The sequence below is a fragment of the Diceros bicornis genome, chromosome 4 (genome assembly GCF_020826845.1).
Source record: "Diceros bicornis minor isolate mBicDic1 chromosome 4, mDicBic1.mat.cur, whole genome shotgun sequence".
Lineage (NCBI taxonomy): Eukaryota > Metazoa > Chordata > Mammalia > Perissodactyla > Rhinocerotidae > Diceros > Diceros bicornis.
Genome location: NC_080743.1, coordinates 42,004,910 through 42,221,072, shown reverse-complemented (window position 1 = coordinate 42,221,072; position 216,163 = coordinate 42,004,910). Strand labels below are relative to the sequence as shown.

At 38.1% G+C, this 216,163-nt stretch overlaps 5 protein-coding genes across 17 annotated transcripts; 4 read left to right on the top strand and 1 right to left on the bottom strand.

Annotated features, from left to right (window-relative positions):
- Positions 1 to 3,288: 3,288 nt before the first annotated feature.
- Positions 3,289 to 11,317, top strand: TAF13 (TATA-box binding protein associated factor 13). Its single transcript, XM_058538698.1, has 4 exons — positions 3,289 to 3,385; positions 4,495 to 4,573; positions 8,166 to 8,263; positions 10,025 to 11,317. Exons 1-4 carry the CDS (start codon positions 3,359 to 3,361, stop codon positions 10,193 to 10,195), a joined length of 375 nt encoding a protein of 124 aa, XP_058394681.1. The 5' UTR covers positions 3,289 to 3,358; the 3' UTR covers positions 10,196 to 11,317.
- A 10,323-nt stretch (positions 11,318 to 21,640) lies between these two features.
- Positions 21,641 to 83,744, top strand: WDR47 (WD repeat domain 47). Of its 6 annotated transcripts, XM_058538686.1 has the most exons (17): positions 21,641 to 21,875; positions 22,834 to 22,878; positions 33,288 to 33,328; positions 35,942 to 36,108; positions 38,317 to 38,400; positions 41,657 to 41,762; positions 43,308 to 44,110; positions 55,295 to 55,421; positions 61,673 to 61,851; positions 64,776 to 65,036; positions 67,998 to 68,073; positions 69,852 to 70,009; positions 73,182 to 73,351; positions 74,173 to 74,343; positions 75,339 to 75,470; positions 80,461 to 80,679; positions 82,390 to 83,744. In XM_058538686.1, the coding sequence occupies exons 4-17, from the start codon at positions 35,951 to 35,953 to the stop codon at positions 82,530 to 82,532; spliced, it is 2,787 nt and encodes a 928-aa protein (XP_058394669.1). In that variant the 5' UTR covers positions 21,641 to 21,875; positions 22,834 to 22,878; positions 33,288 to 33,328; positions 35,942 to 35,950; the 3' UTR covers positions 82,533 to 83,744. The 6 variants fall into 6 exon arrangements, with proteins under 6 accessions (XP_058394669.1, XP_058394667.1, XP_058394670.1 ...); XM_058538684.1 differs by lacking the exon at positions 22,834 to 22,878; XM_058538690.1 differs by lacking the exon at positions 22,834 to 22,878 and having other exon boundaries at positions 21,642 to 21,875; positions 41,657 to 41,741; positions 55,298 to 55,421.
- A 3,802-nt stretch (positions 83,745 to 87,546) lies between these two features.
- CLCC1 (chloride channel CLIC like 1) lies at positions 87,547 to 113,258 on the top strand. Of its 8 annotated transcripts, XM_058538672.1 has the most exons (12): positions 87,547 to 87,628; positions 92,208 to 92,261; positions 97,683 to 97,823; positions 98,223 to 98,321; positions 100,222 to 100,329; positions 102,704 to 102,925; positions 103,161 to 103,301; positions 104,830 to 104,923; positions 106,207 to 106,304; positions 106,586 to 106,732; positions 108,437 to 108,778; positions 110,484 to 113,258. In XM_058538672.1, the coding sequence occupies exons 2-12, from the start codon at positions 92,241 to 92,243 to the stop codon at positions 110,724 to 110,726; spliced, it is 1,656 nt and encodes a 551-aa protein (XP_058394655.1). In that variant the 5' UTR covers positions 87,547 to 87,628; positions 92,208 to 92,240; the 3' UTR covers positions 110,727 to 113,258. The 8 variants fall into 8 exon arrangements, with proteins under 8 accessions (XP_058394655.1, XP_058394661.1, XP_058394656.1 ...); XM_058538678.1 differs by lacking the exon at positions 98,223 to 98,321; XM_058538673.1 differs by lacking the exon at positions 92,208 to 92,261 and having other exon boundaries at positions 87,549 to 87,628.
- Positions 113,259 to 113,825: 567 nt separating this feature from the next.
- On the bottom strand, positions 113,826 to 158,562 carry GPSM2 (G protein signaling modulator 2). The gene is made up of 15 exons (XM_058538671.1): positions 158,338 to 158,562; positions 148,139 to 148,438; positions 139,922 to 140,143; positions 139,397 to 139,532; positions 138,893 to 139,035; positions 137,893 to 138,016; positions 137,634 to 137,749; positions 134,456 to 134,611; positions 133,135 to 133,243; positions 132,114 to 132,243; positions 124,128 to 124,198; positions 121,117 to 121,290; positions 118,037 to 118,196; positions 116,898 to 117,115; positions 113,826 to 114,660 (listed from the first exon to the last, which is right to left on the bottom strand). Exons 2-15 carry the CDS (start codon positions 148,192 to 148,194, stop codon positions 114,433 to 114,435), a joined length of 2,043 nt encoding a protein of 680 aa, XP_058394654.1. The 5' UTR covers positions 148,195 to 148,438; positions 158,338 to 158,562; the 3' UTR covers positions 113,826 to 114,432.
- Positions 158,563 to 179,510: 20,948 nt separating this feature from the next.
- AKNAD1 (AKNA domain containing 1) lies at positions 179,511 to 213,213 on the top strand. The gene is given in 14 exon segments (XM_058537176.1): positions 179,511 to 179,763; positions 179,766 to 180,493; positions 183,875 to 183,914; positions 184,070 to 184,218; positions 184,314 to 184,376; positions 188,952 to 189,085; positions 196,850 to 197,012; positions 200,711 to 200,796; positions 203,927 to 204,024; positions 207,014 to 207,136; positions 207,230 to 207,337; positions 209,479 to 209,560; positions 212,185 to 212,314; positions 213,068 to 213,213. Coding segments are annotated over 14 exon segments (2,289 nt in total). The 3' UTR covers positions 213,200 to 213,213.
- The last annotated feature ends 2,950 nt before the right edge of the window (positions 213,214 to 216,163 follow it).

Sequence of the window (216,163 nt, the reverse complement as noted above, 5' to 3'; positions counted from 1 at the left end):
CAAGCACACCATGACTTTTCACTCCTTACGCTTTATTTCTGCTCTACTCACAACACTGCAGTTTTTTTCCCCTTTATCTTTTGGATCTCAGGTTCAGAAGGTTGAATTATTCACATTCCACAGTTCATGACATGCTATCATAACTGGCCCTTGCAAAGTCCTTCACTTGTTATTTATCTATGCATTCCCTTTATCCCTATTCTCATTTCTCCTACCCCGCAACCTTTAATGTATTTAATGTCTATGCTTTTTCATATGTTACTGTAAAATATGTAGTTTTTGTGTGTATGTTTATATAAATGGTAGTGTGTTATAGATCTCATTGTGTTTCTTTTTAGACTTAGCACTATGTTTCTAAGCTCTGTCCCTGTTGCTAGTCTATTGCTTCTGATTGCTGCATAGTACTCCTTGGTGTGCATCCAGCACATTTTACCTATCCATTCCCCTGATAATGGACATTATGAATGTTTTATACCTAATCTCCTGGACAAGGCCAGCATTTCATCACTACCTAACACAGTTCTCAACTCTATCAGACCCTTTATTAGTCTGAAATGAAATTCACATATAATATAACCTGTCATGGTAGGAAGTCTCTCAGATAACCCCCAGTGATGTCTGCCTCCTGGTATTCCCATCCTTGTGTAATCCCCTCTCCTTCAGTGTGAGTGGCACGTATTGACTTCTAGTGAATAGAATAGGACAGAACTGATGGGATGTCAGTTCCAAGGTTAGGTTACCAAAAGAACTGTGGCTTCTGTCTTGGGTGTTCTTCCTTGTTCTCTCCCTCATCTGCTCTGAGAGAAGCCAGCTGCCATGTTGTAAGCTGCCCTCTGAAGAGGACCATGTGGCAAGGAAATGTGGGAGGCCTCTGGCAACAGCCAGTGAAGAACTGAGGCCCTTAATGAAGTCTAACAACCTGAAGGAACTAAATCTTGCTGACAACCATGTGAGTGATTTTGGAAGTGGATCCTTCCCCATCAATACTTCAGATGAGACTGCAGCCCCAGCCAACACCCTGACTGCAATATTAGGGACCTTGAGCCAGAGGCACTCAGCTGATCTCCACCCAGATTCCTGACCCACAGAAACTGTGTGATAAATGCTCATTGTTTTAAGCCACTAAATTTTGGGATGATTTGTTACACAGCAAAAAATAACTAATATACCTAACTACTCATATAATTAAAAAATAATATATAATGTGCAAACTAATATAAAAGTAAAATAAAGACAGTAAGTTACAATAATATGTGTTTCGGGCCGGCCCCGTGGCTTGGCGGTTAAGTGCATGTGCTCCAATGCTGGTGGCCTGGGTTCAGATCCCGGGCGCGCACCGAGGCACCGCTTCTCCGGCCATGCTGAGGCCGAGTCCCACATACACAACTAGAAGGATGTGCAGCTATGACATACAACTATCTACTGGGGCTTTGGGGGGAAATAAATAAAATCTTTAAAAAAAAAAAACAATAATATGTGTTTCAATATGTAAATGCTCAGGCATGAATACACTAGAGAGTATAATGATTTCAGATGCTTACACCTATATGTAGAATCACCATGAATGCAGGAGCTATAAATGCAGACTGATTCCAGTGAATATTGGCTACTCAAATTATTACAAGTGATATGGCCTTTGGTGACATTATTTCCTGAAATGTTTCACAGCCCCTGGTAAGTTCCAAACAAAGCAAAGTATAATATCCTTCCAATTTCAGGGTAGTTTCTGTTTTGGGAAAAACTCCCAGTTCTTTCCTTCTTGTGTATTTTTCTCCTTTACTTTCACACAGTACACTTCACTTCTGACACTTCTGATTACCAAATGTGTGCAGTTTTTTTCCATACCAAGCAATTCTGCGACACCAGCTGGGTGTCCTACAATTTAACTCAATTCTGACACTATCTACCTGAAGATAGTGTCAGATCCCACAGGTTAAGGGCTCCATCCCACAAGACTGCCCCCCCACTTTAGATGCCAGTCACAAGCAGTAGGTTACCCACAACTTCTGTCCAACTTTGGTTACACATTGGAGGTTCTTATGACCTCCTCCCTCTTGGATTCTACTGTTTGCTAGAACAGCTCACAGAACTCAAGGCAACACTTGCGTATACCAGTTTATTAAAGGATATGATAAAGGATACAGATGAACAGCCAGATGAAGGGATACATAGGGTGAGGTCTGGGGAGGGTCCTGAGCACAGAGCTTCTGTCTCCATGGAGTTGGGGTACATCACCTTCTGGGTATGTGGATGTGGTCCCTTACCTGGAAGCTCTCTGAACCCCCTACTATTGGGATTTTTATGCCTCATGTAGGCATGGTCAATTGTTAACTCCATTTCCAGCCTCTCTCCCCTCTCTGGAGGATGGGTGGCTGGAGCTGAAAATTCCAAGCTTCTAATCATGGCTTTGTCTTTTGGTGATCAGCCCCATCTAGGAACCCACCCAGAGTCACCTCATTAGAACAAAAGATGCTCCTAGTTATCACTTAGGAATTTACCAGGCTTTTAGGAGCCCTATGGCAAGAACTGGGAACAGAGACCAACATAATATATTTTCTATTAGCTCACAGTTGCATTCCTAGAAAACACACGTTAAAAGCATAGGAAAATGCTTTGTGTTTATGTGTTAACTAAGGTTCTATGCTCAGATAATTATAAACAGGTTTTTCACTCACATAAATGTTTAGCAGGACATTCAGAAATAGTGTATTATGGGGCAGCTTTCCTTGTGTGGCATCATCTTTGCATTGCAGAACATCTTATAGCGCTAGCTTTAGCCTCATAATGCCCATGGTTTTCCCAATCACTGTTCTGACCAAAAAAGAAGAAAAACCCCACAAAAATTGAAATCCTCAGTCTAAGAGATAGTATCACCCCCTTGAGAACTAGTATCGAAGAACAATATCCCTAATAACCAATCCAGTGCTTGGCAATAAATAATAGTGGAACTCTAAATTGTTGAAATTGTTTAAATACACCCTCCAGGCAGTCCGAGGACCGCTGACTAGCTCCACAATGATCCCTAGCTTCGCAGTCCCAAATCAGGAAGCGATGATTCGATAGGTAGAAACAAATTTAAATTCAGGGTGACAATGAGATACAAGCCCCCTAGCCCATGACTTCCTTTTCTTTGCTAATTTTTCATTCCTTCTTCAGGATTACAGAGCTAACACCTCAACCCTCTCTGCCTAAGCACTGCCTGGTTCCACCGCTGGGTGGGACGCACACGTTCATCTCCGGCCCGCGGGGCGGCTAGGCCCCGCCCCGGCCACGCGCGTCACCGGAAGTGAGGCTGCGGAAGTAGTAAAGCCGGCTCGCACCGAGGCGGCTGGGGCATGTAGGTTGGCTGCCTGGTGGCATGGCAGATGAGGAGGAAGACCCCACCGTAAGTGACCACTTCTGTTTTAACCCACTCTTCTCTTTACTCCTTCCGGCACGGTAGCGGAGGCCGAATAAGAATCGGATTTGTTTTCCTTAGTGAGTTCAGCCGACAGAATCGCAGACCTCGCTCGGTGCTAGCTAGCCTTTCCCTTCGGATTCATCTTTTTAGTACGTGGGGCAGGACGTGAAGGAAGAGTAGGAAGGGGGCCCCTTGCCCTTGGCTTTTGGTCGTTATTTGGCAGATACCCTTTCAAACGCCTAGAGAATCATTAGAGGACAAAGCTAATGTGTATTTGTTAGCGCTCATTATGAACCAACAGTTCAACTGCTAACAAAACTATGTACTTATGGTAAAATAGTGGAAAAATAGTGGACCGAAACTCAGGGAACCTGGATTTCAAATTCCATATTCTCTGCAAGCAAGTTACTTAACTTGGAGCCCGTTTTCATGTCATAAAATGGGGTTAAGGCTTACTTGAGGAAAGTGCCTAGCACTGTATAAGCAGCGATTAGTAAATACTAGTTTTGCTAACTTTGATTCAATACCAACTCTTTTAATAGTAAAACTGTCTAGTAATAGGCCAACTTAGTTAAGAAAAAAAAAAAAGAACGTTGGGGCCGGCCCGGTGGCGCAAGCGGTTAAGTGCGCGCGCTCCGCTGCGGCGGCCCGGGGTTCGCTGGTTCGGATCCCGGGCGCGCACCGACGCACTGCTTCGTAAGCCATGCTGTGGCGGCGTCCCATATAAAGTGGAGGAAGATAGGCACCGATGTTAGCCCAGGGCCGTCTTCCTCAGCAAAAAAAGAGGAGGATTGGCGGATGTTAGCTCAGGGCTGATCTCCTCACAAAAAAAAAAAAAAGAACGTATGGTCATTGGCATACTAGAGGCAGTAGGATTATTTGTTAGGGACATTGCAGAAGCCGTTCCTGCGTGAGTCGGCACTTGGACTGCATAGTCTTCAAGGCTCCTAAAATGCTACGGTTTCGTGTTTTTTTTGCTGCTTGCTTTATTTAGGCTTTCTGGCATGATATCAGTGTTGAAAATGGAAAAAAAATGTTTATTAAAAAATCAAATGCAGTGCTTGACATTTCTATGTATACATTTTAACTTCTAGTTTGAGGAAGAAAATGAAGAAATTGGAGGAGGTGCAGAAGGTGGACAGGGTAAAAGAAAGAGACTTTTTTCTAAAGAATGTAAGTAGTACTTGACAATAATTTTATTACAGATAAAAATTTTTGGACATATCCATTCAGAGTACATTTATTGTTGTGAATGTGTTTCCCTATAGGGACAATATTCTCAGACTTGCCTATAAGATTCTGTTTAGCTTGTGAATCATAGATAGTAATGATCCTAATCCCAATTTATATATTTATATATGTGTGTGTATGTGTTTTTTTTAAGTAAGGAAATATGATCAGTGTTTCAATTCAGGGCCTAAGAACATACTTGCATTACTTTTCCTGTCCCTTATCTTTGCAGCACTGGGAGCAGGGACTTCTTTGACTGTAAGCCAAAAGTTATGATGAATCCTGGAACAGGTGCTGAGGGTAGGCATTAAATTGGGGCTTTGGACTAAGGCAATGGACAAGGCAGGAAGGTGGTGAATGGTGTGAGGCATTACAGTGGCATAGAGATTATATTTTGGTCCTCTATTTAACTCCCTCACTAGACAGGTTTGACCCTTTTTGGCAGCAGCAAGAGGGAGAGCTGCTGCTACTACTGATAGTCCAGGCCAGCCCCTGAAAGGCACCGTGAGAATATACTCTCCATCTCCCAGTCCTGGGTACTTTAGTATAGTCATGTCTGAGTCCCTGACAGATGAGGCAACATGTGAATACCTGGTTTATTTATGCTGGGTCAGATGTAAGCAGTTCCCAAATACTCTTGAAACTGCAGTCAGTATGTCATCTTTTTTTTTTTTTTTTTTTAAACCACTCAGGGGCCAGCCCCGTGGCTTAGCAGTTAAGTGTGCGCGCTCCGCTGCTGGCAGCCCGGGTTTGGATCCCGGGCACGCACCGATGCACCGCTTCTCCGGCCACGCTGAGGCCGTGTCCCACATGCAGCAACTAGAAGGATGTGCAGCTATGACATACAACTATCTACGGGGGCTTTGGGGGAAAAAAATAAATTAAAAAAAAAATTAAAACACTCAAATCCTTCTCTATATGTCAATTCCTCATCTAAAACTGACCATTCCTCATTCCATCTCTGATGCTATTTACTCCATTTATATGTGGTTTTACTTCTTATTTCAGCATAAGAGGATTCCTACACCAGAGCTTCCTAGAGTGATGCTTGCATAGTCTCTTCTTAGCAGAAACCTTTGTTCCACTTGGATTGTTTTATTTTTGTGATGACAAGAATTTGGAATCTTCACAGCCTTCTCCTTGTCTTACCTGAATCTTGATATGTCTTATTGACCAAATTCTGTTCTCCTAAACCTTCTCTTTAGAAAAATTTTTGCTACTATAACACAGAAAGTTTCAAAGCACTCACTGGTATTTTTTTGTCTTTACAGATCGTTTAACTAACTACAGTTTACATACTTCCTGTCTAATATGTTTTCCTTTTCCAGTGAAATATATTTCCCTGCTGGTGAACTCTGGTGTTACTGACAAAGTATTTTCTTCAAAATATTTAAGGGAAAATAGTAATCTTACAGTGGAGAATCCTGGCAGACATTACTTTAGCCAAGTGATCCAAGTTAACATGACCAGTAATATATGTTGACATCATGTACCCCTGATGATGCATTTATAATTTTATTTATTTTTTTCCCCCAAAGCCCCAGTAGGTAGTTGTATGTCATGGCTGCACATCCTTCTAGTTGCTGTATGTGGGACACGGCCTCAGCATGGCCGGAGAAGCGGTGCGTCGGTGCGCGCCCGGTATCCAAACCCGAGCCGCCAGCAGCGGAGCGTGCGCACTTAACCACTAAGCCACGGGGCTGGCCCGATATGATGCATTTAAAGGCATTACCTCTGTGGTACCCTCTCTAGTAATGCATAACCACAATCTAATCATGAGAAAACATCAGACAAACCCAGACTGAGGGAGATTCTACAGGATAACTGACCAGTATTCTTCAGAAGTGTCAAGGTCATGAAAGACAGGAAAGTCGGAGGAACTGTCACAGATCAGAGGAAACTAAGGAGGCATGACAACTAAATAATGTGGGATCCTGGAACAGAAAAAGGACATTAGTGGAAAAACTGGTACCATCTGAATAAGTTCTGTACTTGTACTAGTGTTGATTTCTTAGTTTTAATAAATGTCTATGGTTAGGTAAGATGTTAACATACGGAGAAGCTGGGTATGGGGTATTTGGGAATTCTGTACTATTTTTGCAACTTTCTGTAAGTCTGAAATTATCTCAAAAAAAATTTTTCAGAATCCGAGAGAGAAAACATTGGCTTCTGTGTTTTTCTCCCTCTTGTATCTGAAGCGAAAGTCTCTTGCCAGTATAGACCCTGGGGAGACCTTCCAGGCTGGCTTCCAAGTCACCCCTTTCTTTTCTTCCCTAGGCCTGTTCTACTTCTCTTTTCAGTTCTACCAACTTTTGCTTATCCCTAATAGGAATTATTCTTAACGTACTCATTCATGCCTTTAGAAGTGTTCTAAGAGTTCCTTCCTTTTTTTTAAATGTGCAACTTAGAACAGTAAATTCTACTAGTCTTAAGTAAACAGCTTGATGAATTTTACATATATACGTATGCTTGTAACCACCACTTAGGTCAAGATGTAAAACATTTCTAAAGTATGACAGAGTTTCTTAACTTTTATATATCCCTTTGAGAATCTTTTTTTCCAGAAAAATGCACACAAATAATGTATAAAATTTTTGCATATATAATTTCAAGAGAGTTCAAGGACGTCTTGAAGCTTGTCAATGGACTGACTGGGAGTTTATAGACTATAGAATAAGAATCCATATGGATCCCATTTGCCCTAAACTACCAAGAAGTGTAATACTGTTGTGGATAGGAATATAGACTCCGGAGCCAGATCAGCTGGGTTCAAATTCAGCTTCCATCTCTTACTATCTGTGTGACCTTAGGTAAATCACTTAACTCAGTGCCTCAGTTTTCTCATCTGTACAGAATGGGGATAATAATAGTATCTACTTCAAAGGATTGTTGTGAGGATTAATTGAGTTAAATATGTGAAGGGCTTAAAACAGTGCCTGGCATATAGTAAGGGCTATATAAGTTTTAGCTATTAGCAGTTATTTTTCTTACTTTTTATTAAACTTTCCTTCTCTTGCGTTTTCTATGGTTCCTTCAGATGAACCTTGAAAGGGCTTTCCTGGCAGTTGCATTGATCTAGAGAATGACATGTCAAGATTCTGTATAGTAAGCCATTTACTTTCTCCTTTTGATTACCCTATCCCTCCTATAAGAAGGTAATTGGAGCACTTTTTCTCATGTTGTTTTCCCTGAGGTAGTATCAGAAAGGATTTTGCTATCTCTTTTCCAATGCCCCACTGTCACACACAGAAAACACTCCTAGTACAGGTTGAGCCATTGCTACTGCTCGTGTCCTTGTGATGGAGTTTCCTACTTAAAGGTATTCTGGGGTTGTTGGTGGGTAGATAATAGAGGTTAGGGAAGGAATAGGGAAGGCTAGGTAGGAACAGTTGGTTAAAACCTTTTATACCAAAACCCATACTTAGAGACAATAAATAAAATGTAAATATATTTTTATACCAATATCTAATTTGAAAAAAGTATTGGTCAAATTGTTAAATTTGTTCAAGTAAACAAAATGATTGTTATTTTACAGTACGATGTATGATGTATGGGTTTGGGGATGACCAGAATCCTTATACCGAGTCAGTGGATATTCTTGAAGACCTTGTCATCGAGTTCATCACTGAAATGGTAAGATGATTTTTTTGTAATTGGTGTTAGTTAATTGAGGAATTGATTTGAAATTCTAACTTTTAGATAAGACTAGAACTATGGCATCCTTTTGAAATAAGCTGTCCATCTGAGAGCCTATTTTGTGGAAGTTACTGGTTACTATTTGTCATTAAGGATGGAGATAGATGAAGATACACACACACACACACACACACACACACACACACACACGTATATTCCACCCCCTACTCCTGAATTCTTATAAGGACCTAATAAGATCCTTGAATACAATTAAAAATATTACCCATAATCCCATCATCTAACATAAATTTCCCCCTTCCAGTATTTATTTAAAGGTACACAATGTTTTATATAGTGGTGATCATGGTAAACATTCTTTTTACTCAAAATTTTATAATACATATTTCCTGTGTTCTAATCAGTTTTAGTAGCTACATAAAATTCATTCAGATTGTTTTCTAATATACTTAACCATTTCCCTATTGTATAAGTTAATTTACAGATTATTTTTAACTGAATAGATAATTTTGAATGACCATATTCATGAAATTTCCCCTCACTCCTTTGGATATATTCACAAGGATAGGAATACTGAGTTTGGTTGTGTTCAGTTCTTAGGAATTTTTACCCTGTGTCTTTGGATCATTTTCTTAGTACAGAATAATAGAAGTAAAATTACTGGGTCAGAGTATGCATTTTTTAAAATCTTTTTCTACTTATAAGAGTAGTTAATATTGATTAAATTTAGAAAGTATTAAAGTGCAGGAAAGAAAAAAATCTGTAATCCTTCCACCTAGAGACAACTAATGCTAAGATTTTGGTGAATATTCTTTTGTCTTTTTGCACATATTTTTTAACTTTATAAAATTGAAATCATATAGTATATACAGTCTTAGAACCTTCTTTTTCACTTAAGTCTAGAACATTTTCCCCATGTCATTGTATAATACTTGATAATATTTTTAATGGCTTCATAATCATAATTGACTGGATGTGCTCAAATTTGTTTATGCAATGCCTTAATATTTAGTTTCCCTTTTTTTAGTTATTAAAAATAATGCTATGGTGAACCTTTGTTTTTGCACAGGATGAATGTATAATGATAGGGGATGAGATTTATTTGATTTTAACAAAACCCCCCAATATTTATTGGCTACTAAGATGTACACAAAGCTTAAATGGAATGGATGGTTACCAAAAAATTATAAAATTTTATACAAATGAAGACAAAAGCTACATCTATCAAAAAACAAAATAAACATCAATACATTTGATAGTTTTAATGTCGTTAATATGAAAAAATGCCTATAAAGCATTAAGAGAATTGTTGCTAGGGGCCAGCCCGGTGGCGCAAGCGGTTAGGTGCGTGCACTCTGCTGCGGCTGCCCAGGGTTTGCCGGTTTGGATCCCGGGCGCGCACCAACGCGCTGCTTGGCAAGCCGTGCTGTGGCGGCCTCCCATATAAAGTGGAGGAAGATGGGCACGGATGTTAGCCCAGGGCCAGTTTTCCTCAGCAAAATAAGAGGAGGATTGGCAGATGTTAGCACAGGGCTGATCTCAAAAAAAAAAAAGAGAATTGTTGCTAATAACACAGTAGAAAGTAGACAAAGGACATAAATAGACAATTCACAAATGAATAGCTATAATTAGAAGAGAAAATTTTCAAACTCAGGAGCATTAAATAAATGCAAACTAGAAGAGTAAAACGTTAGGTTTTTAAAAAAAGTTAATTGAATTTAATATGTTTCTTTGGAATAGACTCACAAGGCAATGTCAATTGGAAGACAAGGTCGGGTACAAGTTGAAGATATTGTCTTCTTGATTCGAAAGGACCCAAGGAAGTTCGCTAGAGTTAAAGACTTGCTTACAATGAATGAAGAATTGAAACGAGCTAGAAAAGCATTTGATGAAGCAAATTATGGATCTTGACACCTTTTCTACTTTCTGAAGCTTCATTATCTTCTGGGGAAACCATATATAATAACTGTATATTTTCCACAATAACATCCTGATATCTAGCCATGTAAATGAAAGATGGAGAAACACAAACTTTCAGCCTTTATTTTCATGTCTTCCATTTTAGAGTATTTGAACCTTTAATTGCCTGCCATTGTATTACCATACTTGAATTACTTACTGGGTTTTAATGACCACATGTAAATTAAAGTAACTTGTAAACTTCTGACTTTTGACTTGTCTAAGTGATAAAGTAGTATTTATGTATCAGGTGTATTTGTGCCATTGTAGGCTATACTGTAGCTTTTAATATGTGAAATCTAAATGGCACCTTTGACTTTATGATAGCTAAATCATTTGTTTCATGTATTCTAAAATTTTTAGACTACAGTAATCTGAAAGGTTATTAAAAGGTAGTGAAGTGGTTTGTGTTTCTTTTAAGAGGATGGAGAAAAGCATAAAATGAGAAAAATACAGTCTTTTGTAGGAATGTTTATCTGTCTTAAGATAATTTGTTTCAATAGTCTTTTTTAGATAATGAGTGAATTTTTTTTTTTGGAGAAACTAAAAGTTTCATGTGAATGCTTCTGTCGTGGAAGGCTTTTTTGATTTAAAACTTTTGGGGCTTATAATATACTGCTTGTCAAGTTTTAAGGGAACTCATTTTCTCAGGTCAGATTAAAGCTTCCAAAAATAAATGCTTTCAGTAGCAGGAATGGCATTGCTTAAAAAGCTGATGGCAGGATAAGCATTTGGGATAGTGTTTTATTAAGGTATTTGTTAGTACTTGTTCACTGTGGAAATGTGTACATGACTAAAACCATATGTGACTATAGAAACCACTTTTGTAGTTCAGGATATACAGGTTTTGTGTGTATTAGCTTATTGTATTAAATTATTATTGCACTTAGGTTAAAATAAGGATTAAAATTGAATTTAAAGGGATCACTGAATATTACTCAGTGAAACTAAATGTTTTGTGTGCCGCTTATGAACATTATTTATAAATCAGTACTTAGGAAAATTTTACTTTCTTAACCTATTGATACAAGGAATAAAGTATAAAAAATTAAAAAGCTTAATACTTGAATTTGACTATGTGGTTTATCAGCTTTTATCCCCATTACTGGTAATATAATTCTAGCTGCTTAATCTCACTAAAAACTTTTTTGTATATAGTAATGCTCTTGAATTGATAATGAGATTCAAGATAGCTGGGCTGATCTTTTTGTTGTTTAAAAAAGTAAAAACCAATTGAAAAGCTCCAGTCTAAGGTGAAATCAAGAATGGGAATGGAATAATAAAAGATCAGTATATCACTATTTTTGTTAATCAAGGTCTTCTTCACCCTGAAAAAGGAACTGATAGTAACTGGCACTAGGGGAGTTATACTGGTTGGCTCTATTAGACAGCTTGGGTTGCCATAACAAAATATCCTACATTAGGGTGCTTAAACAACAGAAATTTATCTCAGTTCTGGAGGCTGAAGTCCCAGATGAGGGTGCCATCATGGTCAGGTTCAGGCGAGGACTCTTCCTGGATTGCAGACAGCTGTCTTCTCACTGTGTCCTCACATGGCTGAGAGCTCTGTTGTTTCTTACTCTTATAAGGGCACCAATTCTGTTGGATCAGGGTTCCACCCTTATGACCTCTTTTAACCTTAATTACCTCCTTTGAGGTCCTATCTCCAACACAGTCAGATGAGGGGTTAGGGCTTCAACATAAATTTCAGGGGGACACAATTCAGTCTCTAGCAATGCCATTAGTCTTAACTATTGCTAATGACCCTGGCATTCAAGAAATTTTTTTATGGGACTTTGTATTAAGACTTTTTTAGATTGCAAGTGATAGAACTTAACTCAAAAATAGCATAAGCCAAAAAGAGGAATTTATTGGCTTCCATAACTGAAACAATGGCAAGGGATGGAGTTGACTCCAGGGTTGATTTGATCTAAGAACTTAAGGAGAATCAAGACTCTGTCTTTATCCTAAATTTGGTTTTGCTCCCTCAGGAACCTCGGTATGTCAAGGGAACATGATGGCCTGCAGATCTAGGGTTCCATCCATACAACTCCTGATCAAGGGAGCTACTTCACTTCCTAATACAGAAAATTCTGAGCAAGGATTATGATTGTCCTGGCTCTGGTCATTCTTCGACCAATCACTGTGGCCAGGAAGAAGTTGTACTATAGCTTGGATCTCGTGCGCCACTTCTGTGGTGAAGAAGGGCTTGGAGTTGGGGTGGGAGGTGGGTATTGCTATTAGTAAGAAAGGTAAAGAGAGGCTGGGCAGACAAAACTAACAGATGTGCACTAACTTGATTCATAAGCTTACTTATTAACTGAATTCTAATAATAAGGCAGCATGGCTCTCTTCCAATATCGAGAGCTGAGCTGTGTACTATGGTAGCCATTAGCCACATGGGGCTATTTAAATTTAGTTAATTAAAATTCCTCAGTTTCACTAGCTGTATTTCAAGTGCTCAACAGCCTCATGGCGGGGCCGGCCCCGTGGTGCAGCAGTTAAGTGCGCGTGCTCCGCTGCTTGACAGCCTGGGTTTGGATCCTGGGCACGCACCGAAGCGCTGCTTGTCAGGCCATGCTGTGGCAGCGTCCCACATAAAGTGGAGGAAGATGGGCATGGCATGGATGTTAGCTCAGGGCCAGTCTTCCTCAGTAAAAAGAGGAGGATTGGCGTGGATATTAGCTCAGGGCTGATCTTCCTCACACAAGAAAAAAAAAAACAGCCCCATGGCTAGTGCTACTGTATTGAACCGTACTGATATATAACATTATCACAGAAAATTCTTTTGGACAGTGCTGATCTATAGTGTTCAGGTGCTCTCTCCTAATTCACTTTTTTTTTTTAAACTTACTATTTAGTTTTTTAAATTTACTATCAAGTATACACAATAGAATAGTATCATGAGCCCTCAGCTGCAACAGTTAACTAAGATTTTGCTAATTTAATGTGTCTATTTCCCCACATTTTGGGGCAGGGGACAGGTAGTATTTTTTAAAGTAAATCCCAGTTATCATTGTATCATTTCATCTGTAAATACTTCAGTATGTATCTCTAACAAAAAGCTAAAAAAGGTAGCCCCAAAACTACTATCATACCCTAACAAAAATTAACACTAATTCCTCAATATTCCTTTTAATACCCAATCCCTGTTTAAATCTCTTGATTTGTCTCAAAATATCTTTTTGAGTTTGTATATTAGTTTTCCATTGCTGCTGTAACAAGTTACTGCAAATTTAGTGACGTAACACAAATTCATTATCTTACCAGTTGTCTGGGTCAGAAGTCTGTCACAGGCCTCAATGAGCTGAAATCAAGGTACCTACAGGGCTACATTCCTTTCTGGATGTTCTAGGAGAGAATCCATTTACTTGCCTTTTCCAGCTTCCAGACGCTGCATTCTTTGATCCCTGACCCCTTTCCACCTTCAAAGCTAGCAACGTTGCATCTCTGACCCTTCTTTTATAGTCATATCTCCCTCTGACTCCAGCTGGGAAAGGTTTCCTGCTTTTAAGGACCCTTGTGATTATATTGGATCCACCTGGATAACCCAGGCTACTCTCCCCATATCAAGGTCCTTAACTTAATCACACCAGCAAAGTCTCTTTTACCATGTAAGGTAACATATTTACAGGTTCTGGGGATTAGGACATTGACATCTTTAGGGGGCTGTTATTCTGCCTACTACAGTTTGTTTGCAATAGGATCTCAACAAGGCGTCACCCATTGTATTTGGTTGGTATGTCCAAATTTCTTTTAATCTATAATACCTCCCCTCCCCCACTTTGTTTTAAGTGAAGCTCTTTCTTTAAAAAAATTATATCTTTTATTTTTCTAGCTAGCATGGTTATTAGATGCTCAAGCAGAGTGTCTAAAATATATCATGGTTCACTTGAAGTCGTTGGTTTTACTGTATTTAAACTGGTTTTCTTAAGTAAAAACTGTAACATTAATTCTAAATGTAGAAATTTTAAAATGGGGGAAATAGTTCAAGGCCTCAGCAGGTTGTGTTACTTGGGAGAATGTACCATAGTTCAGAGTTTGATTTGCAGCACTGCAGGCTCAGAAACCAATTTCATCAGCAAATGGAGAGCACATCCATCTCTCTGGGTTGACTCACAGAAACCAAGCTCATAAAACCAATGTATGAGTATGTATGCCAATTTACAGATGTAAGTGAAACTTGCATCTGCATGGCCAGCTAATTCTTCCCTTCACTAGGCAGACACATGTGGGAAACTGAAACATAATTACGAGGGTACATCAGAATGCAGGGAGTTAGATGAATGCACTGCCTAAAGCATCAGGTAAGATAAGGATAGAGTTAATACAGAAACAGAAAAATGGCTCCCCAGGGCCTGAAGCAACGCACAGGGGTGTGTTGTCTGGGGAGCTACCTTCAAGATTGCCTTGTTACTAACACTGGAAACTTGGCTTGAGTTTTCACTTCCACTGACAATATCCATCCAAGCATTGTCTGTTTGTAGGCTTTAAGGTGACTTTGCATATTTCTACTCTAATTCATTTAAATGATCTCAGAGGTAATTCAAAGAGGGCAATATTACTTCCAAGTTCTTCATGGAAGCCTCAAAGTTGCTCCTAAGAGCTGGCGACACTGAGCGTTGTACCTGAAAATCAAAAACTTTTAAGAGCTCTCCCTGCATCTCAGAACATCCTCAATTCTCTAGGCCTGATTTTCTTAGGGTCTCTATGCTTCCCTTCTTACCACAAATAGAGACCGATGGGTGGATGACCCAGTGAGCAAGGTATTAAATGCGTTGTTGAAGGTTGCTGCTTTTCCTGCGTCCTGTAAATGACTACATGAGCTAGTCAGACTGTTACAGAATAGGATCAAGGCAAACATTTTGATATATCAGACAAGAATTTATTAAGTACCTTTAGGCATAGCACAGTTGCCATTTTGCTATATGGTATCTGGATAAATGGAATTCTAAAGTTATAGAAATAAGGGAGCAAATTTCTTATATGTTACCAGTATATTGATGAGTTTCAATTTGAACTTTTGTACAAAATCCCAATTCATTTTATTTGTAGTACTAAGATTTCTGTGCACATACTCATTTTATTATACTTACACAAAAAGCCCGTAAACTGCCTTGAAATCCTTGGGTATATTCTTTTAGGATAGGAAGAACAATTTCTAAAACATAAATCATTTTGTCATTTGTCTTTGCATGGCCATTTTAGATAAATAATTGAAATTTTTTTAGGAAAGAACTTACTTAGTTACTAACCAAACTCGAAAAGAAATGTTAACACTATACTTAATTTTTCTGAAATAGAATTTTTATAAATATTTTGGGGGCACATGAACTTACAATAAGATACCTACCTAGACTCATTTTGGTGAATCTCTGCTTTTCTTCCATCTTTACAGCAAGTTCTACTACATGGTCTCAAGCTTATTACTAGAAACTTACTAACCTTATCCTAAACCACCCATCTGAAACTATGATGTTTAACGTGCTTTATGTATTATTAACATGTCCTAACATATAGTTTCTCCGTTTTTTGACTCTAAAGTATTTCAATAATTAAAATGAGATAAATTTTTTTTCCAAAACAAAATATTTTATTTATTTTTGTTTTCAATATAACATCCAGATATTTACTTAATATAAATAAAAGCACATCTCTTGTATGTTGAAACAAGAATATATTTTTCTTTAACCATCCACTTATAATTTAAGCTTTTGTTTAGGGGTCTAGACAGGAGCTCTGGTAGACCCAGTATTTTACCTACATAATTCTTGAACCTGTTTGAAAGCGAAGCAGCAGTGGTGGTACTTTCTCCTCCCAAAACCAGGACACTGCCCGCTCTGAAGCACACAGCTCTTTGGTGTGTGTATTTATGAGTGTGTTCTAGTGATGAGAGTGGAGCTTTTAAAACAAGTTCGCTTATTCCCACTGGACTTTGGCTGAACAGCTGGAGGCAAGAATTCCTAACTTAGTCTTGTACTCAGATTCCTTTCTACTATTTGGGGAAAGCCAAAAACTTCTATTCTCCTTTTTAGACAGATTTGAGAATCGTATTAAAAAGAGTGTACCTTAGCCTACACGCATTTAGGTCACAAGGTACCATGAATCATTCTGTCAAGTTAGAACCTGCATTTTCAAATGATGCCTAACCTAGATCCTGAACCAGAGCAGGCATTCAGTAAATATTTGGTGAATGATTGAGGCAGTACCTCGGGAACTAAGGACAGTCCTTTATCTAAGACAGCCTTGTCCTTTCTGAACAATTCGCTGCTTTGCAGTAACTAGAGTGAAAAAGATCTAATCTTAACCGGTGTGGCTGAGTATAGAAGGAAAGGTGATACCTTAGGCTAACAGCTATTAAGGTTGTAGTGTAAAACTTGATGTTACATTAGGAAGCAAATAGACAGTCAATGCATTTATCAGTGTGCAAGTGATAAGACATACCAGATGTCTTATATTTCAGTGCCTGGTTCCTTTCCTCCTCCCATCACCTTTTTCTGGAAATATAATTGTTATGCATTTGCTTCTAATAGTTCTGATCACTATTTACTGAAAATTTAGATGCAAATAACACTCTGCCAAAGGGTATGGGGGATATAAACATGAGTAAGAACTCTTATTCCCTCTACCTTGTCAGAAGCAAGTCCATTTTCTTCAAGCTAAAATTTCCAGTTGTTACACAGTGAGGTAGAGTGGACAAAAAAGGTTTTAAGATTCAGAATGGTTAGAATTTTGGCTCTGCTATATATCAGCTGTTTGACCTTGGGCACGTTATTTCCCTTAACCTCTAAATTGGAAATAATTAATAAGCCTTTTAAGAGAGATTGTGAAGCTTTAGATGAGAACATAGACAAAGCACTTCATTTTGTGCTTAATGAATGGCGAAACCAATCTAGTACCAGTTCAGGTTCTTTCGTTTTTTTAGCACGCTACCCCTAATAGGTGGTCAAATGTTTGTCAGATTATCCCTGATTAGTAACTCTTTCTAGATCCAGTTGAAGATTTAAATATTTAAATGGTGCTGGTTCTCGCAACTGCTATTGTTTGAGAACGAAGATTGAGAATTTGTTCTCAGGTAAACTATACTGGCAAAATAATTGACAGACTATTTCCAGGATATATCATATCTGCCTACTTTTTCAATTTAAGCATTCTGTAAAGCTTTTTTTTCTTTAATATCAAGACCCTGGGTAGCATTAAGTTGTGTTTATATTCATTTGTCTGTGACTTATCACTGAGAGGATTCTTTTTATTTTTTATCTAATAAATATTTTTTTATTGATGTTTTAATGGTTTCTAACATTGTGAAATTTTGGGTTGTACATTTTTGTTTGTCCATCACCATATATATGACTCCCTTCACCCCTTGTGCCCACCCCCCACTGCCCCTGGTAACCACAGTCCAGTTTTCTCTGTCCATGTGTTGGTTTATATTCCACATATGAGTGAGATCATACAGTGTTTGTCTTTCTCTTTCTGGCTTACTTCACTTAACATAATACGCTCCAGGCCCATCCATGTTGTTGTGAATGGGATGATTTTGTCTTTTTTTACGGCTGAGTAGTATTCTATTGTATATATATACCACATTTTCTTAATCCAATTGTCAGTCGAGGGACACTTAGGTTGCTTCCACTTCTTGGCTATGGTGAATAATGCTGCAATGAACATAGGGGTGCATAAGCCTCTTTGGATTGTTGATTTCAGGTTCGTTGGATAGATTCCCAGTAGTGGGATGGCTGGATCATAGGGCATCTCTATTTTTAATTCTTTGAGGCATCTCCATACCGTTTTCCATAGAGGCTGCACCAATTTGCATTCCCACCAGCTGTGTATGAGGGTTCCTGTTTCTCCACATCCTCTCCAACATTTGTTGTTTTTTGTCTTGGTGATTATAGCCATTCTAACGGGCGTGAGGTGGTATCTTAGTGTTGTTTTGATTTGCATTTCCCTGATGATTAGTGATGTTGAACATCTTTTCATGTGCCTACTGGCCATCTGTATATCTTCCTTGGAGAAGTGTCTCTTCATTTCCTCTGCCCATTTTTTGATCAGGTTGTTTGTTTTTTTGTTGTTCAGTTGTGTGAGTTCTTTATATATTATGGAGATCAACCCCTTGTCAGATGTATGTTTTGCAAATATTCTCTCCCAGCTGGTTGGTTGTCTGTTCATCTTGATTCTGGTTTCATTTGTCTTATAAAAGCTCTTTAATCTGATAAAGTCCCACTTGTTTATTTTTTCTTTAGTTTCCCTAGTCTGGGTAGGCATGTCATCCGAAAAGATTCCTTTAAAACCAATGTCAAATAGTGTGTTGCCTATATTTTCTTCTATGAGTTTTATAGTTTCAGGTCTCACCTTCAGGCCTTTGATCCATTTTGAGTTAATTTTTGTGAATGGCAATAGCACATAGTCCACTTTCATTCTTTTGCATGCAGCTATCCAGTTTTCCCAACACCATTTACTGAAGAGACTTTCCTTTCTCCATTGTATGTTCTTAGCTCCTTTGTCGAAAATTAGCTGTCTGTATATGTGTGGTTTTATTTCTGGGCTTTCAATTCTGTTCCATTGATCTATGTGTCTGTTTTTGTACCAGTACCATGCTGTTTTGATTACTATTGCTTTGTAGTATGTTTTGAAGTCAGGGATTGTGATGCCTCCTGCTTTGTTCTTTTTTCTTAGGATTTCTTTAGCTATTCGGGGTCTTTTGTTGCCCCATATAAATTTTAGTATTCTTTTTTCTATTTCCGTGAAGAATGTCATTGGGATTCTGATTGGGATTGCATTGAATCTGTAGATTGCTTTAGGTAATATAGACATTTTAACTATGTTTATTCTTCCAATCCACGTGCATGGGATATCTTTCCATTTCTTTATGTCATCATGGATTTCTTTCAATAATGTCTTGTAGTTCTCATTGTATAGGTCCTTCACCTCCTTGGTAAGATTTGTTCCCAGGTATTTTATTCTTTTTGATGCAATTGTAAATGGTATTATCTTTTTGAGCTCTCTTTCTGTTAGTTCATTATTAGCATACAGAAATGCAACTGATTTTTGTAGATCGATTTTGTACCCTGCAACTTTGCTGTAGTTGTTGATTGTTTCTAATAGTTTTCCAACAGATTCTTTAGGGTTTTCTATATATACAATCATGTCATCTGCAAATAGGGAGAGTTTCACTTCTTCATTACCTATTTGGATTCCTTTTATTCCTTTTTCTTGCCTAATTGCTCTGGCCAAAACCTCCAGTACTATGTTGAACAGGAGTGGTGAGAGTGGGCAGCCCTGCCTCGTCCCTGTTCTCAGAGGAATGGCTTTCAGTCTTTCCCCATTGAGTATGATGTTGGCTGTGGGTTTGTCATATATGGCCTTTATTATGTTGAGGTACTTTCCTTCTATTCCCATTTTATTGAGAGTTTTTATCATAAATGGATGTTGTATCTTGTCAAATGCCTTCTCTGCGTCTATTGAGATGATCATGTGGTTTTTATTCTTTGTTTTGTTGATGTGATGTATCACGTTGATTGATTTGCGGATGTTGAACCATCCCTGCGTCCCTGGTATAAATCCCACTTGATCATGGTGTATGATCTTTTTAATGTATTGTTGTATTTGGTTTGCCAATATTTTGTTGAGGATTTTTGCATCAATGTTCCTCAGCGATATTGGCCTGTGATTTTCTTTCTTTGTATTGTCTTTGTCTGGTTTTGGTATCAGGGTGATGTTGGCCTCGTAGAATGATTTAGGAAGTGTTCCATCTTCCTCTATTTTTTGGAATAGTTTGAGAAAGATGGGTATTAAATCTGCTTTGAATGTTTGGTAAAATTCACTGGAGAAGCCATCTGGTCCTGGACTTTTATTTTTTGGGAGGTTTTTCATTACTATTTCAATCTCTTTACTTGTTATTGGTCTATTCAGGTTCTCCATTTCTTCTTGGTTCAATTTTGGGAGGTTGTATAAGTCTAAGAATTTATCCATTTCTTCTAGATTGTCCAATTTGTTGGCATATAATTTCTCATAGTATTCTCTTATAATCCTCCGTATTTCCGTGGTATCCGTTGTAATTTCTTCTCTTTCATTTCTAATTTTATTTACTTGAGCCTTTTCTCTTTTTTTCTTAGTAAGCCTGGCTAAGGGTTTGTCGATTTTGTTTATCTTCTCGAAGAACCAACTCTTTGTTTCATTAATCCTTTCTACTGTTTTTTTGGTCTCAATTTCATTTATTTCTGCTCTGATTTTTATTATTTCTCTCCTTCTGCTGGCTTTGGGCTTTGTTTGTTCTTCTTTTTCTAGTTGTGTTAGGTGTAATTTAAGGTTGCCTATTTGGGCTTTTTCTTGTTTGTTAAGGTGGGCTTGTATCGCTATGAGTTTCCCCACTGAGAGGATTCTTAATGAAGACTTTCATCTAGGAGTTAATCAGGACTAGGCAATTGAAGTTTTGCAGCTCAGCTTTTGCGCTTAAATTGTTTTCCCTGAATTTGTAAATATTTTCCTTAGAATCTTTTCCTCAAGCTATTGCTTCTTTTATCTTGAATTGGATCAAATTCTTCCTTTCCAGAAATGTTTTTGATGTTTAGTCTTTGTGGTCTCTTTTATCACATTTCCCCCATTTTCGGAGGCCCAGCTCACTCTTGGCTTTTCGCCTTCCTTTGGACGAGGTTCTTACAGGCTTGTGTCACTGTATTCTTCCTTTGCTCTACATGATTATACCCCCTGAATGCTTAATTCAGCTCGGTTAAGCATCACATATATTTGTGGAATACTACTGCACCGATGAGGTGGGAAGTAGTGAGGTTTTGCTGCCAATGGTCTTACAACCAAGGGCAGAAGTAAAAAACAGAGAACATGTTAAGATTAAGTAACTTAAAATGTTTCAAGGCAGATCAATATCACAAAATGGAAAATCAAGAAAGCGGCAAAAAAGCTGCTGGAGTTTTCAGGAAGGAAGTAGGGCCTGGGAAAGCCGGGGAGAAGAGGAGGCGGCAAGATTTATTTCATTAGCCTTTATTAATACGTTATTGGGCAGGAGTATTAAGAGTCAGTTCTAATGCGCAGACGACTCTCGATTAGGAGGTGACAACCCCTCCGCGCTATTTCGGGACGCAAGGTCACCGGCTGGCAAGGGGTTTGCATCCCGGCTGCCAGTTTCTCGCGCCATCGGTGCGCCCCGCTCTTCCTCCGACTCCAGCTGGTCCTTAAAGCGCTGGCTGGCGGCTCGCCCATCCAGGCGGGTCCGCACCGCGCCCCGGGCTTGGGCCCGCCCAGCCGACGTCCCCTTCGGCGCAGGCACCTGCCTGGCCGCCCCGCTCGGCGGGGTCCTGCGGCGCCTCGGGGAAGCGCGGCGATTGGCTGAGGCTCGGGGCTGGGGCTCAGCTCCAGCGGCGCTTGACAACCGCAGTCTGCTAGAGGCTGAGCCGAGCGGTCGGCGGCCCGGGAGGGGCAGACGCGAGGAAGGACGGGCTGACGAACTGATGGATTGACGCGCGGGTGGCAGGAGGGAGGACCGAAGCCAAGCCCAGACGCCGCCCTCGCGCTCCCGCCTCAGCCCAGAGCCGGCCGCTTCGGGGCCCCGTCTGTCGGCCTCTCAGCCGCTTTCTCCTCCGCCGCTTCTCCAGGCTCGCCCAGGAGCCCTCAGGTGAGCGACTCCGGGAGGCGGAGGCGGGGTCTGGCCGCGCTGCACACCTCGGGTTGCCATGGTCACCCGTCGCCGCCTGTCATCACTAGACAGGGCTCCGACCCAGGCGACCCCAAGAGTGACGTTCGCGGGCCGGGAGAAGGGTCTTGGGTAGGCTTAGGTGCTGACCGGGTGGGGACTGGGGTCGTGGGTGAGGCCCGGCGCCGCTAGATGAGGACTTGGGAACAGCCGGGCCCGGATTCGAGGCCGCCGCTCCTGGACCACACCTTCCGCTCCCTGCCAGCCCAGCTCTCGCCCTGGCACTGTCCACCCCTGAGCAGTAAGCGAGCGCAGCGTTCGTGCCCACCTCGCCAATGCTGAGAGGCGGCAGGAGAGCTCATTGCGCTGATTCTTCCCCCGCCGAGCCCGGGCGAGAACCGAGGGGCGCGCTTGCGTCCCTTTCTGGGCACGCCTTGGCCGGGAGGAGGGGAGAGAGCTGCGGGGCTGGGAGCCGAGCCTCGGCGCAGGGCAGCCCCGCGGGGGACGGGTTTGGCCTTTCTTATGTCAGCGGTCAGGAGAAGCAGGCCGGCGGGGGTCGGGGAGAGGGGCAGCGACTGGATTTGCACTGGGGTTGTGCCGGGGCGGGGAGCAGCGGGGGCTCCTGCTTAGAAGACACGGGAGGTTGTAGAACTCATAGGGTTAAACCGCTTTTCTGTGTTGGGGAGAAAGAGATTGGGGCTCTAGCTCTAGGGCGAGGCCTTGGGCAAAAGCGGCGGGGGCGGGATAGGCAGGGGCGGCATTTGACCAGCATTTGATTTTTCTTCTCTATACCCAGACGTGCAGTCAATAACCACGCATGGTGTCTGAGCGGAGCGTTTTTGGCAACTTGGTTCTGTCTGCATAATGAAAGGAGAAGTCTTTGTTCCACCCAGATTCATAGGTTGTGATCCTAACACTTATTTCCCTCCCTTTGTTGTAGACTTCATAGAATGCTTCAAGAAGTTAATGGCACAGAAATTAACATGTAGGTTTTTAATATGCTATAAATCTTTTTTTTCACAGTAAATCCAAATAGAATTTTTTTTGTCTCCAGTGTTGGGATGTGTTGCATTGAAATTTGACTAGAAAGGAGAAACGCCTAAGAGCCCATTTTCCTTTATATGGCATATTCTCCAGGTCTCATTTAGGAGGAAGATGTAATGAATAATTTTATCTTACGTTTTAGAGGGTAGATTGTTTCCACACAGGAAAGAAAAATTATTATACAGTGACCAAGCAATTAAGCCATAACATTATATTGTTAGGTAAAACAAACAAACTTGAATTTAGATGCTATTATAAATATGTAATTTTCTGTGAAGGGATTTCAACCTCTTTTTTTCCCACCCTCCCACTTCTTAATTCTTTTCTGTTTTTTAAAAAAGCCAGTACTAAGAGAATGTATCATAAGAGAACAGGGGTACTAGCCTATGTTCCTAGTTACATAATTGTGTTCAGCCTCTTTTTCTGTTTGTGAAATCGAGTTTATCAGTTACTAACCGAATGGACAGCATATGATATGCTTCATATATGCCGTTTCAAAATAAGTATGAAAAGATGCAGTTTTCCTTAGTAGCTCAGTAAGCTGGATTTGTTTCCCTTTGCTTTTGATTACAATCTTAGAAGAGCTACTTACCTTAACTATTGACTGTAATTTCTAGATCTGTGAAATGGGGATAATACCTGCTGTTGTTTTAGTCTGGGAATGAGCTCTGAAGTTGAACAAAATAATGTATTTGAAACCATTTTTGGAAAAAAAATTAAGGCATCTGTTGATTACCTGTTAATAGAGTGGAGCATTGGCAGGGATAATTAAAATTTTATGCATGATCTATTTAGCATTTCTAGGTCCAGAACCTTATTTCTTACGATGACCTTAAAGGGCTCATGGGAACTATTAAGGTGTATGCTTACTCCTTGGCAGAGGTTCTTTATTACTGTGGTGACATGGAGGAAAGGGTGTTTCCTCCCTATATGTGGGTCAGGATTGCTTTCCTGCTTTCAGTAGGATATTCTCATGTTTTAGAAAATAAGGCTGTGGCTACTAAGTCGAACTGAAGCTTCGTTTGGTATTAAAGAACCCTTAGTGTGGATCACTGGTTCTTGAATAACCAAGAAATAGCCTACTTTATCCCCTCTGACCTATGCTTTCCAAATAGGAGTATTTGCACTGTTAGAAATAAGCTGCAATGTGCCAAGAGAAAAATCTGTGATTGTATAACATGGCACACACTTATGGAATTGTGATCAATTTCACTTGAAGACTTGGGTAAAAAATATTGTTTTCATATTAAAACACAAAAAGATGACATGGAGAATGTAATATTCACACTAATTTCTCAGGTAAAATTCAAAGACTTTGAAGAAATTTCATGCCTAAGTGTTCTCTGGGGATGTGTTCAGTTTCTTCTGCCCTAATGGAGAAAAGTTTAAGAAGCATTGCCTTAGACTTACTCAGCTAGTGAATGACAAATCACTACATAGCGCAAGAAATAAGTTGAATTCCGGTATCTAAAACTTTGTCTGACAGTGGGCTCAAGATTACTTGAATTCTAATTATCCCCTCTTGTTTTTACTGCTGTAAAGGTCAGAATGTTGTAGTGGAAAGGTCACAGGGTTTTATTCAGATGGACCTGCCTGTCCTCCCATTCTTGCTTCTGCCCTTTTTGCTGTGTGATCTTAGACAAGCACCTAATATCTCTGAGTATTAATGATCTGTAAAATGAAATTATAGAGTTGTAAGGATTACATAGATAATGTATGGGAATATTTAGCATAGGGCTTGACATAGTAGATGCACAATAAATGTTAGAACCTTTTCCCTTCCCATCTCTGCATATTAGGGTATCAGCAGTCCTTCAAACTCATTCTTAGCAGGAAGCCTCATTACTCTGAACTTCCATAGCATTTTATTTCTTATTCTTTTATGATATTCTTTGTATTTTATGTATATTATTTTTATACAGAAGACTTGAATCTAAGTCTCTAGGCTCCAAATCCAATGCTGACCCATGCCTAAGAATACTTTTTTTTTTGCCATTTAATTTTGAGACCGTTACATTGAATAGCCAAAGCTTACGTATTTTTTCAACTGATTTTTCTTCCCTTTTGTTTTGAATTTGTTTCTGTTTGACTGAAAAGATACCCTTGCAAATCACCACACACTCCTTTATAAGCCCTTCTTTCATGTTTTATCTTCTTGTTAACCATAGTAACTCAATCACTGTATCCCAGGGATGCAGCATGGTGCAAGCACAGAGTAGACACTCAGATATTTTTAAATGAATACTGACTTCAAACATGTATCACCACAAGTAGGAGTTGCTTCATGTGGCATCTTGAATGTAATCGATCTAATTAAGAATCCCAATATTTTAAAATTACACCTAAAATATTTTTAAAAACAAGGTAAAACTTTTTCCCGGGTAAATTTTTATGCTTGATCCACAGCACACTAGCTCTCCCAGCATGTTATTAGCAGCCCTTTTGACACACTGTCCCTACCAAGGGTATGGGCTCTGAAGGGGAGGAATTTATATTTATTAAGCACCAGTCACATGCTTGCCACTCTGCTAGGAGCATTATCTCACTTTGTAAGTCAACACTCTATTTTATAGAGAAACAGTACTACATGAAAAAGGACATACAAATATTATACTATTTATACTTGATACGTTTGATTCAAATAATGAATTCTATGAAATGAATGAATTTCTATGGCTAAGTACCATGTTTTGTGACTTTTGTTGATGTGTTGAAAAAGAAAATGGAAACAAAATCTGTGAGAAAACTTTATAGAACTGAGCTAAAATTCGAGCCTTAATGTCCATTTTTGGTTTAACTTTTTTTTTTTTTTACAATATTTTGAAAGCTTGGAGATAGAATTGAGTTGGTTTTCTTTCCAACTTTCAGAAAAGCTTTGGAAATGAAATTCTAGGAAATGCAAAAACAGTATGTAAGGAACAGATGATGATGTAAAGCAACTTTAGGTGTTCGGGTATATTCATTGTATAGTGCCCACAGCATGGGAAGTGTTAGTTTTACTGTACACAGTTGCTGACCAGGCCACACCTGGAATATTGTGTTCTATTTTGGGTGGTTTTAAGAGGGAGATTAACAGATGTTCAAAGGAGAATGACCAGAGTGGTAGGGGATCTGCAAGCTATGTGAAGAATGGTTGAAGGAAGTAAGGGAATAGACGTGATTATGGTCCCATTTAAATGTGTGAAAGTTTTTAACATAACAGACTTGTCGTATGCTGACCTTGAAGACATAATTAGATAAAAGTTACAAGAAAGTAGATATCAATTCAGTATTAGGAAAAAAAAAACCCACCTTTTTATACTTGTGAAAAAAATTGAAGGAGTTCTGTATTATCTATTGTTGTGTAAAAATTACCCCATAACTTAGTGGCTTAAAACAACAAATATTTATCTCACTGTTTCTGAGGGTCAGGCATCTGGGGGTAGCCCAGCTAGGTGCCTCAGATTTAACATCTCTCTTGAGATTGCAGTCAAGCTGCCACAGGGGCTATGGTCTCACCTGAAAACTCGACTCAGGGATGATGTCCTTCCGAGCTCAATGACGTGAGCCTCTGTTCCTTGTAGGCTATTGGACTGAGGGCTTCCATTCCTCACTGGCTGTTGACTGGAGGCTTCCCTCAGTTCTTTGTCACTTGGATCTTTCCACAAGGTTGCCTCATGACATGGCAGCTGGCTTCCCTCACAGTGAGCAGTCTGAGAGAGGGCACATGTCTGCACTCAGGACAGATACTGCAGTCTCTATAAATCTTGGAAGTGACATCTTAATATTTCCACTGTACTCTTGGGTAGAAGTCAGCCACTAAATCCAGCCCACAGTCAAGGGCCAGGGACTGCAAAGGGGTGTAAACACTAGTAGGCTCATTGGTGGCCATCATAGAGACTGCCTTCCACAGGTGCCCTAGCGGGTATAGGAATTTTCTGTCATTGGAGGCATTTATGTAGAGGTTGGCAGACCATCTACCAGAGATAAGTATTTGGATATTCTGTACTAAATAGGAGAGTATCTTCCAACTCAATTCTCTGATAAAAATATAAATGCTAAGGAAGTAGAAAAGCTAAGGATGGAAAACTTTAATAGGTAATTATATAGTATATACTCTATTGTACTTCTCTCAGTAGTTAATGCTTGTATAATTTTGGCTTTTTCAGTACATTTTCAAGTTTTTGTGACTCTTGGTTCAGTACGTTTCCTTATATGTTTCTGAATGTTGACCTACTGACTTAAACCATTTTTTATGTAGTTCAGTTTTTGAAGCATATGCAAATACCTTAAGTTCTGCTTTTCTCTTTGAAAACAAAAAAGTAAGTGTGAAAGTAAAAAAAAGAACGTGAAGGACAAATTTCTTTTGTTTGTTTTGCTTTTTTTTGTTTGTTTTGTTTTGAGGAAGATTGATCCTGCACTAACATCTCTTGCCAATCTTCCTTTTTCTTTTTTCTCCCCAAAGCCCCAGTACATAGTCATATATCATAGTTGTAGAGTTGTAGCTCTTCTGTGTGGGACGCCGCCTCAGCATGGCTTGATGAGCTGTGAGTAGGTCTGCGCCCAGGATCCGAACTGGTCAACCCTGGGCCACGAAGCAGAAGGCGAGAACTTAACTGGTACTGCTACGCCACGAGGCCGGCCCCTGAGGGACAATTTTAATCTATTTTACAAAGCATGCTTTTGGTACCTTGGCTTTAGGTGTGACAGAAAACTATACTGGAGGTCTCATCATATAATAAAAGGTGAAATTGTGTTCTTAGGTAAAGCATCCAGCAAATAAATAAGGTAAAAACACACAAGCAAATAAATGAGGAATACTATATGAATTTATATGAATATTTTACTTTGATCTTAGTTAATATAGCATAAATTTGTGATTAGAGTTTAAAATTTTTATTACAAATATTAGTATTAAACTTTCTACATTACTTATTTACGTGTGTTTATAGGTTGAAACTATGCTTAATAAACATTTGAATTTTCACTTTGAGCTGCTGTGGTGACTTAAGGAATACACTGTTTAAAACGACTTTAATTCTTTGCATGATTAATACCTAAAGCTTTTGGCTGAGAGTCAGGAGACCTTGAGTCCTTAGCTCTGCCTAATGTCTAATAATAATTGTATAATCAAGTGGTGGCACTGTTGCTCTCTGGTAAGTAGGATTCACATTTTGAATTGTTTTAAAGAATGCACTTGCTTTGGTCTGTCCATACTTAACCTGCCGGGTTTCTCTTGAGATCAGTCACACAATTTGTGAGTTTTCTGACTGGAAAAGTTTGGAGTCTGAGACCAGAGAACGCAGCAGAGGTCTGATGGGTCTTAAACAGTTCCATCTATTTAGCAAATTAGCTAAAAAGTGTATTATTTAAGAATAAAATAAAATTCTCTACACATTTTGTTTTTAGATCTAAAATTCTTATGCATTAAATTAACACCCTAATTTTGCTTTTAGTTGTGCTCAAAAACTAAATTATGTTTAATAGTAAAGCATTGTAGCAATACACTGTTATAATTTATCTAGATTTACCCATATTTGGTGTAGGTTTTCATAGATTTTGAAAACTGAAGTTCGTTTTAAACTTGAAAGTTAAGCAGTTAAACTTTAGAGTTCTTAGATCTAAGTATTTCTTTTTGGAGGTTCCCTTCGCTTCTGTCAGTTTCAATACTGCTTATTTTTTGATGACAGTATTCATTTAGGTAATGTAATATAAAAATTAAGTGGGGTTTATTAAGTAAGGGTTAGGAAGTATATTTATTAGACCTGGAGATATCTTTTAAAATAAAAAGCAATCTTTACTTTCATTTTAGTTTCTTACACAGTTAAGCTAATACTTTTTGTCTCTTTAGCTAAAAGTGCATATTTAAAAGGCTGGTTAGATTGTTATTAATGCAGACTTCTAGATTATTTACCTACCCTGTTAACATAGAACTAGGAACCTCTGTTGGAATAGTTTTTAAAAATTATTTCAGTAAATGAAGCTTTTTCATTTTGGCATATTTAGGTAACTCTTTCTGTATCCATTTTATGTTTTCTTTTGTTTTTGTAAGGTATCTTTGCCCTTCCCTTTCTTGGGAATCAGTATGATATAGCAGAAAGAGCTTTAGAATCTGGAAGACTTACGGTTCCAATCTTGACCTAGGGAGGTAACCTTTGGCTTCTGTATTTCCTTCCTTTCTTCTTCCCTGCCTTCCTCCTTTTCTCCCTCTTTCTCTCTTTCTCTGTGTCTGTCTCTCTCTCTCTTTGCCTGTCCTCCCTGTCTCTGTATTTCTGTCTCTCTTTCTCAGTCAGAAATTCTAATTTTCATTGCTATAAAGCTTAGGATATGAATTGAGGAGGAGACAGTTTCTTGTCTGGCTACTGACATAAGGCAGCCCAGATGTTTAAGAAACTAATGAAAAATTGATCTAAAAATTAATCTAGAAAAATACATATTTTTGCCTCCTCTTTGTCCTTTTGTTTGTTTTGCTACCCTGTTAAATAGGTTCCCTCCGGTACTCCAGTACTTTTGAAAGATTTCCTGGATGGTGTTGACATGGACGCTGATATCAGGACTCACGTCCTGACACACTTCTGAAAGAAGTATTCAGCTGCCAGTGAGATATGTTTAGCCTTAATGTAAATACTGGGCTAATTTCTTAACCTTACAAAGCCAAGTGTCTTCATCTGTGAAATGGGGATGAACTTGCCTATCTCAAAGGATTGTTATAAGGATCAATTAAACAATATAAGTAAAGATCCTAGAATAGTACCCTATAGTTTTTGCATTGTAAATATAGCAGTTAATCCTATCTTTGGGATTCTACTCTAGTTGGTACTTTGATAGAAGACAACCTCTGAGATCTAATCCTATAATTGTTTTTTCATTTTCATAGTTTTTTCTCTTTACAATTAAAAATTGTATTCATACAAGAAATGTGTGTATAAACATTACTTGTATAAACATACAAGTAATGCATGAATATATGTTGGTTGTAAACCATTCAGATAATACAAACGATGAAGAGTAAAAAAAGTCTACCTTCAACCCCCTTCCCTTCCTAGTTCCCTGTCCTCCATCTAATCCCATTCTTCTCTTCAGAAGTGACCATTCTGAACAGTTTGATATGTATTCCTTCAGACCTTTCTTTGTTATTTATTTAGACACAGAGATATTAGGCCCTCTCTTAAAAAAAAAAAAAAAAGGGCCTATTTATATTCATCCATTCAGCAAATATTGGTAGCTGTATTGTTTTGTGATATGCCTTTCCATTGTTAGGATGCGTAGATCTACATCACTGCATTAGTGTTTTATAGTGTGAATTTACCATAATTTAACAGTTCTCCTATTGATGGGAGCTCACTTTATTTCTGGTTTTTCTTTATTACAAGAAAGTCTTCAAGGAACATCTTTGTCTATGTATCTTTGTGTATAATTGCCAGTATTTTTGCAGGATATGTTGTTAGAACTGGAATTGGTAAGTCAAAGAGTATATACATTTAAAATTTTCATAGATAAAAATTTTATGCTATCAGATTCTCTCTCAAAATGTCTGTCCCAATTTACATTCTTAACACAATGTATGAAAGAGCGTTACTCACACTCTTGCCAATATTAGATGTTATCAGTTCTTTTTTATTTTTGCAAAACTGGTAGGCCATAAATGGTATCTTAGTTTAATATCACTAGTGAGATTGAACATCTTTTCATAAATTTATCAGTTATTTTGTAGTTCTGTGAGTTGTCCTTATTTAATGTTCAACTGGAATTTTGGGGGGTTATTGATTTGGAGATGCTATTTATGTGTTCTAGATGGTATCCATTGAACTGTTTATGTGTGTTGTATTTAGTCCTAGCTTGTTCCTTGTCTTTTAGCTTTGTTTATGGCAACTTCTGGTAAATGGAAGGTTTACATTTTTAGTGCCAAATTTGACAATTTTTTTCTTTACCTTTTCTAGTTTGTGTGACTTAATTTCACAGTGTGAGTTAAAAATAGTTTTTGCTTCTCTTGTCAATTTTTAGTACTTGAGTAATTATGTTTTTAAAATATTTGTGGGTTTGAATATTGAAAGAACACAAATACTTTAATCTCATAAAGAAAGATTGAAGTAATATTTGAATCAGATCTGAGGAGAGGTCTTGGGTTATAAAAAAAATATATAAATCAGTCTGAAATGTTATTACTTCATTATATACATAATGAATGTTATATTCGTTATATTACTTGTATTTGCAATTGGAAATTTATTACTTATATTTCGTATTTATTATTTTTAAATTTTTTGAATAGGTAATATTTGTACATGGTACAAAATTCAAAAGGTACAAAAGGGTAAATAGTGAAGTCTTCTTCTCAGTTTTTATGCTTTAATTATCCAGTTTTCCTTCTTGGAGGCAACCACTTTTAGCAGTTTCTTCTATCTTTTTCAAGAGATTTTATACATATATACAACATAACGTTTATATTAATTGAATTCTTTTCTTTTTATAGCTATATAAAGCTGCACCTGCTTTAAACATAATTTGTTCTTTAGGCCAAAAATCATTCACAGTTCCAGAAGGTAAATTAAAATAATTGATGAATAGAGAACAGCTGTCAGCAGTAAGAAGGGACACGTGCTGCATCCATGTTACAGACGTTAGCTGCTTAGCAGACGTGACAGAGCTTTGCACTTAGAAGGGCTTTTCTTTTGTTCGCTTAAATGATCTAAAACAAATTTATTTTGTTTCCTCTTATTAAACTGACCTTGTAGATTGTAGACTTGATTATCCCAGACTTGATATTTCCTGCTAAGAATATATACTTCCTGTTATTGAAATGAGTTAAAGCAAATTATAAAACTTGAAATCATAGAAATTAGCCAAACTAACCCTCTTTTTTTTTTTTTTAATATATGAAGACATTGAGGCCCATAGAGATTAAATGACTTGCAACATCACATTTATATTCCTGAAGGACCAGACATTTACAAATTAAATGACCTGGCAGCAAGATAAGTTTTTGCAATGCTATTTTATTAAAAGGGTAGCTAGCAAATTTTTTTCCTCCATTTTTTTTTTAAGGAGAAGGTACAGTAGTCTTATGTTGCAGTTTGATATTTTATTTAAAAGCTTCGTAGTACTTCATTTCCTTTTCTGCATTTTTGCCTGTAAGCTGGAATGGTAAAGCACTATTGTTCAGTGTTAGGCACTCTGTAATACTTGGAAGATTAAAGAGAGTGATTTTTGTTGTTTGGAATGGAGTTGGGAATTAATGGAGCCTTCTTTAAGCACTTTTTTCTTGACTATAAAATTTATGATGGGCTGTGCCCTGATTTTCTTAATCTTATACTTCTGAATCATTCTTAGCCTTGTGCATTTTTCTTCCTTTCTAATCTGTATTATAAGTAAGTAAAATAACCTCATTTATTGCAAAGGAACATTTAAATCATATCTGTTTATATTTGGTTAGAAAGCTTCCACTGATATTTTTTTCATGAAACTTTTCCCATAACTGTGTATGGAAATATATAGAGAAGTCAATGTATTTTTATTGCCATTATTTTTCTTATCTATTGTTAACATTTTACCTTTAATCTTCGATTTCTAAAAATAATTTTGTTTCTTGCCCCTTAATACATCTTTCTAATCTTGATTCACTAAGATAGTGATCAGTAGGAGTCCACATAGAGACTCCATTTGGAATTTAGTTTTTGTAGGTGTTAATTGTATCTTAGTACTAAAATACTAAGTTTTAGTACTAATACTGGTTTAATACTGGTTTCCAGATAAACTTATTTTTTATTTTTGATGAGGAAGATTGGCCCTGAGCTAACACTGGTGCCCATCCTCCAATACTTTGTATATGGGATGCCGCCACAGCGTGGCTTGACGAGCGGTGTGTAGGTCCATGCCCGGGATCAGAAATGGCCAGCCCTGACCACCAAATGGGAGTGCGTGAACTTAAGCACTACGCCACTGGCCAGCCCCAGATAAACTTATTTTTAAAGAAAACTCTTGTTTCCTTACCTCACCTAGTCTGGATATTTGGATATAAGTAAAAATTTATTTCTTAAAGAAAAATCCATAGAGTTATGTTTTCATGATTTTTTTTTTACAGTTAAATCTGTCATTTAATATGGAAATACTGGGCCGGCCCTGTGACTTAGTGGTTAAGTGTGCACTCTCAGCTGCTGGCGGCCCGGGTTCGGATCCCGGGTGCACACCGATGCACCGCTTCTGTGGCCTTGCTGAGGCCACGTCCCACATACAGCAACTAGAAGGATGTGCAGCTATGATGTACAACTATCTACTGGGGCTTTGGGGGAAAAAATAAATAAATAAAATTAAAAAAATATATAAAAATACTGAAACATTCTAATTTTTTTTCATCTTGTTTTCTATTTTCAGTGGAATACACTTTATTGTAGGCTGTACATAAATTCTCCCTGGTGAGTAATTGTTTGTTCACATGTACCATGGGCTGGCAAGTCTACCTAATATGTTGTCACAGTTGACTTTGGCTAAATAGTCAGGTAGAAGTGCCAGAGCTCTGTCCTTTTGAATGGCTTTTAGAATAGTTGGAAACAAAATCATCTACTCTGTACTTCTTTAGAAACATTTCTTCATTGATTTTTGCATCTTAAGTTAATTTACCTAACATTTATTGAACACTTATCATGTACTGTACATCACATTTAAAAAATAATTTTAGTAGTTCCTAAGCTAGTTAAATCTTACTGATTTATAGCCCCCACCCCGAGGAGGCGGGGAAGAAGTGTTTATTATTGAATTCTACTTCTCTAAATTAGAGAAGAATTCTGGCTTTGTGGTCATTATTAGTTTAAGGAGATTTAAAAATGTTCATGAAGTTTATATGTTATCTTTAAAAATATGTACATAATGTATCTAATTTCTAAATTATATAGTTAGGATTTTTGGAGCCTCTACAAATGTTTCAGTAACACAGGGTAGTAAAAAAAGAATAATTCTAAGATACAGTCATTAAGCCTGTGCCTATATTTTATATTGTATCCAGCAACAGTGAAGTTTATAAGAACTAAATTTCAGGTTGGGTGATTAAAATACCATACTTTTCTACTGGCAATTTCACAGTATAGAATTAAAACTTGTATTTTTTTACTTAATTAAAAAAAAACCGTGAAAAAGTCTAGGTTAATTAGCATACGTTTTCTGTGTTCAAAATTTAAATGTAAAGTCAGTGTCAAATATGTATTTGTAAGAATATATTTCTTCTCTTAGGCTTTATTGACCAGAAATGATGGCAGCATGAAACTTGTAGTTATGATTTAAAGTGGGAGTACTGCCATAGATTCATAGTAACTCCAGAATTATCTAATATTTAGACTGAAGTTTGAATAATATGAGGCCTATAAAATGTTTAATATCATTGGGTGTTTTGAACAACATTAGAAAATTGTAGTCTCAATTCTGCACTAAATTGTATGATAGGTATATAGTGATATAAGTGAAGTGCCCTCTAAGAACTTAAAGGTGGGTGGGGGGAATACAATTATTTTTCTGAGATTTAAATTTGTAAAAGCTATTGTTTTGCTAGTAAGAATATCTGAATATTTGGGGAATGCTAAAATCACTAAACAGTGTGCTCTAGGAGTAATCTCAGGGAGATGATTCTGAAGTGTGATTAGAAGTGAGTGAGTGGAAATATCATTAATTTTATTGTATCCTCTTTTGAACAAAGTCTATCAAAAGGAGGGTGGTGCTCAGCTCAGAAGATAGCAAAGAGAAACCCAAAGCATGAGGAATTGGACTGCTGGCCCATCGGGAGAGATTGTGATTTGTCTGTTTCCTGAGGCAGGCATGTCCTTATTGTGGAGATGGGTATATGAGATTAGCTTAGTCTGATGTCATTGAATATTTAAATCATATAATTCTCTTCCCATGCTCTGTCTCTTGTTTACTCTACCACCTTCTCTACCTAAGAGGGAAAATGTACTCATCTGATGTGAGCATTCTAGTCTGCTAGACATTTGCATTTCTCATTATGCAGAAATAAATTGACAAAATAGTAAACAATTGAAAAAAACATTAACCTATGTGCATACATGTATGTGTTTTTGTTTCTGTGAGCTTGGGTAAAGTTAGTTGGTCCTGAGAGAAAGATATGCTTACAGTCTGTTTCATCTGATGAGGTTTCTTTACAGCTAGTCCCCTGAGCATGGTAGTCTTTTGTGTTGCTCTGAGCCTTAACATTTGAAAACTGCAAAAACTCAGGCCATTTAACTTGTGTGTCCTCATCTGTAAAATGAGAATGTTGACCTAATGATTTGATAGTACCAATATGACTTAAAGTTGCACATTTTATCCAGCCTTGTTTTGTTTGGCTCCAAAGTACAGGGTACGACATTTTGTGTGTTGTTGCTAGTCTATAAGCTTCTTAAGGACAGGGCCAGTGTCTCCTGAGTACAAGACAGTGCCTGTCACAGAGAAAAGGCAATTAGTGCTTATTGAATGAGTGTATTAGGACATACCTAGGGCAAGGTATTTAGGACACAGCTAAATGTGGTTTGATTATTAGTGACTCTTTAAAATATTCTTTATTATAGCAAATGACCTCATGACCTAATCACCTGCCAAGGGCCCCAGCGTCTAATACCATCATTTTGGGGGTTAGGATTTCAACATATGGATTTTGAGAGGACACAAATGTTCAGACCATAGCAAATATAATGAACCTCCATTTACCTATTACCCCACTTCAGTAGTCATGATTATTCTTGTTTCATCTTTACCTCCTCCCACTTGCCTCTTCTTGTATTATTTTGAAGTAAATCACAGACTATTTAATCTATAATTGTGCCAATGTGTATCTCTCAAAGATGAGGACTTTAAGAAATATCATAGCTATACCTTTATCGACACCTTAAAGAATGACCTGCTTTTGGTAGATAAGAAATTAATTTCACTTCAAAATACCTGTACTAAATATTTCCAAGAAACTTATGTGTAGTTTCCAGACAGTTAATAACACTTAGAAATAAAATATAAGACTAATTTTTGTTTTTGTTTGGTTTAATATTTAGGCTATCAACATGACGGCTGAAGAAACAGTGAATGTAAAAGAGGTTGAGATCATTAAGCTAATTTTAGACTTCTTGAATTCAAAGAAGCTTCACATTAGTATGTTGGCCCTTGAGAAGGAAAGTGGAGTCATAAATGGCCTATTTTCAGATGATATGCTTTTCCTGAGGTATGATTTCATTAGTACTGTGAGGTTTGTAGCTCTTTCAAAGAAATATTAAGTATTAATAAGGTAATATGTACAATATAGGTAGCTCTTTAAATCATGAAAAGGCTATGTAAGTATAATTTTTAAAAATGTTTGTTTTTATAATAGAACATTTACAAAATAATGTTTTCTGTAGAATGTTTTCAGTAGTAAGATCCAGAGGTCCATTAAAAAAACAAGAGTCACAACTCCATTGTGATTGTGGCGTCATCATAAAACATATTTGATTAAGAAATCAGAGACCCCTGGAAAGATAAAGAAAACATTTCTGAAATACCTCCTTTTTTTTTTTTGGCTATAGAATTAAAACATACTCATTATATAAACATATTCATTATAGAAAATATAGAAAAATAAAGAAGAAAAATCACCCCCCACCACCCAGACACGCTACTGATAATTTTCTGTGCGTATTAAAAAAAAAAAACATAGCAATTCTGTTGCATTTATAATTTAGTATCCTACTTTATCCATTAACATCATAAGGATTCTCTGTGTGATTACAAATTTATACTTTGAAATTTTTCAACTTACTTAATTTCCTAATGGTTCCCCTATTCTTAGACATTTAAATTGTTTCCAATTTTTCTTAAATAAATGTTCTACTGAGCATCTTTTATACATATGACTTTTTCTATATCTTGGACTATTTCCTTAGACTGAGATTCTTGGAAGTGGAATTTCAGAGCAAAAGGGAATTAACATATTTGCCAAAATGGAAAAACTAAATATATCCTAACTTGAGTTGGACGGAAAAAGAAAAACCCAAATTTCCAGACAGAAATGTATTCTATGCTTATGTGATACCAAATATCCTTGACAAGGAGTACAGATTCTGGGACATGTGGCATTTTGTGACTTGGAAAGCCTTAAGAAATAAAGTGTTCCTAACTCATGAAAAAGTAACTTTTTTTTTTTTTTTTAAATGCTTTTGTATATTAGGGGAATTTATTTAAACTCATTGCACTTCCCTTTTTTGGTGCTGTGAGTGTCGTTCAGCCCCAGGGAGCTTAGTCAATGATATGGTCAGGAACCAGTACTGAGGCAGTATTCTTCTGGCCCTCTCTATCAATCATTGCTACTCCTGGAATTTAGCAGTGGCTCTCAAATATCCCCTTCAAGGAACAAGCTTTTGTGGTTTGTAATGAAGCTTTACTGGTCTGAGTGAGGTGAAATGCAAAGAATTATAGAGTAGTAAGTTTTTCATTAAACTAAATATATTCATCTTAAAGGACTGGCCTTTGAAATTGTGTCGCTTCTACTTTTTAAATATTAAAATGTCTCTTGATAAAATGATTATGATATATATTGTGATTGCATTTTATTAATATTCCTTCTTTACAGAATCAAAAGTTGGCAGTCCTATGTGGATCCTCCTGCCCATACCTTCCCTTTTAAATTTTACTGTTCTAAAAATACAAAAGTAGGGAGATTACTATTATAAAAGAAGAACAGCAATAAGAATGCCTCATAACTTTTGGAAGTTTTCATAGACCACTAACGTAGGATGAAACCTGAAGTTATTCCTTGCTATTTCATTCTCAGAGTGTAAACTTTAGTGTCAAATGCCTCCAAGATGTAGAATTCACAGTTTAGAGCAGGATTTCTCAACCTGAGCACTATTAACATTTTGGGCCAGATAATTCTTTGTGTGTGTGTGTGTGTTTGTGTATGTGTGTGTAGGGTTGTCCTTGTGCATTGTAGAATGTTTAGCTGCATCTCTGCCAGTAGCACCCTAGTTGTGACAACCAAAAATGTCTCCAGACAGTGCCAAATGTCTCCTGGGGCAAAATTGCCCCCAGTTGAGAACCACTGATCTAGTGAGACTGGAACATACCCACACATTGGCCCCTAAATAATACAGAATAGCTTCAAAACTGTAAGATGAATAGGAAAATAAAGGAACTTTTAGACTTAGTCCAATGTTTTTACATAGGTGAAAAAACCACATATATGTTAGAATAAAGAGTGGTTGTAGATTCACAAATTCTTCTTGTATAGCACATGTTATTAAAAATAAGTTGTGAAAAAATTTAGTGGTTGAGGAAGCAAGTAAAATGTTAATCTCATTACCTGCTTTGTGAAATTTTAATACTATGTTGTCATCTATTCTGCTTTTAATTAGTGTAACCTAAATTTGATGACGTGCATGAGTTTTTCTTTATATAGGCAGCTAATCCTTGATGGTCAATGGGATGAAGTTCTTCAGTTCATTCAGCCTCTAGAATGTATGGAAAAATTTGACAAAAAAAGGTAAGATTTCATCTGAAATATTTAGTGGCTTATCATTGGTAGAAGCTTAGCAAAACAAAACAATAAACAAAAATTTAAAAACAAGACTGTTAGTTAGCTTTCCTAGAAAATAGTGTAGTATCTCAATCCCATGGAGTTGGAGCACTTCTAGAGGACAAGTTGCATATACTTCAGTTAGTTGAAAATCTGATATACAAACCTATTTAGTCAACAGTGTTTGTATTTAAAAAGTCACAAGGGCCATATCTGAGGCAGTTGTTTCTTCACAATAGTACAAGATTTTATTTTTTATTTATTTTATTTTATTTTATTTTTTGTGAGATCAGCCCTGTGCTAACATCTGCCAATCCTCCTCTTTTATTGCTGAGGAACACTGGCCCTGGGCTAACATCCATGCCCTTCTTCCTCCACTTTATATGGGACGCGGCCACAGCATGGCTTGCCAAGCAGTGCATCGGTGCGCGCCTGGGATCCGAAGCAGCAAACCCTAGGCTGCCACAGCAGAGCGCATGCACTTAACCGCTTGCGCCACTGGGCCGGCCCCTAGCACAAAGATTTTAAAGATGTCATTGCATTGTCTCCTGGCCTCCATTATTTCTGACAAACAGTTATCCTTATTCTCTTATGTGTAATGTTTCTTTTTTTGTTTTTCTCTCCTGGCTGCCTTCAAGTTTTTCTCTTTATCACTGGTTTTTCAGCAGTTTGATTATGATGTGCTTAAGTGTGGTTCTTTGTATTTTTCCTACTTAGGGTTTGCTGAGCATTTTTGGATCTGTAAATTAGCAATTTGCTCATAAGCAATGAATTCTTCATTTCAAATATTGTACTTTTCAGTTTCAGAATTTCCTTTTATTTATAATTTTTCTGCTGAGATATTCCCATCTCTTTGTTCATTGTGATTATATTTCCCTTTAAGTTCTTGAACATATTTATAGTAACTGCTCCTTTCCTAACATTCCTTGTTTGCTAATTCCATTCTAGGGCATATCAGGCTTAGTTTCTATTGATTGCTTTTTCTCTTAACTATGAGTCACTTTTTTTTTCCACGTGTCTAGTCATTTTTTAATGTATTCTGCACATTATGGGTTCCTTGTTGAGACTCTATATTTGGTTACTTTCCTTTGAAAAGTGTTGATTTTTATTCATGCAGGGAGTTGACTTGGTTATACTGAAAATGCAAAGTCTGTCTCTTGCCTTGTGAATGCCAGCTAAAATCTCTGCTCAGTTATTTAACCTTCCATCTGTTGATTTCCTGGGCTCCTTGGAGTCTCCTTTGCATTTTCTCAGTTTCAGGGACAGCTAAGGATTGGGTCAGAGTTTATATAATAGATTTTGGTGTATTTCTCGTTGTTGCTTCCTCCTTTTTTGGGTCCCCTTACTCTCCCTGCTGCTTTTCAGCTATTCTGACAGTACTAAATTTCTTGCTGATTTCTCAAGCCTGTAAAACTGCAGCTTTCTGCTTGAGTTCTAGCTCACACTGTGTGAACTGGGGAGTGCCCTCAGCTGGAAGGTCTTATAACTTTGAATCTCATCCCCTAAAATTGCCTTTTTTTCAAGAATTGACTTCCCTCTAGATGTGCCAGGTTTTTGTTTTTCTTCGGTGCTTTCAAATAGTTATTTTTTGTATTGTATCTAGGATTTATCGTTATCTGTAGAAATGTTAGCCAGATACAAGTTCTTCACCATTACCAGAAGTGGAACCTCATATTGTTTTTTGATTCTCCATTCATACCATGCTATTTGATACCTCTTTGCTTTTGTACATTCTTCATTTATCTGGAATGCTATTCCTTTTATCACCTCCAGCCTTTACATAGCACACTCCTGATCATCTTCTAAGAGTCAGTTCTTACAAGATTTTCCTTTTGCTTCCTACCCCTTCTGCCTGAATTGGTTTCACACTCCTTTGAGACTTTGCTGAAGCCTATACATATTTCATACAATTTATTAGATGACCCTCTTTTTGAAGGCAGGGATTTTGTTTTATTGGACACATATTTGCTACTACAACAATTGTTGAAAGAATGACTGAAGGTTCATTATTGTTTCCTTTCAGCCCTTAGAAACACCTTTTATTTAAAGTACTTAAGGCATCCAACACTTTTTTGATTCCTAGACAAGTCAGGTATGCTCTTTGTTCTCCTTTCCCCTCCCTGAAAAATCCCTGTTAAAAAGTTTTAAGTCTATAGTTATTTTGTGACTTTAGAAATCTTCTTCATTTCTTCTTACCCTTTCAGCCCTATTTTTATTAGACCTTTCTCATATTTGAAAAGAAAAAAGCATATATTTTGGGAAAACAAAACATTTTGAATATAAAGGATTTTGATTTCGTATTAGGTGACATTTGACATCTTCCATAAAAACTTGATTTTTGTTTAGAATTGATATTGGAAATAGAAATCCTTCGTTTGAGTATTATGACTACTTGCTACTGAAGTTATTTTAATTACGGCTTCAATGTGATAAGATTAATAAAGTATTTTAAGAATTTTCTGAGGGCTGGCCCTGTGGCTTAGCGATTGAGTGCACACGCTCTGCTACTGGTGGCCTGGGTTCAGATCCCGGGCGCGCACTGATGCACCGCTTCTCCGGCCATGCTGAGGCCGCGTCCCCCATACAGCGACTGGAAGGATGTGCAACTATGACATACAACTATCTACTGGGGCTTTGGGGAAAAAAAAAGGAGGAGGATTGGCAATAGATGTTAGCTCAGGGCCAGTCTTCCTCAGCAAAAAGAGGAGGATTGGCATGGATGTTGGCTTAGGGCTGATCTTCCTCAAAAAAAAAAAAGAATTTTCTGAAAGTAAAGGTACTTAACAGTAACTTATAAGTATGCTTGATTTATGAGATATTGGAAAATTAATTTTTTTTTTTTTTTGTGAGGAAGATCAGCCCTGAGCTAGCATCTGCCAATCCTCCTCTTTTTGCTGAGGAAGACTGGCCCTGAGCTAACATCCGTGCCGATCTTCCTCCACTTTATGTGGGACACCACCACAGCATGGCCTGAGAAGCAGTGCGTCAGTGCGCACCCGGGATCCGAACCTGGGCCGCCAGCAGTGGAGCACGCGCACTTAACCGCTATGCCATGGGGCTGGCCCCTGGAAAATTAATTTTAAAAATTCTTTTTAAAGAAATAACCCTTTAAAACAAACTTGGCTTGTTTTGCTTCATGAACTTGAGTTTCATTTCCGGTCTTTGACATTTCTGTTATTCAACTTTTTAATCATTTTAATATTTCATATTTAATTTTTCACAGGTTTCGTTATATTATCCTGAAGCAGAAGTTTTTAGAAGCTTTATGTGTTAACAATGCAATGTCAGCAGAAGATGAACCCCAGCATGTAAGATTTTTATTCCTGAAGGTTTGCGCCATAGTCTTGTTTTAGTCATAAGTATTTTATTCACTAAAACAAAAGATTAGTATCGTGAGTTTACAAAGTTTTTATGAACCGGGGTGGGGCAAGATCTGCTCTTTTCCAGATGTAGTACTTTCAGGCTGTAGTGCTTCTAAATTTGTTTGGTGGTTTAGGCAAAGATGATCAATGAATGTCTGGCTAGTTGGAGAGTGTGTGCTCTTCTCTTGTTTATGATTTATATAGCAATAGATGTTTCACTTGATGACTCTACGTTAATGCTTCTTTTCATATCCTGGAAATGAATTATGTTTACCTCCTTTTTCTGTCTTGTCAATATTTTCTTTGATCTGGAGGTTGTTTTTTCATAAAATGTTTATGTGTTTATGACAATTTAAATTTAATTGATTAGAGAGTTACTTTTAAAGTTTTAATGTTAGTATTGTTAAATCCAGAACCAAGGAAACTTCTACTAAGTGCCAGTAAGTGTTCATTGAGGTAAACCAAAAGGATATTACAGTGGGGACTTGCATATATAATAGAGAAATGTTTACCAGACATTGATGTTCAAAAGTGGAAAGACCACTGGAATATGAGTCAGAAGACCTAATTTTTTTTTGTCTTTTTCGCTAACCAACTGAATTAGCTTGGTTAAATCTGCAACCTGACTTTTCCCATATGTAAGATATGGACTTCATAAGCTCTAAGCTTCCTTACATCGTTGTTGTTTGTTTTTTTTTTTAAATAAACTTTATTTATTTTCCCCCCCAAAGCCCCAATAGATAGTTGTATGTCATAGCTGCACATCCTTCTAGTTGCTGTATGTGGGACTCAGCCTCAGCATGGCCGGAGAAGTGGTGCGTCAGTGCGCGCCCGGGGTCCGAACCCGGGCCGCCAGTGGTGGAGCGCGCACACTTAACCGCTAAGCCACGGAGCCAGCCCCCTTACATCGTTAAAAGCTTATAATTCTAAGATAATATTCACTATACAGGTTATTGTAGTTTGTCTCTCAGCTAAGTTTTCTCTTGTTCAGTCTCTGGACTGTTTTTGTAGTAAATGAACTGTAGATGATTGGCTTTCTTGCCCCACACAAATTTGTTCTAAGGGAACTTTGAGCTAAGAGAATGGCTCTTTTGCTTATTGAGTAAGCTGGAGTGATACCAAACGGTATAAACAATTGAAGATTGGTATGCTTCAGTTTTCATTTCTAGAAAACTCAATTATTCTTACCCTTAAAAAAATTATACACTTGAAAATGATAGTCTTAAGCCTAAATTACAATACTACTTTTATAGATAAAAATTTAATGTACTAATTAACCAAATTATTTAATGTTTTTATTTTAGTAGAGAAAAACATTTTGGTTCCTAACTTGAAAGTTGTTAAATATCCCGCAAATTATATGAGTATTCTGTGACACTAGAGTTTATCCTTTTGCAATTGAATAGTTTATGAAAGTTTGCAGAGTATCTTTTAATTTGAGTAAAATATTCTCATTGTTTTCATATTTCACAGCATCTCTCTCTATAGTAATCGCTTATATTTTTCTTACAGTTGGAATTTACCATGCAGGAAGCGGTGCAATGTTTACATGCCCTGGAAGAGTACTGTCCTTCTAAAGATGATTATAGCAAGCTCTGTTTGCTTTTGACTTTGCCTCGTCTGACCAATCATGCTGAATTTAAGGACTGGAATCCCAGCACTGCACGAGTTCACTGTTTTGAAGAGGCTTGTGTCATGGTTGCAGAATTCATCCCTGCTGATAGGAAGCTAAGTGAGGCTGGTTTTAAAGCAAGTAACAACCGTTTATTTCAGCTTGTAATGAAGGGCCTACTTTATGAATGCTGTGTAGAATTTTGTCAAAGTAAAGCAACTGGAGAAGAAATTACAGAAAGTGAAGTACTTCTTGGCATTGATCTCTTATGTGGTAATGGTTGTGATGATTTGGATCTGAGTTTATTGTCATGGCTTCAGAATCTCCCATCTTCTGTCTTCTCCTGTGCTTTTGAACAGAAAATGCTTAATATTCATGTTGACAAACTTCTGAAACCCACAAAAGCTGCGTATGCTGATCTTTTGACTCCTCTTATCAGCAAACTTTCTCCCTATCCATCATCTCCACTGAGGAGGCCTCAATCAGCTGATGCCTATATGACCCGCTCTCTGAATCCTGCTTTAGATGGCCTCACTTGTGGACTAACCAGTCATGATAAGAGAATCTCAGACCTTGGGAACAAAACTTCTCCAATGTCACACTCCTTTGCTAACTTCCATTATCCAGGGGTACAAAACCTCAGTAGAAGTCTCATGCTTGAGAATACAGAATGTCACAGTATTTATGAAGAATCCCCTGAACGGTAAGTATTTGCTCATAAAAATTAGGGAATCTCTGCAAGTGTGAGATAGTCTAATTTTTGTAGGTGTGTGTATTTTCTTAACGTTCAAGTCCTTTTAGTTGAAAGTCCTTAAAACTTTACAGGATTTTTAAATTTTTGATAATTAAAAATATCTAGGAAAATCTTTGTTTTTATATCCTATATTATTCTTTTGCTGGTTGTAAGGCAATACATGTGCATTGAAGAAATTTTGGAAAATATAGAAGAATATAAATATGAGAAATAAAATCCCACACAATCTTACACTTAGATGACCATTCTTTTATCTTTGAATACATTTTTTAAAATTTGGAATGTACCGTATATATTTTCACATAATTTGCTTTTTTTCACTTGATAGATCATTATTAATATTTTCCCATATTCTTAAACATTTATGGAGATCAGTGATTAATGAGGTGTACAGTATTCCACTGTATGACTGTATCACAATTTTAGCTGATTTCTTACTGTAGGACAACAGATTGCTTCCATTTTTGTGTGTGTGTGTGTGTGTGTGTGTGAGAGGAAGATCAGCCCTGAGCTAACATCCATGTCAATCCTCCTCTTTTTGCTGAGGAAGACCGGCCCTGAGCTAACATCTATTGCCAGTCCTCCTCCTTTTTTTCCCTTCTTCTCCCCAAAGCCCCAGTAGATAGTTGTATGTCATAGTTGCACATCCTTCTAGTTGCTGTATGTGGGACGCCGCCTCAGCATGGCCAGAGAAGTGGTGCGTGGGTGAACGCCCGGGATCTGAACCAGGGCCGCCAGTAGCGGAGTGCGCACACTTGACCACTAAACCACGGGGCTGGCCCCCCATTTTCTTTTTTTAAAGTAAATAGTACTGTATTGAACATGTGTACATAAAAATCTCTGATTATTTCTACTTATCTTCTTTTAGTAATTCTTTGTATACGTGAAGGAAATAAGTGTTAAAGCCACCACTCAGTTTTTCCCTCAAACCTGGCATAAAATAATAGTTTTCTCATTAATAGTTCTTTTTTTTTTTTTTTATAATTTTATTTATTTATTTATTTTTCCCCCAAAGCCCCAGTAGATAGTTGTATGTCACAGCTGCACATGCCTCTAGTTGCTGTACGTGGGTCGCGGCCCCAGCATGGCCGGAGAAGCGGTGCGTCAGTGCGCGCCCGGGATCTGAACCCGGGCCGCCAGTAGTAGCGCGCACACTTAACCGCTAAGCCACGGGGCCGGCCCTCATTAATAGTTCTTTATTTCAAGGGTTAGGAAACTTCCAGCCTTTCTTTTCCAGGAAACCCATTGGGACATAAGGCTGGTGTCCTATACTCAGAGTTGATACTATGAAGTATTACTGTTGACTGCAATAAATTTATTGAATGAGCACAAAAGAGCTCAAAAACTAAATCTTTTCTTATTCACATAGGATAGTTGGAGGCATTCTTTATTGAGGAAGGAGCACTGGACTCGGAATTTCTGTTTCTAATTAAAGCAAGAGGAAATCTTTAGTTAAGCACAAGAAATACAGGATAAATGTATATGGAAGCATTTTCTGTTAAGTTGCTGTGAGATGGTAGAGGAGGGGAGGTTGTGATACTTTCTTTAATGTTTCTTAAAGAAAGGGGGGATTCTAGGATCACTTAAGTGAGGGGACTTCCTAAAGCCTAGGGTGCCTTCTTAAGTCATCTATCTTATTGCTCTATATTTCGTATTTGAAAGCTAGAGATAATATCTAGTGATGAAAGTGGATGAGTATAATTTACTATAGCAGCATCCTATTATCTAAATCACAAAGGAACAGAGAGTCTTGAGTTTTCGTAGAGACTATCTTAAACTTTTCTTGGATTTTCCAATCCCTTTAGAGAAATTGTCATTGTCTGGCATGCTGGGCTTCAATTCTGGGGGAACTGCTGATATTCCTCTGAGTATTTAAGATGACAGGAGCTTCTTGGTCAGTATAATGAATGGCATGTTTGGACTTGTGCACCAGTGGGATTGTCTTTATAAAGAAAAATGACACAAATCTAGTCAAATCTGACTCTACGTGTGCTGTTGCCTATGTAAAGAAAGTAGTAGAAATTAAGGAATGACTGGATAAAGATGGGAAGAAGTGAAGTATAAGTTATTAGACCATTATAGAATAAGCAGAGAGGTAAAATGTGACATGTCAAGAAGTAATACACTTGTTATTAGCTGAGCAGTAGCAATAATCCAGAAAACATTTGCCATGCCTCTGAAATTGGAAAGCTTTATGAGGCAGAGCAGTGTGGAATAATGAATAGATCATGGTCTTTGGAGTCATACTTGGGTTTGCCATTTACTAGCTGTGTGACTTTGGGACAGTTACTTAATCTCTCTGAGCCTCAATGACCTCCTCTATAAAACAAAGTGTTGACTTGCAAAGTGAGATAAAGCTCCTAGTAGAGCAGCAAGCATGTGATTGGTGCTTAATAAATATAAATTCCTCCCCTTCAGAGCTCATTCTCTTGGTAGGGACAGTGTGTCAAAATGGCTGCTGATAACGTGCTGGGAGAGCTAGTGTGCTGTGGATCAAGTATAAAAATTTACTTTGGAAAAAATTTACCTTGTTTTTAAAAATATTTCAGGTGTAATTTTAAAATATTGGGAAGCTTGATTAGATCAGTTATGTTAAAGATGCCACATGAAGAGACTCCCACTTGTGGTGATACATGTTTGAAGTCAGTATTCATTTAAAAATATTTGAGTGTCTACTCTGTGCCAGCACCATGCTGCATCCCTGGGCTACAGAGATTGAGTTACTATGGTGAACAAGAAGATAAAACACGAAAGAGAGGTTTGTAAAGGAGTATGTGGTATTTTGAAGAATATCTTTTCACTCAAAGAGAAACAAACTGAATACAAAAAAGGAGAAAAGTCAGTTGAAATATGGAAGCTTTGGCTATTCAATGTAATGGTCTCAAAATTAAATGACCAAAAAAAAAAGTATCTTCAAGCATGGGCTGCCAATGGATTTGGAGTCTGAAGACCTGGATTCAAGTCTTAACTTTATTTATTACCTCTACAATTTTAGGAAAATTACTTGTTTTTTGAGTCTGTTTCCTCTTCTGTGAAACGGAAGTTATAACCTATTTCACAGGTTATTGTGCAAGTTAAACAAATAATGCAAATGGAAGTGCTGTATAAATTGCAAAATTACATGGTACTTTATGAAGGTCATTTTATTCTATCTCTGTACAGTTAATAACTCCTACAAATTCTATTTTGTGGACATAAAATGGGACTTCTTATGGTCATTAGCAGCTTACAGCACAGTCTAGCAGCTGAAACCTCTTCCCACATCTTTCTAAATTCCTCCTCTGATGCATGTATGTGTATGTCTGTTTAGGTACTTATGAGTACAAGGCTCCTAACTAATGGTGCCTTTGTGAAGGTGACTATCTAGTTTTGCTTTCCTGAACCCTAGACCTATATTTTGTTATGTCTTACATACTTCTGCCTGGAGAGGCATTATGAGGCTATCTCATCAAATTCCTTGAAGACAGAAATCATTTTACTTTTGTACTTATTCCCATGGTGCCTGGTACCAATAGGTAATTTGTGTAAATGTCTGTGGTTTTCATCATCTTTGGATGATGTTAATTATTAAAAATTTTGGATAGAGTTACTATGAAAAGTAGAAATTGCTCGCGTTTTAGAAGAATATTAGGAACAACCTGACATAAGATGTCAAGCTTACTAATTAGTATACATTAAAAATATTGGAAAGGTGTATGTTTAGCTTTTATGTTAAGTGCACATAGACCAAAGAAAGCCTTTTAATAAATCTCAACAGTTCTTAAAATTTCGTTCAAACATATTGGAGGATAATAATAAAAGTTTGGATAACAAAATCACAGATTCAGAGTTCATAAAGAGAATTTGAGCATTAGGTCATCCAACCTATTAGAGTCACACGCTGCATAATGATGTTTTGATCAATGACGGACCACATATACAATGGTGGTCCCATGAGATTAGTACCATATAGCCTAGGTGTATAGGAGGCCATACCATCTAGGTTTGTTTAAGTATACTCTGGTGTTCGCACAACGACGACATCACTTAAGGACGTATCCCTGTCGTTAAGCGGCACATGGCAGTACTCAGTTTATAGATGAAGCTGAGCCACAGAGAATATTATGTGATTTTCCCAAGGCCACACATCTTATTTTGGATGGAACCCCTACCTTCCTTGCTTAATAATACAGTGCTCTTCCATTATAAGCACATGCTGTTTTAGGAAATCTCTTATGTGGTATACTTAAGAGAAGAAAGAAAAATAAAATCTGTTTTTGTGCATTTGATAAACACTTAGGCTAAATATTCATTATTTTAAATTAAAATTTCTCTAACTAAAATATATTTTTCTTCACTTCCATCTTTTCCTTTTTGTTTTTTTTTAATTTTTTGTTTATTGCAGTAACATTGGTTTATAACATTGCAAAAATTTCAGGTGTACATCATTGTACTTCTATTTCTGCATGGACTACATCATGTTCACCACCAAAATACTAATTACAACCCATCACCACACACATGTACCGAATTATCCCTTTCACCCTCCTCCCTCCCCCCTTCCCCTCTGGTAACCACCAATCCAATCTCTGTCCCTATGTGTTTGTTTATTGTTGTTATTATCTACTACTTAATGAAGGAAATCATACGGTATTTGGCCTTCTCCCTCTGACTTATTTCACTTTGCATTATACCCTCAATGTCCATCCACGTTGTCAGAAATGGCTGGATTTCGTCGTTTCTTATGGCTGAGTAGTATTCCATTGTGTATATATACCACAGCTTCTTTATCCACTCGTCCCTTGATGGGCACTTAGGTTGCTTCCAAGTCTTGGCTATTGTGAATAAGGCTGCAATGAACACAAGGGTGCATGTACCTTTGCAAATTGGTGTTTTCAAGTTCTTTGGATAAATACCCAACAGTGGAATAGCTGGATCATATGGTAGTTCTATCGTTGATTTTTTGAGGAATCTCCATACTGTTTTCCATAGTGGCTGCACCAGTTTGCACTCCCACCAGCAGCGTATGAGAGTTCCCTTCTCTCCACATCCTCTCCAACACATGTTGTTTCCTGTCTTGTTAATTATAGCCATTCTGACGGGCGTGAGGTGATATCTCATTGTAGTTTTGATTTGCATTTCCCTGATAGTTAGTGATTTTGAACATCTTTTCATGTATCTGTTGGCCATCTGTATATCTTCTTTGGAGAAATGTCTGTTCAGGTCTTTTGCCCATTTTTTAATTGGGTTGGTAGTTTTTTTGTTGTTGAGATGCATGAGTTCTTTATATATTTTGGAGATTAAGCCCTTATCAGATGTATGGTTTGCAAATATCTTCTCCCAATTGTTAGGTTGTCTTTTCGTTTTATTGATGGTTTCCTTTGCTGTGCAGAAGCTTTTTAGTTTGATGTAGTCCCATTTGTTTATTTTTTCTATTGTTTCTCTTGCCCGGTCAGACGTGGTGTTTGAAAAGATGTTGCTAAGACCAATGTCGAAGAGCGTACTGCTTATGTTTTCTTCTAGAAGTTTCACAGTTTCAGGTCTTACATTCAAGTCTTTAATCCATTTGGAGTTAATTTTTGTGTATGGTGTAAGGTAAGGGTCTACTTTCATTTTTTTTGCATATGGCTATCCAGTTTTCCCAACACCATTTGTTGAAGAGACTTTCTTTTCCCCATTGTATGTTCTTGGCTCCTTTGTCAAAGATTAGCTGTCCATAGATGTGTGGGTTTATTTCTGGGCTTTCGATTCTATTCCATTGATCTGTGTGTCTGTTTTTGTGCCAGTACCATGCTGTTTTGGTTACTATAGCTTTGTAGTATATTTTGAAATCAGGGAGTGTGATACCTCCAGCTTTGTTCTTTTTTCCCAGGATTCCTTTAGCTATTCGGGGTCTTTTGTTGTTCCATATGAATTTTAGGATTCTTTGTTCTATTTCTGTGAAAAATGTTGTTGGAACTTTGATAGGGATTGCATTGAATCTATAGATGGCTTTAGGAAGTATGGACATCTTAACTATGTTAATTCTTCCAATCCAAGAGCACGGAATATCTTTCCATTTCTTTGTGTCTTCTTCAATTTCTTTCAGAAATGTTTTATAGTTTTCGGTGTACAGATCTTTCACCTCTTTGGTTAAGTTTATTCCTAGGTATTTTATTCTTTTTGTTGCAATTGTAAATGGGATGGTATTCTTAATTTCTCTTTCTGCTACTTCGTTGTTAGTGTACAGAAATGCAACTGATTTTTGTATGTTGATTTTGTATCCTGCAACTTTACCATATTCGTTTATTACTTCTAAAAGTTTTCTGGTGGATTCTTTAGGGTTTTCTATATATAAAATCATGTCATCTGCAAATAGTGACAGTTTCACTTCTTCCTTTCCAATTTGGATCCCTTTTATTTCTTTCTCTTGCCTGATTGCTCTGGCTAGGACTTCCAATACTGTGTTAAATAGGAGTGGTGACAGTGGGCATCCTTGTCTGGTTCCTGTTCTTAGAGGGATAGCTTTCAGTTTTTCACCATTGAGGATGATATTAGCTATGGGTTTCTCATATATGGTCTTTATTATGTTGAGGTACTTTCCTTCTATACCCATTTTATTCAGAGTTTTTATCATAAATGGATGCTGGATCTTGTCAAATGCTTTCTCTGCATCTATTGAGATGATCATGTGATTTTTGTTCTTCATTTTATTAATGTGGTGTATTACGTTGATTGATTTGCGAATGTTAAACCATCCCTGCATACCTGGAATAAATCCCACTTGATCATGGTGTATAATCTTTTTAACGTATTGTTGTATGCGATTTGCTAGTATTTTGTTGAGGATTTTTGCGTCGATGTTCATCAGTGATATTGGCCTGTAATTTTTTTTTTTGTCCTTGTCTGGTTTTGATATCAGGGTAATGTCAGCTTCGTAGAATGAGTTAGGGAGCTTCCTCCCCTCCTCAATTTTTTGGAAGAGTTTGAGAAGGATAGGTATTAAGTCTTCTTTGAATGTTTGGTAGAATTCACCAGGGAAGCCGTCTGGTCCTGGACTTTTATTTTTGGGGAGGTTTTTGATTACTGTTTCGATCTCCTTACTGGTGATTGGTCTATTCAAATTCTCTACTTCTTCTTGATCCAGTTTTGGAAGGTTGTATGATTCTAAGAATTTATCCATTTCTTCCAGATTGTCGAATTGGTTGGCATATAGTTTTTCATAGTATTCTCTTATAATCTTTTGTATTTCTGAGGTGTCTGTTGTAACCTCTCCTCTTTCATTTCTGATTTTACTTATTTGTGCCTTCTCTCTTTTTTTCTTGGTGAGTCTAGCTAAAGGTTTGTCTATTTTGTTGATCTTTTCAAAGAACCAGCTCTTGGTTTTATTAATTTTTTCTATTGTTTTTTTTGGTCTCTATTTCATTTATTTCTGCTCTGATTTTTATTATTTCCCTTCTTCTACTGATTTTGGGCTTTGTTTGTTCTTCTTTTTCCAGTTCCTTTAGGTGCATTTTTAGATTGTTTATTTGAGATTTTTCTTGTTTGTTGAGATAGGCCTGTATCGCTATAAACTTCCCTCTTAGAACCGCTTTTGCTGTATCCCATAAATTCTGGCATGTCGTATTTTCATTTTCATTTGTCTCCAGGTGTTTTTTGATTTCTTCTTTGATTTCTTCGTTAACCCAGTTGTTGTTCAGTAGCATTTTGTTTAATCTCCATGTATTTGTGGCTTTTCTGATTTTCTTCCTATAGTTGATTTCTAGTTTCATACCGTTGTGGTCAGAAAAGATGCTTGGTATTATTTCAATCTTCTTAAATTTATGGAGACTTGTTTTGTGGCCTAATATGTGATCAATCCTGGAGAATGTTCCATGTGCATTTGAAAAGAACGTGTATTCTTCGGTTTTTGGATGGAATGCTCTGTATATATCTACTAGGTCCATCTGTTCTAAGGTGTCGTTTAAGGCCAATGTTTCCTTATTGATCTTTTGTTTGGATGATCTATCCGTTGGTGTAAGTGGAGTGTTAAAGTCCCCTACTATTATTGTGTTACTGTCTATTTCTGTTTTTATGTCTGTTAATAATTGCTTTATATATTTAGGTGCACCTACATTGGGTGCGTAGATATTTACAAGTGTTATATCCTCTTGTTGGATTGTTCCCTTGATCATTATGTAATGCCCTTCTTTGTCTCTTTTTACAGTTTTTGTTTTAAAGTCTATTTTGTCTGATATGAGTACTGCTACCCCAGCTTTCTTTTCATTGCCATTTGCGTGGAGTATCTTTTTCCATCCCTTCACTTTCAGTTTGTGAGTGTCTTTAGGTCTGAAGTGTGTCTCTTGTATGCAGCATATATATGGGTCTTGTTTTTTTATCCAGTCAGCCACCCTGTGCCTTTTAATTGGGGCATTTAGTCCATTGACGTTTAAAGTAGCTATTGATAAGTATGTACTTACTGCCATTTTTTAACTTTTTTTTTTTTTTCTCCTCAGTGTTTTAGTAGTCCTTCTCTGTTCCTTACTTCTTCTATACAGAATTGATGGTCACTTTAGTTTGACCTCTGTCTGAAAGCTGTACTCTTTAACTACCCTCCTCCCTCCTTTTATGTTTTTGATATCATATCTAACCTCTTTTTTGTGCATTTGTATCCATTACGTTCTAATCGTGGAAATAGATAATTTTTCCTATTTGTGGTCTTCTCTTTTCCCCTTAAATCAGTCCCTTTAACATTTCTTGTAACACTGGTTTCTTGGTGACCAACTCCTTTAATTTTTGCTTATCTGGGAAAATTTTGATCTCTCCTTCCATTTTGAACGATAACCTTGCTGGGTAGAGTATTCTTGGCTGTAAGTTTTTTCCTTTTAGCACTTTAAATATATCATGCCATTCTCTTCTAGCCTGTAAGGTTTCTGCTGAGAAGTCAGCTGATAGCCTTATGGGGTTTCCTTTGTATGTAACTTGACATTCTCTTGCGGCTTTTAGGATTCTCTCTTTATCTTTAATTCTGGACATTTTGATTATGATGTGTCTTGGTGTGGGCCTCTTTGGGTTTATCTTGTTTGGGGCTCTCTGTGCCTCCTGTACCTGGATGTCTGTTTCCTTCCTTAGGTTAGGGAAGTTTTCATCTATTATTTCTTGAAATAGATTCTCTGCCCCCTTGTCTCGCTCTTCTCCTTCCGGGACACCTATAACATGGATGTTAGTGCGCTTGATGTTGTCCCAGAGGTCCCTGAGACTGTCCTCACTCTTTTTAATTCTTTTCTCTTTTACCTGTTCACCTTGGGTAATTTCTTCTAGTCTTTCTTCCAGCTCACTGATCCGTTCTTCTGTATCCTCTACTCTGCTTTTGAGTCCCTCTAATGAGTTTTTCATTTCCAGTATTGTATTTGTCATTTCTGATTGGTTCTTTTTTATATCTTCCATTTCTTTGTGGACATTCTCACTGAGTTCATCTATTCTTCTCCCCAGATCAGTGAGCATCCTTAAGACTCTTAGTTTGAACTCTCTGTCGGGTAGGTTGCTCATTTCTGTTTCACTTAGTTCCTTTTCTGGGGTTTTGTCCTGTTCCCTTACTTGGAATGTATTCTTTTGCCTCCTCATTTTGCCTCTTTCCCTGTGCTTGTGTCTACGTATTAGGTAGGTCAGCTATGTCTCCTGCTCTTGGATAGGTGACCTTATGTAAGTGATGCCTTAGGAGGCTTCCAGTGTGCTTCCCTCAGTTCTCAATGTTCCAGGGGTGGCCCCTATGTGGGCTACGTGTGTCCTTCTATTGTGGCCTGTTAGCTCTCCCTATAGGCGCCCAGGGAGGCTGAGTTATGCTCCTGGCCAGCTGTTGTAATGCTCAGCTGCTTGTAGTTGTTGTGGGCCCTTCAGTCTCTTTATCAGGTGTGGGGAGCCCCAGCACAGTTGGCTGTAAGTTCTAATACCACATTTGTGTTGCAGTATTTCTTTTAAGTGAGTAGGCCCCCAGTGTGGCAGGTTGTTAGGCTCAGGGCCTTAGAATTGCTGTAAACCTCTAGCCTATTAGGTCTCTTGTCAGCTCTCTGAGGATTGCAGCTGGGTGGGGCTGCCCTCAGGCACAGGAGCACCCAGTTGTTTCAGGCTTTGGAAGGTGGGGCAAACCTCCTATGTGGGTCTTTGAGAAGCACAAGTCTTCTGCAGCTGACAAGCCCTGTTGCCCACAGGTCCACACACACAGTCAACACAGTCCTGCCCCGTGTGAGTGCCCCGACCTCCCCAAGCGGACCCAGTCTCTCCACGGCGGGAGCCCCACACACTCCGCCACCACCCCACACTCTCCACCCACTCCTTGTGCACACCCTGCCCCGCTCAAGTCAGCTCAGTTGCCAGGCTGCAGAGAATCCAGTCACCAATCTATGCAGGCCCACACGTTGCCTGAGGGCTTGTTGTTGGGTGGGGCCAGTCTCTAGGGTGGGCTGCCTGCCCTGGCTGAGCTGGATTAAATTGGTGCTCTAGCGGGTGGAGCAGACCCTGGGCTAGCAGGTCTCAGGGAAAACTCCAATGGCGTCTGTGTCAGCATGCTCACACCAGGCCACAACAATGGCCGCCGCCAATGTCCCAGTCCCTGGAGAGGTCTCACCCCTCACCGAGATGCACTCAGGGCCTATTAGGTGAGTCTCTTGTCACCGAAGCACTGTGCACCTTTCTTTCTGGTGATTTTAGGATGCTTTCTGGAACGGGTGAGTTTGTGCGTGGGCCCTTTAAGAGCCAGTTTTAGTTTCTTTGTGAACCGGGTTTTCTGGGGGTGCTACCCAATGCTTTAGTAGCAGGCAAAGTCAGATATTATGCCACTGGTGTCGATTGTGCTGGGTCCACAAAATGCCCACAGCGGGGGCGCTCCCCGGCTCAGGACCCTGCGCCTCCAGGGAGGCTGCGTACCTGTGAGCTGCTCCCGGCGGCCGTGAAGCTGGCGGCTTGTGAAGGCGGCGTTTTTCCTCTCCAGAAGGGAGTCTCTGCCTCTTCTACCCCAGTTAGGATTGTCCGTTGTTGTAGGAGTTCCTCTTATCCAGTTTTCAGTTCTGTCTCAGGGGTAATTTTTCCACGAGTAGTTGTAAATTGGCTGTGTCCACGGGAGGAGGTGAGTTCAGAGTCTGCCTACGCCGCCATCTTGACTCCGCCTCCTCCTTTTTGTTTTTTGTATTTTTCTGGAAGAAGTGATACACCTGTTGAGGCACAGCGGCCTATTGGCAGTGAAATCCTCGGCCAGAGTTCAGTTTCAGAAAAAGAGCCTGCAAATGGAGCACAGAATCCAGGACCGTCTAAGCAAGAAAAAAATGAGGTAATATTTACTACATCTAATATCTTTTAGAGTTATTCTCTTTGTAAGAAGTAGTAGTATTTGCTTGCATAGAATTTTAAAAGAAGTTTCTGATATTTGGGAGTTGGAGAGAGAATATCTAGATTTTCTTATTATTAGCTCATTTTCTCCCGTCTCCCAGAAGAATATATGGTGTTTTTAGTTGTCATGTATTTTGGAGCATTTTTAACAGGTGAATTTATTAACAATCTAAAATACCATAGTTAATCTTACATATTTCAGGACTCACCTAATTGAACTCACATTAAATGTGGATAGCTTGTATTTTTAAGATATATGCTCTATATTTTACTAATTATATTTAATGAATAAGAAATTCTGACATTTATAATATACAATACTTTTATCTAAGCTTTTAGAGTTCCAGATTATTTTTCTGTGGTGTTTTGGAAAGGAAATTGTATTGTGAAGTAGGGTGTAAATTTTATCTTATGTAGTATGCCACATAGAAGGGGTGAGTAGATAGTTTTAAAAAGTGAATAAATTTTTTGTTTGTTTTCAACTAAATATTAGGAATGAAGTAGAAAAATTACTATTAAAAATACATATGGATGTGCACGAAACAAGAGAATCCCAAAGTATATGAAGTAAGCAATGGAAGAGTTGAAGGGAGAAATAGAGAGTTCTGCAATAATAGTTGGAGACTTCAATACCCCACTTACACGAGTGGATAAAACATCTAAACAGAAGATCAGTAAGGATATAGAGGACTCGAACAACACTGTAAACCCACTAGACCTTGCAGACCTCCAGAGAACACTCCAACAAATAACAGAATACACTTTCTTCTCAAGTGCACATGCAGCATTCTTCAGCATAAACCATATATTAGGACACAAAACAAGTCTCAGTAAATTTTAAAAGATTAACATCGTGCAAAGTATTTTCTATGGCCACAATGGAATGAAGCTAGAAATTAATAACAGAGGGCCGGCTCCGTGGCTTGGCGGTTAAGTGCACACGCTCTGATGCTGGCGGCCCGGGTTTGGATCCCGGGCACACCCCAGGGCACCACTTCTCCGTCCAGCGCGAGGCCAGGTCCCACGTACAGCAACTAGAAGGATGTGAACCTATGACATACAACTATCTACTGGGGCTTTGGGGGGAACAAATGAATAAATAAAATCTTAAAAAAAAAAAAATAAAAATAAATAAATAAATAAATAAAAAGAAAAAGAAATTAATAACAGAAGGAAAATGGGAAAATTCACAAATTTGTGGAAATTAAACAACATGTTCTTCAACAACCAATGGGTCAAAGAAGAAATCACAAGGGAAATTAGAAAATACTTAGAGACTAATGGAAATGAATGCAACGTACCAAAACATACAACATTCCAAACTTATGGAATGCAGCAAAAGCAGTGCTTAGGGGGACGTTTATATCTGTAAATTCCTACATTAAAAAAGAAGAAAGATGTCAAATCAATAACCTAACTTAAAAGAAGAGCAAATTAAACCCAAAGCTAGCAGAAGGAAGGAAGGAAGTAATAAGGACTAGAGGAGTGATAAAATAGAGAATAGGAAATCAATAGAGAGAATCAATAAAACCAAGAATTGATTCTTTGAAAAGATCAGCAAGATTGACAGACTCTTAGCTAGACTGACAAAGAAAAAAAGAAAAAACACAAATAACTAAAATCAGAAATGAAACTGGGGACATTATTTTTGACCTTTAAATAATAAAAAGGATTATAAGAGAATACTATGCCCAGTTGTAAACCAACAAATTAGATAACCTAGATGAAATAGACAAATTTCTAGAAACACGCAAATTACCTAAACTGACTCAGGAAGAAATAGAAAATCTCAACAGACCTATAACAAGTAAAGAGATTGAATCAGTAATCAAAAACCTCCCAACAAATAAAAGTGCAGGATCAGTTGGCTTTACTGGTGAATTCTACCAAACATTTAAAGAAGAGTTAACACCAATCCTCAGAATCTTCCAAAAAAATAGAAGAGGAGGGCACACTTCATAACTCATTTTATGAGGCCAGCATTACCCTGATACCAAGGCTATATGAAGACATTACAAGAAAAGAAAACTACAGACCAATTAATATCTTTTATGAATATAGAAGCCAAAATCCTCAACAAAATACTAGCAAAGCCAATCCATCAGCATATTAAAAGGATTATACATGCTGAACAAGTGGATTTATCCCAGGATGCAGGGATGGTTCAACATAAAAAAAAATCAATTAATATAATACATCACATTAATAGAATGAAGAAAAAAACACATGATCATTTCAATTGATACGGAAAAGGCATTTGACAAAATCAAACAGTCTTTCATGATAAAAACTCTCAGAAAACTAAGAATAGAATGGAACTTCCTCAAGGTGGTAAAGTGCATTTATGAAAAACCCAAGCTAATATCATACTCAATGTTGAAAGACTAAAAGCTTTCCCTGTAAGATCGGGAATGAAGACAAAGATGCCTGCTTTCATCACTGCTATTCAACATTTACTGGAAGTTCTACCCGGAGCAATTAGATAAGAAAGAGAGATAAAAATCATCAAAATTGGAAAGGAAGAAGTAAAGCTATCTCTATTCACAGATGACATGATCCTATATATAGAAAATCCCAAAGAATTCACAAGAAAGCTGCTAGAGCTTATAAACAAGTTCAGCAAAGTTGCAGAGTACAAGATCAACACATAAAACTGAATTGTGTTCTATAGACCAGCAACGAACAATCGGAAAAGGAAATTAAGAAAGCAGTTTCATTTACAATAGCATATAAAAGGATAAAATACCTGGGAATAAATTAAAAGAAGAAGGTGAAAGACTTGTACACTGAAATCTACAAAACATTGCTGAAAGAAATTAAAGATCTAGATAAATGGAAAGACATCCTGTGTTCATGGATAGGAAGACTTAATATTGTTAAGATGTCAGTACTACCCAATATGATCTACAGATTCCATGTAATTCCTATAAAAATTCCACAGCCTCTTTTGCAGAATGGAAAAGCCAATACTCCAATTCATATGGAATTGCAAGGGTCCCTGAATAGCTAAAACAATCTTGAAAAAGAAGAACAAAGTTGTAGGACTTACACTTCATGATTTCAGAACTTACTACAAAGCTACAGTAATCAAAACTGTGATATTTGCATAAGCATAGACATACAGACCCAGGGAATAAATTGAGAGTTCAGAAGTAATCCCATATATCTATGGCCAATTGATTTTTGGCAAGGGTGCCAAGGCGATTCAATGGGGAAAGAATAGTCTCTTCAATAGATGATGCTGAATCAACTGAATTTCCACATGCAAAAGAGTGAAGTTGGACTTCTATCTCAGACCATATACAAAAATATACAAATGTACCATATATAAAAATTAACTAAAAATAGATCAACATCCTAAGCTAAAGAGCTAAAACTATAAAACTCTTAAAAGAAAACATAGGTGTTGGGCTGGCCCCGTGGCTTAGCAGTTGAATGTGTGTGCTCCTCTACTGGCGGCCCGGGTTCGGATCCTGGGCGCGCACCGACGCACCGCTTAAGCGGCCATGCTGAGGCTGCGCCCATGTACAGCAACTGGAAGGATGTGCAGCTATGACATACAGCTATCTACTGGGGCTTTGGGGGAAAAAATAAAATTAAAAAAAAAAAGAAAACAGGCGTAAATCTTCATGACTTTGGATTTTGTAATGTATTCTTAGATATGATACCAAAAGCATGAGTAACAAATGTAAAAATTGATAAATTGGACTTCAAAATTAAAAACTTTGTGCATCAAAGGGCATTATCAAGAAAGTGAAAAGACAACCTATAGAATGGAGAAATATTTGCAAATCATATATCTGATAAGAGTTTAATATCTGGAATATATAAAAAAAACTACTGCAACTACTGTAACAAAAAGACAACCTAATTTAAAAAAGAACTTGAATACGGGCTGGCCTGGTGGCATAGTGGTTAAGTTCGCATACTCTGCTTCAGTGGCCTCAGGTTTGCAGGTTTGGATCCTAGGTGTGGACCTACACAACGCTCATCAAGCCATGCTGTGGTGGTGTCCCATATACAAAATAGAGGAAGATGGGCACGGGTGTTAGCTCAGGGCCGATCTTCCTCACCAAAAAAACAGAAAAAAAGGACTTGAATAGACATTTCTTTAAAGAATATATACAAATGGCCAATAAGCACGTAAAAAATGCCTAACATCACTAGTCATTAGGGAAATGCAAATCAAAACCACAATGAAATGTAACTTCACAACTACTAGGATGTCTAGAATCAAAGCAGTGGAAAATAACAAGTGTTGGTGAGGAAGTGGAGAAATTTGAACCCTCATACATTGCTGGTTAGGATGTAAAATGGTGTAGTTACTATGGTTTGGTCCTGCCTCCAAAAGCCAAACATGGAATTACCATATGACCCAGTGATTCTACTCCTAGGTATATACTCCAAAACATTGAAACAAAGACTCAAACAGATATCTGTACATCCCTGTTCATAGTAGCAATATTCACAGTAGCCAAAAGGTAGAAATAATTCAAATGTCCATCCACAGATTAATGGATAAACAAAAGTAGTATATCCATACAATGGAATGTTATTCAACCATAAAAAGGAAAGAAGGTCTGACCTATGCTACAACATGGATGAACCTTGAAAACATCATGCTAAGTGAAATAAGCCAGACACAAAAGGACAAATATTGTATGATTCCACTTATATGAAATATCTAGAATAGGTAAATTTATAGAAACATAAAGTAGAATAGAGGTTACCAGAGGTTTGGGGAATGGGAAATTATTGCTTAATGGTTATAGAATTTCTGTTTGGGGTAATGAAAAAGTTTTGGAAATAGATAGGTGGTGATGGTTGCATAACATTGTGACTATAATTAATGCCACTGAATTGTACACTTAAAAATGGTTAAAGTGACACATTTTAAATTTATTTTACCACAACAAAATTTCTTTAAAAAGGACATATAGATAATTTTGTCTCAGAGTTATTGCTATAATTTATGAAATATAGGAGGATTGTTATTTCTTGGAAAAGGGAGACTGTTTTAGCTTTAGTTATCGGTACAAAACTCTTCATTAAGCTAATTGTCAGTGTTGGCCAATTTTAGAGATGATTGATTTCTTGCAGGTACCCCCAGTGCATATGCTGCATGTAATATGACCAGAATCCAGCTTGGCCGGGGAGTCTTTCTTTGCCACAGTGTTGGCCAGTTTTAGAGATGATTGATTTGTTGCAGGTACCCCCCAGGTGCACATGATGTGTGTAATATGACCAGACTGCAGCTTGGCAGGGGAATCTTTCTTTGCCGATGTTGAAATTCACTAAATATCTAAGTCCGTCCTGTATGTTTGAGTGCTATACAGTTCTTTTAGAAGAGTGAAGTAGGGATATTGAGACTGCTAAGTTTAACACCCATTTATTCCACTTTCTTGTGAAAGGCCATTTGAAACCTGAATTATTGTTTTTGAGGGAAACTTTATAAGTTTCTCTCTTAACCTATTAAACTATTTACATGCTTAAACTAAATGTGTTGGATCAGGTTCATGTTGAGTTTATTAAATATTAATGCAGTCCCTCAGTAAATATTTTTTTTTTTTTTTTTTTTTTTTTTTTTTTGTGAGGAGATCAGCCCTGAGCTAACATCCGCCAATCCTCCTCTTTTTTTTGCTGAGGAAGACAGCCCTGGGCTAACATCGGTGCCCATCTTCCTCCACTTTATATGGGACGCCGCCACAGCATGGCTTACCAAGCAGTGCGTCGGTGCGCGCCCGGGATCCGAACCAGCGAACCCCGGGCCGCCGCAGCGGAGCGCGCGCACTTAACCGCTTGCGCCACCGGGCCGGCCCCCCCTCAGTAAATATTTTTAAAAGTAATAAAGATAGATTTTTATTAGTCTTTATCTACACTCATATTCTCTAACCATGTCCCCCTTATGACCACTATAATTTGTATTTTTATTTGGGGTAGTCAAGGATCCAGGAAGACCATTCATTTTGGTCAATCTCTTGCTGTAGAATAAAGCAAATTAGCTGATCTACTTGACTGTTAAGACTCATGGATACTATGTTATTTTTCAAAGAGCAGTATGTTAAGTATTTTCTAATTGTTAAATATAGCTACTTGTGTATTTTATTCAGCATTTGTAGAAGTTAGTATTGAGTGATGACATATTCAATTATAGTCGGCTCAAATATATTATTTTTTCCTAATATTTTTAAGCTTCGAGATTCAACAGAACAATTTCAAGAATATTATAGGCAAAGATTACGCTATCAACAGCATTTAGAACAGAAGGAGCAGCAGCGACAGATATACCAACAGATGCTGCTTGAAGGAGGTGTGAATCAGGAGGATGGTCCTGATCAGCAGCAGAATCTTACTGAACAATTCCTTAATAGGTTGGTCTTTTAGTCACTTTTTTAAATATAAGGAATTATTTAAAAGCTACTTAAAGTGTGCAGTTAACTGCTACTTGAAATTTTAGGGCTTTTAAAGTGTTTTAGTAACGTGGAGTTACATAATATCTTCCAGTCTCAGCATTCTGAGGATTTCATTTAGTTTTGTCCTCCCCTTTAAACGTCCTTTCACATCTAAGCAAAAGAGCAGAAGAGTGTGGTGGTTCAGTGTACAGGCTGGAAATAGACTGCCAGGTGAATCCGGCTCTGTCCCAGGGTAGCTGAGGACTTAGGGGAAGTTACTTAGCTTCTTTTTGCCTATTTCCTCATCTACTTACAGGGTTGCCATGAAGATTAAATGAGTTAATCTATGTAAAGTGCTTACAAGAGTACCTGGCACATAGTAAGCACTACATTAAGTGTTAGCTGTTATTTTTATTGTTATTTTGGGTGCTTAACTTAAACTTTCAGATTCTTTTGAATTCAATGTATTAAAATGATTCTTTCTTATAATTTCTGCCAAGACAGTATGAACTTATATTGTTTTTAATTATAGGAGGTATATATATGGTAATGTGTTTTTTTAAAAATCAATGAACCAGAATATGTGTATTTAAATGAGCAAGGGTTGTTGGAAGATTAAATGAGTTAATATATATAAAATTACTTAAATAATTCCTGGCATAAAGAAAGTGTGCCATAAATGTTGGCTATAATCATGATTATGATTAGGCAATGCAGTGGTGACTGTCCCTTACTTGGTTCAGTAATATAGGAAGTAATCTGCTTGACACTCTGAGGGTTGTGCAAGTCACTGAGCCTGAAACTGATCCTGTCTTCAAACCTTCACACAAGGAATGTTTATAGTAGTGATCTAAAGAGTCTAAGTAGGCCTCTGAACATTGAATTTGAAGATCATTTTCTTATCACCTCTGATGAAGTGGCTTATCAGAATTATCCTAATTTGATGAATTGCCAGTTCTGGTTCTTGGATGTCTTCTTCATATCCATAAAAGTCATAGTCGTGATTTGACTTCCTGATCGTTTTATTTTTAAGTGCAAGCAGATATCTAGCATTAAGTCAGAAGACGAAGTGGCAAAGTTCTGTGATCCCAATAGTGTTAGAGATGTACTTCCTCAGGAAAAAAGGTAAACTATTCAAAATAGTTTATCCTTCCTTTAAAGACAATCAGAAATGGAATTCAAATTCTTTCTTGTAATTTAGGTTCAGTTTAGAGCATATTTATTGTTTAACAGTTTTTTTTCAATTTCTTTAGAGATAAGAATTTAAAATTATATTAGAAAGTAAGATATGTTCTAACAATCCATAGGATAACCAGGTCTCTCACAAGTATGAATAGATGTTTATCCTAAACTTTTGTAAATTAATTTCATGTAAATTATCTGTTGTTCTCTTAACCTTTTCTTCTCTATTCTGTTTTCTAACTCCTTAATATAGTACTTTTATTTGATCCTTTTTTTCTAGGCCCTTAGTTTTATATATCTGAGCCTGTGCCAGGATTTTAAAGTACCTAATACCAAGGACAACTTGAATAGAGATAGAATCTATAAATTAAAATACACTTTTCCCCCTTAATGTTTTATTCTTCCAAATCATTCTAGTAGCAGAGCATAGTTTCCAGATTTAAATTTTGCTTCTCCCTTCCAAAAGGCATAGAAAGAGAAATGAATCATGTTATATAATAGATCTTATTGAAAAAAAAAATAGGATTGTTATTAACAATACTGTATCACTACTTCATACCTCTTGATATTTTATTAGTATTAATAATTGGCACCACTGATTTGGCACTTATTAAAGGCATATTCTGTCCCTCCCCCATCCTCCCCACTTTTAGAGAGTCAAATGATATGTGAGCATTTCAGACTCTTTATAGTTAACTCAGCATTTCCCTAATTTATTTGACCTCAGATTCTTTTTTCATAGGGAGCATTTCTCAGGATTAGTGTTTCATAGAACACAATTTGGGAAATGCTGCCCAGTTAAAATTTTTAACTGATAAATATTTAGTAATGGCTGCCAATTCCTTTAATAATATTGAACTGCTCTTTTAAAGTATTTTTTAAGCCCTAAACACATACACACTAATGTTTAACATAGGAAAATTAGAAAATACAGTGAACCACACCACCTCTTGGTAATCACATCCCTTGTGTAGTCCTCTCTCATATTGAATCTAGGCTGAAGAAAGTGACGCTGGACCAGTTCTGGGTCTAAATCTTAAGAGGGCCTGGCAGCTTCCTCTTTGTGCTCTTTGGAGCCCTGAGTCCAACAGAAGGAGTCAGACTACCCTGATGTAGAGAGACTTGTGGTGAGGGAAAGGCCCTGAAGCTGACTTGTTTTGCTCACTGTTTTATCTCTCTAGTGCCTAGATCAGAGCCTGGCAAATAGTCTCTGTAAAATGAATGAATGAATGTGTGAATAATAGGGATGCCTCTTCACTTTGTCCCATCATGGCCTGCTCTAGTCATCCATTTCCTAGTTGACATAATATTACTAGACAGATTAAATGAAAATGGCTTGTTTTGTTTTGTTGGTGAGAAATTTTGGTAGTGGTGATATTTTTCTTGACTATTTTGGAAAATTAAGTTTTAAATTGAAAATTAAACCAGAGTTATACTGGAGAAGAAGCAGATTTTTTTTTCCTGTTTTTATCGTAAAAGGTGCTTTTCAAAAGTCAATGGTACCCATTATACCTATCTCCTTTACAGTGGTGTACTGTAGGAAAGTTTGGATCTTCTGTCAGTATCTTGGTGACATCTTGAGCTGATGATGGTGATTTTGTAGTACTAAACTTGCCATAAATTATATATTATAAGTGCATGTATTTATCTTTTGATCTCCTATATGTTAAGAATGTGATTAAGTTTTTATTTTAATGTAATTGCATTGTTTTATTTTATAGGTCCATTCAAAAGCTTGGTGAATTGAATATTGGAATGGATAGCCTTGGTAATGAGGTATCAGTGCTCAACCAGCAATGTAATGGGAGCAAAGGCAATGGATCTAATAATTCTTCTGTAACTAGTTTTACTATACCACCCCAAGACCCTAGTCAGAGGTTAACACATGATGCTTCAAATATTCACACAAGCACTCCTCGTAATCCTGGATCAACAAATCACATACCTTTTCTTGAGGAATCACCTTCTTGTGGAAACCAAATGTAAGTGCTTTACTTTGTAAAACCTGGAAATATTAAAACTTCCTAATAATGAATAGAAACATAGCAAGTGGAACTTCTCTTTGAAGCCTTACAAATAAAAGCTTTTGGAGCTCGTTACCTACCAAATTTTTTTCTAATTTGCCTTCATTTATCTATATTCTGTTCTGTTAACTTCTAAGTCTCTTAGTAGTCTTTATTCTCCTATTTTTCTTTTTGCTTTCTTACCACCACGAAGACAATTCTATTTTTTATAAGCCACCTTACTCAGAGATCATACAGTGTTAGCTTTTCTTCCTGATTTTTTTTCTTGCCATTGGTACCTTTCAATGAATAATCTTTTAATTCACAGACTTTCAGGGCACAAGAAGATGTTTTAGAACATGGTGGAATGATTGTAGCAAGACAGTCTTGGCAGCTCTGGTAGTTACAGCAGTTGAAGACTTCTTACATGTTTATGTTTTCCCTAGTCAGGGAATATCTTTTATCTTGCTATCATTAGTAAAGAAGTGTTAATTTATGCAATAGGAATAGTTAAGGAGCATTTTCTTCATCTATTCTTAACATTAAACACCTCTGAGAGTGGTTCATTTAAAAAGGCTTCACTTGCTTTTGGCATTTGGATGCTTATAGGAATTAACCTTATAAATTTAGTATCAAAAACTCTAGTTTTATACTTCACAGCTTAAGTTTATCTAATATTTTCTTCTTTATTATAGTTCTTATAACATTTGTTTTGTGTACCCCTCAGATTTTTTGTGTGTGTAAGGAAGATTAGCATTGAGCTAACATCTGTTGCCAATCCTCCTCTTTTTGCTGAGGAAGATTGGCCTTGGGCTAACATCCGTGCCCATGTTCCTTTACTTTATATGTAGGATGCCTGCCACAGCGTGGCTTAGGCGTCCATAAATTATATATTATAATTGTCCATGGATAAGTGATGCACATGTCCGTGCCTGGAATCCGAACCAGTGAACCCCAGGCTGCTGAAGCGGAGTGCACGAACTTAACCACTATGCCACCCGGTTGGCCCCTAGAACTCAGATTTTAAATTTTAATTTTTATTTTTCTCAGAGGAATATACATGCATGGTTTTAAAAGACAAATAGCATTCCAAGGCTTAAAATTAAACAGAATTTCCTGTCTTACCCATCTTTGTCTATGATTTCTATTTTGAGTAGACTGCCATTTTCAACCAGGTTAGCTATTTCTTTTGCTATATATTTCCACATTTCTGAATAACATGCTTCTATTACTATTTTTATTATCCATTGATTCCTTGCCAAATAGATTTAGCTACTGTACTCCTTACCCACAACACACTCACATTGTATACTCCTTCTTTCCAATATATATCAATTTTTGTTCAAATCAGTATTCAGTGTTAACATTATTACAGCCATATAAATGAGTCATGTAGTATAATATGATTACATTTCCCTTTCCTACAACATTTTATTTATCATGGGCACAGTAATTGCCTTATATTTGGTGTGTATGTGCGCATATGCTTAGTTTTCTTAGTACCTAGCCCTAAACTATCTGTGGATGCTTTGACAGGACTGTAAAATCATAAAACTCCTTTCATTACAGTAAAAAATACCAGATACTTTCTCTTTACCTTTTTTTTCCCCTGGGAGACATCCCTCCAGGATCACTCCTGCTTCACTTTATATTCATTGCTTCTAGGCCATTTCATTCAGGCATAGAGAGTCTTGGGACTTACTTTTACCATCCTCCTGGTAATTTCCTTTGCCTCTTCCTTGTATTAGATCCCCTGTTTTTAGGATCTCATGTAGTTTCCTGAAAAGGGGTACATCGGAGGTGAAGTTTCTGAGACCTTGCATGTCTAAATGTTTCACATTTGATTTGTTAGTATAGCTGGGTATAGGATGGAAATCATTCCTCAGAGTTGCAAAAGCGTTGCTACATGATCTTCTAGTTTCAGTATTCTTATTAAGAAGTCTGATGCCATGGTGACCTGATCCTTTGTATGAGGCCTGCTGCTTTTTCCACTCTGGAATTTTTTAGGACTTTCTCTTCCCTGATGTTCTAAAACTTGATGATGATATACCTCAGAGTGGGTCTATTTTCCTTCGTTCTGCTGGGTACTTCATGCACCCTTGTAAGCTGGAAACTGAAGTTCTGGGAAATTGAGAAAATGTTATTTAGCATTCCTCACCTCCATTTTTTATTGATTAAATCTTATCTGCTACCATATTTTTATTTTCTAAGCTCTTTTTCTCTAATTTTCCTTAAAAAAATTTTTTTTATAGATCTTGTTTTTGTTTCCTGGATTCATCATTTCCTCTTATACGTCTAAGGATTTTAATTATACTTTTGTAGCTTTTGTTTTCTGAATTGCCTCTCTTCTTCCAGATTCCTCTTTCTGTTTGTTTTAGTCTTTGGCTTTTATCTAGGAGGGTTTCTTCAAGTAACTGGAAATCTTTGACTATCTGTAAAGAGTGAGGCATTAAAAACAAATTGATTGGAAGGAAGGACTACATATATGGATGGATCTGTCTACCTGTTTGCCTCACAAAAAAGTGATTAAGTGGAAACATTGTAGTATTATGGGACTCTCAACTGTCAGTTTCTGTTAGTCTTATCTCTTAGGCTAGCTAATTTTCCTAAAAAGCAATCCAAGTTCCTGCCTGGGGTAGCATTTAAGCATAGCAACTGAGATTCTGGAAGTAAGCAAGGGAAAGATACTTGACATTTCACTATAAAATTCGTGGACTTTGACTTAATCCCCTTTCCAGAGTGGCTTCTCACTTACTCCTTACAACTATGCTTAGTGTCACTGAGTCCAGAGCCTAATAAATGGCTCCAAATAGTAACTTTGACTGGGGTCAGTGAGTGTCATTTGCCAAAAAAATAAATATTAGAGATTGAAAGGATAAATTAATTTCTCTTCTGTTTTGATATTCAGAGTAAATTTTATTTGAATTTCTACTCACACAGCTCATCAGAACATTCGGTCATTAAGCCACCCCTTGGAGATTCTTCAGGGAATCTATCACGGTCCAGAGGGGAAGAGGTAATACTTTGGGGAAGGAGGTTTCATTGTTTTTATATATACTTGCGTATTTTGCTAGGGAATTCTCAATTCAAAAAAAGACTATTTTTAGAAATAGTCATTATTGTTAGTGCTGATATTTATCTCAAGGTAGTTGAGCTTTCACTGGGCTAAGTGAAGAGGTTGCCTCAGAAAGCACACTTGAGAGTATCATATTAATGGCCCAGTGGTGATCTTGGCACGAGTTGGGGCTGTATAGTACTCTCTGAACTCTATGGTTAATTTATTCAGATAGTATTTGTGTCTCCTTTGGGCTTCTCATCAATGCATCTGTGTTTTGCTTTGGAACCAGACATCCTTCCCTAACTAGTATACAGCTTCATTCTATCTTATTTTCCCTAGTTCAGATTTTAACCTCATAAACAAAATCATTATTTCAGATGCTTATGGGGCCAAACAGGTAACATAAATGAATAAACTTGACCATTTTTATGATGAGCACATAGGAATATTTGTCCCTTGCACAAATAATTATGCTCGCCTAGTTTTTCCAGTCCTTTTGATTTTCAAGAAGAGCTAGAAATGTAGATTTTCATGTGAAATTTATTTTTTGAATGGCAACAAATTAAAAAAATTTTAAACACACTGGAGAAGAGCAAATAAAGTTAATTTGTGGCTCTGCCACTTCTGCTATAAAGCAACCCTTAGTGATTATTATTTATGTGCTACAGGCCATTTAATCAATTAGTCATTCCCCTCCCTTTTTATCTACCATGCTATTCATTTGGCAGTCACATTTCATAAATATGCATTAATGGAAAATGTAGCATTTCTAGTCAAATAAATTCATATGAATAATATAAGAATTCATTGCAATTACATAAGACAAACATAATGTGACATACCAGGTTTACCCCTTACTCCCCCATGAGGATGTATTGCATGAATACATAAAAGTTTGGGTAGAGAGAGACATAATCTCTTCACTGATATAGTCACTAAGGGTCCTAGAGCTCTGAGGATGCAAGCAGAGCTGAAGTGATTTGACTTTGCGTGTGTACTTGACATTCATACCTCCCAAAGACGGGATTTGGTTGGCCGCACCCAGTCTGGAACTCCCTGTTCCAGGCCCAGTCAGTCTTGGTCAGGGTAGCAGGATGATTTCAAATAACACCAATAGCAGGAGTCACCAAAGCTTTTATACAGAACTGCTTCAACTTGCCTTCCTCAGAAGGGGGCTGTGGATAGACAAGTTGACAGTTTAAAATAAAAACGAGGCTCAAGTTAAATGTTCTGATTAAAATGATTTTTACAGTTTTAAAACGGTATTGTAAAATTTCAGTTTGAAATATTAAAGTATTCATTGCTCGAATTAATGGCAAACTTTTTTTTTTTTAACCCTAAATGGATTAAATAGTAGTCCTTTATACTTGCTACTTTTAGAAACACAAATGATGCTCTGTTGTTTTTGTGAGAACTATATATGTGGGCTATTTTTTTTCCTTGACAGTTAAAGAGAACTTAATATGGGAATGCATATTCTTATATTTTGTCATAGTAAGTGAAGAAAAACTTGAATTCTGTGAGCTCTCTGAACTTAGTTTAGCAATGGGTAGCAAAAAATAGAAAAATTGGGGTTAATTTAGATTTGCCATTTAAAAGAATATATAATTGTAGGTAGTGAACATAAAGTGATAAAGTAAATAATACAGTTCAAATGAATTTAAAATGGGATAAAGATGAATTCTTTCAAATTCATTTTTTTCATAGGATAACTGTCGTATTCATTCTTTCCACAGGATGACAAATCAAAAAAGCAGTTTGTTTGTATTAATACCTTAGAAGACACACAAGCTGTTAGAGCAGTGGCTTTTCATCCAAGTGGTGGTTTATATGCTGTTGGTTCAAATTCAAAAACTCTGAGAGTATGTGCCTATCCAGAAGTAATTGATCCAAGGTAAGGATAAATGGTTTGTACTGCCATTCTTGCTTCAGTTTTTAATTAGCTATATTGTTCTCTTTTTCACAATTACCATTCAGTAGTGTTTAATTTTTATTTCCTTTTATTAAGCTTGTAAATTTTTATTTTCAATGCTTAGGAAATACACATAAGAATCATTAAGTTTATCAATTTTTTTTCATAAATTTTTTTCAATTAGGCCATTGTTCATTCAATACTCTAGTCTTTATTTCCATGGCTTTCGTATTTCATTATCTTTTTTTATCTGAAAGATCTTTATATTCCAAGTAAATTACATAAGATAAAGACAGAATAATGCTAGTTATAGACGTTAATAAAATAAAAAATTTCTTATAATAATAGCTTCAAAGAAGTATTAGGTTGAACTATATGAAATTGCTGATATTTGACCATTTTGACATACAAAAATTCCATTTTCATTTGGCCAACCTAACTATGATTTTACCCTTTTGTTTTAACAGACTATGGGATTTGAACGTAAGGCATGTGTCTTTAAAGGCGTATGTCACTAAAAATGGGCATATGACCTTATCTATAAAGGGTACAACAAATTCTTTAAAGTTACTAAGAAAGCAAATAGCTTAGATATAAACCTCAGAGGACACTGAATTTAAACTTTCATTCTTTGATCAGGTACTCTTTTTGTCAATTTATTTATTAAGGCTTTTACTATCAAAATAAATTGGCATAATAGAGATAATGAGCTATTTGGTAGATTTTGTGATTAGAGAAATGAATGCCACAAATGGAATAGTTTTCATAGCAGTAGAAAAAAGCACCCAAACAAAACAAGCTACAAATATTTAAAATTTTAAATATAAAAAGCAGTACATGTCATAGTATGTTTTGGAAATGTTTTACAACTCTTAAGCCTTTTTTATTATAACCCCAGTTTGGAGAACAGACAGGTGAGATTATTTATTTGCATTTTTTTTGGTATCTCTGAATCTGAAACCAGAAATTTAGGCTTTTGGACTACGTAGCATTTAAAGGTTGGGAAGGGGAATAGGATTCATGTTAGATGATAGTATTATAATTTATTGGTGCTCATTGTGTTAAAGTAGGAATACATGACAGAGAATAGGCAGAATTCCAGATCAGGGAGTGGAAAATAGCAATAATTACAGAGAGAGCGCCAAAGATTTGTATATTTAGGGTTAACCTGATCTTAAGGTAACTTTCTCTTCTTTTGTATTTCTTATGCTGGCACAGATGTTTCATAGACTGTTCATGAAGAAACTGATTTTTATGAAAATAAACTCATTTATTTAACAAATCTATTTTGAGCTCCTTTTATGTGCTATTCTAGGCTTTGGGGATAGTTTGAGTAAAACAAACATGTTCATTGACTTCATGGAACTTGTGGTTTGGGGGGAAGATGGAGATTATGCAGATAGACACACAAGTGTATATAAGTATACACCGTGGTAGGTGTTATGAGGAAAAAGTACAAGGTGCTGTACCAGAGTGAAACGGGGGAGATGAGGGGCCTGGAGAGCCAGAAAAAGCTGTCTTTCAGGAAGAGGTATTAAAGCTGAGATTAGAGGATGAGTAGAACCTAGCCATGTGGAGAGAAGGGAGAAGATAGTCAACAGGGAGAACATGAAGTGAGCAAGAGCGTGGCCTTTTGAAGAACCCAAATAGTTTCAGATTGGCTGGAGTATTGTGAGCTGGGGTTTGATGAGGCTACAGAGATAGTCATGAACTAAATTATGCAGAGCTTTGTAGCCATTTTGGATTTTATCCTGAGTGTAGGGGGAAGCTGCTGAAAGTTTGAGCAGAGCAGTGTTGTGATCTAAGTATGTTTTGAGATGATCACTCTGGCTGTGGGTCAGATGGCAATAAGAGTGGATGCTAGGAGAAAGGTAGGAGGCTGTTGTTGTTGATGGCTAGTGTGATGGCAGTGGAGATGGAGCAAAGTGGATAGAGGTAAAATCCTTTTAAAGAAAAAATTAGCAGGCCCTGACAATGAATTGGATGTGCAACTGAAAAGGGAATCTTTTGATCTGATCTATTTTCTAGATCAATATTAAATACCTTCTATGTATTGGAGATTTATCAATCTTTTTTGTTTCTTAATTATGAAAATTTTCAAGCATACACAAAAGTAAAGACTAGTACACAGAAATGCAATAGTTGTCAATATTTTTGTCATCTTTTTGTTTGTTTGTTTGCTAAAGTATGTTAAGGTAAATCCTAGATATGTCATTTCACCCTTTAGGATGTGTAGGATGAATCTCCAAAACCAGGTACATTTTCTTACATAGACTTGATGTTATCATTATACCTAATAAAATCTTTAGTATCCTTGTATTAGTCTGTGTTTTCAAGTGCAGATAAGATGCTACTACTTCACTAAACCAGTGTTTGACTCCCATTAAAGGCTAAACTCTTGAGGAGCATGGCATCTAGGACCTTCCACGGCTGTGCCTGCAGCTCCTCACCCACCATGTCCATTCCATTCAGTCTCCAGAATGCCCCGGGCTTCTCCCCTCTAGCCCCACTGACACTTTCCCATGCTGCACACTTGGCTGTACTTTCCCTATTATATTTTATCCTCACTGAAGCTATTTTGCTGCCTTCATCCTTTTCTGTGAAAATTCTCCCTGTCCTTTAAGGCCTAGTACTTTGTACTGGACTATAACACTTATACTTGCCTTACTGTCTGTGCGTAGTCATGACAACATCTACCCCTGACAGATTTTAAACTCTGGACAGAGCTCTTGCCTCCTTTATTTCTTATCCATTCCTGGCTTCCCCTCAGCCCTAGGCAATTGCTTATATTATATGTTTAATAAATGTTTTTTGAGTTTTTTGAATTTGGAAACATTATCAGCTTTTTAAAAATTCTTTTCTTTTGTGTTTCTGAGTTAAAATCTATGAAAAATATGTGAAATGGAGACTTTTGAAAATATTCTGTTTCCTATGTGGTCTGAAATAAGAGATTAGTATAATGTTTATAATTTTACTTTTGGATTTTAAATATGCTTTAGATTTATTTCTTCTAAGATTTTGAAAATTGTTATTAACATGTTGTCTGATACTCTTTTTGCTCCCTCCCTCAGGAACAACCATAATATAGAACTTCATATTCATTAACTTTAGCAAGCAAGAAATTGAAACATCTTTCTGTAATTTTTCTTTTTAGTGCACATGACATCCCTAAGCAGCCAGTGGTACGTTTCAAAAGGAATAAACATCATAAAGGATCCATTTACTGTGTGGCCTGGAGTCCTTGTGGACAGTTACTAGCAACAGGATCAAATGACAAATATGTCAAAGTGCTGCCCTTCAATGCAGAGACTTGTAATGCAACAGGTAGGGCCCAAGTATGTAAACAGTAGCTTACCAATGTATTCTTTATATTTTCACCATGTTATAGCTCTGATATATCTCTGTATTGTCTTGAATAAAAATCTAAGAATATAACCTTAAGAAGAATTTTTTTACATTCTAATTGCTTAGTTATCTTTGTGAGGCATTATTCTTTTTTAGTAAGTTCTTACAGGTGGCTAGGTGGTATCTAATCCTTAGAAAATTATTATCAGAAAAATAACTTTTGTGTGTGTGTGAGGAAAATTAGCCCTGAGCTAACATCTGTTGCCAATCCTCTTCTTTTTGCTGAGGAAGATTGGCCCTGGGCTAACATCCCTGCCCATCTTTCTCTGCTTTATATGTGGGATGCCTGCCATAGCATGGCTTGATAAGTGGTCCATAGGTCCATGCCTGGGATCCGAACCTGCAAACCCCAAGCCGCCGAAGCAGAGCACATGAACTTAACCACTGTGCCACGGGGCCGGCCCCCAGAAAAATAACTTTTAAATAACTACCAGATATATATTAATGAACGTTTTCTAGAGAGTCTCTGTCTTCTGCTTCATTTTCTTTGGGATAGAAGACAAGAAGGTAACTCTACATATGGCTCTGTTTTAAAGATAATGATAACTGAATCAGTATTTTGATTTCTTGAAGTTCTTTGCTCTGTAAAGTGAAATTGATTATAATATCAATCCCTAAATGAAAATATAAACCATACCACTCTACCATTCTTGGTCAGTTTTGAGGCAGTTTAACAATCTCAAATTATCATAGTAAGTTGAGCAGCATCTTTTTTTTTTAAATTCTTATTGCTGTTTCAGGACCGGATCTGGAATTTAGTATGCATGATGGGACAATTAGAGACTTGGCATTTATGGAAGGCCCAGAAAGTGGTGGAGCTATTTTGATAAGTGCTGGAGCAGGGGATTGTAACATTTATACAACTGATTGTCAGAGGGGACAGGGCCTGCACGCTCTGAGTGGACATACTGGTATGTGAATCAGTCTCAGGTGCTACTTTTCTTTTTGTTCAACTCCTTCTTTTCCCCCTTTCTGCATTTTCATTAATAGAATATATTTTATCAAAAGAGATTCCCTCAAGACAGGAATTTTTACTTCAAAAATTTAAATTGTAACTTTGGATAACAACACAGCAATGATAGCTAACATTTCCCTGTGTCCTACATCCTTTCATACTTTAGTTTAAATCCATGATTCCTTAATTTAATTCTCACAACAACCTTATGAGGCAGGACGTTTTATCTCCATCTTGTACATGAAGAAAGCAAAACTTGAAAAGGCAAAATGACTTGTCCGATGTCTTATGGCTGAACGTGGCAGAACTGAGATATGCCCCCCAGCTCTGTCTTTTCCAAGGCTGGTGATCTAACCCCACAGTCTTGTGCTTCCTCTGTGGAAAGTTTGCTGTAATTTCAAATGATAATATTTTTTTCAGTACTAATTATGATGTCCTGAAATACTGAATCACCAGAAAAGATTAAGTTTGTTTGGTATGGTTTTAAAGTTGTGTGTTTTACTGAATTTTAATTTTTTGAAAATTGCTAATATATTTGATATATGTGGAAAATTTCTACCACATAGTTGTTTGTTTTTGTGTGTGTGTGTGTGTGTGTGAGGAACATTCGCCCTGAACTAACATCTGTTGGCAATCCTCCTCTTTTTGCTGGGGAAGATTGACCCTGGGCTGACATCTGTGCCCATCTTCCTCTACTTTATATGGGATGCCGCCACAGCATGGCTTGATAAGCAGTGCGTAGGTCCAGGCCCAGGGACCGAATCTGTGAACCCCAGGCTGCCAAAGCAGAGCACGTGAACTTAATCACTCTGCCACTGGCCTGGCCCCTACTGCATAGTATATTTGATTAACCAGACCATCACATGCCCAATAATAAGGAGTACTTAGCTTTGAATGTGTTGTAGGCAAGTACTGTTCCACAGTAATAATTGAGTGTGTGATCTTTTATAGGGCATATTTTAGCTCTTTACACCTGGAGTGGCTGGATGATTGCATCTGGTTCCCAAGATAAGACTGTTAGATTCTGGGATCTTCGAGTACCAAGTTGTGTTCGTGTGGTTGGCACAACATTCCATGGAACTGGTAGGTTTTTCTGGAATTTAGATGAATTTATATGAGAAAGAAACTTTAGAAGTTGCACTCGCCTACTTCCTCTCCCCTGCAACATGTGTGTTAAAAAAGGTAGGAACAATAGTAAAATAAATACTTGGTATTTTATTGATTACTTTAAATTCTTTCAAAATGCTTTCATCTGTTACTTTATTTGTACATATAATAGTCATCTTAGGAAACTGAGGCCCAAGGAGATTAAGTGTTATGTTCCAAATTATTCTGTTAGCAGGGCCATTTTAATTTTATTTATTTATTTATTTTTTCCCCCAAAGCCCCAGTGGATAGTTGTATGTCATAGTTGCACATCCTTCTAGTTGCTGTATGTGGGACGCGGCCTCAGCATGGCCGGAGAAGCGGTGCGTCAGTGCACTCCCAGGATCCGAACCCGGGCCGCCAGCATCGGAGCGCACGCACTTAACCGCTAAGCCACGGGGCTGGCCGTAGTAGGGCCATTTTAGAACTCAGACCTTTAAAAAACATTTTTTAAAATGCATGCACATGGCAAAAATTGAAACGGAACAAAAGGGTTATACCATTTTCTTCCCAGTCCTATTCCTTGGTGTCTTTCCTAAGCGACCAGTTTCTTATTTATTCTTCTGGAAATATTCTGTAAATATATAACCAAAAAGCTTGTATATATCATCATCTCCTTTCTCCTTTAAACACACACATACACAAATAGTAGCAAATAATACATGCCCCGCTTTTTTAACTTAATGTGTCTTGGTTTGTTGCATGTAAACTGAGGCTACTGCTCTTTGCGTTGTATCACCTTTTAAAACACTGATATCTAAAAGTGACACAGTATTCTGCCATTGTCTCTATTTTATTTTAGAGTCCCTTGTCTCCCTTTGTAGTTTTTAATAGTAATTCTGTGGCACTGTTCCAAGTGAAAAGGCCTGCCTATATACTTAACTTTTGGTGGTTTGTTTTGAATGCTTTATTTATTCTCTTGACTTTAATGGACCTTTTTCTGTACTTTGATTCAAACCAGGTATGATTTGTTACAGCAAATTTGAGTCTGGATTACACAGACATGTATAATTATATTTTTATAAATGAACATGTGATCATTGATTTGTTAAAGTTTAGTTGGCATTGTTATCAAAGTTAATGTATAACAGTTTAAAGAACTAAACAGTTCAATAAGGCTTATTATTAAGAAAAACAGCATTGCCTTGGGAATCGCCCTCTGCCCTCCAGCCCCTGCCTCATTTCCCATTTTTAACTTTTGTGGCAGTTTTATTTTTGTATTTATTTCCATATTTCTAAATAACATGCTTGTAATCATAGTTTTTTAGGATTATTTTCTCCCCACCATAGAAAATGAAGATTTAACTTTTTCATGTCCCTTTATGACTCCTATCATCCCTCATCCACTAACGTACTCCCTATCTCCCATCCTTTCAATATAGTTATATGAGTTTTGGGTAGATCAGTAGTCATTGTTTACATTATTTTAACCACATAGGTGCTATTCCTATCTTTTTTTTTCTTGTATGTCTTTTTGTTTTCCTTGGTGTTAATAATTGTATTTTTCTGTTTTGTTTGCTTAGTTTCTATAAACTTATCACTAATTTATCTCGAAACTCTCCCCTAGTTGTCTAAATTATTTTCAGCCCATTTTCTTTCATTTTCAGAGGCTTCATTTTTTTGATCTCCTTCTCTCTCTTGCAATATTATCATCTCCTTCTCTACTGGATCTCTCCTTCTCTACCATATATTAAAAAAATTTTATAAAATTGGCAATACACAAAAGTTCCTCTGTTGACTTTTTTATTCTCCTCCCAGCTCTACCCTAATTTTTTGCTTCCTTTCTTACCCAGCTGTCTCAAGAATCTTGCCTACATATGCTGTTTCCCATTTTCCCACCGTCAGTCTTTGGCCTACTCCAGGCTGTCTCCTGCTGCAACCACTCTAACAAGAGCTACCTTTTTTAAGATCACCAACAATCTTCGTGTTGTCAAATCATTTTTAAATCCTCATTTTACTTCAGCTCTCAGGGGCATGCAAAAGTTGACCTCTTTCTCTTTTCTTTCGAGTTTTCTACTCCTCTTGTACCTTTCTGGAGAACTACTCCTTTGCTGGCTCTTCCTCCTCTGCTCAACCTCGAAATTTTGGCATTGCCTAGAGCTCAGGACTTTTGTCTCCTTTCTTTCTCTAGATGAGTACATGTATTCCCCTGTCTTTAAGTATAACTCCTATGCTGACAGACCTTAAATTTTTATCTCTAGCCCAAACCTCTTCTATGTGCTGGGCTCACGTTTCTAACCCACCTACTTGACCTCTCCTTTTTGGATGTCTCACAGAATATCTCAAACTTAACATGTCTTAAACCAAACTATTGAATCATGACATCTCCCCTCAAACAAAATTGCCCCAGACCTCCTCACTTGAGTGGTACCATCCACCCATTGTTCATGCCAGAAACCCTAGAGTCTCCCTGGATCCTTTTCTCTCTCCTGTCCTCCAGTATCCAATCTGTAAACAAATCCTTTTGTGTTAGCCTCCAAAATCTATCTTAAATCCATTTGCTACTTTTTGTCTTTATTGCCACCACTCTAGGATGTACCACCACCATCTCTCAACCACTGTAATACCTTCCTTGCTCTACTCTGCACTTTCACTTTTGCCCCCTCCAGTCTGTGGTCCACACAGCAGCCAGGGCATATTACACCTTGCTTACAACACTTCAGTGACTCCTCATTGCTCTTGGGTTAAAGTGCAGACCCTTCACCATGGCCTGTGAGACCTTGCTTGATCTGGCATCGTGTACCCATACAGTCTCATCTCAGATCACTTGTTTCTTTCCTTCATTTCCTGGGATGTGCCAAACTCTTCCCACCTCCAGTGAATTCACATGCTATTTCTTTGACCTGAAATGGTCTTCCACTTGTCTCCTCATGATCATGTCCTTCTCATCTTTAGGTCTTAGCTTCAATGGCACCATGCCAGAGAGGCCTTCTTTGACTGCCCTAATTGGGACCTCGCCATTATTTTCTATCACTGAACTGCATTTATTTCCTTCCTAGCTCTTACCGCTATTTAAAATTAGATATTTGTTTCCTTATTTATTGCTGGTCTCCTCCAATAGATTTTAAGTTCACAAAGGCAGCAATCATATCTGTTTTATTTCCTGGAGTAGATTTAGCACCTACCATAGTTCTTGGCCCAAAGGAATAGTAATCTCATAACTTTGTTGAATAAATGAACCTGGATTTCTGTTGGCACCATAAACTTTGCTTGTGTAAAACTAAACTCATATTTCCCCTGCAAATCAGCTCTTCTTCCTATTTTCCCTGTTTTTGATAATTATTCTTTTATTTTGTCATGCAACTAGATTTGAAATCTGGAACTCATTGTTTTGCCCTGATCCAGGCAGTTAATTGCCAAGACTATTGATTCTTTGTGTGTGTGTGTGTGTGTGTGTGTGTGTGTGAGAGGAAGATTAGCCCTGAGCTGTCTGTTGCCAATCCTCCTCTTTTTGCTGAAGAAGATTGGCCCTGGGCTAACATCTGTGTCCATCTTCCTCTACTTTATATGGGGCACTGCCACAGCATGGCTTGATAAGCGGTGCGTTGGTCCGCGCTCAAGATCCGAATCTGCGAACCCCGGGCCGCCAAAGCGGAGCGTGCAAACTTAACTGCTATGCCACTGGGCCGGCCCTGTTGCTTCTTTATTCAATTTTTTCCTGGGATATGTCTATCTGTCCTCATTCAGGCCCTTATTCTCTCATTATTCTATTATTCTATCTTGTCTTCCAGTGGCCTCTCGTTTTCTATAATCTGTCCATTTTAATTTGATACACACGTTTTCACATAGATTAATCTTCCCAAACTACTGCTTGGATCATTTAATTCTCTTGTTTAGAAACCTGCAGTGATATTTAACCATATATAGGAATAAGCTCAAACTGCACTTTAGCATTCAGGATGCTTGATGGTCTGGCCCTCACCTGCCTTTTATATCTCAGCTGCAAGCTGCCTTTTATGTTAACTTGTTAAACCAAGTAACTGCAGCCAAACTAAGTTACCTATCTTGAAACATTTTTTTACTTTTCTTCTAAATTTTCTCATGTAATTCTTCCTGATCATAAGAGCCCTCTTCGTTTCTCTATTAAAATTTTAAGCAAAGATTACTTTTAATTGCATATGTGTATAATAAATACAAACACACGCACATTGTTTCTCTTATTTATATTGATTACTGTTCTTTAAGTTCTAACTTATGTCCCTTTTTTTCTGTGAAGTCTTCCCGGGCCACTTAGAACTGGAGCAGTGTTCTTCAGCCTTATTTTCATTATTGCCCCCACAAAGGAGAAAAACTAAGTTAATTTTTTCCTAACAAGAGAAGTTAAATACTAAGGAATAAGATTTTGTTGGATAGGATTGAGCTCTGGAGCGCTACAAATCATTGTTAAAGATTTTTTTGTTCTCTGAGAACCATTTTGCAGGATATTATTGCTCCCATTGAGAATGCATGGTCTAGAGTTAGGGCTTCAGCCTGTGGACTCAGAGCTTGTTTTCTGTTCACTTCCTCTTGGCTGTAAATCATGTGTTGCTTTGAGACATTTCCTACACTGTGTCCTAAAACATATTTGTTATTTAATTTCTTGTTCCTCCACCTAGACTTTAAGCTGGGTATGGGAGTATTTCTGGACACTTACCCAGCAACAAGAGCACTGCATTGGGAAAAGTGGCTCATCTATTGCATTGTAGGTAGTGTCGTGTCCCAGGGCTTCTCTCAAATGACAAAAAAATGGACTTTTTCATTTCTCACAGACTCTTGCTCTATACCTTACCCCTAAAAAGGACACAAGTGGATTTGGATTTTTCCATAACTGAACAGTGTTGATAAGCTACATTAAATTTTTAGTGTATGGTTCAGTGAACATAATTAGCTATTGCAGTTAAGCTATATTGATTTTTCCATATTGAAACTTCCATTCTTCCTGCTACAGGCAGTGCAGTGGCATCTGTAGCTGTGGATCCCAGTGGCCGTCTCCTAGCCACAGGACAAGAAGATTCTAGCTGCATGTTGTATGACATAAGAGGAGGAAGAATGGTACAAAGTTATCACCCTCATTCCAGTGATGTTCGTTCTGTTCGATTCTCTCCCGGAGCTCACTACTTGCTGACAGGATCCTATGATATGAAGATAAAGGTGACAGACCTACAAGGTAATTGAGATTGGCCTCTCCTGTTCTATTTGGGATCTTTCTTTTCTGTTAGTGTGATCAATTGTATAACATTTTCAAATTTTAGTTTTATGTACTGAGCAAATTGCTGGTACTATATTGAGAAGAATTGTAGCAAAGTATTACATAAATTGAGTGAATAGTCTTATTTTTATTGTTAAATAATTTTTAAAATATTTAAAAGAATCAACATTTATTATACTGAATCATTCTGAGGTCAATGATGATAGATGTTAAAATATGCATTTATGTACTCCTATTTGCTTCTACCGTAAAAAATTTAGTTATAATCTGTGTAATTATGTCTTCCGTATCTAGTTTTATTTTTAAACATTCATTAAGCAAATATTTATTGTGTACCAACGAGGGACACACAGACAAATAAGACAGGTAACTTCCTCTTTGATGGAGCTTACGTTTTAGAGGTCAATAAAAAGCAAACCAACAAACAATGTAATTTTAGGTATTGGTAAGTGCTATTATTAAAAAATTAGCGAGGAGTAGGAGAGAGTGACTGGGGTGAATAGGGGAAGGCTATTTTAGATTGGATAGAGTAGCTCTCTCCAGGGAAGTGCCATTGTGAAGAGACCTGAGTGATGAGAAGAAACAAGCCATGCCAGGACCCTAGGAGAAGGCCATAGCAAGTGTAAAGGTGCTGAGGCAGGAACGAACTTGGCACATTCATGACACTGCAAGAAGCCAGCGTGGCCAGAACTTAGTGAACTGAGGGAGAGAGAAACAGGAGAATACATCAGAGGCGGGGTTTTATAGGCATTTTAAAAAGCATAACAGAATCCTCTGGAAGATTTAAAACAGGAAGTGATATGATCTAAATTACATTTTTAAAGGATAATTTTGAGTTCTGTAGGGAGAATGGATTATAAGTATAAATATCAGTGAGGAAGCTATTGGAATAGTTCAGGTGAGAGATGATGGTGGCTTGAACTACGGTGGTAGAGGTGGAGGTGGTAAGAAGTGACTGAGTTTTTTCTGATATATTTTAATTTGTTTGGATTAAATTTGGGGAGTGAGGGAAAAAGGAATCAGTGCTGATTCCTAAGTTTTTGGCATGACCACCAGATGGTGCCATTGAGGTGAGGAAGACAGGTAGGGGGAGGAACAGGTTTAGCCCAGAAAATCAAGAGTTTGGTTTTAAACAAGTTAAATTGAAGATGACTGTCAGGTAATCAAGTGAGAAATTGAATAGCTGTTTGGATACTAGTGTGGAGGTCAAGTGAGAAGTCAAGGTTGGAGATGAAATGTGTGTGAATTATAAGTATATAAATGGCTGTGGTACCATGGTACTAGATGAAGTTGTATAGGAAGTGAGGTATAAAGGGAACAAGAAATCTGAAGGCTGACTCCTGGATTCATTAAACTTTAAGTCAGGAAGAAGAGAAACCAGAAAAGAAGACAGAGATGTAGTGGCATTGAAGTCAGGGAGAAATCAAGTTGAGAGAGTTTCAAGGAGAGAGTGGCAGCTGTGTCACATGTTGCTGTGTATATGTTACCAAATTCTGCTAACATAATTAGGTATTCATTAATTTATCCCTGTTTAAACTTTTCAATGTATTATATTAATGAATTGAGGATTTTCTATACTGTAATATCTTAAAGTAACAGGAAGTCTGAAGTCTATGCATATACTTATTTTGTATTGTAAATCAATATCTCTTTTATTTTTTAATTTAGGAGACCTCACCAAGCAGCTTCCTATCATGGTGGTGGGGGAGCACAAGGACAAAGTGATTCAGTGCAGGTGGCACACTCAGGATCTTTCCTTCCTGTCATCCTCCGCAGACAGAACTGTAACCCTCTGGACTTACAATGGATAGAGTACACTCAATGTCAGTCTATGCAGTGCAAGCACAGAGACTTAAGACTACTGAGTTGTGAAAATTACAAATTTGAAGAACATAGACTGACCAGGAACGTGGCTTAGCACGAGAAGGCCCCTTATAACCATATATCCCTTTGATAGGAGGTATTGGGTGGTGTTATTCTGCAGTGCTTTCAGTCTTCCATGTGAGCTCGTGCTGCTGTGACCTGCTATATGTAGTCTTGTTGCCAAAGTCTGCGGAAGAGCTCTTGTTGTCAGTGTGCACTCCAAGTCAAGGTGGATGATGTGTTTACAGTTCAGTATTAAATGCATTCCTTGGTCTTTGCCTAAATAACAGTTTTATATACACATTGAAATTGAACTATACTTTAAGCATATTATTACATGTAATGCAACCAACTTCTACACAGATTAAACATAGGCGTTCAGAAATTACTTTTGCTTTTCTCACAATCCAGTGATATTGTATCACTTGTCAGCTAGAGGTCAGAATTTTATATGTCTCTCAAAAGTTATATGGTTGTTTTCACTAAGGGTTGTTATGGAATTTAAAGATGGATGGAAAACTGCTTCGTAGTTCATTAGGTGGTATAGGCCTTTTCTTTTTTCTTAAACCCAGGGATATAATTACTATTTTATCACACTATTTTGTTTCAGGCTTAAAAGGTAAAAGTGTTTGCTTCAGAAACTTGTTAATTTCAATTTTTTGAATGCAACAAGATACCTCCCTTCTAAACTGTACTGTAGAAGCAGAGCAGCAGCGTTAGGTGGTGCAACACTTGATGGTACAGTAAATTTACTGGCTAGCTTTTTTCCTTTTAAAAATTAAAAACTTTGCCATAAGACTATAGCATGGCTTGAAATGCTATGTCTGCATGATAATTTAAAATGGAAAATTTAAACTTTGCACTCCAAAAGCTTCTTTGGATTTTTTTCTTGCACTGTTTTGTGTAATGCAGAATAATGATTTTATTTCCATGGCATTGTAGATCCTAACATTTGTGTATCTTTATTTTCATATTGTACAGAATTTTACTTTAAATTATTAAATAGGCTATTTTATTTATTTCAGATGCAGTTGAGTTGGTTCTAATTATTGAACTGTCTGTGCACTGTATGTAGCAAGCATTTTTAATCTATTGTATACAAGTGGAAAGGGTATTAGAAGTGTAACTGTGCTATTATTTCAATAAAGACCTCTTGACACCTAAAACTATTCCTGTTTCTCAGTGTCTGTGGCTTTCGATTTAGAGTGTTATTTTTTCCAATTTATTTGAAGGTAGTGTGGTCCACTGGATGAACCTCACAATCAATTTCTTATAGTTCTTTCTAAAGCTCTTCCACTAACTTATTTCTTAGTAAATTAAGTTGCCAAGTTACCCTTGGCAACTGCATAACTTTCCTGTGTCTTCTATCTCTTTTATTCAAGATCTAGGGAACTTTATTTCCTGAATATATTGTGAAATTGATTAATCAAAGTTCAGCAAAATGTGTAAGTTCTAACTTAGACTACAAATACATTAAATTGAGTGCTTTAGAAAGAAATGAAATCTAATTTGCTTGTTGGTATTCAATAGGTACACAGTTTTCCTATATCTCGGGCATGCAGAAGGGAATTCTGCTAAAAATAGGCCATAGTTTCTTCTTTAGTTTACTTTCATGCTTAATTTCACACATTTGAGATATTATAGCAGGTCATTAGTATTAAGTTTAAAACTAGGAAAATTTCTTGATATAGACCAACTCAACTTCATGGTAAAAAATGTTCATAAAATTACATATTCCAGCTTCATCGTTGTCAGGGAGAAAACTTAAAGACCCTCCTAGGTATGGGGTATGGAATTCGTTTTGCAGCGCATTAGATAATACACATTAGAAATTGTCTTATTTAATAAATATCTGGTTACATATGTCCTTTTTCCTGTGCCTCCACACTGTCTTCTACATGGAGGGGAATAGACTATTGGAGGTTTATGTGAAAGAGAAAATAAGAGGACTGAAGTATCTACATTCTCTGAATCCTCAGTTCGGGGTGTAGGGAAGGAGAGTAGGGATGGGAGGGTGGTGCAAAGGGTCTTAACTCTTCCCTGGCAGAAGCTTTAGAGGTCTGATTCTAATTTTATTTTTTAAATATTTATTTTTAAAAATTATAATAAGCCAAAGGACACAACCAACAGAGTGAAAAGGCAACCCACAAAATGGGAGAAAATATTTGCAAATCATATATATGATAAAGGGTTAATATCCAGACTATATAAAGAACTCTTGCAACTCAACTACAACCAAAAAAACCAACCTGATTTAAAAATAGGAATTGAATAGACATTTCTCCGGTGAAGACAAATGGCCAATAAGCACACGAAAACATGCTCATCACTAATCATTAGGGAAATGCAAGTCAAAACCCAGTGAGGTACCACCTCACGCCCATTAGGATGGCTACTATCAAAAAAAAACAGAAAATAAGTGTTGGTGAGGAAGTGGAGAAATTGAAACTCTTGTGTACTGTTGGTGGTAATGTAAAATGGTGCAGCCACTGTGGAAAATAGTATGGTTGGTTCCTCAAAAAATTAAAAATGGTATTACCATATGATCCAGCAATGCCACTTCTAAGTATATACCCCAAAGAATTGAAAGCAGGGTCTCCAAGAGAAATTTGTACACACACGTTCACAACAGCATTACAATAGTCAAAAGGTGGAAGCAACCCAAGAGTCCATCGACAGATGAAGGGATAAACAAACTGGTACATGCATACAATGGAATATCATTCAGCCTTAAAAAGGAAGGAAATTCTGACACGTGCTGCAACATGCATGATCCTTGAGGACATTATGCTAAGTGAAATAAACCAGTCACAAAAAGACATACTGTATGGTTCCACTTATATGAGGTACCTAAAGTAGTCAAATTCATAGAGACACAGAGTAGAATGGTGGTTTTCAGGGGCTGGGGGCAGGAGGGAATGTTGAGTTGTTGTTTAATGGGTACAGAGTTTCAGTTTCGCAGGGTGAAAAGAGTTATGGAGATGGTGATGATGATTGCACAACAATGTGGATGTACTTAACACTGAGCTATACATTTAAAAATGGTTAAGAGGGTAAATTTTGTCATGTATTTTAACTTTAAAAAATTGTAATAAGCAACATGCACACTCAGGTGTACTACATTATATACCAAATTTTAACACACTTTTTAATTTGTTGCAAATAACGTACTTTATGTACATCTCTCATTTCCTCTTAGTGTGTAAAACTCATCATTTCCTCTTTGGAGAGTTTCCTGAGATTGCAAGGCCAGTAGTTAAAGACAAAAACAAAACAAAACTTACTTCAGATCTTCCTCCACTTATGATGGGGTTACATCCTGATAAACCCATCATAAGTTGAAAATATCGTAAGTCTAAAATGTATTTAATACACCTAACCCACCAAACATCATCACACCTTAGCCTAGCCTACCTTAAACGTGCTCTGAACACACACAGCCTACAGTCCGGCAAAATCATCTAACACAAAGCCTATGTATAATAAAGTGTTGAATATCTCATGTAATTTATTGAATAGTGTACAAAAAGTGAAACAGAGAATGGTCGTATGGGTACAGAATGGCTGTAAGCGTATTGGTTGTTTACCCTCTGTTATGAGAGGTTCGGGGATTCGATCGGAGATGTAAAAGACACTTTCCACTCCAAACAAATGGACTGAAGGTATATTTTATTATATAGAGGATAGTAAAGGCGATAGTCTGCAAACAGATCCGAATAGGTCAAATATTAAGAGCGAAAAAACATCAGCCCGACTGGAAAGGGAAAACACCCACATCGGCTGAAGAGAAATGACACAAATCAACCGGAAAGAGAAACACCAGGTTGACCAAAAAGAGAACACATCAAATCAATTACTTCACATCAAATCAATTACTTCACATCAAATCAATTACTCACAACATCCACGCCCCACTGCCAGGAGTGCCCTGTCAATCGATGCGGCTGGGCAAGGATCACACGTCCTGGGCAAGGTGTCCCTTCCACAGGTGGAACTCTCACCAGGGCTCAGTTTCCAGCAGTTTTTATACCATCAGTAATTTTCAGAGTAAGCAATTACAGAGTTTACAGAGCAAGCATTTAGTGTTTCCATGCACAAATGGTTATCAGTGGCATACGTGCACTGAGCCCCCTGGCTAACATCCCGGCCCAGTAGTTGTGTACGTGCATTGTTCTCTTTGGTTATCGTCTTAGCCCGGCACAGATGGCCAGTCCATCCCGCGCTACTACGCTCCAAGAGCCTTGAAATGTTACAACTTGCAACTCTCTCCGTGGGAGAAAGGCCAGTTCCTGGGAAAAGGCCAGTTCCTACCACACAGAAAGCAGCTTTGCATTTCTTTGTGTGCTGGTGGCTATAGGTCAATGGAGCGGTCAAACATGGCTGTACTCATGTCAAGACACCCTCATGATCAGGTGGTTGACTGGGAGTCGGCTCCCTCCCAGGCCAGCATCTGGAGGGCCTAACGTACTGCTTATCTCTGGTCTGGAAAAGATCAAAATCCTACGTACTGTTCTACTGAATTCATATGGCTTTGGCACCATCTTAAAGTCGAGAAATTCTAAGTCAAACCATCGTAAGTGGAGGGCCAGCTGTATTTCCAAGTACTCCATATAGTGCAACTCATCTCCTTCCTCCCCACCTCCCAACCCCCCCCCCCACCGCCCCATATAGGACTATCGTCGCATTCATTATCCCTCATTTTAAAAATTATGCTCAAAATATATTTCCTGCTTTGATTGCAAATGTTACACATTCAAACCTATAAATAAATCAATATTAAGAAAATACGCTTCCTATCTGTTCTATATATTCCGCTTCCCTGTAAGACTTTATTTGCATAGAGTCCGCGGATGGCAGAAAAAAAAACCCGACCTAAAACAAGCCGCCAGAAGCCGGCCCCGCCCCCTCCGCGGGCCAATCAGCCGCCGCCCAGGCGGACGCGCAGCCGCCGGCCGAGCGAGTCGAGGAGGACGCGCGAGACGTACAGCGGCTCGACTCGGGCGCACGGCTTCGCATCGCCTCCTCTCCCTCCGGCCCAGAAAAGGTGTTTGTCTTCGTGAAGAGGCAGGCAGGCGAGGGGACATGTGGGTGCGCGCAGAGGGGTGTGTTGGTGTGCTGGGCGGGGCTGCGGATTTGGCCGCGGCGTGTCCCTGGGGCGGCTGCGCCGGGGCGGGGGAGGCCGCGCCCGCCGGAGCGTGAGGGGACTTGGGAGCGCTGCGTTTACCAGGAAGGGCGGGCGCGCTGCCCGCTCGTCTCCCGGGCCGGTTGGCTGCGTTATCTCTGGTTGCTGCGCGGTTGCTGCGGCGTTACACGGTTCAAAGAGCGGCCTAGGGAAAGGGGGCAAGCAAGTGCAGAGGGACCCGAGCGAACGGTGAATTTTGTTGGCTTCAGTTATCTCTGAAAACTTGAAGCACAATTCGAACAAATATCGTCAGCGGAATAGCTCGGATTTGGTTGTAGTTCATTTTTTAAATCTCCAAGTCTATTTTGAGTGTAAAACGTTATAGATGCCTACTTATGAGTGGGTGGTGAAAATTCAGATTTTCTCTCTGTTGTCGTGAAAGTGTGGTCCCCAGACTAGCTGTATCATCATCATGATCATCTGGGAATTTGTTAGAAATGCACATTGTCAAGATTGAGAGCCACAGCTCCGGGAGACGACACGTACGCACGCGAACTAAACTGCAACCCCCCGACTTTTATGCCATGCTATTTCTAGGATAATACAGAATTTGACTCTGCTATCCTCGTTAGTCTAGCCTCTCTGATTGAGCCCTCAGGCCACTAAGCACCTTGCCCTGGAGAGGCAGTTTAGTTAGAGCCCCTCTGGCTTCTACCACTTACTATTTGAGTGGCCTGGGCAAGTTCCTTGTTTCCTAATCTATAAAATAACGATAACAGTAGTGCTACTTCCAAGAGTTTTTGTGAGGATTAAATGAATGAATGCATGTAACAGTGTTTGGCACGTAGTAATCAAATACCATATATTATAATTTTGATATTATTAGTGTCAAAGCCTGAAGCAGATGAAAAAAATGATAAAAATAGTAGGAACTGGGGGAGGGAGACTATTACTGAGGAGTAATTGAATAACAGGTGTCACTGTTAAACTAAACCGATATAGGATGGTTCATTAACACTGTGCTACTCAGTGTGGCCTGTGGGCCAGCATCTCGGCCATCACTAGGAGCTTGTTAGAAAGGCTCACCTCAGACTCACTCAATCAGAATCTGTTTTTTAACAAGATCCCCAGCAGGTTTAGATGCAGCTTTGTTTGGAGGAAGTGTGAGATCAGTTGTAAGATTTCTTGAGGAGTTCCAGCCTTAGATCAGTGGCCACGGGGATTTGGCTGGAGGGCTTGAATTTCCAGCTGATTCCGCTGTTCTACCTCACCTCCTGGTCTCCCATCATTTCTGCACTGCTAATCCCTAGCCCTGGAGAAAGCTCTGGATCTGCTGGTCATAACTGGAGAAAGTAACGTAGTTGCCAGTAGCATGACTTTGTGGGGGTCATAGTCAAAACTCAGCTGCTTGACAGGCTTTTGATTTATCTCCCTTTGTGTAATGCCCCCTATGGCGCCATTATTCCAAATCTGCATTCTCCCCCATCCCAGCCGCCCCACACACAGTAACACTCCAGCTTTCTAGCGGACTGTTTCCCCATCTTCTTGATAGCATATAATAAATAATGTGAACTCTGTCAGCTTCTTTTCTTTTTGCTTTAGAACCTTTATTTCCATCCCTCTTCATTCATTTCTATTTATAAAGTAGTGTAAAACCTTGTTACCTATGAAAAGCCTTTTCTGTAGCTTTAATTTCATACACTCCCATCTTCTCAGAGCCTCTGCTCAGTTCACACACTCCCTTGTCACCGACTTAGTTTTTAAGTGCTTGGAAGTAGGCTTCTTCCTGTCATTCTATGAAAGTCATTTCACAGATAACCAACTAATAATACAGTGGCTTTTTTCCAGACTTTATTTTTCTGAACTTCTCTGAGGTATTTAATATAGTTGACTAATATCACCTCCTTCAGATTAAGTCCCTCTTGGTTTCTCCACATTGCATTTTTAGCTTACCTTCTGTTGCTCTGATTAGTCTTCACCGTCTCCTCTTGTATTTGGGTCTTCTCAAGGCTTTATTCCTTAGCTTAACTCTTTTTTTTTTCCCCCCAATAAAGTATACAGTTATCCGGTATTTCCGAGTGTCTCCATTGTGTGACAGGGATCTTAGGATGCCTTTCCCATCGTTATTTTTATTTAGTGTTTTGGTTTTACATTTTTAAACACAAAAAGTTGGGGGTTTTTTTGTTTGTTTTCTACATCAGTAGTTTATCGAATTTATCAGTATATTTGATCAGTTCCTGTGCTCATCGTTGTTTCTTTTATTTACACCTTTCCTCATTGAGATTAAACAACTTTAACATATCAAAAGTCTATGGGTTGTAGACTTTCTTAGTCTTTTTATGTCTGAAGAAATCTACATTATTTTGCTAGGCTGCCATAACAAAGTACCACGGACCGAGTGGCTTAAACAACAGAAATTTATTTTCTCACAGTTTCTAAGGCTGGAAGTCCAAGATCAAGGTGTTGGCAGGGTTGGTTTCCTCTGAGGCCTCTCTCCTTGGCTTATAGATGGCCCTCTTCTCCGTGTGTCTTCACATCATCTTCCCTCTGACCCATCTGTGTCCAAATTTTCTTTTCTTATAAGGACGACAGTCATATTGGATTAGGGCCTATGCTAATGACCTCATTTTAACTTAATTATCTCATCTCCAAACACAGTCTCCATTTTGAGGAACTGGGGGTTAGAACTTCAACATATGAATGTTGGAGGGATACAATTCAGCCCATAACAATATCTTAATTAGTTTTTCCCATTTTAAAAAACCTTTTGTAAAATTGTGACCCATAACATACATACAGAAAAGTGTGTAAAATATAAACGTTCACCTTAGCAAATTATTGAAAAGTGAACATTTATGTGACTACCATCCAGGTTAAGAAATAGAACATTGCCGGTATCCAGAAGCCCTGCAGCGCCTTCTCCCAGTATTTACCCCCAATTGTAGTGCTTGCTGTAGTAGATACTCTGACAGAGAAAGTTTTCTTTTATTCCTGGTTTGCTAAGTGTTTTGCTTTAATCATGAATGAGTTTATCCTGTTTCATTCTTGATATTGGTTTTTGGGGCCTTTTCTGCATTAATCTTACTATAGGTTTATCATTTTTATTAATCGTATTCAAAGAACCAACTTTTGGCTTTGTTTTCTTCTCTCTTACATGTGTCCGGGGAAGAGGGTGAATCTCCCTCTGCCCTTTTCCTTAAGGTTCTTCTGGCTGGCCAAATAATCAACAAGACAGGTTAGCAGGAGAAAATAACACCAAGTTTAATAACATGTATACATGGGAGAAACTCAGAAATGAGCAACTCGTCCCTCTGTCTAAGCTGCTTGCTTAAGTATTGCAGCTAAAGGTGAGGAGCGTGTTGGGGGTGGGTAGTGGCCTGGGACTTCAGAGGGCAGGAGGACAATTCTTTTTGGGGTCATCTATAGATAATATGGTCAGGGAGAGACAGAGTTTTTTGATAAAAGAGGCTTGGTGCCTTTGCTGTTGTAACCTCTATCCTACATTATTTTTACAGCCATTATGATAGAAGATCTGTTCCAGGAAGGAGCCACCACATCAAATTCTTTAGGCAGTTAGTGGGCGGGGGGTCAAATGTCCTTCAGAGAAAACAATCAAGGTAAAGAGATATATTTCAGGGTGGCCAAATTTTGATCTCCCACACATGTTTGTTTTCTAATTTATTAATTGTTACTCTTTATTTTTGTATCGATCCTTTCGGTGGTTCTTCCTCAGGCTGTAGGTACTTTCCTCATGTGTGTGCACTGAGCGGTGCCTTGCTGATACTCAAGGGGGTCTGTTCTCATACCGGTTCACTGACACAGGCAGGATGTCCTACAATTCAATTCACTTCTGACACTAAAAACCCGGAATTAGTACATAGTGCACGCCCAGCAAGTTAGGGGCAAAGTCCTTTGCAAGACTGCCCCACCTTAGACACATGTCTTGGGAGTTCTGACCAACTGGGTATAGATTTAGGGGTTCCCATGACCCCATCAAGTTGGATAATTTGCTAGAATGACTCACTAAAAGAACTATACTTAGAGTTTTATTGCAAGGAATATAGATGAGGATTAGCCAAATGAAGAGAAACATAGGGCAAAGTGTGAGGAAAGATGCAGGGCGTCTGTATCCTCCCCTCATGGAATCCAGGCTCGTCCCTTCCCAGCACATTGGTATGTTCAGCAGCCAGGAAGCTCTTCTGAGCCTAGGTGTCCAGAGTTTTTATCAGAGTTACAGTACTGTGATTAAATCCTTGGCCACATGATTGAACTCAATCTTCAGCCCCCCTCCAATCCCCAGAGGTTGGATGGCTGAAAGTTCCAACCCTCTGTAATCATGTGCTTGGTCTTTCTGATGACCATTCCCCTATCCTGAAGCTATCTAGGGGCCCACCATAAGTCAGCTCATTAACGTAAAAAAGACATTCCTAGCATTCAGGAAATTCCAAGAGTGTTTGAAAGAACTGAGGACAAAGACCAGCTCTCCTTTATTATTTTGCAGGGACCCTCTGCAGATCTCTGGAGCTCCATCCCTATGCAGCTTTCTCCTACTTGGGTACTTTATCCTGTGAACTCCAGCTGCCTTGGTCTCCCCAGACTCTCAGCTCCATCTCCCCAGGGAGCCTTCTGGGCTCTGCCTGAGTTCCCCCTCCCTGTGCCCATGGTCCGGGAACTCTTGTGGCAATAAGCTGGGGCAATGGAAGGGCTGGCCTTGTTTGTCTCCCATCTTTCAAGGGCCACTATTCTTTCTTGCCTAATGTCCAGTGTATTGTAAAACGTTTCATATATTTTGTGCAGAGTTTTTGGTTGTTCAGGCAGGAGGGTACCTCTGGTTCCTGTTACCCCAATTGGCCAGAAGTAGGAGTCAACGGACTGTTGGAGCACTGAGTTGCTGTGTCACCTTGACCCAAAACCTCTGTCTGAATTCTTCCTTTATTCCTGTCAGGCTCTTATCCCTACCACTCCATTAAAGCTGCCAAATCCAAATGGTTAGTTTGCTACCCTCTGATCACCTGACCTGTCAGCAGTATTCGACATAGTTATCTGTTCCCTCCTTTCTTCATGGACTTCTGGAATACCAGCCTCTCCTGGATTTCCTCCTGCGTCACTAGCACTCGTTGGTAGTATCTCTTGCCAGCTCTCCCTCTTCTTTCTGACCTCCAAATGTTAGCATGCCCCAGGACTCAGTCTTTTGTCCTCATAATACATCTTCTGGTGATCTTATTCAGTCCATGGCTTTAAACCCCATCTGTATTCTGATGGCTCTCAAATGTATTTCTGTAGCCCCACTTTTCTCCTTATCTCTGTATTGTGTATTCAACATCTCTACTTGGACATCAGTAGATATCTGAAATTTACTATGTCTAAAACAAAACTCTTGATCTGTCAGAACTTGCTGTCTGCCTACCTGAGTGTCCCTCAGTCTTTCCCATTCTCCCGGTTGCCCAGGTCACAAACCTAGAAGTCATCCTGAATCTTCTCTCATCCTTACATCTTACATCCCATTTACCAGCGATTTCTGCAGTGTATTGCTGTTTTGTTAGGGTAGCACAAGATGGTGTAAAAAACAAACCCCCAAATCTCAGGACTTACCATAAAAGAAATTTATTTTTGTTCACATGAAAGTCAAACACGTCTTCCCACTTAGTGGGTGGCCTTGCATGTGGTCATTTAGGGACCCAAGTTCCTTCTGTAGTTTGGCTGCCCTCTAGGGCTCAGTGTCCTCTCCATTCCCTGGTGGGGAGGGAGAGCTGATGGAGGATCGAGTGTGGGAGGCTTTCATGGGCCAGACCTTGATGTAGTGCATGTTCCTTCCACTCCTGGTGCATTGGCCCGAACTTAGTTATCACATGGCCATACTTAACTGGAAGAGAGGCTGGGATATGTAGTCACCATGTGTCCAGAAAGAAGAAGAAATGTGCTTGGTGACCTATTAGCTGGTCTTTGCCTCATGTCGTAGTGCCTACCTCACATTTTTAAAATCTGATCATTTATCATCACGTTGGATGCTATCTTAGTTGATGCCACCTTCATCTCTCAACTGGACTACTGCAAATCCTCCCAGCTAGTCTCCTGCTTTTGTTCTTCCGTTACAGTCTCTACAAAGCAACCACAGTGATTTATTTTAGAATGTTACCCAAATTCTATCACTTCCCAGCTTAAAACCCTCTAGTGGCTTTCTGTTACACTTAGAGTGAAAAACCACACTCATGACTGTGTCCTACCCCCACCCCCAACTCATTCACAAGATGCAGCTGTTCTGGTCTTCTTGCTGTTCTTTTTTTTTTTTTTTTTTGAGGAAGATCGGCCCTGAGCTAACATCTGCCAATCCTCCTCTTTTTGCTGAGGAAGACTGGCCCTGGGCTAACATCCATGCCCATCTTCCTCCACTTTATATGGGACGCCGCCACAGCATGGCCTGCCAAGCAGTGTGTCGGTGTGCGCCCAGGATCCGAACTGGTGAACCCCAGGCTGCCGCAGTGGAGCGCGCGCACTTAACCGCTTGCGCCAGCCTCTCGTGCTGTTCTTTGAATGCTTCAAACTTATTCCCTACTCTGGGTCTTTATGCTTGCTATGTCCTCTCTGGATGTTCTTTTCTCAAATGTTTCTAAGGTTAGCTTCTTATTTTTCTACTTAAATGTTGTTTTGGTTATCTACTGCTGTGTAACAAACCACCCCAAAGTTTAGTGTCTTTAAACAACCATTTTATTATCTCCCCTGATTCCGGGGCTTATGGAGCTTAACTGGGCTCAGGTGGGTAGTTCTTTTATTCCACATGCTGTTCAGTCACCAAGTCAGTTACCAAGGGATTTGACTGGAACCACCAAGATGGCTCACTTGGCTGGCTGTTGATGTTGGCTGTCAGCTGGGAGCTTGTTGTGCACCTACACATGACCTCTCCACGTGGCTTAGCCTTTTCACAGCTTGGTGGCTGAGTTCCAGAAGCTCCCAAGAGCAAGTGTTCCAAAGTGATAAAGTAGAAGCAGCAGATCCTCGTGTAGGCTAGACCAGGCCCAGAAACAACACAGCGTTACTTCTACCACAATATTTTGGCTAAGTAGTCACATGGCCAGCCCAAATTCAGGAGGAGGGGAAATAAACTACGTCTCTCTGTGGGGAAATGACAAATAATTTGTGACCGTCTTTCATCTCAGAGGCCTCTAAAATACCCAACATCACCTAATCCAACCATACCATTGTCTTGCTTTATTTTCTTCACAGGACTTATCACTCTCTGAAGTGATGTTTATTTTTTTGCCAACTTATTGTCCTCTCCTCCTAGAATGTACATTTCCTAAAGACCTGGCCAGTCTAGTTTCCTGGTATCCCTGTCACTTAAGAGAGTGCCCAGTATCCAGTGTGTATTTATTAAATGCTGAACAAATGCCTGCTGAACTTTTTCCCAAAACCATATTCTCGTTCTGAGTTTCTTGTTTTAAGTTAATGATAGTACCATTTTTGGTAGTAGGCCTTGAAATCTTGTTTGCCGTCATTCTTTTCCTTTCCTTCCACGTGCATTAGTTGCTGAGGTCTGTAGAATTAATTTCAAAATGTGTCACGTGTGTTCTTTCTGTTCTCATTGCTACCACTCTTTCAGACCACCGTCCTTTTTCTACTTCAGCCTCCTTGTTGGACTCTCTGAATCTGTTTTTTTCCTCGTTCTGTACACTTAATGCTAGTTTCATCTTCTCAGGATGTAGCTCCCCTCACCCTTGAAAGCTGTTAGCAGATCAAGTTAGTCATAAGCTTTTTACTTTGACATGTCATCACAGCCTACCTCTCCATCTCTATGTCCCGCCACATCCATCCTCGCATTCACCGTTTCTGAAGCATACCCTTTGCTCTTCTGCCTCTGCCTCCCATAACTCACACTCTTAGGATGTCACCCATACTTCAAAATCCATTTCCCATGCCCATTCCTCTATGAACTCTTTCCACTTTCTCCCAATCAGATGTGCTTTCTTCATCCTTTGAACTTCTAAAACCTTTTGAATCCCTGCTATGGCTTTGATCGTTTGCATTTGCTGTTTAACCAGTGTTTACTGAATGCCTTTCATGTGCCAGCCACTGGGCTCGGTGTTGGGCTTGGAGAGGTGGAGGGGGCACGATGGAGAGGTCATAGGGAAGGTGAATTCTGATTTGAGTGCAATATAGTTCACGTTGGAGCGCAGCTGTTTTCTACCTTCGCTGCATAATGGACCCACCTGGGGAGCTTTAAAATTCCCAATGCTTGTGTCCCACCCCTAGAGATTCTGATTTAATTGTTCTGGGATGTGGCCAGAACATTGGGATTTTTAGAAGCTCCCTGGTGATCCTAATACACAGCCGAGATTGAGAACCACTGTGTTAACGGAAGAGACAGATGACTAAGTGGCTAGTTTCATTGGGTGTTATGCTAGAAGAATAAGGAGAGCCCACTTGGAGTACAGAGAAGGAGTGTTTAATTTACCCTGGAGTTATTTGTATTCGTACAGCTAGACTGGAAGCCATTTATGGGCAGGGCCCAGGCTTTCTCCTCTTGGAATTCCCTTACTTGGTTCTTATATGTAGTAGGCATAAGACAGGCTATCCCACAGAACTTTCTGCAGTGATGGAAATGTTCCATATCTTCACTGTCCAATATGGTGGCCGCTAGCCACTGTGGCTTTTGAGCACTTGAAATGTAGGTAGTATGAATGAGGAATTGAATTTTTAATTTTATTTAATTTTAGTTAATTTAAATTTAAATAGCCACATGTGGCTAGTAGCTACTGTATTGGACAGTGTTGAATAGAGGAGGTATTAAGTGTTGAAATGGCTTCACAGTATTTATGCAGAGGCTTAGATGAAGCAGATTATTTTTCCTGAATGGTTTTGGAGTTTAGTCACCTCATTTGAATCTTAATTTTGCATCTTTTTTTCCCATTTGTTTAAAAAAACGGGGGGAGGGTTTGGTTAAAATGCCTGTTTTTTTTTTTTTTTTTAAACGGTTTACTGAGAAATGATTCACATACTATACAATTCACCCATTTAAAGGGTACAATTCAGGGGGCCGTCCTGGTGGCGCAAGCGGTTGGGTGTGCGCGCTCTGCCGTGGCGGCCCGGGGTTTGCCAGTTCAGATCCCGGGCGCGCACCGACGCACTGCTTGTCGAGCCATGCTGTGGCGGCGTCCCATATAAAGTAGAGGAAGATGGGCATGGATGTTAGCCCAGGGCCAGTCTTCCTCAGCGAAAAGAGGAGGATTGGCAGATGTTAGCTCAGGGCCGATCTTCCTCACAAAAAAAATAATAAAGTGTACAATTCAGGAGTGTTTAGTATATTCACAGATTGTACAGCCATCACCACAATAAATTTTAGATCATTTTCATCACCTCAGAAAGAAACCCTGTACCCTTTAGCTAGCACCCTCTGTCCCTTATTACATCCCCAGCTCTAAGCACCTGCTAAACTACTTTCTGTCTCTATAGATCTGCCTATTCTGGACATTTCATATAACTGGAATCATATAATATATGGTCTTTCGTGTCTAGCTTCTTTCATATAGCATAATGTTTTCAAGGTTCATCCATGCTGTAGCCTGTATCAGTACTTCATTCTTTTTTATAGCCTAATACTCCATTGTATGGATGTCACATTTTATTCATTCGTCAGTTGATGGACGTTTGGGTTGTTTCTCGTTTTTGGCTCTTGTGAAGAATGCAGCAATAAACGTGTACAAGGTTTTGTGTGGTCATACATTTTCATTTCTCTTGGGTATATACCTAGGAATTGAATTACTGAATCGTATGGAAAAATACTTATTTACTTTTTGACTCAATGAGAATACGTATGCCTGTGTGTATTTATATGTGAATACCATTTTACTGAGTATTTTTATTTCTGTTGTTATTCAGAAAGAAAATGTCTTAGTACTAGAAGGAAATAGATGGTTTTTATTACAAAATAATTTCTTCTAAAAATAATTATATTTTATTATGTCTATTAAAATTTTTTTAGTCCTCATGCAGGATGCTGTGCTGTCTGCTCCTTTGTGAATGTCTGTGGCTGATAACTGGTTATGCTCATGATGATGACTGGATTGACCCCACAGACATGCTTAACTATGATGCTGCTTCAGGAACAATGAGGAAATCTCAGGTATTAAAAAAAAATGCATGTGTGTGTGTGAGACCTTATCAGTCCTACGATGGAAGTACTCTGCTTTTCTTATTGTTTTCCACAGAGCTGTGAGAGTCATGTATCAGTGATTAGCAATCATGCAGAATATCTGATGCTCTTAGTCTAAGGTGATTTCAGCCCCACCTGGTTATTTCTGTTTTGGATTTGAATGTAAAGCCCATGAAGCAGCAAACTAATTTGATTTTAGTTCTTAGCTAGTATATAAATTTGAGACTCTTTCTTTTTTGGTGGTTCAGGACAGCTGAAGAATATAACAAGCAAAGTCATAAAATGATGAAGTCAAAATTTTAGTCTTCATTAACAGTAGGTTATTTTTACAACTGAACTATAAAGAAATAAATCTCTACTTTGCTTTAGGTGAAATATGATATTTCAGAGAAAAAAGAGGTCAGTCCTAACTTGTCTGCTGATGAATTGTCAGAATGTTACAGCAGAGTTGATTCTTTAACTCATAAGGTTAGATTTTTTTCATTTGTGAATTTTATGTTACTTATAGTATGTTAAATTGCTCTGTTTTCCTGTCTTTGCTAACACTGTTTGTTTCTATATAATGTACCATTTATATTTATGTATATAATTTTTTCTTTAGTGACTCTGGCTTTTTTTTTTAAATAGTACTTTTATTTTCCTATGATAACATTTATCTCACTATGTTGTAATTATTTCTTTACAAGACTGAAAATTTCTTGGGACAAGGAATCTGTTTTATTCATTCTTGATTCTCTCTCACCTGTCATGTAGCAAGTGAAGAAATGGGCCTATTACCAGTTTATAAGCGTAAGAGTTACTCTTACAAATATAAGGGATTGCTATAATTTAGTGTGGTAGCTATTCCTTCATTTATTCAATCCTTTTATTTATGTGGCTGAAGCGGAGTTTATGAGAAAGGAAATAAGTCAGGATTGTGAAGGGGTTTGACCTCTGTTACGCTGTGGGCAGCAGCCTCTGGTGCTTGTGTGGGCAGGGGGAGCTGGTGGAGTGTGGAGGGGGCCTGGGACGGAGAGGGGGTGGCAGAGGTCCAGCAATGCTGAAGGCTCCGAGTGAGGCAGTGACAGGGGTTGAAGAGAAGAGGAAAGTTTGACTTTCCAAGGTAGAATAGGCAAGTTTAGGTAGCTGAGGGAGGAGGGAAAAAGGATAGGGGAGAGCTAGAGAGAACAAGGGCGGTTTCCAGCCTAAGAGAGGGGGAGGGTTGGTAACTGAGATCCAGCTGGGTCTCAGGTTGAGATCTCTAAGCACCGCCTGTGGTTCTTATCAAACATTAGTGTTGTCCCACCCAAGTGTTCGCTTGGGTAAGCTTTGCCTCAGTTTAACTGCATTTTGTGTGTGGGGAGCTAGTCTGGCTCCACAGGAGGAAAGGCAGAAATGCCTTTTTACAAATATTTTTCCTTGCGTTGTTTGTGACTTTGGTTCAAACATTGTAAAAACGTGCTCAGTAAAGTGGAGTCTTGAGTCCTTGTTTTAAAAAAATTGTTTCTTTTGAAGAGAAATTTACAGATTTTAAAAGGTTTGTAAACCTTCCTGAAAGCAGAGGAAACTGCCACATGACTCCTTGAGTGTCCCTCTGTCCTGTCTGTGTGCTTTTCAGTTATTGTCATGTGTATCACCTAAAGCCCATCCCAGTGCTCAGCTCATCTCCTGGTCCACACTCAATAACACAAGTTCTAATGTCTGTGAGATATGCACTATACCCTCGCTCAGCAACTTGGCCGCTGTGGTGTTTGCAGGGCTAGGTTCAGAGGAAGTCTGTTTTAATGAAGAATTGTGTGCTGAGAGGTTGCCATGTGTGGACACTCTGGAGAAGCCGTGGTTCCTGCCCTCCTGAAGCATCCCATATCGTGGGGGATGATCACTCATTGACAGGAAAAATTAATAAAAGGCCAAAAGGAATATGCACATTCAAGAAATTCTTTGCTGTGTCCTTCATTTCATCTTCAGACTTCATCCTGTCTCGGTTTCTTTCTCTGTATGTCTCTGTTTCTTCTTCCTTTCTTTCCTTCTTCCTTTCATTCCTTTGTTTGTTAAATCATTACTTTGGGATTAGGAAGAGGCAGATTGGTCTAGACGCTGTGCTTATCCACGTCCCTTCCTCCTTTCTTCCTGATCTTCAGCTTTAGAATTGCTGCAAGTCAGTGGGAAAGCTGCCGTCAGGGCGAAGTGCTGGGCGTGAGTTCCTCCTTGCCTGCTTGCCCTTCGCAAAGAGAAGCCGCAGCAAGCAGGCAAGCTCCACGTGTCAGTGCAAGCTTGATGAAAATAACCAGCTCTTTACCTTGATCTGGATGAGACCGCTAGGCTAGAAACTTGACCCTTACGTTAAACTTTGATGCTAACTAGTATTGTATTTATTTTGTGATTACAGATTGCTGAGTGTGAAAACAAAAAAAGGAAAGACTATGAAAGTCAAAGCAATCCTGTTTTCAGGAGATACTTAAATAAGATTTTAATTGAAGCCGGAAAGCTCGGACTTGTGAGTATTTGGTGGTGTGACACTAATCAGTGTAGTGGGTGTTTTCATTACTTATTAATTTCAAAGTATGTAGAGCAGTGATAAAGCTTCATTATGCTTTAACAGAGAATACGTGACTTACCCTTGACCAGAACCTATTCCTGCAGAATTAAAGGTACCAGTCTGCTTTGCAGCATCTGGTAGAAGGTGAGCAGGCAGTACAGACCACTCCTTTTTTTCTTCTAGTTCATGGGGATTTACTTGTTCAGTTCTGTGCACTGTAGTACCACTCAGTTGAATTGGGGATATTGTTTTAAATTTGCCATTTGAACTTTACTAAACAGTTGGAAACTTAACAAATTCGTGACTTGGTAAGGAAATTCTATCCTGGTCCTTACTTCCTGTTCTCTGCTACTTCCCCACTTCCTTATTCAGGTGATGTAAGATCATTACATGTTGAAGAAAAGAAAAATGTGTTTTAAGTAGTTTTTTCCCCTAGCTGTTTACTGTGGCATGTGCTGCTTTATAGAATTACGTATTGTGCATGTATTGTTCATAATTAATATTAAGATTCCGTTTTTTTGAGTCATCATTTTCATGTTGAGAATCAAAACATTAAGAAAACTTAAGGAAAAGGGGTGTTAGATGAATAATTTATTCATCCCACCTTATTTTGGAAATGTAGATCTTCTCATGTGTGCACCCTTTAATTCAAGTCTTGTAACTGTGTGCGAGGTAGAACAGAGCCTATTGTATAGATGAGGAAACGGATGGAGCCAGGAATACCTAGATGGACATGCTTGGAATATTCAGTTCCTGGTTTTTTAAAAATATTCATCAATGACTGCTTTTTTATACTTACTGATGATTTGTGATATTACATGACACTTGCTTTTTCTCATTTTACATTTACTTTTTTTATATAAATATCTGCATTTACTCTTAGAAAAGAAAGAATTTTTCTTATGTCTATTAACTGGTTAATGAATGTAAAATGTTTATAGTGATTTTGCTAACCTGAACTCACACCAATAAAGATAGTTATAAATATCATGCATGTTCATGGAAAACCCGGATTTTGCTGCTTTTTGAGATCCCTTTTTTTTTCTTATTTGTACTACTGCAACTTTTAGGCTATCTGAAAACTGTCAGCAAATGGAAAGTCATAAACTGAATCAAAATAGACAGTCACTCCTCCTTATTGTGGATTCCTTATCTGCAAATTTTCCTACTCACTAACCTTTATTTGTAACCCCAAAATCAATACTCGTGGTGCTTCTGTGGTCACTCTGGACACGCGCAGAGCAGTAGGATGTTTGAGTTTCCTGATGAGCCCATTCTCAGCTGAGGTGGAACAAGGCCGTGTTCTGCCTTGTTTTGGTTCTCATACTATAAACGAGTACTTTTTTGTATTCTATTCAGTGCTACATTTTTTGTGTATGTGATTTTGCTGTTTAAATAGCTCCCATGTATAGTGCTGTCTAGTGTTCCTAAGTGCAAGAAGGCTGTGATGTGCCTTACAGAGAAAATTCCCATGTTAGTTAAGCTTGGTTCAGGCATGGGTTACAGTGTTGTTGGCCATGAGTTCAGTGTTAATGAATCAACAATATATATTAAGGTGTCTTTAAATGGAAGCATATATTAAAAAGGTTACGTATTGGGGTCAGCCCCGTGGCTTGGCGGTTAAGTACGTGCGCTCGCTACTGGCGCCAGGGTTCGGATTGGGGCACGCACTGACGCACTGCTTGTCCGGCCATGCTGAGGTGGCGTCCCACATACAGCAACTAGAAGGATATGCAACTATGACATACGACTATCTACTGGGGCCTTGGGGAGAAAAAGGGAAAAAAAAAGGAGGAGGATTGGCAATAGATGTTAGCTCAGGGCCAGTCTTCCTCAGCAAAAAGAAGAGGATTGGCATGGATGTTAGCTCAGGGCTGATCTTCCTCACCAAAAAATAAATAAATAAATAAAACCTTTAAAAAAAAAAAACGAGGTTACATATTGATTAGTGATGAAAATGTGTTTGCAGTAACCTAACCCTGTATTTCCTGTAGGAGCCATGGTTCAGTATTTATTAATTAGTGTCCAAGGTGACTTTACACAATATAACTATTGGAGATAGCAGAATCAACTGTATTTTTAGTAAAATGTACAGTATCTTACTTGCATAGAGCTTTATAATTTTTGAAATGTTTTTCACACACCTATTATCTTTGGTTTTCATGTTGGCCTATGAGACAGACAAGTAGATATTATTGCTCATTTTATACGTATGAAATATTGTGAAGTAATTATATATTTCCAAATTAGCTTTTGTTTTAAAATATTTCACTAAGTGATATAATGATAAAATTCTCCTTTTCAATTTTTTTTTTTGGCAAATTTAATTCAGCCTGATGAAAACAAAGGCGATATGCATTATGATGCCGAGATTATACTTAAAAGACAAACCTTGTTAGAAATACAGAAGTTTCTCAACGGAGAGGATTGGAAACCAGGAGCCTTGGATGATGCACTAAGTGATATTTTAATTAATTTTAAGTTTCATGATTTTGAAACATGGAAGTGGCAATTTGAAGATGCCTTTGGAGTGGATCCATATAATGTGTTGATGGTAAGATGGGATGAGGGGGACATGATTAATGGTTTCTTTTTTAAATACTTTTAAAACTCCATCGTAATTGTATTAAGAACTTGTACTAAGTCACTGATACTGCACTGAACATGAAGCAAAATGGTACAGGTGATTCTGCGTATTTGAGTCCCAGTTTTTGTTTTTGCTGACGATTAATGTTTTATGGTGGGGAGGACGGCTTGGCAGTGACTCTGCTTTTTCTTCTGTTTTCGAGGTGCTTTTGTGTCTGCTCTGCATTGTGGTGTTAGTAGCTACCGAGCTGTGGACGTACGTTCGTTGGTACACCCAGTTGAGACGTCTTTTAGTCATCAGTTTTCTCATCAGTTTGGGATGGAATTGGATGTATTTATATAAGGTATTAAATAGGTGGAAGGTTTTCATATTTAAAAATGTTATTTCATAATAAGACTCTCACCTGTTTAGAGCTGGTGTATAATCTTGCCTTAGGTGAGGGTGGGAGGCAGTGATGGAGACGGTGGGAGGAGGGGAGGAAATGGGCAACAGCTGGGGTGTGCCTGGTTTTTTGGGTCCTTGACCAGTTAGTGGGGAAAAAAGTGCAGTCCTAATTTTCATAACCCAGTTCCTGGTGGGCAGCATCTGGAGAGGTAAATCAGAAAAGAGCTAGGTAGACACATTTTAAAAATTCTTGTGGTGATTTGGGGTATGTCCTTTTATTCTTTGCTAGAAATGATACTAAAATATCATTTTTAAAGAGATTATTTTCTGAATATAAAAGTGGTATGTTCATGGTAGAGAATTTAGAAAAGAGAGAAAAATACAGAGAAATTTAATTTTTTAAAATCACCTATAATTTTATCACCTGGAGATAATCATTGTCAATATTTTGAGGTATTTCTTTCCAACCTTTTTTCTAAATTTTAATTCTTTCAAAATTGGGATCATGCTGTATATAGAAATTCAAAGGGAGCACTGCTGTTCCTGTCAAAATAGCATAATCATTGAAGGAAAATTTTAGCAGGGTGTCAGTCAAGTAGGCAACTATTTTCAATGAATTCATCTGATTAAATCATTGTGATATTTCCTTAACCTTTTGCTCTAAGTTCTATAGCTTCTAGAACTACTTATTTGTAGATTAGAGGAAGGATTGTCGTTTGGTTGAATATTGTTATCTCAATGATTTTCCCCAGGGCTTTGATTTATAAAAGATATATTATCTTTATTTTGGTCTTTTGTGCTGAAAACTATGCAAAGCAAAACACCATTTTATCGTGAATTGTAAAAGAAAATGAGTAGTCATTTAATATGTATAGCTATATTTTGGCACATGGTATGAACTATATTTGAAGTAATTTTTAAAACAATCTTTTTAGTAAAAAGGTTTTCCTTCCTCATCATAATTACTTACAAAGAAGGCAGTTGTAGTTGGTTCTTTATCCTTACTTGTTGCATTAAGACTGTGCTTTGCCGTGAGCTGAAAAGAGCTACTCTTAAAAAATAGTATATTTATATTTTTTCTGTTAAAAATTTGTAAGCAGTCTGGGGGCCGGCCCGGTGGCGCAGGCGGTTAAGTGCGCGCGCTCCGCTGCGGCGGCCCGGGGTTCGCTGGTTCGGATCCCGGGCGCGCACCGACGCACTGCTTGGCAAGCCATGCTGTGGCGGCGTCCCATATAAAGTGGAGGAAGATGGGCACAGATGTTAGCCTAGGGCCGTCTTCCTCAGCAAAAAAAGAGGAGGATTGGCGGATGTTAGCACAGGGCTGATCTCCTCACAAAAAAAAAAAAAAAAAAAAAAAAAAAAAAAAATTTGTAAGCAGTCTGGTTTGGATGAATGGTGAAGACACACTTTGAACTCGGGTTTTTGGATGCGTAGATGTAACTTCCGTTGTTAGCAGCCTTTGATGGTTCCCTTTTGGTGTTGCTCAGCTAGCCTTCGCACAGCATCAGGCTGACGTTGCCAAGATGGAGCCCTTAAACAATGTGTGTGCCGAGAAGATGGACTGGTCTGGAAGTCTCTGGGGTAAAGTGTTGGTTCACTTGGCCTTATTTTAAATAGAATTTCTGAGAATGAGAAGACATATTAATAATTACAAAGAAATGATAAAATGCCAGAAAGAGGCTTTTCATGACTGAATCTTTAAAATCAGAAGAGCATGCAAAAAGAGTCTTAGATTTCCAACCAGTGACTTTTGTGTTCATGTAATGCCGCAGGGAAGCAATAGAAACTGTATATATGCTGGCTCTGATATTATCTGTCTTCCTCCATTAGGCTGAATTCCATTAGAAGAATCTTATGCTCGCTTTTGTTCATTTAGTTCTTAGCACAGTGTCTAGTGCATTCTAGGTCCTCAACAGAAGTTTATTAAAGAAGGAATTAATGTATATATGAATTAATATCCATCTTAGATTTAATCTCCTTATTTTGACTTATGAAATCTTATATTGTAGCTTTACTATATCTTTTTTGTTTTTACTAATGGGAAAATTACTTTTGTTTTATAGATTTTTAAACATTCTCACTGATGTAGACTGCCTTTAGTTATGTGTATTTAGCAGTGAGAATGGTTTAATGTTCACAGGCACTTGATACATGCAAGTCCGTAAAGACTGACCCAGAATAGAATCTCAGCAGATTCTGCAAATCAGGGTGTGCAAAATTAATATTTCTTAAAAAGTTATGGGAACTAAACCAATCCAGCCTTCCTTCCTGGCTTCAGGGGACAACTAAATGCCTCCTCTAGCTCAGGCTCATACATAATGAATATAAGCCTGATTTTAAAAAATTGGGAGAACTAATGTTCTACTTTATTTTGTGCAATAAGTAAAGAACTGACTTTTCAAAGTGTTCACCGGTAGTTGTAAGAAATAATAGAGAGAGATCCTGTGCACCCTTTATCCCTTTTCCCCCAGTGGAAGCATCTTGCACAACTGTAATAGTACAGTCTCACAGCCAGCATATTGACTTTGATACGGTCCACCAGTCTTATTCAGATTTCCCCAAGTTTTACTCGGATTCATTTATGTGTGTGAAGAACTGCTTTTAATTATCTGCCTTTTAGAAATCTTCATAAAATATAACATTTTATCTACATAAGTCTTGTATAATTTGAATGGCTTTTTAAAGTAAACATTTTGGACATAGGATGAAAATTTTAAAAATCAGCGTTACAAAGAGTCTATTTGTAAAACAATTTAAAATTGGAGGAAGAGGAGGAGAGTTAAAACCAAAATATTGTCTTATTTGGGAATGAAATGTTGACTTTTTTTTTAATGACTCAGTGTTTTGTCTGTTTCTCTAAATAGAATGGTTTAGAAGTTCATGGACCTATAAGGATGACCCATGCCAAAAATACTATGAGCTCTTATTAGTCAACCCTATTTGGTTGGTCCCACCAACAAAGGTATGGAATATATTTTGTAAAAATTACTTATATAAAAGTAAGTCAAAAATCCCTTGTATTTATTAAAAACTGTGAGTGTTTTTTAGAGGAATTTTGCTAATAATAAACCTTTGTTCTAGAAAAATACTTCCATTACACAGTGACTTTCACATTAAAAGCATCTGACAACATTTGAATTTACATAACATAATTTCAGCCTCAGTGCACAGTGAATTTTGACTCATTTTAAGTGCCTCAGTCCTTTGAGGAAAAAATCAACTTGCTTTTATCTTTTGTTTTAGGCACTGGCCGTTACATTCACCAACTTTGTCACAGAGCCGCTGAAGCACATTGGAAAAGGAGCTGGTGAATTTATTAGAGCACTCATGAAGGAGATCCCAGTGTTACTGCACATTCCGGTGCTGATAACTATGGCATTAGCTGTCCTGGTGAGTATATAGCACTGTTAACAATTACAGGATTTATAGGAAAAAGGCAATTCTAAAATCATTAGGCTTCTTTGCTGTTGTAAATCAGGCTAAATCATGCTTAATGGTATGAAAAGATGATTTTTAGGTGATACAGATTTATTTATACTTACATGTATATTCCTCTAAGCAAGGCAATGCCATTCAAGTTTGATTGTAGATGTCAAAGCAGTGATGTAGACTGATAACCTCTTTTTAAATTTATTCTTTAAACTTGGTGAATTGATACACATGAAATCAGTTGTTTATACCATCTTTGAGAAAGGAGGCCCTCTTATTTCAGTCTGAGTTTTTGCACCACTGAGAAGGGAAGACCATTGGGTTTAACACAGAATCAGAAAGAGATGTGGAAGAAGGTTGGGTGTATTGAGAACAGTTTGGGGATCCAGGAGCAGACATTTAAGAAGAAAGAGTACACGTCATTTGTCCATGGTCTCGTCAGCTTTTTTGTTGTTGGTTTTCACCCCTCACCCAAATAAAGCACTTGTCACATAAAACAACATGTAAAGAACTCATAAATGCCATGGGAAGTTATTAAAGGATGGTCCTGCCTAAGGATGCAAAATTCACTATGCTCTATTCACTCTGAAATTGTTCCTGCTTTGGTTTTGTTTTTTGCCTTGTGATTACTTACAGGATTTAGTGGTTTAGGGGTATGGTTTTGTTAGGTGACATTAGTTGTACAGTAGTAGTTTAGTTTCTGAAACTGAAATTATAAGCAAAAACCCCATCATCTCTTGTTGCTTCATCTGCTGCCTAAGAAAAGGCCTTTTGCTGCTTCTGTCTTCAAATAGTATCTCTAGTGTAGGGATTTGCACACTTTTTGTTCTCAGGACCCTTTTGCATTCCTAAGAATTGAAGACCACAAAGAGCTCTTGTTTATAGGGGTTTCCTTTATTGATTTTTACTATTATTAGGAATTTAAAACTAAGAAAGGTCTAAAATACCAGTATACCCAAGCACACAGCCCATCAGCCATCAGAGTGAAGAAGTCATTCTAGCCCCGGAAGACTCTACTGTGCCCTCATGACAGAATGAAGAAGACTAATGTCTTTGTACTGTGAAAAGCTTTGACTTCACAGGTCTCTGAAAGAGTCTAAGGGATCCCTCCAGGAGTCCCTGGGCCGTGACACTCTGAGAACTGCTGCCTAGTTTTTCCCATGGAATGTGACTCAAAGCCTGGTGTATTTTAACTGTAGCTAAAGCCAAGTTTGTATTTGTAGAAGAAATTATCCTACAGGAAAATGTTTACATAATGATGTACAACTTTGAATAATTTTCAGCATTTATTTGATGGGTGTGGATATAGACAACATACAAGCAATTATCAGACAATTAGTACCTTCCAATTTAAATTTCTAGGCTTTAGCCAAATGGCAATTGTTATGATATAATTCAATAAAAATGTGTTCAGCTGACTGCAATGTTTTCTTAATGCTTAGTGATTTCTCAAATTTCATTGGCTACTGTGGTCCTTATTTATCTAAAGAAGAGATCTCTACTGAAAAAACAGTGCAATTAACATTTTTATGTCTATAAATGCCACAAGTTAAATTACATCATTTTGTTAGCACTTGAGTGCTAGAACCTGAGTAAAACATCTCATAATTTCGTTGTAAGTCAGCCATTAAAGGACTCAGGAATATGAATTTCTTTTCCTTCTAGAGTTTCTGCTATGGTGCTGGAAAATCAGTTAATGTGCTGAGACACATAGGTGGTCCTGAAAGAGAACCGCCCTGGGCCCTTCTGCCAAGTGATAGAAGACGGCAGCGGGAAGTTGACTACAGACCCCATGGTGGAGCAGGTGATGCAGATTTCTGTTATAGAGGCCAGATTGGCCCCCCTGAGCAAGGCCTGTATGACAAAACCTATGAGGGTAGAAGAGACGTTTTGAGAGAGAGAGATGTTGACTTGAGATTTCAGACTGGCAACAAGAGCCTTGCAGTGCTCCCGGCACATGATTTACCACGCGCAGAGGCGAGAGAGCATCCCAAGGAGGTACCCAGTGTAAGTCAGCAACTGTTTATTTGCTGTCTCTTCATACTAGGCCTAACTGCTTCCTTAAAAACTTGTAGTTAAGTGTTTTTACTCTAACTTTCATCTTTCACAGTTAATTGTAGCATTAATAATATAATGATTCACTTTCTCTCTTCTCCTTTCTGGTCAAAAGTTAGTCCAGCCTCCTCAGAAGAAAAATAATGAGATTTAATTTTTACATTAAAAACTATTTAACAGTAGTTTGTTAGAACAGATGGTAATTCATTTGAAATTTTATAGGAAACCAACAAGCGAGCATGACTGAAATTTCTACCTTTGAAGAGATCAGAGAAAATTCCTCACTGAAGGCCAGAAGCCCTAGGGAACCCCCAGGAGAGCTGGGTGGAAGGGTGTAGAGGGATCAAAAAGTGCTTTCCTAAATCTTTTATATCATTGGCTGGCTAGACTATTCTTTTTACCTGTGGAATGGCGAGGTGTTTTTTCCACCATTATTGGCCGTTTCTGTTTGAGACAGGAATTTGTATTGTCATTTACAAAGTTTAAGTTGCAACTGTAAACTTTTGAGAAATAGTTGCAAGCACAAGAGAATCTAAGAAATTATAGAATCCCTTCCCATGGAGTTCCTTATAAGCATAAGCATGTCTGCATGCATCTAGAAAACTTAAAGATGTTCCTTTCCTGGGCCGGCCCCGTGGCTTAGCGGTTAAGTGCGTGCGCTCCGCTGCTGGTGGCCCGGGTTCGGATCCCGGGCGCGCACCGACGCACCGCTTCTCTGGCCATGCTGAGGCCGCGTCCCACATACAGCAACTAAGAAGGATGTGCAACTATGACATACAACTATCTACTGGGGCTTTGGAGGGGGAAGAAAAAAAAGATGTTCCTTTCCTTTCAGCTCTAATAGTTAATGGTTATCAGTCAGTGGTTATCACAACTCACAGATCTTCCAGTGACTTCCCATCTCACTTGAAGGGAAAGCCAGAGTTATCGCGGTGGCCTGGGGCTTCCTTGATCTGCCCGTGTCCCACTTCTGTTACCATACTGCTCTCTTCTGCTCTCCCTCCACGCTCATTCTGTGCTTCAGCCACAAGAACCTCCTGACTGTTCCTTGAACTCAGAGCCTTTGTACTTGTTCACTATCTAGAATGCTGTTCCCCTATATGTTCATATGGTTCATTTTTTCAAGTCTTGACTCATGTATCACCTTTCAGACCACCCTAATTTAAACAGCAGTCTGACCCCACTACCCCCACCCCACTTCCAGCATGATACTTTGTTAGTTTGTTGCCTGACTAACTAACTAACTTTGTTAGTTTGTTTGTCAGCCTAAATGTAAATTCCAGTGAGGACAGGGGTTTTTGTCTGTTTTGTTCCTGCTGTATCCCTAGCACCTAGAACTTAATATATGCTCAGTAAACATTTGTCTAATGAATTCTTCTCACCAGGCAAGAGGAGTTAGCAATACTGGTTACCAGTCTTCTTGACCTTTCCTAAACTGGGTCACTAGACCATCTAGCATATCCTAAGTGTCCCCCTCCTCCATGTACAGTTCTGAGGCTTAATAACATTTATATAATTACAGTCCAGCACTAGAACCAGGATTTGAAAGAGTTCAGAGTTTGCCACCATAGATCTGCATAGGAACTTGTTAAACATGTTTGATTACTAAACCTCCAAATTACATTAAACAATTAAAACAAAATGTAATTCTCTATAGCATAAATCACCCATTTCGGATACAAAGCCCAAAGACATTGGTGGAATCCCAGGAGAAAGCACACTGACGGAAAGCAGTACTAAAAGCAGCCAGTCGGCTAAGCCTGTCTCTGGCCAAGAGATGTCAGAGAGTGTGGAAGGTTCACCAGCAGTGGAAAAGGCCCAGCTCAAGACTGATGCCAGAGGCAGCCCAGCGAGCACTGACACGGGAGCACGTGGAAAGGATCTGGACAGCGGCCCATGAGTCTAGAGGAACACAGACTTGAACCACAGATCTGAGATCATCTTTGGGTTTTGTAAAGTATATTCTTCACAACTATTTACTCTTCTCTACAAATATTCTGATATTTACTACACAGGTGCCAACTTATTAGTATTTTTACTGACAATCAGAATTAACATTAACAGAATTAACAAACACTCATGTATTTGTTTAATTTCATCTTTCATCTGTTTAATTTCATCTTCTCTTTGATATTAAGATAAATCCCATAAAGTTTTGAGGTGTTAATTTGGGAACAAGATCTCATAGATGAACATATGGCAAGATCACTGATTCTGAATAGTTAAGGAGGCCAGTTTGAATTAAAGAACATTGAAAAAGAAGTTTTATTGTTTACAGGCATATATAGGAACTAACCTAACTAACTAAGTGTATATTTGTGGAAGGCCTGTAATACCTACTTTAGTTAACAGAATAATTGGTTGTGCAGTGGATTCAAAATGTTTCCAAAAGTGGTAGGTACTCAAAAACAATTTTTAAGGAAAGTCTATTATAGTCAAGTCTACCCTCTTCATGCACTTCAGCATCGTAATGCAGCCACGGCGCCTGCAGCCCCAGCGTCCATTTCTGCCTGTGTAGGCTGCCCACAGATCAAAGTGGCTTTGTAGTTTCATAACCTACCTTCATCTCGCAACTCTGGGCAGCTGTTACTGGGCCTGCTCCCTTATCACCCTTTTTACTTTATCCTTAGATATGACAGAACTGAAGGTTGCCAAGGGAATTTAGATAACATAGCTTGTTAACTTGGTAATCTCAGTTATACACGGTCAACAGACTTGGAGAATGGCTTCTTTCCCCACCAAATGAAGTGCACAGGCTTTATAAGACCTATTTTCCTTGTTGCTCAGAATCCCAGCAGTTGAGACGGTTAGCTATTACTGTGTCTTGTTTATATTATAGCAAACCATATTGTCTGAGCCTTCTGAAGTTCTGATATTTAGAGATCTGTACATCGAGAATAGCATGATAAGGAAAACATAGTAGGGTGTTTCTCTTAACTAGACAGGTGATACAATCAACATTTTAATTAGTTATTCTGATTTTAAAATTTATTCATCTTAAACCTTTTTTATTTTTTTATTTTTATTTTTTTGTGTGAGGGAGATCAGCCTTGAGCTAACATCCAATGCCAGTCCTCTTCTTTTTTGCTGAGGAATATCGGCCCTGGGCTAACATCCGTGCCCATCTTCCTCCACTTTATATGCGATGCCACCACAGCCTGGCTTGACAAGCAGTGCGTTGGTGCACGCCCGGGATCCAAACTGGCAAAACCTGGGCTGCCAAAGCGGAGCGCACGCACTTAACCGCTGCGCCGGCCCCTTAAACCTTTTTTAAAAAGCAGTTTATAAATTTTGCACACATACCTGGCTGGGAAGCAGATTTCACATACAGGTGTCCTTTGTTTGAACCTTCACACTACAGGTTATGTTCAGCTGCTTACTAAAAACGATACCAGTCAGGAATAATCTTAAAATTTGCGTGCAAGCATTTGTTTCAGGAAAAAAAGATGCATTGAAAGCATCTACTTTCTGATATATTTTTTACATGAAATGCAAAATATCCCTTTTTGGCTCTTAGAAGTGTCACTTAGATGCTTTTAACAATTTAATTTTATATGTTAATATTATTTTCTAGTTTAATATTGCAAAGATCTTGAGTATTTCATCAGAAAGGTAATATTTTTTTCCCAAGAAATACAAAAGGATTTTATATAAAAATTTATAACAGTAGGCATGTAACGAATGAACTAATGAGAGGATGCTTGCAGTTTGGAATAGATCTGTGAACGTCGATGCATATGAAGTAGTCCTCTCGGGGGGTGGACCTGTTCTCACTGGTTTTGAATATGCTCCCAAGGTGGTAGTTGTCCTCTGAGCTGTGATTCGATTCTGAAGAGAAATGCATGTGCCAGGTGATAACTATGAGAGTAGAGTTGTTGCTGTACGCACTCCTGACTGCTTTTTATCAATCCAAAAATGAATCTTTAAAAAAAATTTTAAGTAAAATTTCATCTTTGTATTCTTTCGTTACAGATAACATTTGGGGATGAAATCTACTTTGTCAGCTAGCAAGGCAACATGGTACTGCTGTTGAATGATTGCAGCAATTCAGGGAAGACTTATTAAAGCAAATTGAACATATCAAGGCCAGTTTATAACTAGAAGAGATAGGCTTGTTTATTGTCTAGCCAATATTTATCATTAAAATCAAGGATTATAGTGACAAGCTTTTAGGAAAATCAGAATGGGGTAGACAGCTTTTAAAGGCAATTTTTAAATGGAATAGATATTAATGTTGAATGTTTATAGGGTCTAAGAAATACCATATACACAAAATAAACACTTATTTTTACATTATTGTGGTTTGGTATGCTGTCTTTGCTTATTGAGTATTCTTATAAGAAAAAGCCCCATGAAACTTAGGTGCAGTTTTTAAAAGGATGCCATGCAGGATATTATACCCTATATATAATAATAAAACAATATAAACCAAGTGTTAACTGAGTACTTTTGACAAAATTTCTGTCTGATCTTAGAACCAAAAAGAATCTTTTTTTTAGCACTTAATGTGATTCCAGGTTGTGTAACTTTCTTCTTTTTTTTAAAACATTGGCCATTAGGAGAAGTAGTTCTCACTGTTTGCCGATCAAAATCACTGAAGGATTTTTAGAAAGAAAGAACAGAGGCCCGGATCCCATCCGTGCAAATCAGAAGTAACCAGGTGACTGAGCTGCCAACTTGTTCCAGGTGTGGGCGTTTGCATTCTGCACTTCGGCCTTAGAGTCCAGGCCCTGCTCTGTCCCATGCTTGTTCTGTTTTTGCTAAACTTTATGTTATGTCCTATTATGTAGACTACCTTCAGTTTCTGGGATAAGGAGGGCAAGGCTTGATGATAACTGAGGTCCTAACCTACATCTTTTGTACTTAAATTTTGTGAGTTTTCATCTGTTTTGTTTTCGTGGCCTAGGTTCTTGACATAACTACATGAGTTTTTTTTGACATTAGGGCTTAAAAAGTTTTACATCAGTATTTTGCAACAGAAGATACAATATTAAACAAAGACCCCAAACATGCTAAAAGAAGTTTATTAAGAGTTTCTTTTATAATGGCTTTGGCCTAAAAATAATATATTGAAAATAGATTTTCTTAGAGGAAAAAAATCTAGATTTTTCTTACAATTACTTTATATAACTTTTTTACACATTGGTCAAGTACATTATTTTACTAAACAGCATAATTTCTCACTACATCCATCGTTAAGTATAAAAAAACGCCATTGTCAATTAAGATTTTAAAAAATTATCTCAGCAAGAGGATTAAATTCTAGTCTAGGATTCATTTAACTTCCTACTTTACAAACACACACCAGGTAAAGGACTCGAGTAAGTTGCCAAAGAACACAGTCCCAAGCAGTAATCACAAAAGTTGATGAAGCACCTTATAAGACACCTCCACCCTGAAACAAGTGAGTGTCTGGAGGAATGTAATTAATAGTACACTATTACAGGTTAAATATGTACATCATTCTAAAAACATTTTGAGCTGTATTACAGTGCTATAATTTCTCCTTTTAAGGAAAAAAGTAATAAGATTGAATTTCCCTGCAGTGTTCTGAAAGGAAATAAGGTTGCTTTTAAAAAATATATACATAGTAACTAGTGGTTTGCTTATTTTTTTCCTGAATTTTTAAATTCCAACAAAGTATTACTTTGCAAACAGTCCTTCAGCCCAAATTCTGTGTCTCTGTTTTGATCTCTTTGTAAAAGAACTCGCTGTTCATCCATCCTTTTCGCCTGAGACCGTAAAATAAGGCTAAAGAAGTCCTCATCTGGTACTGTGGGTCCCTTTGTGGCAGCAGGGGGTAGAGCACATCTTTGATCATCTAATCTGGACCCCTAAAAATTTATGAGAACGAGATTAAAAAAATACTGTAGGGAAGGAGAGCACCAAGCTACGTTATGTCTGTCATTCACAACAAGAAAATGTAGCTTTAAACATTTCCTTTTTTGCCTCTTCTTAGAAATTTACTTAATCTTTAGACCTGCAACCTAGTAAAATTTTTTCTTTAAAATGACTTATGTAATCAGACTGTAACAAGTATTATGTAGAAGTATAGCCATAGGTGCACAACAATACGAATGTACTTAATGATACTGAACTGTATACTTAAAAATGGTTAAAATGTGACCTGGAAAAATAGGCAGGTGGTCAACAGGGGATGTTTGAAATCCTGATTTTAAGATGGTGCAATTATTGAGAATGAGGATGTAGTCTATGACCAGGGGGAACTAATGGCTAAGGCAGCAGTAAAGAATGAAAACACAGAAGAAAGGAGGTCTAGAAACTGAAGTGCCCGAGTGTTGGATGAACTGGAGGACGATGAAATTACCAAGAATTATGACAGGAGAAATGATGAAGAGTGAGCGAGGTGGGGGGTGGGGAGGGGTGCAGGTGGTGCTGACTAGGAGGCCAGTAAACAACTGGACCCTCACAGGGCTGTGGGGTTAAATGTAAAGGCACATAAGTGCACAGTGCCTAGCAACGTATTGGGCACTCAAATGTCAGCTCTCACAGTCCTATTCTTATTCTTGAGCTATATTATCAGATACTATACTGTAGACTTTTAAGTGCTTATATTTTTCATTTGTTTTTTTTTCTTTCTTTTTTGAATTTGGAGTAACTTTTTTTGTTGTTATTGTTTCTCCTCTAGTCTTCTCCATTTCAGTAAATGGCACCAATCATTCACTCAGTATTCAAGCCAAAAAGACAGGAGTTATCCTTAATTCTTTCTTATACTCTCCATCCAATTTATTACCAGGTCTGTCTCACCAATCAATTGTAACTTCAAAATATATCCCTATTCTGACTACTTACCATCACTACTACCACCACACTAGTCAAAGTCACCAATATCTTTTGCCTGAATCACCACATTAGTTTCCTAGCTGGTTTTCCTACTAACACCTTTTGCCTTTCTGCATTCTCTCAACAGTAGCCAGGATGATCCTTCACAACCCTCCAATGTCTTCTTATCACATTTGGAACACAACACCTCACTGTGGCCTACAACAGCCTGTGTGATCTAGGCCCTGATTGCTTCTCCATCCTCATCTCATACCGCTCTCCCCTACCCTTTACTCACTCCACGCCAGTAACACTGGCCACTCTGCCATTCCTTGAACCTGCTAAGCTTTTATATCCAAGAGGGGACTTGCTGTCTTTGCGTGGAATGCTCTTTCACTAAATATTAACATGGCTGACTGCTTCACCTCATTCAGGTTTCTGTTCAAATGTCAATCTAAAAAGTCTTCCCTAACCACCATATCTGAAACACACACTCCTCCAATGACCACCCCCACCCCTGGTTACCCACTACCCCTTTATCTTGCTTTAATTTTCTTCAAAGCAAGTATCATACCTGACATATACTATCTATCTATGCACACACACAGACACACTTCTCTCCTACTAAAATGTAGGATCCTTTAAAAAGCAAGTATATCCCCAATGCCTAGAATAGCACCTGAAAAATAATGGGTGTTCAATAATTTTTTGTTGAATGAATGCGAGTTAGGTAGTACCATCATCTCATCTTTTGATGAATGAGAAAACTGAGACAGAACTAGGATCAAGGAGAGGAAATGTGTCTTTTTAGTGAAAACAAGCATTGTTTTTCTCATGGTCTTGTCCAAGCCATTTGAGATATTCCTTAACCACTTTGGTTAATAATTATTAACATAGCTAAAATACAAAAGCTATCTCAATATATACATTTCTGCCAAAGGGTAAACTGTGTAGACAGGGCCCCAGCTAGACTCTTCCCATATTAATCACTGGTTGTTCTTGATGCTATCTCCTAAAATTTAGGAAAAAGGGACTCTTTTCTAGGTTTCATCCCATATCCTGTATAGTCTCCTTTCCACCACAGCTCAGAGGGAGGCATCAGCAACATCTCACCTCACCAGCCAAAAGGAATAAGAAGCTATCACAAGGAATCTGTAGTGTCTGATGGACCCCTGAATTATTAGCCTCCCTAATACAAAATGAGCCCTTCCAAATTAGAATTATAAACTGCCAAAGCTTTCAACTGCATCTGTGCTATATACAGAATGAAAAAAATACGCAAGCATACTTGGCATTTTACAAGGATGTCAAAGAAGTCTTCATCAGGCTCCTTGTTGTCATTAGTCATCAGGTGGCCAAGTACCGACTGACTGATGTTTTGTGTCAGACGAAGCCCTGGCAAATTACTGAAACTGGCCCTCTGGTCATCCAGACGGCGGCTCTGCGAGCTGGCAAGAAGATCTAAAAACTCATCCGTGTTCGGGGACACCATGGAAACAGGTGGCGCTATGAACAGGAAAAAAAATCCAGACGTTACAAAAATGTTTAAGCATACTTGTTACATACATATAATTCCTTTTGCCTTGTTCACTCCCAACACTCGCCCTGCCCTCTTGCTTGAGCTCTGTCAGTGAGCATCACTGATAGGCTAGAGCCTGACTGGATGGACACGGAGGGAAGAATGAATCCCAGAGGACCTGATATGACCCACTTGGAGGTTATTCCGATTTGACTATATTTCCCTTTATCTAATGCCCATCCCAAATGTAACTTTACAAGATATGGGGCTAGATTTTGGAAGGTAAATAAATTGTTTTTCTTACATAATTTCTCAGACCAGGATGAGTGGGACAGTGTTTTTATTCCATGCCCTGGATAGGAACCATTTAGCTAACTAAGAGTTAAGTGCTGCTGGCAAGTCTAGGTCTATGGTAGAGGAAGTCTGCTGGTAGGTGAAATAGAGAAATTTAAGTAATCTATTTTAGACCTAAGTCTCAGGCAGCCCTTAGCTTCAGCCTTAGCTGTAAGTTCCTCTTCAGTCTGTCTTGCTTTTTCTTTTTTAATCCAGATATGAAGCATTTGCATTTTACATACAATTATAAGGTACATTTAGGTATAATTTTTTCCTCATTTTTTTTACTTTTTAAAGTTAGATTTTATCCCAACCCCAAAGAAACCAGGGAGGCAGTATGATATAATTAATAGAAAGTGCACTGGACTAGAAATATAGATAAACTTGGGGGAACTGAAACAAAACCTTTTGTTCAAAACCTACAGTTTTGAACTGTACGAATACCAGCATTTCAGATATACCTGGATTCAGGCTCATTTATCATACCTGCTATGATGAGAACTAAATTCTCAGAAATAAATCAGAAGAATATCAAAGGGAACTACTAAATTGGGAGAGAAGCATTGATAACTTACTTTTTAGCATCATTCTAGGGGGAGTGGAAGCAGCTGTGGTTGAGGCTATTCTGCAGTTCTTTTCTTGTAAGCAGCACCTCTGATCATCCATCCGATTGCTTTGAAATCGGCTTAAGAGGTCAAAGAACCCTTCGTCTGCAATACTGTCTGCACTGATTTTCTGAAATATTGAGAGAAAATGTAAATACGCCAGCATTATCCTTAGATCATCAATAGAACAATATCATGATATACTCAAAAGCAAAAGGTAAAGGATGAAGATTAAAAATAAAAACTGACAAAGAATACAGGATGGCAGCACTGGTAATAAAAAATTATTTCAATCCAACTAACAAAAAGCATTTCTAATTCTTGTATTTCTAAGGCTAAAGAAATGTACCTCAGACTCAGGGGAACCGCTTCAGATACTGAATGAATTATGCAAATATTAGTGATTCAGGCATGTACCCCAGGCTCAAAATTCAGTTCTAAGATTCTACAACAGTATTTAAGTAAACTAATCTAAGAACTGATTAAATAAGAAAGCATGTGTATTTTCCTAGCATAGTGATTTCCAAGGTATTTTATTATATTTAAAGATTCGAAGATCCTGAGAAAAATATAAACTTCAAATAAATGAATATTTGGGGCAGAGGGGAACCTGTCACACTTTATTTGGAAGGCTTCAAAACTAAGATGATGAATGCAATGTTTAATAAAGGTAATTATTTTATTTTTCATAAGGATAGAGGTACATATATACAAAATGGGCCTCGGGAGAAGGGCATAACTAATACTTAGGGGAAACTATGTGATATTTGAGTTGGCTCCTGAAGAATGAATAAGCATTTGCAGGGTAGAGATGTTTCATATTGATGAATATGCAATTCCAGTCACATATTATTCAGGGGATAATAAACCGAAGGGACAGGGTAGTAAAGATGGGGTGGGGTAGGGAAAGGGGAAGAAGCAGCCAAAACGACGGCCTTCGTGTGACATACTAACACATTAAGGCTTTATCCTATGTGAAATAAGAGGAGCACTGGTAAGAGTCAATTTTAAGCAGGTTTGTACAGAAACAGAACTGGCCCCTTGAATGGGTTGCAGGGGTTAATAATGCAGGGAGAGAGATCAGTTCAGGTGCCTATTCCAGAAATCTGGTTGAGATGAAGTAGTACACCTAGAACTAAGACACAGTAGCAGAGATTTAAAAGGGGGCAGGGTGCAGATCTGAGGGATACAGGGATTGACTGATGTGGTTAGTGAAGGATGGGAGTCTAGAATGACACTTGGGTTGCTAGCTTGGGTGACAGAGTACACGGCATCCCTTTAACTGAGATAAGGAAAACAGGAGGGGGTGAGAGAGGTTTTTTTTTGTGTGTGTGTGAGGAAGATCAGCCCTGAGCTAACATCCATGCCAATCCTCCTCTTTTTGTTGAGGAAGACTGGCCCTGAGCTAACATTCATGCTCATCTTCACTGCCACAGCATGGCCTGACAAGCGGTGTGTCAGTGTGCATTCGGGATCCGAACCTGGGCCACCAGCAGCAGAGCAGGAGTACTTAACCGCTATGCCACGGGGCCCCGAGGGTATAGTTTTTAACATGTTAAGTTTGAGGTTTGGGAATGATAAGTATGTACATAAGCTACAGTCAAATGCATTAATCACTAACAAAAAGACTTTTTGCTAGGGGCAAAAAAAGCCTGTGATTCAAAATTCTGAACCGCAAAACATAATAAGGCTCTAGAAGTACGGATATTTTCAACTGGGCTAAGTGGGCTTAGTTAAGACCTCAAACGTTGAACAAAGGTATACCTTCCAGTTCTCCTCTGGATCTACAAAAATATTCCTGAGCCATTTTTATATATCCCATAATGTTTCCTTTTGTTAGTCATACATGTGTAAGAAACATGTGAAAAAACTACTGATAAAAATCAAGGTAAAGGACACTACATGCGCCGGCCCCGTGGCTTAGTGGTTAAGTGCATGCGCTCCACTGCTGGCGGCCCGGGGTTCGGATCCCGGGCGCGCACCGACGCACCGCTTCTCTGGCCATGCTGAGGCCGTGTCCCACATACAGCAACTAGAAGGATGTGCAGCTATGACGTACAACTATCTACTGGGGCTTTGGGGGGGAAAAAAAAAAAAAGACACTACAAGGGTGCAGATACAGAGGGAATGCTGACAAGAGCACCAACAGAAATCTGTTAAAAAAATAAAAGACTAACACAATTGTTTCAAAGGCTCTCATTGCTTGAAAAATAGACTTGATAATTTGAAGTATCTTCTTTGTAATTTATTTTGATCCTTTTATCAGAGTGTAGGGTAGCTAGATTAGAGATACTCCTGATACTTATCAGTAAACCCCGGGTATTTTTTTTCTAAGTATTTTAAATTTTATTTAATAACCTGATTCCTGTACTCATTTTTCATTAGTTTTTAACTCTATTATAATTTCAAAAATATAAATAAATAGAAGTTGATGCTAGCAGAAACTCTTCATTTTAAATTAGTATTTAAAAATCCTTGAACATTTGAATTTAATTTGTTTGTTCTGACTTCTAAGCTGAATGGAGGATAGTTTTACTGGGAGACACTGCAGTGAAATAAAAGGTAGTCTTTTTGCAAACAAAAATAACCTGAAACACAAAGAAATAATTACTGTCCAAAGCAGTGGAGCAACTTATCTATGGATGGAGTAATTACAGTTTCTAGCTTTGAAGAAGATAGAAAAGTTAGGGCAATATGGAAGACGTTTTTGGCTAACAAAGATACTTTATATTAACTGCCTAATATAAATTACCGAAAATTCAGTATGAATACAAGAAAACTAAAATGTAGGTACTCAAAACACAATACTCAAAAACTTATTTTAAATATACCCTCTGAGGGCCGGCCCTGTGGCTTAGCGGTTAAGTGCGCGCGCTCCACTGCTGGCGGCCCGGGGTTCAGATCCCGGGCGCGCACTGACGCACCGCTTCTCCGGCCATGGTGAGGCCGCGTCCCACATACAGCAACTAGAAGGATGTGCAGCTATGACATACAACTATCTACTGGGGCTTTGGGGGAAAAATAAATAAATAAATAAAAATTAAACATACCCTCTGAGAATTTGGAATTCGGTGATCAACAGAATTACTGGCATCTTGGAGAACTTTAGTGGAGGAATTAGTTTTGTATTTTTTCCCCTTCAATCTGTTGACAAAGAGCAGCTTGGAAGGTTTGGCAATAAGAGGTTTTTGTTTAGCAAGAATTTCACTGTTCCAGTTCTGTACCTATAAAATTATAAACATAAATGGAAAGCAGGACATGAAAAAAAAGAACAACAAAGCTCTCTCTGGTTTCCCATAATATTAACCTGCCACCTCCACTCATTTAGTATGGGCAGGGGGGCGCTTAGATCTCTTAATAAATTCCTTTTTGCCAGTATATCTCACTGATTTTCAACAGCTTGTAACAAATGTATACTGTGGATTTCTCATTACCAAAACATTAAAATGGTGGCTTTTAAGAACTTAAGAATAAGAAAACAAAGTTTGCCAAAATCCCATAAAAAATAAAATTTGAATGGTCAGAGAAGGAGCCAAAGTTTTACTCTAGATGTGAGTTACTTAAAAATCTGGTACAACTGGAAATTTTGGATGTATGCAGAATTTTTAACCATAAAAATTAACATCTAAAACTTATACAGCAGTAGTAATTTTCTGTCGATAAAACTGTACTGTTTTCACTAACAGTACTAAATTCTCAATAGGCAAAACATCTAATCAGCAGTTTATATAAGTCTAGATCTGGTTTATATATACATAACACCTCTAAATAACAGACTCAAAATAACAAATATTTGAGTGCAAAGGAAAAACATACAGTACATATAGTAGCTATGTGACATTTGCAGCTTTAACATCCACTCTTAAGTGTTTACAAGCAACTCGAAAGGTCCATGTTATGTAGTAATTGGTCATTTGATGAGGCACATTTTTCCATAGGTACATCATACACAGTCAAATGCACAGATTTTAAGTGTGTAGTTGGAAGTTATATAACCTCTACCCCAATGAAGACAGATCATTTCCATCAATCCAGAATATTCCCCCATGAGGCACAAATTAGAATAACTCCTGCACTGAGGCTAATGTACCTGAGTGAAACAACTACCTAGTAAGTGAACCAAGCCCGCTCTCTCCTTCACAATGGAGCTGGATTTTTTTTTTCTCTATTCCTTTGCTCATTTTCTCATACACGTTATATAAGGGGAAATTATTTACTAGAGTGGAATTCTTCAGGGTCTACTGATTCGAGAAAAAGTAAATGGCCCTTAATGTTAGAACATAAAACTGCATCTAAATCCCAAGTGGAAATGTGAAAAATTTTAAATGTTTCCTATGTAATTATCTGGACTTTTCAACAAAAACACTGAAGAATACAGACTGGAACAGTGTCTCCAAAACTATGAAGGAAAATTATTTCCAACCAATAATTCTATAGTCAGCAAAATTACCAATCAAATGTAAGAGTAGGAAAAAGGCAGTTTCAGACATCCAAGGTCTCAAAAGTTCCCTCCAACTGTACTCTTTCCCAAGAAGCATCTTAACCCAGAAGTCTCCCTTTTTCTTTATATATACTTCTTTACTTCGTTGTGAGTAATGAAATGATGAATTCTTTGACAACTTTATTATGAGGAAAAGAAACCAACACAAAGAACTAATTCCACTCAAACATATTTTAAATTAGAGATAAAACTTCCTCGTCATTTGGCTCTTGGAAGATTACAGGGTTGTGTCTGGTCAGCTTCTTAGGGAATTCACTGTTAGTACCACGAGGGAGGTAGGCACAAGGTAGCAAATTAATTTTGCTACTTATTAGCAGGTTCCTACAAGAAGAAGGAAAGGAGACCTAAATTGACTTACAAGTTTTTTGTGTTCTGGTGTTTTCTTTAAAAATAATTTGTAGATTTAACAGATTTGAGAACCACTCACAAGATAAGAGATGGATATTTTGGGGAAATCACAAAGTCCTTCTGAAGTTAACCAGAGTTTTTAAGCAACTCTGTAATTGTTTGGAATAAAAAATATTGGATATAAGTTCAAGTCAATTAGATGTTAGTCTTATGAAGACTATTCACACAAAAAAGGTCAATATTCAAAAATTATATGCCTAGTATTACAACAATAGGGCAGAAGAATATTTAACAACATGGAAAAATGTTCTTGACATATTACTACATATTATAAAATAGTATCTATATTATGATAATATTCATACAGAAACACAAGATAAGTAAATACCAAAATATTAATTGTAGTTACCACTGGGAGGTGGGATTACTGCTAATTTTAATTTCCTTGTTGGAATTTTCTGAAGTTGTTATAATGAACATATTTTATAAAAGGTATTTTAAAAATACACCATAAAGGAACAAGAGTCTACTTAAACAATGTAAAAATTAAGTTAAATGGAGGTGGAAGAAAGCAGCCTATATAAAGCCTATAAAAGCCTTCAATAACCTTTTTCCAGTTATAAAGTCCCTTCTCTGTTACTTAAAAAAAAAAAGCCTAGAGAAGATGCAACTTGAATAAGATGTTATTTCTTTATTAGTTAAAAAAGTGCTTTTCAAAAATGCAGCTAGAAAAACTAGCTTGATCATAAATATCTTTAATCTTGCCAATAACGTTGCTATTGTTTAGTTGGAAAAAAAAAGCTTCTTCTTTGATTTTCTTGATCTTCTTTTAATTAAAAAAAAAGTAATACATGTACATGGTAAAATATTCAAACAGTTCAAACTGGTATATAAAGTAAGTATTTCTCCTAACTCGGACACCCAATCTTTTCCCCGGAGGCAGTCGTGGTTAGCAAGTTTTTTACACATTCTTCCAGAAATGTTTTATGAATCTACAAAGGATATAAACGCATAAAACTTTTCTTAGACAGATGGCAGCATACCGTACACCTTCTTTTGGCATTGTACATTTTTCTGATTCTTTTTAAAGGAAAATTTTAAAGTGACACTGATATAGGACAAGTCTTATTTAAACTATTTCATTTAAGTTAAAAGTTACTAAAATATTTTATTATGACAGTTCAAGAAATTTAAAACATAAAAACTGCCAACCTTTTCTGGTGTTAACTTCATAAGTTCCATATTTTCCATACTGTGTCGGCGTCCAAACTTCGGGCGTGCACCTTCATAAAAAGAATTAATTCAAATAAACCAGGGAGACCTTAAGACTACAAATTCAGCATTACTACGTTATTCAATTTGAAAGTCTGTTACATAAATGCATATGGGAGGAGAAACATGTACAAACACGTATTCTTTTAGGAATAATAATTTTCCATACCAACTACATAAAATTAGAAGATACACTCCCTCTAAAATGCTTTGATGTAAGGAAGTTACATTTTGGTTGGAAACTAACTTTGGTTACTAACATTACCCCTTAATTTAGAAAAGGCATTTTATACTAACTGGTTTTATACTACCCACACAGTCTCTTAAAAAGAAAATAAAAAACCAAACAAACTATACAGTGGTTTAAGTAAGTAAAAACATAAGGAAAAGGCTTTAGGCCTTCAATTTTGAGATTAGAATCAAAATAACATTCTCAGTACTATAATGTTACTCTTTTCTGAGTTATCCATTTCCATTTTAAGATCTCATTAGATGACAAATTTACTGCCAGTTGGGAAACAGGTTAAATAAAAAGGCCCTCAAAATTTTTTTTTCAATAAAGTTATCAGTAAATATATATGAATTTTCATATCCATTCAATCTTTTAAAGATTAAGCAATATTTTAAAAGGCATAATATAAGGAATATATGATACCTAATACCCAGTTTAAGAAATAAACCATTACCAACACATTAACTCCCCCCATAATTTGCCTCTTCTTCCCTGCAACTTTTTATATTTTCATTACATATGTATATAGCTCTAAGCAATATAGCTTATATAACATTATATAAAATGGTCTCATTCTATATATATCCTCTAACTTGCTTCCTTTGAGCAACCCTACATTTGTGAGATTCATCCAAGTTGATATGTGTAGTTTAAATAATTTTCATTGCCATTTTAGGACTAGGCAATTATTTATCCATTCTACTGATGACTGATATTTAGGTTGCTTCCAATTTTTTGTTATCATAAGCAATACTACTACAAAAATTCTTGGAAATGGCTGTGTACATAAGCAAGCATTTCTTCCACAGTTTGGGTATCAGGGGTATATAACTGCGAGTTATATGTAACTGAGAGATGCTAGATCATATGGTTGGTACATCTTCAACTATACCAGAATGTTGCCAGACTGTTCTTTAGAGTACACCAATTTCTATTCCCATCAACATTGCATAAGAATTTCCAATACCCACATCGTTTCAATACTGATATTATCAGACTTTTCAATTTCAATTTTCAATTTTTTCAATTATTTCAATTTTCGTTCACCTCACAGGTTTTCAATATTACCTCACTCTGGTTTTCCCTGATTAAATGAGTTAAATATCTTTTCAATATTTATGGGCTATTTGTGTTTCTTCTTCTGTTCCTTGCTTTCGTGCATTTTTTAGTTAGGTTGTTTGTCTTGTTTTTAATTCATAGGAGTTCTTATACATTGAGGATGCAAGTCCTTTTTTTTTTTTTTTTTGAGGATGATTTGCCCTGAGCTAACATCTGTTGCCAATCTTCCTCTTTTTGCTTGAGGAAGAGTGGCCCTGAGCTAACATTTGTGCCCATCTTCCTCTATTTTGTATGTGGCTCACCACCACAGAATGGCTACCGACAAGTGGTGTCGGTCCAAGCCCGGGAAACCAAACCCAGGCCGCCAAAGCAGAGCGCGCCAAACTTAACCACTAGGCCATGGGGCTAGCCCCCGACAAGTCCTTTTTTAATCATATGTGTAGCAAATGTCTTCTCAGTTTGTGTTTTATCTCCTTATGGTTTCTTTCAGTGAAATGAAGTTCTTAGTTTCAATGTCAATCTTTTCCTTAATGGTTTTGTTTTTGTGTCTTGAGAAATCCTTCCCCTCTCTGATAGCATGAAGATATTCTCCTTTATTTTCAGAGGCAGTACAGCATACTGATTGAGCATGGACTCTAAAGCCAGACCACTCACTCAATTGTGATATGACCTTGGGCAATTCTCTCTCTGTGATTCAGTTTTCTCACCTGTAAAGAACAATACCTACTTCATATTGTATGATGACAAATGCATCATTATCTGTACAGAGGTCAGTACAATGCCAGGTTAAGTAGTAAGTATTCAGCAAGTGTTAGCCAGCATCACTATTATTATTGCTTTAAATCTGTCTTTCATATTTAAATCCTTAATCCATCAAGAATTTATTTTTGTGTGAGATATTAGTTTCCATATATGCAAGGAATATAAATATAGGCTCTATATTCCATTCCACTGGTCTATTGGTCCATCTCTATGCCAATAGCACACTGTCTTAATTACTGTAGCTTTATAATCTTTATATCTGTATAGAAAGCCCTTCTCATTTCTTATTTTTTATCAGGATTGTTTTGGCTTTGAGTTCTCAGACCTTTTTTCTTTCATATACATTCATGAATGACCTCATCAAGTTCCACAAAAGAACTGTCGTGATTTGCTTGGCAGTGCATTGAATTTATATCAATTTGAGGAGAACTGACATCCTTCATAATATTTAGTTTTCCATTCTTCATAATATTTAGTTTTCTAATACAACAATTACTGAGAGAAATATGTTAAAATTCCCCATTATGATTCTAGATTTTCCCATTTCTCCTTTTAGTTTGGTAGGTTTTACTTTATGTGCATTGAAGCTTTGTTATTAGGCTTACTAGGCACATACAAATTTAAGGCTTTTATCTTCCTGGTGAATTGTTAACCTCCTTCATTTTTAACAAGATCTTTTGCCTTACAGTACATTTTATCTGATATTACAGCTATACCAGCTTTCTTTTGATCAGTTTTTCCATGGTATATCTTTTTCTATCCTTTTACTTTCAGGCTTACTATATCCTTACATTTTAGATATTTCTATTTCTCTTGCATTTAGTTGGATTTTATTCTTTTTCCAATGTGATACTCCTGTCCATTAAATAGAACATTACATTTAATAGAGTTACTGATATATTTGGGTATTTGGCCTATTTCCTCCTTTACTAGGTTTACTGGTGAATTACATTAATTGATTTTCTAATATTCAATCCACTTGAATTCCTGCTTATTTGTTTTAAATACATTGCTGGATTTGGTTTGCTAATATTTTGTTTAGAATTTTTGCATCTATGTTCATGAGCAAAGACTGGCCTGTAATTTACCTTTCTTGTATTGTTCTTGTCTAGTTTGGATATAAAAGATTATACTGTTCTTAAAAAGACTGATAAAGTGTTCCCACTTTTCTAGTTATCTATAAAATTTTGTGGAAGGTTGGAATCGATTTTCTCGAATGTCTGGTAGATCTTACTTGTAAAACCATCTTGGCCAAGTATTTTCTTGGTGGGAAGATTTTAAATTACTAATCAAATTTCTTTATGGTTTTAGGCATTAGGGATGCTATTACATTACATTCTACCATTAGATTTTTCTATTTTTTTCTTGATTCAGTTTTGGTAAGTTTTTTTTTTAAGAAATTGTCCATTTCTCCTAGGTTTTCAAATATTTTGTCATAAAACTATTCAGGATAATCTCTTATCTTTTACATCTCTGTTTGCATCTATATTATGTCCCCTTCTCTCTCTCTTTTTTCTTGAATAATCTTGCTGTAGATTTGTCAGTCTTTTTAAAGAACCAAAGTTGGGGTTTTTAAAATTCTCTCTATTGAATTGTTTTATTTTCATTAATTTCTGTTATTATTTCTTGCTTTCTACTTTCTTTTAAGTTTATTCTGTTTTCTTTTGTTTTTTACTTTTTAAAAGCTAGGTACTTAGCTCACTTTTCAGCCTTTTTCCTTTTTAAATATAACACAGTAAATTTTGCTCTAAGAACCAATGTAAGTCATATCCCACAAATTATAATTCAGTCCTAAATTATTTTCTAATTGTATTTAAGATTTCTTCTTCAACCCGTAAGTACTTAGAAGTGTTTTTAAGTTTTTAAATGAATATGTTTTATACATTATCTTCTTGTTAATTTCTAACTTAACTGCACTATGCTCAGGGCATGAAATCTATGTGACACAGATTCCTTCAAATTTGAGATGTGCTTAATATTAGCTTAGCATGTGGTCAAATTTTTGGAAATGTTTCATGAATGCTTTAAAAGAATGTAAACTGATTAATTTCTAGGTGCAGTATTTTCTCTATCCATTAAATCAGTGTTTTTCACTTTTTACCTGTGAAAAAGTTTTTCATTTTTTACCTTTTCACTTTTTACCCATATTAAGAAATACATTTTGCATTGCAATCCTGAACACACATACACAAATATATAACAAAATCTTCACATAACAGTACTTGCCCTTATCATGTATGACAACCCTGTTGTGTGTGTGTGTGTGTGTGTGTGTGTGTGTGCGCGCGTATTTAATGCTAGTTGCAACCTCTGAGATTGATTTTACAACTCAATTTGAAAAATACTGCATTAGATCAAGCCCATTAATTGCGCTGGTCAAATCCTCTATATTATTACTGATATCTGACTCCTGGTTGATTTTTACCTATCAATTATTGAGAGGTAGGTTAAAATCACATTAAGACATAAATATCAGATAAGACATAGAAACTCTGAAGCCAGATTGACTGTGTTTAACTCTCATCTCTACCACTTACACAGGTAACCTTGGGAAATTTACTTAACTTCTCCTGCTTCCATTTCCCCATCTGTAAATTTGGGTAACAGAAACTTACCTCCTAGAGTTGTTACAATTAAATGAGTTAAAACAGGTAAAGCACTTAAAAACAGTGCCTGGCACAAAGTAATCACTCAATAAATGTTAGCTATTATTATTTTTTTCAAATCTGCCTGATTTTTGTTATTCCTTTGTTTCAATCCTGTTATTTCTGTAAACATTTAACCATAGTCATTTTACATTCTGTATCCGATAATTCCAGTATCTGAAGATCCTGATGATCTAATTTTGCTGTTTGTTTTCTTACTCATGTTGGCCTGTTTCTTTATGTGTTTGATAATTTTTTTTGTTGTGAGCCTTTACAGACCTGGATCAAGGATGCTTTCCTCCAAAAAATATTTGGTCTTACTTCTGCTAAGTCCCTAGGAGCATTTCTAACCCAAAACCATTTTAATGGATTGGGGTTTCTTATACTGTGCAGGTAGAATAAATCAAATTCAAAACTAGTATGTAGGTAGGCTTATGAATTCAGATTCTTGAGGAAGACTCCTTTTCTCTATCCTGAGCCAACACCAGAAATACACAAGTTTCCTTGCAGTTCCTTTAGCCAGCAGACTTTTCCTGGCACTGGGGTTACAGCAATGAACAAAAGAGACCAAAAAATACCTGTCTTCATGGAGCCAGGCTGAGCAAGTGGGGAGTGGTAGGAAATGATGTTGAAGAAGTAGGCTGGGTCCAGATTACACAGGCCTTTTAACCATGGTGAGGACTGAGGATTTGGTTCTAGGTGTGATGGGAAGTCATTGGAAGGTTTTGAACAGAGGAATGAAATGATGTGATCTACATTTTAAAAGAGCACTCTGGCTGCTATGTGGAAAAGTCAGTGTGAGGGATCAAGAATGGAAGCAAGGGAAACAGCTGGTAGGCTAGGACTCTCCTGGGAGATGCTGGTAGCTTATACTAAGATTGTTGCAGTGTACGTTTTAAGAGAGATTAGGGTTATATTTTGAAGGTCAGGTTTCTGATAGGTTGGATATAGGAGTGAGTGGAAGAAAGGGAACAAGGATGACCCCTAGGTTTCTGGCCTGAACACTTGGGTGAATGGTAGTACCATACCCTGAGATGGGGCAGACTGGAGGAAGAATGTGTTTAGGGAGAAAAACCAAGAGGTCCAGTTTGAACCTGTTACGTTTTAGATGCCAATTAGATTAGATATTCAAATGGAAATGTTAAATAGATGAATCTCAAGCTCAAGAGAGAAATTGTGACTGGAAATATTAATTTGAAAATCATCAGTATATAGATGATATAAAAGCCAACCAATGGAATGATATCATCTAGAGTTGTGCTGTCCAATACAGTGGTCAGTAGCTACATGCGGCTTTTAAATTCTTAATTAATTAAAGTTAAATAATATTAAAAATTAATTTCCTCTTTTGCAGTAGCCACATTCCAAGTGCTCAACAGCCACATATGAGTAGAGGCTATTAGATTGGACAGCACAGATACAGAACATTTCCATCTTCAAAGAAAGTTCTACTAGAAGCACTGAGGGAAGGATAAGAGGAAAAAGGATAACATCACAAAGGAGGGAAGGATAGATGGACAGAAAATAGGGAGGGGGAGAGGGAAGAAGAAAGGGGGAAGGGAGAAGAGGTCCAAGAACTGAACTCTGGGCACTACAGATTTCGAGGAGGAAAGAGTAATGAAGACTGAGAGTGGCCAGTGAGGGGGAGGCAAACCAGAAAAGGAGGGTAATCCTGGAGGCCAAATGAAGAAAGTATTTTGAGGAGGGAATGATCAGCTGTAGGGAATATTGCTGAGAAATCAAGTAAGCCGACATCTGAAAACTGATCAATGTATTTGGTAAAATGGAGGTTGTCTCTGGTAATCCTGAAAAGGCTTCAGTGTCATGATGAGGCCAAAGCCTGAGTGGAGTGGACTGAGGAGAGAATGGAGGTGAGGAAGTAAAGACAATGAACACTGATATTATCTTCAAGTTTTGTTATAAAGAGGAACAAAGGAATAGGTCTATGGCTAGAGGAGTCCATGAGGACAAGTGACAGCTTGTTCAAATATGAGAGCTATTTATAACCTATTTGACAATTAAACACAGGAAAACTTTTTAGCTCATTATTTAATTGCGAAGCACACAGGTCACAATTTATTACATGGCTCATACTTTAGAATTTTTCACTAAATGTTCTTTTATTTATTTATTTATTTTTGTGAGGAAGACCAGCCCTGAGCTAACATCCATGCCAATCCTCCTCTTTTTGCTGAGGAAGACTGGCCCTGAGCTAACATCTATTGCCAATCCTCCTCCTTTTTTTTTTTTCATTTTTCTCCCCAAGGCCCCAGTAGATAGTTGTATGTCACAGTCGCACATCCTGCTAGTTGCTGGTATGTGGGACACCGCCTCAGCATGGCCCGACAAGCGGTGTGTTGGTGCGCGCCCAGGATCCGAACCGGGGCCGCCAGTAGCAGAGCGTGTGGACTTAACCACTAAGCCACGGGGCCAGCCCCCTAAATGTTCTTTTAAAGTCTTAATCAGATAACTAGCCACTACTTTTTTTTTCCTTCTTCCTTTTCTTTATATGGGTTGAGAGAAGGAAAGGTAAAAGCTAGATTTTTCACTGACTTTCAAGTTCAAAACATTTGTCTGTGTCAGTATTTTTTCAGACTGAGAATTTAAGCTTAGGCCAGATCTTTAAAATGGATCTCATACAGAGTCATGTAGATAATATTCAAAAATTCAAAATTCTAATCTTGTCCTTTTTTATTTCTTTAATCAAAAGTAGATTTTTTTTTCACTTAGAGACATTATAGCACGTTTTTCCCTGCGACAATGTCAAACCGAATCAGCACCTAAAGAAAATTTCCTAAGTTCTCCGAATTAAAAAATAAAACAATCCTAAGAGATTTCACCTTAGAAATGAAATGGGGAAAAAAGAGCTAAACAAAAATCAAACATGGCAAAACATTTGAAATAAAAAGGATAAACAAAACAATAAAATGTTTTAATTTTGGCATCTTCACATTTGTAAATGTGAGGGTGAGCCTACAGATACAGAATTTAAAAGTATTTTTACAAAAGAAAATAATTATAACCTTACCATTCCTAAGTTCATGAGAAAAGCTATAAAATACCATATTCTATATTGATAAATTAACAGGACTGTGGTAAAGCAAAAAGGTATAAAAAGTTGAGTTTCCTATGTTATATATTCTCTCTGGATATGGTAGACATGTGCTAAGTAATTTAAATGTAAATCTTGAAGATAAAGAAAGTAGGTTTTGAACACCTATTACTTACCATGCAAACTGTTATCAATTTCAATATTTTCAGACATTATTGAATTATTTGTGCTGTAACTCAGACCAAGAACCATTTGAAGATCTGAGAGATTCAGTCGTGCTGTTAGTTCACCACTTCTATCCCCAACCTACAACCACAAGCATTTATATTTTAGAATAGTATTTAAAGACAAAGAATGGTGAAGATTAGTTGAAAGTGTTGTGAACCTAAAACTGGAAGAGAGAATGAAAACAGTTATTATAATACAATTATGAGATGATGAATGAAATGGATTTTTTCATTAATAGTTCTTTTAAGGAATAAAGAAAGAAAAGGGAAGTTTCTAAAGTATGGCAATAGGATAGCTAACTGTATTCTATCAATTCTTTAGTTCTCTAAATATTAGATTGCTCTTAATCTCTATGATCATATTAAATGATAATGTAGGTTATTCTGTGACATGTTAACTTGGATCATGTGAATAAAATGTCCTTAGAATATTTTATTTCCATTCTATAGTAATAGTTAACATTTATTTATTAAGCCAGCATTAGACATTATACTAGGCACTTTTATATACACTATGTCTAATCCTTACAATGATTTGTAAGGTAGATATTATTATTATTCCCATTTACAGATGAGAAAAATGAGGCTCAGAAAAGGATTCCAAGCTCAAATAGGCAGCAAGTGGCAGAACTGTAACAGGAACTAGTCCTTGATTCTAGAAATCATGTTTTTCCTTCCATACCATACTACTTTTCCACGGAGAGATGGGGTATGGTGGAGGCATATTTTAGCAATCTTTCCATTCTCCCATGCCCAGCCTTACCTTCCTGTCCTCCTACATCAAGGCCAGTGCAAACAGACCACTGATCCATATCTCAAAATGCTTTGTGCAGTTCTAATGCCAAGAGAACAACGTATAATTAAATTTATTACTTAGCAATATAGGAGCAATCTAGAGAAATAAGAGGGCTTTCCTCCCTGCTGATTGGTGAATCACAATAGCACAGATAGCAATTTTTTAGTCTCATACCTCTCTTGAAATTTCCAAGTGCTTTTCAGCAAAATGCATCGCTTGATCATGATTTCCTAGAGCTGTGTATGCATTTCCTAAGCTCCAACATGCTCTTCCTTCACCAATTCTACAAAATAATTCAAAGCTAACATGCAGTTATCTGAAAGGAAGTCTGTGTGCGGAATAAAAGCTATCTAGCAGGTTAATTAAGGTATAAACACTACTTTGGACTTATTTGGTCTTTCATATAAAGAACATACTATCGAGCTGGCCCGGTGGCGCAGTGGTTAAGTGCGTGCGCTCCACTGCAGCAGCCCGGGGTTTGGATCTCAGGCGTGCACTGATGCACCGCTTGGCAAGCCATGCTGTGGCCGTGTCCCATATAAAGTGGAGGAGGATGGGCATGCATGTTAGCCCAAGGCCAGTCTTCCTCAGCAAAAAAAGAGGAGGATTGGCAGATGTTAGCTCAGGGCTGATCTTCCTCACAAAAAAAAAGGACATACTAACTTAATAATAGAGACATATTAGAATACCCACATAATACTGAACTCAGAAACAAGTATTAAAATGGAAAACATCCTTTTAAAACATGCAATGTTTTATAAAATAATAAAATCTCAGGGATAGGTCTTCTAGTTCAACTACCCCATTTTCTTTCTATGACAGCCCAACCAGGTAATCATTTGGTCCATGTCTGAACACCTCCCAGAGAGAGAGAACTCACTACCTCTTGAGGCCACATACTTCATTTTTAACAATTGTATACAGAAGTTCTTCTTCATACTGAGGTAAAAATCTATCTTCCTAAAGCAAACATCACAGACTCAAGGCCTGCAGAGATATGCTATTTTTTCATACAGTTAAAAAAAAATTAGCCATTAACTTTAAAAATCAGAAGACATCACATAAAACTCAGGACTTTCAGCTTCTCTTGAAAAAAGAGGAAGATCTGGACATAATGGACCCTTATTCCTGCCTGGCAACAACCAGCTGGAGTTGAGTAGCAACTGTCCCCTTTACATCGGGCCTTATCTCTAAGTTCACCACAATTCCTACACTGACGTAGACAGCAGGACCTGTGAAAATGACTGAGTTTATGACCCAGTTACTGATCTTGGTTCCAGACTATATGGAAGGAATCTAATCATCTAACACATGCTAGCCCTTCAAACAATAATATACGGAGGATGTCACTGAAACAGAGGAAATTCCTTAAAAGGAATTAAAAAGAAAGCAAAGGAAAAAAAACAAACAAATAAGAAACTTAACGGAAAAATTCTTGGGATTAAACAATGTATTATATTTTACTGTAACTAAAGTAAAAAGGTATATAGCTTACCTATCATTTAGCTCTTGAGCAATTGCTAAGTGCTTCAGATGATAATCAATGGCCTTTTCGTAGTCCTGAAGTAAAGTATATGTATTTCCAAGACTGTAGCAAGACTGTGCTTCTACAGCTCTGTCTTTAAGCTGTCGAGCCAATAGTAGTGTCTTTCTAAAAGAAATTAATTCTTACGTAATGATCATTTTTAGTTTTGGCTATAATAAAATAAAACTCTCACTTTTCCTCCTGCCTTTACAGTAAATCTGTCTTAGAGCCTAATATCCCATACTTTCTCCATTACTTTTAGACAAAATGGAAAGATGTCTTTGAAAACACAAAAGGCAAATCCAGACTTTTAGAAGTTGAGAGTCCTATTAATTCTCCAGAGAAAAGGAGTATTGACACAGGAGATCAACTACCGCTAAAGATTAACATTGTTATTTTTAACATTTAAAAAAACTTTCCCTGTTGTAGTGGCAATAACTTAAAGTAAGAGACTTTTGTCCACATAACCTCTTTTCAATCATACTCTTGCCTTTACGTTTTGTCAAAATTTAAAATAGTTAAAATTCTTATGTGTAGGCCATTAATCACTGATTTATGAAAAATATTAAATACTACATTTAAACATTAACCAAATTCTACCAAAACATGTGGAATCGTCAATGAGAAGCTAGTTGTGTAGCAGTTAAGAGCACGGACTGCAGAGCTAGAGTGTCTGGGTTCAAATCCCAACTTTGCCAATTACTAGCTCTGTGATTAGAGCAAGTCACTCAACCTCTCTAGGCACTAGTTTCTTCATATGTAAAATACTTCACAGGGTTTTATAAAAATTAAATGAATTAGGGCTGGCCCCGTGGCTTAGTGGTTAAGTGCGCGCGCTCCGCTGCTGGTGGCCCGGGTTCGATCCCGGGCGCGCATCGACGCCCCGCTTCTCTGGCCATGCTGAGGCCGCGTCCCACATACAGCAACTAGAAAGATGTGCAGCTATGACGTACAATTATCTACTGAGGCTTTGGGGGAAAAAATAAATAAAATTAAAAAAAAAATTAAATGAATTATAAAGTGCTTAGAATAGCATTTTGCTCACAGATGCTAATAAACGTTAATATTGTTTTGTTATTATCAGCACTTAAACCTACAGATGCTTTTGGATCCAATAATTTAAATAACTCTTTCCACAAACTTCTGCCAAATTGTATAAATACTTCATATCATTTATAACTATATGAAAAATAAATATATGATAATGTGATATTTTTTTTAAACAAACCTGAAATTATATATTTAATGATGATACCTTCAAAGCTGCCACCCTGGGAGGCTACACACTTATTCTAATCTTGCCTGTCCTCTCAAACATTTTTGGAAGATTTTTGGAATTGCCTTCAGATCCTGTGGCATGATCCTTTCTGGCACACCATTATTTTTTGAAGGTACAGTTAACTGTAAATGGTCAGAAGTCTTTCTGGAACCACATTCAATTATTAAAGTGGGTTTACCAAACTACTGCTTTCTATCTTGAAGGATATAGATCTATGATGTTGACAGTCTTCTTGTGTGGCCCTGAAAACAACTCCAAAGGAGAGTTCTAAAAATATTTTTAACCAATATTTTTGGAATATGTGTCAAGCTCTGAGTTCTAGACTGCTTATGGGGGGCAGGGGTTAAGTTTCATTACTTTATACTCATGCTTTTTTAGTCAAATAGCCACCATCCACTTTATTATAGAATTTTTCAGTATTTCATACAGGTACATCATTTATTAACTAAGATTTTTCTATGTCTCTTGGCTTTAAAATATAAGAAACTTTTATATTTAAAATCAAAATATATAATATGTAATATAAATTATATAATATATAATATATAAAATATATTTATTTTATATTAATATAAATACATAATATAAATTATATAATGTATTTTATTTGGGAGGATATTTCATATCTAAACTAATCAACCAACAAATACTAACCATTAGTCAATGTTTAAAGTAGGGTGGGATAACATTCTGGTTTTTTAGATGGACTTAAAGCAATTTTACCTTTTTTTTTCAGATGACAAACTATCCAGAACTTTCTCACATTGGATTCTTTAACAATAAAATACAAATAAATCACTGTGTCTTTGGTTCAGTCAAACTGGCTTCTAACTAAGGTCTGTATGGCCTTCAATCCCCACTAATTAGGGAAAACTCCAAACAATCTAGAAAGCACAGACCAGGCAACCTGAAGCAGTCTAAACTTTGCTATCATCTACGTTTCAAGTCTACTCATAGGTTAAAAAGACCCTGCCACAGAAGAAGCTGGGATTGCCAACTCCTCAGGTAAATGAATGAGGCCTCAGTTTACAGTGAGGATCCAAGACGGGCAGAGAGGGTGGGAAGAGAACTTATTAATAGGAGGGTGCGATGGTGGGGAAAAAAATTCAGTGATCACTGGTGGAAACTACAGCATATTTTTGTTACCAGGCTTTCTTGTGGCCTACCTGCAAACCCATAATTAGGTGGAAAAAAGCATATAAATATACACACCACACATGCTAAACAAGTTTAAAAGTTTAGAATTTCATTTAAAAACAATTTGTTTTAAAGATAAAAACTAATAAAAATATAAAGGGGTCATAGTGCTGCTATTAAATCTTAGGTACAACAATATTTATTGAGCACTATGTGCCTGGTATGTGCTAAGTAAGTGCTTAATATATTCTTTCATTCATTCCTCACAACAATCCCAAAAGCAAGGTATTGATATCTTCTGATAAAGATGAGGAAACCGAGGTGTAGAAGCCCAAGATCCTGCTGCTAGTATGCAGCAAAAATCAGGGTTTAAACCCAAAGCCTGGGGCCAGCGTGGTGGCGCAAGTGGTTAAGTGCGCACGCTCTGCTGCAGCGGCCTGGGGTTCGCCAGGTCAGATCCCGGGCACGCACCGATGCACTGCTTGGTAAGCCATGCTGTGGCGGCGTCCCATATAAAGTGGAGGAAGATGGGCACGGATGTTAGCCCAGGACCAGTCTTCCTCAGCAAAAGAAAAAAAAGAGGAGGATTGGCAGATGTTAGCACAGGGCTGATGTCCTCACAAAAAATAAATAAATAAAATAAATAAATAAAATAAAAAACCCAAAGCCTATGATTTAATAAGATTACATAACTACTCATTTTACATTTATCTATAGAAATATTAAACTAACTTGTAGTATTCAGAGGCAGTTTCAAATTCTCCAAGAAATATATATGCATTTCCAAGGTTGCTATATGCTCTTCTTTCAGCTGCTTTATCTCCAAATTCTTTTGCAATAAGGAGACGCTGAAACAGAAAATTTTAATTAGATACAGCTATAATAAAAACTAAAGAAACAGAAAATTTTAATTAGATACAGCTATAATAAAAACTAAAGAATAATCTACTCACTGTTCAAACCACTGATGGGGAAATGACCTGCACTGTACCTGCTCATGAGCTATAACAGCATCCCTGAAGTTGCCAAGGAGGTAATGTGTGTTTCCAAGATTTCCAAAGGCACGTCCTTGGGCTGCTCGGTCACCCAGAGCAGTCACTAGTGATAGGTTTTCCCTAAGAGATACAAACAGTTGTGAAAAAATAAGTTTGAGAAAAAAATTTATTGATAAGAACAAAATTGATTTGATTTACAAATCTAACTCTTTTGACCAGAAAAAAAAGTTAAATAAGGGCCGGCCCCGCGGCTTGGCGGTTAAGTGCGTGCGCTCCGCTACTGGCGGCCCGGGTTCGGATCCCGGGTGCACACCGACGCACCACTTCTCCAGCCATGCTGAGGCCACGTCCCACATACAGCAACTAGAAGGATGTGCAGCTATGACATACAACTATCTACTGGGGCTTCGGGGGAAAAAAAAGGAGGAGGATTGGCAATAGACGTTAGCTCAGAGCCGGTCTTCCTCAGCACAAAGAGGAGGATTAGCATGGATGTTAGCTCAGGGCTGATCTTCCTCACACACACAAAAGAAAGTTAAATAAGCTTTCAGCCATAATGTGCCACATTTTAAAAATACATCCATGATGGAGGGTGATTATAGGAAATAGCTGGGAACACCTGACTGAACCATTCAGGTAGGTTTCTGCCCAGGGTCAAGGACACAGCTAATCTTGGAACCCCTATAGCTAAGAAGTTCTATGAAATTCTATTGATAAAAGACTAAATTTACTCCAAATAACTTAGACTAACCATTGATATTTCTTTCTTTTGCCACTAAGTGGCACTGGTCTGCAGTTTAAATGAAAGCTTTCCTGGGGAAGGAATTACCACTAATACAATAATACAACATTCTGGCAACGATTTGATGATTTAGTTTTAGTTACTAGTCCATAACTTTAAAACCTTTGCCAAACTTAAAAACTTAGTACCAGATACAGAATGTATAGTAGATCCCCAGCTTAGGTGGGCCACATGACTGCATCACTGCTACTCACTCATAATAATCCACAGCTGCCTGCAGAGCGTTTCTCACTTCTTCTGGAAATTCTCCTACATCCTGAGGACCAGGGCAGCCAAAACTTTTCCCTTTGGCGTGATACACATTTCCAAGATTGTAAAGTGCTCTTGCTTCTCCCACCTAAATGAAGATAACAGCAGAGTTTACATTGTAAAATCAGAGGACAGGTATTATAATATTTATCACATATATTTATTTGTAATATCCTTGATATTATGGTCAAAAGAGGGAAATGTTTGCATTGGCCATCCATACAGAACCGGACGAATGATTACTTAATGAAAGAAGGGCCTCCCACTATTTCCTTTTTTTCCTCTATTTTAATATTTTTATGATGTTTCTCTTTTTCTTCTATTTTTCTATGAATATTTTCTTTTTTGGCATTAACTTTTAGATAAACTACAGAATAATGAAATAGAATTAAAACATAAAGCAATTTCAATGAAAACAGTTGGCCTACTATATAACATTTCCTTATTACCTTGTCATTAAGCTCTCTGGAAATGTCCAGGTGTCGCTGACAACAAACTACAGCTTCATCAAAATTCCCAAGGACCTTTAAGGTGTTCCCCAGATTACCACTAGCTTTGGCTTCCCCCAACTGGTCTCCAATAGTCCTGAAAAAGAGAAAAGCAAATGGTGTTAAAAAGAAGCAGCCAGAGCACATTTTTCCCTAGAGGACAACGGACACGCTTAAGGTAAGAAAGACCCATTAGCCTTGAAACCTCCTTTAAATAAAAATTTAAAACTACCATTTCTGTATTTAGATTTAATTAATGTTTTATTCATTTAATTAAACTCTAGGATCATTTCACTACTATTCATTCATTTAATTCAACTCTGTGTTCAGCCTAAATATTAGTTTTAAAATGTAATGCTATTGAATTAGAACTCACTAAATGTAGTTTTTTTAACTGAATGAAAATATTTTTAATTTAACTGAATGAAAATATTTTTTAAAGTGACAGTTAATTTAGGAAGAAAGAGTATTAAAAAACTTAATTACCTTGCAAGAGTTAAATCATGATGATGGTATTCTAATGCTTTGGCATAATCATGCAAATAAAAATAAGCATTGCCCAGCTGGCTGTAAATAGCACTCAGTGTTTTTAGGTCTTCAGTTCCAACTTGAACTGCAGCTTCAAAGAAGGACACACCAGCACGGCAGTCTCCTAATTTACATAGACGTTCCCCTTCCAAGGCAAGTTCTAGACAAGAAGCTTCCATTCTATAAAATTATACAAGACAGACATTACAACATTACATTACAACTGCATCACAGTGTTTTTAACTTCAAGTAATATAATTTAAATGTGGACTGTGGCTACTCTGGCTCAGAACAGCTGCGTCTATAATTGAAGTATACACACATCATTGATAAAACAGTAAACTATTATTTATAGCAAGACCTAATTTGCCTATTAAAGTGTCTCTGAGCCTCAGAGGTCTTTTATATAGGATAGCTAAATATATCTATATGGAGCCCATTTTAATTGGCCTACCGAGAGCAACCCACTTTACCAATGAGAGAACTTAAAGTAGTGTTTCCTACACTGTTCTGAGTTGTGGCAGACTTATGGACTTTCTGAGAGTTTGGGGAGAACAGGGGTGCCTGGGGAAGATGAAGTCCTATAATAATACTCTTCTCTATCCAGGTATCCAGGTGGTCTACTTACCTGTCCATCAACCCCTCCTACCATCCATCTCTCCTTCTCTGTCTCACACACTCATACACACACACACACACACTCCTTCCTTTTCTTACCCCCACACGATCACCTGTACCTTAGAAAAACAGAGGAGCAAAATATCTTGATCTACAAGGCACACTTCCATAAGAGAACTAAGTGTCAAGAAACTTTACTTTAGAAAGTAATGACTTAAAGATGTGCAGAAATTCCAATTCTCAAAGTCTACCACTGATACTTCAGGTTTTAATCCTGACTTTTAGTAGGTGCCCATCCTCAAAGGTGCCATTGTGTTTCTTCAACATTTTCGTGATTTCTGCCAAGTCTATGTACTACCTAATCATTCACTTAAATGTGTTTCTATAATTTGGCAAATTTCCTTTAAATTGGCACAGTTATTAAAAAAAACTCTAGCTTCATCTAAAGCAGTATCTGCGAAACTGTGAGTTTGATGTGATACTTATTTTTATTTCCTAATGCACATTAAGACAAATATCTATTAAAATCAAAAAGAGAGTAAAATTACCTTAGGTACCACCCATGGTATACATATCACCCATTGGAAAACTCTCATTTGGCTCATCAATCATTTGATTTCCGGAGCAGCACTAAATTATTCCTTATTAGAATTGGCTTTGAGCAACTCTAACAGAGCAGTGGTTCTTAATCCTGGCTGCACAAAAGCAGAATTCCTATGGAGCACTCTTTAAAACTCTCAATGTTGGGTCCCCCTCTCTGGGTGTGAGGTCTGGCCATCAGTAGTTTTATTTTTTATTTTATTTATTTATTTATTTATTTTAACATACCTTTTATTTTATTTTATTTATTTTTTAATTTTATTTATTTATTTATTTTTTTCCCCCAAAGCCCCAGTAGGTAGTTGTACGTCATAGCTGCACATCCTTCTAGTTGCTGTATGTGGGATGCGGCCACAGCACGGCCGGAGAAGTGGTGTGTCGGTGTGCGCCTGGGATCCGAATCTGGGCCGCCAGCAGCGGAGCGCGCGCACTTAACCGCTAAGCCACGGGGCCGGCCCATCATCAGTAGTTTTTAAAAGCCCCACATTATTCCAATGAACAAGCCAGGGCTGAGTACCACTGCTTTAACTGGAAATGTGAATTAAACCACCACTCACCCTAAATTCATTCAAATATGAGTATACTTGTATATTTCTAGTAGCAGGTCAATTAACATGTTTCTTCAGGTGCTGTCTTTTAGCCTATAAAACTTCAAGATTCTTTAGAGCCATAAATTAAAATGTAATTGTAACAGTGGAAAATAAATCTGACAAAGCTAAAAGAAAAGTCTGGACTAAGATTAACAGAGCCAATTATAAAGGTTCAGAGCAGACTTCTGGTTCAGAAGAAAGCAGATTTGTGTAGTCATCTCTGATAGGTAATTTTTCAAGTTTTGTATCTCGGTATCTTTTTTTATAATTCAAGTGAGTTAGCTAAATGCTAACGTTTGTTCACAGTTGGACTAGTGATTTCACCCGTACTTTATGGATCTAGGCAAAATAATGCAAGTAAACCTCTATTTAACATTTTGCTTCAACATCAGATCAAGTCAATTAGATATAGGAGGGAAGATCTAAAGTACATGGAAAAATAAATCGGTTAAATCAGAAACCTTAAATTGCTATATTTATTTTTCTTTATATGTCATTTCAAATAATAAATCCTGTTTTTGTCTTTCACAAATGAAAACTTCCCTTTAGAACTATATTTTTGAAAATGAGATTTCATAAAAGAAAAAGATTATCTTTGTTTAAGGTTTTATGAGGTTACTGGTGTATTCTGTGTTTGAAGAGAAATGAGTCAGCAAAAGATCAATATGTAAAAATGTCTTTTTATTAAAGGGTTCTTTTGCTAGATGAGGTACCTGAACTAGTTGTCTTTATTTGTCTAATTACTGAAACCACTGAGATTCTAAGAATTATGATAGGGAAAAAACGGGAAAAAAATAGTCTTACATATAAAATACATTACTTTTTCTATTAAAATTTTTTAATTTAAGTATGATTCCAATTATGTAAAAAATTATATACTGAGCAATTTCACTTGCTAAGAACTGATCTTAAAGTTATATGTACACAAATTCAAAAAGATAGATGTAAAACGATGTTCATAGCAGCAAAAAACAACAAACAATTTAAATGTCCATCAATAGAGTATTGGTTAAAAAAATTACACGTGTGGCTGGCCCAGTGGCGTAGCGGTTAAGTTCGTGTGTTCTGCTTGGGTGGCCTGGGGTTCCCCTGGTTCGGATCTGGGCATGGACCCACTCATGCTCATCAAGCCATGCTGAGGCGGTGTCCCACACAGAAGAGCTACAACTCTACAACTATGATACACAACTATGTACTGAGGCTTTGGGGAGAAAAAAGAAAAAGAGGAAGATTGGCAACAGATGTTAGTGTAGGGCCAATCTTCCTCAATCAAATAAAATAAAATAAAATCCCTGTTCTTCTTAAAAAAAAAAAAATTTACATGCCACCGTACAATGAATACTAATGATGGCACATGATTTCACTGAGAGAGAGGTAGAGAAATAGTCACACACAGCAGCAACATCAAGCCCATTAGGTTGCTGACCAGGAAATCAGGGATAAGCAGAACTGGCTCTTCCTATGTCAGACGTGTAAAAATTGGAAGTTTGCAACAGTGTTTGCCCATATCCATATAAAACAGAGAAGTGCCTTCTTCAAATAAATAACCACAAATATTCAACCTTCTGGATTTAAATTTATACAACATTATACTAGAAACATCAATCCAAATGATGTTGCATCTGACAAAATTTAGCCATAGACTGAATGGTGTCTACAAATTTTTAAAAAGGCATTTTATGTGATTCTCATTAGAAACAGTGATAGCAAACTAGAACCCTGCTGGCTACCCAGCCGTCCTTGAAGTCCATGGAGTGAGAATGCCCTCTAGGAGAAACTGCCTTAGAAAAGTTATTTCAGTAACTAATGCCCAAAATAAAGTCCAAAACTCTCTAGTTTATGATTAATTCTGAGCTATATTATGACTTTGGTATATTTTATTAGAAAAGAAATCAATAATGTGGCAAAATCTCCAACACCTCAATCAAATATATCTAATTGCAAAATAGTGAAGGCAGTCTTAGTTTATAAATTTTTCAGAAGATCATTAAATAGTAACAGAGAAAGTAATTTCATATCCTCTCTATCTCTATGAGAGAATAGAATTACTTCATTTGTTTACCAGTTGGGTTGAAAACAAAGAACATACCCAGAGCAGAAGACAAACCAGGAAAATACCTCTCCATTAAAACACAAAGTTTTCTTTTATTCTTCCTAATGGCCTATCTAGTTATATAAGCAAAGAAAGCACATATCTAATAACTATAAAAAACTAAGTACTACTATCTTTGATTGAAATATTTTCATTTTTCCTAACAGATTGAACATTATAGCTGTAATTGCTCATTTTCTGCACAAACTCATGTCATTTCAATTTCTTTTAATTTTTATATTTTATTATTTTTACTTTTCTTCTACACTGTTTTTTTTACCTCCTTAATTTTGTTTTTTTTGTGTTCATAGTATATCAGTGAAAGCAAAAGAGGATTAAAACCTTGATGCTACATCATTTTAAAAGATTTAATACCAGTTATGTCCAAATCTGACTCTCCTCTCAAAGGACTTACACACTATTTAAGAATAAATGATGGGATGCAGGACTTAAGATTCAAAACAAGAGTGCTCTGCATCTTCTCCGTTGTGCTCTGTCTTCTGTGCTTGTTAAATCTCTTTTTACGGGGCCAGCCCCGTGGCTTAGCGGTTAAGTGCACGAGCTCTGCTACTGGCGGCCCGGTTTCGGATCCCGGGCGCGCCCTGACGCATCACTTCCCCGGCCGTGCTGAGGCCGCGTCCCACATACAGCAACTAGAAGGATGTGCAACTATGACGTACAACTATCTACTGGGGCTTCGGGGGGGAAAAAAAAAAGGAGGAGGATTGGCAATAGATGTTAGCTCAGAGCCAGTCTTCCTCAGCAAAAAGAGGAGGATTAGCACGGATGTTAGCTCAGGGCTGATCTTCCTCACCAAAAAAAAAAAAATCTCTTTTTATGGACCTTAGCTCCACCTTCTATGTAATCTAATTGGGCACGGAAATAGACCCTTTTCTATTACCAGTCCTAGATCCCATAAACAAATTTAATCCATTCAATTTACCACATATATCTAGTTATTCCAGTATACTTTGAAAAAGGGGAAGTAGCACAAAATTATCTTGATTTAAATTTTGATTGGTAACAAACTAAAAGTGATTTTACTATATATTATATCAAATTTAATTCTCAAAATAACCCTCTGAGATATGAATTATTACAGAAGGGAAAACTGATGCGCAGACAGGTTACATGACTTGCTCAAGATCATACAATGGCAAAGATGAGAAATGAAATCCTGTCTTTGTCTCCAAAGCCAGTACTCTTTCCACAACTCCATATTACCTCAAACTATTATTCAGGAAAAAACATTATTAACAATGACACTTATCTAGCAAAATTGAAGAATTCAACACCAAAATTATATTCCTTTACAACTTATGTGCAATAGTCTAATGTTTACAATATTAATGTATTGAAATGTTTATTATTCATAGTAACAAGTATGAACAAGGAAAGAAAAATTCTTCTCAAACACAAAACTAGAGAAACTAGTATAATGAACCTGATATATCCATCTTTCAACATCAACAATTACCAATATATGATATATTATCAATATGTTTCATCTCTACTTCCATCCTCACTCTCCACCCCAGGCTCTTTTGAAGTACATTCCAGACAGCATATGATTTCATTTGTAAATATTTTAGTATGTATCTCTAAAAGATGTCCTTTTCAAAAAAATATAATCACATTATCATACCTAAAAAAATTAACGGTAATTACTTAAAATCAATCGTATACTTTTTTAAAATTTAGAAACTAATTCCATCTTACTATCAGTCTCTATTTCTCTCTACCTTCACAAAGAGGTTGAAAAATATTTCATAAAGCATTCTGATATCTCTCAGGAGGTTCCTTAGTGTCCAAAGAATTATTCCATTTCAACATTATGAACTCATTGTGCCATAGAAACTCCTCCAGGGATAGATGAGGACCTCCACAATGAAAGACCCAGATGGACAAAACATTACATGCTAAGTGCTTACCAGAGTAGAATAACAACTTATACTAGGCCATAACTCCTAACATGAGGGATACAAACTATTACCTGCAATTATACAACAATCCAATCAATATACAAAGTGCTGTCTTAGAGCACTGATGAAGCCAGAGATTTGTTTGGTATATTCTTACTAAAAATAGAGTTTTAAGTTTCTTTTGGTGAAGTTCTATAGCAATGTATAACTATGCTTGACCTATGCTGTATCATGGGAAAAGGACAAATCTAAGACCTTCCTACAGGCAGAGGTGCAATCTACTCCTCCTTATCTGCTGCTCTTAGAGTATTAAGAAGCATACTACTCTTGAAAACATTTAGCAAGACAGAAAAACACCTTTTGTTCTTCTTAGGTTCATCTGATGGTTATGTCCAATGGACATTCCATCAAATGTGGACTATGAGCCAGACATCATGGCTGCCCTAAGGGAGCTAATGGTCAAAGAAGGGAGTGGGGAGGGAGGAGGAGACAATTACAAATAAACAGGTACACTGAATTTTAATATAGTTGGTGTTAAGAAAGAGATATGCACAGGATGTTATGTGAGCACATGGAGGGCACACAGCCAAACTATGAAGTTTAAAAATGGTTTCCAGGAGAAGATAATCTCTGAGTTGAATCTCAGATATTTAGTAGAATTAGCTAAAACAAGAAAGTGAGAAGGGCATTCAAGTCATAGGGTATAGCATGAGCAAAGGCACTAAGACACGGAACAGCATGACATGTACAGGGAACCAGAGCTCAAAGTTCAAGGTGAGGACTGAAAGGAAGGACGAAGGAATAGGTAGAGGCCAGATAATGGAAGAACTTGTGTACTATGTTAAACTTGGCTCTGCCCCACAGGTGAGTAGGAGCTACCATAGGGATTAAGGAGAGGTTGCATGGTTAGCTCTGCTTTTAGACTGAGCCCTCTAGTGGCAAGTTTAAAAGATGGATTCCAAGAGGATAAGAATGGGAATGAAGGAAGTCTAGAGGCAAGACGATGGGGGCCTGAACTATAGCAGAGGTGGGGAGGATCCAGACCAGTAGATGAATCTAAACAACATTTAGGAGGCAAAACTGGCAAGACTTCACGCTAGATACAGACAGTGAGAAGGGAAGAGAGTATGTAAAATAACTCCCAGGCTTCTGGAACTATGCCCAAAAAGGTAGAGTGAGGGCATTTCATATATCAAAAGTTCATTTTAATTATATTGAATGTCTTCCATTTTCTTTTATTTGAAACTTTTTAATTTTTAATAGAAATGCCCTCACCTTACCTATACAAACTTGCTTGGCACCATGCCCTAACATGAACCATCTGCTCCAAAGGATAATAAATCTCCTCGTCATTTCTTAAACATGTGTTAAGACATCTAAGGTTTGGTAGCAAACACCTTCACTCATTAGAGATATAGAGATTGCTATAAGTTCTGATGTTTATTTAACTTATAACAGCTTTGATACAGAATCTATTAGTATGTAATCACTTTACTAATAATTATATATCTTCCATTCTAATATTTGTGTTTCTATTTATTTTACAATTTAGTGCAATGGCTAGAACTTCCAGAATAAATGTTAAATAATGATGATGCAAATATCCTTCCTTTGTCCCTAAATGTATCAGAAATATCATTAATATTTTATCACTAAATGTTAAACTGGCAATTAGTTTATCATGTTTATAATTTTTATTTATTTATTTATTTTTTTCCCCCACAGCCCCCGTAGATAGTTGTGTGTCATAGGTGCACATCCTTCTAGTTGCTCTATGTAGGACGTGGCCTCAGCATGGCCGGAGAAGCGGTGCGTCAGTGCATGCCCGGGATCCGAACCCGGGCCGCCAGCAGCAGAGCGCACGCACTTAACCGCTAAGCCACGGGGCCAGCCCTAGTTTATCATGTTTAGAAAGTACTCACCCATTCCAATGTTAACACCCATTTTTTAAAAAGCTCATTTATAAAAGATGACCATTTAAAAGCTGTAACACAAAAATTAGGTCATTCAGCTGACCACACTACAAAATTCATCTTTTACCCGCAAAGATACAGAAATATACTTCATTTTTATATTTGCATTATATAGAGTTATAAACTATAAAGTAACTATTCATAAACTCTTCCACAGATTAATAAACAAACTATAGTATATAACTGGTCTCAATTACCATTTTCTTACAGAAAGGATACAGAACTCAACCACAACAAAAAGAAAACGTTATTTACAGCAGATACTAACTATGGCTGGTACATTTTGAATATTTTCAAATTTAAATTTGAAATGATCAGAGTTAAACACGTTTATATAAATAAGGATTAAAAATCGCCCACTAAGAAAGCAGTAGTCTTACCTGTAACGAACATGAAAAGAATGGTCTTCCCTCATGCTTATCAAATTTTCCTCCATGGAGTCATATTATAAGCTGAGTACAATACAAAATTATTTTATTTTGCCAATCCAGTTCTTTACAATGCAGAATTGTTGCAGAACATTGTCCGGTTAGTATATTAATGAGTTGGTGTTAATACATCCTAAGCTCCTGCTGCTTCTTTATTAATAATGAAAGGAGGTCAATGTCAGACAGCTTAAAAGTTCAAAATGTGTCCCAATCCTTGCATCTGTGGCCCTTTCAGCAGCACTTCAGCAACATCTGCAAAAGGAATACAAGATGCTTTGCTTGAAGTCCTATTTTCAAAGAATAACCTAAAGTAATTCCAAGCTGTACATAATCACACAGGTAAGTCCACAGACTGCTGTCATGTCAATCACAGGAGAAAAACAGCAGAGGGCTTAACTGTCACCACGAACCTTCTAAACAAGGATGTGAAGTATGAGATTTATTTGAGAACTGTACTTTAATTTTTTAAATTGGTTTGAAATATAATAATTTTATGTAATATTTTCTATTATAAACAAAGAAGAATATTATGATATTAGTATCTAAAATCAAAACTTTGATACTTCAAGCTTTTAAAAACTGCTATTAACAAGTAAAATGAAAATTCAATAATTACGTGAACAAGTCAATTCTAAACTGTAAATTTATTTCTTCAAAGAAGATACCTGTGCTGATAATTAGGTTATACTTGTGTTTATTTGCTCTCAAAGTATATTCTATTTTTAAACTGTTTAAGGTCTTTAAAATGTTTTTCTCAATACTGAGTAGGTACAAAAGAAATTTAGGAAATATGTGTAAGGTAGAATGACACAACAAGCATTTAAATAACACCACCCAGTTTAAGATAAAGAACATTATCACTGCCTTTGAAGTCTCCTGGGTGCCTCAACCTAACCCATCACCTTCCTTTCCCCTCTAAGGTGATCTCTAAACTGAATTTTGTCATTATTCTCTTGTTTGTCTTTATAACTTTGCCACAAATGTCTGCATAGGCCTAAATAATGTATCATTTTGTTTTGTATGGTTTTGCTTAACATCATGTTTCGGAGATTCATCTCACTTGTTGCACATAGCTACAATTTGCATATTTTTATTGCTATATCATATTCCATTGTATGCCAAATGTATTTTTCATTCTGTTGATGGGCAATTGGATTGTAATTTTTGGATTTTTGTTTTTGCTACCATTAAAAGTATTGCTATGAACACTGAAATTAATAACCCACATACTGGTTAAACAGCACAGCAGATAAGCTAAAGAGAGAATGAGGGAACTACAAGAATATCTGAAGAAATTATCCAGACACACACAAATAAAGAGATGAAAAATACTCAAGAGCAGTCCAGATAAAAGGAAGACAAAATGACATTGGTCTAATCAGAGTACCAGAAGGAAAAATAGAAAGAGGACTAAAGGCAAAATCTTCAGTGATAAAGACAGAATTTTTCAGAATTGAAGACAGACATGAATTAGCAGATTGAAGAAGCAAACTAAATCCTAAACAGGATAAATAAAAATGAATCCATACCCAGATATATCACAGAGAAACTACAGACCATCAGATATAAACTATAACCGTTAAGGTAACAGTTAAGAGAGACAAATAAGGTAAGATTAAGATATCTGTGTGTGTGTATAAATAAACTAATAGACACAATTAATATATATATAAATTAATAGACAGAATTATAAAGTCCTGGAATCTCAGTGTTATAAACAACCCTATAGGTCAGTTAGTTCAACATTTACTACAGCATTCCCAGAAAGGTCATAAGGCAGCTAAGCCTAATTTTGAATAGTCCTTTTAGTAAATTGTTCCGTACTTTGAGCAATCTTTCCATTTTGACCCATTTCTTCCTTCTGCTGCCATCCAATAAAGCTTAATTCCTCTTCCACATAACATCTTTTTAAGTATTTCAGTTATAACATAAACTAGACTCTAAATAATACACACCCACTGCCTTGTTAATTAAGTACAGTTAGAGAGAGGTTAGCAGGGAACAGAGTAGTCAGGACCTTTGAGGAGGAGGAAGGTGGAAGGTGGAAAAGAGCCACCTTGGGAATATTGACAAGCTTCCTAAAGGAAATGAGGTTTTCACATCAATAACCAGTTTTGAACATAAGAAACACAAAACAGTATTCCTCTTATCCCGTCCCTTGGCCAACAAATGAAGCGGTGTCTTAATAAAGGATGAAAAGATAGGTAGCAGCTATTAATCCAACAAATCTTCTGTTTTCCTTTTGTTCAGAATTCCATTGTGCCTTGTTTTTCCTTAATAAAAAACACTGTTGCGGGAATTAGTGTAGATATTCATAACAATAGCTCCAAAGTACACCTAGATTACACAGCAGCTAAACTGTCAAGCAAGCTATCTTCCACTATCTACTTTGAGGTTTAGGCTGTAATTTATAAAATGGGGCAGAAGGTGAGGTATTAGAATTAATTTAACTTATAATTAAATTAATTTATAATTGAATTGAAATATTTTTTCATCCATGAGATTATAATGAAATTCCAAATTTTACCAATCATTTAAAAATATGTTAACTTCGTACTTATTAAAATGTAAACATGTAGTCAAATTACCAATATATATACATGGCGTTATAAAATAGCTTACTTGATTAAGACTGCATAGAGAACCACTTTAAAAATAAATAAATAAGAAGACAAGAGAATGTTATTCACCATTTTACTAACGGCAGTTTATAATATGGTTTTACTATTCTCAAAAGAAGAGTATCCCCAAAAAAGTCACTCCTACATTACAATCTCCATAACAATTAAGTAGCATTTCTCATCTTACAATTATTCACTGAACAAACAAGCAATTCTTGATTCAATGATTCACGTTATAAGAACTCTCTAACCAATTTAGTAACAAGGTGTTCATTCATGCTTCACATTACCTGGAGTTAATAAACGCACTTCATAGTTTAACACATAATTCATATATTACTAGTGTAACACTAATAAAATTTGCAACAAACATTAAATTATGAATTGTTCATTAGAATAAGAAAATTTAATGACAGGACCAGGAAATGGAATGGAAATTATAGGTTTGAAAGAATATTAAGAAGTCATTAAGTTTAACCTCCAACCTCCATTTAGATTTATAATTTGCAGGGAACACACATGTCCTCAATAGCATCTCCCAGGTTTTAACAAACAATGCTCCAAAAACCTCACTGCTAACAAAATTGTTAGCTCACACTATCTTTTGGTCTGACCATAGAGAAATACAGAGAAGCAATAATTTTTTTCCATATCCTAGAAACTGATAGAAACATACAGAAAAATCAACTAGTACCTGACTCTGATTGCCTCACGTTTAATTTCCTAATTAGGAAGTCAAAATAGGTAGACTCCCATTATACGGCTAGTGGACTTCTAGGCACTGTCCAAGGTTGCAATCAGAATAAACAATAAATCCTAGCCCTCTTTATTCCATTAGCAGTAAAATGTTTACAACTAGGTGATGGAGAAAAATAAAGGATAGACAGTTACATTTATATGTTTTGTCCTTCTTTCAATTTATCTAAACTATCTACTCTCTACTACAACTTAAATGCCAATAACTTTTGGTCTGATTCTTTAAGTATCTTTATAAAGGGTAACACCCATCAGGCAATAAATATAACTTACTTCTCTTGCCTCCAGGATAGATAATCTAAATTCTTTAAACTTCTCTTCTCCTAATAATTCCTTCTAAGGTACAATACTCAAATTCTCCAGACCCCTTTCAGTTGTAATGTTTCAAGTCAGATACAGTAGCCCTTTATCAATTTGAGCAGGGATAAATAATGGGGAAGAATCAAGAACACATTTAAAATGAAATGAATCAAGAACACATTTAATTTCATGTTAGAATTCAGGGTACAGGTTATAGTAACAAATACACATCCTAGGAATAATGAGGGTAATAAAGCAGGATGCCAAAACAGCCACTTCTAAAATCAACTCAAGTAACTACCCTAGGTAAACTAGTTATTTTCTGTCAAATTATGTATCTGTAAGCAGACACTAATTTATTTTTAGATGGACTAAATATGGCTTGTCACCTAATCCAAACTTCTAATTATACTTTATCTGAAAGATATAGTGGAAACCAGATGGCAAGTATAAGGAACAATACTTGCATAATTAAGAGCAGGAAGGTAAAAGCAGGAAGTTTCCACAGAAGAATATGAGAAGAGTGTAAGAAAAGGCAAAGGGTGTAGTCCAACAGAGAGAAGTCCAAAGAGAGGGAAGGTTCAGAGCTTGATTTTAGTGTGGCAGGAGTTGAGGAGCCAATTAAAGGCAAGAAAAATTATTCTGACATCAGAATACATGACTGAGGTGTGAAATTAGAACCTAAAGCAAGGGAAGTCAGGCTCAAGAAATGCTGGGTACTTAACTAAGCAATCTGGCCAGGAGTACCCAGAGAAAAATGGAAGCAATGCCCACTGACTAGTCGTTGAGAGGCAAAGGTCAAGCAGGAACAGAGAGCTCACAAGATGGCCAATTTTGAGGACAGGTGGAACAGCAGCAATAGGCACGGTGATTGAAAAATTGGATAGCAAGAGTGATACTTCAGAGAGGAGAAAATGGAATACTTATATTAAACTTGTGCTTGGTAAAGTGCTATATGTTCACCAACAAGAGTTGAAAGAAAAAGAAAGATATCAAGCTTGAGATAACTTTAAATCAGATAAAATTTGATACACAGGAAAGGATCTGGGGGAGAAAATACTGAATGACTGATATTTTTGAATTTTTGTACATATTTAAAACTAAAATTTTTTTAAAGTACCAATGAAAACTAAAACTAGTTAACACCGCAATAGGTCAGTGGCAAAATTAAAGAGAAATTGCAATAGGAGAAAAAAATTAAAGCAATGCATGCAAGTTCTGATTCTTCATTCAACATACTCAATCTCTAAACCAATAATATAAATCAAACTGTTGCATAATACTACTGTGAGCTAAAGATAACTCAAGACTATATGTGTGTGTGTATTTATTTCTATCTGTATCTATCTATAGTGTTGAACACAGTTTTAGTGTTAACTGATAATCGTCATACATATCAAATGTAAATTACTTTACACAATCCCAAATTAATAAAATAAACAATCATATTGCTTAGTTAAGAAGATCATTCTATTCTCTATCATTCCGGAGAAATGAGAATTTACTACAAATTATGCTGTAAAAACTGTATTAATGAAGTTTTCCTTAAGCAAATATATAATCCTAAAGTATGTACTCCAATTAAGGTTGTCTTAATTTATCACTAATCTTTAAGTTTGCAACAATCAATGTTAGTCTGTGAGATGTAAGGCCAAGTTACTTTAGAAAACAAGTGTAACTAACAGTATAACTGCTAACAAAACACAAATTTCATTATAAAAAACTTTCTAATAAACTGTTTGTGACTATCAATTAGCTAAGCAAAAGGACAGATTGGAAAAATGGTTCTAGGCTCTAAATAAATCTATATCTTAAAGGCACACCACCAGTCAGAAGGGTTCCCAAGCGTAGTATCTGAAATTAATTCTCATAGGTCATTATGAAAGATATCAAATAGATGCAGAGTAAAGGCACTATTAATTTCAGACTCTTATTTTCATTCTTGGCAGCTTTAAAAAAAAAATTCAGATCCAGAGCTGTGAACATTAAAAATGTACAACAATGAGTGCAACCATTTCAGAGTAGTATAATCCAAAAACAATTTTAGTAAGAAAAAATAAGAATTCCTTTTCATGTTTTTGAATGTTTACACCTAAAATCTCACCATTCTAAACAACTAAACTATATATAAACTGCCTTTATTGGTGATGAACATTTGCATTTTTATCCATCACATAAAGCTAAAGGACTCCTACAAATTATGTTCCCTGGATAAGCAAAATACTCATAAAAGCCATATATGAAATTTCAAATTAGATAAATACTAAAACAAAATGTAATCTAGAAGAAAGAGATTTGAATATTTCAAGGCTTCATTTTAGCATTGTTAAACAGTGAGAAAGGACCAAGCGTATGAGTCTACTTACATGGAAAATGCTGAATGCTTGTAGTTCAACAGTGGTTTCCAGCAGTCTCCACACAAAGCACTATGGCTATCATAATTACTGCACGAGCAGCCTCTTAATGTCTTAAGGTTTGGTAGCCCGTGATAAATCAGGAAGAAGTTGAACTGAATATTTTTCTAAAGGGTGATAAACTAGAAAGGGGCTCTATTTTTAGATTATACATGGAATAAATGTGAATTATGCCAGTGACTACACTAATCATTAAAACTGGTGTTTTGTAATTACAATACTCAGTGATTACAATTCAATAGAGAATGAAGGAGTTGCTTAAAAATTTCAAGGACAAAAGGAAGATTACTTTCATGCAACATCCTAATCTTGGTTACCTTTTTCTCTGCAAAGCAGTTACTGAATCAAAACTCCTAGTCCAACAAGATTAGTTATTTATATTTAAGAATATAAATATGTTTGACTAAAGGAAAAAGATCTTATATATGTTCATTAGAATAAAATTAGTATTTTTCTCCCTATAATTTGGTTTTATTTCTCATCAAACTGAAACCCAGAGTTTACAAATAATGTTAATTTTCCCTTCTATAAAATAATTTTAAATAGAGATGGTCCTTTTAATCCATTAGTAAAATTAATAACCTTTTGAAAGAGGTTCAATTAGACATTTGCATAAGAAAAATGATTTCTCGTTAATTATTATAAACATAAAATTGGATACATAAAAGTATTATAATATTGAGGTTATAGAAAACACAATGATGACTTAAAAAAAGAAGACATTCTGAATTTTAACAACTCAAATTATATTTTCAGTGCTTCCCAATGATAACTCAGGTTATAAGACCAGGAGATCACAAGAAAATGTCTGCAATCCAAAAACAGCTATGATTCACACTAAGCCCAATTTTTACAAATAAAACCCCTAAATATATATATTAGTCCTTGCCCTTTCTGATCTGTGATCTTTTTATCAATCAATAAATATATATGTTTATTTGTTTTTATTTTTTTAGGGCTTATACAAATTACTGGACAAAAGCGATGCAATTAACAGGAGCTCAAAGAAGTAAATTCAAAATAAATAGCCTTATGAAGACATTACTATGCCAGAAAAAAAAGAGAAATACTTGTTAGTTAACAATGGAGAGAACACAACTTTGAGAAAAACTGGTTACCAAGTCACCAAGTCACCATTTATTACTACCATTGTTGGTCAGCCATCAGCTTAAACCAATTAATACATATATGAAAAACTCAACAGTTAAGTAGAAAAGTGGTCCTTTCTACTGAGCATTGTTCTTGAGTTAGTAAATGACAATAAATCAGTTCTCTTAACAGAAGGACTTTAAAAAGGCAAAACTGGTTTCAAACACAATTTTAAGCAGAAATAAATCCCAAATGCAAAAGGATTATAAATGCCTAAAGAGGATCCCTAGAGACTTTGAAGTCAGAATTCTTCATAGGAAATATAACTCCGTCTTCTCCTTCCAAAAGTTACCACCATTCTGTGGAAAAGTTCAAGTCAGTAATGTTATGAGATGATACGGGAAGAATAATTCTAAGTAAAAAGGACGAAGGACAGCTTTGAGGAAGCAAGGAAATCTGTACTGCATCTTGCAGGATGGGTAGACCTTATTAGGCAAACGGAGAAAAGGCAATTCCAGCACAGGGAAATGGCTCAAGTCAAGCAAGGGGATGGGAATGCACAGAATGCACGTGTGCCAGGACAAGCACACTGGGTCAGGAGTAGAGAAAGAGAAGTCCAAGAACGCACTAAACTGTGAGGGACTCTGAATACGTACATGGCTGAAGCACATATTCAACCCTATATTACATAATGAGGAACCCTGTAATTTTTTCAACAAAGGAATAGCAAAGTTAGATCCGTGTTAGGAAGATAAACTGTCAGCAACATATGGGGCAGGACAGGGAGACTGATGAAAGATACTGTAAAAACTCCAGAAGCAACTACTGCATAGGAAGCCTTCTCTTGTCATCTCACAACACCAAGCAAACTGCTTTGCACATAATCGATGTCCAACAAACTTTTTTGATTTCTTGCCCGTAAAGAAGATAAAAACTATGAAGCGGCAAAGAATCCTATAATAATGAGAAAACCGGCCTTTAGTACGTTTCTGCTCCACAGTAAAGAATATATTCATATTCATGTAAATAACTCAGGAAAGTCTTACTCTTAATTTTTTACTGTTTTTATAAAGATGATTAAAAGGATTTGTGATTTATAAGGTATTGAAAGGAAGACAGAAGTCCTAAACTAAGGACTGAAATATTTCTGCATAGTTCACAACAAGACACAGCACCTACAGGCATCTTAAAAGTAGGATTATGTCCTTACAAATGGAATCCAGAGACCTGGAGGAGATTTAAACAAAGACACAGACGCGATACAGCATGTGCTTTGGGATCAGGCCACGGTTTGAAGCCCAGCACAGTAACTTAGTTATATGATCTTGAGCTAAACTCGCAGAGTTGGTTTGGGCATAATGATACTTATCCAACACCAACATGTGTTGTGATGATGGGAGATCTGATTTATAAAGCACCTAACCCAATGCCTGGCTCTGGTACTTAACGAAAGTACTCAAAGTATAGTAGCAATAATAATAATAGCTATTATTATTATTATAAAAAAGAACATGTCTATTAGAATAGATTTAGGATAGTCTAAATCTATACCAGATTTTCAATTTTAAAATTCCAGAGATTACTAATTACAAAATTTTATCTTTTAGGTAAATCTTAGAAATATTTTATCCTTAAGAACGAGGCCATTTTAAAAACGACTATATCCTATCTGTGTTACAATTAGCCTAAGTACCAAGTCTGAGATTTATATTAAAATATAATATTTGTAACACTGCATGTCTGATTGAATAACAGAAGAAAACACACCTAAACTGCTTATCTAGCCAAAGAGGATTCGGAGGAAATGCCTCTCAACAATATCACACAACTTTTTACTTTGTATCTGCTCCACTCCTTACATTGTAAAGAACAGCCTGAGAAAGAGTTTGTCAGAACGAATCCACGGTAAGGTGTAAAGAAGAGTAGGTATGAGACTGTCCCTCAGCCCCTGAGCCCTCACACACATCCATGTCAACCAACAGTGATCTGCTGCTTACTCAGTTCTAAAAATCAACCACAGTTGCTTCTTGAAAAGTGACAATTCAAGCAAAAGTGGTATTTATCAGAGGTAATCACACTGGCGGCTATCAGGCTGGAAATCTTCCGCGCACCATTCTAAAGTGGCAGCCTGAAAGTTCAGCTCGGTCGGTACATCAACCTCCCACACCCACGACGAGAGACTCCAACACAAGCCGAAGAAAGCAGAGCCAAGAGCCTACTTCGTTTAACTCCACGGTAGGGTTTAATTATGCATTAAGGCAAATAAAATTTCCATCCTTACTCCTATTCTTTAACGGAGTTCAAATGATACTAGTTAAAATGATCTAACTGGTTACCATCAAAACAAGGAAATTACACATTTTCCACTTTTTACTATTCGAAGATATTCTATAGGTTTTCAGCAAAGGGCTTTCTTAACATTCCATGCTTACTAAAACTTTTTGCAGCAACTACCAATTTTTATGGTAAATCGACAGGCTGGTGTCCGAAAGATCATGAATTTAAATATTGTAAACGCAGGTGTTTGACAAAAACTGCCTGGTTTAGACAGCAGCGCACGACTACAAGTGACTGCAATCTGCCTGGGGTCTAATTCCACAGGGATTCCGATTTTTCAGGTTTGTTACTCACACTGAGAATACGTGACAAATCACTGTATCCTAATATACTTTTTATTTAAAAAATACTAGGGAACTTTTTATTTAAAAAATACTAGGGAACGAGGCTCGTAAGCTTTACTCTCATTTTAAAACGTCCACCAGAAAGCAGCTGAGCGCTCGTCCTGGACGCAGCTGTCCCTCATCCCGAGTTTCTGGTTTCTCCACTCGCGTCCCCGCCGACCACCCCCGGCTCCTCCCGCCCCGAACAAAGGCGGTCGCCCCCAGACCCTGGACACAGAGCCCGTCCCACACACGCCCCCTCCCTGTCACCTCCCGCCGCGGGGCGCCCTCAAACGCCCCTCAGAACTCACCTCCCGCGGGCCGGCGAGTCCTGGGAGCGCGGGGGACGCGGCGAAGCTGCAGCAGCGGCCGCCTCGGGCGACGGGCGGGCGGCGGCAGCCCCTCCACCAGGCGTGTCAGCGCGCCACGGGCGCCTCGCCAGGCAGGGGCACCGCGGGAGGCCGGCGCGCGCCCCCCGACCCGGCCCCCGGCGGGTCACGTGGGCCAGACCTCCCTGGACTCGCCTCGCCTCCCGACACGTCCCACCGCCAACCAGGGGTCCGCAGCGCCGCCCGCTCTTCACCGCTCCCCTCCTCTGCGCCTGCGCCCCGGCTCCAGTCGCTCACATTCAAACAGACACCGCCCCGCGACTTTCGGACCCGCCAATGGCCGGCGGTGGGGCGGGGCGGGGCGGAGCGATCGTCCCCGCGCGGCCTCCGCCGTCCTGGGTGGGTGGGGTTCTGCGTGTCAGGCTGAGGGGGGCGTTGGGTGATTCGGTCCTCCGCTGCTCCGGGATCTGCCCTCCAGCACCAAATTGAAGTTTCTTTCCCGTCGTCGTCTTTGTTCTTCAGACACTGAAGGGTGGAGCGATAAATATTGTCCAGAAAGAGGTCTTCGGAGGGGCTCTTGTCCAGACCCCTTGAAAAGACGGGAGCCCAAAACCAGTGCCTCCTGCCCTTAGGACTCGGTCCTGGCCCAGAGAATGAGTATCCCAAGCGGCATATGCGGGATGTTTCAGAAAAAGAGGGCTCTGTGAAAGGAACAGAGGGACCCGTGTGGAGGTCTGAACAAGGCAGCCTCAGTTCTTGAGGCTGTGTCACAGTTCTGGCGTTTCCAGCTGTTAAAAAAGCAAACTTCTGTTGACTGCAGAATCGCTGGTTCCCAGCAAAATTGGGTAGCCGTTTTACTCAGTTTCAGGCAGCTACATTCCAAATACACTGGGAAGAATAAGTTTTATTTCCATTCACTTCCTCTCCATATCGAGTTAACAACAAATAGATCTCAGTTTGTTTTTCTCAAAAATTCCAAGACTTGTCTCTCTGGGCTAAAGAATTTGACGAATTTAATTAGATTATTTCTCAGGTAGGTGTTTCTACAGGCTTAAGGATATATTAAAGAAACCCTCGGTTTCAATCTCTCTGTGAATGATGGCCACAACCAGTGATCCAAGCAGCCTTTCTCTTATTGGGAACATGTTATGGCAAATTGGTTAAAATAGATTTGGCATCAAACTAGACCTGGAATTTGAGTTCCTTCTCTGCCGCTTACTGGCTGGTTGACCTTGAATGAGTTACTTATCTTCTTTAGCCTTAGTTTCCTCAGTTGTAAAATATAGATAATAAGTCCTCTTCTAATAAGGGTGGTTGTGATGCTTCAGTGATGTAAACATTGTTAAGTGGTTAGCATAGTGCCTGACTGCTCAATAAATGGTGCCTGTTGTTAGCAACAACTACCTTTAGTAGCAGGTTCTTATAAACAACAACTGAATCAGCTGGCTGTACTATTCAGAGGTAGGTATTATAATTCCTTCTTACTCATAAATTCTTTTTTTGGGTGTTAATATGAAAGCCACAAAGGAAGTACAATATATCAAATTCAACATGTTCAAAATGAATCATTTCCTGCAAATCTTCTCTTACAGTGACTTTCTATCATTGATATTGATCTCCATCTTCCCAATTACTCAAATTAAATTATCTTTTAAAAGGCATAAATCAGATTATGTCCCTCTCCTACTTGAAAATCTTCAGTGACTTCTCATTTGATTTAAAATAAAATCTAAATTCCCTACCATGGCCCCCAGAGCCCTAAGTCATCTTGCCCTGCCCACCTCTCTACTCTCCTTTATTTCCCTCTCCACCTGGCTCACTCTAAGTACACAAGACATTCTTCAGGCCCTAGAACAGACCAAGCCTCAGGGTCTTCTCTCTGGCAGTTCCCTCTCCTTAGATTTTTTCCCCCAAGCTCTTTAAATAGCTGCCTTCTTTTCATCCTTCAGCTTATCCATTGCAGTATTTAGCAAGTATTTATTTAAGTTTCTGCTATGTGTCAGGAACTGTTCTAGGTGCTGGGAATATAGTAGTGAGCAAGACAGAACACACCCCCTGATATCATGGAGTTTAATAAAAGTAAACAACGAGAAAAATATTAGGTTGTGATAGGTACCATGCAGAGAATTCAAAGTAGGATTATGTGAGAGTGGGTGACTGAATGACTACTTTAGATTGAGGGTCAAGGTAAGAAAGGCCACTTTGAGAAGATGGTGTCTAATTGAGATTTGAATTACACAAGAAGCAGCTAGCCTTCAAGCAAAGCTCAGGAAGACCACATTAAGTAAAGAAAACAGCTAATGCAAAGTCCAGTGAGGACAAGCCTTGTGGGTTTGAGAAACTGGAATAAGGCCACTGTGGCTTAAGTGAAGTGAAGGAGAGAAAAACATACAAGATGAAGTCACACCAGATCATGCAGGCCTCTGTAAGCCAGGATAATGAGCTCAGGCCTTATTTTCTAAATTTTATAGTAGCCAGTGGAAGATTATGAATATAGGAGTAACTTCATCTGATATATATATATAATATATTTATATATATATAATATATTATATATATATAAATAATATAAAAAATATATATAAATATAAATATTATATTTATATATATAATATATAATATATTATATATATTTATTTAATTTATAAATTATATAAATATGTTTATATTTTATTATAATTTATAAATATATTTATATTATATTTTATATTTTATTCTTATATTTTATATTTATATTATATTTTATATATTTATATTATAATTTATAAATATATTTAATTTATAAATTAAATAAATAAATTTATATATATAATATAAATATATATATATATATATTTTTTTTTGGTGACAAAGATTGGCCATGAGCTAACATCTGTTGCCAATCTTCCAGTTTTTGCTGAGGAAGATTGTCCCTGAGCTAACATCTTCCTCTATTTTGTATGTGGGATGCCACCACAGTATGGCTTGATGAGTGGTGCATAGGTCTGTGCCCAGGATCTGAACCTGCGAACCCCAAGCCACCGAAGCAGAGCATGCGATCTTAAACCATAACTTAAACTTATGCCACCAGGCTGGCTCCTGATTTTTATTTTTTAAAAGCGTGCTCTGAATCAAATCCAGAATTTGAAACGTTCTACAAGGTGACTAGGCCAGACTCTTCGTAAATGTCACTGTCATGAAAAACAAACCAAAAAAAACTACATGAATCTTGATGGAGTCCTGAAGCAGAGAGAGAGAAGGAGAGAGAGAGACTATAAAAGACATTTAAGAACAATTGGGGAAATTTGAATATAGACTGTATATTAGATGATATTATGGAATTATTGTTAATTTTCTTAGATGTGACATGGAATTATGGTTATGTAGGAGAATTTCTTTATTTTTAGGAAATGCAAGCTGAACTATTTAAGAGTAAAGAACCATGACTTCTGCAACTTATATTCAAATGGTTCAGCAAAAGACAGAGATAAAGAGAGAAATACAAACCAAATGTTAACAATTGGATTTAGGTGAAGATATATATAGCATATATATACTATTCTTGTACTATACCATTCATATATTACTCTTTTACATTTTATTGAAATTTGGAATTTTTCAGAACAAAAAGTAGAAAAGAAAATTACTGCTAAAGACTGAATGTTTGTGTTTCCCCTAAACTCACATGTTTACGCTTAATCCTCAGTGTGATGGTATTTGGAGATAGGGCCTTTGGGAGGTGATTAGGTCATGAGGGTGAAGCACTCATGCATGGGATTAGTGCCCTTATAAAAGAGACTCCAGAGAGAAACCTTGCCCCTTCCACCATGTGAAGATACAGAGAGCAGATGCCCTTCTATGAAGTAGACACTGGATCTGCGGGAACCTTGACCTTGGACATCCCAGCCTCCAGAACTGTGAGAAATAAATGTTTTGTTTAAGCAATCCAGTTTATGATATTTTGTTGGCCCAAGTTGACTAAGACACCAACTTAACCCAGACCCCAAAGATTTCCATAGAGAAAGTTCCAAGAAATGTGAACTTTCAATCAAATCACAAATCATACAAAGAAATAAGGCATCTTATACAAGAATTAGCAGAAAAAACAGATAACAGAATCAAACTCATAAAGACATTGAAACAAGAATTACCAGTTGTAAATTATAAATATGTATATTTGATATATTTAAAGAAATAAAAGATTAAAAATATAAATAAAGAACAAAGTTCTGCAAAAAATGAACAGGCAAGTTTAAAAAGGAATCTAAAACTTTTAGACTTTAAGAAAATGTAATAATTGGAATTTAAAATTTAATGGACAGATTTAACAGCGGACAGACATAGCTGAAGAGAGAATTAGCAAACTGGAAGCTAGAACTTAAGTAGTTTTATCATATAGAAGAGAAACATGGAGGATAGAGTGAGACAATCTAACATGTGTCTAATCAAAACTCTAAGATGAGAAGAGAAATGGACAATGCTTTAAGCAGGATTTTTATAGAGAAGAAAAAAAACAGAAATTTACACCTAGACATAAGACAATGAAAATGCAGAGCACCAAAAACAAAGAAGTAATAATTAAAACCAGTAAGAGAGAAAAGGCTGATTACTTCCAATGGAACAGTTAGACTGACAGATGACTTTGAAACTGCAAAAATGTAAACCAGAAGAATAATATCTTTGATGTGCTTAGAGAAGATGACTGTCAACCTAGAATTATTTATCCAGTGGAAACGTCTTTCAAAAATGAGAGTGAAATAAAGACATTTTCAGGCAAAGGAAAACTGATTTTGCCGCCACAGACCCTGAATAACTAAAATTATACAGATTCTCCTTCAATAAGAAGGAAAATGATCTTACATGGATGGTTAAAGATGTAAGAAGGAAATGGTGATATTATTAAGTGGTCATTGTAAATATAAACAACTATAAATATAAACAAATATAAACAACAAAGTGGTCGTGGATAAATACAACTATAAATACAACTATAAACTGATGTCACTACTCTTTCTTGCCTTGTAAATTCACTCATTCATCTGTTCAATAATACATATGTTTAAATGCCTATTATGTGCCAAACACTATGCTGGGCACTAGGGACACGGCAGTGGGGTTTTTACTGCAGCATTTCCACATTACTAGGTGAAACTCCATAGTGTTGACATTGCTGACAGGCTTCCTTGACCATTCTCCAGTGCCTTGGAGTAGGGAGAGAGCAATGAGAGTGTGCATAGCCTTTTAACAACATACCGGATTGTTAGTATAGACCAAGCTTAGCTTTTCTTTTTAAAGGTAAAGCCAGAGTGGCTGGACTTTTCTCTCAATTATAAATGACCCCATTGAGTCAAGGCAAATTTGAATAACCAGGTAGATAACACTTGTTGCTTTCCTTTCCAACCAAGTCTATCAGAGAATAACAGCCTTCCCTTGACTGAAAAAAAGTCAGAAGATTGGGTGTGAAGGTTCCCCAGCGAGAATGTGGACTTGGTAGCTCTACCTTTTGGAATAAAAGAGGGAAAAAATGAGAAGGAAGGAGCTTTCCAAAGGAATGCAAAGAAAAGGGGCGTGGGAAGGAGACCTCAAAATGCAGGGGAAACAGCCTATTAACAGCCTTAATCTTCCACTTGAAATGTAGAGTGAATCAATGAATAATGATAGCTAAGATTTATTGGTGCTAAATATGCACCAGATGCTGTCCCAAGCACTTTACATGTTTGAGGATTACACCTGAACCTTGACTGATATAAAGACTAAAAGAATTAATACCTGTAGAGTGCTTAGGAAAATGCCTAGTACATAATAAGTGCTAGATAATTTTTGCTATAATATTATTTTAATTATTATTCAATCTTCACAATAACCCTATGAAGTAGGTACTAATTATCATCCCCATTTTACAAAATCTTAGGTTGCTTTTCCTAGAAGCAGATCCTGAGGCGGGGATTCAGATCCACATGATTTATTGAGGGAGGGCTCTTCAAGAGAAACCTGTAAGGAAAGGAGTGACACAGAATAGAGAAGAAAAAAGAGCTGAGCAAGAATGGATCTTAGGAAATCTTCATGTTGGTCTGATTCGTAGAGGGAGGGCTCTAGAGTCTAGAGCATAACCACACCACGGAATTAGTCCCCACTTTACAAAAGGGTGCTGGCTTTTTGTACCCCTGTATCAGGATGGGGTTGTACCCCTATATCAGGGTGGGGTGGGGTGTAACTTCCTCAGGTGCAAATTCTCCAGAGAGTGGGGCTGCTGTAATCCTTAGTAGCCAACATCACAGCAGCTGGGAGATGGGTGTACTGGCGAGTAAAGAGCATCTGAACAGGGCACCTAACCAGCATCCATCATAGCTGGTGAATGGCAGAGCCAGTCTGCCTCAGGGACCATGGTTTTAACCTCTTCCTATACTGCCTCTTATGAAGTCAAAAGGAAAATGATAAATGGAGATGTATGTGATGACTAAGGGTTAATACTAAATACTTAGTATTTAAAGAGCTCTTACAATGAAACAACCCAACAGAAGAAAAGGCAACAACCCAACAGAAAGGCAAAGGACAAGGGCCAGCACTTGACAATGGAACCTTGAGTGACCACAATGAGCCCACACATGAACTTCAGCTTCACTCATGTTTAAATAAATGCAGGGGCTGGCCCCATGGCGTAGTGGTTAACTTCGGCACACTCCACTTCTGCGGCCCAGGTTTGCAGGTTCGGATCCCAGGCGCAGACCTACACCACTCATCAGCCATGCTGTGGTAGCAACCCACATATAAAATAGAGGAACACTGGCACGGATGTTAGCTCAGGGCTAATCTTCCTCAGCAAAATAAATGAATAAATACAAATTAAAACAATGAGACACTGTTTTTGCCTATCAGATTGCAGATTAAAAAGAAGGATAATTACTATTGGTGAGAACATGATGAAATTAGCCCTCTCATACGCTGTTGTTGGGGCTGGAAATTAGTATAACCATTTTGAAAGGAAACTTGATAATATATCCAAAATCCTCAGTACCTCTTGACCAAATAATTCCATTTTTTAGGACTTTACCTATATTAATGATAAGAGAAGTGTGCAAAATAAATGTACCTGATGTTCATCACATTCATCACACAATCATTTTTAATACAGAAATATTAGGCAAAACTTACATGTCCAAAAGATTGGTGAAAATAGTTCTTGTTAATCCATACAAAGGAATATTACGCAGCCATTAAAAATGATGGCTTAGATGTATACTGGTTGACATGGAAAGATATTCATAATGTATTGGTTTGAGTTCTTTAAACAGTAAGTTATAAAACATTATAAATATTAACATTTTCTAATACACTTTAACAATGAGCATGTGTTACTTTTTATAATAAAATACTAGTCATATTATGGATAATAGATAAATGAGCAAAGGACCAAGATAATTCATAAATGAAGAAATAAAAATGGCCAATGAACATACGAAAAATGTATAAACTTACCCGTTACCAAAGTACTGCAAATTAAAACAACATTGAAATACCCTTTTTAATTGACAAAGATTTTTAACGTTTCTGTTCAGTCTTGCAGAATATGTAGTATATCATTTTCATGTTACTGATGAGAATATAATCTTGTACAGCCTTTTTGAAATCAATTTGGTATATATATTAAGAGCATTAAAATACTATATTCTGTCCTAATACTTCCCCATCTAAGAATCTATGCCAAGGAAATAATTTAAAATACAAGCAAGGATGCTTACTGTTACATTATTTTAAAATATTGAAAAATTGGACACAACCTAAATGTCTGTCATTAGGAAAATGATCAATTAATTAGAGTCTAGCCATGTATCGGATATAACTATTAAAAACAGGTATTTATTTCAAGGTTTTTAATAACATGGGGAAATGTTCTTGATGTTAAGTGAAAAAAGCATGTTGCAAAATTCTTTATATATTATGACCCCACCTATGTAAAACATGCTTAATAAACACTAGAAAGAATTATGCTGAAGCATTCTGACTCTTTACACTTTTCTCTACTTTTCATATTTCTTAAGCAGAAAAACATAAAGCAATTTTTTTAAAAGTTTAAAAACTAAGAAAAAATTACTGTGGATTTGTATATTCCCCTCTGTTACTTCCTTCTGGTGGTTTTCTACAAAAAATACTTAGATGCCAAACGGGATTAAGGGCTTAGGGGTGACGGGATAACAGACAGGTTAGGAGTTTGGTGGGGGTGAGGGAATCTGTCCTACACTAAGGAGACTAACCATTCCGGGACTGAGGGGTCCCAGGATGCAGAACTTTCTATTTTAAATCCAGGACAGGAGTTGGTAAAGGCAGGTGAGCATGGCAACCCTTTAGGGCTTGTGGAACAAAGAAGGTAGATTTAAGAGGCCTGTCTGAGAAAGACAAGCAAGTAAGTAGTTCAGGGCTTTAACCAGGAAGCAGCCCTGTGTTCTTTTACAGCATTAACTTTTGGGGTTTTCTAAAGTTGAGGTGGTCAATATCACCGCTTAACAGCAGAGCTGGAGGCTGCCTGTTAGCAAAGCAATCAAGGGCTCTTGATTCACATGGTGTCATATGCGAAAGAAGTTGCACAATGAAACTCATTTACTAACCCTGTTATTCCAAAGATCACTTAGTAGGGTGGGTTGCTTAGAAAGGAAATGAGACTCTCTCGTTGACTACCCTAGCAATTCTCCATGTGCCTGACTTCCAAGAGTCTGTTTGCCTTTAGGATATTATGCATACTCAGATGTCCTTCTCTGAAGATAATACCCACTGTTTTATGACGCTATTATCAGTCTTAATTATGCTATTGCAAATGTGCCCAGAGGTTCCCTTTGATAGCAAATCATATGAATCTAAATTGTAGTCATTTAGAACTCTTTCTTCCTTAGTGGCTGGACCAACTCAGATATGTTTTCCCCAACTATGTTTTTCTGGCACCAGTAGGACCTTGGTGTGACCCTGATCTCAGAGACATAAAGGACTAAGCAACTTTCTAGAGGTGCCTGACTTCCCACTTATCTCAAATTCCTCCCAAGAAGCCAGGTGTCGTCATCCTACAGATACTTGCTAGCCTGCTGGAGGGATTGTGCAGAAAGAGTAGATCTTTTAGGACTATTGAGCAACACTACCACATCAGTGTCTATGACTTCTCTTCATTGCTTTTCCTCATAATCTATTACATCTGCCTACCCCCTGACCACAGGCTTTCTTTAAGACATCTGTCAGTTCTCAGAGCCCTTTAAACCCATTTAGAAGGCTTATAGATGTTCTCCTCTCTATCGAGCTGGGTCTAAAGGCTTTTTTCAGTCCAGCTTTCTCACTTAAATTTCTACACTTGCATGCCCTTACATTAGGAGCAGAGGAGGGAGTAGGAAAAAAGATGTAACATTTATGGAGTAACTCCCATGTGTCAGACACATGCAAGGCACTCTATGTACTTATCTCATTTAATCCCTGCAAACACCCATTATCCCCATTTTGTAGATGAGGAAACTGAGGTTCAAATCACTTAGATAACTTATCCAAGGTCCTCAATTAATAAGAAGCAGAGCTAAGAGCCTGGTTTTTTAAAACGTGTGCTCTTTTCCACTCTCCTCAAGCAGCCAAATGGGTCTTCCTTCCTTTCTTCCTTCTTCCCTCCCTCCTTCCTTCTTCCCTTCCTCCCTCCCTCCTTCCTTCCTTCTTTCCTTTCCCTCCTTCCCCCTTCTCCCCTCCTTCCTTCTACCAATATTTTATAATTGTGATAAATGCTATTAAAGAGATACACAGAGTGCTCTGAAGGCTTGTATCAGGGAAACCTGACCTAGTGTAGGAGATGAGGGAAAGTTCTGGAAGAAGTGACGTGCTAAGGGATGAGTAAGAAACAACCAGGTAGAAAGGAGGAAGGTAGGGCAGAGTGAACAGCGTGAAGGGAAGGCCCCAAGGTGGAAAGGAGACAGGGTGTTTGAGGAAAAAAAATAAATGAAGTGCAGAGAGTGAGAGGGCAGAGTGAAACCTGGCTGGTGAGGCAGACGGGGACCAAGAAGAGTGAGTGCTTGTAGCTGAAGGAGAGGACTCTGGTCCTTCACCGAATGTACCTCACACTCACCTGGAGCACAAAGGAAGAGGAGTATTTTCGGTCTTTACAGAGAAAACACTTTTTACCCTTAGAGCAGTGTTTCTTAATGAAGTGCCTGCTGGCACTTTGGATGCGATAATTCTTTGTTCAGGACTGCTCTGTACCTAGCTTCTGCCCTGGTCTCCAGGTACTAAATGCCAGCAGCAACTTCCATCCCTCCCAGTCTAGGCACTGTGACAACCAAAAACACCACACACGTTTTTGAGGTCCTCTGGAGTGGTCCTGCCTCCTGTCGAGAACCATGCTCTAGTTTGGGCTGCAAGAGTGTCATTGCCACCAACGTCATGACCATGCTTTATTCTTTCATCTGTCAACATCCAAACTCCTCTTTTGGTGGACGTCCTTCTCTATAGACATCCTAATGGCTCTGATGTTTGTCTCTACGGCAGACTGGGAACATTCCTAATTCCATGTAGTAACTATTGAGTCTCTGCTATATGCCAAGGTTGAGAGTACAGATTGGCTCGTGACAGAGACAGATGTGAAACAATTAATCACAATATGGTGGGGAAAGTTCAACCGAGGAAGCTTGAACAAGGGGTAAAGGTGGTGGAGGAGGAAATGATGCCTCTCCTGGCTAAGGAGGCCAGTGAGGAAGGGCATTCCAGGTGGGGAGGACAGCAGCACAGTCAAAGCCATCGAGACATAAAACACCAGGTGAGCTTGGGTAGCTATAAATAGCGTGCCATTGTTGAAGCATGAATTTGAAGACAAGGCGTGGCAGGAAGACAGGTTGGAGAGATTGGCAGCCACAGTTCGCAAAGGGCCTCATATGCCACGCTAAGGAGCTTAGACAATATGCAAAATAAACTCCCAAATGTGTTATACTTACAAATTTTCAATTGTCCTGAAATGATGCCATCTGATTGAGGTGTTTAACAATTTTCTGAAGAGCTCTACAAATAAGGTTACTGCAGTGTGACACAAGTTTCTCCCTGGCTCTATAATCTCATTTATGAAGTTCCTCTGTGTGTTGGAGGATTTTAAAGTTTCTTTTCATGTATTGTTATTTTTTAACAATTTTATTGAGCTATAACTGACATATAATAAACAGCACATATTTGAAGTGCACGATTTGTTAAGTTCTAACATTTGTATGACATAAGTATATACTTGTGAAACCATCACCACAATCAACGTATCCATCACCCCTAAAAATTTGCTCATGCCTCTTAGTAATCCCTCCCCCACCCTCCATCCCAAACCCAGGCAACCACTGATCTGCTTTCTGTCACTAGATATTAATTTGCATTTGGTAGAATTTTACCTAAATGGAATCATACAGGATGTACCCTTTTTTTGGTCTGGCTTCTTTCAAATAGCATAATTATTCTGAGATTCATCCATGTAGTTGCACGTATCAATAGTTATCATTTTTTATTTTTTAAAAACTTTTCACATTCGAGGTATGCCCTCGTACAGTGTTTACTGTATTTCAGCAGATTTGCTAGATGACAAAGCTCCACGTTAGGGAGGGCTTTGGGGGTAATAGTCCCCCCTGGAGGTACAAGAGATACTGCTTAGAGAGGAAATGATGAGGTATAGACCCCAGTTTTCTAAGAATTCTCCAAAATAAAAAGGACTACTGTGGTAAGCAAAATAGCCTCCAAAGATGTCCCTATCCTAACCCCTGGAACCTGTGAAGATGTTGCTTTACACGTCAGAAGGGATTTTGCAGATGTGATTAAGTTAAGGATCTTGAGATAGGGAGACTATCCTGGATTATCTAGGTGTATTATCAATGTAATCACAGTAAATGTAAAAGTGAAAGAGGGAGGCAGAAAAGTCAGAGTCTAGAAGAGATTTGAAGATGCTATGATGTCGGCTTTGAAGATGGAGGAAGGGACCACAGGCCAAGGGATGCAGAGAGTCTTTAGAAGCTGGAAAAGGCAGAGAAGTGGATTCTCCACTAGAGCCTCCAGAAGGAATGCAACCCGCCGACACCTTGATTTTAGCCCAGTGAAACCCATTTTCAGACTTCTGACCTCCACAACTGAAGGACAACAAATATGTGTTGTTTTAAGCCACTAAGTTTGTGATGATCTGTCACAGTAGCAATAGAAAACTAATTATCAGTCCTGTAAAAAAAATAAATAACTCTAGTGAGTCTGACCATCTCTATTTCTTCTACTTTGTGACACCTGGTCTAATAGGAGCAGAAGCAAATCAGCTTTAGACTCAGATTAACCTAGCTGCTCCTCTGAGCTTGTTTCCTCATATTTAGGGAGGGATGCTATAGTAGTCACCTTCGGGAACTGTGGAGAAGATTGATGAGATGATACACACAAAGATCTCAGCACATAGCAAGCCCTCAACAAACCCTCACTTGCTTCACTTCCCACCTAATACTTGAATCTAAGGGACTAAATCCTTAGATTGCTGCTAGTGACCTGCTGTGTCATTTTGGATAAATTTCTTTCTCTCCTTCAATCTGTCCCACAAGATTATACAGAGATACTAAGTCTCTGAGGGTGTTTAGTTAGTTTGTAATGTGGCTGGATACTCCTGGTTAAAAAGTGTTATTTAGATGCAAAATGCTGTTATCTTTTGAGCAGGTAATTATTTCCTGGTCCTAAATTGCTTAGCAGGGTACCGAGGTTCCATCTCTGAGATGATGATATTGCTTGAGAGGGTGAAGAAATACCTCACCTGAGTGCTGGGAGTCTTAATTAATTAACGTTTATTAAGCCTGCACAAGCCTGTCATAAAACGCTAAATGTTGAGTGTTACTTATCTTTGTATGGTTGTCACTTTTGGTATTTTAATATGGCAGCTAAAATGGTCTGATAAAAGTTGGCATTTCAGCATTGGATTAGGTAATACTTACTTCATAATCATGTTGGGGGGTGTCTCATTGATTACTATTTAAGGAGCTTTGCGCTTTTTACAGAAAGGGACTAGGGAAATAGTGCGAGCTATGATTTTTCTACAAAGGCCTAATTTATAACAGATTTCATACAACATTTCAATTCCTTATCTCTTATATAAAAACCATACCAATTCACTAAAAAGCTAAAATTTTGAAGTATTGAAAGAGATACTTTATGTAGTAGTTAATAATAATTTTTTAAAAGTAGTATTTACCAGACGTTATGTACCACACTGTTTTAAACCTTATGCATGCATTAAAGCTAAAATAGGCATAATCCAACTCCACCGTGCCACATTTATTTAGAGAACAGTACTATCTGCGTGCATTTCCAAATATATAACTGGTTCATCAGGATTATTCAGATTGGGGTGAGGGTGGAGGAGGATTTATACAGAATTGGGACTTGCTTCCATAGTAATGGCTACCATTTATTGGACACACTACATGTCAGACACTGGACTAAGTCAATGCACTATCTTATTTTATTCTTACACTAACCTTTTGAGGTAGAATTGTCATCACCATTTTACAAAGTAGGAAAATAAGACTCAGAGAAGTTAGGTAAATTGCCCAAAATTGTGAATCTAGAAAGCGGCAGAACAGAGATTCAAACTCATGTTCTGCTGTCCCCAGAACATGGGGTGCCTGTATGAATATAGACACCTATGGTAAGTGGTTCATAAGTACTCAGTAAATGTTAATCGACTACATATATGTTTAAACCATAGAACAACATGCTCTAATGAAGGTGATCATCTTTTCATGTGTTTTGATAATCATCTTTTCATATTTTTAAATGCCATGTATATTTCCTTTTCTGTTAATTCATGTGCTTTGCTCTTTGGGGTCATTTTCTTGTTGATTCAAATGATCTTTATTATAAAATACTTGGAAAATACAAGAAAGCATGACCAAGGAGTCATGATTAATTCCTTCCTCACCCTCACCTACCTGTACAAGCACATTGCCAGGTTCTGTTGATTTTTCCTCCAAAATATGCCCTATGTCTTGAAGACATCCATTTCTTTAATCTTCACTGCCACCCTCCATGCTAGTTCCTTTCAGCTTCCCCAGTACACAAAGTCCTTTTTCATCCTCAGGTCTTTGCACACATGTCTCCTCAGACCAGAATGCTCTGCCTCGACTCTTTGCATGGCTTGCTTTGTATCCTTCAGGCTCCAGCTTGAAAAGCACAACCTCAGAGAGCTCTCCCCTGCCTATCCTATCTCAAGAAAGTCTTCCTTCCTTATATTCTTTTCCTATCCTTCATAGCACTTATCACCATTTATAATAATATACAATATTCTAAATCCTTTGCATGCAAATAACAAATTAATATTTGTAAAGTGCTAGAACAGTGTAAGGCACATGTAAATGCTATATAAGTGATGATTTAAAAAAGCAACTCCCATAATCCTCACAACCCTATGTGTGCTATTAATATCCCCATTTTGCAGATGGACAAACAATGTAGAGATGGACATTTTACAGAACAACAGAGAAGTTAAGCAACTTGCCCAAGGTTGCACAGCTAGTGAGTAGCAGAGCCTTGCTACAAGCTCAGATTGACACCAAAGTCCATACTCCTAACCGTTTTCTGTATTTCCTTTTCAATCCAGGACCTAGCTAAATGCTTTGAACCTAATAGGTATGTTCAATAACTACTCATTTAATAAGTGAAGGAACAGCCCTAATAAGAAAATAAAATTTATTTTCTGCAATCCTCCCACAGAGAGATTTTGGGAATCATCCTTCAGATTTTTTTTTCTAATGCAAGGATAGACTTTTTATCAAAATCATAACTTTTCGAAATCATTTTGAGCAGCATAGATCAGGCATCAATGTACAATATGTTTGCATAGCTGGCTTTGCATCCTTCAGGCTATTCATAAAATAATGAATGATTTTATTCATTATTATTTTTTTCTCATTTATAATTTCAAGTCAATGTTCCTCCTTTAGGAGGTAGGGGAGAGAAGGATAAGTCTTTATATAAAAGAGAAAAAATGTTCCTAAAACATTCTGGACCTTCTTATCTCTAGGCAGAGGTTGCCAAACTTAAGCTAGAAAGTTTAGGGAAAGGACGAGGTATTTTTTTTTTTTAATTATATTTCTTTTTTTTTTTTGGGAGGAAGACCAGCCCTGAGCTAACATCCAATGCCAATCCTCCTCTTTTTTGCTGAGGAAGACTGGCCCTGGGCTAACATCCGTGCCCATTTTCCTCCACTCTATGTGCGACGCCACCACAGCATGGCTTAACAAGCGGTGCGCCTGTGCGTGCCCTGGATCCAAACTGGCGAACCCTGGGCTGCCTCAGCAGAGCGCGTGCACCCAACCACTTGCACTACTGGGCCAGCCCCCTAAATTATACTTCTTTAAATCAGTATGTTTTAAAATTTGTCATTAGAACTATTTTTAGAAAATCAATTGGCAAGAATTTTCTAGATGTTCCCAAAGTACAGCAAAGGTTCATGGTTTATTGTACAAATTAGACAATTTATGATGATTATGTGGCTATATCAATGGGAAAATTGGATAAAGACAGCACTGACCCCCAAAGGGCAAGAAAAACATTCAAAGTCTTCCGATAAAACACTGAAAAGAAGCTTCTCCAAATACTGGTTTGCTCACAGTTTCAAAGGATTTTTGGTTCTGACTTTTAAAATAGTTTCAGGATAAATAATTTGTAACAGCTGGTCATCAAATTCATGCACACCCACGGAAGGCCTACATCTCTAAGACCGACTATAAATAATATATCCATCTGACTCTCAAGGGAGTATTGGATTGATTTGTTGCTCCATCGCAGTGTCTCCCTTCTGCCACTTAACAACAGGATGAAGCTAGACTGCCACGCTGAATGGTATCTGGTTACAGTCATAGGCACTGCATTTGTGGGCGCCCCACGTTTCTGAGATAAAGTTAGCTGATAGGATTACTAGAGTGTAATCAAATGCAGTCATTGCAGAGGGAGCCTGTATCACATTACCTTTGAAAATATTTTAATCGAGAAACACCATACGCCGGATACAAAATCCACAAATACCTGACCTCTGGGCGTGGCCTAAGGACACGCTATTCTGAATCATCTCCTATTTGCTTTCATGAGTAAATAGAAATCTTGAGCTAGAAATAGAGGGAGAGAATTTGAAAATTAAAACAGAGTCAAACTAAGTATTTTTGAATGCTCTTAAAAGATTAAAAAAAAAAAAAAAAAGACAAGTTTAGATCACATCAGAAGTTCCCTATGTAGTCTTCAAAGCTGATTTCTTGTAGTTGAAGGAACCCGGAAGAAGCAGGCACACCATGACACTGAAGCTCAGTTACTGTTCTATTATTCAATTGCAGCTGACATCCAACTACTGAAAAAAAGAAAGGTAGTTTAGAATTAAAGGATTGCTCATCTGTATTGCAAGGCCCTTCGATCGGTTCATTCCATGACGTCCAGGGACCCCAAGATGGAGGTGAGTTTCTATTGCTACTGCTATTGTCTTACCTCTTTGTGTTGACTGCAGCATGTTGAAGACTTAGAGCAGCACATTGCTTTACGTAGTACAAAGTATCATTGGATCACGTACTTAAAGCTCCTAACTGTAATCTATTCACATTCTTAGTGACACACATATAAAGGAATAAAAAGAATTTGGATTATTGAATCACTGCCTCCAAGAGTCAAATCCTATTTTCATTACAGTCTGTGGGGTTGATCTTGGAAGAGGGGAGTTCAGGACCCGGGAGCGTTAAGTGGCTAGTAGTTTAGTGGAGGGAGGCAGGGAAGGGTGGGTAGAAACAATGCCTGCTTTCTCCTCTACCTCTGGGTCATAGACACCCCCTCCGGAGGCATCAGAGGTCTAAACACAGAACAGAGAGTATTGGGGATGAGGTTAAGAGATTGTCACAGGCACATGGCCCCACAATTTTCCTTTGAAGATGGAGACATTCCACTGATACATAACATGATATCTAACATTTGTATTACCACTAAATGGGCTCAGTGAATAGAACAAACATCACCTACCAGCCAGAAACAATGATTCGCTGACCATCTTTGGCCTCTAATCACTAAGGAGTTTTGGTTTTCCCGTTGATAGACATTCTTAATTGATTTCATCCGATTCCCTGTCATCCCAGATATGGTTATCTTCTTCTCTTAAACTAGGCAAATTAGTGAGCTTAAGTCAGCACTTCAGCACCAAATTCAGACTTCATAATAAGGTAGAGCACACAGGGAATAGTCGTCAGCATGGTAAGCACCTCGTTGTTCATCCCTGCTCGGGGCCCGGACTGAAGTGTTTCCACAGGGCTGAGTCCCTGGGATGTGCTGCCCTTGTTTGCTCAAGGTGTTCATGCTCAGGGTGATTTGTGAGCTATTGCTGAGCACATAATGGTCAGCATAGCTGCGTAAGCAGTCGTGGCCCAAATGTGTTCATTTGAACTCAGTCAATCAAATTGGGTTCTATAGAAAGGTTCTGTTGGGTTCTGACTAGAATCTCTCTGGATGTGCCTTTGAACTCCAAGATTGAGCTGGGTATTGATGCGGGGAGATGTTCCAATTCCTTCCAGCTACCTGTAAGGGGCCCATTACAATGCTAAGGATGTAGATGATCCTTTAACAGAAAAATTCCTTTTGATATTTTGCATCATGTAAAAAAACAACAGTAACAATAATAATAATGGAAGCTGTTTTCCTGTGTGTAACGAGAGAGTTTCTCAGGCTTCTGGCTTATCTTGGTCATCTCTCTTTTCCTCTTTTTCTTAAGAGTCATAGCAAAAATTAAGTTTTATCTGTTTAAATGGAATGATATTTTAGAAACTGGGCTCTGGCTAACAAAGGGTCTTTTCTTCCTTAGTAAGAAGGTCGTGGAGCTCAGCAATGAGCACCTCAAGATACAAAGAAGGCATGAGAATGTGTTTGGGGCTGTAGCTTGGGTCATTAAAAGTCCTACAAAACTAGAAAACATCTTTCTTTTCTCTTTTCCCTGTAGGCATTTAAAGATCCTCTTTTTTTCCCTCAAAAATTAGACAATTTTTTTATTGAAATATATTTGACATATAACATTATATAATTTTAGGGTGTACAACATATTAATTTGATACATTTATATACCGTAATATGATTGCCATTATAGTGATATTAGCACCTCTATCATGTTACCTAATTATCATTTCTTTTTAATGGTTGGAATAATTAAGTTCTAGTTTCTTAGCAAGTTTGATGATTATAATACGATATTGCTGTCTATATTCACTATACTGTGCATTAGATCTCTAGGGCTTATTAACCACTTGTTGCAAGTTTGTACTCTTAAACAACGTCTGTCCTATCCCTCCACCCGGCATCCCCTGGTAACCACCATTTTACTCTCTGTTTTCATGAGTTTGGCTTTTTGATTCCACATAAAAGTGATATCACACAGTACTTGTCTTTCTCTGTCTGACTTATCTCAGCATAATGTGCTCAAGATCCATCCATGTTGTCACAAATGGCAGGATGTCCTTCTTTCTCATGGCTGAATAATATTTTATTGTATATATATATCACATCTTCTTTACCCTTTCATCCACTGATGGGCACTTAAGTTGTTTTCATATCTTGGCTATTGTGAATAATGCTGCAATAAAGATGGGAGTGCAGATATTTCTTTGATATACTGTTTTCATTTCCTTTGGGTATATACCCAGAAGTGGAATTTCTGGATCATATGGTAGATCTACTTCTAATTTTTTGAGGAACCTCCACACTGTTTTCCATAGTGGCTGCACCAATTTACATTCCCACCAACAGTGCACAAGGGTTCTTTTTTCTCCACACCCGCTCTAACACTTGTTATCTCTTGTCTTCTTGATGGTAGTCATTCTAACAGGTGTGAAGTGATATCTCATTGTAGTTTTGATTTGCATTTCCCTGATGATCAGTGATGTTGAGCATTTTTTAATGTACCTGTTGGCCATTTGGATGTCTTAGACAATGTTTTATTTAAAACTATTTAGTGATAGTTTTCACCATCAAACAATGTACGCATTTACAGGGAGATTTTTAAAATAGTTTTAAGGATCTTATAGAGATCATGTCTCATATATGCCATTTCTTCCTTTATCCTTTAAATATCCCCACAGACAAAGAATACCTGGCCTTCTGTACCTAGGCATTCTTCAGTATTCCAACACTGAGATTGGTTTCGTTTTTCATTTTTTTTTTTTTTTTTTTTTGTGAGGAGATCAGCCCTGAGCTAACATCCGCCAATCCTCCTCCTTTTTTGCTGAGGAAGACGGCCCTGGGCTAACATCGGTGCCTATCTTTCTCCACTTTATATGGGACGCCGCCACAGCATGGCTTACCAAGCAGCGCGTCGGTGCGCGCCCGGGATCCGAACCAGCGAACCCCGGGCCGCTGCAGCGGAGCGCGCGCACTTAACCGCTTGTGCCACCGGGCCGGCCCCTCGTTTTTCATTTTTAAACTATCATTTATTGAATGCTCACTCTGTACCAAGGACTATGCCAAGAGCTTCACACGAATTATTTCATGTTCTTCCACCAATCCTGTGAACTAGGTATTATTATTCCTATTTTTCGGAGGAGGAAATTAAGACTCAGAAAAGTTAAGTAACTTGCCCAATGGCATATAGCTAATGAGTGCAGAAGTTGGAATTTAAATCCAGGTCTCTCAGCTCCTGCTTTCCCACTGCGTTTTTGACTTTCTTGGGAAGCATTTTCCCCTGTTCTTCAACTTGGGTTGGAGTAGCCTGTAATTCTGTTCATGAAGATAGACCTCACTTTGCAGTAAATGTTAGATACTGTAAACGACTTAAAGTAATCCTGTAGTGATTCTTGTCTTTCTCTCTCTTCCTCTCTCTCTGTCTCTCTATCACTTTAAACAAAATACTTTTTGATTTGAGTTCTCTAACATTGGCACATATCTATAAATTAAGATTTTTGTACAATATTTTATAGATGTCTTTATCACAGTTACTTTGTACCCCTTTTTTCCTGGAGAATTTAGCTCAATTTTTATGGTCAAACATTACTTCGGCTTTTTTGGGTTATCTAATAAATCACAACTTCATAGACTCATAAAAATTTAGATGGGGAGAGGACCTCAGAGATCTGCTTATCCAACCCTGTCATTATATGGGCAAGAGAGGCTGGCTGGTGGTTGCGGATCCCCTGGTTGAGTCAGAGCCTCAGTTACTCCACCTAAAACTGGAGGAAACTGTACTACTTCTAAGGAGTTGTCCCAAAAGTTCACAAATCAAGAAGAGCTATCTAAATGGATGTTTCCAGTTTTGTTTAAAAGAAAAAAAGACACATAGTAAATGGCAGCTGGTTTTGCTCTGACCATTTTCAGGAGTAGCCCCAAGATATGCTGCTACCACCAGACTGTGGCAGCTTGCTGGGGCTGCTCAGAGCAAGGCAGCCTCTCTGACTCGGTTCTGCCTGGGTTCTAATCAGAAGAGGGATGTTTGGCGGCAGACTAGCCTCCAGGTGTTCAAAAGGCCTTTTTGTTCCTTGTTCATATTTCCGTCAGTCCTTCTCTGCCTTTCTCCAACATACAAGGGAAAATCAGGAGAAGGCGACCAGGATGGAGGGACAGATGAAAAAGCACCAGAACAGAGAAAGATGGTGGTTATGTTTGAGCTGAGCCAGTTTTCGGTGCCACACAATGTAAGAGGCCCATCAGTGATGTGTGGACAAGTGACAGCCAAGGCACTTTAAAAAAATCAATCCTTTACTTGCATCCCAAGTTCTTATTTCGGAGAATAAATTCCAAATAACATTTACTAAGAGACGTTGATAAATATTTGGTCACTAACTAGAGATCAGTGTCTCCCTCAAAATTTAATGAATGAAAAATTTAAAACCTCCCCTGTCTTTTTTAAAATTCCTTGTTTATATACCACGGATTATGTTAACACAGTGTTTAGAATGAGTTAGCTCTTGACTGAGCTTTCTGCCTTCATGTTTATAATTGAATTTCTCTAAATGAAAAGCATCCATTTTGTTCTGGCATAGACACCAGAATAAGCACAGTTACATACATTATTCCAATATATTTAACAAAGAGGCTCTTCTCATTTTGCACAGAATAGGACACACAATGAAGACAATCCATGAAAACCAGAAGATCTACTATTGCAATTGAGAACATCAAGACCAGGCAGCAAAGGACAAAGGAGGTCAAGCTGTACCTACATGGATGAAGCCGATTTCTCAGAAGATACAACTTCTAAGCAACAGGAGGATTTGCCTTATGATGGGGATTTCTCTCAAGTTAAGATATACAGTGATTCCAATTTTACCTCAAAAAATGAGTTCCTTTATGTCTCAAATCAAATTATTTTAACAAAAGATGACCCTCAAGAAAAGGCTACATACAAGGAGACTTGCAGAAATGCAGACATGGCCATGACTCTGGACAAAATGACTGAAGATGCTGTCAACAAAACTATGATGAAGAGAAACAATGCACCATAAATCTTCCTATTCTGGCTGATAACAGAGACCCTGCAAAGTCAAAGATTTCTGGTATGTTACTCCATCATCTTTCTAAAGAGGAATTCTTAAAAGGTCAAGGCATTGATTGTGAAACTCTCCCAGAGATCTCTAATGCTGACAGTTTTGATGAAGTTATTCTTAAAAATATTATTTTGCAGTATGTTAAGAATTCTTGGCCAAAAGAACAAACTCCAGAACTCACTGACCAGCTCAACCCCCAAAGGGATGGTGAAAACAGCAATAAGCCCAGTTGTTCTCCAACTACAACAGAAGAAAACACCTCTGATTTAGAAGAGCTGTCTGGAGACAGCAACCATCAAGAAAATTCAAATTTTCTAACTAAAATCAAGAGTCCAAGTGATAAACAAAAAAGTTGCCACGGGCAGACATCCCAGAAACAGCAGCCTGAAAAAGCAAGTTCAGGCAGTGGGTTCAAACGTGGCCAAAGTCTAGTTCATTACCTGCTCTCTGATTTCTCTAAGGTTGCTCTCAAAGTAAAAATCCCTAAAAATAGCATAACTGATAAACCACTTACAATAGATAAACAAGCCAACTTTTCTCCTACATGGAGATATAAATCAGCTATTGTGCAAGATATTTTAGAAAACATGTCTAGGTCAAATTGTGTTGAAAAACAAGAGCAGAAAATGAAAACTACTAAAGTTTCACAACAGATAGAGGTAAGTAGTAGTGGTCTCCAGGAAATGTATAATCAGGGCCACTGCTCCTCTGTATCACTGTGGGTCTTTCGACAGTGCATGAAACTGAGTTCTAGTTCTGAGGTTCTGGGTTCTAGTTCTAGCTGAGTACCTTGACATCTCAGAAGCTCAGTGAGTGTCCTCATGGGAAGATCAGGAGCTGGACTAACAACAACACATAATAGAATAAAATCCAAATTCTTTGATCCAGAATTTGAGTTTCCCCATTATTTTTACTTTATCCTACCCTTCTAAACTTAGCCCCCTTCCCCAGGAGTCATCCTCAGTTACCTGGCTGGTCCTTCAATCTCTCCTCAGGCCCTGAACTCTCTGAGCTCCTGCCTTACATGGACTATCCCACCTCTGCTTACCAAAGACCTGCTCATTTTCATTGCCTCTTTCAATTCCCCGTTAGCCAGAGGACTTTTCAGATCCCCCCAGTCACAATCTTTCCCATCCTTGTTTGTTTAGTGTACTCTCAGGGTGTTTATCTCAGCCTGCTTTGAATCATAATAATTTGGAAATATCTGTTTCTTCCACTAGATTTGAAGACCGTGGACAGCAGCAACCTTGTCTTCATCTTTCCATTGCCTAACTTCCCCCAGAGGCCTGGCCTTATGTCTTGCATATATTATGCCCTTAGTTATTAATGGTAAATTGAATTAAATTAAGATCTTTAATAAAATATTCCAAGATTGTTATATTGGTAACTATTAATTTTGTTAAGGCTTAGTTTATACTATTTCTCCTTTCCCCATCTTTCCATCCCCCTACCCAACTTCCCAACATGCTGAGGCTTAGGATCTTGTTGATTGTTTGAGATTCAGTAGTTAGGTAAATTCACAGTAATGATCAAAGTACATGTTTTAGTTCTCTGGCACTTTGCCAGGACTGTATGATCTTTCTTTTAAGCTTTTTTTTTTTTTTTTAATTTTATTTATTTATTTATTTAATTTTTTGCTTATTGCAGTAACATTGGTTTATAACACTGTATAAATTTCAGGTGTACATCATTATACTTCTATTTCTGCATAGATTACATCTTGTTCACCACCCAAACACTAATTACAACCCATCACCACACACATGTGCCGAATTATCCCTTTTGCCCTCCTCTCTCCCCCCTTCCCCTCTGGTAACCACCAATCCAATCTCTGTCTCTATGTGTTAGTTTATTGTTGTTATTATCTAGTACTTAATGAAGGAAATCATACGGTATTTGACCTTCTCCCTCTGACTTATTTCACTTTGCATAATACCCTCAATGTCCATCCATGTTGTCACAAATGGCTGGATTTCATCGTTTCTTATGGCTGAGTAGTATTCCATTGTGTATATATACCACAGCTTCTTTATCCATTCGTCCCTTGATGGGCACTTAGGTTGCTTCCAAGTCTTGGCTATTGTGAATAACGCTGCAATGAACACATGGGTGCATGTATCTTTACAAATTGGTGTTTTCAAGTTCTTTGGATAAATATCCAGCAGTGGAATAGCTGGATCATATGGTAGATCTATCCTTGATTTTTTGAGGAATCTCCATGCTGTTTTCCATAGTGGCTGCACCAGTTTGCACTCCCATCAGCAGTGTATGAGAGTTCCTTTCTCTCCACATCCTCTCCAACACATTTTGTTTCCTGTCTTGTTAATTATAGCCATTCTGACGGGCATGAGGTGATATCTCATTGTAGTTTTGATTTGCATTTCCCTGATAGTTAATAATTTTGAACATCTTTTCATGTGTCTGTTGGCCATCTGTATATCTTCTTTGGAGAAATGTCTGTTCAGGTCTTTCGCCCATTTTTTAATTGGGTTGGTAGTCTTTTTGTTGTTGAAATGCATGAGTTCTTTGTATATTTTGGAGATTAAGCCCTTATCAGATGTATGGTTTGCAAATATCTTCTCCCAATTGTTAGGTTGTCTTTTCGTTTTGTTGATGGTTTCCTTTTGCTGTGCAGAAGCTTTTTAGTTTGATATAGTCCCATTTGTTTATTTTTTCTATTGTTTCTCTTGCCTGGTCAGACATGGTGCTTGAAAATATGTTGCTAAGACTGATGTCGAGGAGCGTACTGCCTATGTTTTCTTCTAGAGGTTTCATAGTTTCAGGTCTTACATTCAAGTCTTTAATCCATTTGGAATTAATTTTTGTGTATGGTGTAAGGTAAGGGTCTACTTTCATTTGTTTGCAAGTGGCTATCCAGTTTTCCCAACACCATTTGTTGAAGATCTTTTAAGCTTTATATGAAGGGCACCCTGGACTGAACAACATTCTCTGTTTCTATTTCCACCCCTTCATACTTCAACTCCTTTCTCTTTCACCTGAATGCTCTGGGGAGTTTGAGTAGAACCCCCTCCCCACACACACACCTGGAGCCAGCAGCCCACCTGGCCTTGACTGGGATGCTTCCCTAAGTCTTGGAGAAATTTGCACCCTGTGACATTGGGAAGTCTCAGGGTTTCCCATTCTGCTTGCAGGAGAATACCCCTGGATGTGCACAATTCTCAGTGCCCCAGTTTTAGTAGGAGCAGAATGGATATCAGGCTCATCTCCCTCTGGCAGTGGGAGTCTGAAGTTAGGTGTCTGATTTTCTCTAGACCTGTCTATTCAGGTTGGAGAACTGGACTCTATAGGTTCCATATCCATCATTTAATTAAGATATTCATAATAACCTTAGTCTAGTTTGACCACTACCATTAACTCCCTGGCACTAGCGTGTTTCTGAGCTTTACGTGTTGGGAACAATGGGGAGACCCTCAAGGCGAATCACTCTGGAATTTAAACTCCTGTCCAGTTAACTGTGATGAGTAGAAAAGGGCATGTCCTGTGTAAACAAGTACTGTCTTGACAAATGTTTGGAACTCAATGCATACTGTTTTACATTACTCTAGAGTACGGCTACCGTGTGTGTGGTGTTAGTGAGAGGACCAGCAACGAGCTGGTGATGAGATCAACAATGGTCCTTGCCCTCATGGATCTTATGGTCTAGTTTTAGGAGAAATGTTTGAGTATTCCACATAATAGTATCAAACAGGATAGTAGTAACAGCTAATGTGTATTGAATGCTTACCATGTGCCAGATATTATGGTAAATACTTAACATTTCATCCTCATAACAACCCTATGAGGTAGGTTCTGTTACTATTTTACTGCTAAGGAATTTGAGGTTAACAATGATGAAGTAATTGCCCTGGGTCACCCAGCAGATAAGCGTCAGAACGGAATTCAACCTCAGCATCAGGGCCCCAGCTCTTGACGCAACACTGGGCTGCCTCCACGATGACCAGAACACATCAGGTCATTCTGAATAATGGCACCATTGATCAGTATCAACAGTAATGTTTTCTTATCCTTTAATTGTGCAGATGGAGCCCACAATACATGTCCACCAAGAACATTTCACAGGTACTCGAGTTTTTAAACTTTGATTTAGATATACATTTTGAAAACTTTTTAATAGCAAATGGTGGTGATTGATACAGACTTCTGTTTTCAGCAGTTAATAAAACTGCAATGAAGTTGGGATGAACGGTAGCCAAAACTTATTCTTTCTTATATAGGACTGGAATCTGAGACAAGTCTCTTGAAGTTGTCATCAACCTCTCAGAAAGACCCTTCCTCAAGTTCTTCTTACATATTTCAAAAGATATCCCAAGGGAAACAGATGTGTCAGAAGTTAAAAGAACAGACTGATCAACTGAAGACTAAAGTAATACTTTTAAAGCTTACTATGAACAATAGAAGTAACCAAATTTAAACATAAGATATCACACCATTAATGAAATATTGCATTTTTCACTGCAGGTACAAGAATTTTCCAAAAGCATAGCACAGGATTCTCCCTATCATTTGCAAGACAGGAGGCTGGTAATAAATTTTATCCAGTTTTTAAAATCTTTATTAGGGAATTTGACATGGGTAAATACAAATGACTTTGTAACACCATGTTTTCTCTACACTGGTGGGAGTGGAAATGTTCTGGTAGGATATCTTTTGCTGAAGATTAAACTATCTTTGTGTTACAGGAGTTAAAAGAGCTTAGAATTCTATTTATATGTGTATTAATCCTCTCTCTTCCTCAAGGGATCTATTACTTATGGCTGTTATTTCTCACCAGTCACCCCATAATAAATCTGAGACTATGGTATGTTCAATAGAATAATGTCAGCTGTTATAAAGGACAAGCTTGCCCATAGTTGATGGACCCTGGTGGACACAGGTTATAAAAATTGCCAGTATCTGGCAACTCAATGTATAAAACTTTGAAAACTTAAAATCAATCAAACTCTTTGATTTTCACATCCTTGTTGTTGCATTTAATCAAATCACTTATTTATGTTGTAACCATTACAGCCTTGTTCATCAGTGCCAGGATCATGGGAAGTAGGGGTGGAGCATGGCAAGGGGGCAAAAAGCTGAGACTAGTAGAGCCATAAATGTGCGAAGTGGAAGATGTAGTTTAGGCCATTGGGTCAGCAACAAGGCAGGTGGTCAGAAGTCCTGATATGAAGGACACAAGCAAAACTCAAGGCAGGCTGTGCTTCAGAAACCAGACAGCGTAGAGAAAAACCAGGAGGACCCAAATGTTAAGGGGTACAGTTCATTATTCATTCTTTCATCATATTAATTAAATAACTCATTCATTTATTCAGCAAACACTTACCAGGTACTTTGTACGTCCCAGACTCTGTACCAGGCACTAGGATTTGGAGATGAAGAAACAATTTCTTTTTCAAGCGGCTTATAGTCTCCTAGGAACAGCAGACTGGTAAACAGATAAACGAAATGCAGCTTGAAAAATGTTACAGATGGTGCTAATGGCAGCCTAGAAGAGGCTCACCCATGCCAGTTAGAGCAAGGCACTGTAAAAGGCTTCCTGGATGTGACTTCTGAGCTGTAGGGGGACTATAGATGTTCCAGGAAAAGAGATCAGCAGGTGCAATGGCCCACGAGAAAGTGCTGATAGTGTAAGGAACTATATGGCACTGTAATTGACCAGATGGAGCTCAGGGCACACATGGTGAAGAGGAAGGGAGGAGACTAGAGAGGTAGATAAGGACTACATCATGAAAGTCCTCTACACCGTGCTAAGGAGTTTAGATTTTATCCTGAGTTTGAGTGATGGGGCAATATTGGAGGATTTAAAGTTGAAAAATGGTGAGCACTGTAGGGGCAAGACTGTAGGCACAGAGACTAGTTAGGAAGCCATAATCCAGGTGACAAATTCTGAGTCCCTGAACCAAAGCTGGCAATGAGGATGGAGAGGAGGACAAATCTAAGGGATTAAGGAAGTGGTGGCAGATTGAAAGGGGTGAATAAAGGAAAAGAGGAGGTTTGGATGAGTTCTAGATTTCTAGGTTGGCCAACCAAGGTCAGGAATAAAAGTGGAGGATCCAGTTCAGAATGGGTGTGGGAGGGAGGCAGGGAGCAAGATGTCAAGTTCAGTTTGGGACATTTTGAGGTCCCTATAGGACATCCAATTGGAGAGGTCTGGTAGGCAATTAGAGTAATGGATGTGGACCTCAGAGGAGTTGTTTGGGCCAGAAATGTAAATTTGGATATAGTTGTGGGTTGAAGCTATGGGGTGGATGAGGTTGCCTCAGCAAACAAGCAGAGTAAGCAATGAAGAAGCCCACGGATAGAATCACGGGAAATAGCAACCAGGGTCAGGCAAAAGAAAAGAGGTCCACAAAGGAGACAGAAGACAAGCGACCCAAAAGGTCAAGGCAGGCTTGGAAGGGGCAGAGCTGTCGAAGACAAGAGAAAAGAGAGTTTTAAGAAGGGAGAGTGGGCCACACCATCAAAATGTTCAAGTAAGGAAGGAAAGCAAGATGTGCATTGGATTTGGCAACCAAGAGGGCATGGGGGACCTTGGCAAGACTGGTTTCAATGAAGTGGTGAATCTATGGAAGCCAGATTGCAGGAGTTAAAGAGTGAATGATAATGGAGATCTCCAAGAAGCCAGGCTTTCAGGAACTGGGAGAACACAGAATTTTAAAGGGCCAAGCAAAGCAGAGGGAACTGGTTCAAGGCACAAACCTTCAGCGACCTTGATTCAGGAAGTTACTTCCTGATGTTAGATGGTATGTGGGGATTCGTGTTGGCACTGAGAGGAGAGTAAAGATGACTCCTAACAGTGTCAGCCTTGGTCTGAGAGTTCCAGGCCCATTTGGTTCAGTGTTGGAAGAAGGCCAGACAGGGCTAAAACTAACCTCAGCCTGAGCAGCACAACATAGTAGAAAGCATTTGGATTTTGGAGCAGAAATCTTAGTTCTACATATTGGTTGTACAATCTTAGACATGTAGCATGTCTTCCCATCTCAGAGTTGTTATGAGAATTAAATGAGGTACATTTATGGCTAGAAAACTGTGTCCTATCTTCTTCTGAGACATAACACAAATTAAATTCCAAGATCCTAAATTATAATTCATAATTGGATTTCCTCTCTTTTCTCTTTCCTTTGAGCACCTAATTCCTTCTCATGGCTTTAACTGCCATTTTCATGCTACCAATTCCTAAACTCCTAGTCCTAACTTCTCATCTATAGCTCCAAATGTTTGTGCGTATCTTCACTTGGATATCCCACTCTCACTGAAAATCCTACCTTGTCCAAAATTGGCATCTTCCTTCAGACTTATTAGCCTTTCCAAATTCCTCATTTTAGTCAGGGGTTTCACATTCTTCCCACCACTCAAGCTAGAAAACTGAGCCTTATCTGTGAGATTTACAGTATCAGTCAGGGTCCTGGCAGAAACTAGATGGTTTACTCCATTGGAGTAATTGAGGCGAGTTTAATAAGGGAAACAAATAAGGGACGGAGAGCATCTCAGGAAAGGAATAGTGGGGCAGAAGGGATGGAGGAAGAGCGGATACTGGAGCCTAAGGAGAGTAGCTGTAGCTGTAGGAGTAGCTGACAACCTCTGTGGCTTTTGATAGAGAGACACAGCCAATCCATGATGATGCAGGCAGGAGGAAATCAGGGAAATAAAGACCCCTACCTCATCCTTCAATTCCTCTTTCCTGCTGTTGTCTTCCATTGGCTGAAACCAACCAAAGCCAGGGGCAAGGGAGCCTGTTGGTGCAGTCCGTTGAAGGTCAGCCTCCTGGCTGAGGTGCAGAGAGAGATGGAGGATTGATCTGGGGGAAAATGGAAAACATCTACCGCACCTGCCACTTTTTATATCCCATAGCCAGTACATTTCCAAACTTGATTATTCATTTTAAATAATAATAATTAATAATAATGATGATGATAGCTACCATCTATCTAATAATTAATAATAATGATGATGATATCTACCGTAGTACATACTTGTACTATGTATGTACTATGCTCCTAGCACTAAGCGTTATCTCATTTAATTTCACAATATGAAGTAAGGACTATTATTATCTCAGATGAGAAAACTGAAGCTGAGAGTTCAAGTTGACTAAAATCATACAATTAGTAGGCGACAGAGTCGGAAGTTGAACTCTGGTGTGTCTGATCCTGTAACCCCACTGTGCTATATTCCTGCCCTTGGCAATATCTCTCCAGTTCATCCTTTCCTCTCCATTTTCCTGGATACTGCCCGGTCCAGGCCCTCCTGAGCATACTTCAAGCCTGACTTATGTCTCACTATTTCCATTGAGCAAAGTACTCCAATCCATGGTCTCTTTTCCATGGATTTCCAACTGGAATAAAATCCCTGAGACCAGGGACTGTACCTGATATAACTTTTATATCTCTCACACTTTTGGCCCAGGGACAAACATAGGCAGTGCTCAGGGAATGTTTAGTGATGGGCCTGCCCGGCTGAAGCCTCTGTACCTCAAGACCAGACCCAACCGGCACAGTTTAAACATTCATCCGCTCGACACTGCACATGGTGACGTCTGGAAGACACATTCGAAGCTTCTGGCTAAACTTCCTGCTGTTCCTTCCCCATCTCACCCTCCAAGTGCCACGGACTCAAACCTGGGTCCTCTAACTTCAGTTCTCTTTATGATCTATGTGGCTTCAGGTGTACTTCCTAGAGCTCCAATTTCCTCCTCTATAAAACTGGGATAATAAAATCTACTTTGCAACATTTACAACATTGATGTGGGGATTAAATAAGATAACGAATGGGAAAGTGCTCTATAAGCTAAAAATCATTCTGTAAATATGCAGGATTATTAATGTCCCATTAAGGAAGTTCAGAGGCCTCTGAATGGATTCTACAGTTATCAGAAGTAACTATACTTCTCAGCTTTGTGCTATGAGGGTGACGTGAAGGTTGAGATGGCTCTTGGGTTGTCTGTATGTTAAATGTCAGACTCTGAAACAAAACAATTGCCAGGAGAAGGATGGCAGCTTCATTTTGACACTACTGTAGGTCGTACCCTCATTGTGTTATCGGGAAAAACAAATACACGCCCAGGCTTACATGTGAATGATTCCAGTCACTTCACTGCTACAGGTCCTGGAGAACCTGCAGGGCCATCTTGAACTGCTGGAGCAGGAGTTTCTGGCCAAGAAAGAGAAGCATCTGACTTTGAAGCAGCAAGTCCACAAGCATGAACCCCGAGTTGTCGGTGACTTTGATCCAGACAGGTAAGGCTTAAACTGTGAGGGGTGGAGGGATCAGAGGTGACTTCCTTCGGGTGGCATTCTGATGAGGCTGTTGGCTTAGTGCTTGGAGAGCCACTGGTCTAGGGTCAGCCATGTCCCTATGCCACCGATGAACAAGTGTTACCGTATGCAACAAGTAGTATGGACTTCCTGTTGTGTGTCAGGTCCTGTGTTGGGCACTGACCCAGATGGAGCGCCCAGAACCAACATTTGTCTTCTGGAGGAGAGATATTGTGCCACCATCTTGTATTTTGTTGAATGTCATTATAATTGGTTCTGAGACCCAGAGGAGCACAAGAAAACCCTAGAAAGCCTCACATGCTAACCCCAGAGGTCCTTCTCTTCTCCAAGCTCCTCCTGTCCTCTCCTTCTCCCCACACCTGCCTTCATGTCCTTTGCCTGGTTCTTCTCTTCTCTCTCTCTTTTTTCCCCTTTTCCTTCCCATCCACAGACAATTCCAAAGGGGCAGTGGGAAGGAGAGGATCATGGTTAGGTTGGTTAGTTAATGTTGGGGTGAGGGACCCACAAATCCTGATAAAAGGAAAATGTTAAAGCTTAAAGTCAAATGATTACTGAGTTAATTCACATTAGAAACCTGAATGCGAACCCGTATTGAAGTTTCCAACAGGCTGTTTTTTATGGCACCATGCTCCTCTCTCTCCAATCCAAATAATTTTAAGATGCATTCCAGGACTCAAGGCTAGGATTGTTTCCATATAATTTCCTGGTATGAATTAAAAGAATCCATTTAGTATATTTAATATTTGTAAGTTCAACTCTTTCTGTTCATAGCATTTTAATACGAAATCATTCTTGATGCCAAAATATTTTAATGGTTTATACTTTGACACTAGCATCCAGAGGTATTTTTCCCAAAGTACAATTTTACTTTTTCGAAATGAATGAACTCTCTGTCTACTATTATTTCAACACTGAGTAATTAGACAGCAAGGATGGAGTTTTAATATTGATTTTTTCCCCCCAAATGCTTATTTTTTTTCTGGGGAAAAAAAAGTTCTCCACATGCTTTCACCGTTTGCTTAAAAACTAACAGAGTAAGGATATTTATTTTCCAAGGGATCCAACTTGTTTTGACATTCGTTTTAAAGACAGGCCTCTGTGCACATTAAGACCAAAGTTATGCAATGACTTATTTATACCCTGGTTACACCCACACTGTGTCTGGCCCCAGTACAAATGAAGAGTTTCAACTGCAATTATATCCCATATACAGGAGAAGCTTTCAACACTGGGGCAAGGGAAGGACCTGGCCTCTCCCCAAACTCAGTTAAAGCCACCTCAGAGCAAGCAGACTGCTGAGCTCGAGATCGGTCCTCTCCTTCTTGCATAGGCATAATGTGGCAATAAGCAGAACCTCATACAGACCTTGAGGTCTTGGCTTGCCGAGAACCTTCTAAGTGTTGAGGCCGAAGGCCACTGTAAGTGGCTTTCTGTAGGGGGAGAAGAATTCTCAAATTCATTGACTAATCACTTGTTTAAGACAGCTGCTGTGCTCTTATGAAAACCTTCTTATTATTGCCTTTAAAAGGTAATATGCAAAAATATGTGTGTGGATTTCATGCTTCTTGTTTGTCAGAATGTAGTCTGATAGTCATTTGATTCTTTCACACAGGAACACCAGAGTCCAAGGAGTCAAGAAATGAGGTGGTCAAGAAATCAGTCCCTTCTTTCTGATATTAGCAGCATATAATCTTGTCTTCTGCTTTACAGAAAAGATCACGAATTCCCTCAAAAATGTCTTTTTTCCATCTCCAAGTCTGCATGTTTTCACCTCCTCTTTCTTCCTTCACTCACTTTCCAACCTCTCCAACCATGGTCCTTGAGCCCATCTCTTCCCACTACCTTGCTCCGTCATTTCACTTCCTTTACATTTTCAGGCTCCCTTGGTCCCCTTAATTCTCTTCTACCTGCTAGATTAGAACATATTTCCCTATATTTTATTTGATTATCAATATGGTTTTTCGTGCTTAGATCTTTGTCTCACCACTAATTGAATAGGGTAGCCTTTCCCCACTGGTTGAAAAGCCACTTTTATCATATACAGAACCTCCACGTGTATATGGAGTGGTTCTATTCCATCCCACTGATCTATGTTTCCATTACTACATTAACCACACAGTTTTCAATTACTATAATTTACTGTATATTTTGAAATATTTCTTCTTTTTTAAACTTTCTTTAGGCATTCTTGCACACTCTTCTTACTAATAAACTTTAGAATCAGTTCACCAAATTTCCTTAATAGAATTCCATTAGAATTTTGTTTAGGATTGTGTTGAATTTACAGATTAGTTCGGGAAGAGTTAAAATCTTTGCAATGAGTATTCCCATTAAGGGGCATGTTTTCTTCATGTAGATTTCACACATTTTTTTTGTTAAATTTATTCCTAGCTATTTTATAGTTTTTCAGAGTATTGTTAATAGATTTTTCCCTAATCAATATACAGGAAATAAAGAAAATTGTATATTTAACTTGTACTGGCTAACTTATGCCATTCTGTTCTTAGCATTTTGTTGATATTTAGTTGATTATCTTAATTTTTAGGTATGACAGTCATAGCATCTGAAAATAATGATACGTCCCCCCCTCTCATTTTCCCCCTAAATATTTATGCTTTATATCTTTTCTTCCTTCCAAATCTTAAGTATCACATTTCTTTGTATTGCTTTATTTTATTTGGCAGGTTTTCCAGAACAATATTGAATAACACTAATGAAAGAAAGCATTCTTGTCACGTCCCTAGTGGTTATAGAAATTCTTCCAAGTATGATGATTGCTGTAGGTTCAAGCATATAAGCTTTATCAAGAAAGTTTCCTTATGTTCCTGGTTTACTAGGATTAGTTTTTTTTCTAATTTAGGAAAATGTTTAATCCAATGAGATTTAGAAATCTACTTTTATTAGTTTATTAGTTTTTATTAGTTTGTTAGTTTATCTCCTTTAATCTATTAATGTGGTGAAGTATATTAATAAATATCCTAATTTTAACTATAGAATGAGTTGGGAAATTTTTGCTCTTTTTTTTAATGTCCGAGAAGACATTAAATTAAAGTCTTTGTAGAACTCACCCATAATCCCACTTGGATTTGGTGCCTTTCAAGGGTTAGATTTTTGATAATCTTTTCTATTTTTCTCTGGTTATTAGTCTTTTCAGATTTCCTACCTCTATTTGAGTAGATCTTAATAATTTATATTTCCCTAGAAACTTATTCATTTCACCTAGATTTTAAACTATGTTGATATGAAGTTGCTCAATTCCATTTGATTTTAAATTTTTTTTCTGGTATTTTTCCTTTTTTTAAAAAAATATTTTATTGACGTCACGTTGGTTTGTAACATTGTGTAAATTTCAGGTATACATCATTATATTTTGGCTTCTGTACAGACTGCATTGTGTTCACCACCAAAAGTCTAGTTTCCATCCATCACTGTACTTATGTGCCCCTTTACCTCCTTCACCCTCCCCCCACCATCTTCCCCTATGGTAACGGCCAATCTGTTCTCCTTATCTATGTGTTTGTTTGTTTGTTTATCTTCCACATATGGGTGAAATCATACAGTATATGTCTTTCTCTGTCTGACTTATTTTGCTTAGCATAATACTCTCAAGGTCCATCTATGTTGTCACAAATGGCACGATTCCTTTCTCATTCTTAATGTTTCTTATGGTTCTCGGTCAGATTTTTCTGGTGGTTTAGTTTATAAATATTTTCAAAGAAAATGTTTTATTTTATTGATCAAATTCTTTTAAATTTGATTTATTTCTCCTTTTATGAATCTCTTCCTTTTTTAGGTTTATTTTGTTGTTCTTTTTCTGTCTTCCTATTTTGAATACTTAGTTTATTGATTTGGAATTTTCCCCTAATAGTGCATTTTAAGACTAAATTTTCCTCAGAGTACTGCTTTAGCTGCATTACATTGGTTTTCATATGTTGTTCTCTCATTTATTATCCATTTGTAAATTATCCCTAATCTCTATTTTTATTTTCTATTTGAGCCAAAAGTTATTTAGGCGAGTGTCAAAATTCCTAATTAGATAGTGTTTTTTTGGTTATCTTTTTGTTATTAATTTCTGGTGATAAGAGAATATGGGTGGTATAATTTTTTTAAAGACTATTTTAAGAGCAGTTTTAGGTTCACAGCAAAATTGAGAGGAAGGTACAGAGATTTCCTTTATACCCCCTGCTGCAATGCATAGCATCCCCCATTACAACATCCCTCACCAGAGGCTTCATTTGTCACAGTTAATGAACCTACATTGACACATCAACCAAGGTCCATAGTTTATGTTAGGTTTCACTCTTCCTGTTGTAAATTCTTCGTGTAGATTTGGGTTTCATGCATCTTGTTTGTCACATGAGTTGGACAAATGTATATGGGTTTGGACAAGTGTATAATGATGTGTATTCATCTTTATAGTATCATACAGAGAATTTTCACCGCCCTAAAAATCCTCTGTGTTCCACCTATTCATCCCTCCCAGCACACCAACCCCTAGCAACCACTGATCTTTTTATTGTTGTGATAGTTTTGCCTTTTCCAGAATGTCACATAGTTGGAATCATATAATATGTATGTGGCCTTTTAAGATTGGCTTCTTTCACTTAGTGATATGTATTTAAGTTTCCTCCATGACTTTTCATGACTCAATAGCTCATTTCTTTTTAGTGCTAAATAATATTCCACTGTCTGGATGTGCCACAGTTTATTTATCCATTCGCCTACTGAAGGACATTTTGGTTGCTTCCAAGTTTTGGTGATAATAAATATAGCTGCAATAAACATTCATGTGCAGGTTTTGTGTGGACATAAGTTTTCAACTCCTTTGGGTAAATACCAAGGAGCATGACTGCTGGATCGTATGGTAAGAGTATGTTTAGTTTTAAAAGAAACTGCCAAACTGTCTTCCAAAGTGGCTGTACCATTTTGCGTTCCCATCAGCAATGCATGAGAGCTCCTGTTGCTCCCTGTCCTTGCCAGTATTTGGTGGTGTTAGTGTTCTGAATTTTGGCCCTTCTACTAGTTTGTAGTGGTATCTCATTGTTGTTTTAATTTGCATTTCCCTGATGATATATGACGTGAAGCATCTTTTCATGTGTTTATTTGCCATCTGTATATCTTCTTTGGTGAGGTGTCTGTTAAGGTCTTTAGCAGCACATTTTTTAATTGGGTTGTTTTTCTTATTTTTGAGTTTTAAGGTTCTTTGTATATTTTGGATAATGGTCCTTTGTCAGACGTGTCTTTTGCCAATATTTCCTCCCAGTCTGTGGCTTATCTTCTCATTCTCTTGACATTATCTTTTGCAGAGAAGTTTTTAATTTTAGTGAAATCTAGCTGACCAATTATTTCTTTCATGAATGGTGCTTTTGGTGTTGTATCCAAAAAGTCACCATCATTCCCCAAGTCATCTAGTTATTCTCCTATATTCTTTTCTAGGAGTTTTATAGTTTTGCATTTTACATTAAGTCTATGATCCATTTTGAGTTAATTTTTGTGAAGAATGTATTCTGTGTATAGATTCATTTTCTTGCACATGAATGTCCAATTGTTCCAGCACCATTTATTGAAAAGATTATCCTTGCTCCATTGTATTGCCTTTGCTCCTTCATCAAAGATTAGTTGACAGTATTTATGTGAGTCTATTTCTGGGCCCTCTATTCTGTTCCATTGATCTATTTGTCTGGTCTTTCACCAATACCACTCTGCATTGATTACTGTAGCTTTATAGTAAGACTTAAAATTGAGTAGTGTCAGCCCTCCAACCTTGTTCTTGCCTTTCAATATTGAGTTGGCTATTCTGGATCTTTTGTCTCTCTATATAAACTTTAGAAACAGTTTGTCAATATCCAGAAAAGAACTTGCTGGGATTTTGACTGGGATTGCATTGACTCTATAGATCAATTTGGGAAGAACTGATATCTTGACAATATTGAGTTTTCCTATCCATGAGCATGAGATATCTCTCCATTTATTTAGTTCTTTGATTTCATTCATCAGAGTTTTGTAGTTTTCCTCGTATAGATCTTGTAAATATTTCCTTAGATTTATACCTAAGTATTTCATTTTTTGGATCCTAATGTAAACAGTATTGTGTTTTTAATTTCAAATTCCACTTGTTCATTGCTGGTATATAGGAAAGCAGTTGACTTTTGTATATTAATCTTGTATCTTACAACCTCGCTATAATTGCTTAATAGTTCCAGGAGGTTATTTATTTGCAGGGGTCGATTCTTTCAGATTTTCTACAGACAATCATGTCATCTATGAACAAAGACACTTTTATTTCTTTCTTTCCGATCTGTATACCTTTAATTTCCTTTTCTTGTCTTATTGCATTAGCTAGGACTTCCAGTGCAATGTTGAAAAGGAGTGGTGGTAAGGGACATCCTTACCTTGTTCTTGATCTTAATGGGAAAGCCGTGGTATAATTTTTAATGTTTTGGAATTTGTTGAAATCTTTCTTTATTGATTAACACAAGGTAAATTTTTGTAAATGTAATGCATGTAAAAAAATGGATTCTCTTTGTTGGGTGAAATATATATTTATATACACATGTACATATATGTACATATACCTATACATCAAGCTAGCCAACCCTGGTGGTCTAGTGGCTAAGATTTGGCGCTCTCACCGCTGCAACCCAGGTTCCTGTCCTGCTTAGGGAACCACATCACCTGTCTGTTTGTCATACTGTGGCAGCTGTGTGTTGCTGTGATGCTGAAAGCTACACCACTGGTATTTCAAATACTAGCAGCGTCACCCATGGTGAACAGGTTTCAGCGGAATTTCCAGACTAAGACAGACTGGGAAGAAGGACCTGGCCACCCACTTTTGAAAAAATTGGCCATGAAAACTCTATGGATAGTAATGGAGCACTGTCTGATATAATGACAGAAGGTGAGAGGAGGGCTCAAAAAGACCAGACAGGGTTTCGCCTCTGCTCTATGCAGGGTCACCAGGAGGCTAAATTGACTTGAGGGCACTAACAAAAATAGATCAAGCTTGTTAATGAAATAAATCAGATATTTCACATCCTTCTTCTTTTTCAATTGATATAAAAATTATTGCCATAGAATCATAGATCTTAGAATTATAAAGGACCTCAAAATAATCAGATCCAGATAAGCAAAGTATTGTTTTCCCATGTTATACTTGAGACATTAGAGGCACAGAAAGATTAAGTGATTTTTCTTTTTAAACTTTGAACAATCTGTATTTCCTTTTTTTTTTTTTGAGGAAGATTGGCCCTGAGCTAACATCTGTTGCCAATCTTCCTCCTTTTTTCCTTTTTTCTCCCCAAAGCCCCAGTAGATAGTTGTATGTCATAGTTGTACATCCTTCTAGTTGCTCTATGTGGGACACCACCTCAGCATGGCTTGATGAGTGGTGCGTACGTCCGCACCCAGGATCCGAACCAGCAAACCCCGGGCCGCCAAAGCAGAGTGCTTGAACTTAACCAATACGCCACCAGGCCAGCCCCAGAAAGATTAAGTGATTTACCCAAGGATACACAGCTAATGAATAACAAAATGAGGATTAGAGCCTAGGCCTCTGGAGTGAAACTATAAACAGGATACCTGTCAGGGCAAGTGTCCATTAACCTTCCTGTTTGAAGACAGACCACATTAATAATATGGATCAATGCTACATTCAAGAACTGTTGTTACTAATTAGAATGTTGACTGCATACCCTATAAGATGCCTGTCTGTTTATGTTTACTTAGAAAAGTGGAAGGTGAAATCTTCAAGTTGGAGATGCTACTTGAAGATGTTAAAGAGAAAATTGATAAAGGCAAATACACTTTGGCTCTCTATCTTCCCATGAGCTCTCCAATCATCCAATCATCCCATGAGTTGGCATCCGCATCCTCTCCATCTTCAAATGAGGTAATATAGCAAGCTACAGCCTGATTTCATGCCAGGAAAAATAGTTTTTATGCATTTATAGAATCCTAGTTCATGGAAACACTGAATTCTATTTTAATATTTCATGAAAATTTAACTTTCCAGAGTCCTATGAATCACATTATTTAAAATGGAACCAGCTTTTAAAAATTAGAACCTATTTCAAGTGTTGGTTTTTGAAATCTCTTATTAGGTTAGGACATAACAATGCAGTTTAAACTGATGCATCGCTGAAGAGCTATTTCTCCTGGATGAATAGTAACATTTTTTCGGATCATGCTTGGAAGAAACAATTTTTCTTCTTAATAGTTTTGTACTCCCTCTTCTAAATAAAGAATAACACTCAGTGAAAGAACTATTTCCCATGAGTCCACTTCTGCATTTTCTTTCTCTGAAATTAAATTTCTGGATTGTCTACACATGCAGGATTAGGAATTCAAATCAATCACCATGTCTTTCTACGCCTTTTGTTTTTGTGGTCTAAACTATCAGAACATTTCAGACTAAATTAAAATTCTGAGAAACTGAATCATCTGGATAATTGCCTTAAATTGACCCTTTTGTTTCAGACAGTATTTGAAGACACAGCCTGTGGCTGATATTCAAAACTTGAACAGGTTTTTGTCAGAGTTAAAAACAAAATGGTAAAGATGGTATTAAGTGTCAGCCCTTCCCAAAAAGTGTATTTGCCTCCTCAAAGCACTCACCTGCTGGGCAAAATCACATTTATTCAAGCCAGCTTCAGAGTTAGACAATTTCTATAACCTTGATGCACAGCCCCCAGCCCAGGTGGAATTCTTTGCTCTGGCCCCTGTTTCCCCACAGAACTGTGTCTCATTTGTCCTCGCGCCTTTGCACCCATCTTTGTATCCCGAACATCTGACTGAAGGCCTGATATAGAGGGAATGCTCAGTATAGTAAACTCTGAGACTTTGTGGATTTAACAAATGATTTCAACACTTCATACGCAGTCTCCAAGGTTCATGGCATGTCATCCCTCTAGTCCAGAACCTGAACTAGCTTCAGTGTGGTGTGAGGGAGCCTCGTGAGTCAGCCCAGCCTTCCGCCCAGCAGCTCCCTCAGGTCTGGGTTTGTTCTTCTTTACTTGCTACCAAGTCGATAGCAACTGTTTGCAAAGCCTTTCTGCAGAAGAAGAGTTGGAAGTTTAGAGAGGTGAGGAGATTTGCCCAGGACAAATGACAGGAGACACTGGAGCCCAGGTCTCCCCACTCAGGTGGAGGGCACCTCCCTACATTCTGCTAATTAAATTTGACTCAAACGCGAAGTGCAGAGGTATCCTTGTGGGCCTAGAAGTGATAAAAGAAAACACAGGGGGAAAATAAAGGAAAAAACGTTTACTTTTTAAATTATAAAAGTGATATATGCCTATTACAAAAAAAATTCAGAAAATAGAGAAAAGTATAAAGAACATTTTACTGAGAGAAAAATCATTGCTAATATTTTAAGTGTTTATCTGTCCAGTCTTTTTTTTTCTCTGCATACACACACCCATTTTTGCAAAAATGGGATCATACTATATATATTGTTTTATGATATGCTTTTTTAATTTAACATTATATTGTGGGCATCTCAACAGCCACTTAGAATAAACCTACAGCTTCAGTGTTAAGGACTGCATTGTATGGCTATACCCTGATTCATTTAACCAGTCCCTTATTGATGGGCATTTAGTTTTTTCCAGTTCTTTGATATTATAAACACTGCTTCAGTAACATCATTTTATATGCAAACTTTTAGCCATAGTTGAATATTTCCTTAGAATAAAAGCCTAGCAGTGTAGTTAATGGCTCAGAAGGTACACACTGAAAATTCTGACGAACTGGCCTTTAGCAAGGGGGTACCTGCTTACAGGCACACGGCCGTGCGTGGGAATGGAGGCATCTCCAACCTGATCCCCCCTGCCCCCCGGGTATATGTTTTCTTTTCTTTACAACCTTTGCTAAAGTGATAAGTGAAAACTGGTATCTCATTGTTTTAATCTGTATTTCTTTGACTATTTGTGAAATTCAACCCATTTTCACGTTTCTTAGCCATTTCCACCACCTCTTGGACAGCATCAACATTTTAACCAGTGTTTGCCAAGCTGAAACCAGTCAATCTTTTTTGAAAAAGGCAGACAACTTGGAAAATATTAAGAGCAAATAATGTTCAGTATTGGGATTTTTATTGTACAAAGTGATCTGACAGCACACAAAGGAGAAGCAGCATTGTGGTTAAGAACACACGCTTACATACGGGTGGGTAGAGGTTCAGATCCCAGCTCTGCCCCTTACTTGCTGTGTGGCTCTGCCGAGTTGGTTAAATTCTCTGAGCTTCAGATTATTCATCATTGGGCCGGCCCGGGGGCGCAGCGGTTGGGTGCTCGCGCTCCGCTTCGGTGGCCCAGGGTTCGCAGGTTCTGACCCCGGATACAGACCAACGTACCGCTTGTCAAGCCATGCTGTGGCAGCGTCCCATATAAAGTAGAGGAAGATGGGCACGGATGTTAGCCCAGGGTTAGTCTTCCTCAGCAAAAAGAGGAGGATTGGCGACAGATGTTAGCTCAGGGCTAATCTTTCTCACAAGAAAAAAAAAAAAAGATTATTCATCATTGAAATGGGGACAATGTGCCAGGAAGGTGGGAAGGAATAAAGGAGGCTACATGAGAAGCACCTGGCACAACGAGCAATCCTCAAATGGTTATTTTTATTAATAAGAAAACTCTGAAACCCTCCAAAAAAAATAATGGACCAAGTCTATGAACTAAAAGTCACAAGTAGGAAATACAACCAATAAAGAAGCATATGGGAAAATGTTCTCCCCTTTAACAACAGAGGAAATGCTAATTAACACAAGGTGCCACTTCGTCTTTTTAAATTAACAAAAACACTTGTAAGTGACAATTCCTGTGCAGAGGACGGTGTGATCAAGCTGAACCGCCCACAGCGTTGGTGGCTATGCAACTTGTACCACTTCTGTGGAAAGCAATTTGGCAATCTGCATCATCACCTAAACATGTTCGCAACCTTTGACCCAGACATTTCCTAAGGAAGTAATTCAAAGTGTGGAAAAAGCTATCTGGACAATGATGCTTATGCCAGCATTGCTTATAATGGTGAGAAAAGTATGCTTATTTTCCATTTACATAAAGGGGAAAACCATAGTAAAAAATACATGCTGGTGAGGTGTCAGCCCTTTCAGTTCAGTAGTATAATTTATTTGTGCTAAAAGGGGACATATAAACAAAAATTTAGGCCTCTAGATAGTCCCAAAAGCCTGTTTTAATGCATAGTTGAATACATTTCTTTGGAAAAGCTTTTAGACCTCTACTAATCATTCGTCAGATTAATAGATTTAAAAATCATCTTCTTAAATGTGTTCATCCTCTGGTGGAGCTTGGGGTAATTTGAAACTAAAGGAAAGACAAAATAGTCTCTCACCTGTAAACTAGATTTTTAAATGTTTGGAGAAAGAAGGCAGTCAGGCCATTGTTGAAGCTTTCTTTCTCTCAGCCCCAGGCTACTAGAGCACAGACCCCACAGAGCGCGAAATCAGAACGCAGGAGTCCTGAAATGGTGCGCCCAGCTAAGTCTGAGCTGCTCGCTGGGCTGTGCAAGAGCAGCCAAGGGATGAGTCACTTCCTCAGTCATATCCGCATCTGTGTGTGCTTTGTGGTGCAGGAGGACCCCAGCAACGCCTCGGGAAGGCAGGAATGTGCCGAGATAACCAGTCCAAGCTGTGCCTTCTGCCGCCGGGTCCTTGAATGGTGAGGGCTTCTTGCTGCTAAATTCCCAGGATGGGTGGGAGCCAGTCCTGGGATAATAATTCCAGAGAAAGTGGGCGTCAACTAACTGAACGGGTGCCAGAAGCCACCGGCCGAGTTATAGAATCACAGATCTCAGGGCTGGATACATAGGCCGACCTCTCTTCCAACTGACAAATCCCTCTAGCAGTGCTTCTCAACTGGGGAGAGCATCAAAGTCACCAGGGAGATTTTTAAATAATACTCATGCCTAAGCCCCACCTGCTGTAATCAGTCTCGCCAGGGGTGGCGCCCTGATAGGAATACTGCTTTTCAGTCTCCCCAGGTGATTCTGGTAAGCCCCCTTGGTTAAGAAATCATGGCTACAGCATATGGAGGGTGGTCTGTCCTGCAGGGTCCATTTGAACATTGCCCAGACAGGAGATTTTTATACAAACACCATCTACCAGCTCCCACCCTCACTACACTCTCCTCATGATAAGTGAAAATCTTCCCTGTTGGGTTCCACCCCTGCCCCCCAGTCCCACCAGAAATAAGCCTAATCCCACATCTCAGGGTTTGCTTCTCCCCATTCCTCAGCAAAAAACCTTCCAGGGGCAGGCCCGGTGGCGCAAGCGGAAAGTGGGAGCGCTCTGCTGTGGCGGCCCAGGGTTCGCTGGTTCAGATCCCGGGCGCGCACTGACACACCGCTTGTCAAGCCATGCTGTGGTGGTGTCCCATATAAAGTAGAGTAAGATGGGCACGGATGTTAGCCCAGGGCCAGTCTTCCTCAGCAAAAAAAGAGGAGGCTTGGCATCAGATGTTAGCTCAGTGCTGATCTTCCTCACAAAAAAAACAAAAAAAACCTTCCAGAAGTAACAAGCTGTAAATCTTGTAAAAAGCCGTAAATGTAAAATCTTCAGGAAAAACCCTTAATGTTTTTGAAACACTCTTTGGATCAACTGTTAGCCCATGGGGATTCAGAATCATTTATTTGAAGCTTCTATGAGTTAATGAGAGGCACCAACTCCGAGCTCAGCCTGCTCTGTGGACTCCGGCTGAGCTTGGCTAATCTGCTTTCCAAAGGTCAAGGGTCAGGGAGGGAGGAGCTGTTCAGCAACCACAACTACCTGTACTTAGTGGGCTCTAATAGAAGCAGATGACGAAGTCCGAAAGACTGAAGTTTCCTGGTAGAAAGCATTCCACCATGGGAATGGGCTCTGGTCACAAATGTTTTATTGAGTTTCTGCCTCTAAAAAAAGAAACAGTGTGGTGTTTGTGCTAAAAATTACCATGTGTCATCTGGAGTGGACCATTACCTTACCAACATGATGTCAGTCATTAGCTTTGACTCTCCTTTAAATACAAGGGGCACTAACGATGCTCACCCTGTCATCCCAGCTACTATTTTTATTAGTTGTATTAAAATTTAGATTTGGGGTTTTTCTTTTAGGTTTTGTAAGAATAATAAGAATAGTTTGACATTTAAAAAACATTTTGATTAAACATTTAAGGTATGAAGTGTTTCTCTTCCAAATTCCTAGTCTAGACCGTACAGAACCACTTAAGTACCAGAACAGGGACCAATGTTCCAGACTAAATTGACTCTTTTATGATGGACAAGAAGCAAAGAAAAGTGCAACCAAGTGTAAAATCAGACCTAACAGTGAATCTACTGCTGGGGAGTATGAGGAGACAGACATGATTTATAAACTGGTCTTGGTGAACTACATAATCCCTGAGGAATTAATTGAAAGGAGGGCTATGTACTCTTTACTCTTTTGGAAGACTAGATATCTCTCAAATGGGACACATTCTTTGTGAAGCTTGCTGATGTACATACTGTTTGCGGGATATTTGCAAAGTGTCCTAAATATGCAGATAAGTAGTATATACGCCACATGTAAAATGCTTGTCCCTTTGTGTTATTTCTGAAGCAGAACTCTGGGTTTAAGAGTACACTTGAGTTACTTGATCTTGTTGAAAACCTGCCTTCTCAAGTAGAATTGCCCTTAGCTGTTATGTTTGGCAAGAAGATTTTAGTGCACAAAGAAGTTTAAAAGACGCAGAAAAAGAAAATCGTGTGTTAGACTGAATTCACTTGAGTCAGATCCAAGTTTTCCACTTTGGAGAGCAGATGTACAAATGCCCTGGAGGAGGAGGGTGGAGACAGAAAATGATGTGTGAGAAAATATGTGACTCAGGAGGAGAGCATGTTTTTCCAATAGGAGGGCAAGGGCCTGGCTTCTCAGCCCCCAGCCCCACACACTCCAAGCACTGTGGCCCTCTGCCCCAGCAGCAGGCCCGGGCATAGGTGGGCGTGCATGCATTTGCCAAGCAACACCTCAGGCTCATGCCACATTCCCGGGAATCAGCCTCATTCCTGCCTCACTGGCTCGGTCTAGGACCCCTTGGGCACCGTGCCCTCCACATTAAGAATGAGCAACTCTCCCCAGGGGCTATTATTGTATCCCAAGGGCTAAGCAAGAGCTTTAAGAATTATTATTAATTAGAATTCCTCTGGAGAAGTTAGAATTTCTGTGAAGAAGGGAGGCTGAAGCTACAGACAGGTCAGCGGAAGCATCCTGGTAAATGACAATTGTAGGACATCTTTCTGATGCCCCCTGGTGGCCTCGTACAGCTAAAATTAACCCCCCACGCTCCCACAGTGTTTAGTCCCATAAACACTGGACAAAATCCACCTTGCTGGCCTTTCTGGATACATTCAGCTTGTGCTTATAGAGCCAAAGCCATGTGACCCGGGTACTGACACAGCACGGCTTCTTCCCCCGACAATTGATTTTGAGATATGAATAAGAAGAAAACACCAAACTTTATAATCCCATACTTCAGATTTCTCTGTTATGTATGTGTGCACAATGATTAGATATTATCCTCTGGGGAACAAAACAGATTTACTTTTAGTGTTTGTTGTTCACATTCTCATCAGGCCAAATTGTGCTGGGTACAATTTCTTAGAGGGAAGCTCTCAAACAGGCAGGCAGAGGGGATCTCTGTGTGGAGGATGACGTGCCACTCCTACATTGTTCCAGGCTCTGATATTAGAAATTTAACATTTCAGTTTTACCAATACTTTCACTATCTCTATTAGAAGTGTACTAAACGTTTATGGGATCTTATGCACCTTTTTTAGGAAGCAAAAAATGGAGAAAAACAGCCACAGAAGGATCAACTGTGGAAGGTTTCCCAGCGCCGTTCAAGAAAAGGCACTGCACCCAGATTCAGTTCTCTGTAAGCTGAGGGGCCTGGGGCTATGGGTGGTCAGTCTTCAAGGTCCCTCTCCATAGGGTGTGCTTATGGTGGGCGCCAGCTTGGCATCCACATTCCAAATAGCATTGCCCTAGACTAGGGTGTTGCATGTGTATTTTTTTGCAAAATGTAAAGAATTAATAATTGAATCAATTTAAATAAGATGTGGTCAAGTAAGAGTGAAAGTGCCAACGTCTGTTTCTGGCTGGAATCGCAGGATTCCATGGACTCAGTCATTAGGTGGCCTCAAGTCTGGTGTGTCATCATCCTTCCAGCATGACCCATAATCTGCACCTGGTAATCTTACCCACCACTGGAGAGTTGCTGTTGACTTGTCCACACACATTTCATAGAAGCAAAGAGAATTAGAGCTGGGAGGAGACCCAGAGAGCACTAGTGTGTGGAATTCAATGACTTCTAGTCATAGGAGCCTTTCTCCAAAGATAGTCTAAGCAGAAAAATATCTCCTGGCAGAACCGCCCTGGGAGAGGAAGAGGTGGGGCCGAGGCCTGCCTGCTCAGGCAGCTCCTGAGCATGAAGATCACCGCCCGGGCCCAATCTACCCAGTTTATACCTGCGGACACCGGGGGCCAGACAGCTAACAGGAGTCGCTTCTGTTCATACAGCCTGTTAGCCGAGAGCCTTTCCTTCAACTCTGTATTCTTTCTGTCAGGTCATGTTTAGTTCTATTTCCTCTCTGTAGATGATACATTTTCTAATAATAATAATAATAACAGGTTTCATACTACACCAGATGCTGTTAGAGTAGAGATTTTCAAAGTGTGGTCAGAGGGCCCCGGGGGTCTCTGTGACCCTCTCAAGGGGGCCATGAAGTCCTCTCTTTTCCAGCTACATATCTGTGCAAGGCCACTACTGCAACAGACTGGACGGAGATGCGGCTCTGGAATCCGGCTGCCTTCTATTAAGCCAGATACTCAAGATTCTTGCCAAACATAAAACACTGCCACTCTTCTTACTATTTTCTTTTATTTTCGAAAATAGCTATTTTTCATAAAAAATGTTATTTTGTGAACATGAAATGGATTATTGTTTTTAAATGACATAATAAAATATTTTTTAAATGCCTCAGTTTAAAATTCTAAAAAAAAAAAAATAGCCTCAGAACTGCCCTTTCAGTCTGAGGAAGATCTGAATGATTCTGCACAGAAAAAATGACTTGAACTTTATAAATAAATACCTCTCTACCAATCCATCTTCAGCTGACTGAATGCTGTATGATAGCTCTTCTCCAGTGCAGGGGGAGATTTTCACCATAGGTATAAAAAATGGCATATATTAATGATATATGGTAGATAAAAACTATAATAAGCAAAAGCTCTTTAGAATCCTCAATTTTAAGAGTATAAAAGGGTTCTGAAATCAAAAGTTTGAGAACTGTTGATGTAATATATATCATTTAACTATCATAACACCCCTGTAAGGTAGGAATTATTATCTTTATTTTATAGATAAGGAAATGGAGGCTCAGAGAAATTAAGTGACCATCCAGGGTCAAAGAGCTGGTGTATTATCTATTGCTGTGTGATGAAGCATCCCAAAACTTAATGGCTCAAAACAACAAACATTTGCTATCTCATAGTTTCTGTGGGTGGAATTTGGGAGCAGCTTAGCCGGGTGGTTCAGGCTCAAGGTCTCTCATGAGGCTGCCATCAAGATATTGGCCAATACTGCCATCATCTGAAGGCTTGACTGGGGCTGGAGAATCTGCTTCCCAATTGGTTCATTCACATGCCCATTGGCAGGTCTCAGTTCATTGCGATGTGGGCCTCTCCAATAGACTACTTGAGTGTCAGCATGACATGGCAGCCACCTTCCCCCAGAGCAAGTGATCCAAGAGAAAGACCAAGATGGAGATTCAATGTCTTTTAGGACCTAGTTTTGGAAGTTATACACTATCACTACCACTTTGTCTATTTGTTAGAAGCAAGTCACTGAATCCAGACTACACTCAAGGAGGAATTAGGCTCTACCTTTTGAAAAGCATGTCAAAGAATTGTGGACATATTTTCAACCATCACAGCTAATAAGTGGCAGAGCCAGGCTTCTGAACCTCATGCTCTTTCCACTGTACAACACAACCTTCCCAGGGTATGCCTCCTGTCCTCTATTTGTAATTTCTTTGGGTTTTGGATCGAGAAGGCATTCAATGACTATTGATTGAGTGAGATTTGGGAAAGAAAAAACTTTTCTAGAGCTCATTCCATTTGTGACTTCCACTTTGAACATAATGTTACAAATGAGTGTATCATGAGTGCAGCAAGGCAGGTAACATTGGCAGAGGCTTTGTCCCCTGGCCTTGTTTCTCCTGGAGCTGAGACTTGGACATCTAAGCCTGACATGCTCACCTGCCTGGCCCAGGCTTCCACGCTCTGGCCTGACCTGGAGAGCTCCACTGCCCACAAGTTCTAGACCTGCACCAGACACACCTGCTCTCTACTACTAGCCTTTCTGTGGCACTGCTGAGGGCAAAGCTCTGATTCAGGTTCCCATATGGGCTTATGAATTTGTTGTGGAGGAAAACCATCTTTCCAATTGCCTGGAGGACAAAACACAAGCTCTTGGCCACAGCAGGGTCTGAGAAGAGAATGTGGGCATATCAGGGCAAATCTGGAAAAATAACCACAAATGCAAGATTGTCTGATAATTCAGAGGGCCAAATTCTCACAGATCTATCCGTGTGGCAGCCCTTTACTAAGCACCTACATGCACTAAGCAAATCCTGAGACTTTCACATCAGACTGTTACTTATCAACACATCTCTCAGCTGTCAGAAGGGGATCCCAAATGTCACCCCTAGGCTGGCAACTCCCCTTGGTAATGCAGCCGGCGAAGTTGAACATGTTGGTGCCTAATGCATACCTTGCACAGTTAGAGCTCTACTCTCCACACCATATTTTATGACTATACTCAAGAAACTTACACTTCCTTTGCATAACTTGGGCTTTTCCAGGTTCTGATGCAGGACACAGCTGCTATTCTGCTTCTGCCACTGGAGCGCAGAGTAACAAATGTGAGGCCTGCGGCACTAAGAGTTGTGACTCCGGAAGAGTCTGCGGCAAAGAACCACCTAAAGGTGAGGGCGACCAGGGAGCCTCAGAAGGAAGGCAAAGCGGGGACAGCTGTTGTTCTCAGGCAATGAGTTGTATTTTTAATCTTTTCTTTTTAGAATTTCATTATAGACACAACACCCCAGGACAGAATTACTTGAATCATAGTGAAAGAAGTGCCTTTGTCCTGCTCTGCTTTTTAAATGAAAATAAAATTTCTTCACTTTGTAAGTACATCTCCTGCATGATCCCATCTTTGTAAACAACCTAGTCTCCCAGGTGTGGGAGACCCACATCACACTGGCCCCTGCTTCCATCTGGGGAGCCCCTGCCCTCTCCAGGCTGCTGCTGGGTCTCCAGCACTCATCTGACACTTCTACATCCAGCCCTTTGCCTGGAGGGCAAGAGGCTGCGCTGGGCTGGGAGACATGAAATCCTAGCGATATAGGACTTTGAAAGGTAGTAAGTCTACACCAGTGTAAGCTGTTAGCAAATCATAACTATCTGCTGAACAAATGAACAACTGAGTAATCACAACTATTAGTGCTATTATTCAGGAGTGGCGAAAGCTTTAAATATATCCCTACTAAAAGTCAGCATGTAAAGAAATAGACTATTTTTACACTCTTTAGACATCATATTGCTAATTTTGATCCAAAATTGTGCTCTTTGGAAAAAATTAAAATCCCACAAACATTTATTTATAAAGATGAATAAGACATGGCTCCTCCCTCCTGAGGAGTTTACAATCTGTTGAGAGAAAGGAACTCATACCAAGTAAGGAAAGTGCGTGGCAAAACGCTAAGCGCTAACAGCAAAATCAAAGTATGCTAAGCGAACACGGAGGAGAGAAGGAAATGCTCCTTGTTTTGCCTCTGGACAGCGATACCTGGTTCTCAGACATCTTTTCCCTGGGGGTGACTTCATACCATCACAGCTCTTTCTCTCCCTCTCTGGGGACAGGGCACCAGGGAGAATGTTTCTTATCTTTCACAAGTGCCAATGTCCGAGACTGAAGAATGTCATTTACCTGACTGACCTCAGCTGTGCCTCCTCTCCCACCCTCCCCCACCCCCACCCCCGCAGCTGCCAAATCCTCCAATTGGATGTATTCTCTCGAGGTGACAGTCACTAAGACTCTGCGGAAGCAACAGGGCAGATTTCTTTACTATCACTTTGGTCTTTGGGTCTATAGCCCACAAGACCTGTTATTCCAATACATGAATGAGGAAAGTAACTGAGTCATCTGAAATGTGATCTTGAACTCCATTAATAAACATATAGTGGCCAAGAGGGTAGAAGTCACTGGGAGGTATCTTTTGCTCAACGTTAAAAAAGAACTTTCCAGCAACTGGAACAGAGAGAAAATGGAGTGGGATGTTGCAGGAGGTCGCGAGCCCCATCTGTAGACTGGGAGACAATGTACTTTGTCGGGATGTTGTAGATCTGTAGACTGGACTAGACCTGGACCAGATGGCCTTCTGGTCCTTTCCAACTCTGAGTTTCTATGTTTCAAGTAAAATTATATCTAGAGACTACCAAAGGATGAAGACTGAGCTCGTTAGTGCCTCTGTTCATCACGACTCTAGTCTGGGGGGTCAGCAGGACTAAATTTGGACTTTCTGGCTTCTGCTCTGCCTTCCTTGGCTGAGGGACAATCTCTCCCAGTTCCCTTGTCAAATGGGACCCTCCTGGGGGGGAGTGAAGCCTAGCCACTAGAGACCAGTGAATGAGACAGGTCACCTGGAAGCAGAAAGAGGGGAAGAGGAGAAGAGGAGGAGGACGAGGGGAAAGAGAGGGGAGGAGGGAGCCCCAGCGACAGAGAAGGCAGATTTGTTGGCCACTGACTTTTCTCTCTTCCTCTCCCTGGCTTTCTTCTTTCCTTCCATGGTGACTTTTCTACAGTTATCTTCTTCTCTGTTTAGTCTCTATTTTCTAGAATGTCTTAGTGACATAATTATTAGTTTCTGACTCCTAGAATCCTTGTTCCTAAAGTTGGAGAGGACTTCAGGGATCCATGTGTTCCAACTTTTGGAAGATATTATCCCTCCATTTTTCAGATGAAGTAGTTGAGCCCAGAGAAGTGAGACAACATGCCCAGCCCCACAGCTAGCACCCAGGGAACCTAGACTCCTGGTCTCTTGTCTGCTAATAAAACTCCTTTTAAAAGTTGAATTTCTTTTCCTGAATTCAGAATACTTGATAGAAAGTTCTTGGTCTTCTATGTTCCCTAATTTTCTTATTTATTTATTAAAATTTCATAAAATATTTTATTCATACAGAAAAGTTCAGGAAATGATACCAATATATCCACCATTTGGGGATCATTTTTGGTGCTCTGAATTTAATCATAGCTAACATTTTTCAGCTTGTTCAAAACCAAACTGGATCTGTTCCCAGAGAGTGAGTTCAAAATCTTCTCAAGACGAACATGAGCCCATAGCAAGAAAGTAAGTATTATTTTATTTTATTATCACAAATTATAACAAAATTGGCTACCTACTGGTTGGGTGCACATTTACCTGCCCAAGATCACCTAGATCACTAGTAGAGCCAGGATTCAAACCTAAGTCTATCTAATACTTTAGTCATTTATTCATTCAACAAATATTTGAGTGTCAACAGCACGGTGCTGGGCTAGGTGCTGAGGACACAGTGACAAAATCAACTACTGTTCTTGCCCTCAGAGACAGTACTTAGGTGCTTGCTTTTTTGGTATTGGAGTCAGTCTTTATAAGTGCCAAGAAGGGGGCATACAGAATGCTATTACCTAATTTGGGGGTTCAGGGAAGCTGAGCTCTAAAGGATAAATATGAATCAACTAGCAAGGAGATGGAGGGGTAAGAATGAAGAACATTCAGTCTAAGAGAGCTTCCTGGCACGGAAAAGCCCTTAGCGAGTTCAGGAGCGGCGTGCCTGGAGCCTAAACGAGGGAGTGGCGGTGGGGCAAGATGGGGCTGGTGAGGGAAGGCTGGTGGGATGGGCAGGGCCAGACTGTGCAGGGGCTTGTCAGTTACAGGAAGGATTTCAGACTCTTAGGGATAATGGGAAGCCAATGAAGTTTTTTAACCAGAGTTTAAAAATTTTTTTAGTGTTTTAAAAGATCACCTAGGGTCCGGCCCAGTGGCGTAGCGGTTAAGTGCGCGTGCTCCGCTGCGGTGGCCTGGTGTTTGCAGGTTCTGATCCTGGGCGTGCACCAACGCACTGCTTGTCAAGCCATGCTGTGGCGGCGTTCAAATATAAAGTAGAGGAAGATGGGCACAGATGTTAGTCAAGGGCCAATCTTCCTCAGCAAAAAGAGGAGGATTGGCATCAGAAGTTAGCTCAGGGCTAATCTTCCTCACCAAAAAAATAAATAAATAAGTCACTCTAGCTACTAAGAAAGTGGGAATGGACTAGAGGAGGCTAGGGCTGGAGCACAGAGGCCAAATAAAAGGCTAGTGCAATAATCCAGATGAGATGATGGCAGCCTAGCCAAGGGTGGTAGAAAAGGAAAGAGAGAAGTCTAGTATTGGGTTGCTATTTAGGAGGCAGAACCATTAGTGTAGCCGAGTTAATAGTTCAGGCTCTGCAATCATACGCACTTAGTCTGAACCCACTACCGCTGCCATAGTGCAGTGTAGTGTTTAAGAACGTGGCCTCCGGGGAGTTCCTGGGTTTGCATCTTGGTTCGTTATTCTTGGGCGGGTTGCTTGACCTCTCTGTGCCTCCCTTTCCTCATTGTTTCCCCATTGTTCCCCAAATGGGAAGAATAGCAGCACCGACCTCATTGAGGACTGAGTCAATACATATAAAGCATTTAGAGAGGTACATGGCAATCAGCAAGTGATAGCTGTTGTTATTGTTGACAGTGGTGAGTGACTGGATGTGGGGAGACAGAGGACTCTGAAGCCCACGCTCTTCCCACTGCACCACACTGCCATTTCTGCCCAGTTTGTCATTAGCTGGGGGCCCCGATGCTGACCTCCTCTCTCAACCGGAGGATAGATCCAATGTGTTAAACTAACGTGCAGAACCAACTAAAGTTAATGTGGTGGGGGAGAGGGATAAAGGGAGGCTTTGAGTCACAAGCATTTGAAGTCAGACTTTCTGGAGATGATATTGCTCACAAGTGCTGTATGTACCAAAGAAGTAATGCTTAACAGAAGGAATCTCAAGCCAGGAAAAGATGTGAGGATGGCTCCATTGGCCCACTGTCAACAGGCTAGGTCATGTGGCATCCCTTAGGGCCACTACTCATGGTTGTGCAAAGCATAACTCCAGGCAGTGCCTTTCACATACGCTTTGTGAATGAAACTCCCTAGAGCTATGCAGTGCACAACCTGAACAACTGTACACTGTGGCCCTGGAACCCCTCATTCACCCAGACCATCACTAAGAGATAGAGTCATAGTTATAGTGTTTTATTAAAAATCCTAATTTGTTTCCAAAAATTAGAATTTCTCTTTTTATCTTATTCTGCTGTCTTGATATAGTATGTTTCTTGAAAAGTGTGAAAGAATTTGTTCTAGAAAAAACAGAAAGTGTGAAAGAATTTGTTCTAGATAACATTCTTGTTTACAGTGGTACACCATCTTCTAGAATGTCTTTTCAATTTTTCCACCTTCTCTTCTTCCTTCCTTCCAGGGGAGCCTGTTTACTTAAAGAGGTGCTGTTTTTATTTTTCTACTGCTGCTGGCTCCTTGCTATATAACCTCACTGGTGCTAGAATGAACTCAAACTGTCTGCAATTGTTAGATTTGTGTGTTTTATAAATATGCAGGTAGAAGGTTGGCCCCAAAAGAATGAAAACTGAGTAAATATCTCTTTGGAGTCTCGCCTCTTTCTATGCCAAGGAGACAGATTCCAGGAGGAAATGCCCTTCATGGTCACGGGAATAACCTTTTTCTGAAGCTCAAGTATTGTCAGCCACAATGGGACTATGAGAGCTACAAATGGCAGAGGATGATGCATGAACTCGTCACCCCTGACACACACACACAGACACACACAGACACACACACGGCCACTACTGAACCACAGAATTGAGGGTGGCGCTTTATACAAGTATCAATGATGTGCTTTTGCCTTCCAGAAAAAATCTTAAGGTTTCCAGGACCTACAGTTCAGACTTTGCTACACCCTCGCCCCATTTCCACTCCTGCAGGATTTCTGGCAGCAAATCCTCAAGCAACTTTAGCAGTATTGAAGAAATGGAATCTGAGGTGAGGACCTAGACAAAAACATTCTGGAATCCTTGCAGCTTGTAAGTTTGGTCTTGATGATCACAAAAGTGATGGCTTTTAAATTATTTCAGTATGAGGGCATCAGAAAATGCTCTGCTAAAAACAATTTGTGCTCAGCACTAACATAAAGACCCACAACCAGAGCAGCCATGTGCTTGGTATTATTCCTAAATTGGTTCCAAGGGAAATTTCCTGGACAAAGTGTTTTGTGGGTGGTGGCTCAGCTACAGGATCCCCCTGGCCCAGGCATGAAGGCACTGGAGACCGTCCCCAGCCGCTCACAAATCCATTCCAGTGACAATGGGGTTAGAGCTGCCAGCAGTTTCCTGTTTTCCGATCAGCTAACTCTAATCCCAGGCCACTTTCCAATGTATTTGCTGTATCCCCGGGTGCCCTCTCTGTGCTTATGGCCCCTAAATCCCTTTCAACAGCCCCCCAAGAGCTTTCCTTCTTTCTCTGCAGCACGGACACAGCCCAGCAGGCTGCTGACCTCACCCTCTGATTCATGCTCATCAGTCACGTGTTGGTCTTTTTTCTGTCCCTTGCCCTAAAAAATATATTCCATCTCAGACTGGTTTCCTAGGAAACCCACTCTCAAAAACAGAAATAGACTGGGTGGAAAATAGAACGCTCCAAAAATCCCACCTTGCAATGTTTAACAATGAAAGAACCCAATTAACAGAAAGAGTAGTAAATTTATGTAATTAAAGTGTGTGGACTTTTCCTCTGTAGATTTTAAACTCATCTTTGGATCATGCCCTAAGGACAGCAACCATTTTGAAAGAAACTACTGATCAAATGATTAGAACTATTGCAGCAGATCTTGCCAAAATACAGAGATGGAGGAATCAACTGAAATACTAGTTTGACCTAAGGCAATTAAGGATTAAAAAAAAATGCAAAGAAAACTTGACTTTCTCCAAAAAAGTATTTTACTTATTACACAATTTAGGAAGATGACTTTCCAGAGAAAACACCAAAACTATAAGATATGGAGGACACAAAGGGCTTAAATGAAAAAAATGGACCTCTGATTCTTAAAATCAAAATCAACAAGTAATTATTTTAAAATAAATCTGTTATTCCTAACTCATAATAAAAGAAATCAAAACAATAAAATATAATTTTACCTATTAGTGTGGTAAAAACTAAAGTCTAAAAAACCCAGTGTCAGTGAGGATGGGGAGACAGGTACTCTCATTCACTGTTGGTGGAAGTATAAATTGGTGCAACCTTGTTGGAAGGCAACTTGATAATATTTATCAAATTCTACAAATTCTAAATTGAGGAGCAATTCCACTACTAACAATTTACTTTATAGGTAACTCATACAATAGGCCATGGAATGTGTACGAGGATGGCCATTGGAGCACTGACGGGAACAGCCCCTAAGAGGAGCTAATCTAATTCCCCATGTGACGATTCATAAATAACGACAGTCAGATGATTAATATTCTGCAGCCACTGAAAAGAATGAGTGGATTATCTGCAAGATAGTGAAAAAAAGCAAGATGCCTAATAATATATACAGTGTGGTGACACCTGTGTATGTTTTTCAAAGGGCATACATATTTTCTGGAAAGATACACAAAAATATTCAGTGGACCGCTAGGAAATGGAACTGGTTTTGCGGGGAAGGGAGGATCGTTACTTTTCATTTACTTTCTGTACTGTATGAAATTCTTATGATATTCTTATAAATTATTTGTTTAAAGATCTCTTGAAGTCAGAAATATGCAAAAACAATAGTCCTAGATTAATGAAATTTGAGAAAAAAGTGAACACAATTCATTAAAACTGCGTACCAGGGAGTAAATAAATTTATAGCATTTCACGTAGGATGCCAGAACAAGATTTTACTTTGCTTCAGACTGATTTATAACCTCCTAATGACAGAGCAGCAGATCACTGGCTTGTTCCCTCTTTCCTGAGGCCTCCATTCACTTCAAACAATCAACAAATGGTTTCCCAACCCCCAGAGCTTTGCCCAGTGGTAAGGAGAGTTGAATCTATTCCCACTTTGAAGATTTTTGTGGTGACCAAGGCAGCTGCTGTTCGCCTAGCTCGCTGGAGAATGGGCTATTTTTAACTTGGGGGCTTGGAAATTGGTTTAGGGTGTCTTGGGAGAGATAAAGCAGAGGCCAGCTTCAAGATACCTCTGACTTTGTGGCTAAATTTACTTTAAGCTGTGGCACTTATTGTAAGGAAGATAGTGAAGACCAGTAGTGGTACTTTAAGAGAAAAAAAGGAGCTTACACTGTGTATGTGCTAAGAGGCTTCTAGATACCTAAATTTAATCACAAGTTGAAATCCTCTTTTGTGCTAAGCATCACTATCCTGTCCTCAAGGTTAAAATTACACACTCCCCGGCTTGGTTAGAGTGTTCTTATATGACTCGTTAGTTCTTAACCCTCTTTTGGGTTCAACCCTCTTTGAGAATCTGATGAAAGCTCTGGGGTCTCCCTCCCCCATGCTCCACCCTCCCATGGAAGAGGGATATATGAACATGTACCATTCCGCACATAATTTTTAAAAGTTCATGGGCTCCTGAAGCAAATCCGTGGAACCCAGGGATTAGAAAACACTGCCATATATGAATGTTCCTAATCCCTCAAATTAACCTTTATACAAACTTGCTATTGTAATCATTTTTTGACTTAAAATATGGCCCACTTCTGCTTTATTAAATGTAATTTTACATTTCCTTGATGATTGAGGATCATTATGACCATCACTGCAACATGCTTAATCCAAGGAACAGAAACAGGGCAATGTCCCAAGGAGTTTTGGAAAGTGCTAGGCTCTGATTTACAGGATAATTTTAAATTTACTGATTCTGTAGCCTTGGCTGTCTCCTCCCCCAGTCAGTTCGTTGTGTCAATTCTGATAGACCTCTCTTCTAATTCTGCCGCAGTAATAACCCAGAAAAATGAGCTTGCTAAATACAAGGAGTCCCATCTTTAATGCTGAGTCAAGGGGCTCAGCAATGTTGCGGGCAGTGGTACTGCAGACACACCCGGCAGTTTCCACAGCGCAGAGGCCTCTCTGTGCTTCTTCAGTGCACAGGTGTGCTCTGGCTGTTTGGGGCTGCCGGGAGCAAGACAGCAGGATGGGATGAGACTGTTTGCAGAATGCTTTCACCTCTTGAACAGAAAGTTCTAGCCATCCACTTTAGTTAACTGTTATACTAATGAAAACTCATCATCTTTTCATCATTCCTTTCTATTGTAATTTTATTGTTAATGAGTTATTTAAAATAGACCTAATTCATACTAAATATGAATATATATTTATTTATATTTAATACCCAAAATGTTGTTTTGATAGTAGAAATTTTACTGTGGGAGAAGACATTTCTTGCTCCTTTGATTTTAAAAGAAATCTGCCTGCATCCTGATGGGATTCACAAAAGGTACAAACACCTATAGCAGAACTGAGTTATGGAGGCGTCACATCTTACAAAATAAACTGCCAGGATCTGGGCCTTTTGGGCTCAAATCCAAGAATTTTTGTGTCTGTGTGAACTGCTGTGAATTTTTGTGTGAACTGCTGATATATTTATTTTTTGTGAATATGGCTGAAGAATGTGAATCCACTATATTTTATAAACCAAGCACATCTCAACAGGAAGAAAAACTGTGCCTCAGAGATAGTGAATAAATGGTTTGTTAGTTTCGACAACAAAAAAAGTCTTTTTCAGGGTCTTGATATCAGAATCTATAATTGCTAATCCTAGCAATCCAGGGGGGAATTAGCTTATACTAGGAATTTATGTGAGATGATCTCTTATGTCTTCAAATTCAGTAAGAGATTTAGGAAACAAAGGGT

Excerpts from the sequence above, each read along its gene's own strand:
- CLCC1 (XM_058538672.1), top strand. The coding sequence starts at position 92,241 with ATGCAGCTTTCTCCTACTTGG. Across the intron at positions 103,302-104,829 it reads ATTGGATGTATTTATATAAG|CTAGCCTTCGCACAGCATCA; the intron begins GTATTAAATAGG and ends GGTGTTGCTCAG. Across the intron at positions 108,779-110,483 it reads ATCCCAAGGAGGTACCCAGT|CATAAATCACCCATTTCGGA; the intron begins GTAAGTCAGCAA and ends AATTCTCTATAG.
- TAF13 (XM_058538698.1), top strand. The coding sequence starts at position 3,359 with ATGGCAGATGAGGAGGAAGACCCCACC. Across the intron at positions 3,386-4,494 it reads ATGAGGAGGAAGACCCCACC|TTTGAGGAAGAAAATGAAGA; the intron begins GTAAGTGACCAC and ends TTTAACTTCTAG. Across the intron at positions 4,574-8,165 it reads GAGACTTTTTTCTAAAGAAT|TACGATGTATGATGTATGGG; the intron begins GTAAGTAGTACT and ends GTTATTTTACAG.
- WDR47 (XM_058538687.1), top strand. The coding sequence starts at position 35,951 with ATGACGGCTGAAGAAACAGTGAATGTAAAAGAGGTTGAGATCATTAAG. Across the intron at positions 36,109-38,316 it reads GATGATATGCTTTTCCTGAG|GCAGCTAATCCTTGATGGTC; the intron begins GTATGATTTCAT and ends TTCTTTATATAG. Across the intron at positions 41,763-43,307 it reads TAAGATTTTTATTCCTGAAG|TTGGAATTTACCATGCAGGA; the intron begins GTTTGCGCCATA and ends TTTTTCTTACAG.
- GPSM2 (XM_058538671.1), bottom strand. The coding sequence starts at position 148,194 with ATGGAGGAAAATTTGATAAGCATGAGGGAAGACCATTCTTTTCATGTT. Across the intron at positions 137,750-137,892 it reads CTGTTATAGCTCATGAGCAG|CGTCTCCTTATTGCAAAAGA; the intron begins GTACAGTGCAGG and ends TTTCTGTTTCAG. Across the intron at positions 121,291-124,127 it reads TGAAGTTAACACCAGAAAAG|GTACAGAACTGGAACAGTGA; the intron begins GTTGGCAGTTTT and ends ATAATTTTATAG.